The following is a 226,792-nucleotide window of genomic DNA, read 5'->3' as shown; positions in this document are numbered from 1 at the left end:
CCTTCCGTCCTTCCATGAACAGATCCCGCGCGTGTTATTCTCCCAGTTCCCTCGTCTTTTACCCCTCGCGACCGCGCCTGAGAATGCTCTACGTCTCCTAAAGTGGGAGGACGGCGCCCCGCCAGATTTCTCTCGGAAGTTCCGTATTCCCCCGCACGGTGGCGTGCAAACTTCACAATTGTCGCGGAAGAATGAATACAGAACCGACTAACCAACCACGGCCGTACGCAGGAAAAAGTTTCGGGGGTGGGGTTCATTCATAATTGTTCCCATGGGCGTCGCCAGAAATTTGAATAATAGAAATAATAACAATAATTGTACAATAATTATTAAAATTTCATAATAATAAAACAATTTTATTCCATAATAATACTAATACTAATTATTATTATATTATTGTTATATCCTTGAGGGGGGCTAACTCAATCCAGCAGATGAGTGAATATCCAGCACAAGTTTCTTGTTTTTTTTTACGTTTCATACAGTGTGTACTGAAATGCACAATTATTATACTTCGTCATTAAACTTTAGATACCTTCAAGAGAAAAGCTTTAACAGTTAGATGGAAATTTTAGTCATAAAGTTTTTGTTGTTTAACTTTAAAATTACATTTTTGGAATTTTGAAAAGTGTGGAAGCAGTTATTATTTTTAAAAACTTAGCCTGGTGCATGGATTGTAACTTCAATCGCGAACGTAGCGCTACGAAACTGGAGGTACTAGGTTTGAACTCCTATCAAGGGGGATTTTCGACTTTATCGGACAGGGAATTTAAAAGCTGGAAAGGGAATTTTGGGACAATCATAAGGGAATCTTCAGTCTATATTCCTTGTGACGCAGAAACAACACTGGAAAGATGACAGCAGAAGTGAAAATGGAGGGGTCGCGGGTTGGTTACGATTCTGAGAATAAATCCTGTTTCACTCAACTTTCAGAATTCCAAATGTATGAAAATTCTAGCTCGATCGTTTCAACATTGTCTCCTTGTATTTTTGTGATGCTTCGAAAAAAAAAAATTGAAAATTTGTTACAGATTTTGGTTTCTGAACTTCCATTAATCCAACATGTCAGAAGTTTCGGGGGGGGTTTGAACCCTAGAAACCCCCCTCTAAATACGACCATGTAACCAACGATCTATAAGCAATGGAATATTTGCAATTCAGACAATGTAAAAGCTAATATATAAATGTAATGTTTGTTCACTTGTGGTTACACACGGCAGTGAGGCGTCCGTATCGTCCTTATGAGCGGCCGCCCCTGATTGGCAGGTCCAAACTGATAACGAAACTTCACTTTTAGTAGCTGGCAACATTGCGAGAAACGGGCAGTGATTCCTGTATGTCCAATAAAAGAGGCCGCTTGAGGTTATCTTGACTAGAAATCTCCTGTCTGCATCTGATAAAATGAATCTGCGGAAGATTTCTATACAAGGCAATTAAAATGTAGCAGTTGTAACAAATCATGATGGGATACTCGCGTGCCTATCCGAGTGGATATTGATCTGCAAAGAAAATTCATGAATGTCCAGTTTCCTTTCTTATCCTCTTGCATTGATGACATGGTAATTCACACAGAACTGTTTTTTCGCCATTCTCAATGTGTGGTGTTTATTTACTTCAGAAATCAAAATCGAGCTTTTGAAACAGGGTGTATGTACAGTCGATTTCGATGGAATCATTACAACCCAGAAGTGTCCGACACTCGACATCGTTTCACCATTTTCAGTCATTCTTCTCTTAGTGTGTGTTAATGTGTACCGTGCAAGAGAATTCCAAGTGTGTTGTGAAAGTAAGATCTATAATTGTTGACTTTCTCTTCCTTTATCTCTTTCTCTCATATGTGTGTCATATTCTCTCTCTCTCTCTCTCTCTCTCTCTCTCTCTCTGTCTAATTTCTTCCTCTCTTTCTCTTTCACCAGGCCCGTAGCCAGGCAGGGGCCAGGGGGGGGGGCTGAGCCCCCCCCCCCTGGGAGTACCATGAGCGCCCACTGGCATTGAGGTCAGCCCCCTTGACATTAGGCAAAACTATTTTGTGTAATTTGTTTGCAGTGAAAATGTAGACAGCAGATATTATGTTTCTCATAACTTTGATGAAGGTTAAATTCAGGGAGCATGAACAGCAGCTATTACATTCGTTCATCTTATTTATAACAAGAAGTCTTAAGTAGCGGAAAGTATTGTATTTAGGAGATTCTCTTCTCTAGACTTAAGAAAGTTTCTTCACGGGGGAGCTTCTTTATCTGTACCTTCGTTGCCCCTGTTGCGACCTCCCAGTTATACAGATACTCTATGTGATCAGAAGTATCGGGACACCAACCTGAAAATAAAGTACAAGTTTGGGCAACCCTCCATCGGGAACACTGGCAGTCAATACGGTGATGGCCCACCCTTAGCCTTGATGACAGCGTTCACTCTCACAGGCATACTTTCAATCAGGTGCCGGAAGGTTTCCTGAGGAATGGCAGCCCTTTCCTCGCAGAGCGCCAAAATGAGAAGAGGTATTGATGTGGATCGGTGTGGTCTAGCACGAAGTCGGCATTCCAAAACATCCCAGAGATGTTCTATGGGATTCAAATCTGGACTCTGCTCAGGCCAATCCATTAGTGGGACGTTGTTGTCGTAAAACCACTCCCCCACAATCCCTGCAGTATGGACGGGTGCTCCGTCGTGTTGAAAGACACAATGGTCATCCCCGAACTGGTCTTCGACGGTAGGCAGCATGAAAGCTGTTAAAATGTCAACGGAAGCTTGTGCCGTGACATTGCCATGTAAAGCAACAAGGGGGCCAAGCCCTCTCCAGGAGAAACATGACCACACTGTAACCCCGCCACCTCCGAATTTCACTGTCGGCGCTATATAGGTTGGTAGATGCCGTTCACCAGGCATTCGCCACACGCGCACCCTACCATCGGATCGCCACATTGCGTACTGTGATTCATCACTCCACACAACGGTTTTCCACTGTTCTATGGTCCAGTTTCGACGCTCCTTGCACCACACGAGGCGGCGTTTGGCATTTGTCTGTGTGATGTTTGACTTATGGGCAGCTGCTCGGCCATGGAAACCAAGTTGCAGCACCTTGCACCAAACAGTCATGATGCTTGGAGTAGATCCTGATGCAGTTCGGAATTTCCTGTGTGATAGTGGCTATAGATGATTGACGATAATGCTGTACGACCCTCTTCAACACTCGATGGTCTCTAGAGGTCAACATGGGAGGTTGGCCTGCACGCTTTTGGGTTGTACACATCCCTTCACTATTGAATCGGAAACACTTGACAGAGGGATGTTTAGGAGGGTGGAAATCTGACACACAGACTTCCTACACAAGTGACACCCAACCAACTGACCACGTTGAAAGTCTGTGAGTTCCTCAGACCATCTCATACTGCTGTCTCACACTGTCTGCAGACTACTGAGTTCGCTGACTATGTGTTCCACGCGGTAGATGGCAGTACTGTGTCGCCCTCTATGATAAACACACGTTTCACGGTGTGTCCGGATACTTTTGATCACCTAGAGTATCTGTGACTTTGATGTCATTATGCAGATTCCCTCCGCATCTGCGTCAAAGGTTAACAGCTCCCAAGTTTTGGGAACGAAGGGGAGTTTTAATTTTTTCGGCCAGGGAGTGGAATGTACGGTAGGCCCTATGATTGAATATTGTCCATCTTTTCTTGTGTAATATAAATATCTGTATCATTAAACGTAGTAGTAAGAGATGATTTCAGTAGCAGCCAATTAACACTTCAAGTGATACTTTAAATGATATAGAAAATGTAGTGTTTGTGATATTTCTAAACTTTATGTAACTTAATGACCCCTCCTCCCACACACAAAATTTACCTTCATTTAACATTGTCAAACTTTTGAAAAATGGACTTGATTTACAAAGTCCCCCCTCATAAACCGTCAGCCCCCCCCCCCCCCCCCCGAGATCAATTCTGGCTACGGGACTGTATTTCACTCGCCTCTCTATTTCTAATCTTTCGTTCTGTCGGGCGGATCCACGGGGAGGGCGATAGGAGCGATCGCCCCGCCCGTCTATTTTCTCCGATATATTATTATCCCTAATATTTTTGAAGATTCGATCACCAAGTTTAACAGGATCGAGAATAGTGTTTAAAGTTTGTTTTAAGACCAATTTATGTTATGTTCATGATAGGCTTATCGAAACTGAACCTACAGTTTAAATATGAGCGAAGAGTTAGGCAAGGGGACTGAAGCCTAAGGTGCCATTCAAAGCTATCTGTAAAAAAAAAAAAAAAAGTAGTAGCAGTAATAGTGCGTCTAAGACTCAACGGGAAAATTATTTTCTAATCAGATGTGCCAAGTACGAATCTTTATATATAACATGTATTATTTCTTCATGTGTTTTTCTTTATTTCAAAATTTGTAGGATGCAAATACCACAAATGACAAACCATGGCTTTAGAAGAAAATATCGAAGGACACACACAAAAATTGGCGCGGGGGCCGCCAAACCACAATTCTGCGCCAAAATATCGTTCAGTTTACCCTGGCAATTGGAGGAATTGTGATGACAGAATTATAATAATAATATTAACCTGTCGCGCAACAGTTCTCCCCGATGGCGTAGTGATAACGTCGTTCGCCTTGTAATCAAGGGGTCCCGGGCAAGGTTGTTAAGGGTCCAGGAACCCACAAATTCTAATGGGTTCTATTGGGTTCCGTTGCAGGACCGGAACCTTTTTCTCGCACAATTTAAATTCGGTCCAAGTTGCGTTTTGTTTCATTGAAAAAAGGTTCCTGGACCGTATTTTGATTTTTCCTGAAAAAAGGTTCCTGGACCGAATTTAAATTCAGCCGGAAGAAAGGTTCCTGGACCGAATTTAAATTGATTTGGTAAAAAGGTTCCTGGACCGAATTCAAATACTTTACAAATAAAAAGGTTCTTTACGGTCCAGAACCCAATATACTCTTACTGATTTTCTCTCTGAATTTATTTAAAATTCCTAGACCTTTAACCACCCTGGTCCCGGGTTCGATACCCGGTGGAGGCACATGGCACTTTAAACCGTAGGTCCAGTCATGATTAGCCATTTTTTGTGCAAAAGTGGACTTAAAACACCAACTCAATTATATCAACCGCGGCGCAACAGCCCATTGAGGATCCAGGCCAACCTACCGACTGCCGGCCTCACTCTCACCTGATCCTACTCATCAGATGATCCAACCAGTTATGGGGTGACGTGTGGTCAGCACGGCGAACACCCAGCCGTTGTAGGTTTCCATGACAGGGTTACGCTACTCATCCGTAGCTCCCCTAATTTTGCTCACGAATGTGGGTGGCCACCTGTCCCATACACAGGCCGAAATCTCAGGAGAAAAATTTGTTACCCTTCCCCCAGGAGATTCGAACCAGCGCGCGTCCCGTAGCGGGAGCTCAAATTCGGCAATGAGTATCGTGTGAGACGAAAACTAGCAGGTGAGCAAGTACACCCAACGGCGAAAGAAACAGTAGGCAAATTGTCCACCACCATTTTCGTTCGGTCTGACTTACACAGTGTGATGACAATGAATTGAAATAAAATACGTCAATAAGCAGAGAACAATGCCTGCTTCGAACCAACATAGTTTCATTCCTTAAAACAACACAGGATGTAGAATTAAAAAAAAGGTAGTGAAAATAGCGGTGGACAATTTGCTTACCAGATCTTTGCCGTTCACTGTACCACAAATCCAGCAGAAAATCTAGCCTCATTTGATTCAGGCGTTAGAAATGCTTGATGCCTTTCCATTCGTAACAAACATTCTTTGAAGAAAGTTGATATGCATGCACAACAAAGGAATAATAAACGACGACGTAAATTCTAAGTGCAATGAAGGGGAATGGCGTGTGATTTAAAATTATGACCGTAGAGGTCGCTCGCTGCGCAGTGTTGCCTCAAGGCCAACTTCGTGCCATAAAACGAGCGAAGACGCTAATAAGCATTACTTGGCACATTGCTTTCTGCACGTGCATCTTAAGCAGCGGCATTGAAAAGAAGCGTGCGACAACAAACAAGGAATGTGCTAAGAGAGAGCCCTTGCGAATGTACATTGAGATAAGGTAACTTTGCATAAGAATTATCAGCGCATTATTGCATAGAGCGTAACGGTATCGTAGCCAAGATAACGGTGTAAATTATGCATCTTGCCATATTCTTTTAACAGTGACCTTGCCCATTTAAGGGAGAAAGGGATTTCTGAGTTGAGCCTCCATATAATGTCCTCGATTCTAAAAATAATACATGCATCTCTAGAAGATAAAAGCCTATGCGTTAAAATGGCAAGATTTGAACTTAAAATGCCAGAATGTCCACTAAAAGTTTCGAATGTTTTCCTAAAATGCCTGGGACGTATACCCTGTCTCAGTTATCTCTGGAGGAAGGTCGCGCATAGCGTCAGAAAAGTGGAAGAAATCGAGTGGGCAGAGGAGAGCAGTACCGCAGTCGCTTTCCTCCCTCCACGCAATCCCGTTCCCTCTCACGTGTTCATTGGTGGAGCCGCCTCGCGTCATTAGTTGCACAGAGATTTGTTTTCGTTCGTCTGCTCCAGAGATAAGTGGAACAGAGTAAATCTATGTCGCCAAGAAGTTTTGTAAAGGGGATCAAGACATTGATATCAAATTGACGAGCGTAATAAATAATAATAATAATAATAAACTATTATTTTATTTCAAATTTATAGTTATATCTTTGGGCAGAAGTTTCTACTCGATCCACAAGAGGAGCGATTATCAATATCCGTGTATTTCTTTCTTTTTACTGAAATGCATATTTTCCTCCTTGTTCTTTAGGGGGGCAAGGTTTATCCACCTCAAAAATTCTCAAGAGGATCAGATTTTCATGCATAAAATGTTGTATATTTCTATCTTAGCTGTCAAATCTTTGCTGCGTTTTAGTAATAGAGAGAGAGACAACGAAGGATAATATCGTGTTAGTGTGTGTCCATTGAACGTCCGGAAAGTGGGGGGGTGCATAGGCGTTCGAACGGGGGGCAAGGGGGCAAATGCCCCCCTAATCATGGACATCCGCAGATTTTTTCCACGGAGGGACAAGCAAGGTATTTTTCCATGGGGCATATTACCCCGATAATAGTGTCGCCCCCTCAAAAAACACCTCTTGAATTTAAAATTATCGCATTCCTGCATCCCCATTATAATAATTAATGTACATTATTTGCCCCCCCCCAAACTTGGACGGGAATCAATTTTAGGGGAGGGAGGGGGGGGGCAAACATGGAAGTAAAGGAAGGGAAGAGTAGCAGAATCTAAGAGTTGCAGGACAAAAGGGGGCAAGATGGAATTAGTTTTCGCGTCTTTCTTGCATTATTTCTTCCACACGGACAAGAGTACTTGCAGTAGGGCACAGCTGCAATTGCCCCTTCGATTTCAAATTTTATACAAATTAAAAAACATTTCGTAAAATTTTCTTGCTCGCATCGCTCGCAATATCTGCTTTGCTTGCAGCTTTTTCAAGTTCAGAGCCGTAGCTAGGGGTTGGCGGGAGTTGGCCCTGGACGCCAAACGACCTAAATGAAAAAAAAAATTGGAAAAGAGAATGCCATGGCGCTCCATGAAAAATTTGCGCCATATTAAATCAATATTGTTTGCGTTTTGCAAAAATTTGGATCTGAAAATTGTCTTGCTCGCTTCGCTCGCTATTTGTTTTTTTGTTATGCATTGTAAATTAGCAGGGAAGAAGTACTCCTCCTAAACTGTTTTCTCTTAAATACACAATTGTTTGGAGGAAAAGGAGCGCGTACATTTAAAAATTCATTTTATATTATTTTTGCTGTTGGTTTCTTATGGGGCGGATGAATTGATTATGCATGTATGTATATGTGTGTATATATATGGGGTGTAGGCTATATATACACACACTCATCAATGTAATAAAACTTAAACAGTGAGATAAAATTAGGTTTTTCTTTCTCGACTGAACTTTCATCAAGGCTTTTGCCCCCCCTAATCAGATGGTCTGCGCCCGCCTATGGGGGGCATAGGGCCCCCTCTGGAAAATGAATGTCCATCTAAAAAGTATATTTCACACAATTTCATTTGAGTTGGAGTAATTTGTGTTAATTGATGGGCTCTGGTGTAGAACATGGTAAGCGAGATGTTTGGTCATTTCTGAGTTCATTAAGAAAAATGGTTATTAGAAGCTATACTGTAGATAAATTGTTTTCATGTTGCGTTTACCTATTTTATAAGGCTTCACAGAGTTCAATGCAAATTCTATGATATGGCAATTTCACTCGAAAATTGAATGATGGCACATTTTACTTTGTACTTTGTAACTCAAAAAATACCAAAATGTCACTTACCATGTTTTGCACCCGAGCCATTCAATTATTACAAGGGTGTTAAAGAAACATGGTAACTTCAGACTGAAGCAATGTTTTTTGAGGGGCCATCACTATTATGGGGGAAAATATGCCTCCTTTGTTTGCCCCATGAAATAAATTACCTTGCTTGCACCTCTCTGGCAAAAATCCTACGGACGTCCATGTGTGTTGCTGCTTCTCTGGCCATTAGCCTTAGTAGAAGTCACGAAACTAATTCCTTACCTCTGTTGTTACAACAACGACATCCCCCCCCCCCTCCTAGGAAGATTTAGCGGAGAGGATCTAGTAAGAAAATATCTCTGGTTGGAGGAATCTCCCAAGATTTCGCTCCCTCCATGACGCATTTCCGTGGTTGAAAATATCTTCGGCATAAGCTGTAGATCATTCTTTCCCCCCACTCCCCTCTAGCCTCAAGAAAATGCGTAGGTTTTGCACTTTGAGGATGCGCTGGGTTCCATCTTTCACGCCCTTCCCGAGACTTTGAGCCGAGCGGAAACAGCAACGTGTGCAACGTCTCGAAATGCAGCCAAGCAAACGGGTTTGAAGCTGGGTATATTTACTCTTGAACGCTGCGCATCGGCCGTTTTCCTGGAGAAGTAAGCAGATATGTACTCAAAATAGGAATGGCAACATTAGCGAAACTCACAGCCTCTGCACCCAACCCACGACCTGCATTCCGTTTTTTCTTACTTTCTATCCCTAGATTCTCACTTTGTTTATTCTTTCTCCCGTTCCGTTGACTTTCTTTTTGTTACTTCTTCTCGTCCTTTTATCATTTATTCCTCTTCTTATTTCCTCCTCTCCTCCTAACTCCTTGCTATCTTTTTCGTTTCTGATATTTCACTTTTTTTTCCTTGTCTCGGTTTTTTTAGTTCTATTACAGGGATTCCCAACCTATTTACGTTCGCAGCACCCTTGTTAGAATTTGTTACAATTTGTAATCTTAAATCGAAAATTTATTGTCACGCACAATAGAGCAGTGATTCCCAACCAAGGTGCCGCGAGATATATTTTAGGGATAAACTAAAAAATATTATTAGGTAGTAGGCAAATTAAATATTAAGTCGAATTACAAAACAATAGACTTACCTTTGCCCTTCTCAGCTTCATATTTGTGGAGCAAGCCTTCTCTGCTATGGCGAGAATAAAATTCAAAGCAAGAAATAGATTGCATAATCTTGGCTTGAGTATGATATGCGTGTTTCGTTGTCAACTGTAAGGCCTGATAAAAAACATTTGTGTTCGCAAGTCTCACATTAATAAAATAAAACTCTTTTGAATGGTTTCCATTGTATTATATTCTGATGTTTTGTTTCTTATATTATCTTTCAATAAATGGATAACATTAGCTCTATTGCGTGTGTGTGACAGAGAGAGAGAGAGAGAGAGAGATAGACAGACTCTGTTTGGAGTTTGTTTTATTTCTCGAGTTTTCTTATTTATCCCTCTGTTCGAGTTCGAGATAAACCTATATTGTCACGGTATATTCTATATATTCCATTTTTACTTTACTTTTAACTTACTTTGTATTAATCACCCAGACAAGGGCATGGACGTCCGCAGGATTTTTTTCCAGGGAGGGACAAGGAAGGTATTTTTTTCCAACATGGCATATTTTCCCCAATGATAGTGTTCATCCCTCAAAAAACATTGCTTAAATTTGAATTTATCATGTTCGTGCAATAATTAACACACACACATTATTGTGGATGAAATTCAATTATATGTGTGTGTGAAATAAGTAATTTTTGGTTGACTTTCGTTTTCCAGGGGGCTACGGCCCCCTTTTGCCTCCCTTCCGGACGCCCATGGACAAGGGTTTGTTGTATGAGCGACCCTCATCACAAAACAACACATCAAACAAACACCCTTACAAATTTTCTGACTACGCCCAACTTTGTCAAAACAAAAAAAAAATAAAGCGAATGAAAGAATTTGTAACAAATTTATCTGACTATTTCGATTGCAGGTAACACTTACAAGGCTTTTCTTTCTGAAGATTTTGTTGCTTCATGTATATCTGACGTAAGAAAGAAAAATACAGAAACTTAGATTTTGATCCTTTCAAGGTTATGTAAACCTTCGTAGTTCACAAGGCTGTCACGCTGCCTGTTTGTCTTTTCTGATTTCCTCGTCAGCACTGCCATCTAGCGTGATCACACGAAACGTCATCTGATAAACGACGAGCTGCCGTACCGAGCTGAGCAAAGTTGTTGTGCTAGGCTAGTGCAGTGTCGAACGATGAAGACGGTCCGCTTGAATTGTAAATTACTCGCGTAGTGCAGATAAAACTGTGAAAATTGTCTGTGATTTGTGTGCTAGTTTAGTGTTATAAATCAGCGCCTTCCAGATTTATTCTTTACCGGCTGTGGAAACTACAACCGATGTAAGTACATTAGTGGTCGATTGTCACTTCTGCAGCCATGCATTAAACCTGTAAGCTGCAAGTGGGAAGCGAATGTTATTTTGCATTCTGAATGAGTTTATAGATGTACATGTGTGTATTTTTAAAAGACATGTTTAAAATATAGTGACCAATACACACTGTTTGTAATTGAATACGAAATAATATCCTATCTATGCTTAGAGCACACTTCATTAAATTTGCTTGCCGCTTTACTCTACCTGAAGTCAATGAAGATGTTCCAGGTTTGTTACGACACATAAATGAATGATTGAATATTCGTTGATAAGGGCCTGAGTTGTTCTATGAAAAAGGTTTTGTTTCGTAGCTGGGACTGGAATTGGTCAGACTTGTGCAGGGGTTGGTATATCTCAATGTCAATTTGTGCATCAAGATTAATCTCATCTTAAATACGTTCGATAAACTTTATCGAGTTTCGAACCCTGGTTCTCCAGAATATAGGTCAGCGAACGCGATCTTTTTGAAGAGGTGGCCCATCCAAATCTTTGACACCCATCCAGTGGCCCACCCACACTATAGAGTGCCTCTGACGTATTTTAAGTGCCTCCTAGTTAGAGTAACCTATGTTCATATTCATTGGCCCTCTTTGCCTGGCACCGGCACCAAAATTAACCTCCAATCCTATTTTACATCCTCCCTCCCCCCTTTTCCTTTAATCCTCAACAACAATGTTTTATCCACACCCACCCAACATCCCCTTAAATATAAACTTACACCCTCCCCAATTGGAAAATTCTGGATGAAACGCTGCTCATCAATGCGTCAACCAGTGATGGCCCCAGGAGAAAAAGATGGGAGAGGCAGCCACTTTTAATATACCATTAAATTCCACACAAAATCGCATATTTTGGGCTGAGAAAACATTTTTTTCTTGTTTGCAGGGGGGTGTATTCCACCCCTTGTCCCCCTTTGGCTCCACCCCTGATTTTGTTTTAACTTGTTTTGAGGACTTTTTGAGTTCATTAAGAAAAATGGTTATTTGAAGCTATACTGTAGATAAAATGTTTTCGTGTTGTGTTCACCAATTTCAGAAGGCTTCACTGAGTCTCATGCAAATTGTATGATATGGCAATTTTACTCTAAAATTGAAGGATGGCACATTTTACTTTGTAAGTCAAAAATGACCAAGATGTCACTTACCATGTTTCACACACAAGCCCTTCAAATAAGAGCTGCTGGTCCAGTTGGTATGACACGTGGGGCCCTGCCTTCACCTGCCCCCATATGCCTTTCATAGCATGCTGTGATGTGCAGGGGTAGCTTCGATTTGCACTTGTCAAATTCCATAAATCATATGTAGCCATTTCTTTCAATTCACACCATTATTGCCATAACTCATATTATCACCCTTTGCTTGCTTCTGATTTAAGTATGAATCATAATTCCAACAACATAAAATAAAGCAGTTCATACTTAAACCTAGGTATACTTGAAAATTTGTTAACATTCTTTGATATGGTTGCGACACTGAAGCAGCCAACTTATTGACAGATAAATAGGAACAGAGACTTAAAAGAATCAAACATTTATGACCGGAAAATCGTATTCTTTATTTCACTATGGCCACCAATCAGTGGTGGTGTAGTTCCTAGAATAAGGCAGGAGGTGTATCCTTGAAATAGAACCCTATATTGGTGCCCTTTCTTCAGTGTCCTCCTCATCAAGTAATTTCATTATTCCCCCCCCCTCCCCCTGCTGTTTTTAATTTTTCTAACAACAACAATACCCACAATGCCAGGGAACCAAAATTACCAAACAGCTAATGAGTACATTTGCAAATAAGGTTAAACAAAATTGTAGTTTATGCAATCTGCACTATCAATGCATAATAAGTAGTACTTATAAAAAACTAACATTAAATTTAACAGGAATTACTAAAATCACACTGAGGAACATGTGACTTCTGTTACATTTTTCATATTTATTTATTTATGTTTGTTGTTTTAACGAAGATTTAATTTTGGAGGGGTCGACATAGAAAACTTGTGGCCAACCACCTGTGGCAGAAATATTTCTTTATTGATAACTGTCTAATGTCCATTTATAGTGTTGTACAGTTAATAATAATTGACACAAGCATATAATTGATACATGACACTCTCATTAAATGATTGTAAAAGAACACCTGTTTTTCCGACGCTGCTGTTACAGAACTCCCTATGTAACAAGTCCACTTAATGCACATAAAGGCTAATCAGAACTGGACATAGCTTTTGCCTCCTCTTGAATAGGGGAAATTACTATTCATCATGAAAACTATTATTATTAAACATTCATTCAGGACTTCTTGTTGCCTACCACATTTTCTCTTTCATTGTGTCTGTTTAGGATTATTTTTTAATACAATGTACTTTTTCATCAGATAAAATACACCCAATATACTCTTTCTTCACTCCAATATTTGGTGATTCAATGCCTTGAATTGCAGCGAAACATGGTGTGATTTGTTGACTGAGGAAGATTTTACACTGAAGCGGCACGTGTCTCTTGAGGATTTCACCACTCGAATGCAGGCTTGTGCAACCTTACAATCCCGTCATGCTGCTGCTATGGTGTGCAACATTGCTGTTGATCGGCTTGGGCATGCCGTGTATCGCTTTGATCTGAAATATCCCTTAACCTTGTCATAAAAGTCTTGAGCTCAAGTTGCAGCCTGAAAGCATCACTTTCATATTCTTTCTCATTATCATAGTGAACCAACAGGAACACACAGGTAGCATGAAAGTAACTGCATGGCATTAAAACAAGGTGAATTGATTTAAATTACTTTAATGAAATAATGTATAGAATAATGTACATATCAGAATCAATTTTGGTGAAAGTACATTAATCTCGTAATCATTTACCGGGTTCGATACCCGGTGGAGGCACATAGTGGTTCGGATCCCACTTTAAATTGTAGGTCCAGTCTCGATTAGCCATACTGTGCATGAAGTGGACTAAAACACAAAATCAATCTTAATCATTTAATGGCTCTAAGAAAGGAAACAAAATGTTTGTACTGATGGGGTGAAGCTCCAAGGAACGGAATTGTAATATGTAAACTGCAAACACATTTACATTTCTATTAATTTAAAATTCAATATTTTTATAGGCAAAAATAGCAAAAAACTAATGTAGAATAATATACAAGATACCAATAAGCCATAAATAGTGCCATTATCATTAAACTGTAAATAAACATGGCATCTGATATTTTGCAAACTATAATTAAAAAATTGCAAAAATTCAGCTACAAAGACAATAAAAAATATTTTAAGTTACAATTAAGTAGATACATCCAGAATGTTTTTCACTGGAAGATAAATTACTGAAATTATTATTGTTTCATTAACACACTCAACAAACATTTCCATAGTAGGTTCATATACACAGTATCAGAAACAGGAAAATGTATATTTACATGATTTTTTTATTTGCTGTAATCAAACTGTTCAAATATTTTATATTTCTACTGTCTCTTAAAGCCTGGGATACCTGGCAACACAGGTCCTGGTTTTTAAAAATTCCACATGTCTTAGCATGTGCAAGAAACCGGGAAGATTAACTTGTTAGTTTTGCAATGGTAATATGTAATGTGACATGTCATGGACTGTTGCCTTCTATTGTTATGCTGCACTCATATTCATAATGAAACAGTTTGTTGCATTATTGAGCAATATCATATATGAATTAAGCACGCACCATATTTGCTGATACAATCATCGCTGGTTGTGTTTTCTACTCGTATATTGTTTGGGTTATTGGGTATGTATGTATGTTCTTGTTATTTCTTTTTTGCATGTTTCATGAAGTTTGTAAGGCAATTTGTAACAACTTTGCAATTATACAGTATGACAGTTTCACTTAAAAAGCAGCTCAGTTCACATTGCTTTAAAAGTAACTATGTTCCTTTCATGTTATTTGTTCTAGAACGTGGAGAACATGTTGCATACACGAACTGCCAGTTGCCTTTTCTTTAATAACTATTAAAGATTAACACTACTTTTCAGGGGTACCTGACCTGGTGCCTGATTTTTTTAATTCAGGTCTAAAAAGTATGTAATTATTTTGAATTCGCTTATGGAAATTTCCATTACGCGTATCATTAAATCAGATTAGTAAATATGCCATTGTAAATTCTTTCACTGTTACTAGCCGAATTTTTAAGAACTATGGTAGCATAGGCCACTTGTAATAATTCCTGTCGTTCTAGGTAGATAGAGCCTTCTTCAAAAAGGCCACTCTGGTGCAAGAATTAATTCCTTTCAATCCATTCTTATATTGATTAATGAATTGAATATTTTAAGATCACATGTCAAAATGTGTAGCTTTATCTTAGTTTCATTCGTGGCTTTATTAGTCTATACAGTAAAACCTCGTTAATCCAGACCAATGGGGGGATAAGTTGACTTGTTTAAGGAAAGTCCGGATTAACTGAAATAACCTAAAAGAACAGTAGAAAGTGCATTGAAACTCCGTTTATAGCAACAAAACACGTTTATTAAGTTGTGTTTAAAGGGCATAGGCCTAAATGCAGTATACAGTACAGTACAAAGTCTGCGGGAAACAGAATTTCATCAGTGGTTGACTGCCTTTTCTGTGGGAAGTTCTCTTGTTAACTTCTAGCCACATTTAAAACCTTGCATTCTGCTTTTTTTTTTGCCTGTCCGGATTTACGAGGTTTTACTGCATTTGAAAGAAACAAAAAGAAAAAGTTACTGTCTCCTGAGAGAACATTATACCTGAACAATTTTTAGTTTTGTCTAACTAAACATAATCCCCTTATGATTGTCATATATTTAATTTCGGAGCAAATACACAATACCGGAAGTATCTTCAATTGCTTTCAAATTCGGCATACTCACTAATTTTGACCTCGTAATCACGAATCTGCAGTGAAAATTTGGCGGTCACGTCTAGAAATTGCGAAATAAGTCGAAAAAAGTTTGTCCGTGAACGGATTTATGAAGAAAACGACTATTTTTTGCAATGATTAGCGTTTCAAAACTATGTTTACGATGACCCTTAATTTTTACTATGCTTGCCTAACCCAACCTTACGTGAATGGTTCGTGGGGTAAAAATATTTTTCAACTTTACGCAAGACGCCATTTTGTCACATGCAAATGAACGCTCCATGCAATGTTATTGCATATCGGTAATTGACAAGCTTGTTTTGCAATTTGTAGACGTGACCGCCAATTTTTAACTGCAGATTCGTGATTACGAGGCCAAAATTAGTGAGTATGCCGAATTTGAAAGTAATCGGAGATGCTTCTTGTATTCTTAATATATACCTTAATTTCAAAGGTATATTTTAATGTATAAAGTTAACAAATTAGAAAGGCATGAGTAAAATTGTTGGGATGGGGGCATCGACTTATGAAAAAAGGGAATTACTGGTCTCGTGAAGCTTGATAACCATCGATGTAAATTTTACAGGGCAGAGAAACAGACTGTAGAATGGAGGACGTCTGACGAGTCTATGCAGTTCAGAAAATTGGATGGCACTTCTAGACACAGATCTAGTGAATGTATAATGAACGTAGCCGAGTTCAAATCGTTGCAACGATTTATAATTAAGTCTTCTCCAGTCCAAAGTTGAGCGCAGGGGTGTGAGGCAGCAGGTCTCGTGAGCCCACCCAGTTTTCGGAAAAGGGCTTACAGTTAATACATTTAGTGAATTGAGTGATGACAAGCATCTTACCCAGGGTGCGAAATCATTGAAGACAGGTAGGGGAGGAAGATCATAATTAACACGCACAAATATATAATATGAATAATTATATTATTACATATAAAATTAAATTACTAAATATTTATGTACTCATCACATATTTATGAAGTAGCAAACTATTTTTTTTCCAACTGGTTAAAAATATCAATAAATTAGAAAATAGTTGAAATGGTTTTGTTATGTGGGAGTTTTTGTTCCGTTTTTGCTTTCTATTAACGTACAATAATTACATTTCAAACTTATATTTGTGTTGCATTCTTGTTTTAGTTTTATTGTGCATATATTTTTATTGGTATAGATCTGGTAGTGGTCCCTTAATAGATAGAGCATGAAAAACACACAGATTGATTTGGTTTATTTTACTTGGTCTTTTCTGGCACTTTTGACTAATCGCAGAGATGAGGATGAGTGAGATGATGAAATTAATGGATGCTCCCAAAGAACACGCATGACCAGACTGGGATTTGAACCCAAGGACCCCTGGCGTCGTAGCGCGCTGTTCTAAATAATCGGTCGATGACAACCCCCCACCCCGGGAAATCTTTTGTGGAAAAAAATCCCCTTCTCTCTCCCCTCATGATTTCGCACCGTGGTAGTACTTCCAGACACTGATCTGCTAATGAACCCCAGTTAAATTCGTTGTGACCATTTGTAATTAAGTCATGTTCTCCAGTTCAAACCAGAGCGGTAGGAGATAATGCCACCGACAGGTGATGCATTTCGTGCCGACATGTGAATCGAGTAACGAGAAACATGCCCGAAGCAAACTGCTGATTCGCGCACTGCGGTGATGGCCGTCCGGGAAGGAAGTTTGATGAGCACGCGACGGAGCTGCCGAACACAACTCACCACTAACCCAGTTGGCTCCTGCTCAAGGCGGGCAGGATCAATGCTGGCGATATTACGGCCCATATAATCCCGGAATGAAACATCGCGTGTTGCCACTCCGTGGGGCTATGGGGATTACCATCATCGGACAGTCATGCACCCCCATCTGCAGTTCAGCGCAGTGCAATTGCACAATAAAAGCCCGTGATCCGTTCCTCACGCGTGAACCGTCCCTCTAGATCGGAACACATTCAATATTAAAAGCCCAGTATGGTATGTCCTATCAAGCAACAACCCGTCAATTTGTCTAATGTACACGGTGTCCACAAATGAATGGACGATTTGATAATACTACAGTTTCCCCAATATTGAACAGACGAACATGATATTACCGCCATGTGAAAGAGGGATGCTTGAAGTTTTGTACTGGCCTTAACTGCATTCGATGTGCTCCCAACGTGTGACAGGCAGTACTCCCATTCTCGCCAAACCCTTTCTATGTCTTGTGGTGCGATGCACCTTTGCAATTCTGACGGTGTCTTTGATGAAACCCCACAGGAAGAAATCACTCACTGTGAGGTCCTGTGACCGAGGAAACCGCCATCGGAGACGCCACACACAACATGCTTGAGAAGGTTTGGTGAGAATGGGAGTACTGCCCTGCCATACGTTGGGAGCACATCGAATGCTTTAAAGGCCAGTACAAAACTTCCTCTTTCAAATGATGCTAATATCATGTCTGTCTCTTCAATATTAGCGAGCTTTAGTGTTACAAAATCGTTCAATAATTTGTGGACACTGTGTACATACCAACTGTGAAAAAGGACACTGAAATCTGTCTACTACTTGCTATGACATTCTAAACTGCAATATTACCCGAATATTTCCGAAATGAGGTGTGTGTGTGTGTGCGCGCGCGCGTACGTCTTAGTCTACGTTTATTATTTTTTCCATTGTTGAAATTAAGTAATAAATAAAATAAGGCGAAATAAATAAAATGAAACTTGCACCGACCGTAACTCTCAGATAAGGAGAATTGGGGGGTTTATGCAGGGGAGGGTGTAAGTATAAATTTTGAGAGGGGGGGGGTTAAATCACTAAGGAAATTAAGTGAGGGACCCACCCTCCAGGAGACTCTAGCAAAAAGGGGTCTTCACATTAGAGTCTAGAGTAGTGATGGGCGATATATCGTCCAGGCGATATCAACTAGACGATATATCGTCACGTTATTTTGGCGATGTATATCATATCGTCACGATATTTAGCGATAAATGATGTCGGCGATATATCGTCACGATATTTGGCGATATGCATCGTGGAGACAATATATCGCCTATATCACAATATGAAAAAATGCCGTATCGTCTGTGACTATATTTTTTTTGACGATATATCGCGATATCAAATTTCCGATATCGTCCATCCCTAGTCTAGAGCCCCTCTTTGAGGTCGTGTTGTCCTGTGTATGTCTTGACGTGTGCTGAGTGGTCCTATACAGCCTGAACATGTAACTAGGGTATGGAGGCAATATAGTCTTAGTTCTTGTTAAAGAATCTATTACTGTATTACGTTTAAAACTTGAGCGAGAATGGTTTTGGCGGACATATTTTATTTCCTTGTCAGGGACCTGTCCTGTTTTGTTGTAGTTGAGGGACTCATCCTGTATTGTGTGACGGGCAGTACCAATAATATAGAAATTCAATCAATCAATACCCCCGCCCCCCCAAATGACAAATTGCAGTCGTAACAAAGCGTAAGCCTGTGCATTTTCTAGAAGCTTTAAAGCTACAATCTGACCAAGGGTCCTTCACTTATTCTACCAGCCAGTTGCTCTTCTTAGGTATGTAAAATATGCAGAATCAAGTGTAAAGAGACTTCCTGGAGTTCTGCTCACAGGTAAACAGGAGTAATTATGCTAAGGTAATAGGAAGTGACAACTTGACGAATCGGCGTGGAGGAAGTCTAGAAGGATCACTCTTTGGATTCAGTAGCGTAGCATGGGCATTTCGGGAGGGAACGTCAAGTCCGAAGGAAGGGTCGGCCCTTTTTTACTTATGGCATTAGTCGCCACAGGTATTGTTTATGTGCCTGAAGTCAGCTGGGTTTTGAATAAATCATCATCTATGCATGTTGTAGCTAGAAAATGAGATGCCTCACTTTGCAAGAAATGTTTTGAACTCTGGTGTTTTAAACCTTTCGGTATGACGCAAGTCATTAGAAAACCTACCTGAATCACAAGCGCCTCTGAACAACAGTAGACGTCATTGTTGTGGATGATCCAACTACTGATTGATTTGGTTTATTTTACTTCGCTTTTCTACCACTTTTGGTTAATCGTGAATATGAATATGAGTGATGATATTTATGAAGTTGATGAAGGGACACTCATGAAGAACACCCGTGCTAACGCCGGGATTCGAACCAGGGACCTCTGTCGTCTTGGCGCGGTGTGCAAAGCACTCTGACACGGAGGTAGGTGGATGATCCAACTATCGTACACACTACTGACGTAACAGTGCCGATTAGTAATTCAGACCACTGTTTATTACGTCTTGGAATGGTGATAAACATTTTAAAATAATTTTGTTCACAGACCATTCGATGTTAAGATTTTTCAAATGAATGCTAAACATTTCCATTCACACAATATTAAGCAGTTAGATACTAACGAAAAAAATAATAATAATAAAAAAATAATAGTTTTGCGGGTTAAGTGGTAGAGCAGCCACAGGCTGAACTTCTACCATGAGGACTTCACCAACTTATTTGACAAAAACTGTGTTGATATTTTAGTTTTTAATACACATCGCTGTTCGTGCGATAAATTATACAATGCAATGGCCATTAAGAAATGGTATATTTGAGTTTGGTAAAGTTACGTCAGTCAATATTGCGTATTGTAGCATCACATAGCACGAGTTGCATGAGCGCGAAGAACCGGGTAGGAATTCTACCGCTGTCATCTGCTTCAGAAGGCAGGAAGGGTCACATGAACCAATCACGTAGCCCTCTGCTCCATACGCTGGCGTACGAGAGAGCATTTCGCGCGTGCTGTAGAGATCCAAGCTTTCCCTCCAGAAAGGCAGCAAGGAATATAGTGTCTTTTACGCCGAACCTGCCCGGCGTCCAGGCAGGAAAGGCATTGAAAAAAATGCTGGAACGAGTGTTGTTAGTGGAGCGTTGCAAGCGGGTCGCAAAAAATAGCTATTATAATGCCATGAAGGTCAAACATATATGACATTAGTCAAGATTTACTTTATATTTACAGCATTTACGTATTTTTTAAATTTTAAATCAGGGAACGCCGGGCGTATGGGCGTACTATAACGCTACGCCACTGTTTGGATTGTTGGAGAATAAGCGTTAACTGTTTGCCATTTCTAGTTGTTTCTTTAGTGTACCTTTTACTTTAAGTACCTCTAGCTCCTTACCATCGAGCTCACAATGACCAGCTAGTTGCTCTACCATCAAGGATGAATGATTGAGTGATCTACATTCCCATTTAGATCCCTCATACCTAAGGGTAAATACTTTAGAGTAACCAGTGTAAAAAAAACTGACATATTAAAGATCAAAAACTTACAACTGACCATTTTCAGGCGTGCCCCTAAACGCCATGCAAAACATGCGTGGAGGGAGGGGGACATGTATTGGTACTTGAGTATTATAGGGACTACCTGTTAGGTTAGGTTGATATAGGAACACTGTACGTATTTGAACGTTTACAGTATATAAATCATACAATTAGCCTTTTGTTATTTGTGATTTCCAAAAGTCAGCTATATCAACCTAACCTAACCTAACAGGTAGTCCGTATAGTACTCAAGTACCCATGTATTGACTTGATTGTGGGAGATGGGACAGGTCACCCGAGATCGTCCACAATCCCATTATAGGGAACTTAGAGAATTCAGTGGCAGTCCTGCCAATAACCCTCCTCCCCAAGCTGTAGATACCAGCCTAATGTCGTTCGACGTGTACATAGATGATGCAGATGTGGGTGCTGCCGATCGAATGCAGTCCATAAGTCACGAAGCGTTCTTGTGTTTGTGGACTAATTCGGAGCGTCACGCTAACCACGGCCTGGTCGCCTGTTGCGTGTTGGTCTCGTAGACAGTTGGCGACATCCAACATAAAATCGGTCGCCATCTGGGATATCGCTCAATCTTTTCTCGTTGAACCATAAGCCAGGTAAATAATACAAACTAGAGATAACTTTTTTGTCTTTATATTCGAGGGCAATTCATAAATTACCGTCTTATGATTGCATGTGAAAATAAGAAATAGCGACATATAAAATGGAGAGGTGGAAGCATTTTGACAGTGGAGCTGAAATTTTTAAGTAGCTCGATGCGACACCGTGATCGAATCCTGGCCTGGGCACGAGTGTTCCTTCATCATATCACTCATCATTATCGTCGCGATTATCCAAATGTGGCGGAAGAGCGAACTAAAATAAACAAAATCGATTAACAACACAGAAAGAAAGGGGGATTTGTAGACAAAAGCATCCAAACCAACACACACAGAACGACAATATATTTTGTTTTATTTATTGAACTTAACAGGTACATACCTAATTAGTCCAAAAAATATTGTGACTACAGTTACATATATTTGTTTCTGTAAATGTGTTTGTCCTTGCTAACTTTTAGTATATAATTAATTTCATTATTAAATTGTGTTTATAGCCAGTGTCTTTACTGAGTTCCCCTTAGCTTCATAAAAAAGATGTCAATCCTCTTGTTCTTGATTAGCAATTTCTTGTAACTGGTGGACATTCTCCATAATAGAGATTTATTTTGAATTTCCGATCTAGCCTTCTTGAGAAGGAAAACTTTATTCTTGAGTCTTGTTTTCGTAAACAGCATCATCTTCATGGTTTAACAACTTCCATAAGAACACTATTTCTTCTAACGTTCTTCTATGGCACAGCTTTGGGAACCGACATTCATATATTAGGTTCTCATAATGTTCAGATGGCACCCGAAAATACAAAGAAAATTCGCGAATCATTCATATGGCCACTAAACACAGTTGCGGAAATTAAGTAATGACGATTTTTACGAAGCCATTTCATCACTTCGCCACAACACACTGGTGTTTCTATTCATATTGAGCAATGAGATATCATTTTCTGATTGCTTCTCCTGCAATTGATGGCAAGAGCTTTATCTCATATTGGCTGGTGCTTTTGATGTAGTTCTGTTTGCGTTGATGTTTACATACAGGGTCACCCATTATCGAAGGATGAGTGCGCGAGAACACGCTGACATCAAAAGCAGAGGTCAATCATTCACAGGAATCCAAGGTTAAAGAGCCGGGCATTTCTTAACTTAATACTTTTTATAAGTTTTTGCTTTGTTCATATTTTCCACAGATAGGCTAATCGGGACTGGACCTACAGTTTAAAGTGAGATCCGCACCTACAATCAATTACATATAATAGAAATAAAACACGAATGCAGGCATGCAACTGAAACAAAAACAGCAGTTTATAAGTTTTCATAAAATGTCCCTTTTTACCTCAAATTGTTAGTAGATTTTCCCTCACTAAGGAAAATTAAGCTAGAAAGAACAATAAATTCAAACCATTTCAGCACAAATGGCTTCTTGTTCGACCATCTCACGGCTGTGAAATGAGAGCTCTTCCTGTGATGTCATTCACCTCCCAATGAGAAGCACACGTGTGGACTTCCTATAGGGAATTTCCTGGCAGAATGTCAAACTACAACCTCCCACAACATTCCTACCCATTTGCTAAACTTCCAACTTGAGCGCTGGCTGGAATAGAGATGAATCCTTTGCAGATATTCATATCCCATGTGATCGAAGCGCGCCCATGTCAACAGGTTGTTTGAATTACTTCGAGTTCGACAGTACTTACTGAAATGTTGATTAACCTACGATTGAACCGTGTAAAGGAACTATAATAATAATATCGTGTTAAGAGGGCGTGTTTCGGCCTCGCAGGCCGTTCTTACAACAAAAAATATATTACAATTGACACTTTCACTTGCAGTAGAAAGAATAGAAATAAAAAAATAAAACATTCATGCTTATAATGTAAACAATTAATGTACTGAAGGTACAGAGTTAAATCCAAAACCACAATTAGAATACAATTATTACTGCTAAAACTAAAACGAATACCTCATTCCCATTCATTACAGAAAAGACAAATCCAGACACTATTGTTTGGATATTGTTTGATATTGATGCGTGGATTAAACAGGTTTGATCAACATTGTTTAAGCGTGGATAGAACCGGTTTCGCCCAACGTGTGGAAGCACGAATTGAACGGGTCCGATTGACAGTTTTGAATGCGTTCATCTTACTATTTTTAGACCAGATTGGAGCGCCGATTTGAGAGATGAGGCGAAATGATTGATCGTGAGATTCGCCAGACATGCCAGTGTTTATTGTAACATAAACAGAAACCTTCTTTGTAGGCTTTCCTGCACTAAACATTTATGATCAGGTAAAGTCTACTTTTTTTTCCCCTCTGGACAGTTCCTCTTCCTCCTCTTTAGGTAATATGACAGATAAGAGGTTCTGTACGTTGGAGGGAGATGGCTACAAGCCAGGCAAGTAGGAAGGAGCGATGCTCATTAATTGGTATGTTCGGATTTTGTTTACCGATACCTTCCCGGCGTTTTGCTCGTCTGCGAAGGTCCGCAAAAATGCCATGCGACACTTTCACTGAGTCTATCCTTGGAGTTATGCAAAATTCGAAATTTCTATGCATTTTTACCAATATGTGAAAAACTGTATTTTCTGATTACATAACGGATATTCTGATAATTTTTGAATTTTTTAAAGCAACACTATGGTAAAGTGGTCCTTATACTTGGAATGGAATAGTCACAAACATTTTGAACAAGTTTTAACTTGAACAGTTTTCAAGCATCGGTATCGGTATAAGTATCGCTATGGGTATCGGCAAAAGTATTTGCTATGGGTATCGGCAAAAGTATCGCTATGGGTATCGGTAAAAGTATCGCTATGGGTATCGGTAAAAGTATCGCTATGGGTGTCGCCAAAAGTATCGCTATGGGTGTCGCTAAAAGTATCGCTATGGGTATCGGTAAAAGTATTTGCTATGGGTATCGGTAAAAGTATTTGCTATGGGTATCGGCAAAAGTATCGCTATGGGTATCGGTAAAAGTATCGTTATGGATATCGGTAAAAGTATCGCTATGGATATCGGTAAAAGTATCGCTATGGATATCGCTAAAAGTATCGCTATGGGTATCGGTAAAAGTATCGCTATGGGTGTCGCTAAAAGTATTTGCTATGGGTATCGGTAAAAGTATTTGCTATGGGTATCGGTAAAAGTATTTGCTATGGGTATCGGTAAAAGTATCGCTATGGGTATCGGTAAAAGTATTTGCTATGGGTATCGGTAAAAGTATCGCTATGGATATCGGTAAAAGTATCGCTATGGATATCGGTAAAAGTATCGCTATGGGTGTCGCTAAAAGTATCGCTATGGGTATCGGTAAAAGTATCGCTATGGGTGTCGCTAAAAGTATCGCTATGGGTATCGGTAAAAGTATCGCTATGGATATCGGTTCGTAGTGGCTCAACCCTACAGCAAAGTGAGTAAAATCTGTTATTTAAATAATAAAAATTGATTCCCCGATGGCGTCTTGTAATCAAGGGTTATCTAGTTGGATACCAGAGTTCGGTGGAGGCACATAGTGGTTCGGATCCCGTCTTAAACTGTAGGTCCACTCCCGATTAGATTTTCTGTGCTGACTTAAATAAAAAAAAAACTCAAGAATAATAACATTGGCTATTTTCCTGGGCAAAAAAAAAATGCAATAAGTGAATATTTTTGAACAATGAATCTGTACTGGCACTCCTTCTGTGTGCTGAGGTAAATTTAGAAAATCGCCAAAACACTGCATCTCTAGATAAAAAGACTCCCTTAAGGTTTGCGCAACTTTGAGAGCGCTGCATTCGCCGTTGAATACTTGATGGCCTTAAATAAAACTCCACGTTAACGGGAGTTGGCTCGTTCGGTGCAAGAACAATGGGAGTTGCGACGAGGGGAATTCTGGGATCGATACGTAATTTAGAAGGTTACACAAGTTTCCACGTTGGCGAAGACTTCTTGGCTCATCATAAATTCAGAAGGAAAAATGGTGACATGTGACGTAAATAATTTCTTTTTAATTCCCATCGATCAGGCGCTCGTCTTGGTAGGAAGGCCAAGGAGACTTTAAACAATGGCAGTGGGCTTGGTTGCCTCGGATACAGGGTGTGTAGAAAGTAAGCAGCCACTTGGACAGTAAATAGTACGCGTCACAAGGTTAGCAACCGTGAGGGCAACACTGCACGGTGGTTCGGATCCCACTTTTTTGAAGCCACACGGTATGTCCCAAGAGTCTGCGGAGAAAATCGTAGCGTAACGGTAGAGGAGGGGAGCAAGCGAGTGGGCGGAGCGAAACCGTGCGAACGGCTGGTAGCTGCAGCCGCGTTTTCCCTTCCATTCATTCACTTAATCTCTCACGCGTTCACTGGTCGAGCATTCTCGAGTCACTAGTCGCATTCGGCGAGCCAGATAACTGCGAGGAAACACGTGACTACCAATTTCCAGCTTAAGATCATCTTAGCTGAATCGCCGGACGACACGCGGTGTTACGTTCCTAGCAACTTTCCTCACCCTTTACTCCTATAGTCGGGAGCATGGAGTCTCTAAGGGTCTACACTGAAACCTATCTTCAGGGTAGGTGCAGAACACATCCAACCAACGTCGTGAAGTTTTAATGAAAAGTTTATTTACTGCTTGAGTATTTACAGCCAGTGGTTAGGTAACTCGTAACTGGAACTTGGAGGTCAATTGTTAATAGATAATTTCGAACTTACTAGAAAGGTCAAACTAGGGTGGCCCAAACCTAGGTTTTACAGAAGAGCGACATACACCTATTCACTTCTTCCTAAATTGGAACTTATATCCCATTCGGCTAACCTAGGTTTTTACAGAAGAGCGGCATACACCTATTCACTTCTTCCTAGATTAGACCGTTCCTATTTGGCCAGTCTAGGTCTTTAAAGAAGAGCGGCTTGCACCTATTCACTTCTACCTAGACTGACACCAGAACAGACCTCCTTACGGACCGAACTCCTTCGTATTTATACCCGAAGTTCCAGCCTCGAACACCTGTCTTTAGGTAATTTCTTATTACAATACTCTAAATTACAACAGAAAGATATTTGAAAAATACATAGTTTGGCAATTAATAATTTACAAAGAAAGTTTACATATTCATTTGAGTTAACAATTATTTCTTTAACGCTGATAAAATCTTACATTTTGGAAATATACAAATTTAAATGTTCCGCCATTATTTAATTACAATTAGGTTAGTTCATCAAACATTGATAATCTTTGATTGGCAAATCTATATTTACATCATAATAAATGCTCGTTGTCTTAAGCGAGCTGTCTTCATTTGATAGTTACAGAAAGGTGAATACATTAGTTTAACAACGCCTTGATTGGCGCGTTCATATTTGCGTCACAACATGTAGTATCACGGACATTAACAATGACTTGAGGAAACACTATATCAATTTTTCTTTTTAACACGGCATTGCAAAGTTACAAAATAAGTAAGGTCGTAACAGCGGTCTGTGGATGAAACTAGTCAATGCAGCAACTAGCATACAAGCTGCAGAGGGGAAAATTACGGAGACTAAATATATTTAGGAAAGAATGAAAAAAAGTAGCTACTATTCTCGGAAAGGGGGTTAAATATGGTATATCATCTTTAGTCATACGATTAATTGTATTTAAGTAATTAAAATAAATTTTGAGTTCATTTTCATATTCAGCTTCATAATATTCCGAGTTCAATCAAAATAATTCTTCTAAAAACAAAAAAAAAAAATGTTACCACGTTAGGTCTCATTATGAATATATATACTTAGCATTCATTAAAGTAGATTGTATTGTTCAAATCTTGCATCGAAGTCACGCTCTTCGTTCTTTGAAGCAGACTAGGTATTCAGCGAACGTGGTCTTCATATAAAAGCAATTAACTTCTCTCACTTCAAACCAATATTTCAACATTTTCAAAGATCAATTATTTATATTCAATACAAATAATGTTTTCAGACATCGCCATGTATAACTATAGCCATCCCCGCAATAACATTATCCCAAATCGCACATATCTCCACGGAAGCAATTTTCAAGAAATGGTAAAATGATGTATTTCAAAATTGTGGTCTAAATATGGGCTACTAGTGGCAATATCAAAAAAAGCAATTGAAATTAAAAAAGTCATTTATCGCTAAAACATTATAAAATTCATATTTATGAATAATCTGTTGTTTTGAAAATCACGCGGAATGGGAAAAATCGAAATTTAGAAAAACATCCAAATATTCGTTGAAAATGTGATCTCAGCATTAGACCTCATGTCATAGCCCATATTTAGACCATCACGCTATTTTTCTTCTTCAATTTATTTTCGCTCTCTGTGGTACATATTTCACAAACAAATCATGGCATTATAAAAGTTCACATTCGTTTTATGTACCGCTAATATCATAACCTATACAAAGCAGATGAGAATTCAGAAAGCGCTGAGTTATAACATACCTGCAAAAAGTTTTCAGAGGTCGCAATTCTATAACAGCGTCCAAGGCCGAAACTAACCACCACTTTCTCTTGCGAATTGGCGCCGCAACCTTTGTCCTTGACAGATAACCAGTTCCAATAGCCTCTACCAGACTGCAGCACCCGGGAGAGATGATAACTCCAAAACCCATTTTTAAACCTACGCCCATATTTAGACCTTCTCCTCTAGTAATAAATCTTGCATAAAGGCGGAAACAAATAACCCTGTTTTAAACAAAAAGTATATTTTCAATATTTAATTTAAGCACTTAGTAAGTTTTTCGGAGGGGTCCGGCCCCCCTGGACTCTCCTAAATACATCCTTGCTGCTGGTTTTAAGTAATTCGGTGCCACGTAGAACGCATCCTACACATGGTGTACTGTAAACACTCCAAGCAAATAGCGGCAATCTGTGGCCTTTGTGTTCCTGATATATTTATAAAAACAACAGTGTTCGTTCCAGATAAATTACCGTAAATATGCACATAGCGTGCAAGAAAACACATTTTTTTGGAAAACTAAAGCCGACCTTGGCCCAGCGATATCTGTTAAAACGAGGTTGGGGGCGAGATATAGAGAAACAACCTCACTGCAACATGTGATTTCGTGACCTGTCACATTAACATGCTAACGACATTGTGCCTGGAGTTTTGCGCATTGCGTTTCGATATGTATTTGGGGCGAAGGAGCTTCGTAGATCCCTCTCTACCTTTCTCACACACTGGTTTTCTAAATCCCTCTCTTTTGCTTTCGCGCTCCTTCTATTGCTTTCTAATCCAGTCTGGCTTTCTCACTCTGTCTCTGCTTATCTCACTGACACTCTTTTTTCCTTTCCATCTACCTCTTGTATTTTCTCTCTCTGGCTTTCTCCCTCCCTCATTTCCTTTCTCACTCTTTTTGCTTTCTTCAATCTCTCTGCTTTCTCTCATGGGCGGAGTTTGAGCTTTTGCTTTTGGGGGGGCAGACCCTCAGGTATTGAATATCCCCTAGTTTATAAGGAGTCCGGAGGCCTTCCCCCGGAAATAAAAAAAAAACTTATAGACACTGAGTTCTAGGCCTTTTAGATTTGAAAATGTTAAATTTCCTCGCTTAAGTAAACAAATATTAATTAGTATATTGGTTGTCAGTTTTAAAAGAAGCAAAGCAGTACGATTATTGCATTTTATTATTTTTTTTATTGATACAATACTCGTATTACTTTAAAAAAGTTACGGTACAATAGTAAGCTTCAGAAATTTTAGGAAAATTAAATTGAAAAGTTCTTTTGATGCCTCAGCAGTAACTGTTGATTCAACACAAATTCATTTTACGTTTTCTTTCTTCAAACTGTACACATCAATCAAATCGTCTAAGTCCCGCTATTGCGGCGCAATTACCGCACATGCCATCATGCCAAACGTCAAGATTTGCGGTATGGCTTCATAAGAGAAATGTAGTAACTGAACTTAATCATGTATAAATTTTTTAATCTTTTTTTAAGTTGGGGGGCAGGTACCCCCTGGCCCCTCCAGAACTCCGCCTACGATTTCTCTCTACGTCTCTTTTACTTTCCCCTCCCTCTTTTACTTTTTCCTTCTCTCTCTTTCTCCAGCACTCGTTTACCTTATTCCTCCATCGTCTACTTTCTCTCCCCCTCCCTTTCACTGTTTCAGTCCTTCTTTTACTTTCTCCCTTTTTATTTTCTCACTTCATCTTTTACTTTCTCTCTCTGGCTTTTTAACTCTTCTGCTTTCCCACTCCATCTCGTTCTTTCTCTCGCTTTGGATTTTCACTGTTTCGCTTTCTCCCTCCAGCTCTTGGTTCCTCTTTCCCCTCGCTCCCTTTTCTCTTGCGTTCTTCGTCTCGCGACTCCATACTCTTTGACGACAGGTAACAGCCCCTTATAGGACAGGCCAGATAAATTGTTTACAATGTTGCAACATATTTGCAAAATCAGAAGGAGTTACATAAACTTAAGTATAATGTTGTCGAGTCCACGAGCGCCGCCACGGGAGTATCTAAATGGATGGTTTCTCAAGTTTTAAAAGAATTGGATTGATTTGTTGTTGTAAGTCCACTTTATGCACAGTAAGGCTAATCGGGACTGGACCTACAATTTAAAGTGGGATCCGAACCACTATGTGCCTCAACCGGGAATCGAACCCGGGATCCCTTGATTACAAGGCGACGATGCTACCACTGCGCCATCGGGGAGTTCAAGTTTTAAAAGAAGGAAAAGAGTCGTTGGCGAAAGGTGAGCTGAATTTCTGTACTCCGACAGGTAGAAAACAGCCCAGGAAAAAGCGAATACAAATATCGTTGAAAATCCTCAGACCATTCCGCTCCCTCCAGGTTGCAACACTGCGAACCAACGTCGCTGCGGAGAATGGAGTGGGGAAATGTGGTGTGAGCTGCGCAACAGCTATTTGCAGCGTCTTGTTTTTAAACTTGTCAAGTTATAGTAAGCGAATTGTCCCCTACCAAGTTCATTCAATGTGAGGGACATGAGCTGAAACAAAAGCACAATCAATCAGACGAGAACGTCTACTTCAGAATCGGCACAAATCCATTTCTTAAAGTAATCCAGAATGTAGAATATAAAATGATGGAAAAAAGTGATAATGTTGTCGCAAATTTGTACCGTCACGGACACTTCTGGGTTGTAACTATTCCATTGACTTTCAATAAGAGTGTTACAACCCAGAAGTATCAGTGACTGTACAGTGGGATGCCTAAGTATCACCAAGCAAATTGTCCATCACCGTATGTTTTCTCCTTTATTTTAGCCAATGAGAGCGGATGTAAGAGTCCATTGCTTAAAACGCAGAATTCAAGTGAGAAATTAACGAAATAGTCGTGGACAAATTGCCGAGCAATGCTTTTGCATCCCTCTCTACTTGATGCTGACTCGTGGGTTGCCATTCCAAATGTCTCAATTCTAGCGGCGACTACTTGAAGCTCGCCATCAGTTTACTTAATGGACATCCCTCGTATATTATTCTGCACGTAATATTATATACGATAGGCAAAAGCGTGTACAGAGATATTGACCCTTCCCAGTATACTTGTATACATGTGAGACGTGGAGCAATGAAATTCATAAAAATAGAACTCGTTGCTACATAATATGACAGGGTTACCGCTTGGTTACGAGCGGAGTTCTTGACTTCTAGAGCTTCTTATCATCCCGAGACAACAGAACCACCAGGGCAGGCTTTATCTCCATGTTTTCAATGTATGGGAACGATAAACTGTTGCGTGGATACTCGTGCACGCTTTCTCAGAGATAGGCGTGTGTCCAGCGTTGCCATGATTGGAGCTAGCATAAGTAACGTGTTCTAAACTACGGGTCACGTGATAGTAACACAACTCGGTGGCCACAGACCTAGAAAATGTCAGACTTTTACTTTTGCACGGTGTCCAGGACTTTTCATAAGTCGGGCATTGTTTTTCTTAACATATTTTGTTTATGTTTAACATCATAAATCACTGATTTTTCTAGTTTAAGACGTGAATTTGAGGCCACCCCTTTCGGCTGAGTGGAGGTGTGTACCTTTGTGAGGACACCCAAACGCCAACCTCTTTGCAGACTAACGAGGCTATGGCGTCTGAACTAGCAGCCAGTGGGTCTTGTATCCTGCCCATGTGCGTTTGAGATTGTCCCTTCTTCCATTTCATCTAAACACGATTCATCCACATCGTCGCGATTAGCCAAATCAGGTAATGTAGAGCCCCAAGGGGCTAAATAATGGCTGAGGAGAAGAATGTAATTATTGTGTTTTATTTGGCATAAAGGATTCGTGGATAAAAGTACTTTTGTGTTTGATGTAGAGTCGAATTACTTTCGGAACATCTCCAGCGGACTACGCGAGTCTGTCTAGCGAGCCTAGTGGACGTGTAGAACCTGAGCAAGGGGCTTAGCGATAGGTTCTGGGTGGAGATGACGTCAGTGGCTCGCTTCGTTGATTGGCTGCTTCGAGAGTTGTGACTCGTTCCGAAGCTTCAAATGCATAACAACTAAAGATGTTATGGAAATAATCTCCCTCTACCTGTGCATCCGACTAAAATACGTATATCACAGGTAAAATTATACCGTACTAAAGTATTAAGTAAATACCTTTTGAGGCTGAATCACACGGAACTGGCTACCTGCCCGGATGTAATGGCTGCCTGGCCGACTGCTTGACTGGTTTGGAGGAATAGGACATGTTCTTGCTACTGGCTTTCCTCGACTGGATTCTGCGGAACAGCCAATCAGAGCAAAGATTGGCCATGTGAAGATAATCTGTGAGTTTGCAAAGGAGCGTTTTTTGTCTGTGGTTTCCGAGTGTTGGCTGTTTTTGTTAGTTTCCGAATTTTAAAAAAAGGAAATAGATGGCGTGCAGTGCATTCGTGTTCAGTTCATTAATATTTAGGTATTTATGCAAAGCGATGAGATGTGTACGTGACAAATATGATTAGCCGAAAATGAAAATCCTTATTATTACAAGTGTATTAAATCAAATGTTCGATTTTTTTAAAATTTGTGAATGAATCCTGAGAATCTCATGTATGAATATCCATACCAGAGTTAATTAAAAAGCTTGTTCGGTTCGCATTCATTGCTATTTTTTTCGAGCCAATCTCTAGTCCATACTTTTCTTTTTTTAATTTTTAATAAAAGCACAAAGCAGTAATTGTACAACATTCTTCAAATTGCTCGTCCATCTTTACAGATTGTCTGCTCTGCGCAATGTCTTATGGGAACAAAAGTCTATCGACAAGTACGGCCTCAAGTATCGTGTGAGGCGAAAACTACGAAATGGGAAGCCAGTCCAGCACCAACTAGGGCATTCCTACTGGAAACTCAGTTCCGTGTGAATCAGGCTTTAGCTGGTTAGCCCCCCGACAATTTGGAAGGAAATATGTTACAGGCTTGCGCCGTCACTGTCAGGAAATGGTGTACACGTGGCATATTTGTAAGAAATTGTTTAAAAAGGAAGTATGGAATGGGTCTTGTGACGCTGTTTGATTCATTCAAGTAGAATGTGTTTGAATTTTACATTTGTTTGGGGACACCCTATGGATGTTTTCGATTTCATGAATAAACTATACCGTGCCAAGCAGTCGATGCGGAATTCTTTTTCTGTGCGCACCCTGAATGCTTGGAAACGTTTGGAAGTTTTCATGGTTACGTAACGTGTTGACAATTCCCAAGTCTTCGCTTGCGTCATTTGAATCGACTTCTTGATGTGTGCTTTCTAGGTCCCCAGTTGGAGCAACTCGACTGTTGATTGTTGTCATTTAACAACCTTCGATATAGAGGTTTACTCTAAGGATGGGATAGTTTAAGCAACGAACATGGTCTGGTTAACTTCCTAATGGTTATAATCATTACGGTGATGTAAGAATGCTAATTCGTACCCGAGCGTGGGAAGAGAATTAGCATAATGTGAGAGAAATTACAAGCAGAAAATTTCCTGGTCTCAATTCTTGGTGCATTTTCAAAACTTTTCTCATTTCAAGACCAATAAGATGGTCGTTAATGTATCAATTTCTTTGCTACGTTTTCTACTTTAACCATTATTTTCCTGTCATTCGTAATGTATTTGTTTTCCATTCGGACTCGCTTTGTCCATAACCCTTAACAAGTGAAACAAACTCTCAAACCACTGAGCCAGATTTTTTTTAGAGACAGTCTATCAGGGATTGTTACTCCCCTTGGCAAGTCTATCAGGGATTGTTACTACCCGTGGCAAGTCTATCAGGGATTGTTACTCCCCTTGGCTATCAGGGATTGTTACTCCCCTTGGCAAGTCTATCAGGGATTGTTACTACCCTTGGCAAGTCTATCAGGGATTGTTACTCCCCTTGGCTATCAGGGATTGTTACTCCCCTTGGCAAGTCTATCAGGGATTGTTACTACCCTTGGCAAGTCTATCAGGGATTGTTACTACCCTTGGCAAATTAGCACACACCTTGTGGGTTAGCATGGGAGCCAAGGATGAAACTTGACTACATCTACTTTTTTCAACCGATTATCTCAGTTACTATCGGAGGTTTTGTTTCGCCTTTCAAGGTTTCTGTCCCTTCCTCTTTGTCCCAGGCAAATGTTTATCCAGAATTTTTCATCTGGTGGGTGTAAGGGTAAATTTAGTCAAGATGACCATAAATTAGGTCTTTTGTGAACACTTCTAGAGGGTATTCAGGAAAGTTTGTGTCTTGATGAAACACTACCCTCTTACTTCTTTGTATCTGCTTTCCGAGGCACTGTTCTTTCATCTTTGCCTTGCCTTTTCGATACCCTATTCGTTCCTTTGAATTTGCTTTCCGGACCACATCCCGGTAGCCTTCTTTGTGGTGCCTCTCTGAGATCCCGGTTGTTTTCTGTGTGGTGCAGGGGCGTCGCCACTGGGTAGGCTCCCACCTTAAAATAGTCTCTGCCCACCGAAATAGAATAAATACATGATATATATTATTTAGATCAGAGGTTCTCAACCTGCCCCCCCCCCCTTGGGGAGGCGTGGTGAGCAATGAAAATATGTACATGAATTACCTCCCAAAAGATTGATTGATTGATTTAGTTTATTTTACTTCGCGTTTTGTGCCTCTTGGCTAATTTGCGAAGATGGTGATGAGTGATGAAAGGATGAAATTGATGAATGGACATTCACAAACAACCAAGCCCGACCGGGATTCGAACCCGGGACCCTTGGCGTCGCAGCGCGATGTGCTAACCACTCGGCCACAGGGTCGCCCCCCCCCCCCCCCAAAGAGTTGTGGCAAACACAAACCCCTTGTGTAGGTCTCAGAAAAGAAACTTCTGCAAATAGTTCTCTCTGTCACTCATTAATTGTGTTCTTAAGAAATAAAACCAAATCATGTAGCTTGAAATTTTAACTGCAGTTAGGGCAGAGTGCTTTGTAATGTAGACCTATTAAGCACTTTTATTAATTAATGAAAATGTTCTATCAACAAAACAAGTATTAGTATTTTTTAATATCTGTAATAATGAAAGCATTGTAAAATTTATTTAGATTTATTAACCGTAACAGCACAGTTTTGTACATCAATAATTTATTACGTCTAGAGGGAGGGGGCGTGGACTAATTTGAGGACGGAAAGGGGGGCGCAGGCCCAAAAAGGTTGAGAACCCCTGATTTAGATAACGCAAACAAGCTAGTAAATAATTACAGTATAAAGCACAGATATCGACCTTAACAGTTGACTAACATGACTCAGTTTCGCTTCGAAAGTGAAGAACGTTTCTAGATTCTCCATTACGTTGGTTTCCTTTCATTAAACGTGCGAAAAATGATGACGTGCGCCAAAATGATGAAATTAATCTTTTAACACATGTTAAAGCAATGAGTGAACCTACAAAAATAGGAAAAAATTATTGAATGAATTTGTTTAAAATGGTTATTCCAGAATTCTATTTAGTATGAGTTTTGGTAAATTATATTTTAATGTTATCAGTTTAATATAATTTTTCCATTATTACGTTTACAAGCTTTGTTTGTCTTGTAAAAGCAGAGAGAAGCTTTTCTTTAACCGATGAAAGATTATTTCGCTTTATTTTTATAATATTTTTTTTTACAAAATAAAGTGGCCGCGGTGGCTCAGTCGGTAACGCGTCTGACTACCATGCTAAAGGTCCCGGGTTCGATCCCCGGCCGGTTCAAATCCGGGAACTTTTCTAACGATGGAGCGGGCCCGGCGCCCACCCAGCGTCGAATAACATGGGTACCTGGGGGAAATCCTGGGGGGTAAAGGCGGTCAGGGGCGTGATGCTGATCACATCACCCCCACTCAAGACCGGATCAAGAAAGTGTGGGACGTTACCCCCACACCCCCTATACGCCTTTATGGCGTGGTGCTATGCACAGGGGAGCACTTTACCTTTTTACAGGAAATTTATATGCCGAATTTTTAACACTAATAAAAATTACATACAAAATATTTGTAATAATTGCATTAAAAGTATGAATTTGATCCATGAACAAGAATGCTCCAGTATAGCACAACGTCGCTCCACCTTCAAAAATTCCTAGAGCCGACCCTGGCCATGACGACCGAACCAGAACCCACCCTAAGAAAAATTTCTGGACGCCACTGATGTACTGCCTTCTCTTTTTTTTATCTTTCCAAGTGCCTCTTTCTCTCTTTTTATGTATGAATCTTCCACTACTTTGAGCTGATTGCTTGATGCAAGAAATCCACCAATTTCGTGTGCGATGCGTTATCAAGGACGTGTGAATTTGTGCAGATAAGCTATCGACGGAATGAGCATGTCGAAATGTCTCGTGCGTTTGACGCGTGAACTGCGTATTGATACGTTTTCTGCGTTTAAGCCTTGTGTTGACACGGCTCTGAACATTGGAACTGACACCGAGTGAGATATCCTCACTAAGGAATTTGTGTTTTCTACACCGCGTGTCTATGTATTTCTTTTATTAGCACTAAATACCGTAACGTAAGTGTAGTGCACATCATGAACTGTTTATTTCCTAGAGCAGATTCCGTCTTGTCTTCCTTCTCTGTTGGTGAAGTAAAAGCGACGACTGCTTTTATTGTTGTCACAATCTTATCTGGCCACTAGAAATATTTCGCCGGAAATTGCGTTATGCAAGGAAAAGGATGTTTGGACAAAGTTAATTGCAGATGGCAGCACATATGTTGTGTTCTTTAAGTTAGCATTACGCAATTGTTCTTACGTTCGTGTATAGTATTTTCTGCGCCGAATTTGGTATCATATCCATTTACTCGCGGTGTAGAAGTTAGATCTGGAAAACGACTTAACATATGTTTGTGTCATTCAAAGTTTCCAAACTGTTAATACTGCATTATTGAGGTTTCGCATATTAAATATACATAAAAACAAATAATACAGCCAACGATATAACTTTCGTAGTTCTTTTCAGTGTAGACATTTAAATTAACTTTTTTTTTTCTTTTTTTAAGGGATATCGTACTTTGCTAGATTCAGCGGTAAATAAGAAATGTAGATAGTTATACAAGGAAATATATTCTTTTTTTTAGCTGAGATAACACAAAACTATAACAAACCATTAACCTTTTAGGTGCGTGGTTAAAATAATGCTCTTTTTTGTTGTTTTTTCCGTATATCTACCCTGGAAGTGAATATATTATAGCTACCATTTATTTCAAATCTGAGGCGCTGCAATACATGTATTGGACATGAACTCTTAAACTTTTTAGTGATTTTTTTATAGTCCAGATAGCCGTCTGGATTTATAATTTGTTATGCTGAATCATTAATATTACAGTTAACAAAACGTAATTTCCAAAGTAGCTTTCTTACAGGTGCAGCTACTCTCCCAAAAACGTAACTTCGCTACATGGATACAACTGCCATTACCAATAGCTACAAGTATACGCTACTCTCTGTCACGCAGGAGACACGGGTTCGATCCCCGGGCTGGTTGATCTATTTTTTCGACCTTATCCCGCTTATCGGGAATTCAGTAAATGCGTACCTGGGAAGTAGTGGCCGTCTGAGTGTGGTGCTGACTACATCACCTCGAAAACTGTCCGAGATCGCGAATTGTGGGGCCCCTTCCCCCACATCTCGCACCCTCCTCTAGAAATTCTATCTACCCTTAAGGTACAAGTCGATTGGTTTCCTGGGTATCACCGCCAGCGAACTTGATCCAGCAGGCAGTGGGTGACCGGTGTGATTGAACCCCATCTAAGTACTTATCCTTCAAGTGTTTTCTTATTTGCATTACTTAGTCTGGTTGTGGAGAGGCGAGATCTGCTTTGAAGTCGGCGCGGGAATGTTTATCATGTGCGCATAATGGCTTAGTTTGGTTTCAGAACACGTCCGACTGAAGCTCCGGCCTAAGGCGAAGACAAACGACCCACATCGGACGGTGCGTGCGAGAGAAGGTGTATTCTATGTTGAGTAATGGGGTGTTGATTGCGGCGTGGCGTGTATCACAGGTCAGGGCGGAAATTGATTTCTTATGGCTAGTAATTCGTCATATATTGCCAGTCAGCACGGCAGGTAATGATGAGGAATCTGCCGTTATCATCATCATCTCATCTTCCTCTTCATTTTCTGTCAGAGGCACCGGGATTGATTCTTACAGGAATGTTTTGCTTTCTCGTTCATTTTATCATCGTCGTCGCAATGAATCTGGAGACGTAGAAGAGAGAATCTATGCTATAAAGTCCGCGTGTTCATTATATCCCCAGCCGTTAACAAATGGAGCGGTACTCTTCGTTAAAAGAAACACCCAAGCTGGCGGTTTTCTCTTGAAGTAGAAGCAACAAACTGGAGTAGGAAAGCGATGTTGCCAAATTGAAGAAGAGATAAAGAGGAAAAGCAGAAGGAAATGGTAAAGAAAAAGAAAGAGACACAAAATTAAAGAATATGGAAAGAGAAAACAAATAGAGATAAAGATTAAAAAGGAAGTGTTTAAGGGTATTATCGAAAGGGGGGGGGGAATGCTTTGCTTTCTCGTTCATTTTATCATCGTCGTCGCAATGAATCTGGAGACGTAGAAGAGTGGCAGGGGGTAGTGCTGCGCTGGTTTGAACGGCATCTGGTCCAATTCTGGTGATAAACAATGTTTTCGGATAGGGATGGACAAATTCGGATATTCAGATTATCCAGATACTCAGATTATCCGAAATGTCGGATATCCGAATGTGTGCATTATCCGGACAGTTTTATCGTCTATCAGTTTTACGGGCTATCCACATATTTTATTGGCCATGTACGGATTTTCTACGTATGCTTCATCAACTCTCTACTATCAAAGCTATCCGTTGCATCCGAAACGGTTATAGGATAATTTGAAATTCCGATAACGGATTCCCTATTCTCGGACTTCACACAGGTGTTCGGAGCGGTTAGTGGTACAGAGTAGGGATGGTCAGCAAATCCTGATAACGGATAGGCCTATCTATCTAACTAACTAACTCTCTAGCCTTCTTAAACCCGAAGGTTCATGGCTGCAGCAACACAGGCCTTCCATCTGTCCCTATCTTGAGCAAGATCTATATACTCTTTTCCATCCCTACAGATTTCCTTTAGGTCCATCTCAACGTTGTCCCTCCATCTTCGTCTTGGTCTTCCTACAGGTATCTTACCATCAGGTTTCCCAACAAGAATCCTATAAACTCCTCTTTCCTCTCCCATTCTCCCGGATAGGCCTATCTGAATTTCATATTATCAGGTATCTGTTTCGGGTGCAACGGATAATTTGGATATCCGGGCAGTACGGATATCAGGATATCCTATATTCGGATATTTGAAGGCCGGATAAAATTTTATCCGTATTTGTCCATCTCTAGTTTGAGTTCGGTTTTAAGTGCACTTTATGCACAGGAAGGATAATCGGGGCCGGACCTGCAGTTTAAAGCGGGATCCGAACCACTTGGCCATCGAACCCGGGACCCCTTGATTACAAGACGACGACGTTACCACTACGCCATCGGGGAGGTCGACCGTTCCTAGTACAGAGGTACGGGAGGAAGCTATTCCACTCAGGTATTCAGTGTCTGTGTCACGATCCGAAGCCGAGCGAAACACCTGAATACCTGAGTGATGTGAGAACCAGAGGGAGTGAAAATTCAATTTATCGAACTTACGGGAGAGCGAGAATAATCTATTTTTGGGTATGTCTGGATCGGTAAATTGGACATACGTGTCTCCACCTTAGAAGTGGATCTGTCTCCAAATACAGCTCTTCGGAGGAGTTTATGTAAAGAATATTAAAAAAAAACGCATTATTGGAGTTACGTTTCTCTGGTTCTGCCAATTTACATGTTATTTTTTCCGTAATAGAACATTGCATGGGCCTCCCCGATGGCGTAGTGGTAGAGGAAAAGGTCTAATATATCAAGCACCTGCCTTTAAAATGCATATCTATGAAATATGTACTTAAATGTAATAGCATGCTAAGTATAGAAGTTTCAAAATTGTGGTCTAAATATGGGCTACTAGTGGCAATATCACAAAAAGCAATTAAAATTTAAATAAAACAGTCATTTATCGCTAAAAGATTATAAAATTGATATTTATGAATAATCTGTTGTTTTGAAAATCACGCGGAATGGGAAAAATCGAAATTTAGAAAAACATCCAAATATTCGTTGAAAATGTGATCTCAGCATTAGACCTCATGTCATAGCCCATATTTAGACCATCACGCTATTTTTCTTCTTCAATTTATTTTCGCTCTCTGTGGTACATATTTCACAAACAAATCATGGCATTATAAAAGTTCACATTCGTTTTATGTACCGCTAATATCATAACCTATACAAAGCAGATGAGAATTCAGAAAGCGCTGAGTTATAACATACCTGCAAAAAGTTTTCAGAGGTCGCAATTCTATAACAGCGTCCAAGGCCGAAACTAACCACCACTTTCTCTTGCGAATTGGCGCCGCAACCTTTGTCCTTGACAGATAACCAGTTCCAATAGCCTCTACCAGACTGCAGCACCCGGGAGAGATGATAACTCCAAAACCCATTTTTAAACCTACGCCCATATTTAGACCTTCTCCTCTAGTAATAAATCTTGCATAAAGGCGGAAACAAATAACCCTGTTTTAAACAAAAAGTATATTTTCAATATTTAATTTAAGCACTTAGTAAGTTTTTCGGAGGGGTCCGGCCCCCCTGGACTCTCCTAAATACATCCTTGCTGCTGGTTTTAAGTAATTCGGTGCCACGTAGAACGCATCCTACACATGGTGTACTGTAAACACTCCAAGCAAATAACGGCAATCTGTGGCCTTTGTGTTCCTGATATATTTATAAAAACAACAGTGTTCGTTCCAGATAAATTACCGTAAATATGCACATAGCGTGCAAGAAAACACATTTTTTTGGAAAACTAAAGCCGACCTTGGCCCAGCGATATCTGTTAAAACGAGGTTGGGGGCGAGATATAGAGAAACAACCTCACTGCAACATGTGATTTCGTGACCTGTCACATTAACATGCTAACGACATTGTGCCTGGAGTTTTGCGCATTGCGTTTCGATATGTATTTGGGGCGAAGGAGCTTCGTAGATCCCTCTCTACCTTTCTCACACACTGGTTTTCTAAATCCCTCTCTTTTGCTTTCGCGCTCCTTCTATTGCTTTCTAATCCAGTCTGGCTTTCTCACTCTGTCTCTGCTTATCTCACTCACACTCTTTTTTCCTTTCCATCTACCTCTTGTATTTTCTCTCTCTGGCTTTCTCCCTCCCTCATTTCCTTTCTCACTCTTTTTGCTTTCTTCAATCTCTCTGCTTTCTCTCATGGGCGGAGTTTGAGCTTTTGCTTTTGGGGGGGCAGACCCTCAGGTATTGAATATCCCCTAGTTTATAAGGAGTCCGGAGGCCTTCCCCCGGAAATAAAAAAAAAACTTATAGACACTGAGTTCTAGGCCTTTTAGATTTGAAAATGTTAAATTTCCTCGCTTAAGTAAACAAATATTAATTAGTATATTGGTTGTCAGTTTTAAAAGAAGCAAAGCAGTACGATTATTGCATTTTATTATTTTTTTTATTGATACAATACTCGTATTACTTTAAAAAAGTTACGGTACAATAGTAAGCTTCAGAAATTTTAGGAAAATTAAATTGAAAAGTTCTTTTGATGCCTCAGCAGTAACTGTTGATTCAACACAAATTCATTTTACGTTTTCTTTCTTCAAACTGTACACATCAATCAAATCGTCTAAGTCCCGCTATTGCGGCGCAATTACCGCACATGCCATCATGCCAAACGTCAAGATTTGCGGTATGGCTTCATAAGAGAAATGTAGTAACTGAACTTAATCATGTATAAATTTTTTAATCTTTTTTTAAGTTGGGGGGCAGGTACCCCCTGGCCCCTCCAGAACTCCGCCTACGATTTCTCTCTACGTCTCTTTTACTTTCCCCTCCCTCTTTTACTTTTTCCTTCTCTCTCTTTCTCCAGCACTCGTTTACCTTATTCCTCCATCGTCTACTTTCTCTCCCCCTCCCTTTCACTGTTTCAGTCCTTCTTTTACTTTCTCCCTTTTTATTTTCTCACTTCATCTTTTACTTTCTCTCTCTGGCTTTTTAACTCTTCTGCTTTCCCACTCCATCTCGTTCTTTCTCTCGCTTTGGATTTTCACTGTTTCGCTTTCTCCCTCCAGCTCTTGGTTCCTCTTTCCCCTCGCTCCCTTTTCTCTTGCGTTCTTCGTCTCGCGACTCCATACTCTTTGACGACAGGTAACAGCCCCTTATAGGACAGGCCAGATAAATTGTTTACAATGTTGCAACATATTTGCAAAATCAGAAGGAGTTACATAAACTTAAGTATAATGTTGTCGAGTCCACGAGCGCCGCCACGGGAGTATCTAAATGGATGGTTTCTCAAGTTTTAAAAGAATTGGATTGATTTGTTGTTGTAAGTCCACTTTATGCACAGTAAGGCTAATCGGGACTGGACCTACAATTTAAAGTGGGATCCGAACCACTATGTGCCTCAACCGGGAATCGAACCCGGGATCCCTTGATTACAAGGCGACGATGCTACCACTGCGCCATCGGGGAGTTCAAGTTTTAAAAGAAGGAAAAGAGTCGTTGGCGAAAGGTGAGCTGAATTTCTGTACTCCGACAGGTAGAAAACAGCCCAGGAAAAAGCGAATACAAATATCGTTGAAAATCCTCAGACCATTCCGCTCCCTCCAGGTTGCAACACTGCGAACCAACGTCGCTGCGGAGAATGGAGTGGGGAAATGTGGTGTGAGCTGCGCAACAGCTATTTGCAGCGTCTTGTTTTTAAACTTGTCAAGTTATAGTAAGCGAATTGTCCCCTACCAAGTTCATTCAATGTGAGGGACATGAGCTGAAACAAAAGCACAATCAATCAGACGAGAACGTCTACTTCAGAATCGGCACAAATCCATTTCTTAAAGTAATCCAGAATGTAGAATATAAAATGATGGAAAAAAGTGATAATGTTGTCGCAAATTTGTACCGTCACGGACACTTCTGGGTTGTAACTATTCCATTGACTTTCAATAAGAGTGTTACAACCCAGAAGTATCAGTGACTGTACAGTGGGATGCCTAAGTATCACCAAGCAAATTGTCCATCACCGTATGTTTTCTCCTTTATTTTAGCCAATGAGAGCGGATGTAAGAGTCCATTGCTTAAAACGCAGAATTCAAGTGAGAAATTAACGAAATAGTCGTGGACAAATTGCCGAGCAATGCTTTTGCATCCCTCTCTACTTGATGCTGACTCGTGGGTTGCCATTCCAAATGTCTCAATTCTAGCGGCGACTACTTGAAGCTCGCCATCAGTTTACTTAATGGACATCCCTCGTATATTATTCTGCACGTAATATTATATACGATAGGCAAAAGCGTGTACAGAGATATTGACCCTTCCCAGTATACTTGTATACATGTGAGACGTGGAGCAATGAAATTCATAAAAATAGAACTCGTTGCTACATAATATGACAGGGTTACCGCTTGGTTACGAGCGGAGTTCTTGACTTCTAGAGCTTCTTATCATCCCGAGACAACAGAACCACCAGGGCAGGCTTTATCTCCATGTTTTCAATGTATGGGAACGATAAACTGTTGCGTGGATACTCGTGCACGCTTTCTCAGAGATAGGCGTGTGTCCAGCGTTGCCATGATTGGAGCTAGCATAAGTAACGTGTTCTAAACTACGGGTCACGTGATAGTAACACAACTCGGTGGCCACAGACCTAGAAAATGTCAGACTTTTACTTTTGCACGGTGTCCAGGACTTTTCATAAGTCGGGCATTGTTTTTCTTAACATATTTTGTTTATGTTTAACATCATAAATCACTGATTTTTCTAGTTTAAGACGTGAATCTGAGGCCACCCCTTTCGGCTGAGTGGAGGTGTGTACCTTTGTGAGGACACCCAAACGCCAACCTCTTTGCAGACTAACGAGGCTATGGCGTCTGAACTAGCAGCCAGTGGGTCTTGTATCCTGCCCATGTGCGTTTGAGATTGTCCCTTCTTCCATTTCATCTAAACACGATTCATCCACATCGTCGCGATTAGCCAAATCAGGTAATGTAGAGCCCCAAGGGGCTAAATAATGGCTGAGGAGAAGAATGTAATTATTGTGTTTTATTTGGTATAAAGGATTCGTGGATAAAAGTACTTTTGTGTTTGATGTAGAGTCGAATTACTTTCGGAACATCTCCAGCGGACTACGCGAGTCTGTCTAGCGAGCCTAGTGGACGTGTAGAACCTGAGCAAGGGGCTTAGCGATAGGTTCTGGGTGGAGATGACGTCAGTGGCTCGCTTCGTTGATTGGCTGCTTCGAGAGTTGTGACTCGTTCCGAAGCTTCAAATGCATAACAACTAAAGATGTTATGGAAATAATCTCCCTCTACCTGTGCATCCGACTAAAATACGTATATCACAGGTAAAATTATACCGTACTAAAGTATTAAGTAAATACCTTTTGAGGCTGAATCACACGGAACTGGCTACCTGCCCGGATGTAATGGCTGCCTGGCCGACTGCTTGACTGGTTTGGAGGAATAGGACATGTTCTTGCTACTGGCTTTCCTCGACTGGATTCTGCGGAACAGCCAATCAGAGCAAAGATTGGCCATGTGAAGATAATCTGTGAGTTTGCAAAGGAGCGTTTTTTGTCTGTGGTTTCCGAGTGTTGGCTGTTTTTGTTAGTTTCCGAATTTTAAAAAAAGGAAATAGATGGCGTGCAGTGCATTCGTGTTCAGTTCATTAATATTTAGGTATTTATGCAAAGCGATGAGATGTGTACGTGACAAATATGATTAGCCGAAAATGAAAATCCTTATTATTACAAGTGTATTAAATCAAATGTTCGATTTTTTTAAAATTTGTGAATGAATCCTGAGAATCTCATGTATGAATATCCATACCAGAGTTAATTAAAAAGCTTGTTCGGTTCGCATTCATTGCTATTTTTTTCGAGCCAATCTCTAGTCCATACTTTTCTTTTTTTAATTTTTAATAAAAGCACAAAGCAGTAATTGTACAACATTCTTCAAATTGCTCGTCCATCTTTACAGATTGTCTGCTCTGCGCAATGTCTTATGGGAACAAAAGTCTATCGACAAGTACGGCCTCAAGTATCGTGTGAGGCGAAAACTACGAAATGGGAAGCCAGTCCAGCACCAACTAGGGCATTCCTACTGGAAACTCAGTTCCGTGTGAATCAGGCTTTAGCTGGTTAGCCCCCCGACAATTTGGAAGGAAATATGTTACAGGCTTGCGCCGTCACTGTCAGGAAATGGTGTACACGTGGCATATTTGTAAGAAATTGTTTAAAATGAAAGTATGGAATGGGTCTTGTGACGCTGTTTGATTCATTCAAGTAGAATGTGTGTGAATTTTACATTTGTTTGGGGACACCCTATGGATGTTTTCGATTTCATGAATAAACTATACCGTGCCAAGCAGTCGATGCGGAATTCTTTTTCTGTGCGCACCCTCAATGCTTGCAAACGTTTGGAAGTTTTCATGGTTACGTAACGTGTTGACAATTCCTCTTCGCTTGCGTCATTTGAATCGACTTCTTGATGTGTGCTTTCGAGGTCCCCAGTTGGAGCAACTCGACTGTTGATTGTTGTCATTAACAACCTTCGATATATAGGTTTACTCTAAGGATGGGATAGTTTAAGCAACGAACAGAGTCTGGTTAACTTCCTAATGGTTATAATCATTACGGTGATGTAAGAATGCTAATTCGTACCCGAGCGTGGGAAGAGAATTAGCATAATGTGAGAGAAATTACAAGCAGAAAATTTCCTGGTCTCAATACTTGGTGCATTTTCAAAACTTTTCTTATTTCAAGACCAATAAGATGGTCGTTAATGTATCAATTTCTTCGCTACGTTTTCTACTTTAACCATTATTTTCCTGTCATTCGTAATGTTTTTGTTTTCCATTCGGACTCGCTTTGTCCATAACCCTTAACAAGTGAAACAAACTTTCAAACCACTGAACCAGATTTTTTTTAGAGACAGTCTATCAGGGATTGTTACTACCCTTGGCAAGTCTATCAGGGATTGTTACTTCCCTTGGCAAGTCTATCAGGAATTGTTACTACCCTTGGTAAGTCTATCAGGGATTGTTACTTCCCTTGGCAAGTCTATCAGGAATTGTTACTACCCTTGGCAAGTCTATCAGGGATTGTTACTTCCCTTGGCAAGTCTATCAGGAATTGTTACTACCCTTGGCAAGTCTATCAGGGATTGTTACTTCCCTTGGCAAGTCTATCAGGAATTGTTACTACCCTTGGCAAGTCTATCAGGGATTGTTACTACCCTTGGCAAGTCTATCAGGGATTGTTACTTCCCTTGGCAAGTCTATCAGGAATTGTTACTCCCCTTGGCAAGTCTATCAGGAATTGTTACTACCCTTGGCAAGTCTATCAGGGATTGTTACTTCCCTTGGCAAGTCTATCAGGAATTGTTACTACCCTTGGCAAGTCTATCAGGAATTGTTACTTCCCTTGGCAAGTCTATCAGGAATTGTTACTACCCTTGGCAAGTCTATCAGGAATTGTTACTACCCTTGGCAAGTCTATCAGGGATTGTTACTACCCTTGGCAAATTAGCACACACCTTGTGTGTTAGCATGGGAGCTAAGGATGAAACTTGACTACATCTACTTTTTTTCAATCGATTATTTCAGTTACTATCAGCTGTTTTGTTTTGCGTTTCAAGGTGTCTGTCCCTTCCTCTTTGTCCCAGGCAAATGTTTATCCAGAATTTTTCATCTGGTGGGTGTAAGGGTAAATTTAGTCAGGATGACCATAAATTAGGTATTTTGTGAACACTTGTAGATGGTATTCAGGATGTGTCTTGATGAAAACTGCCCTCTTACTTCTTCGTATCAGCTTTCCGAGGCACTGTTCTTTCATCCTTGCCTTGCCTTTTCGATATCCTATTCGTTCCTTTGAATTTGCTTTCCGAACCACATACCGGTAGCCTTCTTTGTGGTGCCTCTCGGAGACCCCGGTTGTTTTCTGTGTAGTGCAGTGGCGTCGCCCCTGAGTGGGCTCCCAACTTAAAATAGTGTCGGCCCACCCGTCTGCCCACAGAAATAGAATAAATACATGATATATACAGTAAAACCTGTCTATCCCGGAACATGATGGTTCCGCGCAAAATTTTCCATCTTAACAGTTTTCCTTCTTATACAGGGTTGACTTTAAATACAGTATAGAGCGCTGCAGGAAATAATGGAAAGACAGATTTACATTTCGCATTACTTATAATGTAGAGTACTAATGAATGTAAAAAAAAAAGGTAAAGTGATCCCCTGTGCATAGCACCACGCCATGAAGGCGTATAGGGGGTGTGGGGGTAACGCCCCACACTTTCTTGATCCGGTCGTGAGTGGGGGTGATGTGATCAGCATCACGCCCCTGACCGCCTTTACCCCCCAGGGTTTCCCCCAGGTACCCATGTTATTCGACGCTGGGTGTGCGCCGGGGCCGCTTCCATCGTTAGAAAAGTTCCCGGATTTGAACCGGCCGGGGATCGAACCCGGGACCTTTAGCATGGTAGTCAGACGCGTTACCGACTGAGCCACCGCGGCCACGTACTAATGAATGTACGTACATTAATGAAAATGCGATACATTCATCACTTTCATCATATCATCACTCATCCCCATCTTCGCAAATTAGCCAAAAGTGGCACAAAGAGCGAAGTAAAATGGACACTCACATGCCAGGATTCGAACCCGGGACCCCTGGCGTCGTAGCGCGATGTGCATAGAAGGAAAGAGAAAGATTGAAAGATGGAATAAGAGGGGAGAAGGAAGATTGAGATAAAAGTGTAGAAAAAAGAAACAAAGAGAGATAACAAGAAAAATAGAAAGATGACGAAAGAACAGAGGAGAAATAGACAAAGAAAGGTGGAGAAAGAGGGTAAGAGATGAAAGAAAGAAACGGAATCCTAACAGCTATGAGTATTGTAGCGCATTCTTTCATATCGCCAATGTTACAGATAAGCGAGTGGCAACAGAGGCATGTTCCACTTATACAGTATTGCATTGTTTTCTTGCAAGCTAAAAAAATAAAGGAAGAAATTTCCGTCTTACTGAGAATAAAAACATCTCGTTGGTCTTTAAATGGTGTTCCGTTTACGTGTTATTTTCAGGTATAAAATCGGTCCGTTCTGGACTTTTTCCCCCGTATTTACAGGTTTCCTTCTTATAGAGGTTCCGGGATATGCAGTTTTTACTGTATTATTTAGATAACGCAAACGCAAAGTAACAAGCTAGTAAATAATTACAGTATAAAGCACACATAGCGACCTTAACAGTTGACTAACATAACTCAAGTTTCGCTTCAAAAGTAAAGAACGTTTCTAGATTCTCCATTACGTTGGTTTCCTTTCATTAAACGTGCGAAAAATGATTACGTGCGCCAAAATGATCGTAATCTTTTACAACACATGTAAAAACAATGAGTGAACCTACAAAATTAGGAAAAATTTATTGAATAGATGTGTTTAAAATGGTTATTCCAGAATTCTTTTTAGTATGAGTTTTGGTAATTTATATATATTTTTTAATGTTATCAGTTTAATATAATTTTCCCATTATTACGTTTACAAGCTTAGTTTGTCTTGTAAAAGCAGAGAGATGCTTTTCTTTAACCGATGATAGCTTATTTCGCTTTATTTTTATAATATTTTTTTTTACAAAATACAGGAAATTTATATGCCGAATTGTTAACACTAATAAAAATTACATACAAAATATTTGTAGTAATTGCATTAAAAGTATGAATTTGATCCATGAACAAGAATGCTCCAGTATAACACAACGTTCATGAAGGGTCGCTCCACCTTCAAAAATTCCTAGAGCCGACCCTGGCCATGACCACCCAACCAGAGCCCACCCTAAGAAAAAATTCTGGCGACGCCACTGATGTACTGGCTTTTCTTTTTATATAAGAATCTTCCACTACTTTGAGCCGATTGCTTGATGCAAGAAATCCACCAATTTCGTGTGCGATGCGTTATCAAGAACGTGTGAATCTGTGCAGATAAGCTATCAACGGAATGAGCATGTCGAAATGTCTCGTGCGTTTGACGCGTGAACTGCGTATTGATACGTTTTCTGCGTTTAAGCCTTGTGTTGACAAGGAACGGAGATGACACGGCTCTGATTGAACATTGGAACTGACACCGAGTGAGATATCTCACTAAGGAATTTGTGTTTTCTACACCGCGTGTGTATGTATTTCTTTTATTAGCACTAAATACCGTAACATAAGCGTAGTGCACATCATGACTGTTTATTTCCTAGAGCAGATTCAGTCTTGTCTTCCTTCTCTGTTGGTGAAGTAAAAATAAGCCTGTGGCTGCTTTTATTGTTGTCACAATGTTATCTGGTCACTAGAAATATTTCGCCGGAAATTGCGTTATGCAAGGAAAAGGATGTTTGGACAAAGTTAATTGCAGATGGCAGCACATATGTTGTGTTCTTTAAGTTAGCATTACGCAATTGTTCTTACGTTCGTGTATAGTATTTTCTGCGCCGAAATTGGTATCATATCCATTTACTCGCGGTGTAGAAGTTAGATCTGGAAAACGACTTAAGATATGTTTGTGTCATTCAAAGTTTCCAAACTGTTAATACTGCATTATTGAGGTTTCGCATATTAAATATACATAAAAACAAATAATACAGCCAACGATATCACTTTCGTAGTTCTTTTCAGTGTAGAAATTTAACTTTTTTTTTAGAGGGATATCGTACTTTGCTAGATTCAGCGGTAAATAAGAAATGTAGATAGTTATACAAGGAAATATATAATTTTTTTTAGCTGAGATAACACAAAACTATAACAAACCATTAACCTTTTAGGTGCGTGGTTAAAATAATGCTCTTTTTGTTGTTTTTCCGTATATCTACCCTGGAAGTGAATATATTATAGCTACCATTTATTTCAAATCGGAGGTGCTGCAATACATGTATTGGACATGAACTCTTAAACCTTTTAGTGATTTTTTTATAGTCCAGATAGCCGTCTGCATTTATAATTTGTTATGCTGAATCATTAATATTACAGTTAACAAAACGTAATTTTCAAAGTAGCTTTCTTACAGGTGCAGTACTCTCCCAAAAACGTAACTTCGCTACATGGATACAACTGCCATTACCAATAGCTACAAGTATACGCTACTCTCTATCACGCAGGAGACACGGGTTCGATCCCCGGGCTGGTTGATCTATTTTTTCGACCTTATCCCCGCTTATCGGGAATTCAGTAAATGCGTATCTGGGAAGTAGTGGCCGTCTGAGTGTGGTACTGACTACATCACCTCGAAAACTGTCCGAGATCGCGAATTGGGGTGCCCCTTCCCCTACATCCCGCACCCTCCTCTAGAAATTCTATCTACCCTTAAGGTACAAGTCGATTGGTTTCCTGGGTATCACCGCCAGCGAACTTGATCCAGCAGGCAGTGGGTGCCCGGTATGACTGAACCCCATCTAAGTACTTATCCTTCAAGTGCTTTCTTATTTGCATTACTTAGTCTGGTTGTGGAGAGGCGAGATCTGCTTTGAAGTCGGCGCGGGAATGTTTATCATGTGCGCATAATGGCTTCGTTTGGTTTCAGAACACGTCCGACTGAAGCTCCGGCCTAAGGCGAAGACAAACGACCCACATCGGATGGTGCGTGCGAGAGAAGGTGTATTATATGTTGAGTAATGGGGTGTTGATTGCGGCGTGGCGTGTATCACAGGTCAGGGCGGAAATTGATTTCTTATGGGTAGTAATTCGTCATATATTGCCAGTCAGCACGGCAGGTAATGATGAGGAATCTGCCGTTATCATCATCATCTCATCTTCCTCTTCATTTTCTGTCAGAGGCACCGGGATTGATTTTTACAGGAATGTTTTTCTTTCTCGTTTATTTTATCATCGTCGTCGCAATGAATCTGGAGACATAGAAGAGAGAATTTATGCTGTACAATCACGTGACAGGGGGTAGTGCTGCGCTGTTTTGAACTGTGTCTGGTCCAACTCTGGTGATAAACAATGTTGTCGGATAGGGATGGACAAATTCGGATATTCAGATTATCCGATATATCCAGATACTCAGATTATCCGAAATGTCGGATATCCGAATGTGTGCATTATCCGGACAGTTTTATACTATATCCGTTTTATGGGCTATTCGCATATTCTTTTATTGGCCATGTTCGTATTTCACTGTGCGGATTTTACGTATCCTTCATCAAATCTGTACTATCAGAGCTATCCGTTGCATCCGAAACGGATATAGAATGATTTGAAATTCAAATAACGGATTCCCTATTCTCGGACTTCACACAGGTGTTCGGAGCGGTTAGTGGTACAGAGTAGGGATGGTTAGCAAATTCTGATAACGGATAGGCCTATCTGGATTTCAAATTATCAGATATCTGTTTCGGGTGCAACGGATAGCTCTGATTCGGAATATCCGGTATCCGTATTTGTCTGTCTCTAGTTTGAGTCGGGTTTTAAGTACAGGAAGGCTAATCGGGACCGGACCTACAGTTTAAAGTGGGATCCGAACCACTTGGGCATCGAACCCGGGACCCCTTGATTACAAGACGACGACGTTACCACTACGCCATCGGGGAGGTCAACCGTTCCTAGTACAGAGGTATCGGAGGAAGCTATTCCACTCAGGTATTCAGTGTCTCTGTCGCGATCTGAAGCCGAGCGAGACACCTGAATACCTGAGTCTTGTGAGAACCAGAGGGATGCAAATTCAATTTATCAAACTTACGGGAGAGCGAAAATAATGTATTTATGTAAATTGGACATACGTGACTCAGCCTTAGAAGTGGGTCTGTCTCCAAATACAGCTCTTCAGAGGAGTGTATTTAAAGAATATAGCAAAAACACATTATTGGAGTTACGTTCCTCTGGTTCTGCCAATTTACATGTTATTTTTTCCGTAATAGAACATTGCATGGGCCTCCCCGATGGCGTAGTGGTAGAGGAAAAGGTCTAAATATGGGCCCCCCTTTTTATGTTGTCATTTTCGGGGAAAAAAGTAATATATCAAGCACCTGCCTTTAAAATGCATATCTATGAAATATGTATTTAAATGTAATAGCATGCTAAAGTATAGAAGTTTCAAAATTGTGGTCTAAATATGGGCTACTAGTGGCAATATCACAAAAAGCAATTAAAATTTAAATAAAACAGTCATTTATCGCTAAAAGATTATAAAATTGATATTTATGAATAATCTGTTGTTTTGAAAATCACGCGGAATGGGAAAAATCGAAATTAAGAAAAACATCCAAATACTTGTTTAAAATGTGATCTCAACATCATACCTCATGTCATAGCCCATGTTTACACCATCACGCTATTTTTCTTCTTCAATTTTTTTCTCTCTGTGGTACATATTGTACAAACAAAGCAGATGAGAATTCAGAAAACGCTGAGTTAAACCATACCTGCAAAAAGTTTTCGGAGGTCGCAGTTCTGTAACAGCGTCCAAGACCGAAACTAACCACCACTTACTCTTGCGAATTGGCGTCGCAACCTTTGTCCTTGACAGATAACCAGTTCCAATAGCCTCTGCCAGGCTGCAGCACCCTGGAGCGCCCAATAACTATAAAACCCATATTTAAACCTTCGCCCATATTTAGACCTTCTCCTCTAACGACGTCGCCTTGTAATCAAGGGATCCCAGGTGGAGACACATTTCACAGTAATTCTGCTCGCACTTTAAACTGTAGGTCCAGTTTCAGTTAGGCCATCTGTGCATAAACAGTAAACAGCGAATGCCTACCTTCAACGATCTGTTTCCATGTGTAGGTAATCTTTTATACCTTTTTAAAATCATTTCGCTGTTTCTTTCATATAACTTGTGTAGATTCGTTAGGGACTATTTACTGTGTCGGAGCCCTACGAGGCAGTAGAAGCTGAGACCCAAGAAACTGTGAAGACTACCAATCTCGTGACGCACTCTGTTACGTCAGAGATACGTAACAGAGTAAGCCACGCAAAAACCAACCCACATGACCCTCCTTCTTTTTCTTCATCCTCAGCTTCGACTTTCGTCAAATGTATGAAGGAGCCTTAAACGACTCCGCAGTGTACTTTCACCGTAAATCGAACTCCCGGGAGCTCCTTGATTACAAAGCGACTCCACAGGGGGAACACCCTTTGCCTTATAAACACACAGCATGCTAGGGAAAAAAGGAACTAAAATAGTAACGAATAATTTGCCTACTGTTGCACTTTCCACAGTCAGCATACGACTTGCGTGATAAACATATCTTATTTATGCTGCATAATATGTGTGCGTCTGTTAAGTGGCGTGTTAGATACCATCCCGATAACCAGCAAATGTATACTAATTATCTTTCCCCTTTGTCGGCTTCTAACTGCTGCTTCACATTGTAACTTACCTTCTTGATTCTATCAGGTGCAAGTAAACAATGAGCTAGTGCAGGCCAAGGATGATAGGGACCGTATAGTGTTTTACGATGCGTGAAAATGCACATTGCGAAATAAACAATAGTGCGTGATTTACACGCATATGAATCCCAAGAAACCAGGTTTATGCCCGTTTATGTCAAAGAGAGGAGGACATGCTTTAATAACTGTTTGCAGACTGTTATACTCGCTGTGCGAATGAAGCTTTTTTCTTTGGTGAGGATGGGTATTTATAATTTAATTTCTGGAGGCAGGTTTTTCGGTGAAATTCTTTGTGGGAGGAATATACCGGCAACCCCCCCCCCCTTTTTTTAATTCGCACACTGGTTGTACTGTTAAGCTGCAGATGCTGCGCTCCATTGATTCATTTGGTTTATTTTACTTAACTCTTCCGCCACTTTCGGCTGATCGCGACGATGAGGATGAGTGGCGATATGATGAAATTCATGAAGGGACATTCACAAAGAACATCCATGCACATAACTGGATCGGTTACTCATTATTGTTTTTTTTTTAGTTTTACGGGCATTTTTCTCACAGCCTAATCAAGAAGATAATGTCTCAACTCAGGACGTCTCGATTCAGGAACTGTGACGAATTCAGCCCCACGAAGTTCAGAACCACTGCCCTACAAGGCCGCCCGAAGAATTTTCCTCAGTGGGGGGAGGGCGTGGGGCGATGCTTTCCACCAGGAAAATTCTCATAAATCATTATATATCGGAGACCACTTAATGTGCTGTCTTTCATAGCACACCTTTCACGCAACAATTTCATCACAAATTATGTGACGTATTTTCCAGATATTCAGGGAGGGGCAAGTGCCCCCATGGCTCCCCTGTGCGGGAAACATGAGCGTAGTGGTTACCATAGCAAATGAAGCGTTTTCTTTCGATAAAAGTATATGTTTGCGTAGGTGCACAAGAATCTTATCTCCGCGGAGTTAATAGACGCAAGGCCAGTGAATCATATTTTACCGTTTTCGTGGAAGTGTTAGCAAGGTGTTTTCTCTTGGTGTAGTCACATTTTTCAACATTTCTACCACCCTACTGTGTTTCTCCAGTTCTTATAAACCGCCGGTGCGGTGTTAGTGGCCATTATTCGGTAGTTTCGTGTTCAGACGTACTACAGTGAAGATTGCTGTAAGTTTTCTTGAAGGTAAGCATTTTTCTGTAGTTACGGAGAAGAGTTGAGAGGCGGACAATTATTCATAACCTGATGTCAGAACTCGAGATGTCATCCTCGGTTCTCTCTTCGTTAATCCGTTCCATCCAGTTATTGTCTTTTATGCTTGCTCTCTCAACATTCTCTTCTTTCCTCGCCAGCATGTTTATCTCCTTCGTTCCTTGTCAGCATTTGTTTTTCCTTCATTCTGTTATTTCTTTGTTAGCACTTGTATTTCATTCATTATTCATTCTCTTGTTTCTTTATCAGCATTTGTAGTCCTTTCATTCCTCGGTAGCATGTGTATTTCCTTCATTTCTTGTCAGCATTTGTATTTCCTTCATTCTCTTCATTCCTTGTCAGCATTCGTATTTTCTTCATTCTCTTCTTTCATCGTCAGCATTTGTATTTCCTTCATTCTCTTCTTTATTTGTCAGCATTTGTATTTCCTTCATTCTCTTCTTTGCTTGTCAGCATGTGTATTTCTTTCATTCCTTATCGGCATTTGTATTTCCTTCATTCTCTTCTTTGCTTGTCAGCATTTGTATTTCCTTCATTCTCTTCTTTCATCGTCAGCATTTGTATTTCCTTCATTATCTTCTTTTCTTGTCAGCATTTGTATTTCCTTCATTATCTTCTTTCCTTGTCAGCATTTGTATTTCCTTCATTCTCTTCTTTCATCGTCAGTATGTGTATTTCCTTCATTATCTTCTTTCCTTGTCAGCATTTGTATTTCCTTCATTCTCTTCTTTCATCGTCAGCATGTGTATTTCCTTCATTACTTGTCAGCATTTGTATTTCCTTCATTCTCTTCATTCCTTGTCAGCATTTGTATTTCCTTCATTCTCTTCTTTCATCGTCAGCATGTGTATTTCCTTCATTACTTGTCAGCATTTGTATTTCCTTCATTCTCTTCTTTGCTTGTCAGCATGTGTATTTTCTTCATTCCTTGTCAGCATTTATATTTCCTTCATTGCTTGTCAGCATTTTTATTTCCTTCATTCTCTTCAACTCTTTCTGCGTGTAAGGGTGAACTTTCTTTTGAAAATCGTAAGCCAACCTCTCTTCCAGCCTTGAAACAGCATCTTCGCAGAAATGTGAGGCGCCTGGACCAACAGCCAGTACAACCCTTCGAGGGGTTGTGTGTTGTTCTATATCTTGGTCCATCTGTGCGCGTAGTGCCACTTTACAGTTTGTGCTTTTATCAATGGCGGAGTGAGTTCTTCGATATGCTTCAATTTGTGTTTGATAAGGATATAAGCTTCTATCACGGTTTATTCACGATAAGGACTTTATCTCCTTAATATTTGTGAAGTCAAAATATTTGTTTTTTTAATTCACTGATTTGATTTAGTTCTGCTTTTGCTAAGAAGCTTCCTCTTATTAGCAGAAGGGTGCAAATAGCCTCAGTTGTCATGTTAAGAATTTCATCATATCATCACTGTCATCGTTGCGATTAGCCAAAAGTGACAGCAGCCAAATTAGACATTTAAATCGAAGTCCAACTTGAGGGAATAAATTAAAGGAAAAACGTGTTTCACACTTCAGAATAACTTGAGTCTAATAAACAGTGAGTCAAATTTCGTTGCAATATTGGTATTTTTCATGACATTCATCTCTTCTCCTTTTTATCTAAAGTTTTTATTTGCATTTCTCTGCACTTAGGGAAAATTCCCTTTGTATGGCAACACTGGTCGTGTGTGTCTACAGAGTACAGAGTTCATTAACATAGGTGCCAAGCAAGAAATTAAACTAAACAGGCTCAAAAGTAAAATTTCTAGTCCAATTTTGCATCTTGCAGAATTTCTTAAAACACTGATTCGGACAAATGCCCAAGTAGGGAAAGCTTCCCACGGGATCTTGCACCCTGAGAGATAATCCTGGAATCGGAACGTTGTTTTCCTTCCGAGAAGCCAACGTTGCTTGCAGAATTCGAAAGCTACGTGAAAGTTTTATCGATTCCCGGGACCCGACATAACTTTCCGAAGTATCGAAGAGCGACCTGCACCCACAGGATCGGAAACTTTTCCACACGCTACTCGATATCCTTGCGAGGTTTTCCTTACCTCACGCTCTTCGGCTGAAAACATCGTACGGCGTGAATCTTTCTAAGGCTTCTCCTCAAGTCTCACCAAAACCGGATTTCTGCTTCTTTCGCGCCACAAGCAGAGGGAATAACCGATATCCCCCCCCCCCCTTGTAATTTAGAGCGTGCATGCTTACCTTTGTCCTTATGTTTAAAACATGTCTACAGTGACGATCAGTGGGATCTATGAGTATTATCGTGCAAATTGTCCATCACCATGTTCGTGCACTTTCTTTGACCCAATAAGAGCTAAAAGTTAAAGAAAACTCAAAACAAGCTGTTGACAACTTCTGCACCAGCATACATAAAGATCCATCGCTTTAAAACACACAGAATGTGAGAGAAGAATTAATGAAAATACTCATGGACAATTTGCATGGTAATACTCATGGATTCCACTGTACAGAAGGAGGTCAAAATCCAGAATGTGTCGCGTATGTATGGTCAGTTTCGGATACTGGACCGGAAAGTAAATCCGGAAAAACTGAATTTTCGGAAAGCTGGAAAATCTAGAATTCGAAAGATTTCTGGAAAGCGGAAAAATTTTGAAAAGTTGAAAGTTTCGAATTCCAGAATTTTTTTTGGTCAATCTCGGTTACGTCCTGAAATCGGCTAATATTTAAGGACCTGGACGTGTTTTTAATAGTAGTTCACAGGATTAAGAACCATTAGTGCCCTTCGTTTAGGGCAGAGTTTAAGCTTCCGTCTGCAGACCCTAAAGGGCCCATCATGCCCTCCTAGGTCTCCGGTGAAGGCTTGAAGATATGTTACGAACTGAAAATGTTCTGGCGAAAGTTTCTTGAAAAGAAGCAGTTGGGTCAGATTGCGGTGTGCCCCCACACTCCATCTCACTCCTCACTACATCTCCAGTTGGAGCCACAACGAAAACCCATCAATAAATCAATGCGATGCAATGGTATTTAGACACAAGGTTCCGAAGATGAGGGTGTGGAAATATGGCGAATCTAAATATAAGAGGACTGTCCATTATTAAATAGTTAAAACCGCATATGCGCTCTGTACATTGTACCTCTGTAACCTCCCCCCCCCCCCTACCGTTCCTGCGCCACTGATTTTTTTCACAAGTTCTGAGTCATAAATCACAGAACGTGAACAGGAGTTATTACATTCGTTAATCTTGTTTATGAGTGAGCAGAAGTGTAAGTTGCAGCAAGAATTTATAAGATTCTGTGTGTAGATTAGAAAGTTCTATATGAGAGCTGCTTTATCTTCGCTTCCCCTGTTGCGGCTTCCCATTTAGACAGAAATCTGTGACTTTAACGTCATCCACATTCCTTCCACAGCTGCGTTGAAGGTCAACAGCTCCCAAGTTGTTATTGCTTCGGCCGGGGGGTGAACTATGATTGAATATTGTGCCTTTTTATGGTACGATATAAATATCTGTATCATCAAAAGTAGTGATGTCAGCAGCAGTCAATTAACACTTCAAGGGTTGTTTTAAAAAACACACAAATACTGTAGTATTTTATAACTTGATGCTCCCTCCCCCCCACACACATAATTTACCTTAATTTAATGCTAGCCTGTGAGCTACGGGCAGGCTCGTAGCCAGGGGGAGGGCTAAGGAGGCTGAAGCCCCCGAAATCCTACAAATATCTAATTTAAATAGTGTATAGTGGTAATTAGTTTTAGTTCAATTAGCAGGATTAAACATTAGATCGACGAAAGTTTAGTGTATAATAGAGGAACCAGTTTATATTTTCATATTCTACCATTTTCCAAAGAATAAATGGGTCCACAGCTCTCAAAATGTATAGTTTTCTTTGTGAAACTTTTAAAGCCCTTTTTTTTAACGGGATGTGTAAAAGTTAATAAAAAATATAAAAATTATGAATTTCAGTACACTGACCGTACAAAATGTAAGAAAAATAGTGGAAAACTCTCTCCATTTATATAATAATAATAATAACAACAATACATTTGGATTAAAAATTGGTTTATTTTTAATAACTTATAATCGTTATGTTAATTATTATCATTATTATTTCTACTAATCAAGTTTAATCAGTGGCCTGCCCCTCTACAAATATTTCTGGCGACGCCTGTGCTGATAAAGAGATAACCTCCCCCCCCCCCGAAATAAAATCCTTGCTAAGGGCCTGTTTCACACCCTAGTTCACACTCTTTCCAGCCTTCACGAATGCGAACAGGTTTTTCCCTAAGTAAATCCATTGTCGCCTTCGTAACGTTTATCGGGAGGATCACGGGAGAGCGTTGTTTTCTGCGAAGACGTTCTGTGCCGCGTGGGGGTTGACACTGAAATACCCCCTCCACCCTCCCCCACGTCTTGACCTAGTTCCTCTGTGGCGTGGATCGATATAGTTTTAAAACTCTGTCGCTGACATCACTTTGTTTGACACTGCCTGCCTCACAGTGTAAAGGACGACAATTGGTGGGCAGTGTTGCCAACTGCTTCGATGACAGGTGGGAAGTCTGACGAAGCAGTTAGCATTCCGGCATATCCAACACGCCTTAAGCCCGCTTTAGACGAAAGCATTTTCCTTAGCATTTCCGCCATGACCAAAATTCTACCGTGTAAAGTGAGAAATCTTATGGCATTACAGATGCCATGGCATATTTCATGACAGTTCTCCAGGGGGCCTCCCCCATGGCGCAGTGGTAGCGTCGTCGCCTTGTAATCAAGGGGTCTCGGGTTCGATACCCAGTAGAGGCACAAGTGGTTCGGATCCCACTTTAAGCTGTAGGTCCAGTCCCGATTAGCCTTTCTGTGCATAAAGTGAACTTAAAACAGCAACTCAAACCAAGTTCCCCAGGATAGGCTCGGTCCGTAGCATTTTTCGTAGCGTAACCAATCAGAAGGGACCTCTAGGTCACGAGCGCAGTTGTAATGGCGGCCGCGTGAGATGTAAGCAACGTATCACTTCACATTTTTAAAAGCCGATAACTATTCAACCGAGAGGAATAACGTTTCGTATAAAACGTTATTAGGTACAAATCAATGGCGCTGCTTAAATAGATACTTTACAACGTTTACTGTACACGTATGGAAGAATATTTTAGTTGTTTCAATTGTAAACACCGTGCACTCGCCATGTATGGTGTATCTCGATGTGCCTATCGTGCTGTATGTATCATACAATGTAATCTCAACAGCTAACCGAAATGTTCCATGAAAAATGCTTTCGTGTAAAGTGCTATCTGCTATAAGATTTACATAGCATTTATGCTAGCAAAAATGTTAAAAGGAAATGCTTTCGTCTAAAGCCGGCTTTACGACACGAATGCAGAAAAACCAAATAAAAAGAAACAAGAATAGGAGAGAGGGGGCTTAAGGGTGTTAATCCCCTTCCAGGTACACAGATAAACAAAGTTGTTTGAAACAGTACCGGTCCCAGGATTTTTGCTGAGGGGGCGGGACATCACGTAGCTCCTTTCGAGATAGAACCGAGCTGGGGGGTCCTGGTTTCGAATCACGGCATGGGTGTTATTTGAGTATACATTCATCATATCATCACTCATACTCATTGTCGCCAAAAGTGGCGGAAAAGAGAAGTAAAATAAGCCGAACCAGGGCGAGATAGGAACGGGATCGGTGACGTGCCCAGGATTTACTAAAGCGCGGATTACGTATACTTTTTTAGTAATCAGCCCTTATTTTGCCATCTTTTACTGCATCTAGTGTTCTTTCTGTAATGATGCTGGGGCAAGGTGTGGGGGGTATGACCCCAGGAACCCCTCTTGGGCACGCCGGACGGGATAAACTATAAAATAGTTTGCAATGACAGTTTCTAAAATTCGTTTTAAAAGTACTAAGACAAAAATTGTTATCGGAAGTCATTTGAATGGAGATATTTGCATTTACCAGTAAGGTTTTTCCCGAGTTCTTTCGTTAGAAAATTTTGATTTTCTTAAAATTTCGGGAAGGACTGTAGCCCCAGCAGCTCCCCCTGTTTACGCCAGTGATTTGGATTAACCTCGAAATAGTTTACCGTAACCGACCATTTGTTTAAATAAGTGACACACACCACAACCAAATTCGTTGAGCTCGTTTTGTAAATAACAATTACTCTGTATGCAGTCTGTCAGTGTTACCATCCTTCGTAGCTCATTTTATATGGTACGGTGAAATTCCTCCTAAAGTTCACATTAGGTAAGATATCCTAATTCGATATCCGACGAAAATGCGAATAACTGTAGTGCCACGAACCGCCACCGATCTGCAACAAAACCTGACGTAACTCCCCATGCCTACGGGTGGCAACACTGATATTGTCAAATTACTAGAGAATGTTCGATCGCTTGTTTCTGTTTTCCTATGTATTAAGTCATGTTTATGACGCATTTTAAAGTTTTCGTGTTAAATTACCGGTCGATATTGTATCCTTGCGAAATCTATGACCGTCAACAGTCCGATTTTTTCCAACTTGCATCTGAAAGTGCAGAGGTGAGGAATGCCATTTGGAATCGCGTGAAATGGAGACACAGATTATAATAATTATAATAATCGCCGTGCGGTAAGGTATTTCTGCTGTTGCCACCTATGTTACGCCACGTCTGATGAACGACGCCAGAAATTTTTGAAGGGAAGAGGGGGCCAGTCCTTTGACATACAAACAACCGTTTAAAGTACAGCGTGTCCATAAATATACTGTCATACTTTAAAGTGGTATTACGTCGCTTTGGATAATCGTATTTAAATGAAATTGGTGACATTTGAAAGAAAAACTCAAATATTTTATTTTACAACTCATAGACATTGAATGTGGCCCCCACGAGTGGCCCTGCAGACATCAAGGCGATATTCCCATTCATGCCACACACGCTCCAACATATCCACAGGGATGGACTGGATTACAGAAGTGATGCGAATTTGCAGTTCTTGCAGGTTTTGAGGCAATGGGGGTACATAGACACAATCTTTTATGTAACCCCATTAAAAAAAGTCACAGACCGTTAAGTCAGGTGACCTCGGCGGCCAATTGTAGAAGACCTCACCAAACTCTGCGTGGAATGATATTCTAAAACACACCAACTACGTTCTTAAATCTTCTGTAATAACAACACAATTTTAAAGGAAAACATTCACATGTAACCTGCCTGCCTGCTAAATATCCAACAATGAACCCGCATCGTCCATTGTTGTCAGGAGTGAATTTATTTCAATTTCTATGTTTGATCTCGTTCATTGTTGTCCATTGCTGATATTGGAGTCCATTGTTGACATGCACAAAAATATTTGAGTTTTTTCTTTCAAATGTCACCAATTTCATTTAAATACAATTATCCAAAGCGACGTAATACCACTTTAAAGTATGACAGTATATTTATGGACACGGTGTATAATCCGAACCAACTATGTGCCTCCACCTGGTATCGGACCCCACCATTACAAGGTGACGACGTTAACACTACGCCACTAGGGAAGCCCTATAAATAATATCGTAGTAGTAGTACTAGTAATAATAATGAAGTAGCAATTACTATCATTGCTATTATCAATTTATTATTATCAGCGCATTTTTTTCTGGCAGTACGCAATGGCACACCGTACAAAAACCTTTTTATGGGTCATCATTTTTTAACATCGTACCACAATATTTTGTTAAGTTTTTATAAAGAAGAATAGCATATATAAACATAAAGTGTACCGGAACCTTTCTTCCCAAAGGACATTGTTATTATTATTATTATTATTATTATATTCTTTGGGAGATACTTCCACTCAATCTATCAGATGAATAATTATTCAGCCAATTTTCTTTATTTTTGACATAAGTTAATATATTGAAATGAATAGTAATCGTATTTGGTTTTTAACTTTTACAAACCTCGTTCAAGAATACTCTTTGAATGCCAACCTCCGTGGTGGAGTGGTTAGCACAGCGTGCTACGACGCCAGAAGTCTCCGGCATGGGTGTCCTTTGTTAATTGTCCATCATATCGTTACTCATCTTCACTGCCCCGATGAGCCAAAAAATGGCACAAGAAGCGACGCTAAATAACAAAAAGCACACCACTGGATTTCCTGATTTCATATATCGCATCACCTCTTCCACTTTTAAAAATTTTGAGCTGAATTCAATATGGCGTCCGCTTGACACACACAAATATGGTTCCACCTGAGCCTAATCTGTTTCTATCATGAACAATTGTACCCAGCTTAATTCCTTGATATCTTATAGGCGGTGTTAAGGGATTTTTGACTCAGCATGTAGAAAGAGATCTTTAACACCCAGTGCACCAACAGTGGTGTCCTGATTGATTTGTCACTACTTTTGATTTCAATTCGGCAGCATATTGCTTTTCCGGCACAGTTGGCTAATCGCGACGATGAGGATGAGCGATGAAATTGACGCTCACAAAGAACACCCATGCCTAGGTCGAACCCGGAGCGCCCTGTGCTAACCACTCCGCCACGAAAGTCGGCTGAAGCATTCTTGTTCGCTCCGGAAGTCACGGATATTTCTTACAGAGATTACATTGTACACTTTTCTTGCATCATTATCTTTGTTCAACACGTCCTGTTCTACTTTTTTTTTACTAGACAGGATATAACGCTAGACCACATAGTAATTAATCGTAAAGTCCAGTGTTCTGTGACCTTGGCATTTACCCAGACACAAGTTTCCACGGCTTCTCGTAAACTGCGTATCGACCGAGATGCGTCGCTTGAAATATGAGTATCGATAAACTCTCTCTCACGAGTCCTGGGGGAGGGGTACTGTAGCGTGCCACTTTTTTTTCTCATTCTCATCCGTCACTTTACCCCATATTTTTTTCTGACTCCACCGTTTCGTCACCTTTCTCTAGTCGCTGCGATGATGATGAAATTGTGCTTGGTAGGGTGAGGAATAATAGGCACTAAGGTCCTGTAAAATAGGCAGGCAAATTGGCACGTAAAATGCACCAGAATAGGCTGTGAACATGTTATGTCACATTTCCATATTATTGATTGATAAGAGCTGGTGTTTGAAGTCTACTTTATGCATAGAAAGGCTAATCGGGACTGGGTTTACAGTTTAAAGTGGGATCCGAAGCACTATGCGCCTCCACCGGGTATCGAACCCGGGACCCCTTGATTACAAGGCGGCGACGTTACCACTACGCAAATAATAAGGGGCGCAGTTGTATCGTCGTCGCCTTGTAATCAAGGAGTCCCGGGTTCGATACCCGGTGGAGGCGCATAGTGCTTCGGATCCAACTTTAAACTGTAGTTCCAGTCCTGATTAGCCTTTCTGTGCACAAAGTGGACTTAAAACAATAATTCAATTATATTATTAGTTGCTATGGATGGTATCTAAACAAGACTAGACTTGTCCCGAGTTGTATGTGCCTGTCTCGGAATCCATATACAACGTGTCACTGCACAAACTTCCACAGCATGCAGAGCATTCCCTGACATTCGCTACGAGACTCGGCGGTAAGCGGCCCGGCGTCAGTGCTTGTCTTTCCCGGTGAACGGGGTCCGCGACAATCGGTAAGAGTCTGCTATTAAAATTACAGTTTTCATATTGTGTACTAACCTTGACTACAGAAGGTGTTGAAAATGATGTCCTCTGCTGCAACACATTCGTGGCATCTCCGAAGGAAATTGGCATTTACACGTGCATGTTCGTCTACTATAATTCTCCCGATTTCTCATACAATAACCTCTTTAACTCACGGATGGTGTGCGGATTGTCTTTGTATACTTTATTTTTTAGATTTCCCCATTTTTCTTTCCACTTTTATTCAGAACTGACCCTGTTACTCTAAACTTTTTTACGAGGTTTAATATGGTGGTCCTATGTGGAACGGGAACACCAGGATATTTCGTTGCAAAACGTCTTCGCACTTCTCCACAATTCCTCTTTCCGAAGTAACACTCGACAAAATAAATCCTTTGTTGTAATGTAAACCTTTGTGGTGCCATATTAAACCACAATCTTCACCACACGGACACAACACAACACAACTTCCGAGGGAGGATTATACTGGCGTCAGTCTGCAACGTCAACAGAAAGGGAACAGAGTGAAAAAAACAGACTGTATCGTGCGACTGTCGCGGACCCCGTTCACCGGGAAAGACAAGCTCTGACGCCGGGCCGCTTTCCGCCGAGTCTCGTAGCGAATGTCAGGGAATGTTCTGTAGAAGCAAGGAAGAGAATGAGAGAAAGATAGAGAAAAGGGATGAAAGGAGGGTGACACTTTGTTGAGATACCCAAGTGCCAAACTCTCTTTCTCGTAGTACACCCTGTACTGCATTTTGCAAACAAAGGAGGTTTTGGCATCTGACTTAGCCAGTATAGTCCTCCGCGGGACTTCTGTTACTTCCATTGTCCTGAAGTACTGAATCCTTTTACGGCATACGTGTGCACATGGCCGTATTTAGAGGAGGGGGGGGTTTCTATGGTTCACACCCTCCCCCCGAAACATCTGACATGTTGGATTAATGGAAGTTCAGAAACGAAAATCTGTAACTCATTTTCATTTTTTTTCCGAAGCATCACAAAAACACAAGAAGACAATGTTGAAACGATCGAACTAGAATTTTCATACATTTGGAATTCTGAAACTTGAGTGAAACAGGATTTATTCTCGGAATCGCAGCCCCACCCTCCATTTTCACTCCTGCTGTCCTCTTTCCAGTGTTGCTCCCGCGTCACAAGGAATATAGACTGAACATTCCCTTATGATTGTCCCAAAATTCCCTTTCCAACTTTTTAATTCCCTGTCCGATAATCGAAAATCCCCCTTGATAGGAGTTCAAACCTAGAATCTCCAGTTTCGTAGCGCGTTACGTTCGCGATTGAGGTTACACCAGGCTAAGTTTTTTAAGAGAATAACTCGTTCCACACTTTTCAAAATTCCAAAAATTAAGTTTTAAGGACAAGCAACAAAGACTTTGACTAAAATTTGCATCTACAAAAGGTAGAGCTTTTTCTTGTAGGTATCTTAAAATTTAATAACAAAGTATAATAATTGTGCATTTCAATACACACTGTATGAAACGTTAAAAAGCAAGAAAAAAAACCTTGTGCTGGATATTCACTCATCTGCTGGATTGAGTAACCACCCCTCAAGGATATAACAACAATAATAATAGTACTAATTATTATTTTGGAATAAAATTGTTTCATTATTATGAAATTTTAATTATTATTGTATAATAGGACGCCCATGGGAACAATTATGAATGACCCCCCGAATTTTTTTCCTGCTTACGGCCATGGGTGTGCAACGAAGAAGTGACGAAGGTGTGTGTCACTGTATGCATATACGCATCAGATAATTTGACCGTGAATGAAAAGGATTCTCTGGTTGCACATGAAATGACGACGCAAGTGACAGACCAATTGCGTGGTTGCGATTACTCTTGCGTGAGCGGCAGGAAATGACGCATCTTCTCTGACAGGGCAAAAAGCTTCCTTTTCCCCTTATCGTATTTCAGGCGCCGACCTCCGTCGCGAAGTGGTTAGCACAGCGCGCTACAACGCCAGGGATCCCGGGTTCGAATCCCGGCCTGGGCATGGTTATTCTTTGTGAGCGTCCCTTCATCATATCATCAGGCACGCATCTAGAAATACATTTCGGAAGGGTCCGACCAAGTGTCATAATAATAATACAAATTAAGTAATTTGAACAATTACATTAAATTAAAATAATATTAATTAAATATGTAAATTAATTAATATTGTATTATTATGTGAATAGGTAAAAAGGTGGTAAAGAATAAATACATAACAGCATGAAAACATTATCTAGCTTACGTACAGTTAAGATCGTGAAAATGTGTATAAAAACAATTGCCCTGTCAAGGAAATTAATGTCAAGTAGATAAAGATTTGAATATGTATTGGATAAGAAAAAGGAGTTAGATCCTTATTACACGATGATCACTTTTAATTGCTTATTACAATGGACGAAATGTAAAGTTGTTAATATTTTATGCATATTATCATAAGTATTAGAGTCCATATATCTTCGGAACTGTCTTTGAAAGCCGTATGAGCCAAATTCCTTGCTTTTAATAAGTTCAGCGGAACTTATGCTAAACAATTATATTTTGATTATTTCATTTTAGTACTTGGTAAATCTATCGGGGGGAAGGTTCCGGACCCCCCCTAAATACGTCCTTGCATATCATCACTCATCCTCGCCGTCGCGATTAGCTAAGAGTGGTAGAAAAAGTGACGCTAAATAACATAAGTCAAATCAAATCTCTTTTATCTGTCCGTCTCTCTCGACCGCATGTCTTTCCTCTTTGAACTGCACACCTCACTTCATTTGACTTTCTTCTATATTTGTCACACACTGTTCACCTGATTCTTTCTCCTACTTCCTCTCTCTACCTGCCTTTTCTACTCTCGCTCACTATACCGACTGTTACCTGATTTCTTTCTCTTCCGCACTCACTTTATCTGCACCTTTCTCATAAATTCAAGATGTCCTGTTGCGAGTGCAAAGATGCGTTGACGCATTACCTTGCATTTATCTCCAGAGTCTACCGAAGACTTGTGTTGTAATTGTCGTTGAAGAGTTCAAGATCTCGCTACTCGACTATCTCTGCACTATAATAGCCTACTGACACCAACATTGAACTCTCATTCTTTCTCCGAGAAGGGCAGTTGATAGTGGATTTCAAAACTTCTAACGTGAAGGGCAAGCAGAGATCAGCTGTGATGCAATGAAGCTTTCCGACGGTGTAGAAGCATGAGTATTTGGATTACGTATCTGCGCGGGGTTCATTTTCCCCTCGTAATAAGACATGTCGTCATGGATTGTAATGAGACCGAAATCGAGACGAGGACGAAACTGTCGGTCTCGTTCGAGAACTTTCCCATGCGACTTTTCAATTTCAATTTTCCGTTATTGAAGGGGCGAGGTTCAGCCTGCGTCTGTTCTGCCACCTAACCCCTCTTCAAACATACCAAACGGATATACACCTGATTTTTTTAAAAGGCAAATCATATATCTATACAGGGTGTACCAAAAGTCCCATTACCCCCCCCCCCTTTGAATTGTAGACAAACCTGCAAAATCTTATTTTAACAGCATGCGTATGATGCGTATATCATTAAATCAAACCAATGACCACCATTTACTCCAGAGAATCTGTGTGCACACCGCCGTTTTCATGGCACAGTATTATTCGCCTCCAGGTGCGATGTGAAATCCTCCGTAACATAAGATGTCAGATCTGGATTTCAGGTGGCCATTTTAAGAGAATACCTCAATGATGTGTTCAGAGACAAATGGATTGGACGAGGATCGCCAAATTTACCGGCACCTCTAAAATGGCCACCCCGAAGTCAAAATCTGACATCTTGTGATAATGCGCTATGGGGGCACATCAAACAGAAATTCGCCCATAATCGTTATCAGACAACTGAGGAACTTCAAGAAGCTGTTCGCAGTGCGTTTGCTTCCCTCACGCCAGCCATGTTACGGAGGATTTCAGATTGCACCTGGAGACGAATAATACTGTGCCATGAAAATGGCGGTGTGCACACAGATCCTCTGGAGTAAATGGTGGTCATTGGTTTGATTTAATGGTATACCATCCTCTCATCATACGCATGCTGTTAAAATAACACTTTGCAGGTTTGTCTACAATTCATGGGGGGGTAATGGGACTTTTGGTACACCCTGTATATTGCTTCATAGTACAAAATCAGTTAATTATTGACAATTGTGAGCTTGTCCTCTGTGGTTGCATACATAATCAAGATAAAATATCACTGTCCGTGACACAGTGCATTTGTTGTTTATGAGAGACCAGCATTTGCAGCATGACACTGGAATTTTCAGCCCTAGACGAGAACGAGAATTGCCAAGACTGTCTCGTCTCGATACCGTTCCCGTAGTTCAAATTTGATTTTTTTTTGCTTTAAATTCACGACACCAGTTCTATATTTCGTCTTTAAGGGTTGTCCCCACAATATGTGACAGGTGCAAATAGCCTATGCGCCGACACATTTTAGTAAAACCCTGACCAAAGCATATGTGTTGGTCCCATTGTCACGATAAATTGAAGAGCTAGAAAAGGGACATAAAGTAACCAAAATGTAAACCAATGTATACTGTGGTGCTTGTTCATGCATGATCGTTAATACGTATTTTGGTTCTCATGTTTTTTTTTTTAAAACGAACACACAGGATTCTTACTAATATCTTTCCCGTGTTCTTGAATACATAAAATATTGACTGGCGTGACCTTTACGAAGACACTCAAATGTCAACTCCATTTCCACGTAGTACACCCTGGACTGCAATTTGCAGACTAGCGAGGCTGTGGCGTCTGAATTCTCAGGCAGCATAATCCTCTAAGGGGATTGTGTTATGTCCTCATCATCACCATTAGCCGCACGTGGTAGGAAAGCCAAGTAAAAGAAATCAAATCAAACAAAGTTATTACTAGGGAGCGGAAGTTGATGAAATGCCATCTTTATTCTGACATTCGGACACGATGCCCATTAAATATATACAATATTACACTTCGTTTAGAACCCAAAAAGGTAATTTTAAAGTGCATTTTTTTTTGCATTTTTTTTTTTTGCCAATTTTCAGGTTTTAGGTCATTTTCCCCGATTTTCGGCATTTTCCAGTCATTTTTCGCAATATTCGGTATATTGTTTCGTCATATTTTGTCACTTCTTTCATTTTGATAATATTCTTGAGTCTTTTCACAAAGGTGAACATAGGCCTATGTATATTTCGCAGGATGTATTTTTCTTTACAGTGCCACAGAAACACACCACACTACATCACCAGGCAAAGATGCGGGAAATTAATGCATTTTACACTAATTCATTCAGTGCGTATGACTTGTTCATTAAATTGTTTTAAAATTATTCGGTTCTTTCCATTGCAAATCCTCGTTGCATATGGTATCATTTGGTGCCTTTTTTTGAAAGCAAGATTGTTTTTAACCTGAAACTAACAAATTTAATGGTCATTTTTTAGGTCATCAACTTCCGCTCCCTAGTGATAACCATTATCATCCTCTTATTCTTGAAATGCGCACGCACACTTAGCACATGGAGCTCGCCAAGTAGTGAAATAAGTGTGCAAGAGCGAGTGCTGAGAAAACATAAGAATCCAGAAGAGAGAATGCACTTCAAATCATTTTCATTGTCAACACAAGGAGCTACCTGAACTTGAACTTTGATGTGGTCTCGCCCAGCCCGGACGTTACGTAATTGGAGGAAATCGGGCCAATTGAAGGCGAGAGTGTTTCCTGGCAAGGTTAAGGCCAGAGCGAAAGAACTGGCCCAGGTGGAATAGCCACTGGCGGGACAACCACGGGAACTGGGTTTCAAGAGCACGTGTTCACTCTTTCAGATTCGCATTGTAAGGAAACGTGGTTACGCTCTCTTTCCGCAAGTGCAGTAGGGTTTGAACTTTCGCCGCCAATTATACCTAGGGACAATGATTTATGGTAAATAAAATTCATGAATTTCGCATTTAAAAAGTTACAATTTCGGTATATAAAAGCGGTGAAAAAAGATCATTTCGTTGGAAAAGCGGTAAATAAAAGTGTACATAACTTCTGCATTCCATGGTTTTAAATTGTATCTCTGGTTGGTCATTATATTACCATAAGCTGAAAAAGCACGCTCACAGTCAACATTACTAACAGGTAGGGAGACAAATTTATGGTAAATAAACACTGAGGAGAGCGGAAAATTAAATGTTAGATCAGCGGTATATACCAACGGTGGAAAAAAATAAATTGGCACACACTTTTTCATCATGAGAGGAAACAACATACAAGAGAGCTATAAATTGGTAAACTACTTCATTTTTATATACTGTACACATAGACAAGTACTTAGCTACTGTACACATAGACAAGTACTTAGCTGTCCAACCAAAAAAGAAAAATGAACACAAAATCACTTCATTTCTAAATTGCATATCTCAAGTGATTTATTCATTGTATGTATTTAAAGGATATCCTTGCTGTCCAACAAATAAAATAATCACTACTGCACATACACAAACACATGTTGAAAATCACATGATAAACAAAATTCATTCATGACTGAACACAAATTACACCATTGTTTCCCTTGATGTGCGGGAACAGACTAATGTTATCGCTGTTACAGCTAGCAAGTTCAATAAAACTGGAAGTTGAGTAGACATTGTGCATGGGAAATCACAATTTACAGCGTCTTCCTGATGTCATCGAAGATAAAACGTTCTTCAGCTGCAAGTGGTAGGAGACTTTAGGCAAACGTTTAGTTACAAATCGACAGTTTGCGCGCACAACCTCGATTGCCGGTTTTTGCGTGTTTTCTACTTAATTTGATGATATTTCACGGTTATTTCGCGAAAAAGCGTTCATTTCGTGGAAAAGATCACATTTCGCATTACTTCGCGAACAAAACTCCTGTATATTTCATCATTGGGGGTGTAGTTACGTGCAGAATGTTCAAAATTGCATTTTTTTTTCACATTTCGTGATTTCGCGCATCGCAAAAATTCAATGTCCCTAATTATACCCTATTCCCCGACTTTCTCTGGAGCAAGGTCGCGCATAGCGACAGAGAAGGGGAGGAAATCGAATGGGCAGAGCGAAGCAGTACACGCTGCTCGAAGGCTGGTAACTGCAGTCGCTTTCCCCCTCCACGCAATCCCGTCCCCTCTCACGTGTTCATTGGTGGAGCCGTCTCGCGTCACTACTTGCACAGAGACTTGCTTTCGTTTCCAGAGATACCCGGGGGCAGGGTATAACCAGTCTGAAGGGGGGATATAAGATTTACTTTCTACTGCTTGAAAGGTTATTTGTAGGGAGCTTGAAATTTCGCAAACGCAGTAACAGCGATAAATGTTTATTTGTTGCACAAAAGTGTTTATATGTGTGCAGAGACACGTTCTGAACACATTTGTATGCATTCGAAACGACGAATTTTGCATAAAATATTAATTGTGGCCCCCTTTCGCGAATTTCAACACATTTTGGGCTTAAAAAACGAAAAATACCATGAAAATCCAACATTCTTGTGTATTGATGAGGATGAGTGATGAAGGGACACTCACAAAGAACACCCATGTCCAGGCCGGACAATTGGATGATGAAGTGAGGTGGTGCTTCATCGTGACGGAAGACGCTCTGGTACAATGTGCCTGTTTACAGACTGCGTACTGCAGTTGTTTTGATGAGTTTTATCTTCCACTGCTGACCTCGTGTAACCTGTTCAGGATCGACCGTGAACAAACTTTGAGTACACAGAGTGTAGCGTATCTTTCACAATAACCTCACCAAACCGCCACCAGTCAGTCTTGGAAACTCTACATTCCCAATCAAGAGAACGAAGCAGTTTCTGGTGTAATGTGTTGATTCGCTCGATACCGTTTCCCTGTTGGAAGGGAGGTGCACCTGTTGCTTTTAATGAGCGTCTCGAAGCTCCGTTTACGGAACGCTGGTTATTGAAAGTTTGGTGCCGTGCTTTGCTTCAGAGATTGGATATTTGCATGACTGTGGCGGTTGTACTCATTCGGAACACCAGGTTGTTTGGTTTTCTTTAATACGAGGGTTAACCTTTAAACAGCCAATGGGTCATATATGACCCATAGAAAGTATAGGCGAAAACAGCCAATGGGTCATATATGACCCATGGTGCCGATTACAACATTCACGTGCTTTTAGGACCTTCATACTTGTATGTGAGGTTGTAAACGCTGACAGATGTTGAGATAAGACTTTGAAATGTCATGTGGAAGAAAACCTACCCCCCCTTTCTCTAACATGCAAATTGGCTATTTTTTTTGCCAAAATGCAGGATTGTACATTTTGCGTCATATTTCAGCCTGTATGAGAACTAGGGACTTGAAACAAGTTGCACTTTGTTGGAAAAGGTCTACTCTTTGAAAACAATGCAAAAGTTTGCGCCCTTTTTCCAAAATAACCGGAGAAGAAAGGGCGAACGCCAGATATATTTTTTCATTGAAATTTGGGGACTTGGCCCCTCCCAACCCCGTTTTTCTCACTTGGGCTTTCTGAATTGTACACGGTCGCGTGCTCCGATGTTTTTGCTTTCAAACAAAAGTTATCCGAAGTAGATTGCTCAAATAGACTCAGAGATATAACGTTTTTCTGAAATAAGTGTAAAAATTTAAAAATCGCGCGCAAAGGCCGCGGCGAGAGAGGGGTTACTTTCGAAAACCGGCTCGGCTGTTTAAAGGTTAAGTCATAAGTCATGGCAACATTTTTTTTCTCGCAAACAGGGGACAACACGAAAAATCTAAGATGTACGTTTGAAAGTGTACGGAATGCACCTTCGAATGAAGCCACCAGATGAAGTTTGCACGAGACTGTCGTAGGGAAGAGGCAGAACACAGGATATTGGACAACAGTATTTTATTATGAGGCAGATCGGCAGTTGACACTCTTCCCCGTTTGAAGGCCACCACCCACCTCGCCACTGTTCGATAAGGCATGGCATGCACACCCACAGCTTCCCCTTGCTGGAGCGATTTCAACCAAACTTGGTACACGTATCTCTTGCAACCTGGAAATAAATACTGTGGGGGTAAGACACTCCTGGCACCCCTAGTGGTGGGGTGTGAAGGGGTGACATGTAAAAATAATCGAGAACCGCCGAAATTAAATTCGACACAAACAGACGTCCGTGACTCTATGCAATCCGCACAACGATAGTGTTTCTCGGGTTGTCTAGCATTCAGGCTGTGTTGCGAATGGAATCCATAGTTTTCGTGACACTCCCAATGCGGTTCAACTCCAAGTTCATGACCTATAGGCTGGGGGGGGGGGGGGGTGAGAGGTGTGAAAAATAAAATGCCACAAATGACCTAGATTAGTGTCGAATCCATAGTTTTCGGAGTCGCTAAGCTAATTGGTGACATTCACGATCACATTAAAAATTAGTTACATTTTACACTATAGTTAGAATTCATTATTTTCCTGTCTAATACAAGATTGGGATAAATAAATACCTGGGCAACGCCGGGGAATCAGCTACTATGGAATATATGCCGGAAATGTTTACAAATATGAAAATTGTATGTAAAACTAACTAACATGTGTGCTAAAAGCTAATACATGTAAAAATATGGAAATGTAATAAACTTAATTTTAATATGATGTAATGATAAGAATTTGAAAGTATTTTGTAGTTAACTAACTAACTAACTCCCTAGCCTTCTTAAACCCGAAGGTTCATGGCTGCAGCAACACAGGCCTTCCATCTTTCCCTATCTTGAGCAAGTTCTATATACTCTTTTCCATCTCTACCTATTTTGTAGTTGAGTAAATATTACAAGTGGCCCCGAAATTTGTTCCCAAACTATCTTAGGGAAACAGTAGCTAAGTGAATTTACTGTGTGAAAGTGAGTGAGTCTAAAGTGAATAATCTCACACCTTTAGAATTCCTCCCTCCCTCCCCCCTCTCTGTGTCACACACTCACGCACAGATATTTACTTTCAGAGTCAGCGCTGACCCATAAACATATTGAAACCAAAATAACTCTCTTTTTTGTGTATCAACGTGCGCCATTTCTCCACCGAGAGGAATATTTAATACGATGCCTTTCGAAGCATCAGCTGTATCGTGCCCGATATTCCAGAAAAAGGATTCGATACGTCAATATTATAATTTTCGCGTGTGCGGCCTCGGGACGGCTGGCCCTTTCGTTGGGTACAAAAATGTTCGGTTTGCCAGGATGAAATAGTTGCGATGGAAACAGAGGAATATGTGGTCCCACGTTGATGTTTGTTCGGTGCTTGATTGGTCGTTACGTGGTTCACTAAGTGCTTTTCTGTGAAGTGCAGTTCTGTGGTAAATGTCGTGCGCAATGATTAAGAGTAACGGATATTCCAAGATGAAGTCCGAAAAGGAAAATAAAATTTCGACTTCTAGAAGGCATTCGTTCATGTGGTTCGCGAGCAGCGCGGAGCGATTCATAAGATGCGATTCCTACAAGTAAGTACCTAAACGCACTTCCATGAAATGAGGCGGGTGGCAGAAGTTCGCGCTGTTGCCACGTCGGAGCACAACTCCGTGTGTTCGGAGGTTAAAGAGAATGGAAGATCTCGTTGTAGAGTTGGTATTTGTAATCCATGTGATATACAAGCTGACAGTATTTGCTCGAAAGGTCAGGGATGACGCAAAAGTGCCCCGGAGAGAGGTCGGTCTGACGCTCGAACTAGGCAACGCAGCCCGGTTGACGTTGCCACACAGTGCGCGGGAACCAGCGACTTTTGTCCCGCTCTCGCTTTGCCACATGTGGCAACAGCGCAATTCTGCCCAGACGCCTATTTTCATGGCAGTGCGTTTAGTTTCTGGAGATTATGGCCCGGATCACTGGCATGCCCAGATGGGGCTGCTGCCCGCTCCGAAATTTTGAGAAAATCAACATTTTCAAATAAAAGCAGCGAAGAACTCGGGAAATACCCTTAAAATAACCCTTGATTGTTTTTTTTTGAGAGTGGAAACTTCTAAAAATACGAAATATCATATTGTGTATGCCTCCTAGAAGGCAGCTACAATTTCAACCTCTCCCGAAAAAATCCTGCTTACGCCAGCGGCCCGGATAAATTATGTGATTACATTTTTTTTCCTAAGACACTAAAACTGCTGATCAAGGCAGTCTTTATAATTTAATAACACACTATGAACGTAACGTTTCCACCCTCTAACAGGATCTTCTTCAGACAAAGATTCAAACAAAAAATTTGAGGGCAGAAACATTAAGAGACTGTTGGTCAGCATTTTTAGTGTTTAATAAAATATGGAAACTAGGCTTAATAGTTACAATATTGTTTCTGTTGTTTCTAAAAACTGCGAATGGAAATATCAGCTTCACATACGTTAATTCCAACAATATCGTGTTTAATTTTCATTTCTGTTAGACTTCTGAATTCTAGGGTGTTCGGGAAAATGCGCTTAAGTAAAAAAAATACAATTTTTACAGCAGAGCAGACAGTTATTTATATTTATTATTTTACATGTTGAATCATCAATGTTTAGAATCTTGAAAAATGCCCAATATAAAACTATAATTAGACTTACTTGAAAGTAGCAGAGTATCGCAGTTTGTGACGTATGTGCCTTTTCTCGAACACACTCGAATTATAGGAATTTGCCTATCAGAATAGGTTATCATGCAGTACCTAACTCACCCTATGGTAATCGAAATTTAACACAACTCCAGATCCCATTGGCAGCCCATTCAAATTTTGTACAGTTATTGAGTAGTAGAGTATTTTTTTAAAAAATAAAGTTAAAAGACCCGTTTTTGAGAAAGTGGCTACCCATTTTTTATTGCACCACCTTCAGAAAAATTGCCCCCATGACGTAGGCATGTAATTATCTCGTGTGAAAGAGCTCCTCAAGATCTTTCCAACGGCGTCTGAATCACTTCTATAGTTGCCCTGATGAAATTTAAAATTAACAAGATGGTGGGGGGAAAGAAATGGTCGAAATCGCACATTTGAACCCCTCTAATTTCTAAATTACAAAAGATACGGATCTGCAACTTTGAATTAGGTGGCCCTTTCCGTGTGCCAAATTTCAACTGAATCAAAATATGTGAGGTTGATTTCACATGGAATAATCTCACCATAAAGTATATACTTGAAGAGCATGGTAGTGTTGATTTGTACGGATTAGTATGAAAACAGGAAAAACGTCCTTTATACATACTCCATTCCATTTCCAGTTTTGAAATGTTACAAATTTCACCCAGAAAAATTGATCCTAATAAGAGTAGCAGGATCATTTATCAATGAAGAAAAGATTTAGTGTTTAGTTTCTACAACTCGCCTTATGCCTCATGAAGCATTCATTGTGTGTTTGCTGTGGGAACAAGGGTTGGACGAATTGTTTTGCAGGTAGGAAATGGCGGTATGTTTCGCAATGGTTTGAATTGTGACAACTCCTGCTGTATCAAGGCTGTATCCAGAAGCCTTCCGCGTAATGAGAAGCCAAACAATGCCATTACGAAACTCCTGCAAGGGGCCTGAAGGCCGCTCCCACGATGTCCTATTATACTCGCCTCACTAAAGAATAAGAAAGACGTATATTAGTCAAGCCTTGTCCAACAACGACAGATCATAATGTTAGAGAGGGGCTGGTGAGATCTCACCCTTTTCCTTCGTCTCTCACGCTTTGCAGTCACCTCCCTTCTCACCACTTTCTTCTTTACCCTCTCTGTTCTCATTTCTCTCTTTCTTCCTCTTCCTGCTCGTTTCTCCTCATGTTCTCTTGTTTCTTTTCCTTTCCTCCTTTGGTTTTGTTCTTTCCCTGTTCTCTTTTCCCCCATTTTCTTGTTCTTTTATCCTCATTTTCCTGTTCTCTTTCCCCCATTTTCCTGTTCTCTTTCCCCCATTTTCCTGTTGTCTTTCCCCCATTTGCCTGTTGTCTTTCCCCCATTTGCCTGGTTGTCTTTCCCCCATCTGCCTGTTGTCTTTCCCCCATCTGCCTGTTGTCTTTCCCCCATCTGCCTGTTGTCTTTCCCCCATCTGCCTGTTGTCTTTCCCCCCATCTGCCTGTTGTCTTTCCCCCCATCTGCCTGTTGTCTTTCCCCCCATCTGCCTGTTGTCTTTCCCCCATCTGCCTGTTGTCTTTCCCCCCATCTGCCTGTTGTCTTTCCCCCCATCTGCCTGTTGTCTTTCCCCCCATCTGCCTGTTGTCTTTCCCCCCATCTGCCTGTTGTCTTTCTCCCCATCTGCCTCTTGTCTTTCCCCCCATCTGCCTGTTGTCTTTCCCCCATCTGCCTGTTGTCTTTCCCCCCATCTGCCTGTTGTCTTTCCCCCCATCTGCCTGTTGTCTTTTCCCCCATCTGCCTGTTGTCTTTCCCCCCATCTGCCTGTTGTCTTTCCCCCCATCTGCCTGTTGTCTTTCCCCCCATCTGCCTGTTGTCTTTCCCCCATCTGCCTGTTGTCTTTCCCCCCATCTGCCTGTTGTCTTTCCCCCATCTGCCTGTTGTCTTTCCCCCCATCTGCCTGTTGTCTTTCCCCCCATCTGCCTGTTGTCTTTCCCCCCATCTGCCTGTTGTCTTTCCCCCCATTTGCCTGTTGTCTTTCCCCCCATCTGCCTGTTGTCTTTCCCCCCATCTGCCTGTCCTTTCTTAAATCTCACCTTTTCTCTTCCTTTGTTCAGTATTTATTTTTTGTTACTACCTTCTCTACGTTCTCTCCACTATTTCTCGCTGCTCTTTCCTCTCTGTTCCATCTTTCTCTTCCTCTCCCCCTTCCCAGATGATTTTCATTATTTTAACTGACTTGAAGAGGCGAATGACGCCCTACTGAGTCTTTCTATTTCACATTGTATCTGTGCTCCTTCATTTGTCAGTATTAGTAAATTTTACACCAGTGATAGTGGTACACATCCATTCCATTGTTCAATATGTTATCGGTGTTTTGTAAACCTGATGCCTTAGTTGGAAGTAACAAAATTACGTTGTGGAATCTTCCAAAGTTATTTAACAGGCTATGTTTCTTTTCTCTTTTCAGACCAATGAAACTCGACATGGACCCGTTGGGCATTGTTGTGGAGGTGGTTGACGTGTCCGCACTGAAACGATGGAGCAACATCCCACCCTCCCCACTCGGCCACTACATGGAGGAAGAGAAGAAGCATCCTGTTAGCCCCTTCCCCTTCAACCCGACGCTTAACAATAAAATTGTCCTTTGGTAAGTTCTCAACTTCTCCGTTGCTATTTTCGTAGTCATGAGATTTTTCAGATGCGTTTCACGTATGTTGGGTGCAAATGGGTAAAACTTCCTGCCATATTTAAGTTTTTGGAAGATCTCAGAATTTAAGCATTGTTGGTTTGTAAAACACATTATCACAAAACCGATATAATCTGATAAAAGTTTCCTTACTAAAACTTGCGTACATGTGTAATGAATTATGTTATTGTCACCTGTCCAGTGCAAAAGAATGAAACATTTCTGTAAATTGGTACTATTAATATTCAATTTCGTGAAGTGCAGGCAATATGTAGTAGAAATAGAAGAATTTGTACAATCAAATCTTGTACTTTTTTTTGGCACATAGTAATATGTTACTACAGAGCAGGGTGCAAAATCGCAGTAGATTGCTGGGGGGAAGGAGCAGACACACACACATACTCTCTCTATATATAATCATTAAATAGTGTCAATTATTAAATAATCAAATTACATATATTACAAAATATACAATATATTAATTGACTGTCGTTCATTTAAAATTCGATTCCAAATTGAAGATTTTACTGTAGTACTAATGCTATGAACATGAACAATGATTTCCATGATTAAGGGGGGAGGGGCCAAAATTAAGAGACATCAAGAAGATAATAGCTTCTTACATAAAATTCACACCTAAATGCTATTACGTGATGACGAAAGCTATGAGAAATTTAGAAATTACAATTCGGACTAATTTCTGTGTTCTGGGGATTGCTGAGTTCAGTGTTCTTAGAGATGAGGCTCTTTGTTCTCAATTCTTTGTGTATGGTTTCAATAGTATTCCAATAAAGTATCTTCGACTCCCAAACTAATTGTTTGTTGTTAGAACAAAGACTCTCTCCCCCCCAGGAAAAGTTTGGTGGGGGGGAAATTTCAGGACAAGATCGTTGGGGGAGAACTTCCCCAGTCCCCCCCCCCAGATTTCACACCCTGCTACAGAGTGATGTAACATAAGTGGTTAAGAATAATTTGGATTATAGGATATAAAGTTATATCGAGTAGGTGCATTTTTCCAGTGTTGATCATTTGCCACAATCGTTTCCAATTGGAAGGTTGCTTTTAATAGTGAAGTTACTATACAGCTTGCCACGTACGATGCCCAATGAACCCACATGTATGGTACAGTGGAGGGTCATGTGAATGCAACAGTGAATCCACGACCTTTGTATTGAAGCTCTTTGAAGCGAAGGCATGGCCACCAGGAATTCTGGCAATGTCAACTCCCGCAGTGTTTCTTTCTACATGGCTGTCAGTTGTCATATGTGGCAAGCTGTATAGTAGAGCTATGTACTGCGAAAACTGAATTTTTATAATCATGCATGAATGTGAAATTCTGTGTTTTTAAATACTTGCCATAAAGAATACACTATATTAGAAATATATATTGATAATGTAAACAACAAACTAAAAAAGAGCTTTTTCACAGGGTTGGCGACATTTCCTTGTTAAATGCTGATGCAATTGTTAATTCAACCAACGAATCGATGTCTGAACGTAATCCTATTAGTGATCGTATCTACTCCCGGGGAGGACCTGGTCTCAAAGAAGAAATCAGACATGAAGTTAGAGGTATTGTATACAAAATATACAGCGTAAGTCAAAATGATGTTCCCAATTTCAGTGTCTATTTATTTCATTGTAATGATACGTAAATGACTGAGATTACACACACACACAGATTGAAAACTCAAAAAAAATTCCTGGCATATTATATTACATGACACACATCTAGTCTATAACCAAGTTCCTGCACCACTCTTCCTAGCATGTCAGGGTCCACGTCGGCTATGGCTGCAGTGATGCGCTCACGCAATTCCACCAATATTGTAGCAAGTGGTGGCACAAAAACTCGATCCTTGATGAAACCGCATAGGAAAAAATCACATGGGGTGAGATCTGGGGATTGTGGTGGTCATTTCATTAAGTCTTGATCTTCCGCCGTTGCACGGCCAATCCACCGTTTAGGAAGTCGCTCATTCAGGCAGTCATGAACTTAGCGATGGTAATGTGATGGCGCACCATTCTGCTGTAAGATGAAATGCTGTGGTAATAACGATTGTTGTAACATGTCGAGATATGTAGCACTAGTCACGGTATCTTCTCCAAAGAAGAAAGGCCCATAAACCTTCCTGTTGGAAATGGCACAAAAGACATTTAATTTTGGAGAATCGCGTTCATATTGCAAAACAGTATATCGCTTCTCTGTTCCCCAAAGCCTCACATTGTCTGTTCACTTTCCCTGGAATGTGGATTCGTTACTGAAGATTAACTTTTATGAGAATCCATCTTCTTCCATGCACTGTTGTAACTTTTCACAGAAAGTCACCCTGAATCCAAAGTCTTTTCAGTTTCAGAGCTTGCACCAGCTGTAGACTCGGTACGTAGACTTTTGAGGACTCCTCGTGTAGTTTGCGTGCACACGCTCTACTGCATCTTACCCTACAGAAGGCCGACCGGTCGATTTTCACGTACATGTGCAACCAGTTTCTTCAAAGGTCGCATACCATTTTCTAATTGACTTGCCAGAAGGTGGTTCAACCCAAAATCTTGTTCGAAAATGCCGCTGAACAAGCACAACCGACTTATTGGTATGAAAGTCGAGAAAACAGAACACTTTCTGCTGTCCAGTGGTAGCAATTTTCCTCACTGTGACTAAACTGCCTCCTGTTGGTCGACAGCGCAACTGCGAGTCTGCAATAGAAAGAAAAAAAGCTTTTTGAGATTATATTCCATAAAAAAATTACATATGCAAGAAAAGCTCATTACCTTTCGTATAAGAAATTAAGGAAATCGGGAGCATCATTTTGACGTACGCTGTATATCAATTTCCACCATGCATTAGGTATAATGCCCATTAATTTTACTTTTTTTTATTTATTTATTATTCGGTGTACTTTATTTGTAGAGTACTTTGTAAGGTACTTTATTCAGTCTGGACCTCCATGGTGGAGTGGTTAGCAACACCAGGGGTCCTGGGTGTGAATCCTGGCCTGGTCATGGATGTTCTTTGCGAATCTCCATTCATCAATTTCATCATATCATGACCGTGGCAGAAAAGTGAAGTAAAATTAGCCAAATCAACCAATTTAACTATTCGGTTAACTGTTCACAGAACTAGATTTCTGTTCTGCCTGCTGAAGTAGGTACCAAACTGTTCTCTCTGCTTACTTGATTACTAGTTTTATCTGCACATGCTATTTCTACTCCATCTGTGTTAAAGAAATGGAGAACTTTGCGATTTGAGCATTGTGATATAAAAGCTGGACTTTTAGCAGATGCCAGGGCAGCTGTTTCAATCAAATTTCCACACCTTTTGAAAAACTACTATGATATTCCAAAAATCAAAAAAATTACATATACTTAGAATTCCTTCTGGAGCATTCACCTGAATCTTTGTGTGTTTTGCTTCATTGTTGTCTAGATATTATCAATAGTTTAATAGACTTAAGTAGCCACCTAACTAGAGAATATCTAGGCAACAGTCACATGACGATTCATGTGAATGATCCAGAGGGAATTCTAAGGAGTTGGGAGCGGATATTTAAAAAACATCTGCCCTGGTATTGGCCAAAGGTTCGACGAAGCCTTAATTTCATGATTATACTACTTCAGAAATATTGGCACACTTGAACCTCACTGCCCTAGTTATGTCCTGGCCCTTGTATCAGTGTAATGTCAAAGATTGTGTCATTGAATTCCTGCCATGTACATGGTTTGGTGATTTAATAATGGCAACTGTTTATTTACAAATGATACCAAATTTTTACAGGCCTTTGATGTAGTCATCAGCATTGTGTACAACCGTTGCCAGCGATGTGGAAGTCGTAGTATTTCTGTAGCAGCGCCTATTCTGTTGATGGTTCGAATGGAGCGGTCTATTGCCTGAAGAATCTCTGGAACAGTTCGGAAGCTTCATCTTAGGGATCTAATCAAAGTCACAGGGGCTGGTAGAGCATCGAGCTAACAAATCAGCCCCAGGTTGCTCTATATGTGCCCGAGCATTGTCCTGCAAAATGATGGAAGGATCCAGCAAAAAGTGTCTCCTCAAAAATGAACATCAATACTGCACATTGAAGGTCTGTCCTTGAGGTACGGTATGCATTAAGATAACACCATCACAGTTGTATACGAGAATCACCCTATCTTTCACATTAGTTGGGTTCTAACTACACAACTTTAGACCACCAACTCCAATGATACTCTATTCCTCTCGTCACCGCGTATGTGCCTGGTGTTGGAAGGAAGAGTCCATTTACTGGGAGGTAGGTTAGGTGCCAAACTAACATGTGGTGTAAGTGAGCACAGATTTCATTTCATGGTGTATATGCAGCAGTGTTGCCACTATTAAATCTCCAACCCATGTATTTGTCAATTCATGTATTACAAGTATTTATCTTTTGCAGAATGTCGAACTGGAGAAGTTCAAGTTACACAGGGTCACAACCTAGCTGCGAGGTACGTGATCCACACAGTCGGCCCAAAGTACAATATTAAGTATCAGACTGCAGCCGAAAGCACACTCCATTGTTGTTACAGGTAAGATTCTGAGCAGGCTTCCACACCGGAATAGTGGTAATGCTATTGCCTTGTAATCAAGAAATCCCATGCATGAAGTGAATTTATCTTATTTAAATTTAATTTAATTCAATTGTTGTTTTAAGTCCAATGTATGCACAGAAAGGCTAATCAGGACTAGACCTACAGTTTAAAGTGCAATCCAAACCACTATGTGCCTCGACCTGGTATCAAACCCAGGACCACTTGCTTACAAGGTGACGACATTACCATGCTGCCATCAGGGAAGCACTTAACTTACTTTAAGTTACAGTTACCAGCCCCGTACCTAGATATGTTGCTGCCCTGGGCAGAATTGTGGTTTGACACCCCCCCCCCCCCAAACTGACATTTTATGTGCATCCTTCGATATTTATTTTTATCCCATGGTTTGTGATAATTACATCCTACAAATGTTGAAATGAGAAAACAAAGAAAAACTCATTAAAAATAAAAAAATAGGTTGTATTGAAATATTCATAGATTGCACTTTTAATTTTTAAAAGTTTTGCATGTTTAAGAATGTTTCAGTTACAGCTTTGTGTCTGAAGAACATCTTTAAAAGCGTACTCTTAGTACTACTGTGGGAAACAGAAAATTTGAGCGGTGTGTTACCATAATATAAGCCTACAGAACAAGAAGAAAAAAGGTTAATATTAATAATTAAAATAGAAATATTTTTAGGAAGTACCAAAAAAGGAAATCTATCACCTTAGTTTCACAAGAAGAAAGACAACATAACCCATGCTATTCCCAATTTAAGCACAAACAAAAGATTAGTAAATAAATCATACACATTCACTGTTTGATGTGAAAATTTTACAATTTAAAAGTTCTTCTGATACACAGTGTGTAACACTATGTATAGACCATAGATGTGAAAGATATGATCAGAAAACACCTTAAAGATTAAAAAAAACATATATACAGTAAAAAATGCATATCCCGGAACCTCTATAAGAAGGAAACCTGTAAATACGGAAAAAAAAAGTCCCCAGAATGGACAGATTTTATACCTGAAAATAACGTGGAAACTGAACACCATTAAAGACCAATGAGATGTTTTTATTCTCAGTAAGACTGAAATTTCTTCCTTTATTTTTTTGGCTTGCAAGAAAACAATGCGATACTGTATGTGGAACACGCCTCTGTTGCCACTCGCTTATCGGTAACATTGTCGATATGAAAGAATGCGCTGCAATACTCATAGCTGTTACGATTCAGTTTCTTCCTTTCATCTCTTACCCTCTTTCTCTGCCTTTCTTTGTCTATTTCTCTTCTGTTCTTTCGTCATCTTTCTATTTCTCTTGTTATCTCTCTTTGTTTCTTTTTTTCTTCACTTTTATCTCAATCTTTCTTCACCTCTCTTATTCCATCTTTCAATCTTTCTCTTTCCCTCTATGCACATCATGCTATGACGACAGGGGTCCCGGGTTCGAAAAGATACATAAGTACATACTGTACGTTCTTACAATACTGTAAAAAGTGTACCAACATGTTGTGTAGTTATATAATTGTAATCTCTGCTATGCTTCTTGCAACTGTATCGCATTTCTATTCATGTACGTACATGCATTAGTACTCTACATTATAAGTAATGCGAAATGTAAATCTGTCTTTCCATTATTTCCTGCAGCGCTCTATACTGTATTTAAAGTCAACCCTGTATAAGAAGGAAAACTGTTAAGACGGAAAATTTTGCTCGGAACCATCATGTTCTGGGATAGACAGGTTTTACTGTATTTACATATACTGTGCCCCAAATACACAAGCAACTTTAGACATGTTTTCTTTTAACAAATCACAAACTGCAATTTAAAGCAAACATTTTTTTAAAAAATATAGAAAGGTGTGATGCAGTAAAGTGGTGAAAATATCACACACAAAAGATGTTTTTCGTTGTTCCATATTCCTCTTGAGCTCTTAATTTCAAAGTCCCGCTGCCTTTATTATTACAGGCATTGCGATAGTGGTATTGGGAAAAGAGGAAACATGAAACTCTTGTTTCCATATAATATATATATAGTAATAGCTCTTCTAGAAAGAGATAGTTTTTTGTCCCGTGTACATATAATTTGATTTACTATATCTTTTTAACCTATGCTTAACCCAGTTTTATGGTGTACTTTCTTTTGGTGTTAGTTGAGACTGTTTTACCAGCAAAATATACTTTAAGAATGTGTTAAATAAACCACATTTGTATGCAATGCATTTATATGTAATTCGGTGCTGTACATCCTAATTTTCATAAGACATAAGACACTTGATTCGTACGTACAACAATGTCACAGAAGGGACAGTTTTCAGTAGCTACTGGTCGGCCATGGAGAATAGAAAGAGGAAAAGTTACATGCTTGACCAGAAAGTAAAATTTATACGGGGAGTGGATGCTAATAAACGTAAACTTAAAACTGAAATAGTTGCAGAGTTAGGCATCGCTTATGCCACACTTTGCATAGTCATTAGTAAAAGAAATGCTATTTTAGACGTTATTGTTAAAAATTGGGTAGTAAAACTATAGCGTCTACTGCAGTATTTCAGCATCAAAAGCATTCACTAATAAAGTGGCAAATGTATTGTATTTAAGAATCAAACTTATAGATTCGTTAATTTACCACTTTACAACAGAAATTACCGGTATTACTGACATCTTGTTCCTCAAAATAGATACAATTACAGTATTTTAATGATGATATGACAAGGTATCTAAATCTGATTTGTAAGTAATTCTCAGTTATACTTGTAATATAATTAAGCCTTGTTTCCATATTAAAAACACTAAGTTGTTGACCAAGGCAGTTTATTAAGATAAAAAACACTTAACAGGTAACTGCTAAAATATAGTTTAGTTCTTCGTCTGAGGAAGACCCTGATACAGGGTTGAAACGTTACCTGTTAAGTGTTTTTTATCTTAATAAACTGCCTTGGTCAGCAACTTAGTGTTTTTTTCTCAATTATATGTATTATTTTGTCTTCATCCTGACATACAACTGTACATTTATTCATTAATGAAAATAGCTGTTGCAAATTGAAACAAAATAATATAATAGTTACATCTGTATTTCCAGGAATGTGTTGCAAAAAGCACGGGAACTGAAATTATCCTCTGTGGCGTTGTGCGTGATCAACTCTGTGAGGAGAAACTTCCCACCTGACGAGGGGGCACACATAGCAATTCGTAAGTATTCGATTGGTTTGAAACCTGTGTTTACCCTAGCTTACCAGAGGGTGAGGGGTACTGCCAGGCCCACCACCTCTTGGTTTTTTTTTTTTTTTTAATTTTCAACTGTGAACACTTTCATAAAAAATGGAAAATAAACTACATTGTTGCCTAGTGTGCTCCCAGCATTCCTGTATTATTTTTGTTCATAAAATCATAAAAGTAACATAGGCATAATTAGGAGGCGTAATTCAAGGGTGGGCCTATCACACTACACTCTCCCTTCTTCCCCTTGGGATGTGTGTTCTGACATAACGCTAATGCAGTGACAGTGTACAATTGGTTGGTAATGATGGTAATTTTTGTAATTATTATAATTAACAATATGTGGAGTAAATGGTTCTTAATTGGTTCTTTGTTTTTATTGATGATGGCAATTTTGGCAATTATTATATAGGGTGGTCCAATAAGGATTGTACAACTTTGTGTCTAAAAATTTATTCAAAAAAGTTACAAGACTAGTTGTGGTGTTATTTTGTAAGGAAATGCTTCCAGTTTCACTAGTATTTTGGAATCATACCGAATTCTGCCAACACAAGTGCCAGCGACAGTTCCATTAAAAATGGCTGCTTTCACAGGTCAAGAGTGAGCTCACTGTGTGTCTTGGTTTGAAGAAACTGAGTCTGCAACCGTTGTGCAACTGAACTTCCGTACACACTATGGAAAAGATCCTCCTAGTAGGTCTACCATTTACTCTCGGCATCAGTGTTTTGTTGAGACTGGTTGTTCTATTTGACATAACAAATCCCCAGGATGTCCATCTTTTTCCAATGCTATTGTTGTGCAAGTGAGGGAAAGCTTTGTTGATAGTCCTACAAAGTCAACCCGACGTACATCTCGTGTCCAACCATTTGCTGCTGGTTTGGCAAGAAATTGACTGCAGATGGGATGTCTGCCGTATCACCAATGGGAGTCGCAATGAACCAAAATAGCTTTTTTTTTTTTTTAGCTAAAACTTGATGTATTTCTGTACAAAATGACACTGCAATCAGTTCTGTAACTTTTCCGAATAAATTTTTAATATTTTCAAAGTTGTAAAGTCCTTTTTGGAATACCCTGTATAATACACCTATATAAACAACAAAGGACACATTGATTCAATAACAGAATGGTTTCTTGAATTTTAGTTATTAAAAAAATTGTGTAGGCCCCTGAGCCCCCTCCCCTCCCCTCCCCAGATCCCTTCGGGTAAGTACGGCACAGTAAGGTAGGGTTAAAAGTTTGCTTGTAACAGTTGATTTCAAACTCATATCTCTCAAACATAGTGTGCAAGCAAGTTAGTGTCCAACTAAAATTTAAACATACACAAGAGCTCTTCAGTAGTAACAGTTCAGGAATCATTTAATGAGTTGTTTGTAGTGCATTATTTGGACATATGTTTCGATTCACGTAATGTTATTAGATGTAAATCTGTAAAACTTTCTATTTTATTGAATTTGACTGTAGATGAGTTTAAACTGTTTGTATTATATGTTGTTACACCTATAAATTGTAACATTATTTTATGTGTGTTATTAACATTTTGTGTGTAAATAATAATAATAACCCGTGGCTAGGGTGATCATAATATTTTGCCTCCCTCCCTTTCCTGAAAATCTTGTTATGCCTAATCATACATTTATTGTTATTATTAGCGTATTATTTTTATTTATTGAAGGATGGATCACATAAATGATACATCATAAGCAGTAAATGAAATATGATCTCCCATTGTCAAAAGGTATTAATTATTATAACCTCAGTCCTTTGTGATCAACCTATATGCTGAAGTTGAGTAATGCCAGAAGTATTTAGCAGAAGAACCAATCTTCTTGAGAGCAGCTTTATTCCTCGTCAATCGTTTCCTGTCAAGATGCAGGAAATTTAAATTCTTGTTGCAATTCCATAAAGAAACTACATGCTCATTCACTGCTCTTCAAATAACGGAACATGTACAAAATGATACATGTTTTTTAGCATGAAATGTATCTCAAATTTACGCTTGGTTTTCAAGATGACTCCTAGAGTTTTTTAAATGGGACAAATAGTGGCTTTTTAATAATATGGACATGCATCTGAAACGGGACTGTCCCGGTCAAAACAAAACCCATGGTGCAATAGCCCTTGAGGGCCAGGGCCTGCCTACCAACTGCCACACTTACTGTCGAGGTTAGAGGTCATCCAACCATTTACGGGGTGACGTGTGGTCAGCAGGATGAACCTCCAGTCATTGTAGGTTTCTGTGACCAGGTTATGCATCTTATTCGTAGCTCCCCAATTTCCTCACGATGGTGGGTGGCCACTGGTCCCACAAACAGGCCGAAATCTCAGGAGAATAGTTGTTATGCTTCCCACAGGAGACTTGAACCTGTGTGCATCCTGAGCCAGAACCCAAAGCCTAATGCCTTAGACTGCATGGCCACAGTGTAGGACAACATGCGTGTATTATTAACATTATCTTTGTGTATATTGTGTTCAACATAAATGGGTTTCCGGTCCTGTGATGGACAAATAAATGAAATGAAATGAAAATATCTTCTTCTTTTCCAGGTACAGTGCGACGGTTCTTGGAGCAGTTCGGAGAGTCGTTGGAGTTGGTCGTGTTTGCCGTCGAGAACATGGACGTGGGGATCTACGAGCTGCTGCTTCCCCTGTACTTCCCCCGCAGTCGACAGGAGGAGGACTACGCGGTCTACCATCTCCCGGCGGACATTGGAGGTGTGGACGGTGAGCCTTTGCTTCCAGACAGACAGATCCGCATCATAGACAATCCACAGCACGCTATCGAGGGTAGGTGCCTTTACACGTAAGCCAGCACATACGCAGCTCCTTCTTATAGCTGTACTGAAGCGTGATGGGTGTTAGAGTTTTGTACAAGGTAACTGTATGATTTTGCACGGAATCCTATGCTTTCGTTCGCTCACTGTTTTGATAACTTGTCACCTGCATGGACTTAGGTGTGTTGAGTTCTTTGTCGACCGTGTGCGATCGAAGCAGCAAGCTTTTCGCTTGAGGAACAACATGCAAGTTTTCGTATCCAGGGGTAGTCAAAACAAAAAATAGTTCAGGTGCCAGCTCCTTTTCCTCGAGAGCAAGCTTTTTTTGGGGGTGGGGAGGCAAATAAGGGCTAAGAAAGTCATGAATGCAACTAAGAGAAGCTGTGAAATGTCATCTTAAAATATTTAAGATATTCATTGATACAAGATCGAATTAAAACTAACTAATTCTTGCGCCAGAGTGGCCTTCCTAAAGAAGTCTCAACTGGTAGCAATATGAATAACTATGCAATACATGTAATTTATGGCCCACTCTACCATGTCGCTGCAGATTTTAAAAATCAGCTAGTGATGGTGCAAAAATTTTTAATGGCATATTTATAGTTCGGATTTGAAGGGGTCAGGTGTAAAACATGGTAAGTAACATTTTAATTATTTCTGAGTTCATTAAGAAAAAATGTTATTAGAAGCTACACTGTAGGTAAATTGTTTTCATGTTGCGTTTTCAGAAGGCTTCACTGAGTCCAATACAAATTGTATGACATGGCAATTTCACTTGAAAATTGAAGGATGGCTAATTTTACTTTGTTACTCAAAAATTACCAAAATATCACTTACCTTACCATGTTTTAGACCCGAGCCTTTCATTTAATGATACACATCATGCAGAACACACACGAACATTGGCATTACACATTTATAGTAATGATAATGTTCTGTACATTGAAGCACGGACTTCAGTATAAAAAACATATACTGTACTAGTTATTTTTAAAAAAAACTGCAATGAAAATTTCCATAAGTGAACTTTGAAATATATATATATATACAGTGAATTTAAAAATTTTTCTACTCCTGGGCATCACCAAACAAGCTGTCAAGCTTTTACAACATGTAGAGGAACGCAAGGTGAAGTACTTTTGTGGACAACATTTTTCTTGTGTAGGCCTCTTTCTGACACTGTGAGCCATTGTAAAATGTCATATTTTATGCTGAGGTACAAATTCTTCATTGTCACTATCGGAAAATGGCATGTTTGTAGACAAGAGCTGTTCTCTTGTGAATATTTCTGTACGAAAAGTATGAAGGGACTTTTGAAACCATATCTGGGAACATTAACTTAGTGTACAAAGAAATATTTAAATAATATAGCTTCCCTTTTAACTTGAGCCAGTTTTCTATTTTCACTCTAAAAAATATACTGTAGGGATTGGACAGATTAATTGCTACACTATTATTGCCATCGGCCAATTTAGGCATTGATGTAAGTCTATAGGTTTATCAGTGAAATTGTTGCTCTGATATTTCAGTAAAGAGCTAGTAACTTGGTATCTAAAGATATCCATTTGGTGGTTACGCGGTTCATTTTTCCACACAGTTTTTGTTCACGTTCGATTTTGCCACCTGTCTGGTAGCTTCGTCAGACATGTACTGTCTTGCCGCGGAAAAATTAATATGGAGAAATAAACCGTGGACTCATTCTTTTGAATTAGTTACTTAGTGCAAAATTCTTCGGTTTACTGGAAATTGCCATTCAAAAGAAAAATCAATTGCATATGCAGATTTGCATACAATAAAGGAAAAATTGTTGCTCTTGTGACAAGGCATAAGGATGACTGTTAATGTGAAATTTTGCACATGTCGTTGTGAGATACAAAGGCAGCATTTTTAAAATATATATTAGAGTACAATCTTGTATAGAAGTTTCAGTTTTCATCCCAGTCGAATGTACATACACCCCTTGATTTGTACTTGGATCACAATATCAGTGGTAAGTACTTTCCTTACACACTAATATTGCATGAATTGTTTGTTTTCTACAGAATTTTTACACTGCACTCTCACCATTAGTAATATTTGGAGACAGTGGTAACCGTAGTTGCAATAATATATGGTGTTCAGCAAGTCCAATTAACTATAGTGGTTAGTGATAGTACAGAACTTAGCATGTAATGATACTTCTTGACAAAGGTTTTATTAATGTATAATACATTTGCATATATAAGGTTTTGTATGTAGTGTCTTATTAAAAAAAATAGTCCTTAAAGTTCAATCTTTTCAGTGACATTTTTTTTTCTTCTTAATCACCTGTATGTTTTTGTGCTTGCTCAGGTGTTTTTCAACTGTTTATTTATGTAACTTGATATTGAATATTTTATACGAGGTAGTTTCAAAGTTATCCCAGAATTATGCCATTCTAATTGAAAGGGCTAAGGGTTCTCTTCTAGCCAAATGGTTAGAGCTCTTGCTATTGGTCCAAGTGATCCCAGGTTCGATTCCGGTGAGAGCCTCCGAAATTCATTTTCAGAGACAAGTAAATAAAAGTTCACTGAAGGTCAGATCAGAAGAGTAGGTAGGCTGAAGGAGTGCCGTTATTTGTATGAGCAGGTGCATTGTCTTGCTGCAGCACCAAAGTCTTGTTTTTTGCATGTCTGTTTTTGACTTGCTGCATGGACAAAATCTTTCGTCAAATGTCATCAGCGACACCTGATAAATAGAGGGAGGTGGTTATTTAGCTGATTGAGAAGTAAATTAAAGATGTAAAAGTTGGGAAAGAAAATGAAGAGGGGCAGGTCCCCCCCCCCCTTCAATTTGAAGACTACTTTGTTTTCTTTGCCAATGCAAGGTTCCTAATGACCTGGAAATTGCGAGATATCTGGAGAAGTCAGGGAAATTGACCAATTGTGTATAAGGAAACATCAGACAATTTCATAAGTTTGAGAAAGAGGAGGAAACCCAAGGAATGTGTTAAATATGGGTTCTTGTACATGCAGAGAATATGGATTTCTCATATTTGTAAACTGCATAAGTGTTTGTAAGTCAAAAGAAAAACCTAAAAAATATGGTCTTTTTTCGTAACTGGAACCATTGCTTTCATATTTTCACTACACGGATATCTTGTAAACAGTGTTAAAGCAAGTTCAGACGTTACAGAAAAATCTGGAAATTTCTAGTCGTGGACATGTTGGAACTTTGACATCTGTAGAATCCCTCTGGCTGCCATTTATGGATGCATATATTTTCTTTTTTTCAGAAAAATTACTGAAATGTGTGCTTAGAAATGTTATGTTGACGTAGGTATTGTTTCTTTGCAGCTGACGATTCTGTTGATTTAGCTTCCCAGTTGGAGACTTCGGTGAACTTGGGAGACCACGCCTTCAGTCAGATGCAGGGAGATCTGGACCAGCAACGGCTGCTGGGGGAGAGGCCTCGAAGCGACCCTCTTTCAGAGATACTGGTCAAGGAAATGCAGTGCAAAGAAAGGTAAAGAAAATATGACTAACTCTAGCCTTCTTAAACCCAAAGGTTTATGGCTGCAGCAACACAAGCCTTCCATCTGTCCCTATCCTGAGCAAGATCAATCCAATGCTTTCCTTCCTTAGCTTAGGTCCATCTCAACATTATCTCTCCATCTTCGTCTTGGCCTTCTTACAGGTCTCTTACCAAACAAGAATCCTGTAAACTCTTCTTTCATCTCCCATTCGTGCACACCTAAGTCTTCCTGATTTGATTATTCTAATAATATCTAAACAAAATAAGCGCATACAAAAATATGTAAGGTAAGAGATAGTAAACACTTACCAGAACCAGAAACAGTAGTTCAACATTTCGCAGCCTTGCCGCGTGTTCGCAGTATATGCACAAAATAGTGAAGATGGCATTGGTACAGCCAGTGTAACCAGGAGGAAGGGTTATAACTCCATTAAGCCTTGTTTCCATGATTATGAAAAACTAAATATGCTGACCAAGGCAGTAATTTATTTTATTATAAAACATAAACTAACGTAACGTTAGTTACGAGGCTAAGCAGATAGGAAGGGAGAAGAGAATGCTAGTGAGAAAATGGAAGGAAGCCAAGGAAATAGAGAAGAAAGGCGAAGAAGACACAATGAACTGGAATGGGGGACTGAAGTTAAACAAAGAATGGAAGAAGATGTTGAAAAAAGTGGAAAGGACAAGAGAAAAAGAGGAGAGGAGAAGGAAGAAAAATGAAGGGAAAAGAGCGTGAGATTAAAAAGTCCAACCACATTCTATATGGAAGTAATTGTGTTTAGCCTTTTAGGTGAAAGTAAAGTTGGAAAGTGAAAGTCATCTGCTAGAAAGTTCCTAACAACTTTCTAAATAGTCTGGAGGGAGTAATGTTTGTGTATACATATTACCCTTCTTGTTGTATCTGGTTACTTTTGTACTTGATACAGAGTCTGAAGAAGACCTTGCTAGAAGGTTGAAACGTTACGTTAGTTTATGTTTTATAATAAAATAAATTACTGCCTTGGTCAGCATATTTAGTTTTTCATAAGGAAGGGTTAGATAACAGGCATTGACGATAAAGCATTTTTACTAGTGTTTACTGCATAGCTGATGGTGGGTGAAGTTCGGGAAGGCAAGGGTGGGGGTGATTATTGGGTAGCTAGGTTGAGTCAGGGGGAGGGGGGTTATAGTAGCATGCATGCCTGATATGTAGGCCCTTTCCCATCGCCTGCGGGAGGAGGTGTCAGTGCATGGGGTAATAAGTGGATTATAGCCAGTTGTTAAAAGTGGTGGTGTGACTGTTGGCCAGATCCCTACTGCTCCTGGTGAGTTCAACCAAAGGGCACCTGCCACTCTTCCAACCTCACATACACCCTCATCTGTTAAATCTGTGGTAACTTCTACCTTGGCAAAACCTGTACCCTCTTAAACCTAAGAATCAATAACCACCGATCCTCAACCCAAAAACTTCGACCTCGCTGTCGCCACCCACAGCAACAGTGCGAGAGAGAGAGCAGGACATCTTAAATGAGCCGAAATTTTGATTTTTTTTTTAAGTACACATTAGGAGATGCCAAGGGCACCCCCCATGTGCACATGCCTTTTGTTGTGTCAAGACTAGACACTAGACTCTCGCACTATTCATTGTACTAGCAACACATCGTTGTAATCTCAATGAGACTCACAATAATGGTTATTGTAAAATAGTGCATAATAATTGCTGTTATAATTGTTTTTTGTTTTGTTTTGTTTTTTTTTTGCCTTGAATTTTTGTGAAATTCACCTTAAGAAGCTAGGAGTATTCTTGCATTTCTCGACCAGACTGTCTATGCTGTTCTCATTCATCGTATGAGAACCATATGCAACTCCAAAAATGCAGTTTTCAGTTTTGTTTAAATAATCTCCTCTGATGAGCTGTATTTGGAGTCAGATCGACAGATCTCCACTTCTAATAACTTCTAATAATCCTTAGAAGTAAGGTGGAGTCACCTATCTAATGTACTAACTCTTTTCAAGAGCCAAGACATATTCCTAAGAATACGTTATTTTCTCTCCTGTAAATTTGGCAAATTGGAATTACGTCCCTCTGGTTCTCGCACAACGATATAATCAGCCAATATTAGTCTTGTGTCGGCTCTAGTTTGAATACAGCTAAGATTCCAAGCCTCCCCTTAAAATAATGAGAAAATTGTTACCTCTATTTGAAGCATAATACTTGCAGTAGAACCGTTTAGTGTGTGTGTATGTATATATTAATATTTCTGTGTTCATTTCTCTAAAGGTACGAGCGATTGTTACGCAGAGCAAAAACAGAAGACCTCTCTGAAATTTCGGGGATTGGATGCCTTTATCAGAGCGGAGTGGATCGTTTCGGAAGACCTGTCATCGTATTCGTAGGAAAGTGGTTTAGGTTCAAAGAGATAGATCTTGATAAGGTAAAAAATTCTTTAATTTTTGCATGAAGCATGCTGTGACTTACAATTCAAATAGCTATCCCTGCTTCTCTCTCCAGCTACCTGAGCATCTGTGTGTGTTCAGTGGTTCACTTTCATTCAATCTCTCCACAGATTCAAGTCTTTGCTTACACTCTATCGTGGGCATCTATGAAGCAAGACCGTGCATAACTACAAGGTGCATTCAATAAATAACCGGAAAAGTAGTATGAAAAATCTAAATTAAGATCATGATTGTTATATGTTTGTTATTTTGTGAAGGCATCTGTAAGTTATTCATAGCTGCAGCTGACACACCCTTACATGAGTGCTCCATGCTGGAGCAGTGTCATGAGAATTTTGTTGAGTGAAGGCATGAAACCGATAGAAATCCATTGCCGCTTGACAGTTTGGTACGGTGACGACTGTACGAGTCGATCATAAGTGTACAAGTTGGCTGAGAACTTCAAACAGGGCATAACCAGTGTTGAAGACTCTCCGCGATCAGGTCACTGCAGTCACGGAAAGCATCATTTCTCAAGTGGACTTGATATGGGACAACCGGCATATTGTCAGTGAAATTGCTTCCCAGATGGAAATAAGTGTAGGATCAGCCCACCATATCAGTCATGACATACTGAGGTTGAGGAAAGTGTGTGAGGTGGGTTCCGAAATGTTTGACACCGGAAATGAAGGAGAGACGTGTTGATGTGTGGAGGGATCTTTTGCGCCGTTATGAAGCTGACGGTGAGGCATTTCTTCACTGTATTGTCTTTAGAGATGAAAGTTGGGTTCGTTTCTATGAACCAGACGTAAGGGGACAACAATGGAATGGCGATATCCTTCGTCTCCCAGACCGAAGAAGGTGCGTGCTGAACGGAGTGCTGGAAAGGATATCTTAACTTTGTATAAGAACCACAAGGGGCCAATTCTTGAACATTACATGTCAAGAGGTCATTATGTAAACAGTACCACCTACTCCAACGTTTTGCACGAAAAACTGAAACCAGCCATTGTGCAGAGACGACGTGGTCTGGTGTCCACTGGTGTGCTTTTGCTCCATGATAATGCGAGACCACACACTGCCAATGTCACATTGTGTACCATCAAGGACCTAAAGTTGGACCCTCCATATTCGCCCTACCTGACACCTTCAGATTTCCACACCTTTGGCCCACTGAAAGATGCACTAAGTGAATCAAGGTTCCAGAATGATGACAAAGTCCAGTCAGCGGTGCATGAGTCGTCACTCGTGCATCCAAAAGATTTTTTTTCCCTGTGGAATCAGTGCCCTTATCAAGAGCTGGCATAGGTGCATTGAACTAGGGGGCGACTATGCTGAAACATAGTACTGTAGTTCTTTTGGTGTTTGTAATAAGTACTTGTTAAAACATACTTCCGGTTATGTATATTGAATGAGCCTTGTATATACAGGATATTAGAAAAATTTACATATATTGCAACTTGCCATGCATTTTATTCACCCATAACTACCTTCTGATAATGTAATTCTTTACCACACTGTTATAACAATTGTGAAAATTCAAGGTTTCTATCCAGCAGTTATACGCTTTAGTGAATTAGAAAACTCTTTGCAATTGTTGGGCTACACTGCAAGCTTACAAACAATAGAACAGTGTGTTTAATACGACTTATGCATTTATGTACCTGTCTGTACATACAGTTATATAATTAGTGGAGACATGCATACTTTGTTTTTGACAGAAACACAAGAATGTGAAATAACATGCTGTAATGTTCACTTTGTTCTGTCATGAAATGAACTTCAAAATACAAAATGAACTTTTCAACATGAAATTTAGAGTTTATTTACCAGCAGAACAGTTTTTGAAGTCTGAATTATCTTGCGAGTTATGCAAAATTGTGGAAAATTGATTAATTCTGTTGTAAATATTTTTAAGCCTTGTTTCCATATTAAAAACACTAAGTTGCTGACCAAGGCAGTTTATTAAGATAAAAACACTTAAGATTTTTAGTTTAGTTCTTCGTCTGAGGAAGACCCTGATACAGGGTTGAAACGTTACCTGTTAAGTGTTTTTATCTTAATAAACTGCCTTGGTCAGCAACTTAGTGTTTGTAAATATTTGAGAATCAAAAATGGACTTGACTTAATACTCTGATAACTACATAAATGTGCTATAATATTTTGTGTAATAGGTGCAGTTTTCAAATAAGTTTGTGTGATTTTAATCACCATTTTCACACTGAAATGCCATTGAAGTGTTAACTTTTGATCCTGTTTTTGTACAGAAATCTTGATTTGTTTTATTCACCATAAATATGTGCTGACCAGCCTGTAATTTTTTTCACAGGCGCTTCTGTATTTGATATATTTGTTGGATCCATTGGTGAAGGGCGACTACGTGATAGTCTACTTCCACACAATGACGTCGAGTGAAAACCATCCCTCTCTTGGGTGGCTGAGGGAGGTCTACAATGTTTTACTGTACAAGTAAGCTGGTTTGTTATCTTTTCATGAAGCTTTGCTTTTTTTAAAAATTGACATTGTTTTGTTTTTATGTAGGGTGAGGGTCTAGATATGTGTTAATGACAGGCCATGGAAGAAATGTGCTTTCAGTACCTTATACTCAGAGAATGGATTTATATGTAGTAAAATTGTGCTAAATATGTAAATACATATTTAGTTATTTTCACCAAAATATGGTGTTACACGTGGGCTTAAAATTGTAAAAAAAAAATACCTTTTTAGTAGTATAAGACACTACACGAGCTACTCAAAATACTCTCTCGGCATTGTAACTATTACCGTGACTATCTTGAGACACACTCTCTCTCTCTCTCTCTCTCTCTATCTCTATCTCTATCTCTATCTCTATCTCTATCTCTATCTCTATCTCTATCTCTATCTCTCTCTATCTCTCTCTCTCTCTCTCTCAAAGAGGGAGGGCAAGAGAGAAAAAGGAGGTGAGAGAGGGAGAGAAATGGGAGTGCACTCTCTTTTTCTTTCTCTCTTTCCTCTCTCTCTCTCTCTCTTTCTCTCTCTCAGAGAGAGAGAAGAGAAAGTAAGAGAGAAAGAGGAGAGAGAGGAAAGGAAGTGAAGGAAAGAAAGATGAATGAGAAGAGAAAGAAGAAAAAAGGAAACAAAGAAAGAAGGAAGAAATCAAAAGCGAATCCCGTACGTGTGCTACAAAATCCTTGCTTCTGGAGCTGCTGTTGGGCCTACAACTAGTAGGGAGGGCTGCTCGACTTGGGAATCTCTTCCAACAATACCAAAATAAGGAAAGTTTGTAACAGCCCTCATTCTCTATTGTTGACAACAATTGTAAATAAGCAGGAATTTCAATTGTTTAACACTAGCAAGAGCAAACAGTTGGGAGGTGTAAGATTGGTAAAAAGAAATATATATATGTTATTCGGATGACAAAAATCTTGTAATTAACGCAACTGGAGGGAGTAGAAAAAGGTCGTAAACTTTAATTTGTTTAACGTCACTTCGGATTTTGTCAGTTATTTGCAAGAAATTGATCCAACTGTTTCGGTAACGTGGGGACATGTAGTTATTGCGTGAATATGGAGTATATGTTGAAAATGTTCTGAAATATGGAAATAATATGTAAAAATAACTAAAATATGTAAAATATGAGCGAAAACCTAATATATGTACAAATATGGAAAATAAAAACTGAATTTTTCAAGTGTACGTGCCATGATGCACAAAGATAATACAAAATATAAGTGATTTCATCTTCATGCGTAAATATGTATTTACAAGTAAATCCGTTCCCTGCTTGTAATTTTAGTTGTTATTAATTCAGCAGTGTGTACAATTGTTTCTATTCTGTGTTCTTGGAAAACACACTAAGCTGGAAAGTATGATCGTATACATTTTGTACTCGAATTTTTGTGAATAAATATTAATATGTAGGTATATACATAAAAATAAGATAAACATATTCCTGTTTTTCAGATACAAGAAGAATCTTAAAGCTTTTTACATAGTACACCCAACATTTTGGACAAAGGTGTGTATATTAACTTCTTTTCTGTTCTTTAGTGTGTGCAGACATAAGTGTTTTACTTTTAATGCATAGCTTCTGTGTATAGTTCAGAATATAAATTGATTGTAATGAAGGATGTGCTTTTGAATTGTTGCCATCATTGCAAAGTGTTTTAAGTCCACTCTATGCACAGTAAGGGTAATCGGGTCTGGACCTACAGTGGGATCCAAACCATTATGTGCCTCCACAGGATATCGAACCCGAGATCCCTTGATTACAAGGCAACAACATTACCACTACACCATCGGGAAGCAATGCAAAGTCTGGTTTGTTCAACTTTAATTTATTTCTGTTCCATTGCATATCAGGTTGTGTATAGCCAGTAATCTTTTAAGGGAGGTCATGTGTCAGTAGAATCTTGATGCGTAGCTGTTCTTACCTGCATTTCTGTAAAAGGAGCGTTTTCGCACTCTTGGGGGGTGAAGATAGGTTTGGTTGGGGAAGTTACTGGGTGACCTTGTTCAGGCTAGCAGGTGTGGTTGCACTCATGTTATGTAGGCCCTCTTCCATCTTTTGCAAACTGAGGTGTTGGCAGATTGGGGTAAGGGGTAGATTGGGGTAAGGGGTGGATGATTACTTTCAGCAGTGGCTGAAAGGGGCATTGTGGTGGTTGGTATGGATGGAGACAGTGAAGTTCAAGTTGTGTGGAGGAGCTGTGGTTGTTGACCCTGACGTTGAGAGCTGTGGATGTTTCCCCCAGGCAAAAGCCACTACAGATGTTGCAATTGAGGATATAGATAAGGTTTGAGGTGTGGCAGGTCCCTTTGGAGTGGAGGGTAAATTTGCCAGTTGCAGTGTAAATCTGGGGCAGGCTTTTCATCTTGAATGGTTGCATTTGTGAGCAGGGGTGTATTGGTTGTCTGGTGAAGAGGTGTTGTAAACTAGGATGTTTTGGGAAGTGGGGAGGGTGTTTGGGGAGGCCGTCTGATCGGTAGGGTGTCTGACTGCCACGTGGGAAAAAAAATATTCAATTCCCAGGGTATGTGATCTAAGGTGGGAATTTGCCTCCCCGATAGCATAGTGGTAACTTTATCACCTTGTGATCAAGGGGTTCCCAGTTCGATACCCGGCAGAGACACATAGTGGTTCGGATCCCACTTTACCACTTCAAACAGTAGGTTCAGTCCCGATTGCCCTATCTGTGCATAAAGTGGACTTAAAACAACAATTCAATTCTAAGGTCTGAATTTTTCCAGCCTTGCCCCTGCATAAAGTGGCTCTGGGGTTCACCCACCCTCAAATAAAGGGGAACCTGTGCACAACCCTGGGGGGTAAAAGGTGGCTGGAGCATGTTGCTGATCACCTTACCTCGAAAATGGCCAAGATAGAGAATATGTGTGGCCCTACACCCCACATCCCCTCATGGCATGGTGCTACATGCGCAGGGGGAATGTTTGGAACATTGTTGTACTATAAGTGGTATCTGATCGTGACTTTCAGCAGGTGTACAGTAAATTGCTGATGTATGTGCTGTGAAGTATCTCTACCAACAGTAGCAGAATTCATAGCTACATGATTCAACTCCACACTAATATTTCACCTACCTTGCAGATGATGACCTGGTGGTTCACCACATTCATGGCTCCAGCTATCAAGCAGAAAGTTCACAGCCTTCCTGGCTTGGAATTCCTCTATGCAGCCATGTCGCCGGATCAACTGGAAATTCCAGCGTACATTACAGAGTACGACATGTCGGTAAGTAGAAATTACAAACTTGTGCTAGCAGCGACCGTCACTGTGTAGTTTGCATTAGTGCATTTTTAACCGGAAAGTAGGAATGTAGAATTTTCATTTTAAAAATGCATGCGTGATATTTACAATATTTTGAAAAAAACTCTCCAACAAATACATCCCATATGCTGAAGCAATCGGTAAGCATAGAAGAAACTTGCTAAATACGGTGGATCCTGGATTTTGTTTTTCAGGGAATCCAGGTGAAAAATCATAACATCCAGGAAAATTTCATAACATGAAGAATGACAATGCAAGAAAATGGAAAATGTAGGAACATAAAATTGGGGTTTTACTATATTTTTCAATTCTTAGTTCATATTTTTAATATTTTTAGCACTTAAAAATCCATACCTACTTAAAGACTGAACCAGTCAAAATATTGTGAAAAAAGAAACACAATGAGATACTGTGTTTGTTTTACATACCATTTTTTTTTCTTCAGGTAAACGGCATCCGGTACTTCCGACCAGAGTCTCCCTATTGAACGCAGGAATGGGTAACTAGGTACATTTAGAGCGCTCGCTGCGTCTTAGGAGGTCTTTGTACAGAATATCAGTAGGTATCTCCCAGATTGCATTGCAGTTCGAAGCAGGAACCTTGGCGAATGATCCCCACCCTTTCTCTAGGGAGTAGATGAATGATACGCTTAGTGTATATGTGTTCACAGTGATGTGTGTGTAGAATATGAATAATTCCAATGTTATTTTGTCGTAGTGAATCTTAATGAAATGCGATCGACAAATTTCTGCAGTTGAAAGTAAGGGTATGAAATAGAAGTGCCGTTGCGAGATGAAATTCGCTGTCAAATGTGAAATCGTGGTAATTTGTCTCGGTTTGAGTTTATTATTATCAAAAAAAGAAGCTGTTGTGTTTTTTAACAACAAGTGACCGCTCATAGAACACCATTGTTGTAATTATTTCTATGTTTAATTTTAGAAGGATGTAAGAATTTTTGCACCATGTGGTACGTAAATGTTTCTAAATAGTTGAATAAAAATTGTGTAAAGTACTAGCTATAAATTCATTAAAACTTGTATTACTTGTGCATATGTAATAAGTTTTTGATTACTGTTTGGGCCTTGCGAACCACATATCAATATGCATAACATATTAGCATGTGCCCCGATTGAAGGATTGTGAGCTTATTTATTGTAAAATACATTGTTATATATTTGCCAGGTATTGTAGTCATGGGACAATCATTCTGCACTCATGCGCAGTGATTCACAATACCTGCACGGATCATGAATTCTAATGAGTTTGGTAATATTCGTGGGGGAACTTGTTATAAGGATCGTGTTCATGTATTTTATTTATGACACCAGCTGTGGTGGGGTGGTATGCGTTTCTCATTGTAACTTGGGAGAGATTGGATCGGAAAGGAACTACGTGATGCAGTTATGTTTCAGTTTTGGTAGGATAATGTGTTCATGGACTGTTGTGGAGTGTCACTGAACATTTTGTCTTATCATGCGATCTACATTTTTTTTAGGCATTGAAAGGCCTTGTCGATAGGAAAGCAGTTAACACTTGCATTGCAATCAATAGACTCTGGTTTGAGTCTCAGTGAAGGCTCATAGTGCAGTCCTGATTATCTATCTGCACTTTAATTAATTTTTTTATTTTATTCTCAGTTCTGCTTATGACAGCTGGTGAGAGATTTTGGAACTAAGACTAGTGAGGTTGCTTGGATATATGGAAAAAGTGTGTTGATTATTGAACAAGTGTTTACTTCTGAAAGGCGATGCAAGGGGTCCCAGGTTTGAATCCTGGCCTGAACGTGGGTGTTCTTTGTAATTGTCCCTTCATCATATTATCACTCGTCCTCATCTTTGGATTAATCAAAATGGCAGAAATGTGAAGTAAAATAAACCAAATCAATCAATCAATGTTTAACACACAAGTTATCTTAAATAGTAGCAGTTGTAACATGAGGCATGAACATCATTTTACAGTCCAACAATAAAAAAATATAAATGCCTTTTGTATTTAGAAAATACTAAGAAATCAAATTTGGGTAATTTTAAAATGTTGTGTATAGGGGCTTTGCACAGAAAATTTATGTGAAGGTTGGCACGGACTACAGAAAAGCTTTTACACTTGTGGTGTGTAATATTTTTAACATTTGTTATGTCTTTGATTACTTTTAGATTTTAAAAACATATTTTCAATTTAAAAATAAGATAAAAATAAATAACCCACTTGTAAACATTCTGGGATCATTTGATTAGGTTTAACTAAATATTAAGAAACAATATGAGGCCATTTAAATAAATATCATTTTAAAGTGCCAGGCATAGAAACCACAGAAAGTTGGTGTTCGTAAATAAAATTCATTTTGAACATGCTTGTACATACGGAATAATATTAATAATTGTCATTGCTTGTAACATGTGGAAAATATTTTTTAAAGAGAATGTAAGTAAACATAGATGTACATAAAAACTTAACTGTTTTGTTATAATTTTGAAACCATTTTGTAGGTAATTGTTTATTACAGTAATTAAAAAATGAAGTTGTGGTTTGAATTTCAACACCAAATAAAAAGAATGTTAATGCATAGCTGATGAATCAAAATGGTGTCAGTCATAGAATAAACTGTGGCACAGGGTAAATATTGTGTGTTGTATGTTGTTTTCCAAAGTAATATTTGATACAACATGAGTCGTTGCTAAGAAATGCCCTTCCTCTGTAGAAATGGAATTTAAATGCAGGCTAAAATTACAGAGCAGGATTGCATTTTTGTTCAAATCATTTTCAGTATTCAATTTGTTGTGCATTAAACATTAAAAAATCTATATTAGATATTTTAACAAACAATTGAATTTTAATTCTGACCATTGTAATCTTAATAACTTAAGTACTGCACATTGTTGCCTTGTAATGAAGAGGTCCCTGGTTCAGTACCCAGTGGGCACATAGTGGTTCGGATCGTACTTTAAACTGTAGGTCCAGTTCCATTTAGCCCATCTGTGCATAAGGTGGGCTACTCAAATTTAACAGGGTGTCTACCAGTCAAGAATGTCCAGAAAAAGTCAAGAAATTATGCTTGTGGTAAGGCATTTTGCTATTTTTTTTATAGTACAGTGAACTTATACTGTTATATACCTGTACTGGGATTTGATGAAATTGAATATTTGGAAATCTAAAATTGTATTGAGTTGTGTTTAAGATTTGCTCACTTGTTTCGTAAGAATTACGTTCTTAGATGCGTCAAGTTTTGTAAATATATTATATAAAGTAATGTGGCCATTCCCCATCCAGGATGAAGTCTGAAGCACTTATTTTTACATAATTAAAGCAAGTCTAAATCTCATGTTAAAGTACAGCTTCAGTTTTCATCTTAACCGGCCTTGTGGTACGGGTTTTTCATTGAATAAAAATACCTATTCTTAATTTCCAACTACTGTATACCTAAGTAGGGGCAATTAAATAAATGTTAAGAAGAAGGGGAAAAAGTCAAGAAAAAGGAAAGGAAGATCAAGAAAACAGGGCAAGAAAAATGGAAAAAGATCAAGAAAATGAAAAAAAAGTCAAGAATTTTGGTAGACAGCCTGTTTAAGTACTGCATTTATTAGCGTACTCCGCACCCTTGAATAAGCTAAACGGCTGGATTTTGAAAGAAAAATGTCTGGGGGGGGGGAATTAATGTATGACACCACCAGGTTTATTTTTTTCTTGTAAGAATTTTTCTGCAGAGTTACAATGTGTATCATGCATCACTGTGTTTCACAACCGTTTTTCATACAATAACATGTCTCCAATGAGTGATAAAAGATTATATTCATCAAATTTTAAAATGTAAGATTTCTTTTACAACAGAATTTTCTTTCGCATTTACGTATAAAAAAGTCTGATTAGGGTTTTAGAATGTGTGGGAAATACAAATTACTTTTCTGTGCTATGGAAGTTGAATATTGGAAGAAACAAGATTTAATGAAGATGATTTTGTGAAAATTATTTTTCAATAGTCTGATGTGATCTGACATATCTAATCTCTGAAGTATTACAGTAGTACAGATGTAAAGTACTTTGTTTTAATTACAACTAAATAATCAAAATGAAAAGTAATTTTACTGCATGTGTACTCTGCACTATAAATCAAACATTTGGAAAATATTATTTACCTTACTGTTACACAGTAAAAGATGTAGCAATACTATTACTACTACTTGTCTTTAGATTTTATTACTAAAAGGTTAAGTTGGTTTCATGCATCTATTGTGTCTTGACAATTGTGCTGTATCAATTTCATGAACAGATTCCCAAGAAAAAATGGAAATTACCTTGTATAAATTTCTACGACTGGCATATTTTCCTATAAATAACCACACTAGATAACTATTTTGGAATGAAATTTATTTTCTTGCCTTCAAAACTAACAGATTAATATCTCTTCAGTAATGATCACTCATCCTCAATATTTTTTTCTATACATTTATAGATAAATACATACATATTTTTGTATTGGAGAAACCAAGAATTTGGTTTTATTTTCTCAAGTAAAGGTCAAATGAAGGATTTTGTTGTTGGAGTAATTAGTATTTTAATTTTAATGCGCTGTAGGTTTTAATTAAGAGACTAGAATCACTTTTTGTTTCATAGGGGACAGAAATAGGGTTGAGTCTGTACCAACAATGAAATTTTGGTAATTCTCGGTAACTAAGCATCCAATTTCTTGGTGAATAACAATCAAATATTTTTTTTTTAATAGATGTTTATTAGGAATTGGACAGCTTAATGCGTATTGGCCAAAATAGACATATTGGTTTACCTCCAAATTACCAATGTGTTATATTATTTTTAGAGCTGTGTAACAGAATGGTTAGCACTCTCACCTTTGGTGTCTTGAGTTCTGTCCCCGAGTGAACTCCAATATTTTGGTGTTGATCCAGCACCATAATTCTCACCAATACAAAGACTTGAAAATTGTAACAATTCAATGTAGTATTTTTTTTTCTTGTGTGTACATTAGTGTGCTGCAGGAAGAGGATTTTGCTAGAGTGCCAAATAGTTTGTACGGACGACGCTAGATAACGTACGGAATCGAGAGCTTCTTCCCTCGAGCAAAAAATGTTTGAACAGGCAAAATGAGCGGTATTCACTCGAAGCCCAGTAGTACACGTGTAACCGTAATTTGTCTCGTAGTGGGCTCTCAAATATGGATCGTGAGGTGAAAGACGCAGTGAAATTGAATCTTAAGTGAACACAGTCATCATCTCCATGTTAAAATGTAGTTTAGTCTGTCATATCAATTCAGTGTTATATGAAATTAAATACATAACTGTGGGCTGAAACAACCAGGATGGATATTTTACCTACCATTGTTGTGACATTAAAATGATATTTCATTGCATACGCTCGAGGGTGGGAGACTCAAATGAGTACAAAAGAGAGGAAGTGGTCCCACGCAGAACTCTAATGTACATATTGTATGCATTATAGAATTATTTGTCTTATAGTTTATGGTTGCAAGCATAAAAAAGTAATTTTTGTTTTAATGTGTCAGGTGAACACATTCTGCCCTTCATCAGACATTTATTTTTAGTTTGTAACTTTAATCAATCTACAAATAATTGTCTGGTGAAAAGTTACTACAAAAGTTGTGTTTATATGCTTGTAACCTTACACTACATGACAAATAATTCAGTATAGGTCAAAGCATTCATTAATACTTCATTGGAATATATAAATTAGGGATGGGACGATATGAAATTTTGGCCGATACCGATAAAGTACCGATATAAAATTTACCGATACCGATATTCTACCGATCCGATATAAAATTAGAAATGGTCCTGGAAGAACCTGAAAGGTTCATTGACCTCCTTAAAAATGTGTGTTTCAAAGTGACTGCAGTTCAAGAGAAATTGCATATTTAGACATTTATTTTTTAAAAAAGTAGGGCATGGAGATTATCCATAAAAATTACAACAAAAATGGCAGAATTTTGCACTAAACTATCAGATATTTATCGATATATCGGATCGGTAAAATAATCTGTAATTTTACCGATAAACCGATACACCGATATGCCTATATCGGCCGATACCGATAGAGTACCGATTAATCGGTCCCATCCCTAATATAAATATTTCTTGGCAATATACCAGAATAATATCTGCTTTAAAATATTCATAATTTTATGCGAGATCATCATTTAATCACCCCCAATATTATTTTAAAGTTTGTGCATTTTTGCATAATTTCCAGGATATTTCCACAACAGTGTTAACGTGGAATTTTTGAGGACCTTGCGAAATTCTGGATTTAGGAAATCATTGTCTGGTATCGGCATTAGCTCAACCCTAATTGGAATTGTACATCAGTCCATTCTTAGGTGAATAATAACACTAACAACACAAATAGTACTGACTCAACCTTAGGAAAATATTTATCAGGATCTTCAGAAGACAACTAACAATTTCCTTTTTTAAAAAAAAAAAATACTGTCCCAATCTGCCCACATTAGAATCGTTGCTTCATTCCATAATATGCTATAATGTCTTGGGTCAATTCCCTGCAGGCATGCATTTTCTGATCTCTGCATATCTTGATTTCAGAGACCTCTGTTAGCAAAATTAGAAAGTATAAGTTTGACATTTCAGCTTTATCTTGGGGAAAATATCAGTATTTATATAATTATTGTAAAAGGTATGCAAACTATAGGGAGCACTTTGTAGATACGTAAGGTTTATTTTTGTATAGAAAAAAGTAACTATTCTTGAATAATGATGTAAATTTAATTTTTGATCACTAAATATATAGATATTGATAAAAACAGGGTTAACTAAAACTATTTAAGTAGAACTCAATAGCCATGGCTATTGAAGTCTTGTACGTGCTTGTAAACTGTGGTTTTATTTTGTAATAAAGATCAAAGCACTTATTAGTATAATGTATATATTTAAAGTACTTAAAATAATATTTTTAAACTCTGTGACAGGTTTTTTGTATGTTAAACCAATGAGGTTGCTCGGATGTTATGCGGTAATTGAACGGTGTGTGTGAAGATGAGGCAGAAATTGACGCTGTAGTTGTTTATCTTGGTGCCAAAGTGTTAACAGAATAAAGTAGTGTTAGATGTGTGTGTCTTGAGATTCGTGATGTATGCTTTAGGTCATGTAGAACCCAAACTTTTTACTTTGCATTAGTTTTGGTTACTTTTCTCACAGTGGTCTGTCACAATAGTGAGATACACTTTTTCAGATTTCGGATTCATCAGTGAATGTCACAAGTTCTTTTTCTTCTTCTTCCTTGTGCAGGTATGGATAACCAAAACCCATTCTGAGACTACGATCATCCCATCAGAGATATGGTCTTCCTAAATTTATTTTTCCCTTTCAGCCTGTAATTTAATAATTTTCAAGGTAAACCGTTAGCCGAAATGAATGTAATCCTACCATAATACAGTTTCCATTATTGCTGCTTCGAATTGCAAAAACATAACCCAGAACATATTGGGTTCCAAGCCATGATGACTTTTAAAGAATTTCTACCATGTTTCCAAACTTAAATTTGGAAGAAAATCCTAAGTTTGATTCTGTAAGTGTAATTTCCCATATACGTAGGATTTCAAAATCCTTGATTAGATTAAATATAAATGGTAGAAATATTACAAAACAAATACAACATATGATATTGTGAAAATTAAAATCCTGAGGTATGCATTGGCAATAAAAAAAATATGCTCTTGGTATGTCCTGTCTTGTCCTTGTTCACACAGTGACTGTCCTAACTTTGCATTACCTTCATTATTGATTTTTCAAAAATATTAAAATTTTAAATAACTTTTCCCATTGAAACTTTTTTTTTGCATTGTTGATAGCCCTTGAACTATTTCTTGTTAATCAAATCTGCTAAAATGTTTCTAAATGTTGAGGCTTGCCAGACATTTTTTTCATTGTCGAGACTTGCTGGTCCTTCATTGTCGAGACTTGCTGGACTTTTCTTCATTGTCCAGGCTTGCCGGACTTTTCTTCATTGTCGAGACTTGCTGGACTTTTCTTCATTGTCCTGGCTTGCCAGACTTTTCTTCATTGTCGAGACTTGCTGGACTTTTCTTCATTGTCCTGGCTTGCCAGACTTTTCTTCATTGTCGAGACTTGCTGGACTTTTCTTCATTGTCGAGACTTGCTGGACTTTTCTTCATTGTCGAGACTTGCTGGTCTTTTCTTCATTGTCGAGACATGCTGGACTTTTCTTCATTGTCGAGACTTGGTGGACTTTTCTTCATTGTCCAGACTTGGTGGACTTTCCTTCATTTTCAAGACTTGGTGAACTTTTCTTCATTGTCGAGGCTTGCCAGACTTTTCTTTTCCATGCCACTGAAGTTAATCAGATTTTTTTCGTCACTGTGAATTAACGAGCTTTCCTAATCTCTGAAATGTACAGAATTTTCTCAATTTCTTGCACTATGATTACAGATAAATGTTACTTTTTCAGTTACTAGGTTATGCATAGAAAATGTTGTTTTAAATCAAGGAAAATTTTGGGTTCTGACTGGCTGTGTAGCAACAAACGTAGGGCTTTATTGAATTCTACTTTAACAATTTATAAGAGCTATAATTTTAAGCAGAGCTTTTATAATAACTGGCTTTCTGCTTTTGAAATATAAAATTGAACAAGTTTTCTTATTTGTTAGGGAAAACCAGGTTCATGACACACTTTTGCAGACGATTGTTTTGATAATTGAATTATTTTGTAGGTTTATAATGTGTATGGTTAACGCTGGTCTTTCACAATAAAGAAGCAGAAAGCATTGTTGTAGGAGCACCTCTTGTTGTGTAGAAGGGCCTTGAATTACAAAATTAAACAGCAATAAATAACAGTGTTACAGAATTACCAAGTGCTGTTAATTTTTTGTGGTCAGAAACAAGTACACTCAATTGTTGTTTTATTCAGTTGTTGGAATGCATTTATGCAGATTGTTCAGATATGTGTTGTACAGAATATCTAATAAATTCATTGTACATTTTACTTGCATTTTTTTTTGTGTGTGTGTTTGTTTGTTCTTGTAAATGTGTTTGGATTGCTACCTAGTACATGTACGAGGGTCACTATTTATATTTTGAGCCTAACAATGAAAAAACAGGAATTTGGCATTGAAAACTGCTTTATTGTTTTTCGAAGTATTCTCCTTTATGGTCAATACACTTTTGCATTCGTTCGAACCATTTGTCAAAGCAGTTTTTCCAATCTTCTTGAGACACCTCCATAATATGGTTTTTGAACGCATCAACAGCATCTTCCGCCGACGAAAATCGTTGTCCACACAATTTATTCTTGACATTCGGGAACAAGAAGAAGTCATTGGGTGCCAAATCAGGACTGTACGGCGGATGACCCATCAATTCGATTTTTTGACTGTTCATAAAGTCGGTTGTTAGACGAGATGTGTGACAGCTGGCATTGTCTTGATGAAGAATGATCCGACGGCGTTTGTTTGTTTTCCGTATTTGACCGAAGACCTCTGGCAAACAAATTGTTGTGTACCATTCAGAGTTGACCGTTCTACGTTCCTCTAAAGGCACAGTTGCCACATGACCAGTTTTCCCGAAAAAACAGGCTACCATTTGTTTCGATGTGCTTCGAGCGCGAACAACTTTTGTTGGATTGGGTTCATCTTGAAACACCCATACAGTCGACTGCTGTTTACGTTCCGGCTCATATGCATATATCCATGATTCGTCACCTGTTACAATCTTATATACGTCTTTTGAAGCACCACGATTGTATTTATTGAGCATTTGTTTGCACCAATTGACGCGAGCGTCTTTTTGAGTTTTTGTCAAATTGTGTGGGATCCAACGAGAACATACCTTTCTCACAGCTAAATGATCATGTAATATTTTATATATGCTGGTGGAACTAATGCCTATGGTTGCCTCAATCTCGCAGTATTTCACATGACGATCTTGCAGTATTAGGTTTTGCACAGCATCAATGTTTTCTTGAACAACAACTGATTTTGGACGACCTTCGCGAATCTCGTCGGTTAGCGAATGGCGGCCACGATTAAATTCGTTATACCAGCGTTTCACAGTGGCAAAGGATGGGGCTTCATCGCCAAATGTGGAAGTAAGTTGATCGATGCACTCTTGTCTTGATAATCCACGTCGAAAATCGTAAAAAAATCATCGCACGAAAATGTTCACAAGTTAATTCCATTTTATTGTTGTCGCGCAATCTCCAAGGCAACATAAACAACACAAATGAAGCTATTGACAAAACATTTGAAGTACGTTATGGTCAATAATGCCAGACGATTCCGTGCAAACGTCAAATCGCGCCTAACTTCAATCAGTGTTGCCAAGGCTCAAAATATAAATAGTGGCCCTCGTATCTCAAAACTTGTGTGGCTCATTCTCCATATAGCCTTGATCTTGCTCTGTGAGACTTTTGCTTGAAATTGGAACTAAGAGCTGTCAACTCCTGTAGACCTGTCATGAAGGTGAAGCGGTTCTGAAGGTTGTGCCAGTATGTATTCCAAGATTTGCAGACCTGGCGGGTCAAGTGGAGACCATGTCCACCTGAACCCTGCCTAATGTCTTTGGTGAGTAATAAATTCATTTTTAGTGTTTATTGACTGGCCCTCGTAGATATAAAATAAAAATATTCTTTATTGCAATTAATAAGTTATGACTAATAGTATCTGCAGGTTCATTTTGAGTATATGTTTAGTGTTATGATGCAATGTTTAATATTAATTGACTTCATTATAAAATAACTCTTTACTGTAGCATTCTATTATACAGTGTGACTCAACATCAGGTTACACAGGAAGTTTCACATTAATTGTGCAGTTTCCTGGCTTATGGTTCAGTTACCATGGTTCCATTAAGTGGCCACCGCAGTCTCCAGACCTGACACCAATGGATTTTTTTCCCCTTTGAGGTCATTTAAAGGTGCTGGTCTACTCAGTTAAGATTCAGATCATCTGAAGGAACGCATTGTGCAGATATTATTATGATGGATGTTCAGCGAAAGGTTCTGGAGAACTGGAAACATCGTGTGCATAAATGCATTGATGTTCAAGTTGCACGCATTGAGGATATACTATAAATCCCTATGTAGGCTGACTTTTGACTCACCCTGTATTATATTTCAAACACATGTGTCATTATTACAATATTTTGTTAACATTATGCTATAATAATTGTACTCAATATACTCCACTGATTCATTATAAATTGTAAATTACTCAACAGTATATTTAAATAATTTCAAATATGCATTTGGAATGTTCATATCAGAAGAGTTTTGTCTTAATATACGTTCAACACAGAGCTTTGTAGAAGCACACGTACTTGAGACAAGATTGTAATCATTTTGCTATGAATTTATATTGCAGGAGTGGTTAGTACAGCATGCTACGATGCCAGAGGTCCTGAGATCAAGTTTTGGCCTGGACATTCTTTGCGAGTGTCCCTTCATTATATCATTCATTCTGATTGTCACGATTGGGCCAGCCTCTGCAGTGGGGAGTGGTTAGCATAGCATTCTACAATGGCAGGGGTGTTCTTTGCGAGTGTCCCTTCATTAATTTCACCATATCATCACTCATCCTCATCTTCACCATTACCGAAAAGTCAATCAAACAAGCCAATGAAAATATAACTTGTGTGGTGATCCCTGATCGACAAGAAGTCACTCTGTTGGAAATTATGAAAGGGGAGAATTTATTCAGGTAAAAAAAAATGTTTGGATCAGCAGTGTGTTTTGCAGGACACTGTTGAAAAATAAAAGAGGACACATTTCACTTATTGCAGTTACATCGTGGACCACAGGAGTGTCCCACAAAAAACATATCGAAACCTTGTGTATATGACACGGACTTTTATGAGAGGGGTGCCATGACAATAAGACAAGCGAGGAGTGTGCTAAAAACAGGTCAGTCTTTATCTTTTCTTCTATGATGCTAACGAACCACAACTTGTTTTTCGACGTTGCTGGTCTTTGTCGTCTGATTAATTTTGAAGGACCGCCTTCAGTAACACAGGTTGCAGTATCTAGGATGAAGATGGTAATATGTTATTACTAGGGCTTGGAAGTTGAAGACCTATGAATTGCCAAAAAAGACCTAAAAATATCAAAAAAAGGACATGAAAACTGAAAAAAGGATGTATAAATGTGATCCTAATTAATTAATAACTTCAGTTTTAATTACTTATTTAATGCATAAAAAAATACAAAATTCTGGTGGTATGGAACACACAGTGCGAAAAAACTATATGAATAAAATGAATCTTCTTTCAGTCAAAAATGTTTTTCTCTCGTTTTAGGGATGGTTCAAATATATTTATTTATTTCTTTACTACGGAAAGGATGTTTAGGAGGTGATGGATGAACTGATGATGATTCGAATTGAGAATGGGTAGTAAAAACATAGTGGAAAGAAGGTGAAGTTGCAAAATAATGCTGTTGAGACCTAAAAAAAGGACAAATAAAACCCACGTTTTTCTGGCCTACAATGACCCAAAATCAACATTATATTATGTTGGGCCTCGTCTTCGGACACTAGGGGAAAAAAAAGGATTTTTCCTCAACTTCCGGGCCCTAGTAATTACTGTACTCATAGTCAGAGGTGGTCCTTTTTGTGCAACCACTTGCCCTCACAAGTCTTCGGAGGGTGAGGTCTGCCCTCATGAGGGTCACCTCTACTCGTAGTACTCCTAAATCACCAAAGATCAGTGCATAAAAATTTTATGTGAATGTTTAGTATTAGAGTCAAGCTACGCTAACTCCCAGTGTGTGAACTGCCTCTGTTGCCACGTTTACCCACAAAGAAACTTGCAGTCAGCCAATTGGGCCTACCGCTGGCCCCCCCTGTTTGGGCAGCAAGTGGCAACCTTAGAATCCCTCCTCCCTGAAGCAGCCAGCAGGGAAACAGGATTTGTCAACATAACCATTCTGCGCTATGAATGGGGGCTTGGGACTTAGCCTGACTCAGGTGCAGAACCATTGCCTTGAAGTTCTGGGTTGTATAATTTTCTTCATCTTTCCCCGCAGCTTGAAGAAAAATCAACCCTGTTTGTACTATGAATTTGAACTGATTTTGTTAATAATAGGCAATGTTTCACAAACTTCTCATCTGTAATGCACCACCCTGTATATGAATAGTGAAAAATTATATGCAGTGCAACCTCGTTAATCCAGACCCAAATAAGCTGGACTCTGCTGAATCCGGATAGGCAAAAGGAAAAAAAAAAGCAGAATGCAATGAGTTGCTAAACGAATGTGTAAAACTATTTCTTGGCGTTGAGTATTATCAAAAACAATAGAGCAACGTCGAGCGGTTCAGCAGAGACAGACTTCGTTGCATAAGTTTGTTGTTCATAACGCTCTGTATTCTCATATGTAATTACAGTTCATTTATGTTTCTATACAGTAAATCCACGTATAATTGTTACGTGAGTATTTTTTTCATATCATAAATTAAGAGGTAAGGATGCACAACAGCCCGGAACCACAACACATGTTGCAGCAATGTGTACAGTGAAATGCACAAGTATTGCTTGGCAAAGTGTCACCATAACTATTTTCATTAATTTTTCTCTTTCATCCCATGTTTTTTTTTAAGAACTGGATTTCTATGTATGCTGATGTGAAGGTTGTCAGCACCTTGGCATTTTATTTCAATTCTTGGAAGATCTCGTTGCATAAAACAGATAATAATAATAGTGATGGGCAATTTTCCTGGTAATACTTATGAATCCCACTGTACATTCAGAAATATCTACTGTATGGAACTGAACATAAACATTACATGAAGGAAAAATGAAAAATTTGAGAACCATTTTATTTCATATATTTAAATATACTTTGCAGAAATATATCAACAATCTTCTCAAAAAAAATAACAAAATATATATTTTTTAACATTGCATAAGTAACCTGAGTGAATCTCACATATATAATATCTTTAAAAATATATTTATACACAGTATTTACCACATCACTAAATCAGTTGATAGTGATCATTTGCTGTGTAGATTATTGTCAAATCCAATGTTTCTTTGTAACTAATACGAAACTTCGCTTCATAGTTCTTGTATGTTGTCTACTATTCTTATGAAATTAAAATGATAATTTATCCACATTTTTAATACATTTCTAACCATATTGCTTTCTTTTTCTAGAACACAGTACATCAGTCATGTGGTAAAATATATTTGTTGAGGAAAGGAATTATTTCCTTTTCCTAAAATATACAATAATTCTGTTTGTTGTTTGTGAAAAAAAAATACTTTATTCACCTATAGATTTTGGTGACTCACGGAAGATAGAATGAGTCACCAAAATTGATAGGTGAATACAGTAATTGTTCGAAAAATGTATTATATATTTGTGTAAAAAGAAAATTCAGCCATGATGAAGAGGTTTTCTCGTGATATCAACCAGGTGATTTCTGGATAGGCTTCAGAGCTTTCGAGAGCTAACGGCACTCTCATCTTCAGTGACGTTAGCTCTCAAAACCTTGGAAGCATATCCAGAAATCACCTGGTTGATATCACGAGAAAACTTCATCTTTCCCCGCAGCTTTAAGAAAAAAATCAACCCTGTTTGTACTATGAATTTAAACTGATTTTGTTAATAATAGGCAATGTTTCACAAACTTCTCATCTGTAATGCACTACCCTGTATATGACTAGTGAAAAATTATATACAGTGCAACCTCGTTAATCCGGACCCCAATAAGCTGGACTTTGCTGAATCCGAATAGGCAAAAGGAAAAAAAAAGCAGAATGCAAGGTTTTAAATGTTGCTAGAAGTCAACAAGAGAACTTCCCAAAGAAAAGGCAGTCAATCACTGATGAAATTCTGTTTCCCGCAGACTTTGTACTGTACTGTATAGTGTATTTAGGACTATGCCATTTAAATACACCATAATAAACGTGTTTTGTTGCTATAAACGGAGTTTTAATGCACTTTCTACTGTTCCTTTAGGTTATTTCAGTTAACCGAACTTTCGTTAAAACTGTCAACTTATCCCCCACATTAGTCCAGATTAACGAGGTTTTACTGTATTTTCAAACACAAAACATAAAGAGGGGTTCTTGTGTCAAATTTCATTTAGTTTCAGCAAAATAGTACTTGGATCATTCAGCAGTAAAGAATTCCTCCATCCAAAAAGTAAATCCTGAACTTAATATTTCTGAGATTCATATTAGTATCACGTTGATACATAAATTGAATGGTACATATTAAATGAGTACTCAATAGGTGTCAGTTGATATAGGCATTATCGGTGAAAATGCAGATTATTTTACTGATGATGTCTGTGTTTTAGTTGCAAAATTCTACTAAATTTACCCATTGTAGTCATCTTGTTACACACATGAATTAAGAATGCAAGAGATCCACACGTAATTTTAAGTTTGTGTTGAATTTTAAAACCAAAATCTGCTAGATGGCAAAACTTAAATATAATATTTATATTCTGGAACTTATAACCAGGGATTTACCTACAATTTTCCCTCTGGGGTAAATTATGAGCCAAAATGGTTATAATCTAGGCCTTTGTGAAAAATTTGGAGGGATTGGGGATAAATGACTGCTTATAATTGTTCTGAATATCTTTAAAATGTGCGCATTTTCAAGTATTGATACATACAAGTGGCATCTAGTGGGCCAGCATGAAATCGAGAAAAATTACAATGTGCACAAATGGTCACATACCCTCATATACTGTTAGAAAATTTGTTCAATGTTGGGCAGTGACCTTTTGCAAATGGTGCGAAATGCGATCCCCCCCGCAAAAGAGACATGGAATTATTATTATTATTATGAAACTGTGTACAAAGTATTCAGTTAGACATAACATAGACATATAAAAATACAATAAAATGCATCTTAAAACCATTCCATAATAGTTACATAAGGCAGGTACCATCATAGGTTATTTTTTTGGCGTTTTCCTTTTCACATAAGTGTGTTTTATAAAAAATATCACTTAGTAACTCATTACCTTTTGAATCGTATCGAACAAACGCCACTTTGAAGGGAGGTAGAAAGGTTCGAATACATGTGGAAAGGGAGTGTCAAATCCACAAACCCTTTGAATGGGCGATTCCAAGTGAAGGAAGCATTCATCCTGTTGAGAAGGGTTTAAAAAATTAATTACGCTATTAAGAGAATAAATTATTCAGCATTCTATTGGCTAAAATATACTATGGCTGAGCCAATACTGAGGCAGATGAATACCTATCGAGAGTCTTATGAATATTTCAAAGCAATATTCGATACAGGGTGTCCCAAAATAATGTTTCTCTGTTATACAAGTTCAAAGAGTGTAAACTATTAAAGATAGACTTGACTGGACTTTTTGCATTTGAAGCTGCAGTGTCTATGTTGAGCATGTGTGAGAGCATATAGGCCTTCTTTTGTTTTTAGTCCTGCCAAGCAGTAGTCATTAGTATACACAAAATGGCAGACGTGAGAAATTTTTATTTTGAGAAACGTAAGAAGTCTTAATATCTATCCAGATCTCCTGATTTAACACAGTTAAATTCCTACCTGTGGGGGAATGTGATGAATGCTGTGTACGCCACAAAACCAGACATACTGAGTGACGTGGGACATGCAATTCAGACAAACCACGCTTCCCTTCCCACAGAAACAGTATCTGGTGGTCATTTTGAACATCTATAACTGTAAGGAATGCGACACCAAAAAATGTTCATGCTTGCTGTTATTAGTGTTCCTGTTATTGACTTCAAAGAGTGTAAACACTATTTTGGGGCACTCTGTATAATGTACTTCCACTTTGATTTCTAAAGTTATAAATATTTTGAACTACTTTAAATTTCCTGGTACTGGGGAATTGGTTAAGCGTATTGGCAAAATTGCCAGATAATTTTACCAAACCCATATGAAAGAAAAACCCTGTTAATGTGGTATTATTTTTATGACTATAAACTCAATATGACCTAGCTTTTTACAGCAAATGTATGAACATGCAGTTTCTTTTTCAAAGACAAAAGCCTTTGCCATCACCTAATTACAAATTAAGAAGGTTAGTGAACCAACAACATTCTTCACAAGTATCAGTAGTATATTTTTGAATATGAAATAATCTGAAAAAAGAGCAAGATTAAGCAATAACGCAACCAAACAGAACATACGAAGAACAAAATGGAACTATACAAAACTTGACAATCAAGAAAATAAGAAGAATTACCAAACAGCAATTAAAAATAAGTTACAACAAAATACTCAAGAAGAAACAGAAGGGAAGACATTTTACAATGGTGCATTTTGCTCACTATCAATACAGATAAAAATATATAAATGACTTACGTGAGTGAGTAGAAATGGTTCAAAACGACGTTTCGGAAGTCTGTACTACTTCCTTCATCAGGTAAATAAAATAAAAAAACTTAACTTTTTAAGGAAGGGTGCATCGCTTTTCTTAAAAAGTGGGATAAAGTGGTAAATACCGACACTAAAATGGGTTTTCATGTCACTCCCAAGGTTGTGAGGGCCATCCAAGAAGAGAGGGAGTTCACCTTGGAATGGTGACGTAGACTATCCTAGAGGGGAACGTTGAAGGGGAAATTTTCCCCTTCAACGCAGCACAGGAGCGCTCCCAGTCCATGTGTTCTACCCAACACCAACGGGAGTCACTAGGGGGCTATAATAGGTAATCTTTTTTTGTTTTTAACTTTTTTAACCAGTGAAGGTTTTCATCAGAGTTTTTATGCCGTCACAGTAACTTTTTTATCCTCAACCTGAATCCTCAACTTACGATTTGACAACGTGGTACCATGTTTGGCACCTAAAGTTTTTTATTTACCTGATGAAGGAAGTAGTACAGACTTCCGAAACGTCGTTTCGAACCATTTCTACTCACTCACGTAAGTCATTTATATATTTTTATCTGTAATAGAAGGAAGTGGAAAAGAATTAACAGATGCTGCAGAAGAAGTAATAGGCAAAGAGAAAACATCAAGGAAGAAAGAGTGGTTTGATAAAGAATGTCAGCAAATAATTAACCAAAAAAATGCTGCAAAGAGAAACAAGAAGTAATTGTAACAAATACAAAGAACTAAGGCAACAGGCAATAATTCATGTAAGAAAAAGAAAAAAGAATGGATAAGAAAGAATATCCAAGAAATAGAAGAACTTAGTCGACAGTCCGAGATTAGAAAGTACTATGCAGCAATAAAGAGAATAAATAAGGAATATCAACCAAAAGAGATAGGATGTAAAAGGAGAGACGGGAAGATAATAGGAGACAAAGAAAGAGTACTACAAAGATTGACAGAACACTTCCAAGAACAACTATACAATGAAATGTATAGAGAAGAACAAACAGAAGATAACGACGAACAAAATACAGAAGGAACACCAACAAGAGAAGTTGAGAAGAAATAAAAAAAATCTAGAAAACAATAAATCACCAGGATAAGATGAAATAACAGCAGAAATACTAAAATATTCTGGACCAAATATGATAGAAGAAATATACAAACTGATAAAACAAATCTGGCAAGAACAACACATACCAGAAGCATGGAATAATGGAATATTGTGCCCAATACACAAGAAAGGTGACAAAACAGAATGTAGTAATTATAGAGGTATCACATTACTTAATACAACTTACAAAATATTGACTAGCATTATACATAGAAGATTAACAGCAATAACAGAAAACATAATAGGAGAATACCAAGCAGGCTTTAAACAAGGAAGAAGCACCATAGATCAATTATTCACAATAAGACAAATAATGGAAAAACATTATGAACATAATATAAATCTCTACATGTTATTCATAGACTTTCGTAGTGCTTTTGATAGAATTAAAAGGTATAAATTAATGCAAACTATGACAGAATTACAAATACCTAACAAATTGATTAGATTAACAAACATGACACTGCAACGCACATATTTCAAGGTCAAAAAATATGGAGCGATATTGGTGAACTAACAGAATATAACACAGGAGTAAAACAAGGAGATGGACTATCTACATGCTTCTTTAACATAGCACTACATGGAATAATAAGCAAAATAGACAAAAGAGGAACAATATTTACGAAACTTAGCCAAATTAACGCATATGCCGACGACGTAGTTATAATATCCAGAACAGAAGAAGAATTAAAGAGAACATACAGAATATTAGAAGAAGCAGCAAATAAAATTGGGTTACAGACAAACATGAACAAAACCAAATTCATACTACTGACACCAAAACAAGGTAAAAAACATTATCACCTATTTACAATAGATGACAAGAAATTCGAAGCAGTAACAAACTTCAAGTAACTTGGAATGACGATAAATGACCAAAATCATATGCATGATACAATTAGAGAAAGAATAAACGCAGGGAACAAAGCATATTATGCCAATATACAATTACTAAAAAGCAAGTTAATTAGCAGATACACAAAACTCTTGATTTACAAGACACTTATAAGACCGGTAATAACTTACAGTGCTGAGGTATGGATAATGAGTTTAGAAGATGAACAATAATCAGGAAAATATATGGACCAATCAAGGATGGAGGTTTTTGGAGAAGTCGAAACAATAAAGAGAGAAATTCCATCTTAAACCAAAAGATTTATTGAAGCCAGAAGAATTAGATGGATGGGTCACATAGAACGTATGAATAAGGATAGAATGCCGTGAAGAATCATGTATGAGAGAATGTATTCCACAAGAAGAAGAGGCAGACCCAAACTAAGATGGCAGGATAGTGTCATACAAGATCTACAAAGAATGGGAGAAGATATTGGACCCAGATGCTTGGAGGCTGATAGTACAGGAGGCCAAAGCTCATCTAGAGCTGTAGAGCCAGTTGGTAAGTAATATATCTGAAAATATGGATAATTTTTTCCTGAATATTCTGGACAGCAGGCATGCGGATTTCAAATTATCAGTTCCAATTTTGAAAATAAGAAAATAATCCAGGCAACACACACAAAGCGAAACCCTGTTTGTTTGTTCCCAGATTTCATAATTTCCTGCATTTAAGTTTGTTTCACTATGCCTGCCTGCTAGGAACTTGCCAGAACTAACACATGGTAAACTATGTGTTTATTCTCGATGCAAGGAAAGAAGTGAATAATGTTGGTGAAAAACTCACCTGCACAGTTGCTGCTATTTCACCCGCAAACCCTCCAGTTACCGGTGCTTCATGGGAAACTATCAGTCTTCCAGTCTTCTTAACACTCTGAAAACAACGAACACAATAAGGAAAGAAAGGAAGGAATTGACGTTTCATGTACGGATCCAACGCATAAAATTAAAGTTTAATTTTCATGTTGTGAATGAAATACCTGACCGTGGCGTAACAGCCAGGACCTACCTACCAACTTCCACCCTGACTCCCACCTGCCAAGGTTGAAGATCATCCAAGCAGTTAAGGCTCGGCTGGACCTTTGACATGCAAATGGGCGAATTTTTCAAATGTTCCTTCCCATTCGAAAATCTTCTTGGATATTTCAAATTATGAAACATTACATCAGCTTAGAAATTCCTTCTAGAGCATTGGCGTGAATTTTCATGTAGCTTTCTTTCATTTTTGTCTAGATATTATCAATAGTTTTGTGATTACATAAGTCTATTAAACTATTGATAATATCTAGACAACAATGAAAGAAAACTACATGAAAATTCATGTCAATGCTCTAGAAGGAATTCTAAGCTGATGTAATGTTTCATATTTTGAAATATCCAAGAAGTTTTTCGAATGGAAAGGAAAATTTGAAAAAATTCACCCATTTGCATGCCAAAGGTCCAGCCGAGCCTTAAGGGGTCACGTGTGGTCAGCACGACGAAACCCCTCCATTGATTGTTGTAGGTTTTCTATAACTGGGCTCACTCGTAGCTCCCCAATTTCCCCACGATGGTGGGTGGCCACCGGTTCCGTACACAAGCCGAAATCTCACGAGAAAAGTTGTTACGCTTCCCCCAGGAGACTCAAACCTGCGTGCCCATATCCAAAGTCCAAAGCATGATGCCTTAGACCGCATGGTGCAGACAAATCAAATATCCGCTCAACCCTAATTTTTACCAATTCAATATATCTATCAACAATAGCCTGTTATTATTTATATGCATATACTCTGCTTCACTTCTATAAATATGTAACATGCAGTTCTTTTTTTAATGCAAAACCCATTGTAGTAACTTGGCCAATACAATTTTTTATGTTCTATTGCATTTTTGTACAGTTTGCGCTGGATTTCTGCTACTTTTTTTTTGGCTAATTGCATTGGTGATCAGTGAAATTTATGACGGGACACAACAACAAGAGACTACCAAGCTTCCTCGGTGGCGTAGTGATAGCGCCATCAACTTTTATTCAAGGGGTCCCAGGTTCGTAACCTGGTGGAGGCACATAGTGCTTTTAAGTGCCTATTAACATTATTTTGATGCCTATTCTACAAGTTTTAATTTTGACCGATTGGTTGATTTGTTTTATTTTACTTCACATCTCCACCACTTTTGGCTAATCGCAAAGATGATGATGATGAAACTGATGAACTGACAATTGACACATTGTGCTAACCAATCTGCCATAGGCACAGTGCCTATAAATCAGCATGATACTCACCAGTAGGGCTCGGAAGTTAATGAAAATTCATCTTTTTTTCTGAGCCTTGAAAACAATGCTAAACCTGCTACTAGTCTGTTTCCCGTCAGTTAGAACCAATAAACATTGTTTTTAATTTGCCCTTTAGGTAATTTTCAGTATTTCTTGCAGTTTTTATTTGTTTTGTGAATTTTAAATGCATTTGCTAGGATAATTTATGAATTTAAATTTCCTGATGTTATATTTTTACCAAGTTCGCCATTAATCTGAAATACGGTCAACGAAAATTCACAATATTATTTTTAACTGAAAGTTTGGCAATGGATTAAATAAGTAATTGTGGTTAAATTTATTTTTCCTCCAGCACTTAAAACACTTTGTGTGGAGCCTACATTGAGGTTCCCTTGCTGGCCACTAGAATCGCTTTAATCTTGGGTTTTAGTTGCAATATAAAAAAATTATAATATTTGTGAAACACAACTGTATTTTCAGATGCTGACGGACTACTGTATCCAGCAAGGCCTTCTCTGAAAGGGGATGAATGTCTTATGCAGAAAAGTCTTAAAGTAAAAAAAAAAAAAGAGAGAACTACATTAGCACTTAATTGCTTTTTCCCTTTGCTTCAGTAGTTTAAACCACCAAACAATGATTGCAATATATGAAAAATCAAGCTTTTATTTCAATAGCTAAAATTATTTTTAGGTCATATTTTACCATTTTTAAAAAAATTAAGGTCATTCTACAGCTCATCAACTTCTGAGCCCTAGTCATTCTATCTCATCTACACTATAATTTACAAGGTAACCAAAAAAGTTCTTGCCGTTTTTGATAATCAGAAACAAAAAGGTATGCAAAGAATGTCACATACTGTTAGTCCTCAAAGTAATCCCCATCTGCATCCAGCACCTTTTGTCAACATGCCTCCAGCTGTGCAGTGCCCTGGCGATAAATCTCGGGATCTCGGATGGAAAGATGTCCGTGAGTGCTTGCCGCAAATCTGCCTCATTTGCGAAGGATTTCCCACGAAGGTGGTTTTCCATGAAATGGAAGAGGTGATAATCTGTTGGCTCAAGGTCTGGAAAGTACAGTGGATGGCACAGTGTCTCCCAGCCAAGTCACTGTATGGTATCCTTGGCCACCCACGCACCACATGGGGCTTGGCATTGTCGTAAAGAAGCAGTACACACTGGCGATTAACCAATGCTGGCTCCTTATGCTTCAGTGCCTGTTGCGCACGTTGCAACTGCTGCGAGTAGAGGTCCCCAGTGATGGTTTGGCTCATTGGTAGCAGCTCATAGTGCACCACTTGGTGACTAGTCCACCACACAGAGCATGATCTTGCATAAGTGCGAAGGTGGTCTTGTGGCGTGAGGCACAAAGTCCCGTGTTGACAACCAATGTCGGGAACACTTGGCAGTGTCATATAGGACCCTCTTTTCGTAACTGGTGAGCACTCGACCGAATATGGGTGTGTTGCTGTCCCAGGAGAGCAACAAGAAACAGGCTGTCACTTGTCGTTGCTTCTTGTCCTCTGACGGTGTATGAGGTACCCTCTTGTTCAACTTGAACGTCTTTCCTATGTGATGCAGGTGCAGTCTGGCTGTTTTATCGGAAACCTGGGTTGGCAAGCTCACCACACCTTAGGTTGGTGTCCTCCTGTATGGTTGCCTTCAGGGCCTCGTCATCTAGGACCTGTGGTCGGCCACTGCTGGGTTCGTCACAAAATGAGAGATCTCCCAACCTGAACTTCTGGAACCAATTCCTATTTGTGCGTTCATTCACAGCATTATTCCCAAAGGCTTCACATATTCGGCAACTTCATTCTGCTCCAGACAAGCCCACCTTAAAGTCATAAAGCAGACAACCCCAAACGAGCTGCTTCAACACATATTTCTCTTCGACCCTGCTCAAGCTATGGCTGCTATGAGTGTGCAAGGTTTCTGTGTTGGGCAAGACCAATGTCCCCACTCCCACCCTGACCACTTTTCCAGCACGTGGCACACATATTTTCCTATCAGTGATCACTTCTTCCCATGTGATGTTAAAAACGGCAAGAACTTTTTTGGTTACCTTGTATGTTGCTCATGTTTTGAATTCCACATGTTCCTTACAATGTATTGGAACCATTTCTGGGTTCATTTTCCAAGGATGTCCAGTAATTAAGCCAATAAAAAAAGAGTAAAATACTGGTAAAATCCCCCAATTCCCAATAATATGATAACACTTACATCACACACTGTTTTCCTGTCCCAGGGCAAAACGCTAACCAAATCGATGACCTCGCAGTTCACTTTCAGATCCCTTTCAGCCATTTCAGCCACTTCTTTCAGAACATGAACCTGCGTTCCCCAACCAACCAGGGTCACATCATTGCCTGCAAAGAAACAAAGAAAGAATGGATAACTTTTACAGCGATCATCAAAAGAGAAGTGACAAGAATTATTGTATCACATTACAGAATAATGCCAAAAAAAAAAAATATTATGGTGTTCTTTTTTTCTTGCAACGTGTGTAATGTTCACACGTAAAATGTAAGGTTCTAGACATGCAATTGAGACTAAAATATTCACGAACTGGTTTCATACAAATATGAAGTACTTTGTGGTGTCTGCTAACAAATGAAAAAATGCATGACGACATAGACTGAATGCATGAGAAGCATTACCAAAAATGTGTTACCTGTGTGATGCCTTAAAAATATAGCAAAGTTGGGCTCTACTCGTCTGTGAAGCATACGCTTGTACTTTTGGTTGGTGAAGTATGCAAATTATATGTTCAGAAACATTTAAACCTTAATACAAATAAATTCAATAATTTCCAGATGATTCAATTTGTCATTTATTAGGGTTGATGCAAAAATAATGGCTGAAGTGTTTTGCAAATATATTTCTTTAATACATATTGATTATTGCATAATCTATCTGCCTTAAAGTAACTTTTCTAATGCTTGATGTATCTCGATTCTAAGCTATTTACAATGACTTTGTCAAAGCAATAAATGTGCATCGTTTTGTTTTATGAGTTCAAACTTGGTTGCATTGCCACGGAAGCAACTCCAAATGTCACACAGGGCCTCCCTGATGGTGCAGTGTTAGCATCATCACCTTGTAATCAAGAGGTCCCAGGTTCGATACCCGGTGGATGCACATAGTGGTTCGGATCCCACTTTAAACTGTAGGTCCAGTCCCGATTAGCGTGCATAAAGTGTACTTAAAAACACCAACTTAATCAATAAAAATGTCACTAAAGTATGGAGGGAAAGAATTTTTGAGTGTACAGTGCGCAGGTGAATTGAAAAATTTTGTATGAGTGATGAGTCTCTAATATAAGGAGGGTTGAGGGTATCCATCGGAAGTTGACAATGGCCAACTGAAGGCGATAATTGAAGCTGAGAGATTGCAGAAGAACTTGGCATTAATCAATCGACCATGGTTAGCCATTTGAAGCAAATTGGAACGGTAAAAAAAACTAATAAGAAGAATTGAATGAGAACCAAAAAAATCGCCATTTTCAAGTGAGATCTGCACTTGTTTTGCTCAACAATAAAGGTGCATTTCTCAAACATATGGTGACATGCGACGAAATGTGGATCCTATAAGACAATCGACAACATTCAGTACAATTATTGGACCTAGAAGAAGCTCGTAAACACTTCCCAAAGCTGAAATTGCATGTAAAGATGACCATGGTGACTGGTCGTCTGCTGCCAGTGTCAACTACAACTTTCTGGCTCTCGAGGAAACCATCTCAGCAGAGAAGTATTGTCAATAAATAAATGAAATGCATGGGAATCTTGAAAGTCCATGTCCGGAATTGGTCACCCAACGAGGCCCAATTCTTCTGCACAACCAATGCTGCAGAATCTGAACTAATTGGACTATGAAACTCTGCCTCACTCACCAGACCTATCTATCTCCAACTACCACTTCTTCAAGCATCTCGACCACTTATTACGAGGGAAACACTCCCAACAACCGGGATGCTGCAGAAAATGCCTTCCGAGAGTTTTTTGACTGCAGAAGTCTGAAATGTTATGCTACTGGAATAAATAAAACTTGTTTCTCATTGGCAAAAGTGTGATGATTGTTAATGGTTTTTATTTTACTTAATAAAAATAAGTTTGAACCAAGTTTATAGAGTTTCAAGTTGCCGTTCAAAAACTTAACTTGCATTAACTTGATACATGGAGCATGGCCACTTTTTGCAGAGTGACCCGGCTGTTTTTGACCTGGTGCACGGAACTTCTCATTGTAGATCCTGCCAGCTAAATTTTGGTTCTGGATACCTGGTTGTTGATTTTCATTTCCAGATTGGGATACCTTTGTAACTGGATAAATTGGATCCTGTACATTTTGGCCATTCATAACAGAGAGCCTGTCCTACGCTCACCTTCTGTCAGAATGTCTGCCTTGCCGAGAGGATGGACGTACTCCTTCACAGGAACTTCCTCCACAGCACTCCGGTACAGAATCTTTGGCTCGAAGTAAAGGCATGGATTCTTATCCTGTATGCACGCTAGCAGGAGTCCTTTCGCTTTCACTGGTCCACGGGGTATAACAATCTAGAATGAACATTATTATTAACTTTTATTACAACGTAAGCAAATATAACTAAAATTACATGATTCAGTGTAACCTGACTTACATGTTCTTCAGTCTAATGAATGATATAATGAAAGCATCACACCAGCTGTGTGTTCTACTGGCTTAGTGTTCTAACCTTTAGAGGACAAGTGGTATACTGTACCTCTCATACCAGCTCCATGTGGCAGCAATTACATTATTTCTTCAAAACTACAAATTATATTTCAGTTCTGTCTTTTTTGTTCGTTTGTATAGATATGAAAGTCTGACAATCGAATCACAAAGCAATATTGTTTGTTGGCACTATTCACAAATGCCATTTGAAAATGTTAATTTCTCCATTATGGGATAGAATTTATAAATACAGTATTACTCTTCAAGTACCACTTCTTGATAATATATTTTATTTTTATATGCCGTGGTGGCTCAGTCGGTAACGCGTCTGACTACCATGATAAAAGGTCCCGGGTTCGATTCCCAGCCAGTTCAAATCTGGGAACTTTTCTAACGTCGGAAGCAGTCCCGGCGTCCACCCAGCTTCGAATGACATGGGTACCTGGAGGAAACCCTGGGGGGTAAAGGTGGTCAGGGGCGTGATGCTGACCACATCACCCCCACTCACGACCGGATCAAGAAAGTGTGGGGCGTTACCCCCACACCCCTATACACCTTCATGGCATGGTGCTAAGCAAAGGGGTGCACTTTTCCCTTTTTTTTCTTTTTTTTTGTCATCATCATCATCCATTGCCGTTTCCTGCCTCTGGCTGGGTCAGCATAGAAGTCAAGCTTCTCCATTTTCCCCTGGTCTTCCACCACTCCTTTCTTCCCACGGTATTCCAATCTTGTCCTCTTCTCCTAATACTCTCTCTCGGTCTCCCCCTTGGCCTTATTCCCACTCCTTGTGCATTGAAAGCCCTTACTGGTAGTCTTTCTGCACCCATCCTCTTCATGTGTCCGAACCATCTCATGTGTGCCTGATGTATCCCGTCCTGAAGCTTTGCCACACCCACTGTCTTTAAGATGTAATGAAAAGAAATAACTTGTTCATGACAATTACGGGTCCATTGGGAAACATCCAATTTTTAAAATTTTCAGAAAATTACTTTGTTCATATTTTTCCCTTCTAAATTACGGGACAAGCCTATGTCCTCAAAGAGTGGTCTTTTACCAGCATCCATAGGGCCAACGGTAGAAGCAATTTTCTGGAACTTATTCCCACTGCTCACTCTTATACAATATTTTTACCCCAAAAAGCATTGGTCTATTTTCAACGCAACTTTGCACGGTTGTATGAATATACCACTGCTATATTTTTCATTCACTTTGGTCTAGTCTGATGGCCACAGGGGTGTGCCAAATACCTTTTTTTGAATTTCGACTTTAATTACAGTAGACTCGCGATTAACCGAGGCTCCAGGTTAAACGAGGGAGTGGTTGGAAAACATCACGCTTCATAAGGCACCCCCTTTTTGTTTATGGAGTCAAGTCACCGTCCGCATTGCACATGTTCGTTACATTGTCGGTGTATCCGATTCTTACGGTGGTGTTTAAGTCTGTGTAGGCCTATTCTAAGCGGAAAAAGTAATCTTCTCATTCATGTTGTACTAGTAATAAATAATTACTATACAGTTTTAAGTGTTGTTTCGTCATTTACGACCTATTAGCACATTATCTCCGTATTATCAGAGTTTTTCCATATCCGAGGTAATCTCGGTCCCAATTAGCTTGGATAATCGCGAGTCTACTGTATTGTAAAGTAGAATGTGTAGATTTCACCTGCGCTAAAAGCCCCATCATTAAAAAAAAGGAACTAATTAACAATAATTAAATCTCAAGCTATTTTGTAAAAAAAAAATATTTACTTATTTTATTTGTACTTTGCAGCACATGCCTTCAAAGTGCTCATTTGTAGAGGCTACTACTCGGAAAGAAGCTTCTTACATCTGCTAAAGGTCAATACGGTCATGATGCTTTTCTGTTAATAAATTAGCAGACATACCCATAGCTTAACCACAGTCAAACTGACCTTGAGACCTGGCGTATGGGCAAAATAAGCTTCGGGACTTTGTGAATGATACAGAGCTCCGTGTCCGACAGCACCGCAGGGAGCACGGAAAGTCACGTTGCCCACATCGAACATTCCTCCGCTGCGGTATCGTACTTTGGCCGCTTCGTTCACTATCTGCAAGTAAAGAATTATAAATAACATGCCACTTATTTAAGAAATTAATTTCAATTCACTTCTGAAAAGTATGGGCCGGACATAATAATTAATTGTATCGGTATCGGAAAGTATTGGTTGGAATTCATCTCTCGATACTAAACGATACTTTTCTGTCATGTTGGTCTTTCACGGGGTCTGAAAAGATGTCGTGCAATAATTTCGCGGAGTCTAATTATTCTGGAAATTAAGAAAAATTCAAACTTTTCTTTTGCACATTGTGATGTAATTCTTGAATATTCTAAAGCAAATATCTTGATAAATTGATGGATATAATTGAAGAAGAATGATGATCAATATTTTGAACAAATTTTTATTATTGTAATTTTCAAGTATCCCCTCAGACCTAATAATAATAGTACCTGATCAAAAGCAGGAAATATGTAATCGGCAAACTGTATTTCTGCAATAGCTGTCCCTCCAGCTGTAGCAAGTCCAATGGCGAAAGCTGCAATACCTTGCTCGCAAAGTGGTGTGTCAAACACCCTGTCCCTTCCGTACTTCTGTTGCAGACCCAAAGTGCAACGGAACACTCCTCCAAATCCCACATCTTCTCCAAAAATTACTGCAAAGAAATTTTCATTCTTAGTGATACAACGTAAATGTTATCTAAACTGTAACTCCATTAATAACGTTACGTTATTGCTTCTGGTATTGTGTTGACTGTAGGGGTGTGCGGGATCCCAAAAATTTGGGATCGGAATTGAGGGAAAAAAAATCCCATCCTGATCCCAACTTTGGGAAATGATATCCTGGGTTTTCGGGATACCGAACAGTCAGGTAATTCCAAATTATAATTTTTAAAAGTGGTTATTTCTCAATGTTTTCTGCATTCTAAGTGGCAGGAACTTCTCGGAAATCGTTAGTGTTGGGAAACTAACAAATGCAGAAAACATCGAGTAACAACAAAAAAAAAAAAAACAGTTCTGCACACTCCTAATTGACTGAAATATTTAATATAAAGTGCATGTATAATACAATATATCTGGAATTGTTTGAAATTTTGCATATCTTAAACTGGCATAGTCCTCTTAAATTTGGATGAACACACTTTATGGTCATTCAACTTAGTTCTACATGTACGCAAGTCATTTATATTTCTTCTAAATTGATTTCTCGACACCATCTCAATGCAAACCATTCCATATTGTATTTCCCCACAAAACACCTTAAAACAACCAATACCTAAAATTAGTTGTGCAAATTATCCACTTATGGCATGACAGGCCTGAAATTTACCCTTCACCATATCTTTTACTTGTGGATATGAATGCACAAAGCCAAAAGCCCCGTTAATGGAGAGTCTTAAGGCCGAATCACACTGAACTGGATTTCCAGTAGGAATGTCCTAGTTAGCACTGGACTAGCTATCTGGCTGGAAATGTTCTAATTGCAACTGGCTACTCTGCTAGATGCTGTGGTAATGAATCGGAGCAAATGTTTGATCATGTGAAGTTTATTTGCAGGTTTGGCGAGGAAAAGTGTAGCATTTTTTGAGTGTGTACATTTTTTTTGTTTGCTCGAAAAAAAAATAACAGAAATTAGGTGTTTAGTAACATTTAGGAATTTATTCATAGCAATGAGATTTGTACACAACAGATGTGATTAGCCGATATTGAAAATCTTTATTATCACCACTGTATTGATTGATTGATATATATGCTTTTCTTTTAATTTTGGCAATTGTAAGGAAAATAGCAATAGTATGTATTCTCCTACAACGTTCTTCCTCAAGTCGCTCGTCTGCGCAATGCCTTCTGGGAACAAAAGTCTAGCAACACATATGGAAATGATTATCATATGAGGCGAAAACTAGCAGATGAACAAGTACCATGAAACTAGTCTCAAGTCTAACTGGAAAATCCAGCAGGAGATATAGCCTGGCGTGATTCAGGCATTAATGAGTAGTGAGAAGGCAGGATGCATCTATCTCAACATGAAAATATAAAACCGAGATCCAGAGGATGTTGCAAAAAAGAAAGGTCTGCATACTTTTTCCCAGTAGTCTGTGGACCAAGCAAATCAAATAAAGTCCTCTGCGAAAGTAGTACTGTAGAGGGCTTGACCAATGAATGTGTGATACGGAACGGAATAGCATGGAGGGGCAACATGGCTGCAGCTACCAGGAACATGCACTGCTTTGCTCCACCCACTCACTTTCTCCCCTGTTAGGCATGGCGTTGCTCCACAGACGTCTAAGATGTAGCAGAGCTAGTGTAGTAAAAAAGGATACGACCAATCATGGAAAGGAATGAAGAAAGGCCTCAAGTTCTCGTCCGTGTGTGTATGTGTAAGTCACCACTACTAGTGGATTTGTGAGAGCCAGCAAGAGAAGGCAATACTTGCAGACTAAATTTCACACGAGTGCACTGCATTGCATTTTGTTGAAGCAATTTGAATCCACCGACGCCTATGCAAACCCAGGGAACTGAAATGCATGAATCTGAACAGTGCTGAACTACCAATTGTCATAAGCCACTGGACAAACAAACAGCACATATATCGGATCTTAATCAAGGCTGGACAAAAAGATAGTACCCAGCTGCCATGGTGCCTGAATTTTCAAATTCGGTTCTAAAAAGTACTACATAATTTGTTTAATATTTTCGAGTTTGTTAATGGAAATTTCTATAATTTTTTAAATAATGTGTTTTTTGTATCACGTTTATCATTAAATCAGAATAATAAACATGCCATTATTTTTTTACACTGTTGCGATATTGTAAGTCCGCCATAAATTCAAATTCTTTATTTGAGTGGGCGAGGTTGAGCCTGAGGCTGTTCTGCCACCTAACCCGTGTCATGGATTACATTTCTTATACATATATGTGGTTACAGTATTAATACAGTATACAATAAAATGTACGATTTAGTAACAGAATGCTACTGTTCATCAAGTAATTGTAATAAATGCTGTAGGAATAAAATGATACAAAAATTTTGAAAAGACAACAACAAAAAATTAAAATGAAAAAAAAAAAAAGATATAGGCAATATACATAACAGAATGTTCTGCATATTCCTGATGTCAGTTGAGCCTTTTTTGGGAAGGTCACTCTGGCAGAAGAATTAATTACTTTTAATCCAGTCTTGCATTAATAAATAGATAAATTTAATGTTTTAATATTACATTTTGAAATGTGTAGCTTCATTTGAGCTGGATTTATGGATTGCTTGGTCCTTTTTTTTAAAAGAAAAGAAACAAAAAATAAACTGGCTCCTGAGAAAATGGGGCCTGAATTATTTACAGTTTTGCCTACTCCTCCATATAATGTGCTTGTAGAACTTGAGAAGAGTTCTGTATCATTTCACAACTAGATCTCAAATTTTAGGTTTTTAACTTTTTTTTCCCTTTACACATAAATAAGAAATAAGTCATTTCAGCATTTCATTAAATTACTAAACAACTGGCGAAGTTTTATAGTGCCTAAAATAACCTATTTTGCTTGTTAAAACCTATTTTCAGTTTGTGTGTCTAAATTAAATATTTTTTACGTTTTTATATATTTATTTTTAGGTTTTACAGGATTTTTATGTCTCCCAGAGGTATTTACTTGGTTTGGTAATGAAACAATTAAATGACTAGTGTTTTTCAAAGCTCTAACAAAACAATATGTCTGACATGCCATTGTTACCAGAGAAAGTAAACCATCCTTGGCCCCCACCCCCTTCCCAGTTAAGGCACCCAATTGTGTCTACTGTCTGCACAGTCCAAAGTGCTAACTTCTGATCCCTGTGGTCTTGTTCACCTTCGCTTCAGTTTGGTGTTCTGTGGCATTCACAGCTTGCAAAGTAACGTTTCAGTATTCAAATTTACACTACTACTACCTGTATCTGTAGAAATATAATTATCATATAAAATGATCCTCACGGGCAAAAGATGGAGTTTGACTGTGGATAATATACAAAAGGATTCAGGGTGGTCACTAGGACCATGATAAAATTCAAGTATAATTCCCGATTTTCAAGGTGAACTTTCCAATTTCAATGTCTACGGAGAAAAAAAAATGGAATAGAGAAAACATCTGCATGTACCTTTTTATCAAAATTCACACATATTTTCCAGTCAATAATTCACATATTATAAATCCCGGAATTCCAAGTGAGTAGCTACTTTAATATTGTGCAGCAAATTATGCATACGTAATTCACTTTTCATATCAACAAGTAGCTTTTGCTAACAGTACAAGTATAGTATTGCAATATTTTGTTGATAATTTTCAAAATGATGTAAGGAAATGAAAATTTGGTTAGAAACTTAATATTTGGTTGTTACATATGCCTATTAAAATTTCTTACAGTTCTGCTGAAATTTTGTTTTTAACTAACTAACTCTCTAGCCTTCTTAAACCCGAAGGTTCATGGCTGCAGCAACACAGGCCTTCCATCTGTCCCTATCTTGAGCAAGATCTATATACTCTTTTCCATCCCTACCGATTTCCCTTAGGTCCATCTCAACGTTGTCCCTCCATCTTCGTCTTGGCCTTCCTACAGGTCTCTTACCATCAGGTTTCCCAACAAAAATCCTGTAACCTTCTCTTTCCTCTCCCATTCGTGCCACTTGGCCTGCCCACCTAAGTCTTCTTGATTTAATCATTCTAATAATATCTGGACGTGAATACAAATTATGTAGTTCTAAATTATGTAACCTTCTCCACTAACCTGTCTCCTCATCCCTTTTAGGTCCAAAGATTTTCCTAAGGATCTTATTTTCAAATACTCTCAATTTATGTTCCTCTTTCAATGTAAGGGACCAAGTTTCACATCCATATAATACTACAGGCAAAATTACTGTTTTGTATATTTTAACTTTTAGTTTCTTAGAAGACAAAAGTTTATTTTTAACAATTGTATCTAATCAGTATTTTTCAGAAATTTTGTACCATTTTAAGCTTTTTGGAACCTACTTCAGGACTTTTCGAGCTTAATTTAAGATTTGTAGAACCTATTTTAGGAATCTAACCTAAAAATCCAAGGTCTAGTCATAACACTTGTGCATGTCACTTGATGTCAATAAATTAGCTTTACTTTTGTACCATTCTTTTTTGAATAAATCTGAGTAAACAACTCTATTAATTATGGCCATATATGACCCTGCCGTACAAAGTTTTAAAATTGCCCACACCAACCAACCTGCTCCAGAATTTTTGGCAAGAGAAATGTCCATAGCATCTGTTATTGCTTGCAGCATGTTCATCTTTCTGGTCTCACCTGTAAAAAAAAAAGAGTATATATATATATATATATATATATATATATATACATATGTAGAAATCAAGGCCCAAGTTCCTTTCATTTTATTGCGACTTCTTCATGCTACAACTGCAATTTTAACATGATTCAATTTCAATTTACTTCTGTTAACACATACTGTGGTGTTTAGCGATTAGTTAAGATTTTTGTTCAATATATGCTGTCATAGTTAAGTTAGGCAGGCCAGGCCCTAAATGCATTCTCCTAAGGTTCCGATTTAGTTCTACATTAATTCCCACTAGCCTACGATACTTAGTCGTTAGTCAAGGAAAATACATTGTCCATAGGAAGCACGAATGCTTGCATAAGGTAATTTTTAAGTTGCTTTTTCAACATAAATAACTTTTTTCCAAATCCAAACAGTGCTCATTACATTTCAAATTTCGGTGTGACAATGATTGCCAAAATTCTATGATAATTAGTCTTCCTGCTAGGAGAATTTGAAAAAAAATTCTAAAACAATCGGAACTGCTAAGCCTACCGAAATCAATTTTGAACATTCGTGGGTACTACTATAGTATGGGGTGACACCTATAAATCATTTATTTCGCACTTTTTTACATTGCTAACGTACTATTTTGGAATGCGGAACATTTCCTAAGGTGAAATAATGCATTTCTAAGATAATGTCTATTTCTTACATTTCCGAGTACTTACTGTTACTTGTTATTTTGATTCTGTAACGCACATTATGGTGACAGTGTACTGGTTCATCGCACGTTGTGCGAGTGTCTTGTCGATTTATTCAGTGTTGCAACCTCGTTCACCAGAAAATACCTACTTTCGTGCCCAGATTTGAAATTATGCTAATACCTCGCAAACCATTGATATTAGCCCCACAAACCATTCACGTTAGCCCCAAGAACCATTTTCCGTAAGGTTAGGCAAGCATAGTTAAAAAAATAAATTAAAAATACTAGACATGTCATGTTCTAGTGAAAACATGGCAAGTTTGAAACACTGACTATGGGGTTACGTCCTCTAACACACGGAACATTGTGCTCTCGTGCAGAAAGCAAATGGCAGCACCAGAAACAGCATGTCGGACAGAGATTTTCACAGAAAACAACATGTATTCGCATTAAAATGGATCAAAACTACATTCACGAACTTCCACAACGCTACAGAAAATGATTTCCGTAAGTACTTTCTCCTGTAAATTTGAAGAAATCCGTCAACCCTATACTACAGTGTTACCCATTCGTGCAACTACCTCTCTAGCACAACTTGATATGAATTAAGTTCAGAAGGCAGCCACCAGAAAACAGTGCAACATTCATTTAGTGGTGGATCGTCTGACACTTTCCAGCACAGTCCCAGGAAGTCAGAATGAAGCTACACATAGTGTTCACTACACTTGATATTTTTTTGTTATTGTGCACCAGCTTTATCAGACATTATAATTGTTTTATATAATTTCTCCACTCAATTTTAGGTTGTATAGGTAAGATTTTCTCAAACCATAATAATACTAGTTTTATATAGGGTAACGATAGTATAAGCCGGAGACGGATTTCTTAAAATTTACAGGAGAAAAGACGAGAAAGTACTTACGGAATTGCGTTCTTGACGACTTTCTGAAGCCGGGGAAATTGTTTTTTAGAATCGTGCAACGTATTTTGCCTGTAAATAAGGTATTTTTCGTCAATCATGCATCTCCGTTGTACGATAGCTCGTGCCGCCATTAACGTTGACTACGTGAATCAAATAATAATAATAATAATAATTTTTATTGTAGAAACATGTGAGAACATCACATGTATTACAATCGTCAGAAATGTACATATAAAGTATCTATAGATCTTACAAAAAAACATCCAAAAAGCATTTTAGAAATGTAACACCACTTACATAAATTTAGTTGTTAACATTATTGTTTTACAATCATAACTATTTTACCTAATACAATTAATTTCAAAGAATTCTTCTACCCTATATATACACAGTTATCGGTTAATATTTTTTGTACTTTTCTTTTGAATTCTAAAAAGGGCAGTTGCCTTAAAGACAGAGGGAGAGCATTGTGAAACTTAACTGACATGTAGTAGAAGGTTTTTTGTGTCTTCTTGTAATTACATCTAAACAATCCTAAACAATCCCTATCTCTGGTTTGATAGGCATGTGAACACCCTAACTCCTCATAAATGTGAATGTTCTCTTTTATATAGAGTAGGCATTGGAATACAAAGATAGCAGGAGCTGTCATAATACCTAGTCTAACAAAACTTAACTTACAGTGGCCACGGCTTGGAAGACCACACATTAATCTTACACATATTTTTTGCATTTTTAATGTTCCGTGCGTTCGGTTATGTAACCCCCTCACAGTGTAGCAACCACGCGGAAGATTGACAAGATGACGTGTGAGCGGTTCTTTTTTTTTCAATGTAAGGTAAGACTCTAGTTTACGTCCTTTTCATAAGGAATACGTGTCATATATCGTTGGAAAGCTTATTTTATAAGGAATTCAACAACGTAAATCCCAAAGCGAGCAAAAATTTCCTGAAGGAGTAAATCGAGAAAAACCGATGTTGTCCGGATATGCGCAATTGAACGTACTGAGGAATTTTTTAGATGATGAAGCACATATTTAGGGGTGAAATGAGTGCTAATGGAACCTAACCTAACATGCCTAACCTAACGTCGTAGGCATACCTCGACCCCGTGAATGGATAGTGGGGCTATCGTGAACAGAAAGTGTAAAAAGAAAAAGGTACTTACCCGAAGAGATGCTGGGTGCCACACCACGATCGCGCACCGCGAACGCAAAGAAGCAATCACCATGCAGATAAGGACGTAAAGTAGAGTCTAGCCTCAATTTTCGCTTAAAAATCTTTTGTGAATAGTTTGTGCGGCATTTATCGGTTCATAAGTTTTGAAACACTGCACATCAGCTGACGATACTGCATATCAGCTGACGATAGACAACGTGAGTCAAAATTTGCCAGCCGAATTAGCAACGACCAATAAATGATTATAATGTTAAAAATAACGCTTTTTTCATGGAAACAAAAGTGATCCCCAGCTTAAAAAATCTTCCGCTATGCATATGAGGTAAGTAGCAATGATTTTTATTTGAAAACAAACGAGTTTAATGTGTCTCCGGCTTATACTACTGTTACCGCACAATCGGTACTTGCACCTTTAAATTGTCAACAAACAAAAGAATAAATACCTCTCTCTCTCCCTTTCGCACCTAAAATTAAGCTATTGCACCTCAAAAAGTCTAAATATTATATTAAATAATCGTAAGTTAACAAGAGTAAATAGCGACCACAATTTTATATTGTACCTTGTACTATCTTACCTTCAGAGACAGCGCAAGTTTCCGGATAATATTTAAAATGAGCATTACGTCTAAACTGTCTTAGGTCCGAAAACAATCTTTCTTTAACCTGACACCAAATGCCTACAGGAATGTTTCTTACAACGGACATATTTCTTAAAACACCACCTCGACTTCTTGCTACCGTACCACTTATGGTGGAGAATAAGGGTCTCACTTATTGCACAACACTTGAGCAACCTTGTGTTCTGACGTCAGATGAGAAATTCATACGAGGTTAGGTTAGGTTCCATTAGCATAAATACAATGAAAAATTATTATTTAGGCTAAGAGAACTAAACCTAGCTAGCGTAACCTGACAACGTAGGCATCTAGCCTAAAATTAAAAAGCTTGCTCCGTGACGTCAGAACACAAGATAGCTCAAGTGTTGTGCAATAAGTAAGATCCTGGAGTATATACGAAAGGATATCTACAACGACGCTGTATAAACTAAAATACGCAGTTTTCATACATAATTTGCGGTATTGCAAGTTGTGCCGAACTAATACATAAAATTCACTCCCTTAAAAATATATTAAATTGCTACTGTAATTCAGGGATTGTATTTCTTTGAGATAAAGACGTACTACAATAACTATTCTATGCTACAATTATCATTTTTCGAACAGAATGGAATGATCTGAAAAATAATGTACAGTCAACAGCAACGGAAATAGTAGATGGCTATTTTCATTTTATATATATATATTCTACATCCTGTGTTCTTTTTTAATGAATGCAATTCTGTTGATTCGAAGCAGATGATGTCCTTTACTTGATAATGAATTTAAATAAAAACGTTAATATCACATTGTGGAAAATAGACCAGTGGCGTAACCACAGGGAGTTATTTATATTCTAAAATTTGAAATCGACGTGGGGAAATGCCCCTCTGTACCTCCCTGCAGGTGCTCTTGGACGTCTGGAAGAAATAATGCAAGGAATGTGTGAAAACTAATTCAATCTTGAGTACCCTTTTGCAGTGACGATGCTAGATAACAGCGGCGTGCATTCGGGATACGCAAGGTACGCTTTGCGTACCCACAACACAGTAAGAAAAAATAAACATTTTTTCGTCTTCCCCAAACATGAAAATTCAACAATTATCGCTCTGAAAGCAGTTCCACTGCAAGAAATTCCGATTTCCGCACGAACACGCTGCTGCCTGTCTCGTGTAGCCTAGCCTGGCCTTCCTGAAGGCAGTCCCGAATGATCCCGATTGTGACTTCGGCACCCACCCGAACCGCGTTCTGCCGATTTCCACAGAAAGACGCTGTTTCTTCTGCTTGGTACCCTAGAAATTCGGAAGATAACCTCATTGGCTCAGATCAGCCCCGACCACGTGTTTGGGTATGCCCGCGCTCACTTCTTTCCCGGTTCTAAGCATCGAGGGTATCCAAGATTTTGACAGCGTATGCAGTGTTGACAGTAGTCAAAATATATATATATATATATATATATATATATATATATATATATATATATATTCTGAAATACTTAACTTACTAGCATTTAGCAGCCACGCGTAGATAGATCACTGTGTTGGGTTGCAATAAAAATACATTATAGAAAGTTATACAGGAATCAGAGAGGAGGGCAAGAAATGTAGTGGTGGAAGATCATATTTAATATACGCGTAAACTATCACATATAAAGTATTTATATGAGGTTAAAGTTACACTAGCAAGTTTGTTTTTTCGTATAGGGAGGTGAGGACCAGAATGGACTGGCCGACTGAGGATTGGGTCTTGCGTGAACCCCCTTTTGACGTCGTCACTGTGTCGAGGGGAAATATGTGAACAATTTGCAAGTTTCGCACAATTCTCGGAGTACGAGAGTATCTGTTTATCTCCTTTCGGGATCAACATTTTATTTGAGTTCCATAGCATGGGTGTTGATTGTTGACCCGACGATATGAATGAATTATAAAAGAAAAACATAATAAAACACAATACTTACAATGGGATTCGAATGAGGCCCCCCCTCCCTCCCGCCAGACATTGCAAAGTGATGTAATTGGATGTTATATTGTGCCTATCATAATTTATTTAAGCTTTTAAAGTGTTCTGGGATGTATGCTGACGTATTTTCTACTTGTCCTTAATTATCTCCCTTCTACAAAATACTTTGTCGACTGGCAACTCCGATTCATTCGTCCACAAGAACGCGGGGTTTTCAGGCATAGCGGACCGGACACACCGTATCGTGGGAGGTTGACTTTTGCTTTCTTCTGTCGTGTGAAATTTGCAGCGAGTGTTTCGTTCATATTATTTACATTATAGTACAGGATCTCTATTGTTTGTCGGTGCAGTGAAATGACAAAATAGGGGAACCGGAAGTTATTGATGACATCCTGGAGAAGGGATTTTCGGCATTTACGAAAAAAGTGTGAACAATCCGAAATGGAAAGTCTGTTCCTGATTTGGAAGAATTATTTCAGGCAGGAGTTGTGAAGGATGGTAAGCAGTATATTAGGCATTTTGAGAAATAAAAATATCTCTACAGAGTGGTTGACTGAGTAGAAAAACAGTGAAACTTTATTGTTGGTCTTGTTCGTTGGTTTCCTCTGCGAAAGGTGTTGTGAAATAATAGAGGACACTGAGATTTATCAAATTTATCACATGAAATTTGAAACGACGGAAAATGATTGTGCTATTTCCTTCCCGTTCAATGTTCATCGCACTGCATGAAGGAAATAATCGATGTTGAATTGTTGGACTCTACGTAGCTACTATCAAAATATATTTGCGAATATAAAATATCATACAAGATTGTGTCCTATCCTATGTAGCCAAGAACACCAATTGCAACAGAAGTGGAGCTGAGAATATGCTTCGTGTAAATGAAGTCCTAATCCTAAAGGATATGATGAGTATGAGAGCAGCCAAGTTCTCTTTCGGAACCTATCACCTGCTATCACCTTATCCGAGTGTAGAACGAAGTTGTTGCAGCCTTCGTGAACTGAAACCTCTCATTTTTTTCATTCTACATGCAACAGACTGAAACAATCCTGGGGTTAAATTGGCCCGAGTGTGGTGCTCATCACATCACCACCAAAATGATCGAGATTGAATAAAAAAATAGTTCAAAGTGACATGGAGAAATTTATTTTGAGTGTATCAGTAGCTACTCTACAGTGTTATATGTGCGCCGTCAACGTAAATAACCCTATGGAAAGGAAACGCATCGTGATCAATGGGCGCACGAAGCGTTTCACTGCGCACCAGATTTGAACGCCACATTCCCACCTGGTGGTGAAAATTTGAACTACTTTTTTCGTCAGCATTCGCGTACCCGTGGTCTCCGTAGCCTCTGTACCAAGCTCCACGGCAATCCGAAGGACTCCGAGTAGAAGAAATTTCATTCTGACCACCTCACGTAGTACAGGGTGTACCTAAAGTCCAGTTACCATTTCAATCTAACATAAACACTACCACGTGACAGAGCAGGCGCAGAAACCAAAAAGAAACATTCGACATTCCAGTTTCCGATAGCTGCAGGTGTTGGTGACGAGGGGGGAGTCTATCACGATGTCCGTTGATCCGTGGAAACTGCGAGTCAGTGTTGTTGCCACGTTCCACATGCATCTTTACTCAGTTGAATAAAAATCTGTATACAATCGGTTTCGCAATGTGAATTGACAAAGATAATGGATTTTAAAAACAGATGCAAAGAGCTTCAAAACAATATCAATATTATATTTTTAGGACTACCCAATAGATACCAAGAAAAACTTGTTTCGGAAAATTGACAAAAACTGTTTTTTTGACAAATTTTTAAAAAATCTGAATCAATCATACTAAAATTTCGTCACGATTGGACAACCCGTTTTTGATTTATAGAATTTCAAAGGGAGTGATCGTTTGCAAAACTAAAAAAAACTGAAATATAAGATAAAAAATAGATTGAATACTAGCATAGATTAACGCAGAATTGAATAAGCTAAATTTTGGTGTAATTCTCTTTTTATACAGGTCTACTGGTTAATCTTTAATTGGAATCCAAACTCGAGTATCTATAATTTTGTATCCGCCTTAACGCGACGATGAGGATGGTTGATGATTAGATGAAATTGATGAAGGGACACTCACAAAGAACGCCGATGCTGAGGCAGGGATTCGAACCTGGGAACTTCGGTGATGAGATCGAAAGTCGACAACTTAAAACCTGAGTAGGTCGCGCACGGTCTCTTGTTCCAGGTGTGTGGTTTTAACGTCGCCATTTATTAATGATTATCTTGTCAACACCCTCCCTCTGTCTAGCTGAGTTTCTCACGTTCCTCTTTTACACCACGACTCATTCTTCAGTGTTAGACAGATGTTCGAGTCATTGAAGCGCCCGGTCTCTGAGTCCGTGCATGACACGAGAATCCGGTTTGCCGTTTCGCGTCTTTTTGTTTATTTGTGTTGCGATTTCTATTAAACAGTGATACTTGTGCAATAACTCAACAACTGTTGTAATAAGATGGACATCAAGCAAAAAGAACGGATAAAACAGCTATTTATGGAAATTTCGAGGGAAGTGACGCAACGCATGGACAGTTTTATTCAGATGATCATTGAGATCCAGCAGCGCAACATTTGCAAGAATTCCGTGAAAAATAATAAAGATTTTCAATCACAAATTATTTTATTTGCAAAATACACTAATTTTTTTAATTGTCTCCCCGACAAACGCATTGTAATCGGAAGGTCCCGGGTGGCTTTACTCGCTTTAAGCTGTAGGTCAAGCTTTTCTGTACATAGAATGGACTTAAAAAGAAACTTAAAAAAACAAATTATTTTTACAATTTGAAGTTCGGACATGTAACATTGAGATTTTTAACATGTGGATTATTAGTTATTTTGTTCTGTGTATTTAATTTATTAACTAAAATGTACATTTCATAGTTTTATAGAATCTCAATTGCTTATAAAAAAGATCTAATCGTAATTATTGAGGAATTGGCTATTTAAACCATTAATTTAGCATATCTTAAACACCGGGTCTCCGAGACATCGATGTAACTCTTTGCACGCGACCCACGAAGGGTTAACACGCTCGGCAAGTTATTAAAAAAGAATGAACATAATATTTATCAACCAATAGCTCTTGTGAGAAGTGGCAATCCATTGTTCCATAAATGACTGGCAAGGTTTTGACCGTTTGGACTGAAAGTCAGAGGTCAGTCTCATACCCTCAGCTCGGCAAGAATTCTGTGACGTTGTGTGAGTTTATGCTGACGAATGGTGATAAAAAATCTATTGCATAATTTGTTTCCTTCGTCTGTGGTTCGGAGGATACAACTTCGTGGAAACTTCCAGAAACGAAGAAGTCTATTTGACCTGTATCACTGGTAAGTAAGCCTCTAGTAACTACAGTTCAGGATTACAAAAGTTACTTCGTTAATGTAACTGCTGTGTTGTCGTGGGTTACGTTTCTATCTTAAATGTACCTGTGTTGTTCACAGCCTTGTTCAAGGTCGCAAATGTTTGTCTTGGTTTCACGATCGCCGTTAGGAGCGTGCTGGCAAGCGCTTCCAATACAGGGTGATTCAGAAGTCCGGTGTCATAGGATAGCACCGTTATTGGTGAAGATAGCGAGAAATGGAAAGAGGGGAAGGTTGTTGGAAATATGCTGCTTTCAGTCTAATGTGCTTGAAGTTTCAACGTAGAGTGCACCGTTGAGGCTGTGCACTGATACGAGACTCAATTAGAATTGATTTGCCTTTGTTGCCTTGTACTTAAGGCGGGCAGTGGCGGTGATTCCAAAACTGAGGGGGGCAAGGACAGTTTACTTTCCCTTTGTAGATAAGATTTGGCATAGTGCGGGGAAAAATGGGGGGCATCTGTCCCCCATGAACCTCCACCTAATCGCCACCACCGAAAGGGTATTACGTTATCGCAAAACCGTACTGAACTAGGTAGAGAATCAGAATAATTTTCTTTTTTAATTGTGATTATTATATTAGAGAAACGTATCTACACGTTTTGATATATATTCTGGCGTCCATTCGTTTTACAGATTGGTTATGAACGTGAGCCCATTGTACAAAATGGTTTCCGAAAGTAAGTGGAAGGACTACTACCCGTTCGCCACCTTCCTGTTGGTACTGGTGGTGGTTCCATGCACCATCCTCATGGCCTTGTACTACCTGGTGTACTCCTTGGCTTCTATTGCACTCACTCTGGCCACCAACCACTTCTTCACTTTCGCCTACGCAGCGTGGATTTGGTACGACAGGGAGACTCCCAACAGGGGTGGCAGAAGGTACGTGGTTCCTAGCTATATATACGCTCTTTCGCGGGAAGCTGTGGAGCAAGGCCGCGCATGACTGCAAGAATAATACAAGAATGTAAGACAAACATAATTGATTTATATAACCAGAAAGCTAAAACTAAATAGAAACTTACATAATGAAACAATTTCGTAAATTAGTGACGTCTTTAACCAGTAAATTGATTGAATGATTTAGTTTATTTTACTTCGCGTTTTGTGCCTCTTTGGGATGAGTGATGAAATGATGAAATTGATGAATGGACATTCAAAAACAACCAATCCCGAGCGGGATTCGAACCCGGGACCCTTGGCGTCCTTGGATTAGTTTGCTACTATATTTGATATATATTTAAATAGCAAATTAATTATATTATATGTAGGCTATTTAATAATAATGCATTTTTAAATTTGTAGTTATGTACTTTTATATTTGATAACATTATAAATATGTATAGGGCAATCACACAATAATTTATAGGGCTGTACATATGCATATTTATTTCTTGTGGGTGGGTGTAGCTTAAAATCTTCCTCCCCTCCCACCAGTCTTCCATGATTTCGCATCCTGGTAAGGATATATTGTTGGCGTGCATTAATATCATGATACAGTTAAAGTCCTGATTCGAACGCCAGTTCGGTATCATTTGAGGACACGTATTCTGATTTCGAGCCAGCACCTGTTTCTCTGGGAAGCTCTGCTGTCACTTTTACCTGCAGTGTTGTCACATCCTACACGAACGGCGACGACGTTATACTCCCAAGGTACCCACATTGCATAAAATAAATAGCACAACATCATAACACAACCTATGAAATCTCTAAAGAAAGGCAACATCTAATTTACTCAACGTGAACTTGACAAGTACTATCAGTTCCTAAAACGAACTTTATTGGTGGGAAAGGTTTGAGGGGAGAACATACTGGGGTCCACGTGGACTTGACATAGGGTTGTCTGAGGGAAACAGATCTTTCGGATCTTACATTGAACTAAAGTGGCGTTCGAATCAGGGCTTCAACTATACATGAAACGGAATATTTATGAGATTTCTCTGTGCACTTAACTGAAGTGAACCCTTTCTTCTTTTTAAAAGTAACTACGTACAGTTAACATTAGTCGAATAAAGTAATTGTTGCAACTGGCAAGTACTGATATGATTAGGCTTAACATACGTCCGGGATTAGCCCGGACAGTCCTGTTTTTTTAGTGCTGTCCGGGGTGATGTCCGGGAATGCAAAATGTCCGGGGTTTTGCGAAACTGAACATAACGTATACCGGTATACCCAAAAAAAATATGGTAAGCCTAGATATGATCTATTTTTATTTCAGGTTGGAGTGGTTTAGGAGTCTAACATGGTGGAAATCGATAGCAGAGTATTTCCCGCTTAAGCTAGTGAAAACAGCAAGTCTGGATCCGTCCAAGAACTACCTGTTCTGCTGTTATCCACATGGAATCCTACCCACAGGCGTTTGTTTAGCCTTAGGGACAACTGCCGTCGACTTCGAACGGACCTTCCCTGGACACACGCCCTACGTGGTGTCTCGCGTCGAAGGATTCTACATTCCATTCATACGAGAGCTATTCCTTAGCAACTGTGAGTCTTCCTAGTTTCCTATTCCTATTGTAATCTTAAGTGACGTACAGCCAACGGCAAAGATAATAGCCACCTTGATTTCTCGTGAACACGATAACACCAAAAAATGTTAATTGTTGCAAAAGTGTGCTTATGCAAGTTTTAAACATGTCGCGAAATAACGTGAATGTGGCAAAAATGCGAATTGTGGTATTTCTCGCGAATTTCAACACATTTTTCTGCTTAAAATTAAAAAAAAAATACCTCAAAATTTGAACATTTCTTGTGCTCTAGGCTTAAAAACCAAGATGCGCCATATTAACGCGTGTATAACGCGCACCGTTTTCCAAAATTGTATCTCTCCATAGTCTATGGTACGAGTTATACATAGAATAATTCCGAGAGCTACATGTTAGTGTATCTTTCCCACAATTTTTCACCTATCGGAACGTTTTGCGTTACCGAGCGAAGTGGAGAGGTTTTGGCGGCGATCGAGTGCTCACCTACCGTCAAACGGGAGCCGTGACATGGGTAGTTGTCGCGCGAGAAATAGTGGAAAATAACTTCCTCAGAAACCGTTCTTCCAACGTAAGGATCACGAATAGACGTAGCCCATGTGACTTACAAATTAAAATACTAGCTTAAAAGCAGAATAATTTTAGGTATTTTTGGCAGGGAAATGTGTGCTATAATAAAAAACGTGAATTTTGGGAAAATTACATCGAGAAGTAATAAAACTAATATCACTTTTGCAAAAATGAACACGGAAAAATCCAAGTCCCTAATAATAGTAGGCACATTGTCCATCAGGACAGTTTACCTTCTCTTAGTAGACAAGGCTTAGAATTAGGAGGTCATGGTGTTAGGGCAAAAATGGCGAAAAACAGGGGCAACTCCCCCACACACCCCTAATCGCCGACACTGGTCTTTCTTTATTTAATTATTTTTTATTTGAAATGTACATTATTATCAGAAAATCTCAACACAGAAATAGTAACAAATATTAATAGTTATTATGATCGGTATTACAAAATATCCATATAAACATCCATAATGTTTCACACCGATGAAATAAAAGATACTTTACATATATAATACTGAGTTACAAATAAAATGTAGATTAAATATAATGTATGGAAAACCCTAGTCTATGCATTTGGGAAGGGCGATCGCCCCCATCGCCCCCCCCCCCGGTGGATACGCGTTTAACCGAAATTCAATCTCTAATTGCTGATATATATGTAACAGTGAGAGTTATTCATCCATGCAATCTTTCATTGCGTGCGCCAGTCTATTTCTAGGTGGCTGTTCGTCATCCGAAGAGAGTCTGAGTCTCCTACTGGGGAAGGAGTCTGGCGGGAACGTTGTCGCCCTGCCGCTTGGCGGCGCTGCTGAGGTCCTCAACTGCCGTCCAGGAGACAACACCATCATCTTGAAAAATCGAAGAGGTTACGCTAGAATTGCTCTTAAAACAGGGTAAGTTCTTTCATAAATTAACTGATGTTCATGCATCCATTTTGTACGGCAAGTATTAGTTCTGCAAATTAATTCTCGGCCCCTAAATAGAATCACATACTTTACTGTTGTCGTTGCAAATTGGAACTTTCCCCGCCATGTTTGGGCCAACCTTAAAAGGTAAAATTCTCGACTAGCAGACGACGTAACATAAAGCAGCAGAGGTGAGCACGATGTTGTTCGAGAAGCAGCACGTCGGACACTTCATGATTTTTGCATATCAACTGAAGGGAAATGCCGCTGAGGAAAAGGAAATGATTTGTTCGGCCTTGGGTGAAGATGTCGTATCATGCAGCACCTACAAGAAGTGGTTTCAGCAAATTCCAGGAGGGGAATTTCGATCTGGAAGATGAACAGAGTCCTGGACAGCGAAAGAAAGTGAAGAATGAAGAATCGGAGTAACTGTTGAACGAAAAATCAACGTCAAGTGATTCGTTTGGGTGACGGAATTGAGAGGAAAAGACCATTTACGGCAGTGGGACTAGGCAGGTAACATTGCTGCATGATAACGCCAGGCCGCACACGACAAAAGGACCTGGCCCCTTCACACTACCATCTGTTCCAGTCCCTGCAACAGCACCCAACTTCAGAAACCTTCAAGAGGGGGAAAATAGCATCATAGTCGTTTTATCGCCAGTGGATTCGCCAGCAGCCTCAAAGATGGCAAAACTACAGCTTACAATGGAGATTTGTTGAGTTGGTGTTTTAAGTCCACTTTGTGCACAGCAAGGCTAATCGGGACTGGACCCTCAGTTTAAAGTGGGATCCGAACCACTATGTGCCTCCACCGGGTATCGAACCCGGGACCCCTTGATCACAAGGCCACGCCGCCACCACTGCGCCATCGCTACCAATGTAGATTACTTCGCCTATTGTAATGTAAGACTATTTCTTTCATGAATAAGCATTTTATTTCTTTAGAAAGGCCAAGAATGAATTTCTACAACTAATAAGATAATAATTGTAGCATTGCTCTTAAGACAGGATAAATTCCAGAGGCGTGGTGTGTATGTAGCCGGTGTTACCGCAGGCAACAGCAAAACGTAAAGAATTAAAAAGTTGTTTCAATAAAATGACAACATTGTTAAATACGTTAATGAACACCGTTGCCGTCGAGTAGATATTGCCTAGGACACTTTTTCTGCAGCCGACAGAAGTGAAGAGGGAGGCCGTTCCGCTACCCTGAAGAGGGCGCCAATGCAAGGAAAGAGCGGGGAAGGACTTTGGGGCAGTGTGTGCTATGGGGTTATTCATATGCCTGTTAAGGGGCCCTGTTGCCGTTCTTACATACCGGATCAGCCAGTGTTGTCACATCGGATTGGCAGAAAAGAGCTAAATCCCGCCTAAAATAGGAATACCATTTCTGTGAAGCAACTGGAGGTAGACTGCAAAGCCAAGGGGATTGAACTACAACTGAGACTAGTTAGGTAATAGACGTAAATATAGTTCCTTGGTGTGATTTGTGATTTGGACAAATCTTGCTCCAAAATACTAAGTTGGCAACAACAGTAGTACGTACAGCTGGGTTTCCCTTCCACATAGGAGCGGAGGTCTGTCGTCTGCTCAATGCTCACCACACAAACGTCAAACTGACCCAAGAAAAGTGTGGTTCTTCTTCTTCCCCTTCGCACCTCATTGCAAAGAAACAGAGACAGATGAAGAATTGACAAGGGTCTACACCACTATTCATTGGATTTTTGTGTTAACTGTCTCGTGAGTGGTAGTTCTTTCTAGGAGTGTTTGTGGCTAAATCACTGTGCTAATTGCAAAACAAGAACGAAATGAACAAATATCTAGCTCGAAGACATGTTTTCTTTATTGGGGGGGATAACGTCTAGCAGGCATAATTGTCGTACTGATAGCCGGTAACACTTTTGAAAAAGTCACGCCACGCCACTCGTAAATTATCTCTTTAATAAACTCAATGATACTATTTGTAGGATTGCTCATAGCTGACGACAAAAAACTAAGAGGTGTCCATCCATTATGTAGGGCAAGAAGATACTAATTAAAGTTGAATGATTGATTTGGTTTACTTTACTTCGCTTTACTAACCGCGATAATGATGAGAGGATATGATGAAATTGATAAAGTGGCACTCACAAAGAACACCCATGTCCAAGACTGGATTCGAACCCGGGACTTGTTCCCTTCCCAGAGTACTTCAAGGAGGTAATAATTTTACTCTTCTAACAAATGCACTGTTCTACTTATGCGTTTTCTTGATTTCAGGTCCCCTCTGGTAGCAGTGTATTCATTTGGGGAGACTGATATTCTCAGTCAACTTCCAAATGCTCAGGGGTCGTTTCTTCGCTACACCCAAGATAAGATAAGGCAGTTTTTTGGCTTCCCGTTTGTCCTCTGCTACGGATATCTTCCTAATGGATTCCCAATGCCCTTCTTTCCGTCAAAAACACCGATAACTGTTGTTGGTATGTATCACTGATATTACAGTTGAATAAAGCCTGCATCACACGGAACTGGATTTCCAGGAAGAATTCCCTAGTTGGTGCTGGACTGGCTTCCCATTTGGTAGTTTTCGCCTCACACGATACTTGCTACCGTACTTATCGATAGACTTTTGTTCCCATAAGACATTGTAAAGATGGACGAGCAATTTGAAGAATGTTGTAGGAGAATTACTGCTTTGTGCTTTATTAAAAATTATAAAAGAAAAGTATGGACTAAAAATTGAATTGGCTCGAAAAAATTATGGTAATCAATGCGTACTCCGAAAAAGCTTTTTGATGAACTCTGGTATGCAAATTCATACATGAAATTCGCAGGATTCATTCACAAAACAAAGAAGAAAAATAAACATTTAATACACTTGTAATAATAAGGATTTTCATTTTCGGCTAGTCATATTTGCCACGTACACATCTCATCGCTTTGCATCAATACCTAAATATTAATGAACTGAACACGAATGCACTGCACGCCATCTCTTTACTTCTTTTTATCGAGAAACTATAACATAAACAGCCATCGCTCAAAAACCACAGACAAAAAACTCCCCTTTGCAAACTCACAGATTATCTTCACATGGCCAAACTTTGCTCTGATTACCTGTTCCACAGAATCCAGTCGAGGAAAGCCAGAAGCAATTAGAACATGTCCTATTCCTCCAAACCAGTCAAGCAGTCAGCCAGGCAACCATCACATACAGTAGCCAGTTCAGCGCGAACTAACTGGATATCCAGTTCCGTGTGGGTGTGATTCAGCCTTTAGTTCAACATATAAGAGTAATTAAATGCTTCGTTGATGATGACGTTGCGGGCGAAAATTCAAATATGATTTTTTAAAGACCAAATCGTATGAATTTCAGATTCCCACTTCAAATTCTTGCATAATCGTAAATGCTAGAGGATGTCTACATAACGTGTGCCACAGCCTGTTCCAGGAGTCTGTGATCATGGCCGCGCATAACAGTATAGGAGAAGAGGAAGTGAGTGGGCGGAGTAAAGCAGTACGCGCTGCTCAAATCAGCTGTATATAAACACGTTATAGCAGTCTTGAAAGATAAAGAATGAGAAAATGAGCTAACCTTACAACTGTTAAGTAAAAAGCTTAGATATGCTTTAGTACATTAACAATAGCCTAATGACGCTATACAGTTAAATAAGATAGTTGCAGCCAAAAAAAGGCCCACGTGCGTCCCCGTTAGGGCTGTGCCACCATACAGGGCCTCGCGTTTTGAGAGGCCTCGACTCTGCTATGTCTAGGGAAGGTAAATTTCAAAAGTTACATTTTTAAGACGTCACAAAGGTGCTTGCAAAATACAAATACCATTCAACAATGCCTGCCTCTCGCTTCTCTTTTCAGAACAGCATTAACGTCATGTTTTCGGACATAAAAAATAATATCAGTGGAAAAATGAATCTGTAGTGCATAACTGCATGCAAATATGGTCAAATATGTTTTTCAATCGGTCGTAACTCCGAAATAAGGCCTCAACTTGCAAAAACGTTATCGAGAGTGGTTGGTTGCGCCCATGGTCTCTACACAGTGTCGTTTATGTATGAAATAGTATGTAATAATTATGTAATACAAATGACCATGTTGATTTAGCTGTAGAATTTTTACGAGAAATAGAAGTTGTCTATGTTTTTACTTTTCAAAATTACAAGCGCCTCGCGGGTACTATAGTAGGACTACCACATTTTGAAATGCTAAAAAGAGGACATTTCCTTCGAAAGCCACACACTAACTAACTAACTAACTAACTCCCTAGCCTTCTTAAACCCGAAGGTTCATGGCTGCAGCAACACAGGCCTTCCATCTGTCCCTATCTTGAGCAAGTTCTATATACTCTTTTCCATCCCTACCGATTTCCCTTAGGTCCATCTCAACGTTGTCCCTCCATCTTCGTCTTGGCCTTCCTACAGGTCTCTTACCATCAGGTTTCCCAACAAGAATCCTGTAAACTCCTCTTTCCTCTCCCATTCGTGCCACGTGGCCTGCCCACCTAAGTCTTCTTGATTTAATCATTCTAATAATATCTGGACATGAATACAAATTATGTAGTTCTAAATTATGTAACCTTCTCCACTCACCTGTCTCCTCATCCCCTTTAGGTCCAAAGATTTTCCTAAGGATCTTATTTTCAAATACTCTCAATTTATGTTCCTCTTTCAATGTAAGGGACCAAGTTTCACATCCATATAATACTACAGACAAAATTACTGTTTTGTATATTTTAACTTTTAGTTTCTTAGATATTAAACGAGAAGACAAAAGTTTATGAAGAGAGAAGTAACATGCATTTCCTGAATTAAGCCTACTTTTTATTTCCTCTTTAATATAATTTTCATTTGTTAATATTACTCCTAAGTACTTGAATTTGGAAACTGGTTCAAATGAACCACACACACACCATCAATTTATTCACAAACACGAAAACATTACATAAATACAATTTGTCACCATTAAATAAAATTACTTTATTTTATCTTCATGTTCACTGCCAGGTTTCGTGAAAAACTGAGTCAGTTTTGTAGATGAAGCTTCACCTCTGACGACTCTTTTGTGCTTTTCGCACTCCACGTGTGCTTGCAAGTCTAGCCCTCCTTTGTTTGCCACAGACACGTATGTGAACTTTCTTTTAGGCATATTAGTAGCTTACACCGTGTTCGCAAACTCTAACTTCCACTTCGAAACACGAACAAACGAATAACGCGGAAATCACATCGACCGGAACTTGAAACTGTAACAACAAACGACTAACGCTTAGTGCATCGTCCAGTACTGCCAACATCAGACGTTTAATGATTCGAAAAGTTGTAACTTCGTGATCTCTGACCTATGATGATTGGATAAAAGTAAAACCCCGCCCGGACGCAAATTTCAGGGTCCGAAAAGAGGACATGTCCGGGAAAACCAGGACGTATGGTAGCCCTAGGATATAGTTCACACTATTTGCATTGTTTGTGTGTGTATGTATATATATATATATATATATATATATATATATATATATATATTTGTTACTCACTTATTTTAGGTGGCAAATAATATATACTTCCTTGTTTTTCAGTTGGCGAGCCTATTGAAGTACCCAAATTGGAGGACCCCACACAAGAACAGATTGATGATCTTCACAACAGATTCACTGAAAGTTTGCAGCAGCTGTTCGATACTTATAAGCTGAAGTTTTCATCCAACAAGTCGGCAAGATTGATAATTACATAACACAAATGGCTTCGTCGATGCTGAACATTACCATTGTTCTAAAGTAATAAATATATTTTGCACAATAATTGTCAGGTTTATTTTTATCGTTCAAGCCTATCCTGATCTATTTCAATAGCGTTAGGGCAGTGGTTCTTCTCAACTGGCGAGACCACAGCCCGGTTAATTCTGTCATGGGTTGGCCAGCTCTGCTACAAGCCATCGAGAAACTGAAAGAAATTCAGCTCAAAAGGATTAAATTTGCCGGAGTCGTTCTAGTGTAATTATTAAAGTGTTATCTTCACCATTTGAACTGTATATGAAGGTTCATTAGTATTTTTATCATCAAGGACTCTGCACTGCATTTTATCAGTCTGTTGTCAGTGCAAAAGCTGCACAAATCAAACTGCATAATTTATTTTCGTCTTGGTTAATGAGGCTGAGAACTTGAAGGAAAATTCCAGAAAGGAAAAAAACTATTTCATCTACTTTTTTGATAGTAATTTGTGGTCTAACAGCTATGGAGATTGTTGAGTTTAATGTACAGTCGGAGAAAGAATTACCTGGGCCACGGGACCTAGAATTTTGTAACGTCTTAAAGCCTGTTGTTTATGCAACTCAAATAACAAATTATTCGCTTAAGTTTGTCTGGTGGATCTGAGTTCTCGGGAAGGATTGAGCATTGGTAGCATGAGTCATGCCCCAGCAACAACAAACAACAGCTGGGTGCTACGTGGCCTCAAGAAGAACATTTCAGCAACAGGTTTCTTAACAAGATCTACTCGTAAGGAAATATTCTTCGAGTGATACTAGTCATTGTCAAGAAGGTTCACTGAAATGATGGTTCTCATCACATGCCACATGCCACACGCTAATGGTTTAAGTCCAGTTTATGCACTGGACCTACAGATTAAAGTGGGATCCGAACCAAATGTTCCTCTATCTGGTATTGAATTCGAAAGCCTTTGATTTCATGTCGAAGACGTTACCACTACGCCATCGGAGAGGCAATGGAACGCCTTGAGAAAGAGACAAGTGAAACCATATTTGGCGTAAATTTTAAAAATAAGACAATATTTTGTGGTCACAGTTTCGAACCGTGGGAGAGGCATATATATTTTTGTCCCATCGTCCATTTCACGATAATTCTTCCTCACCGACACGATTAACGCCAGTGGGAGAAGAAAAGCGAAGTAAAATAACTGAAACAGAAATAAAAGGAAAAAGCGAAACAAATTTTATCCATAATATTCTGCAGTCACTTCAGTCGTGTTCAAGGAATCCTACCTTTAAAGGGAGCCGTGGTCTCTAACTTGTCTTTTCCCCTTCCTTTGTGCTCTCGATTCCCTCTGTCACGATTGGTCTAAAACTAATTAATGCGACGTTAATTAAACAATCAAAACAACGAAACAATGCACAATCAACTGCTCAACATTCCAATTTTTTTCGAATCGGAAAACAATTGAGATGCAGTAAAATGAAGCAGGAAGCAGTAATAAACTGGGAATTTGGTACGGAAAGAATTAAATCGGTGAAGATGTCCCATTTGATTGGATTTTTGTTATTTAGTGTCGCTATTCTTTCACTTTTGGCAAATAGCGACGATGAAGATGAGTAATGAGTGATGATATGATGACATTGATTAACGGACACTCACCAAGAACACCCATAGCCAAACCGAGATTCGAACCAGGGATCCATGCTGTCGTAGCGCGCTGTGCTAACCACTCCGCCACGGAGGTTACTTAGGAGTGGACATTATACCATATTTTGTGTGCGCAATTGGGATCAATCAATGGAATGACTAGGCATATTATATTATTAATATATTCATATCATAATATCACGTCATATTATTCGGCACGAAGTAACATCATAGACATTCAATCTTGCATTATTGCCTTTCAACTATTTCTTCGACTTCAGGTTAATAACATCAATAAGATAAATTATGAAACAAATGATAATGAATGTGGGATATTGACAGTTATTTCGAATTACCTGACACAAGGAACATTAAGCAGACTCGGTGCGCAAGCTCATTAAGTGGTCAACATTCGATCTCGTCACCAAAGTTCCAGGATTTGAGAACCGTCCTTGTCACAGGTGTTTGAGTATTTCGTCATTAATTTCATGTAATGGTCACTCGTCCGCGACTAGGAAGAAAAGTGATGTTACGTAACAAAACCAATAAAAATAAACATGATCGAAGAGTACTTATTTCATCTCTCACGAAATCTCCTATAAAACCGGGATATATGAAATATATTTATCTTCACATACTTTTTCGATTTCTATATTTAACTGACCGAGAACGGGAGAGCAATTTTCAATTCGAGAAACCTAGAGACGGAGACACTGTCAAGTCTTGTTTCTTTCTTGACATCTCCCTAATTGAGTTGTTGGTCTGTTCGTTATTGGCTTTGTATTGGCAATTGTCATTATTCTTCCCCTGTAGGTAAACCATAACGACGATTTATGATGAAATAAAGCAGATAAAAGGGCAAGAACAAGAAAGTCATGTCTGCCCGGGACTTCAACCCAGAACCTTACGTAACGAGATTTGAAATTCTGGAGAAGGCATCTGTGTTTCGCTTGACTTTCTCTTTCCTCAACTTCTGTTATTTTATCATGCACGTATAATTAAAATGGATCTGAGAAAATACGTTGCGATCCATAATTGTGTTGGTTAGATACTATAAATGTGAACTCCAACATGGAATAAATTATTCCCTTTTGTATGTGGTTGAACATGACTTTTTCTTACACTGTGACAATTTCTCTTTTAGTTTTTCTGCACAGATAAGCTAATCTGGACTGGACCATCAGTTTAAAATGACATACGAACTACTACGTGCGTCCACCGTGTATCGAACCTAGGATCCCTTGATTATAAGGTGACGACGTTATCATTACGCCATCGAGGAGAAAATATTATTCACTCAATCTATACAATAATTTATTTAAACATTTACATTTTCGTTTTCGTCTTTCTTTTTTGTTAACTACTCTTCTACGACTCTTTTTTTGTCTTGGAATTTCTTCTTGTTTCGTGAAAAAAATAATACATGCAGGCTGTATACCCCCCCCCCCCCATACAAATAGATAGAAAGCTCACTCTCGAGAACTAATTTATAAATAACGTAACCATTAGGAAACAATTCGAACGTTAACTGATATAACTGCAGATGAAACAATACTTACAGACGCTAACGAAATATCTATCCTTGTATAAGCTCACAGGCAACAGGTATCTGGTGAGTCATTCACTCTTGCCAACTACGAGCGAAGGTCACTGAACCAAAGAGTGGCAAGCATGCGTCTGCTCTACGAAACTAGGGTTAGCAGACGAGGCCCGTGTTCCTGTTATCAATGACGTACGAAATAAGGAGGAACACAGCTTTCATATCAAACTAGACCAGTGTTTTGGTCCCGTCATTGCATGTAAAACACTTTCTCGTCGTGGCCTTGAAGGCCTACGTAAAGGCTTCTCTGCAAGAAAGATATCTTACCATTGAGGGGAGGAAAAGTGTGTGTGTGTGTCGAGGTCCTTCAACTTTCGTATTCTTCTTCATTTCAGAACGCGTGCTGTATCGTCGATTTAATCCAATCTATCCGTTGTAGGATTTAGGTTCTGTTTCTGTTCGGTAATTTCAAATTGTCTTCCTGCTTATGTTATTCGCGACGAAGCTTCTGGTTTCGATAATCTGGACAGTAACGGGATTATGTTGGTTGGTTGATTTGGTGTCTTAAGTCCACTTTATGCACAGTAAGACTAATCGCGAATGCACATACAGTTTAAAGTGGTATCCGAACCACTATGTGCCTACACATTACTTTGCTGCTAGATATTTGCATGCTAAGATGAAGGAAATGCTACATTTTCAGTGTGTGGAATTAAGATTTATTTCTGATAAGAAGAATCGGAGAATGGAGTAGTGAGAAAAGTATCACCTCACATGTTTGAATTATAGCGCCCTCCTCCCACACACACACACAGGATATCGGCCGTGGTTTTTATAACGAAATATAACATGAATAAATTGTGTCAAGAAAAACTGGAGCCTATTCACATCCCTACGGAACTTGAAAGAAAGTCCACGTAGAAATTAGAAAGTTCTGTTCCGACAAAATCGGGTCGTAGTAAATGAAAAAGCAAAGTGCTACCTTGTGCTTTGCACCAAGCCAAGAAGGCGTGTAGGGGGTGCGGAGTTAGGGTCCCACACTTTCTTGCTACGGCCGAAGGTGGTGGGGATAATGTGATCAGCACCACCCCCTGGCCGCCTTTACCCCCCTTAAGTTTCCTACAGGTACCCACTTTATACGACGCTGGGTGGGCGCCGGAGCCACTTGAACAGGTGGACAAAATTCCAATTCTCCCCAGTCGGGATCGAACTCAGATCTCTCTCATGGTAATCAAACTCCCTAATGACCGAGCTACAGCGGCACATATAGTTTAGTAGCCTTTGTAATTAAGGCAAGAATTATTTTAGCGTTTCGTTCAACGATTTTAGGGGAATCATTTTCGGGCATAGCCTATAATTCTTGTCGGTTCTGCGACCTGGCTTGAGAAAAGGCGATTTTATGACGAACAACATTCCACCTGATGTCACGTGATTTTTCTACATTTCCTGTGTCTGTTGGCTATTCCATGAAAGACGAGTTGCTCCTTGAGACAGACAGAATCACCCGATCACCTAAAGGTGCAATGTGTGTTGCCTACCTTTCAGGCATTATTTACAGCCATTAAAGTCTTATGGGGAAGAACTTTTTTCCACCACTGTACAGGGTGTGCAAAAATTATTGGCCCATTTTGTAAGGCCATATTTTCACCAATACATGATACTACCACCATTTAAAAGATGAATATTTGCCATTTTACACAAACCTTAAATGCATTCGATGTGAACTCCGTGTGTGACACCACAGATGCCCAGGCCATACTTGCATTCTAGCCAAACCTTCTCAAGCATGTCTTGTGTGACGTTTCCGATGGCGATGTGGATTCACCTTCGAAATTCTGGCAGTGTATGTGGAAGTGGAGGAACGTACAGATTGTCTTTGATCGAAAACGTCACGCAAAAACATGCTTGAGAAGGTTTAGCGACAAAGGAAGTACCAACTGAACATCTGTCGTGCCATACGTGGGTCTGTGTGAAATGGCAAACATTCCTCTTCCAAATGGTGGTAGTGTTATGTATTTATGTTCACTATTGGTGAAAATATGGCCTTACAAAATAGACCATATATCGAGGCACTGAGAGATTGGCAGAGAGTGAGAGAAAGAAGACAAAGTGGAGTGCGAGAAAGAAAAGGAAAAGATAAGCGGAGAGTGAGAAAGAGTGAAGAGAGAGACAGGAAAGAGAAAAATATTGAGAGAAAAGAGGTAGAATGAGAGAGAGAAAGAGAAAATAGGAAGATAGAGTGAGTGAGAGAGAGAGACACACATGAGAAAAGGTAGAGTGAGAGAGAAATGGACCAAGGAAAAGAGAGAGAGAGAGAGAGAGAGAGAGAGGAAGTGAGAAGAGAGAAAAGGAAAAAGGAAAGAACAAAAAGTAGGAAAAGAGACCACGAACAAGAGAGAGAGAGAGATAACTGACTTGTATCTATCCAATCATGTAAAAATCCATTATGTACAGATCAGTTACAGAATCTTAGCAGCAGAGGCGTCTCCTGAACGCATGCGGTGCATGCTGCGCATGCGTCAATTGTGGGGAAAAGGACAGCTTGCTCTGCGACGACATTCATGAGCATTTCTACATTCTAATGTCTTCATATAGGAGAAGTATTTATTTTACACGGGAGCTCTGAACTAAGCTTATATTACATTTATTGGATCTGAAGTGACGCATGCGTCAATTGTGGGGAAAATAATTATTACTTTCTTCCACTTCAGATCCAAGAAATGTAATATATGCTTAGTTGAGCGCTCTCGTGTAAAATAAATACTTCTCCTATATGAAGAAATTAGAATGTAGAAATGTTCATGAATGTCGTCGCAGAGCAAGCTGTCCTTTTTCCCACAATTGACGCATGCGTTCACGAGACGCCTCTGCTTAGCAGCCATGGCAATCAAAGCAGAAAAAATAATATTTCCTCAACTCTTCAGCCCATAAAATAAAGTCCTCTGTTGAGACTACTGTAAAAAAGGCACAAAACTTTATCAATTTACATTATGGCAAGTTGCAACTCAAGTGCCATAAATGACTGGCAAGTTTTTTTCAATATTTATCAAGGATTCCTCTCCTATAACCTCAACAGCGCCGCAAGCATCTTGTGACGTTGTGTTAATTCATGATGACAAATACTTGTAAAATTCGATTACATAATTTGCCTTCTTCCGTTCACATTATTCAGGCAGGGAACTTACAGAAAGGAACATACCTATTACGTCTACTACAGCACTGGTAAGTAACCATTTACTAGTTACTTCTTACCGAAGTCAGAACACATAAGCGCCCCCGCAGGGGGATGCAAAGAAGGTCAATAACCCCTCGTCGAAAATGAAAAAATAAAATGCTTACTTCATCATCCTATGACTGAGAACTTTGATTTTTCACAAACGCGATAAAACCGCATACTGTTCATTGTTGTAAAAAAATAGTGTTTATGTAAGTACAGTGGCATGTTCCAAACTCAGTTTTCATGCATTCGATATCGCGATATAACGCGAATTTGGCATAATATGCGAATTTTGGTCTTTTCACGAATTTAATCACATTCCGACATATTAACATTGAAAAACGAAGAATACCGCGAACATTCAACATTTCTTTTGTTTTAGGCTTAAGAATAAAATGTACCATATTTATACGTGCATAACGTGTACTAGCGTAAGATGGTTGGGCATAGGCAGTGGCGTGTCCAAGGGGGGGCATAACCCACCCTTTAGCCCAGTATTTTTTAAAAAAAAGAACTTGAAAGGCAGGAAAGGATAGCAAAATGAGAACTAACTACTAAAAAAGTATACGTAGCCCCCATTTCGAAAATCCTGGGTACGCCACTGAGTATAGGATGCTAGGATACGTGAGCAGAATTAGAAAATCATATTTGCATAAATTTGGATGAGTGTTTTAATCTCCGTTCGTTTTCCAGGTTGGATATATAAAGGTGAATCCATTGTACAGAATGGTTTCAAAAGACAAATGGAAGGATTACTACCCGTTCGTAAACTTCTTATTGGTGCTGCTGGTGGTGCCAATCATAATCCTCATGGCTCTTTACTCCTTGCTGCTCGCTCTGACGTCCATCGTCCTGACAACCTATGACTTCCTTGCCCTCGCTTATGCAGCGTGGATTTGGTACGACAGGGAGACTCCACATCGGAATAGCAGGAGGTAGGTGATTGAAAGATATTTACGCCTGACGCCCACTGAGACGCGGCAACATAACGGAATTGACGCATTTCCGGCGTCTCAGTGGGCGATAACCTTGAAGATAATGTGCAGACTTCTGGCAGGGAAATTCCCTTCGTTTCCCTGTAGTGGGCGTTACACCATTTGATTTCAATAGAAGTAGACAACAGAAATTCTGTTGCTGCGTTTCGCCGAGTCTCCGTGGGCGTTGAGCTTTACAGTAATTGTAGAGAGATGGAAGATTTATGGCACAAAAATCGCAGCTCGGTCGTGGGTTCGATTCCCGCCACGGCATGACGAGAGAAGAGATATTCACTCGAAATGTGTTAGAATAAGAAGAAAGTAGAAGCAATAGAAAAGAGGCACTTAGAATAAACGTGGTGCAAGTTCAAAACATTTTCCAAAAACGTTTCGAATATGTTCGTCACAATGATGTTTCGTAGGACTAGTAAAACAAACGAGGGGATAGCGACAGCAACTTGGATTTATTGATTGATTTAGTTTATTTCGCTTCGCTTTTCTGCCACTTTGTCTAATCGCGAATATGGGGATGAATGATGATGATGAAATTTAGGAATGGACGCTCACAAACACGCATGTCAAGGTCGGATTCGAACTCGGGACCCCTGGCGTCGTATCGAGATGTGCTAACAATTCTGCCACGGAGGCCGACAATTCTAACAATTGGTTTGTTTGTTTGAATTGTTGTGTTAAGTCTACTTTATGAACAGAAAGGCTAATCGGGTCTGGACCTACAGTTTAAAGTGGGATCCGAACCACTGTGCAATGCGCCTCCATCGGGATTGAAACAATTAAAATGTGTTGAAAATAGTGATTAATATTAGTGTGTATTAATGACATTCCACTCCAATTATAAGCATCAATTTACCACAGTTTGCTTTCAAATATTTAAAAAATAAATCAGAATATTAAAATACCTGTTATAATAACAAAATCCAATTTTTTACATAATATACACAGAGAGAGAGAGAGAGAGAGAGAGAGAGAGAGAGAATTCTCCGCCCCCTCCCTCTATTTCTCACTGTCTCCCATCTCTCTCTCTCTCTCTCTCTCATGTATATTAGTACAAAAACAATGGAAACTTAGAATTTTGCATCTTTAGACTCCGACACGACATTATTGCGGACCCAGTGAACCATCAAAACGTCAGATACAAAAAGTACCAGTAAATAAATAAATATCCATCTTTTCAGATTGGAATGGGTGAGGAATCTATCGTGGTGGAAATACATAGCGGAATATTTCCCAGTGAAACTAGTGAATACAGCAAATCTAGATCCGTCTAAGAACTACCTATTCTGCTGCTATCCTCATGGAATCCTTCCGACAGGCATTTGTTTAGCTATGTCGACAAACGCTCTGGATTTCGAAGGGACCTTTCCTGGATTCAATCCCTGTGTCGTGTCCAGAACGGAGGTCTTCTATCTTCCTTTCCTACGGGATCTATTTCTTAGTTCTGGTGAGTTCCCTACTAGAATTTACTGATCTACAACCAAGGTGTGTATATACAGGTTGGTTAAACAGGCATTTTTTTGTGACGTAGAGTGCCTATTGGCTTATCGATTTTTCAGGGACAGTTCAAAGGATGGTAGAATTTCATTTGTTATAATTAAATTGTTGCTAGATGTTAATTATTATTAATAAACAACTTTAAATTATAGCAAATAAAATTTACTCTCTATGCAATTTGTATGCAATATCAGCTTATATATTAATTATTTTAACCATAAATATATTGTTAGATGCTTTACTTTTCTACAACTTTTGGCTGATCGCGAAGATGTTGTTAATTAGATTATACAATTAGTGCAAAATATTTGCTAAACCAATGCGTGTGCTAATCTATTCCCAGGTGGCTATGCCAACTCAGAAAAGGGTCTCACTCGGCTGCTGCGGAGGGAGTCTGGAGGGAACATTGTCGCTCTGCCGCTTGGAGGCGCTGATGAAATTCTCAACTGTCGTCCAGGAGACAACACGATCATCCTGAAAAATCGAAGAGGTTACGCGAGAATTGCTCTTAAAACAGGGTAAGCTATTCCTTAAATAAACTTCTTGTCATTTCGTGTAAATTGTTCACGACAAAGAAGCGAAAACATTCAGGCATCCATTTTGTACGGCAAGCGAGATACAAATTGCACGTTTGTTTTCAAGACAGGGTGAGTTCATTTTAATTACGAGAATAAAGTAAAAACTTTCATGCGTCCATTTTGAACGGCAAGAAAAATACCAATTACACATTTGTTCTTAAAACAGGGTAAGTTCTTTCCTAAATAAATTCAACGAGGTTTCGTATGGGTGGACGGCGTTTGTTTAAGCTGTAACGGTATATTTTGTGTTTTTTAAGCTGATTCTCAGCAACATACACATTATACACTACCATACATTTTTGAATCCTTGTCCCGAGGTTCAAAACTTGCAGTACCTGAAGTTCTGTGGATGCTAGTTTAGGCAATAGACACGTACCTCTTTAAATTACAACTTAACGCCCATTTCCTTTTAGATATATATAGGTTTATTCATAATATATTTACAGAAGTTAATTCTTGGCCGTTATTCGCAAAATTACATTCCGGTGTACCCTGTCCCCCCTTCCCGAAGAGAGTGTGTAGACTCGCGTAGCCACTGGCTCCACGAGTAAAAAAAAATATAACCCTCAGTACCAAAAAAGGTGGCTGAAGGTATGTGTGCTGTGTACCCGGTTTCCCACATGAAATAAACTATTGGAATAATGTGAAAAGAGCAAGTGTGTGTATTAAAAGAAAGAAAGAAAGTTAAAATATCCGCCTATTCATATTATCAAGAGAAGTCTTCGTTTCGCCCCATAGAGAAGAGACACCTCTTTACCTCGCCGTATCGCACCAAAACATCTGAGCCCGACTGCTGCCTTCCCTTCCTTTTATAGGCCCCGCTAATGACCTAAACCGTTACTGGAAACTTACCGCTCCCCAACGGCCAAGAACTCAAACGTACAGGACATAGACATAGGCATACACAATTTATAACATAAAAAAGGATCCAGTAATGATCGCATCATTACATAGTCCCCCCTTCCTGAAGAGAGAAAAATCAAAGTTCTGTAACCTAGAAAAATAATAATAATATACACAATACACTTGTCCGCAGTTTCTGTTCACTACAAACACACTTTCATTAGGTCACACGACACTGACAGTCAATGTTCACTCTAATTTTGTCCACAAGTGTACTTCGAGATCTGCGTTCTTCCCTCAGCACTGGAGCTGGTTAACCCACGTCGATTCTTACCCACTCAGCATCTCTTCCATCCTTCCTCCTGGACCAATTAGGGACAGTCTCCTGGAAATCCATCCAAGTCACCAAGGCTGCTGGTTCGACTCCCGGCAACGCCACTGCTCTGCGCTCCTGCCGAGATCGGAAGACACCGCTTCGACCAGGTTCCACATGAATGGGTCTAAGTGGCTCTACATCCGGAGATGTCACTGCTATTCACTGGATTTTCTCACCACCGAACTGCGGCTTCTCGACGAAAATACGCGGTAAAAGAATACGCACTAACTTTGCGTTACTTTTGTTGACTGCGGAGCGAAACGTTTGCACGAGTAGGTGCGAGGTATCAGAGAGAGAAAATAAATGAAAGATAAAAAATAAAGAAAAGATAGATAAATCCCTATATACAATATTTACAAAAATCCCCTTTTGAAATTAGATCAGAATCTGTTTCTCAGCTTGTAACGCATCTGGGGTACATCTTCATTCTCGTCTTCTGGAGAAGATACGTGCGCTCCCTTCGCTGAATTTTGCCCGGCTACTTTCTTCGCGAACTCAGGCGGCGAAGAATAAGGTTTTAACTGATCGCTGTTGGCTCTCAATATTCTTCCGTCCTCGCTGTGTTTTAGTTTGAAAGTATTTGCCGAAGTTTGCTCAACAATTGCGTGCGGTCCAGAGAACTTCCCCGAGAGTTTACTAGTTACTCCACGGGCCTTATCAGAGAGAGGATGTTCCTTAAGCCAAGCTTTTTCCCCCACCTTAAACGTGCACTTGCGGCGTTTCTTATCATATACTTTCTTCTGTGCATTATGCATGCGCTCTTGATTGTTGCAAGCTATCTTCTTGGCCTCTTCTATCCTGAATTTCGTTTCTTCCACGAATTCCAAGATGTCCTCCTGTCTGATTTCAGGTCCTTGAGGCAAAGCGTCCCTGGCCTTCTCGAAAGGACCCCTCACAGAACGTCCAAAATGCAAATATGCTGGACTGAATGTGGTCGTGTTGCAAACTTGGGAATTCAGTGCAAACTGCACGTACGGTAACGATGACGCCCACTCGTTGTGCGACGAAATTAGTGTGGAAAGAGCACGTTTAGTTGCCTTTACGTAGCATTCTGCGAGATTGCCCTGCGGGCGATATGGAGAAATTCTGATCTGCTTGGAATCAAACATCTTCATCATCTGTTTCCACATTCTGGAATTGAAAATGCTTTGATTATCAGTGGAGATTCTCGGGTAGAATCCATGGATCGAGAATATATCCAGTAATTGTTCTAGCACAGATTTCGCAGTCACAACGCGAAGAGGGCGCAAGATAGTAAATCTGCTAAAACTATCAACGCATACTAGAACGTATTGGAAATTTCCCTTTTTCGAACGAACGACTGGTCCCAGAATGTCACAGTATAAGTTCTTGCCAACTTCTGTTTCCTTATTACTTGCCATGAAGCCTTGCTTCTTAGTAGTGTCCCCTTTAAATACACAGCATGGTTGGCACGACTTACAGTATTGAATAACGTCTTTTGTTAGGCCTAACCACGTGTATTGTTCTCTGACCTTTGCTAAAGTTTTTAATCTTCCAGGATGAGAAGCGAATGCACTATCATGCAAGGACATAAGAATTTGCGCACGTAGAGAAAGAGGTGCCCATATTTTGCCAGTTCCTTTCTCTTTGTACTTTTCTGCAGGCAAATTTCTCCTAAGGATTCCATCATCGTCGAAATACGAAGATTTGGCCAGTGTCTTCAACTTTTCCTTGTACATCTTCGTCCCTTCCACCTCCTCGTTCCTAACAGTCTTCGCTAAGTCTGCAAGAAAATTATCTTTCATTTGCTCTGAAATGATTGAAGTGGTGTCCAGAAGCCTGCTCGGATCCAGCGGTTCGTGTTCTTCATTCCCCTCGGCCACGGAGAAAGGCAACAATGAAAAGCCCTGCATCTTTTCACTTTTAGAGAGACGAACCTTGGGTAGTTTGATCCCTCGAAGCAAATTTTCTCGTCGTTTCTTCTTTATTTGCTTCGCGCTTTGTATAGTGCACAAAGCACTGAGGTCAGCAACTGGTTTCTGTGCAATATCTGACGAATCGATCACAACTCCGTCTTCCATCTCGAATTTTACGTAGCCTTCATCATTTTCATCTTCCAGGGGGAATGTTTCCTGCGCTGCGGGTAACCCGTCGTACTCAGACGGATGGGTGTTGCATACTTCATTTCTCGATAGAAAGTCTACCAGGTTTAGCTCTCCTTTCACGTATTTGATGAGCAGAGGGTAGCGCGAGAGACGAGCTGTCCACCTTGACATCTTTGCGCTCTTGTTTTCAGTACTGAATATCGTGGTCAGAGCACTGTGGTCAGTGAAAACTTCCACTGCCGGAGCGTGGCAGATGTACTTGTCGAAAGTCTCGACTGCAAGGAGCAAAGCGAGGAATTCTTTGTGCGTTGTGCTGTAGTTCTTCTGGGCTTGTGAGAACTTTTTACTTCCAAAGGATACAACATGCAGTTTCCCCCCTTGGTCCCTCTGTCCTAGTAAGAAACCGGCGCAGTTATCGCTCGCGTCGCTGTAGATGACGAACGGCTCATTCAGTACGGGAATGTACAAAGAAACGTTATTCTTTACAGCTTCCTTCAGTTTGGTCAGGCACTCTTCGTGAACATCCGTCCACCGAAAGCGAATTCCCTTACGTAACATGTCAGTGAGAGGACTCGTCAACTCTGACATGTGGCTAATGTGACCTTTCAGAAATCCGAAGAATCCTAAAATGCTCTGGAGTTGCTTCACATTCTTCGGAGCCCTTATCTGGTCCAAATACTCAATCTTGGATGGGTGGCACATCACTTGCTTGTGAGAAATTCTGAAACCCAGGTAATCCACTTCCGAAGTAAAAAGTTGGGACTTCGATGGTGAAAGTGTTAAGTTCGCCTTGTGTATTCTCTCCAAAACTTCTTTCAGCGCGAGCAACAATTCTCCCTCCGTTTCTCCATAAACCAAAATGTCATCGTAAAATGCAATGCATGAGACACCCTGCAGCTCTCCAAGGACAATATTCATCAGTTTCGCCAGTGTGTTAGGAATCATGCTCAATCCATAGGGACATCTCAAATAGCGAAAGATTCCTCGTGAAGTGTTGAATGCCGTGTATTGGCGTGAGTTTTCTTCCAATAAGAGCTGGCCAAAAGCGTTTACCAAATCTAATTTACAGAAATATCTAGCCTTGTCTAATTTACTCAAAGATTCAAACATATCCGGGACTTCATTCCTAGATTTCTTTGTTACTGCGTTTGTCTTTCGAGGATCCAGGATCACCTTGTATTTATCCCCTTTCTTGATTAACAACGGTGAATTAATGTAATTAGATTTGCAGGGCTCAATGAAACCCCCAGCTAACAGCTCATCGATACAGTTATCCATTATTTCTTGCTTTTCTGGAGTCAAAATACGAAGCTTAGAATAGAATGGTGTCCTATCGGTTAGTTCTATTTTGTGCTGTAAGATGTGTGTAACGCCAGGTTTTTCAGAAAAGACGTTACTGTAGATGTTTAAAATATCTGCTAATTTCTTCTTTACTTCTGGTGAACATTCTGCACGCTCAATCAATTCTGCTATTTCGGGACGTCTTTGGCAATGTCCCATCGTCGCGGTTGTTGCATCAGATGTTTCACTTTTTCCCATCGTCGCGGTTGCCGTCGCGGTTGCCCCAGCTCCAACCTCCACAGTCGACGTTATCCCCTGCAGACTCGGAAGACTCATTCCCGCTTCCCTCTTCTCCGCAGAAAACAAATAGATGACGTCACTGTCTGCAAAGCTGTAGCCTTCCTCTTTCAAGTGCAGAGATAATCCGGCTTGCCTTATGAACCCACGACCTGCGATGAATCCCTTGAAACAATCGCGCAAAACGACGAATTTATGCCTAAGTTTCACCCCATTCAAATGTACAGTAAGATACATTTCCCCACATGATTGTACAGAGCCTACTGCCAAAGAAATATTGATACGTTTATTGTTAATCTTATTTCCTTGTTTTTCCAGTTGTTTTGCTATCTCTAAATTTACAGTGCTCACAGAGGCCCCTGTGTCTACGAATAAGGAGAAGTCCTTTCCATTGATTTTACAGGGGACTAACGGCTCTTCGTCGCCAGAAGTGAAATTCCTGCAGTTGCGTATCTTCCTACTCCCCCCTTTGTTTTTCTTCCACGCAGCGCCTGCTACGATGGCGGTGTCGCTCTGTTCGGGCCTAACGAGTTTTTTGGAGCAGTACACATGGCGGCTTTGTGGTCAAGACCGTCACACCGAAAACAACGGATCCCCCTTCTCTTCGTCGGTTCTTCTGCTCTCGACGGGGTCCCAACATTCCCTGAAAAGCTTAGCCGGTTGACCAGTCCAGGATTTATGGCGCTCATTGATACTTCTGTTCCCACGCGGCCGAAAGTGTTCATTGTCCCCGCGGCTGCTAATTGCCTTGTGCCACTCGCTGAAGTCGGCATGGCAGACAGATGCGGCGAACTGTTGTCCCTCAGTTCTGGACAATAGTACAGGGCTTCTGAATACAATCTCTTTTGAATGTCCATAGAATGGGTTTCCAAATCTTTGATTGTTGCGAATGTTCTGTTGTACAAGTGTGTTCTGAATTTAGGATGGGAAAATTTCAAAACGTGCTGGATGACCTCGTCTTCTGTCCCCCGTTTCTCCCTCATTGCGAAAAGCTTCCTGGTGTGTCGAATAAATGCAAGAAGAGACTGGTCTGGTGACTGGTAATTGTTCTGAATGATCCTTGCTATTTCCGAGTCGTAATCGACACTAAAGAATTCTTCCAAGAACGCCTTCTCAAATTCCCTAAAAGTGCCGAATGGTCTCGAAAATCTGAACCAATCTGCAGCGATTTCCTTCAACGAAAGTGGCAAGATTCTATCTAAGAGAAAAGTATCCCCAATTTCCATGATTTCCTGATAATTGCGTAATTCATACAAATAATCGTGTGGACTTACATCGCCGACGTTTCCCTTAAAGATCGGAATGTTAATGTTGCTTTTTTCCAAGATTTTGCTCATTTTTTCCTCGCCGTTCCTTATCGAAGTTCCTTGTGTAACATTTAGAGAAAGTCTCTCAAGTTCCCCCACAATATCTTCCTCAGGCCTTCCCTCCAAGTTCGCATTGCCTAGCAACTTGCCAATGAGCTCCCTGTCTATTTGAATTGCCATTTTGTCTTCTGTTACTTTCTTTCCACTTCGCAATAACATATGCCTTCAGTACTTCTTACAAAAAATATCCCGACTATGAGCCCCCAGTATGTAACGGTATATTTTGTGTTTTTTAAGCTGATTCTCAGCAACATACACATTATACACTACCATACATTTTTGAATCCTTGTCCCGAGGTTCAAAACTTGCAGTACCTGAAGTTCTGTGGATGCTAGTTTAGGCAATAGACACGTACCTCTTTAAATTACAACTTAACGCCCATTTCCTTTTAGATATATATAGGTTTATTCATAATATATTTACAGAAGTTAATTCTTGGCCGTTATTCGCAAAATTACATTCCGGTGTACCCTGTCCCCCCTTCCCGAAGAGAGTGTGTAGACTCGCGTAGCCACTGGCTCCACGAGTAAAAAAAAATATAACCCTCAGTACCAAAAAAGGTGGCCGAAGGTATGTGTGCTGTGTACCCGGTTTCCCACATGAAATAAACTATTGAAATAATGTGAAAAGAGCAAGTGTGTGTATTAAAAGAAAGAAAGAAAGTTAAAATATCCGCCTATTCATATTATCAAGAGAAGTCTTCGTTTCGCCCCATAGAGAAGAGACACCTCTTTACCTCGCCGTATCGCACCAAAACATCTGAGGCCGACTGCTGCCTTCCCTTCCTTTTATAGGCCCCGCTAATGACCTAAACCGTTACTGGAAACTTACCGCTCCCCAACGGCCAAGAACTCAAACGTACAGGACATAGACATAGGCATACACAATTTATAACATAAAAAAGGATCCAGTAATGATCGCATCATTACAAAGCTCTTTCTTAAACAAACCGCAAGTAGTGTCGTATAGACTTACAAGTTTGATGAAAAATTGAAAACGTTCAAGCATCCATTTTGTACATCAAGGAAGATACGAATTGCACGTTTCTACAAACTTCATTTTCCTTGGCTCATGAACTGAAGTTTGAACTTTTGATGTATCTGGCGTATTTGCCATATTTAAGGCCTCTGACTTGCATCTATTCAAAATTGCCAACAATTAATTGACTCGGAGGACAAAACTTTGCTTGGAAGAGAGAAATGACACGGCCGTGAATGAATGAATGAGTTAAAATTTTGGGGTGCGTCGGCACGTGTGACCATTTTGCCCTCTTCGAAGTATACAAGGAAAAACCCTCTTATCTAAAACACCTTAAAGTTTAAAAGGTGTGTTGAAAAGAGCCCCTTGAGAAAGATTGAAAGTACAAGGCTATAAAGGGACCTGCATGGGACATACGCAACATATTAAAAGGTGTAAGGGTTACTAAAAACTTGCTCATAAACAGTGCAAGAGACCCAAAAAGCAAGAAACATTCTCCAAAAGGCTGACATCTTTGCCAACATGGATTATAAACAGTTGAAAGGATTAAAAGCTCGTCTGGGGAATGTAAAATCGGTACATTTAATAAGAGTATGCCGAATTCTTAACATAACATCACAGGGTCCAACCCTTGCAGCAAGTGACCATTGGTGTGTTCAATACGAAGCCGAGTTCAAATTACTTCTTCTCGACGGGAGGACGAGGAATGTCATGCACCAATGGTGGGCTTTAGACTTACGCGTCCCTTCTCTATTTCAGATCTCCTCTGGTACCAGTCTATTCGTTTGGAGAAACTGACATATTCAACCAATTACCAAATGCTAAGGGGTCCCTCCTTCGCTTGATCCAAGACAAGGTGAAGCAGCTGCTTGGTTTCCCTCTGATCTTCTGCTACGGATATCTACCCAATGGAACACCAATGCCCTACTTTCCATCAAAAAGGCCGATTACTGTTGTTGGTATGTATGCACGGTTGAATATAGGGAGGACGATGGACGGCAAATACAAATACTGTGGAACCTACAATGCAACAGTGAATCCTTAGAGAGAAAAATCGTGGGAGAAAATTAATTCTATATTAGGCCTATGGAATTTTTTAAAGAATATTTTCATCTAGTAATTGTAGTAATTGTTAATAACAAAATACATTAACATGCCTTCAAAAGTTAACATTTCCTAGCACCCTTCAAAGCAAATTCGGACACTGTCTTGGACACTATTCGCAGCCTAGTGAACTAGCCTTTTATGAAATTGATCTTACAGTCCAAATGTTAGGTAATGAAGCTTAGAAATAATTCAGGATGCACAAACCAAATTATTAGTATCTACATGATACTTATTTGTTCTTTCTTGCAGTTGGCGAGCCTATTGAAGTACCCAAAGTGGTGGATCCCACACAAGAACAGATTGAAGATCTTCACAATAAATTCACTGAAAGTGTGCAGCAGCTGTTCGATACATATAAACTGAAGTGTTTATCCAACAAGTCGCCAAGATTGGTAATTACATAACACAAATGGCGTTGACAATGCGGAATATTACCATACTGCCAATGCACTATACCATGTTTATTCGTATCGTTTAAGCCTATTTAGCCCAAATGAAACATGGGAAGGTTGCGCGGCAAGAGGTGGTCTTGAGAAACGGCATTTTCTACCCTGTGTGTGTGATCCATTCAACTTGACGTCATCACGCAGTGGGAAGAAATCATGTAAACAGATTCGCGTGTGTTAAGGAAAGCGTATGAGAAGCATTCTTATAGAAAATTTGCGTTTCACCCCTTTACACATTTTCCACACTTTCTGTAGGGCTTCGGAAAAGGTAAAAAATGCACCTTCCTCATATGATCATGATAATCATACCTTGAACCACTTCAGCAAAGACCATACGCACAATGCTTACCGTCACGTTTTCAACTAAGGATCTCATCTCTTTGCCCGAAGTATGGCGCAATGAATTGTGGGGGAAGTTGTTCACTGAATATCATCCACTCATCTCGTGTTTTCAACATGATGATGAAGACTTACTTCAAGAGTGTTTATTATTGTTCTTATTACTTGTTCGTTTTTTTTATCTTATCCAGAGAGAACTAACGAAAATTCTGAGCTGCTAGACAAGGCAGGATGTTTTTTTTTAAAATCTTTTTTAGGGTAGTGCGAGAATGAAAAACTTTATATATGAAATTAATTCTGTATTTTTTTAAAAAACATTCCCCAAGATATTTCTCCGTTCCAGAGAAGTATTTCGTGAGGTGATGTAGTACAGTGGGATCCATGAGTATTACCCTGCAAATTGTCGATCACCATGTTCGTGGACTTTATTTGACCCAATAAGAGCTTCAAGAATTAAAAGAAAACTCAAAACAAGCTGTTGACAACTTCTGCACGAGCATACATAAAAATCCATCACTTAAAAACAGACAGGATCTAAGAGAAAAATTAATGAAAATACTCATGGACAATTTGCACGGTAATACTCATGGATCCCATTGTACAGTGGGATCCATGAGTATTACCGTGCAAGTTGTCCATCACCACGTTCGTGCACTTTATTTGACCCAATAAGAGCTTCAAGAATTAATAGAAAACCCAAACAAGCTGTTGACAACTTCTGCACCAACATACATAAAATCCAACGCTTAAAAACACACAGGATGTAAGAGAAGAATTAATGAAAATAGTCATGGACAATTTGCACGGTAATACTCATGGATCCCATTGTACATGTGACAAGTTGAATTAACAAATGTTGAAATCTCAATTAAATTATTGAATACACCGTTCATAATCTTTGCAGAGCATAGTATCACGTATTGGGTCGAATTTGTCAATTGCTCATCCCACTTCCGGGAACTAACATAAGTAATTCATTTTAAATGAGAATAAAGCAAAATAGCTTATTGTTTTGATTGTTGATAATAGAAATAATGTTAAATAGTATTGAAGCATAACAACAAAAGAAAATGAGCTCGAGAAATTTAGTGTAAAATGTATGAACCACGTCAGAATTTCATGGTTTCATATTATGCCTTTTAACCTAAAGAATAACTGGTTCTATGAGTTTGTACGTATATCTTCAAAGATATGATTTTGTATGAGAGATCACACAATATAAGCTTCATGACTAAAGCTTAACCCTAACATTCAAAGATTTTTCTTGAACGAGTTGAATAACAAAATAGAGTAACTATAACTAACCCCCCCCCCTTTTACACGTTAAATAATCAAAAACCTTTTCTAAAATATTAATACTTTAAAAAAGGAATGGATCTTGGGCGTTTGTTTTCAAACATTTAACTTCATTAACAATAACAATTACAAAAGTAACAACATTTACACCACAAGAAAGCAACAAAAACTTGAAACTCGGCCGATAAAGTAAGTAATGGGGAGGGGTGAAAGTCAGCGTTGCCAGTTCAATTTCTTACCTGCCGTCTACCCTTCGATGACGTAATCAATCAGTGTGTGAACTATTCAGCGAATGGACGTTTTCTAGTAATTTTGTGATTCATTTTCTACTTTTTTATTGGTCAACACATTCTGTTCACAATAAACGTTCTATAGTTACTCGTAAAATCTATTATGAACAATTATTGACTTTGATACTGGGAAAAATCATTTTAAAAAGTAGAAATGAAACAGAGTCACGACTTTCGCACTTTCGACGCTCGTGCACGATTCCCCCCCCCCTCAAGTGTTTCGCCCCTGGCGCAAATAATCATTTCAGGGAGAAATAGTGAGTAGAATAGAAAATGTCAGTGCCGAAATAATAATAATAATATAATAATAGGCATGTGTATGTATATTTATTTATTTACATATTACACATACAGTACATAAAAATTATGACCCTGTCAAAACCTCCACCGATTTTTGTTTCTGGGTACGCCCCTGTATCCAATCGAAACCACTGGTCAGCTATTCTTAGAAGAGGCGACACTTGCGCTACCTAACGCAAAGATAAATAAACAACCAAGATCTTAACGTTTCCTGCCTTTGATTTCCTTCTGTAGCTCAAGATTAATGGCTTCAGCGTGTTTTAAAGACGAGTAAACACAGACTCACATTATTGATAAGAGGTAAGTGTTCATAAGCTCTAAGTAGGACAATGCTTGTGTGCTATCTATAAGATAGAAAGCTCACACAATAAGCGAACAGGCTGCGTCCAAAAATAACCAACGGCCAGAAAAGTCTATTGTAAGGTCCACAACTTGTTGGCCGAGTGACAACGTTACTGTGCAAGGGGAACATCGAGAAAAATCGTCTCGGCTGCTTTGTTGAAAAAATGTGAGTAATTGTTCTGTGTAGCTTGTTTTTTTTTGTACATTATCACCAGCAATTTAATGATAGATTACTGTGTTATCTATAATATCTCTGAATGTTAGGAAAAGAATGATTAATATTTTCCGAGCTTATCATGCCATTGTGTTTAAATAAATAAAGCACGTGGCATACAATGATACAAGTTATAATTGAAGTGAATGTAGATTTCAATTGTCTTTTTCGTTCTTATTGGTGTTCTAAATGAAGACAATACAGAGGTGTTTGTGTCAGAGTTGGATAAGTTCAAAAAAAAAAAAAGTAGCCGGCCTCCGTGGCGGAGTGGTTAGCACACCGCCCTACGACGCCAAAGGTCCTGGGTTAGAATCGAGGACTGGGTATGGGTGTTCTTTGTGAGTGTTCCTTCATCAATTTCATCATCATGACTCATCTTTATCTTCGCCAGCGGCGGTGCCAGGATTATTCATCTAAGGGTGCTCAGGGGGTGCGGAGAGAAAATAAGGAAAACATGAAACAAGCATGCAACCAATCAAAACTGGGGGAGTGGAGCAAGGACAGTTTTTTTTTTCTCTTGGTAGATAAGGTTTGGCATAATGCGGGGGCAATAATAGCAAAAAGCGGGGGGCGGGCAACTGCACCCCTAATCGCCGCCACTGATTAACATAAATTACTGACTGAAATTAAATGATAGTATGTGTGAAATATATAACTTTAGATTGGTATTTATTATCCAGGGAGGCTGTGCCCCCCTTGCCTTCCCCCCCCCCCTGGACGTCCGTCTTATACTCCAAGAAAGTGGTCATACAGTGTAATGATTCAGATACACGTTGCAGTCTTATTGAACTATGTAGTGACATACAAAATAAAATCATCCTGCCCTTAAAAATACAAGTTTTGAACCTTTTCAATGTAACCAATGGAGGTTCAAAATACATAGTACGTAAGTGTTATATTGTTTCTTCCGTCTGCCACTTCAGGACCAAACGCGAAGTGCACAACAACTTTGTCTTTGTTAAAATCCCTTCTGCCGACCGCAGTATCCCAAACAACGAACTGTAAAATTTCTTCGTGAACATTGGGCCTTTTCCTAACAGCTTTTGAAAAAGCCTGAAGTGGTACGTTTACTAAATAGACATGTTACGTGGAACAAATACATAGAACGTATTAACAAGAAAACTACCCTTCACGTTACAACTCGCATATAATAATTTCCCAAGCACGACTTGGTGTTACCTTCAAAGCAACTGAAATGTTTGCTCCAGTGCGAGGAAGAACAAGTAGACGGAAAATCGACAATGAAAAAAAAAAACCATTACTCACATTAAGCTACAGGCAATTATCGAAAACCACAAACAGACAGACCACCTGAAGAAACAAGAGATGAAAAATGCATAACAATGCTGATGAAAGGAAAAAAACGACCGCAGATCTTTATGGAGGCTGACGTCAGCAGGGGTGCCCACAGGAGGGGATTATGACGCAGGCTGCGTCATGGTGATTTTTTTGGTGATTTTTCCCTTCAAATAATGTAAAATTCAACATTAATATATTTTTCCAAAATATATGTAAAAATTTTACACTTTAAATGCACCATATTTAATCAATTAGATAAAGAAAAGAAAGTGTTTAAGGGCATTATGGAAGGAGGGCGGGGGAGAAATATCCAACTCTTACATATTACGCCTTTATTGAGACGTGGGTTCTGGAGGAGATTCTGAATCAAACGTTGGGGGGGGGAGGGGGTATCCAACTCTAGGTCTTAGATTATGGCATCGAAATGTTGGTGGTAGAATTGAGTATTAATATGAAGCTCTTGATAAAGTGTTAAATCTTACATTGTGAGGGGATTTCTGTAGTGGAGAGAGAGATCGAACATTAAATTTTGGAGACTGTATTTAGCGATATGGTATCCACACGTTTTCAACCCCAAACGTGCCAAAAGAGAAGCTGGAAAAGACCTAAATCTCTCGACTATAGAATGTTCTTTCACAGAGGAGCTTCTTTATCCGTTCTTTTGCTGCCCCTGTTGCGGTCTCCCGTTTAGACAGAAATCTGTGACTTTGACGTCATCATACACATTCCTTCCATATCTGCATCAAAGGGGAACAGTTCCTAAGTTTTGGGAACGAAGGGAAGTTTTATTCCTTCCGCTGGGGGTGGAATGTACGGTAGGCACTATGATTGAATATTGTATAATATAAATATCTGTATCATCAAAACTAATGTGTAGTATGTAATAAGGAATGATGTCAACAGCAATTAACACTTCAAGAGATATTTTAGAAGATACTATTTGTGTGATATTTCTAAATTTTATATTAACTTAATGATCCCCCCCACACACACAAATAATTTATTGTCATATAACACTGTTAAACTTTTGAAAAATGGACTTGGTTTACAAACCCACCCATGATAACCCGTGAGCCCCCCCCCGAGATCAATTCTAAATAACTACGGGCCTGCATCTCTTTTAACTTTAAGGTAGTAAGGGTTTTAGATAAGGGGATTTTTCCATGGTGCGAAATCACTGCAGATTGGTGGGGGAGCAGACCGACGCACAATATATATATATAATTAAATTTGTATCAATTATTACATAATCAAATTATATTATAAAATATACAATGTATTATATCACTGTCCTTCAATCAAAATTCGATTACAAATTGAAGATTTAAACATACTACTAATGCTATGAACAATGATTTGCGTGACTAGGGGGAGGGGCGAGAATTAAAACACATTAAGAAGATAATAGTTTCCTACATAAAATTGACAAGTAAATCGTATTACATGTTTTATTAATATATCTATATACTTTGCGGTAGCTGACGAAAGGCGATGAGAAATGGAGAGAAAATAACAAGTCTGACTAATTTCTGTGTTCTTGGGATTGCTGGGTTCAGTGTCCTTAGAGATGAGGCTCTCTGTTGTCTCTGTTCTTTGTGTATGTTTTCGATATTATTCCAGTAAAAGTATATTCCACTCCCAAACTAATCGTTCATGCGTTGTTGGAACAAAAACTCTCCCCTGGAAAAATTTGGTGAGGGGGAAATTTCAGGACAAGATCGCTGGTAGGATAATTCCCCCTGCTCCCCCCTCCGGGATTTTTCCCTAGACATCTGAAAAGCCATAGCTATTGGGATTTGGAGGAAATGCCAGACTCCACCTCAAGATCAAAGGAGATCAGGTCTTATCTCTTCCCTCAGGGTGCAAAATAGCCATACGTGACGAAGTACCCTTCCATTTTAACTCAATCAATCGTGAATATTAATCAGTGTGTTTCTGAATGGATATGAGTATCTGTTAAAAGTGGTACTAGCTTAGCCTAATAGTTGATTAATAAGTTTACAATATAAATAATAATAGTCAAACTGCGTCCCTAAAAATGTTCTTGCTATAACCTGACAAGTTAAGTCGATATGCGCAGATCGCTGCGGAGCACTTCCTATTACGTCATCCTCCCCACCACTCTTCTACGTACTGGTTTGGCCTTGAGACTACGAGTGGTGCCAGCTCAGCAAAATTAAGCTAAAACAAATATGACAAACTATTTTAACTGTGTAGATTGACGATGCCGGCTCATATCAGTTTATTAGTGGTTCATTTGATTTAATCCGGGTCTTTGAAAATGCGTGCGGTGCGCGGATCGTAAACTGTAGTATTACGCACGCGCGTTAAGGTTTATAACGAAGAGAAACTTCTGGGCGAATGACTTCATTTTCTGAATGCGACGTCGAGCAGTGGCCTGTTTTTGTTTTTTTAAAGCCGAGTGGGGTGGCGGTTATTTTGTTTATCGTACAACAATCGCTACGAGAAGGCAATCTGATAACACGCTTGCCTGTGTTCTTTTTTAAAGCATTGAAATGTTCTTGCTCTTTACTCTTGTCTGCATATTTTTGAAATGCAAAATCAAATCATGCCGGGTCCAACGAAATCCACAATCTGCTCTGGAAAGCCCCTTAGAGGACAGGCCAGATAAATTGTTTACAATGATGCAACATATTTGCGAAATCAGGAGGAGTTACATAAAATGGTTTCTCAAGTTTTAAAAGAATTGGATTGGATTGATTTGTTGTTTCAAGTCCACTTTATGCACAGTAAGGCTAATCGGGACTGGACCTACAGTTTAAAGTGGGATCCGAACCACTATGTGCCTCCACCGGAAATCGAACCCGGGACCCCTTGATTACAAAGCTACGACGCTACTACTGCGCCAAGTTTTAAAAGAAGGAAAAAGAGTCGTTGGCGAAAGGTGAGCTGAATTTCATTTCTGTACTACCACAGGTAGAAAACAGACCAGGAAAAAGCGAATACAAATTTCGTTGAAAATCCTCAGACCATTCCGCTCCCTCCAGGTTGCAACACTGCGAACCAACGTCGCTGCGGAGAATGGAGTGGGGAAATGTGGTGCGAGATGCGCAACACATATTTGAAGCGTCTTGTTTTTAAACTTGTCAAGTTATACGCCCATGGTCGTTTTCCTCTAAGACTTTTTCTGCGAATTCCCTTCAGGCTCCAAGAGTTGTTTGATTTCTTGTTTATTGCAGAATGGTGAGCGAAGCCTGTGCTGTGTGCGCTAAACCTTCCAGCCAAAAGTGTGGTTCCTGCCATCTGGTCCACTACTGTTCCAGAGAGCACCAGAAGGAAGACTGGAAGAAGCACAAGAAGGTTTGTGGTCCTTTCAAGCTGGTCGAATCGCCCGAACTGGGGAGACATCTGGTGGCAACGCGAGACTTCCCTCCCGGAGAAATTATCATGAAGGAACCGCCCCTGGTCGCTGGGCCTCAGCAGTTCACCGTTCCGGTGTGCCTGGGGTGCTACCTGGTGGCAGACGGTACGCGCGAGTGCACCAAATGTGGATGGCCTGTCTGCAGCGTGGAGTGCGAGAACTCTTTGGCTCATAGAGGGGAGTGCGTACTGACGCAGCGACGTGGTTCCAAAGTGAGTATCAAGAACTTCTTTGAGATTCACCCGATGTACCAGTGCGTCACCGTTCTGAGGTGCCTCTACCTGCAGGAGAGCGACCTTGCATCGTGGGACAAGCTGATGGCGCTAGAGTCGCACTGCGAGAAGCGGAAAGGCACGGAAAGGTACGAGGCTGACAGAGTGGCCGTAGCTAAATTTATCAGAAGCTTCTTTCAGCTTGAAGACTTTTCGGAGGAACTAATACTCAAAGTGTGCGGCATTCTGCAGGTCAACGGACACGAGGTCCCCCTGAGACAACCACCGTTCATTGCTGTTTATGAACGGGTCTCCATGATCGAGCACAACTGTCGACCGAACTGCTCGAAAACGTTCACCAACGATGGACAAGTCGTTGTATTCAGCACCGTTCCCATATCAGCTGGCCAACACTTCTCCATATGCTACACGGATCCACTCTGGGGTACATCCAACAGGCGCCATCACCTTCAAGTATCGAAGTTCTTCTCGTGTGCTTGCGACAGGTGCAAAGATCCTACAGAGCTTGGTACGTACCTGAGCTCCATGAAGTGTCCCAAATGTCCAGAGAACTTTCTTCTTCCTGAAGACCCTCTGGACGACAAAAATGCCGTCAAATGCAACAATTGCGGGGAGCTTCTTGCGGCAGATAAGGTTCGGATCATCCTAGAGAATGTGGGGAAAGATCTCGTAGCTCTGAAGAAGGGGGACGTCAAGGCATGTGAACACTTTCTCAGCAAGTACAAGGACACCGTACTCCATCCAAACCACTACTACATAACCGACGTGAAGCTAGCACTCGCCCAACTCTATGGAAGGACAGTGAGCGGAGGCTTGCTGGAAATCAGCGATGAAGATTTGGGGTCAAAGATGAATGTCTGTCGACAACTGCTTGATGTTATGGATACACTAGCTCCAGGTAAGGACTATGGCCATTTCCGAAAGTTGCAAGACCGTACTTGAAGCGAATATCCTTCGAGAATGGTCTCGCAGTTCGGTCTTGAAGTCGTGGATTGGAAGTGAAATTCTTTCGAATTGCACTTTGACTGCAGCGCCAAATATAATCAGCAGATAAAACTAAGAACACGTTATTTTCCCACGTTATAAACACTTGTGTTTCGCTACAGAAATCACATAGCATTTTATAAACTTCTTTTACTTACATTTCCACACACTAGAACAACTACAACCAACATCTGGTTGACTTTCCACTTCCACAATTTCAAACAAATGAACAAGAGCAAGAGTCAAGTATTCAAGCCTACAACAATGCGTGCTACAGTCTCAATTGCTCATTTAATTGACACTTTTGATCTGCACTAGGTGGCATCACTTCTGATAAAACTGTACTTCAAACCTGCCATTTGGACCTTTCGGACAGAGCACATGAACCTTCTTATATGCTACCTTTTTTACCAGTGATGTGTCATAGACTATAAGTTTAAGTATGTATGGGTTGTTAACACGTAATCTACACATAAGTTACCTTGACATAGTTTACACTCTCTTTTATACACTAAAAATTAATTTACACATCACTTATCTGCCAGTTTTGACTAATTGTGACAATAAATATGAACAATGATTATGAACTTGATGAAGAGAGACACATAGGAACACCCACGTCCCCTCCACTCAACATGCTTGACCAGCCAGGCGACGTTCAATAATTTATTTTGAGACAGTCTCAGTGGTCTGGTGGTTCGAGTAAGGTACCATGAAACCATAAACGATTGATCCTTTCAGAGGACACCAAAATGTCAATCTCCCTTCCACGTAGTACACCCTGGACTGCATTTGGCAGACTAACGAGTCTCTGGTTTCTGGATTCACAGCAGTGTAACCCTCTGTGAGGCTAATTTCACTTGTGTATTGCCAGTATGAATGTTTCAGAACAATAACTTTAGTCCCAGAAAATCTGGTAAAACCTTCCATCTGAAACAGAGAGATCTAGTGAAGAAAGTGACACACGACTTAGAATGTAAGTAGCCAAGAATGATTCTGGTTTTGAACAAAAATGAAGGGTTTAGTATGCTATGTTGAATTGCTGATGTTTTGACTGGAGAAAATTCTTATACCAGAGAACTACCAGGAGGTTTGCAAGTTGATGACACAGTTTACTTCAAGTACTTTCCTCTAGTATTGGTAGAAGTGGAAAGGAGCTTCTCAATGTTCAAGTCTTTGTTAAGAGACACTCGGCAGTCACTTTGCTTTGAGAACCTAAGTATGTTCTTGGTAGTGTATTGCAATGGACTGGTGAAATGAACATGTAAGTTTGTTGTTAAAGAGCATTTTGAAAATTTTGCAGCACATTTTTTTTTTGTGATTTTTAGAACAGTATTTCATTTTTATATAGCATTTTCTGATATTTTGTCTGGTGCAGTCTAAAATGTCAGGCTTTGGTTTTGATTGATTTGCTTTATTCTACTTCGCTTTTTGTGCCACTTTTGACTAATTTGCAAAGATGAGGATGAGTGATGATATTATGAAATTGATGAATGGACACTCACAAACATCCATGCCCAGACCGGGATTCGAACCTGGGACCCCTGGTGTCATAGCTAACCAGTCAGGCTTTGGGCTCAGGTTACAGGACATGCTCTGGTTCGAGTCTCCTGGGGGAAGCGTAACAACATTTCTCCCGAGATTTCGGCCTGTGTATGGGACCGGTGGCCATCCACCATCGTGAGGAAATTGGGGAGCTGCAAATGAATAGCGTAACCCGGTCATGGAAACCAACAACAGCGACTGGGGTTCCTCGTGCTGACAACACATCACTCTGTAAGTAAGCAAGTGAGAGATCAGATGGGAGTGAGGTCGGCAGTTGGTCCTTGCTCTAAGGGGCTGATGCGACACACGTTATTATTTTCTGGTATTATATTGTGCATTAAAATCATAGCCTTAATGATTACCGTAAGAGTAAGATGAATTTGTACATTTACAAAATATATTTTTCTTTCTGTCATAATTGCCAGGCCTGACTAGGCTCCGAGGTATCGTCCTTTATGAACTCCAGGCAGCTATGGCAGAGGAAGCTAGGAGGAAGGCCACCAACAATGAGCTGGAGCCTGCATTGTTGAGGGACAGAATGCTGGTAAGAAGAAATCATTGAGTGCTTGTTTCGTACATCATTTATAATTATTCAAGAAGGTACACCAGTCTGCAATATATATTTTTAATTTTATTCAAACACTTCTGACTTTGTGGTAATGCACAAAATCTTTGTAGTGTGTCCAAAGAGGCATGCAAACAAGTCTTTGAACAGGTGTAAGTTCTGTACAAAAAGAGATATAGACATGGAACTTACCCTGGGTATTATCTTTTTCTCTCTGGATATTTTTGAATCATTAAACAAGAAAATCATGCTCTACATGAACGTCCAGTATATGAAAAAAAAGTTAGTAAAGTGTAAAAAACATGAATAAAATAGAGCTATGGAGTCACTTTGAATAATTTTCGATGTGTCTCGATGTATGTGGGTATTTATCGAAATGATAAAAGAACAATAAAATTTTACTTATGCATTACACATGATAATGGGGTTAATTGTGGCATATTCATAAAAAAGTTTTTTTTCCCTTTTTTTTAAAAATTTCGAGGTGTTACTTGCAACATTGGTCATGTCAGAGGACATTACCAAGTGCGACCAACATCTGGCTATGTTGTTCAATCAATACCCAGATGAAAGAAAACGAGTTGAAATTTATAGTACGAAAACTAACCTTTTTAATCAATCAATTAAAATTTTCTAACATTGTGGCTTTAACATCACAGATAAAAATGGCTGTGATGAAGAAATTCATTAGTTCAGTAGAGATTTCAGATTCTGTGTGATTTCCTTTCAGGAAGTAGAGAAGATCCTGAAAGAAGCGATCGACATTTTGCACCATGAGCCTAGCGAGTCTCCGGAAGGTCTGATGGCTGCGCAGGGAAAGAGGGACCTCAGGGAACTCCAATTCCTGTTACAGCAGCTCTATGCGACGCTCGGCATTTCCATACTGTGATGAATTTGTTCGTATCAGTAACCGTTTGCTCTCTTTCACGACTAATCAGAAACAAGTTCCAGCTAGTGAGTGTTAGTGTAGTCTTAATTTGGGGTTCAGCCGAAACCAGTTTGAACCAATACCTTTGCCCATCCCCCACGGATCATGTCATAATCCCCATAAAGCAGTGCTCGAAGTGAGGGGGATGTGGAGGGATTGTATCCCCCCCCAGCTAACAAAATTTTGCAAAGCATCCCCCCAGCCATCTCACTGTCACCCTGCCAAACCACTGGAGCATCCCCCTTGGTAAGGCTCAACCACCAAACATCCCCCCAGCTACTGGTTCCGATCAAAGAATGGACTTGGAAATTCTATTTTTAACTTTTCTGTCGAAAGCCAAGGAGGATCACATGAACCGCCAAACCAATCAGCTTTGTCCAGTTGTCGTGGTGAGGGGAAATTCTCGTGGTATTCTGCGTTGCCAAATTTTCCATTTAGAGTCGTGGACAGGTGGAACTCTCAGCAAGGCCAAGCACAGGGAAGCCTAATGGTTGCCGCAGCAGAGCAAGCAAATGGGTCTCCGATTCCATGCATCTCCCTGAAATGTGAGCGAAGAGGGCATGTTGACAGCAAGAGGTGTCGTGTGCAACTGGACACGACCTATAGCAATGACGCTTTTCTCCCTTGAACTGGAGACGGAAAGTCTGGGTTTACCCAAGTCCATTCTTTGGTCGGACGAACATTAGCAATGTCCACATTTTTTTGTAATTCATATTAAGTGGTGAAATAATGCAAATTTAGCACTTTGCACGATTATTTCTCACAAATTCTACCATTTTTGGCACATATTCTGGGGAAAAAAACACCACAAAAAATTAAAACTTTCAGCTACGTGAATTTGATGAGCTTGTTAACATTCTGGCAAAAATTGTATTTTATAAAACACGGTGGTCAGAAGCACCATAAAAAATTGGGACTCTTCATAGTCCTGGGTGACCCGATCCAGCATTCTCTGGAAAATTTGCATTGTTATTCGTTCATATTTACTATGTGCGAATTACTCACAAGATTAACAATATAAATGCAATTTTACTTATGTTTTTTGGCGAGTATGATATGTTTTCTTCAATTACGACGTTTCGAGAAATAACGTCTCTCTTCTTCAGGTTTCGGTGTTATAAGCAATTCATAAAGTCATAGCTTCGTCAAAATAGTTCTTCCATAGTCAACAGGATCAAGGGTTAGGTGAAATGCGAGCGGGGAAAAAGTATAGGAAGATCGATTACACACTGACAATTTACGTGCTTTAAAGTCATCGTTTACCTAAGTTAAAACCTATTATACAAACTTATTTGTCCTTCTGTATAAAAACTTATTTGTCCATCTGTATAAAAACTTATTTGTCCTTGGATTCCACATCCCCCCAGGAATTTTGCACGAGGCTTCGAAACGGGAAGATTTTGTACTGGATATGATGTAGTCGGGAGGGGATGGAGGGGAAATGATGAACAAAAAAACAGCCGGTTCGACTGCTTCAACACTCACAAGGGAAGCTCGTTGCAGACAACTTGACTGTGAAATAGTGAACGGTTTTTAGAATTTTAAAGGTTTTTACATTTTTAAATTTATACAGGACAAATAAGTTTGTATAATAGCTTTTAACTTACGTAAACGATGGCTTTAAAGCACGTAAATTGTCAGTGTGTAATCGATCTTCCTATACTTTTTCCCCGCTCACATTTCACCTAACCCTTGATCCTGTTGACTATGGAAGAACTATTTTGACGAAGCAAAGATTTTATGAATTGCTTTAACACTGAAACCTGAAGAAGAGAGAAGTTATCTCTCGAAACATCGTAATTGAAGAAAACAAATCATACTCGCAAAAAAAGTAAGTAAAATTGCCTTTATATTGTTAGCATTGTTAATAACAGAAATAAAGAACAAAGTAAGATAACTATAATAAATAAATAAAAAATAGTGTGAAATACAAGAACCAGTCTGTTTTAATATTCTACCATTTAATCCAAGGAAGGAACTGTTGCACAGTTTTCAAAATTCCAAAAATGATATTTTTTATGCAAGAGATCACGTAACAAACTTTACAACTAAATTTTCCCCATAACATATTAAAGCTTTTCCTTCAACAAGGAGTGTAAAAGTTAATAACAACATGGAATGATTATGCACTTCAGTACACCATCACTGTATCGGAACAGACTTGAAGTTCGCAATTCACTTCTTCAATAAAAGACACAAAAAAAATTAACATGTCTTTATTGAAAGGCGTGATTGTGTAACAATTGAGTACATTACAATAAACTACATATATGGAATGTAACCATCGTTAATGGAATGTCAGTATGTGAATCCCTTTAGTTAAAGTACAGCATAAAATGGCACAAAAAATCACAAAATATCAGACTAGAAAATATATGCATGTCACTTACTTAGTACAAATACAGAAATACTTTTCATAATGGATTACCTCCACTTTTTAATCCATCATATTTCTTATGTGAGTGCACTGATTGAAAAAAGTTGACATGAAATTAACTAGAAACAGGAAAAAACTTGTTTCCGTTTTATATTCAATCATCACTGCTACATCTGTAACCAGTGCAAACAACAGGAGTATAAAGGTGTCATTAAGACAGTCACCAGGAATTTGCTTGCTGTCTGGCACTGATGCTATATACACGACATCTCTTCATATCATATGTGAATATTTGCTTATAATATCAGGCTTAAATATCTGAGGAAACTTCAACAAACAGAAATTCTTATAACTAAGGTGCGGATTTATAGAGGACATTCCACGAAAAGTGGTCCTACTCTATGTAAATAACAAAATGAGTTAATATAAGAAAATTATTACAGTAAAACCTCGTTAATCCAGATCCCGATAAGCTGGACTTCGCGTAATCCAGACAGGCAAAAGGAAAAAAAAGCAGAATGCAAGGTTTTAATGTGACTAGAAGTCAACCATTGATGAAATTCTGTTTCACGCAGACTTTGTACTGTACTGTATAGTGTATTTAGGCCTATGTCCTTTAAATACACCATAATAAACATGTTTTGTTGCTATAAACGGAGTTTTAATGCACTTTCTACTGCTCTTTTAGGACTGGTCAACTTATCCCCCCATTAGTCTGGATTAACGAGGTTTTACTGTATTGTTTTTAATTGCATTAAGGTTTGGATGTTTGTGAATGCATATGATTTGCACATTTCGCAAATATACGTTATTAGCTTATGCAGGCTACATGCTTTACAGACAAATGAAGTCAAAATTTCCTACATTTTTAAAGTGTCACACACGTAACACACTTTTGTTAATGCTTTCAGCCTATGCCATCATACTGACGCCGTTTTTCATTTGTTAGCAAACACCACAAAACCCTTCATAATTCTATGAAATCAGCTCATTATGAATATTTTAATCCAATCTCATGTCTATGACATTACATTTTGAATGTACAATGTCACACATGTAACGCTGGAATGCCCCATAGACACTTAAAAGGTACTAAAAATAAGCATTGAACATCCCTTGAGCCCCTCAAATCTGATGAATACCAGATTTCAGTCAGTTCAATATACACAAAGGCTTACATTCCTCAATGAAGAGAAAGCCAAAGGTGCATAAAAAAAGATGAAGTAAGCAAAAATTGCAGAATAGACATGTTTAGGCACAATTAAACAAAACAGGCACTAACCCTCAAAATAGGCATTTATAGGCTCTATAAAAATGCATTTTTGGAGTAGAAACACCATGAAATGAACTTTTAAACATTAAACCCTATATTTTACTACAAAGGAATAAAAAAAAGACAATTAGGCAAAAATCCGCACTCTACTTGTAACATAGTTATTACTGAATACAATGAATTGCTAAATTTCCTGCATCATATCATCATGATAAAATAAACTACTTTTTATGTAATTTTATATCAAAAATATTAACAAATCTAACAAGTATAATTTCCCAACTACATTAACATAATGTACAAGACATAATATAAAATACATATATAGTAACTTTATATTATACCATATTTGGAAAAACATCTTATTTCTGGTCCCGTGATTACAGAAAGTGGTATTTTTTTATTAAATTTCTCTGCCTGGAAACTTTACTGTTATAATAAATATCAGGTACAATACTTTTTCTATTGCTGGATTATACTTCTACACACATTTAATTACAAAAATAGGTGTAATTATCATTAGCGATCAAAACTTGTATAAAATAAATCTTTACGGAAACACTGAATTCACAACAGAGGGGAAAGTACATATTTATGGAAAGAAATTATTTAGATACATTGGTAACAACGTAAAATGTGTTTGTTTCTAACTTTGGCATACTCTATATGAAGCCTTGGTTTTTAGGGGTGAAATTAAATGTTCCATTTTTAAATTGTAGGTACTGGCAGCCTATTCCCAAGGCTAGAACAACAATCTTCCACATAGGAATTTACAATTTGAGCAAGAAAACTAGTAAGAATCAACTACTGAAATACGTAAATGAATTTACGGATTGTTCTATCACTTCTGAAACTTTATATCAAGAAGATATTTAACTTATTTGAAGATTTATAACTAGTTTATACTACTTTATAACTAGGTATCAATTAATATGTTCCATCCTTAATATATAGTTTAAATCTAGTTTCACTACATGTTATATAATGCGTAAGTTTCTTAAATAATCTATTACAGCTAAATTAACCTTGCACAATGTACAAATGCAGGCTCAACCAGTACTCAAACCCAGGTCTCTTGCATCCTGGTCGAGCCTGCATTTTCATGTAAATTTTTACATCATTCATCTCTGTGTGTAAAATCATGAGGTAACCTTGCGCAAGCAATCAAAGATATCAACCAAACACTGATCTATGATTACTCCATCGTTAGAATTTCACCCCTGCATCAATATGATTCAGTACTATGCGCAACAGTAACAATAAACATGCTACGTGCATATGAGCTCGCAGAGAAGCTACGTGATGTTCAGTTTGGCGTCTGCAAACTGCAAGTACTTGTGCTTATGTTCCTCAAACAGGTCGATTAAGCTTGTCGTAAACCGTTTGTGGAGGTCCTCAATTTGTTGCGGAGTTGGTTCCTCCACTTTCTCCACGTCAATTGGCTTCCCAACTGGAAAGAAAGCAACAATACAGTCAGTAGCGTATTCTGAAAATTTCACCTGGTTTACCCGGTCTTATCTATTATACATATTTTTCATACACCCTATATCTACATTAATTAAATGTAATAGGAAAAAAAACACCAATGCAGGCATGCAAATAAAACAAACCCAGAAGTCCGACAACTTCAAATTTTCCACAATTTTTATAGATTTTCATAAAATCTCCCTTTTCATCTACAATTGGACCTAGATTTCCCTGCACCAAGGGAAATCATGTAGCAACACTGCCTCTGCCTAGAGCAGCACAAAAAGCCAGAAAGAATAAGCAGTGTTCTCCCGCCAACGCTGTTTGCAGCTAAATAGCCAGTCACTTCGGTTCTCTGGTCCTCCCCGTCTACAATCGGGGAGGAAACCTGTTGGTCAGAAGGGTGTGATGGAGAACGGTGGTGTACATAAACTAGTCTAAGTTCTTTAAAGAAGTAAAGTAAAGTAAAGTGCTCCCCTGTTCTTTGCACCATGCCCCTGGCTGCCTTTACCCCCAGTTTCCTCCAGGTATCCACTTTATAGGACACTGGGTGGGTGCCGAAGCCGCTTGAACGGGTGGAAAAAAATCGCGGTTCTACCGCGGCTGTAAGAATTTACTTAAATTCTGGTTTAAAAGCTTGTGTTCATAGTTCACATAACATATAATGACCTATTAAAGCGAAATGTATAAGCATATTACAAAAAAGTTGACTTACATGGAGAATACACCACTGAATACAGTGCAGCAATGTGCTTCATACTCTGGGCATCACCCAGCCCTAAATATATGGGAACCTGGAAGCAACCCCGGGGGTACTTTACCACCCAGAATTTGTAGATGGTGGAAACCATGATGAAGATTCAAATCTGGTGCAAGTACCAGTGGCACAGATTCAAATGCATATGTGTGCTATAAATGGTAATTTATACATGTAATATTTTCCCCTGGGGAAATTTGGAGAAGGCAAAAGGTGCCCCACCCCCCTTCCCAAGTTGGCATGTAATGTTCAGTAAGCCTGGAAAAAATGCTGATTTGATTCTTGCGGCCAACAATGCTCTCTGAGGAAGAGACACTTGCAGTAGGTGCCATCTTCCTGGGTTAAAAAGATGTAGAAAATATCCTATTTTTACGGTGGAAACCCACACCAAAACTAATTTATGATGCATGGGGATAAACACGGATTAAGTATTACGTACATAAAGTTTAATGCTTTCGCATTGTAAATTGGATTTTTTTTCCCCGATTAATTTTGAAGGCTCACTGCCTTCATTCACTAAGGGTACAGTGACTGGTTGTGTGCTTCTTTGTTTGTTCTCGGGCAGAAGTAATTGCATTTTCTCCCATCTGCCGGCGCTGGTTATTTTGTGCAACCAGACATGGAGTGCGAGAATAGCAAAGAAACATTACAACTAAAAATAAGAAAACAAATTAGTAATTTCCCCTCAAATAAAATTGTGTATGTGCCATTGGTGAAGTATACTGACCTTGCATTCATTCTTCATCTGCACCAATACCAATCGGTATTAGCTGATGTTAAGACTAAGTTGGCAGACACCAGCGAAGCCATTTTCGAAATTTCCTCTCTCTTGTCGAAAAACTGCCACTGAAGGGGGATGTTTCTTAATCAGAAAGCAAGAGGATTAACGGACACGCATAGCAATTAACACTACCAAGTATTGCAAGAGCCAAGTATTGCTGGCCAGTATGCCGGAGGTATCTACCGGGTTCAGACTTGTTTGAGAGTATCACTCGGACGCAGGGCCATATGGATTGACACAGAGCTGCATGGATACATACACAGTTACATAAGAGTCAGATGGATACATAAAGAGTGAGCACCGTACATAGGGACATCTGCATGATAAACTGCGGGGGCAGGTTAGCGCTATGATAAATAGTGCGCTCGTAGCTTGTCTCACATGTACAGCAATTATTGAGAGGACTGTGTAGAGAAAATTGCATGATAAACTGCGAGAGCGAGTTAGCTATGGTAAATAGTGCGCTCGTAAAGCGAAGTCAGGAAAAGTGCATTCCTCTGTAATGGGGCAAAAGGCAATTACAGTAGTTTTTCTTGTATGTACACATTGCTTGCATTGTAGAATTATTTTCCTGTAGTTTACAGTTATTACAAGCATAAGAAAACAGTTTTTCGTTGTGACGTTTCAGGAGAACACACGCTCCCTTCATCAGACATTTATTTGCATTTTGACTAAAGATACAGTTATAACAATGGTTAGCAATTTCTTAAACAAAAAGAATCCATTATATAATGGACTGTCAATGTTACATTGTTGTAATATAGCAACTTAACTGTGAAAAGAAGCAGTCTGTTTTATTTTCATTTCAGATATTTTTTTTTTTAGTATCTTTAGTCAAAATGAAAATAAATGTCTGATGAAGGGAACGAGTGTTCTCCTGAAACGTCACAACAAAAAACTGTTTTCTTATGTTTGTAATAACCGTAAACTACAGGAAAATAATTACAGCAGTTGTTACTGGATTTGTAATGGAAAGATATATATATATATACGGAGAAGGGAAGGGGTGTAAATAAAAGTGTACATACATTATCTCCACGAGACGTTAATTCTTTACAACAGTATCTTGTTGCACCAAGTATTGGTTAACATTTAGATTTGACAATGTCAGGGTGTCATGTTACATAATGTGGAATTAAAGGAACAACCGCAATGGATAAAGGAATCACTACAATTTCTATAAGTTCAAAGACTTGTACACAAGAGTAAAGAAAGCCATCCCAAGCGGGGCATAGAACTCACTTCTCCGTAAAAGCACAGCATCAGCCAATAAAACACCGGGATCCACAACGAGACAATCTCAGGACAGAACCTACACTCCGCCCCTTCACACCCGCATATATAACTATACACTGGCCTCCGATTTAACCTACTCTGATGATAAGAGCATTGTATGTGCTCGAAACGTTGGACACTAACATCGAATTAATCTGTCCGATAATCAGAGAACACTTGTTCGAATCATGTCGCCAGGAATACAGAGAATTCCTAATTAGTTTCTTCATCATATTTTCAGTTTAAGCTTCATTTCTTCTTTTGTGACATTTTTATCAAGTAAGGAAGGAATTAGAAAACCAATCCTTGTATGAGTGTAAAGCACGTATACATTTCAGTTAGTACTGTTGATCTAGGCCAGCGCATGAACTAATATTCCCATTTCAGGCAGAGAATACCCTTTGAATTAAATAAATTGAATCATACACATTTTATGTGGGATTATACGTAACTTAACTCAGTACGTAAATAGTCAGAATTTTGTTCAACTTAATGTCTGGGCTTTAATTCAATCAAGAACTAAGTTTTCCCAATATCCATGGTCACGTCATGGCAGGGTGGATAAATATCATGATTTTTTTTATTTAAATCGATTTTTGTGGGTTTTTTAAAAATACACGCTTAAAATTATAGATATGTTTTTTTTTTATAGTAAATGACCCTATAAAATATTCAAACACTTTGACTAAAGCAAATAAAAAAATATTTGTAAATATACATTTTTCTGTTTCTGACACTGTATAGCTACATGAATCTACAATGGAAATGTTTGTTGAGTGTTAATGAAACTATAATACATAATTTCACTAACTTTTCTTCCAGTAAGGTAAAACATTCTGGATGTACTCTATAACTGCAACTTAAAATATTTTTTAAAGTATTTGCACCTGAATTTTGGAAATTTTTAAATGATAGTTTGCAAAATATTAGCTGCCATGTTTATTTACAGTTTAATGATAATGACACTATTTTACGGTTTAACATGATTTTGTATATTTGTCTACACAAAATGTTTCCTATTTTTGCCTATATAAAGTATTGAATTTTTAATCAAGAGAAATTTAAATGTGTTTACAGTTTACATATTACATATCCTTTCGAATGAGCTTCACCCCATCAGTACATATATTTTATTTCCATTCCTTAGAGAATAATAAACACCATTAAATGATTACGAGATTAATGTACTTTCACCAAAAGTGATTCTGATTTTTATTTATTTATTTATTTACTTACTGTAATAATGGATTATCTTAGAAAGTAATGGGAAGGAACTTAAATTGAGCCAAAAGCAGGTTACAACTTACGGTAACACCATGCATACAATTAAAATTTTATTGTAATCAGAAAATACCTACTTATCGCATTTCTGTAATACGGTACCTAAGAAAATAGCAGAAAATATTACAACTTGTAAGAGAGATCAGTTTCAACTTACCAACAACAGTCAAGGGGTTTCTCATTGGAACAATTCCGAAAGTATACTGGAGAAGGCCACGACCAACGAAAATGATTGGGGCAACTCCTGTTATTCTCTGCAGTGCATGCTGAGCGCGTCTCAGCAAGGAACCTTCTGAACCTGCTACTTGGTTGTATATCTCGGTCTCTCCGAAAGAAAATACTGGTACAAGTGATGCCCTGAGAGAAAGAAAGGAAATAACTTATTTTCTGCACAATATTGCAGTGAATATCGAAAACATCACCAATGTTGGAATTGCGAGGAATTTACTAATTTATAAGTTGTAGATAATATGTACATGCAATAGTTATGAAAAGTACATACAGTATGCATGTATGTACACAGTCTCTCGTTCATTGTTATTTCCGCTTTCAACTCTTAGGTCGTACTTTCTTTTAGTGCATTTATAACGATAGGTTTCTTTATTACATGCATTGAACCCAGGTATAAAGAGCAGTTCTAAGCATTCCTGTTTGTGTAAGATAATGAAGTGCACCTGCGGAGGGGTTAATTATGTGTGAAGATATCACGTGCGGTTTGTAATGCGGAACATTTTCCAGCCCGTGCACACATTCATTATGCCAGGCACTACTGTATTCTGGTGCTAAGCTCCTGGTGCATAAAATGAACTTGAAATAAAAGAAAATCAAACAAAACATTAATTATTTAAAACCAAACATTGCACTTAAGAGCCTCTACTTACAAAGTTCAGTTTTAAATAGCTTTAGGATTAAAGTTACACAAAAATTAAGCATACACCCATTTTCATATTTCACATGTCCACCTTTTCATTTAATAAATAGATATTGAATCCAAGAAGACTGTCATGTTGGTCACGTACCCTATCTGTACAGATGTTCTGTATTTGCGCATTGCAAAATTATTTCCACTTGCAACGTGTAAATATGGAACATCTAATATATAATATTAAAACTGTGTTTACTGGGACACCAAGAATATCGTATCTAGTTTCCCCTTCCTATATCACAATGTTTTTGTGTGTGTTTCACAATCCACATTTGTTTCAAATGGGTGTTTCCATACTTGTTGACCAGCCAGTATTTCCCATAAAAAAACTAGTTCAAGAAACATTTGGAAACTATATACTAAAAGAACGACCTCCTCCATGGCTGTGCGGTCTAAGGTACTTTGGACTCCCGACTGCGGGATGGCATGGGTTCAAGTCCGCCTGGGTTTTCGGCCTGTGTATGGGACCAGTGGCAACCCACCATCGTGAGGAAATTGGGTCGCTACGAGTGACTAGCGTAATCCGGTCTCGGAAATCTCCTATAACGGCTGAGGGTTCGACGTGCTGACCCCACGTCACCCCATTACCAGTTGAAGATCTGACACCTCTAGGTAGGATTGTGGGAGGGAGACTGGCAGTCGGGAGATAGGCCAAGGCCCTTCGAGGACTGTCGAGGCATGGGAAGTTATACTAAAAGAAATTTATTTTCCTTGATTTCTTCAAGTCAGTGGATTTGATATGACTTATTATTTAGAGTTGCTTTTCTGCCACCTTTGGTTAATCACGATGATGAGGATGGGTGATGATATGATGAAGGGCACTCGCAAAGAACGCCCAGGCCAGGATTTGAACCTGGGGCACTTGGCATCATGTTCTAACCACTCTATCATGGAGGTTGGCTTCAGATCAGTGGAAACCCTGTGCAGTTGTTTAATCCACAAAAGTTACTGTCATCATTAAGTTCTGCATCATCTGATTGAAGAGGAAATGAAGAGCAAACACATATTACATAAGACATGTGAGCAAAGTTTAACGAAAATCTACACACCCGTTACGTAACGCCAACTTGACAAATCCTTTCCTGTTCTTCAGGATGATTGTGTAATTCCCAGGCTGGCAATAGTAGGACTCTGAAGCCCCTCCTAGAACAAGAACTGCAGCGTTGCCACCTCCTTCCTTCTGCAGGAGGTGGTTTATTCCATCCTTACTTGCAGAACATAATCCTAAAGGAAAACAACAAACATCATATGTTAGTGACATCACGCTGAAGTGACAACCTATAAACAACAAGTGGCAATCAACATGGGGGTTTCTCACCACAGCGTCAAGTGAAAATGACAAGAATAGTTCTGGTCTAAAAAACACATTCATTGCGCATGTGCAACCAACAGTTCGAGGTGATATGGCTGAGTTGTTTTGAGTCCACTTTATGCACAGAGAGACTGGACCTACAGTTTAAAGTTGGATCCGAACCACTATGTGTCTCCACCGGGTATTGAACCCGGGACCCCTTGATTACAAGACAACAACATTATGCCATCAGAGAGGCGAAGCGACATGTTGTATACTACGAGACCCTTACTATATGGGTTCTTTTGGGGGTAATCATGGAAAATTTATTAACTCTGCTCTTAATATTTCAGAAGCAAAAATGGACTCTTTACACACGGATAAACTTAATACTCTAATAACTACATAAACGTGCTGTAATAGCATGTCCAGAAATAGTGTGTACCAAAACTTGGCAACACTGTGCACGGGTGGTATTGTGTGGGGAAACAAAGAGGTGAAGTTACAGTGTGACATTAGGTCTTACGTAGAACAATTATAGTGAAAGATGATCCTCAATGGCCACAAGTATTTGAGAGAATGCATTTGTCGAGCATTATTTCCACGATAGTGGCCGTTCAGGCAGGCCACTGGCTACACCACAGTTCGCTTTGTACGAGGAGATTTCTGGAATTTATGTTTGAAAGTTCACTACACATGCAAATGCTGTCCAGTGCATTAATAAAATTGCCGTAATGTTTGCAAACTTGCAGGCTTGCTATGAAAAATGTTTCGTGTCAGACGGAAGACACTTAGAACATGTATGCCGACTAATCTATTTATGCATAAATGTTGTGTATAGTACATGTTGTGTAGATACAGGTACAATTTCTCATTATACTTGGAAAATTAACTAAAACATTACATGTTCAGCATTTCGGTATACTTTATTTCCAGCCATATTATAGAAGGGAAAAGTGTACTTTGTGTATTAAGTAAGGTTGAGCCAAAGCTGATGTATTGGTTGATACCAGTGGTATAGGTTGAGCTTTATTTCTCAATATATACCGATAGTTTTCTGGCACTTTACTCTTTCACGGGGTTCACAAAAATACCATGTGTCACTTTTGTGGAGTCTAATTATCCAGGAAATTATGCAAAATTTAAAGTTCCAATATATTTTGCACCAATATTGCATGGAAAAACTCTATTTTGTGATTACGTAAGAGGTATTTTAATTCACTGATGTAATTCTTGGATTTCTGAAGTAAAACTTCGATGTTTATAATTGTAATGCAATACTTGCACACTAATATTTATAAATATTTTGAACAACATTTAATTGTTGCAATTTTTAAGCACCAGTATCGGCTCAGCCCTAGTATTTACTATGTAGTACAGTTTGAATATGGAAGTGAGGATTATATTCACCATTTAACACCAAAATGCTATTCATGTTAAAGGGAATATAAACAGGGTTGTTCAAGATCCAGCAACCCATAAATTCTAATGGTTCCGCTGCAGGACAAGAACCTTGTTTCTTGCACAATTTAAATTCAGTCCAAGTTGCGTATTGTTTCATTCAAAAAAGGTTCCTGGACCGAATTGAAATTATTTAAATATGAAAAGGTTATATATACACTGTCTAGAACTCATTATGTTTGCTGATTTTCTCTCCCAGTCCGAGATTGAATTTATTTACAATTCCCGGCCCAGGGTTGACCGATTAAAAGTTCCCTTCTAAAAATGTCCGCAAGTACGTTTTACATTCGAATGTCACACTGCGGTTGCAGAAAACGTAGCGCATGGAATAAATCTCTCGTAGGCCAGGTTCAAAACTCACTTGTCCAAGAGTTACTGTACATAACGCAATGGACTATATTAGTGTGGTGTCACGTTGAGTTCAAACAAACCCGTCACATGTTGCTCCGGCATCCAATCCAGGAACCGCAGCCAATAGGAGCCGTCGATGAGGTAACGCGAGGCTGCTGTGTTCCCAGCAGATATTACAACAGGGAAGGGCAGTGCTGCTACAACCAAGTGAAGGAACGCGCGCGAGAGAATGGGGCTACATGGAGAGTGGCAACGTGACTGCAGAGTTTGATTTTCGCTCATTTCTACCTTGTATCTTAGATTCTCGAGACAGCCAGCACCTGGATTAGTCTTTCATGCTCACAAGTGGATAACTTTTTATCGTCAGGTCCGTATTCAATCCAAGTTGCGTATTGTTTCATTTCCGTACAGAACTTGGACCTAATTGAAACTGATTTGGAAATAAAAGGTTCCCGGTCCATATTTAAATTGATCGGGAATAAAGGTTCCTGGACTAAATTGAAATACTTTACAGTCCTTTGCGGTCCAGAACCCATTTACGCTTGCTGGTTTTCTCCCCTGGACCAGAATTGAATTTATTTAAAATTCCTGCACCTTTAACAACCATGAATAAAAAATGCGGTAGATAATTCGAATACATGCGTGAGTACTAAAATAACTTCTGCAAAATTTACTTGTAAATGTTAGATTAATTTTGGCCCCCCGCCATCATCCACTTCAGAAACTTGATGCTTCACTGTTGGGTCAACCAACAGTTCGTGGTTGGCGGTTGGATGGTGGCAGAGGCCACCGAAATTAATCGAACATTTACAAGTAAGTTTCGCGGAAATCCTTTTAGTACTCACGTATGTATTCAAAATGCTATGTTATGCACTACTTGTCATCTCGAAATGTGCCCAGTTTTTGTACCAAAATCTTGTAAACATAAACATGTGGCCCTATTAATAGGTTAACTACTCCAACAGAGCACAAACAAAAACAGTTCTTACGATAAACTTCATTTAAATTCTTACCCAAACTAAGTGCCAGATCTCGCACAAACGGAAGCATGAAATTTACTTCCAGGGTGAGAACGTACGGGGTGAGACCAGGGAAATGTCCCCTGAAGTCCAAGGCATTTGTCGCAAAACTTCCAAACGCTCCTGCGCATAGGATGCCGTGAGGGTACGTGCACAGCAGGTAGTTCTTCTTCGGATCTAGGTCACTTGTTTTTACCATCTTCAGAGGGAAGTAGTCACGGAAATATCTCCACCATGACCAGTTTCTTATCCATTCGATTCTGAAACGATAAGGGATTTTTATACAAATACACATTAATTTCATGCTCTATAATCACACAAAAAATATAATTCAGTTATACTTTACAGCTATACATACTTGATAACATTAGCTAATTATTTCTAAATGTAAGACAATCCTCATGAATTTTGCATATAACAAAAAATCTGGGATAATAATAAATAATAATAAGTAGGAAAAAGCAACATAACAAAATTATTGAGTGTATGGATAGATCAGAAGATGTCATATGAATTACACATACCAATCTACTTAAAAAACTGATTAAATTATGCATAATGATGAGGATTTTAAGAAATAGTCTATTATTCAATAAAAAATAGAGTACCCCTCATTAAAGTGAAATATTTTGCATGGTTCATGAAGATTATGTTGTTTATGAATGTTTTCCACCGTTTCTAGCTTGTGGAAATGCGTTATTGTGGAGCAAAGTGCATCTATTACCTTAGTATGTTGTTTTACCATGAAGCAGAAGAGCCTGAATGCTTCGCGCTAGTCAATATAGCATCGAACACGACATTCCACAACAGCAGCTTTAATTTTACATCGTTAGATTAGGGACTGCTAGCAATTTTTAACGTCTTGTTTCACTATTTGTGTGTGCATACAAACGGCTTTTACTAATAAAAAGTGGCGATATTACTCCGAAATGACAGGTTTCTACTTAACTGGGCCATACTTGTGATCAGTTACCTCCGTTAGTTGTGTTCCATGCGATGAAACCAATTTTATATTACTTGAAACATCAAAATCGGTCTATTTATAAAAAATCAATGTACTTCTCGAGGGGGTACAGTGGGTTAAAGACAGCCAGAAAAAAATTATCATATGCACTATTTGTTTTACAGGAAGAAATCATGACGTGAATGAAACACTGTAGTGTCAATATTCAATGAAAACGGCTGGAAAATTGAAACATTCAAATATAATGATCGTCACACCGCCTCCAATAATTCTTGGTTTTAAACCTCAACATGTTCTGCTTATTGCAATTAATACAAAATATATAAATGAAATGTAATAATGTTTATGTAGTGATTATGTAGGACAAAGTTACTTCAGACTAAGGAACAAAAATCTTGTTTTTCTTCGGTCCTCTGAAAAATTTTGGTTATATGTCCATCATATGTTGTATGCCCCAGGTCCCACATGGGGCTGGCTCTGATCATTGTAACATTTAAAATTCATTATTTTTATTGTAAAATTACCGTACTTTCAATTATTTTGCTATTAATACATTATTCTCACCATGCCTCACAGTAAAACCCTCACAGCTGACACTAGGCATAGTTAAAGCTTCGACTGGCATGCTGGGGGACTCTGTCACCCCACAACCACGCTTCTTTGCAGTGTCGAAACATGACTGGCACTACTTTGCCATGTGCTCTGCTATTCTTCCATTGGAGTTTCTGCTACCGACGGAGGAAGGTGCCGTTCTTCTGTTTACCTTTGTCTAAATACCAGAGGCATGTTTCTATTTGCATGTATTCTTGAGGTGACTAAGTCTTCCCGTCCACCTTCTTATGTAACTAAAATTTTATTTTTTATTATTATTATTTCTGGTTACTTTTGGATCTATTATTTGTTTTATCACTGTATAACAATGAAGTTTTAATTTAATATTTATGCCGATTCATCATGCCACTTATCAGATAAACAACAACTTCTCATTGTATGCTTGAAAAGAAATAAAAAATACACATTTATAAACTCAAAGACGCAAACATTGTATGTAAGAACCTTATTATTCTGCAACAGAAAATACACAAATGTAATAAAAATGTTTAAACTAAAATATACAAATATCGTATGTAAGAATAACAACCTATTAGGCCAAAGTTCCTTTTGTTTTATTGCGATTTCATCATGCTACGAATGCAATTTTTACATGGTTCGATTTTGATGTACGTTTTAGCGACTACTTAAGGTTTTGTTCAATGTATGCTTTTGTGGTTAGGTTAGGCAGGTTAGGTTTGGTTCCCTTAGCATTAAAATAAAGTCCCTAAATGCATTCTACTAAGGTTCCGATTTACTTCTACATTCATTCCCACACTTCTACGATATTTACTGTCGCTTTTCGACGTAGAATATCTTGTCCACGAGAAGTGCGCATGCTTGCGTAAGGTAATTTTCAAGTTGTTCTTTCAACATAAATAACTTTTTTTTCGAGTCCAAACAGTGCTCATTACTTTAAGGAAGGATCAAATTTCGTGTGACAATGATTTCCAAAATTCTACGATAATCAGTCTTTGTGCTAGGAGAAATCATAAAACAATCGGAACCGTTACCACCTATTATTGTATGAGTGAAAAGAAATTTTAAAAAAATATATTTGTAAACTCAAAAACACAAATAAAGTTTGCAACAATCTGATTATTTTACAAGCGAAAATAAATAAATATCATAAATTTGTGTAAACTCAAAGATACATATCCATTATGTAACAACCACAACTTTTCATTGCATGAGTGAAAATAAATATAAAATAACCATTTGTACATTCAAAGACACAAATAAAAAATGTAATCAATTATAAATGTAAAACAAGCAATTTTTTAAAAGAAAAATGGCTGGGGAGACAAAGTCTCCCGAGCACCTGCTGATGCTATAAAAAATAGTGTGCCCATCGGAGGGTTAACATTCCAAAGGGAAACAAAAAGTAAGGGAACAGCTTACCTTCTTCCTCCTTTGTTGCAGGTGTCTCTATCATACCACAGCCAGACAGCATACAACAACGGAAAGTAGTGTAATGGAACAAGATGCAGTGGAATGTACAGGGTAGTGTAGACCAGCATGAACACCAGAAGTCCAAGATTGAAAAATGATAAAAAGGCAAACGTAACAATCCAACAAAATGCAGCCAGGGTTTGCAACCTCCTCTCCATTGGGATGTCCAGTGGAGCAAACTCAATTGATAGGACCTTCATTTTCTTTTCTTTTTATGTCCTGAAAAGGAATTTACAAAGAATCAGAACTGAAATCGGCCCAGGTTCCAATTGTTTAATTCCGATTTCATCATGGTACACATGCATTTTTTGGTAAATGTCTGTTATATCGGAGACACATTTCTATCAGATGTTTTCAGTTTTAAATGGTTCGTACTTATCAATTGTGTATTGCAGAACATAGTTGAAGGTGCCATTATGCTTTTTACACGAAAATAACTTCGATTTTTCACATTACGAGTAATTATTTTGGGTCCTTTCTTCCGTTGCGGAACATACAATATGGCGCACACAGCTGTGGATCATCGCGCGTCGTGCTTTGTCGATTTGGAGTGGGTATGAAGTGTTCCAACCTTCCTAACCAAAAAATACCTACTTTCGTGTTCATTATGTCATCACAAACCATTGACGGATAGCCCAATAAACCATTCACGATAGCCCCAAAAACCATTCACGATAGCCCCACGAACCATTTCCGGCAAGATTAGGTTAGGTAAGCCTAGTTAAAGAAATAAAAATAATAAAATTCTGGTAAAAAAAGCACGTTTGGAAACACTGGCGAGACCGCATGACTTTCGACGCTCGCGCCATCTGCAGGTACATAATTGAAACAACGGCATAATGTTGTCGCTTTGCACAAAATGCAAGGTTATTATATCAAAATTGCTTATTTCTTGTTGTGCAGCATTCTACGGTGAGAAAATACCTCCACGAACTTTCAAAATACTACAGAAACTCATTTCCGTAAGTAGTTTCTTCTGTAAAAATGAAGAAATGTGTCTCCGATATAACAGACATTTACCCATTTTTTTCATGGTTTAATTTCTAAATATGTCTGTTAACACCTACTTCAGAGTTTTAGCGATTTCTTACTGTGTGTTTACTTCAGAATGGTTTTTCACTTCCCTCTACTTTCTCTTGTAAGCAGCCATTCATTTACCGTTGTCTTGGTTACAGACTGCTGCTGCCATCTAGATCACATGTGTGGTGTAAAGGTGTTTCGTAGTTAGGTTTAGGGCTCTTGGTATTCAAATAATGTCTCTAAATGCCTTCATGGTTAGGTTAGGCAGGCTAGGTTTGAGGCTGTTATCATTAAAATAATTTTCCTACATGCTTTCAACATCTCATCATTTTAGTGCTGGTCGGAAGTAAGACACCCTTTTGAGCCTTGTGTTGGCAGTAGTCTGACGTGCCTAACCTACTCATGTAAGCACAGGAGGGGGATGGAAAAATCGTTTCGCAAACAAGGAAAAGTCTGCAAGCCGTTTAAGATTTGCTTATACACACACACATAATTCGATATATGTGTAAGTAGGGTGTGGAAGCAGACATCAGCAAAAGAATTAATGAATGCACCAGGCTTAGTTTATATCTCTCAACTGTATCAATTACATTTACATGGGAAGGTGGATGCCTAGAAACTTACTGTGATCAATTTTAGTTCAGTTACCATATGTATTTTTTTACCTCCTTAGCCGTAAATAGTGTAAAAATCACTGAGATAATTTAAGAATATAAATCAGTCTATTGGAGGAGCGATTGTTAGAAATTAATATGAAACTTTTATCCTGCATAACGTTTAAAATTGCTAGTTAATTTTCTTACTTTCGATAAACCGCCTATGAATAAATTAACATGCCTAGTTAGCAGTAAAATAAAATGGAATTAATTCTATATAAGATACCCACCGTTACTTGCCACCAATTGCCTATCTTGAGCAGCTGTACTTTAATATACATTTAACGAATTAGGCAACGAAGTATGTCTACACACATTGACCTACGCCCGTGACCTATGAGATGTAGTCATCACCTTATCAGTATTTTCCTCTGTTGTTCCGTGTCCTCATGAATATGAACATTGAACCACGGAGCTCTAACTGAACTGAACAGAAAGATCATAAGAGGCAGACAGACAAGCCAACTAACCATGAATACACGTTTCAAAAACTTACGTAATCATTGTGACTAGAAACAAACTTGTAACCTTCTTATCTTAGGATGGCATGACCTCACTTCCTAAATAAATGTGCTTGCTTGCTTTATCTTGGCTCACGTCACACCGCCTATCCTAAATAAATGTGACTACACGCACGTAATAATAATTGACTCCAAGGAATTGACTCTCGCGCATCCTTCTTTGCTTCTACTAGTTACGGGGGAGAAAAAACTGTAAATACAAGCACGTGTATCCTGACAGTGTTGCATGCTAATGAAAATAAAACAATCCACGTAGCCTACAGGTGCAAAGATAAGAATAGCCTGTGGTTGATGGAAACTGAGCTGTTTGTGTAATATTGTGGTAATATTAATAGTTGTTAATTAAGTGATTACTGTTTATAAAGAGAGAATTTTGTGACTGGAATTGAGTTAATCCCATATACTTATTTAAGTTGAAGTTTAAAACTACGGTAAAAGGAAATATACACATTAATGTGATTTGCGTAAGGCAGTTCTTGTTAACGTCATGGCGGATGCCATAGGTTATATGGAACTTAATAATCAAGTAGAAATTATAACGAACTTGGTAGAAGACAATGAAATTGTTATAGAAGATAACATTATAGAAGAAACATCTAGAAAACAAGCTAAAAGAGTCAGATCTTCTGAAGATGATCAAGTTCCAGCAAAAGCGGTAAGGATAGACAGGTTAGATAATAGAGATAAAGTAAACACGTTTGGAGAAGGTCGAAGAGAAAATAATGTAGACAAGTGTAAAATGTATTATGATACACATAATGGGCCATATTTAGTAATAATGACTAGTACAAAAGGTGCAGAAAAGAAATTTAACTCTATGAAAATAGGCAATGAATTGCGAAAGAAAGATATAAGGGTCAGATATATCCAACCAAGTGGCTTATATAGAGCAAAGATTTATTTTTACACCAGGAATGAAGCTAACAATTTCATGAAAAATATGCATTTTCATAAAGAAAATAATATTGATGGGTTCATTCCAGAATCCTTATTGGTGAAGGAAGGATTGATATATGGTGTACCCACTGAATTTGAAGAGGAGGAAATTAAGGAAAGTATTGAAGACCCGACAGTAATATCAGTGGAAAGAATGAAAAAAAGAATTCGAAAAGATGATGGTTCATATTATTTTGTTCCTACTAAGCTAATATCAATCACGTTTAGATCTCAAGAAATGCCTAAACAGATTATAGTGGTTAGTCACATTTTTGATGTTACTCCTAAAGTTAGAAATGTGATGCAATGTAAGAAATGTTACAGGTTCGCACATTCAGCAGCCATATGCAAGGATAAAGCTAAGTGTTCTAGATGTGGAAGAGAGGAACATGAAAATTGTAATGAAACTCCGAAGTGTTTAAATTGCGGAGGAGAACATGTTGCTACTGATAAGTCATGTGTAAAATGGGAAATGGAAAGAGAAATCATGAGAGTTATGGCATATGATAATTTATCCCGGCAAGATGCAAGAGAGAAAGTAATAACAGGTAATGTTCCAAGCAATTATGTTGTTCAAGGCAACTCATATGCTGATCAAATAAAAAACCATATAAACAAAAGTCAAATAAGTGAAATGAACACAAGAAAGACTGGTGTTGTAGGAAATAGCATAACAATACAAAACAGATTTGAAGCCTTAAGTGATTGGGGTGAAAGAAAATCAGATACATACTTGGAAAATGTTTCATGGAAAAGAGTTCCTCCAGAACATCATAGAGACTATTCCAAATTTGAAAATAAATATGGAAAAAAATTCAGACTAAATTCCTATTCACAAACAAAGAATTATAATGGAAATTCTGAAGGAGAATCAAGTAAAGGTTCTCTAAAGAAAGTACAAAGTAATCAAAAACAATTAAATGGAAAGTCTACAGGTACTGTTATTAAGACAAGGAATAATGAGGAAGACGTGGATAGTACAAATAGAAGCATGCAGGAGGTGAACATCGGAATCTACAACAATGAAGAACTTAAAAAAATCGTCTACTTTCCTCACATAACATCTCAGAAGGATCTTATGTATAATTTGTTACAATTAATGGCGAAACTTATGGCGACATTAACTAAAAATTCTGACTTATTAAGCATAAAAGAAATACTAACAGAATGCTCACAAATAAATGGCCAGGTGCAGAAAATTATTGAGGATTTGGAAATTTTTGGAGAGACACCTTAGGGTGTGGAAGGAAAAATAATGGAAAACATTCGTGGGGGTACACTGGAATGTAAGATCACTGAAAGCAAGAAAGAAAAATCTGGTGAAATTAATAGATGAATATAGACCTGAACTTTTATGTTTATCGGAAATCTCCGTCAACCCATCAAACATAAATTATTTTAAAGTAAATCATTATCACATAATTTATGAAAAGATTAAAGATGATAGTAAAGGAGTTGCAATTATGATTCATGAAAGCATTCCATTTGAACCTATATCTTTTGATTATACATTGTCTATATACGACACATACAAAATTGAAGTCGTAGGAATTAAAATTGCTTTTATGAACCAAAAGGTTAGTATTATATCTATATATATTCCTACAGGTGCTGAGTCACAGAAATTAACGACAAATACATTATCGCAAATGTTTCAATGCTTAGAAAAGCCTTTTATTATAGCAGGGGATTTCAATTGCCATCACACAATATGGGGAGATCAGGATGAAGATAAGTTGGGGAAAGTGTTAGTAGAATGTATGGATTTGTACAACTTTACTGTAATTAATGACGGGTCTGCTACGTATATAGGAAGATTAGGTACTCGGCCAACAGCTATAGATTTAACGTTAATGTCAGATGATATATGTGGTCAATTTCAGTGGGAAACAGACAGTGATCAAAGAACCAGTGACCATTATCCATGTTTCTTTTATACTGATACTAATTCAGTGAGATCTTTCTCTATTCCGCTCAGAAAATGGAAAGTTAACGAAGCTGATTGGAATAAATATTCTAAATTACTTACAATCTTATTTAAAAATACAGATTTAAATAATATTGATAAGAGTACATATGATTATTTTGTAGATTCTGTTAGTATTGTTATGAACAGATCATGTACAAGGGCAAAAGAGGAAGTTGTAAAAAGTATCCAATAGTACACTGGTGGAATAAAGATTGCCAAAATTTTAAAATACAGAGAATTGAAGCTACTAAAGTTTATAAAACAACACCAAATCAGGAAACTTGGATTAATTATAAGAAAGCAATAGCGCAGGCCAAGAAAAGTTATATAAGTGCAAAAAGACAATCGTGGGCAAAGTATTGTGAAGACATAAATAACAAAGAGAGTATCAGTACTGTGTGGGCTAAATTTAAATCAATCCGCAAAACCACATACCCCTCGATTAATACCACTCAAAGAAACCTGGAAGGATGAATTTATTATGAAGGTAACATGTAATAATAAACACGAACCTGCAGATGCCCCTGATGAAATTTTCTCTTTCAGTCCTAAAGATAGACATTCACAAGGATTATACACCAATATCATGATCGATGAAATAAGAGACATAATAATTAGAGCCAAGGACACAACTCCAGGAAAAGATGGAATAACATACTCGATGATTCAAAACTTGCCGGAATGTGGTATAATATATCTTTGTAACATCTACAACTATATAATGAATTCAGGAAATGTACCGCAATCGTGGTACACTCAAATGATTTTACCAATATTGAAACCTGGCAAAAGTCCACATAAAGGAGAATCTTATAGACCGATAGCTTTGTCTTCAGTACTGGGGAAAATTTTTGAAAAATTAATTCTAAAGAGAATAAGTTGGCATATAGAGGGACAGGAATTATTTTCAAGGCTTCAAGTTGGATTTAGGAAGGGTATGGGGTGTACAGATGCCTTGGCAATGTTATCATCAAAAATTTATGATACAATGAAAAGGAAAAGTAGTCTTATTGCTGCTTTCTTAGATATTAAAGGGGCATATGATAATGTAAATATAAATAAATTATTAAACATTCTACAAAATCTGAAAATACCTTATATGCATCTAAAAATAATTTGGAATCTATTGAAAAATCGTTGTTTATATTTTTACTTTCACAATAAAGTTGAGGGTCCTAGATGGATAACAAGGGGACTTCCACAGGGAAGCCCTTTAAGTCCTTTACTTTTTAATATATATTTAATGGATGTTCAAAGAATATGTCCTGAGCCATTTGGATTTATACAATATGCAGATGATTTATGTATATATGAGAGTGTCAAGCAAGTAGATAAAGGAGTCACCAACATGGAAGCGAAAATAATAGAGATAAAGAAATTTCTTGAGAATAGGTCTATGAATATATCGTCAGAAAAATCAAAGTTGATTATATTTAGTAAAAAAGGAGCTCCGAAAAATGTGAATCAATACACAAAAAGTTACACATTCCCATAGAAAATTCAGTAAAATATTTAGGCGTTATATTTGATAGTAAATTAACATGGAAACCTCATGTAAAAATGTTAGTGAAAAAGGCAGAAATAATTTACAATGTATTTCGTTCTATGGCTACAACAAAATGGGGAAGTCATCCTAGTACCATGATGAATTTTTATAAAAACTATTACAAACCAACAATAGAATACGGGATTATAGTCTTTAATACAATTTCGGAACGTGTATTTCGACCTTTGGAAGTAATGCAGAGGAAAGTTCTACGAAAGTGTCTAGGACTGATGAAGAGTACTCCCAATGTTGCTGTATACATGGAAGCATGCGAATGGAACTTAAGTTATAGGAAAAGAGAAATGTCTATTAAATATCTGTTAAAAACAATGTCAGAAGTTAATCATCCGTTTAACGACATTCTATTCGACTTGGTTGAATTATATGATACAGGCAAAATTAATAACTGCGAAGATATAGGATGGGTGCAATTATATAATGAGTACTATGAGGATCATCAAAAATTATTGAAAGTAAGGAGTAAGCCCATATATACTCTAGATTTTCCTGTTTGTGAATATAGAGATATTTATTTTCCCGAACAATATACAAAATATGATTACATGGAAAGATGGAAAGATTATTACTTTATATATACAGACGGTTCAAAAAGTAGTCAAAATGTAGGATGTGCTGTTTATGATGTACAGAAGAAGGAATCAATTATGATACATTTACCGGAAGATTTTTCCATTTTTACAGCTGAAGCTTATGCAATTTACCAAGCACTAATTTATACATATAAATTGCAAGAAAAAAATATATTAATATTAACGGATTCCAAAAGTGTATTATATTCAATTCAGTCCAATTATGATTTATTATTTAAATGCTCCCCATACATTATAAACTGTGTAAAAACTTTACAAAATTTAAGGAGCAGGGGAAAGATAATTCATTTAACCTGGGTTAAAGCACATTGTCAAAATTTAGGAAATGATATGGCAGATTTGTATGCAAAACAAGCTAGGGTAATTCAACCTGTACTGGAGCTGAAAACCTGGTACACAGACCTTCTACCGAGGGTGAAGAAAAGGTTGAAGGAAAACTGGACGGAATGGTGCAAAGGTGAATTTCAAAAGGCAGGCAGCTTTTATCAGAGGATAGCTAATTTCAATAGAATGAGGCCTAGGTTTACAAAAGTTCAAGGTTCACGGAATGTGATAGTATTACTAAATCGTATTAGGTCAGGACATACAACTACTAAAAGTCATTTACAAAAGATCCGGATTCTACAAAACTCAAACTGTACATGTGGCAACAAGGAAGATATACACCATATCCTATTTGAGTGTAATAGATACACACAAGAAAGAGAGACATTCCATAAAACTCTTATAAACTGTGAAATTCCTTTTCCTCAGTGTTTGGAATCTTTGATTTGTGAACCTAACCTTACAGTGGGATATATATTGTTATCTTTTTTTAGAAAATGTGGCTTAACTATTTAATAGAAAAAAATTGTTCAGAGTATCTTTTAATAATAATGTACTAAAAAATGTAAGTTTATGTAAAGTACATATATAGTTATGGGAAAAACTGCTTAGCGGTAATCCCAAGTAAAATGTAAATAAATAAATAAATACAGGTGTAAACTTCTTCTTCTTCTTCTTCTTGATTATGTCCCTTATCACCTGAACGAAGGCGATCTTGGACAACGGTGTACAGGTGCAAACACATTCCATTTGTCGACCAATGCGGAATGAGCAATGTTTCACTTATTTTTTGTTGCAAGATAATCAAGATAATACGTAGCTAAAAACGAGGACATTTAGTGGTCGACCGCAGAAGTTACAGAGTTTGAATCCCGGCATGGGCTTTATTTGTGAGTGTCCCTTCATCAATTTCATCTAATCATCATTCACCCTCATCATTGCGATTAGCCAACTGTGGCAAAAAATGCTAAAATAACGTTGGGGGGGGGGGGGGGGAAGGGGGGAAGCAGGGCCGGGCTAGAGTCTAGTTTACGTCCTTCTTGCGCACTCCTTCTTGCCAGTTTACAAAACCGTGCTAGCAGACAGCCGGTGCTCCGGCATCCGTAGGGTAAGTTTTTCTTTTTACACTTTCTGTCACTAACCATTCACGGGAACCAGGTATGCCTACGAGGTTAGGTTAGGCCTGTTAGGTTAGGTTCCATTAGCACTCATTTCACCCCTAAATAGGCTATGTGCTTTATCATCGAAAAATGTCCTCAGTACGTTCAATCACGCATATCCGGACAACATCGGTTTTGTCTCGATTTTCTCCTCGAGGAAATTTTTCCTCGCCTTGGGATTTAGTTTGTTGAATTCCTTATACAATAACCTTTCCAACGATATATGACACGTATTCCTTATGAAAAGGACGTAAACTAGACTCTTACCCAGGGCCGGCGCTAGTCATTTTGCCGCCCTGGACGATGGCGGCGGATGCCGCTCTCTTTCGACCCCCACCCCCCCGTGATTCCGTAGCAACAATAAATTGAAAATCAATATATTCCTAAGTAAAACATCAAACTATAAAATAAATAATGAGACTTGTTACGCTATTTCAATACTATTAAGCACAAAAGGATATCTCGATCGACCACAGTTAAACTTTAAAAAATGCGACACTAATTTTATATTATGTTAATGTTGACTTTTATAAGAATATTTTTTTTTGAGGGATTTCGTTGATTGTTTGGTGCAGAAATTAATGGAATAAATGATATTAAATTAATTTCCTCTCTTTCTCTCTTAAACGTATCTTAAATGTAACAAGTATTAGGAAAGAAATGAAGGCTTGACTTCATATGTTTACAGTTGTAGGTCTGTAATATATGATTGGATTTTTAAAAGACTTACATGTAATATTTCCAGATCTCCCGCGTGGACGTCTGAGGTCAGAATTCTTTCCTGCGTTGTCCCCGCATAAAGCGGCTCTGGGTTCACCCAGCCTCAAATAAATGTGTACCTGGAGGACAACCCTGGGAGGTATAGGCGGCCGGAGAGTGGTGCTGATCACATCACCTCCAAAATGGCCGAGATCGAGAATGTCTGTGTGGCCCTACCCCCACATCCCCTAAATGTGCCATCATGACATGGTGCTATATTCACAGGGAATTTTACTTTTACCTTTGCATGTACTATTTTTTTTTCGTATAATGCTATCTTGCATAAAATGGGAACAAGGGTGTTTCAGACATAATTGGCCGAAGAAATAGTATTTATTTTTTTAAAAGAAAAACTTTGTTCGCCACGGTTACCGATAAAGTTCATAAATTCGAACTTCTACACTCACATTAGGTGCAAAATCATGACCCTTTATCAGTCTCCTTTGTGTAATTGTTTTATTATAGCCGAAAGCAATTTTAGTTCATCTTTGAATTCAGTAGCCTTCTTGTGTTAACATTTCGGCAAGTTTTCAACACTTTTCAGACAAAAGATCAAACGGCATATCTTTATGCTTACTATTACTAATAAAATAAATTGAAAATTCACTATGATGTAAGCAGGGCCGGCTCTACCGTACGTGCAACACGTGCATTTGCACGGGGCGGCAAGCTCAAGGTGCATTATTTGAGGCAGTTTGGTCTTCTTGGGGCGAAGAAAATTCAAATTAAATCCATTTGCATTTGCAATATAAAGCAGAAACGGATAAGAAAATCAAAGAGTAAAATTAAAGTTCGGGTGAAGTGCGAGTGGAACATCATATGACAAGATACGTAAACTTTTAGTAGTTCTCAATTTACGTGAGTCTCAGCCCGGCAAATTCATTTTTTTTACAAGTTGATTCCCCTAACCCAACAATTGTCCTCGTAAATACTTTTCTATTTTTTTTAAAACTTTATACTTTAATTAATATGCGGACGGGTTAAAGTTAGTGGTGTAAGTCACTTTAAAAAAAAAAAAACAGCTAGACACAGAAACAAGATCGAGATAAGTTAATCTGTTAACAGAAAACATGAAGTAAATCAGAGATTCATTCAACTGCCAACAGATGGCAGTGGAAGTTCAAGTGATAAACGAAACAGCTGTTATGTTGATCAGCAAAGTCAAGGTTATTAGAAGTATAGGTTGAGCAAAGTGCTGTGAGTCAGATACTTTTTTTTAAACAAAAAGTGACTTACACCACTGTAACTTTAACCTGTGCATGTACCCTTCAAATATAATGCTAACAGTGCCGGATCTACAAGGCGCAAAACCGCACAGTGCGGAGACAAGTAAGCCTTTAGGGGCCCCCTCAGCTATTGACATAGTAGAAGGTTTGTATATGCTTATGGAAGAAATAAATGTTGTTACTCAGGGGTACAGAAATGAATACAATATAGCTATGCAGGTAAAGGTAAAGTTAAAGTTCCCTGTTCATGGCACCGTGCCATGAAGACACACCTAGGGTATGAAGGGATAGGGCCCAACATATTCCCGATGTCGACCATTTTGCAGGTGATGTGCTCAGCACCATACTGCTTCGCGTTTACTCCCCCCCCCCCCGGGGCAACATTTGATTTGAGGCTGGGTGTTCCCTAGAGCGTTTTTTTTTTTTTTGCGGGGACAAAGTCGGATTTCCCGCGTGGCAGTCAGACTAGAATCAAATCAGGGTAGAATTTCACGAGGAATGCAGTGGTGAAGGTTTCTTCAACCTGTCTTTAATCAGGAAAAAGTTACCACTGCATGATTGTAACGTTGGTTTGAGTTGGTGTTTTAAGTCCACTTTATGCACAGTAAGGCTAATCGGGACTGGAACTACAGTTTAAAGTGGGATCCGAACCACTTGTGCCTCCACCGGGTATCGAACATGATTAACAAATGTCATTTTCCAGGTGTGAGAAAACAGTGTCACACACACACACACACACACACACACACACACACACACACACACACACACACACACACACACACACACACACATATATATATATATATATATATATATATATATATATATATATATATATATATATACCAGGTGGTTATAATTAAAGTGACTGTGTTCAGAGTGGTACAGCACGGGCTGAAATGAGAGTAGCAGTCTGAAACTTCGTAGATATGATAATGAAGCAATGCGCTCGCGAATTATGCAAAAAAAAAAAAAAAAAAAAAAAAAAAAAAAAAAAAAAAAAAAAAAAGTTCCAATTCTCGCCACCAGGGTAAAAAATGGCGCTGTAAGCAGTCAAAACGTGGAATTTTCCGTAACTCTGACGTCAAAGTCGGTGACATTGCCTAACCATTGTGTGAGCTCCCTGGTTGTTGTTGGTGACGCTTGTTGCTTTTTTTTTTCCTTTAGTGATGTGAATGTTCGCCGAACATTAAAAGTTTTATTTTTCCCGTGTAAAAAGCAATGGCTATTGCGAAGAAAGACCGTGCACTGCTAGTGAAGTTGATTTACCAGAATGGGAGCAATAGTAACGCTGCACTGCGGAAATATCGCCAACAGAAAGGGCTGAGAAGAGGGCCCATGTCAATTAATGGGCTGAAGAAGATGATGAAGAAATTCGAGGAAACAGGTGAATTGGGTGTTGCACCAGGGAGAGGAAGGCGGCCCATCCCCGTGGAAGTTGTGGACGAAGTTGCTGTAGCTGTAGCTGACCGTGCAGCACATGCCTCAACTTCTGCAACCAGTGCTAGAGCTGTGGCACGTGAATTGTCACTCCCCTGGTCAACAGTTCGCAAGGTATTGCGGTGCATTTTACACTGGTATCCCTACAAGATTCAAATTGTGCACCAATTGAAACCCCAAGATATACCACAACGCCGTGAGTTTGCCCATCGGATTTTGGCACGCATGGAAGTGGATGACATGTGGCCGGGGAATATTCTGTGGACTGACGAGGCGCATTTTACTCTGGTCGGTACAGTGAATACTCAGAACTGTCGCATATGGGGTTCCACTCGTCCACATGTTGTGCAGGAACAACCATTGCACTCAGTTTACTTGACTGCTTGGTGTGGGTTCACTAGCTCCTTCATTCTTGGTCCGTTTTTCTTTGAGGAGATGACACCTCGAGGGCCTGTTAGGTGTACAGTGACATCTGCACGTTATAGGGACCTCCTTGTGCAACACGTGATTCCAGCTTTGCAAGAACGGAACTGTGAACACACCACCATTTTCATGCAAGATGGGGCAACATCACATGTCGCTCGCCACGTGAAAGATTTGCTGCGAGAAACCTTCACTAATGACCGCATCATCTCTAGGCAGTTTCCAGATGATTGGCCTTCCAGATCCCCCGACCTTAATCCATGTGACTTCTGGCTGTGGGGATATTTAAAAGATCGTGTCTATCAGGGACATGTCCGGTCTCTGCCTGATCTGAAAGCTAGCATACAACGACATGTCGCTCAGATTTCATCAGACATGCTGCGAGCAACTGTCGATCATGCCGTGTTACGAATGCAGCATGTTGCTGAATTGGGAGGCCATATTGAACAGTTCTTGTAACCATAGTTCCTAATAAACATGCCAGAATCATTGTTCTCGTGTGTTTGATCTTTCCTGCCTATTTCCTGTAACTATACCACGTTTTGACTGCTTACAGCGCCATTTTTTACCCTGGTGGCGAGAATTGGAACTATTTTTTTTTTTTTTTTGCATAATTCGCGAGCGCATTGCTTCATTAGCATATCTACGAAGTTTCAGACTGCTACTCTCATTACAGCCCGTGCTATACCGCTCTGAACACCGTCACTTTAATTATAACCACCTTGTATATATATATATATATATATATCACATCACCCCCTTCCCATTTAAAAATTTTGAGTTGAATTCAATATGGCGGACGTCCGCTTGGCACGCACCAATCTGGTTCCCTAAGCCTAACCTGTTTCTATCATGACCAATTGTACCCAGACTGACTCCTTTACTTTTTATAGGGGGTGTTAAGGGACTTTTTATTCGCCCTCTAGGCCTTTATATATGACTTTGTCAACATGAGATAAAGAATTACACACACACACATACATTATATATAAATAACTTATGGAGAATATTAGTTATATTATGTCTAGGCTTGTTGACATATAAAATTTGGTTCAAATTAGTTGACAGCAACTGGTTCTAATGAAATATTTTAGTTTCTCTGGCCAATATTACTAATTTGGTAAGTGCTGATATTCATTGGAATGTTCTATTTCGGAAACCGAAAAAATCCAATTAATCAGAATATTTCCATTTCAACATATTTGTTAATGAAAATTACTGCGCAAACTAAAGCTATGCTCTGATTAGTACACATGACATAATCACAGTTTCACCACAAGAACAGCCAAATAATTAAATTATTTATTGTGATAAAATGCATAATGAACATGGGTGCATATTTTCTATACATTTCATTTATATTTATGATAAAATAATCAATGTATCAGTGGTGTGCGCAGGATTTTCTAAAGGGAGGGGTTATGTACACTTTTTCTTGTAGGCAGCACTCATTTTACCATCTTTTCCTACTTTGACGTTCTTTTTCTTAGGAATACTAGGCCAAAGGGAGCTGTTATAACCCCCACCAACCCCCCTTGGGTACGCCACTGGAATCTATCTACATATATGCATTTAGTAAGTAAAAAAGGCTTGTTAGAATGAATAAAATCAGTGTATATTATTCATGATGGCAATATACCTTGTTCATTTTCTGGAACGTACTGTAGCCCTGCATAATCTTAGAAGATTCCTGGGAGTTGCTCGATGCTTAGAAGAAGCAACTTCACACACAAAAACAATAACTGATATTAAACAACCAACCAGCCAAGCATAGAAAGGGGCTTGCAAATGGGTCATGGAAAATTGTACATTACTTTTAGATCTACAAATGTCCATACAGTTATTACGTTTTTCAGAGATTCTCAAAATAATATCTTTCCATTTACCAATAATTCCACTTTCTAGCAGTCTCCTGGTGTGGACATTGAACCGTCGAAGATACGGGGAACCTTTAGCCAAAGGTATGCCGTCCAACTTCAACGCAACGTTCTCCTTCACAAAATGATACGGGAATCTGCAGATCGAACACTCGACTACTCTCACTATGAAATATTCCACGACAGATTTCGATCCAACGATTCCTATTTCATCATTATGTAGTAATTCTATATATTTAGGTACGTAATCTGTGATAGTGTGATAATTGTTATATATTTTATTCAGCACTGGGTTCGTCTCATCGCCGAAGTAGGTGCGAAATATTCTGACACCTGAGACCTTTATTCCATTGTCTGCAACTTCCCCCAGGGTATTGATGTCTGGGTAATAACGTGGAACAGTCAACAGCCCAACGATCCCTCCTTGGTACAAAGTAACAACAACTAAAGAGAAGTACATGAATGTATAGAACACAAACTTTTCTGGTACACTGTTGGGAAGGTGCAAAGGTGACTGAATAAGAACAGAAAATATGTCTAGAAATACTATGACCCACTCATTTTCAATTGGAGAACGCCGTGAAAACTTTCTAACAACCTTATAAGTAACCGTTGCGACAAAAAGACTTATTATAATTGCAAACCACAACTCTAGTTGGAATGCCTGGAGTATGCACATCCACTGAGGGAACAGCTTTCCTTTCTGGACCAGAATAACCACTGGCAATATATTGACAGGCACTGTGAAGTCAATCGCCTCTTGCCTTGAAGCAGAGTAGCTTAATATACCCACACCAATATCAGCCCGTCTATACACAAGGTCACCAATCATATCTGTCCACGTTCCGTTCGGTAAATTCCGTCCCACCTTTGCACTTTCGTGGACAAAACTATTCTCTATTGTGAAATTCATTTCTTCACTCAAAACACTACATATATGCGAGAAATACCCTTCGATCCAACATGTGCTTCCTTTGCAGTAATATGGCAGGAACTCTCCCACTATTGAAGTCATCTTCAGTTTCATATTATGAAGATTTTTTGCATCATCTTTGTTGAAAACCGAACTGCAGTCTCCTGCATCATGTTCAATTTCAGATGGGCTAAAATTTTGCTCTCGAGTTAATTTCAGGAAAGGATTGTACCTTGTCACTCTCAAACAGAATCCAGCACTAGTTTCACTATTTTCAGGTGAATGGATAGTTTGAACTACCGCAGCGTTGAGAATGGACACATCCCAAAATAATTTCAACGTTTCCCTCAGATCTTCGTTGATATTTAATCCGTGCATATAAGCTACTACAAAATTCTCTCTCGCATTTCTAAAGACTGGCTTCATCCATTGAGTAATGTCATGCCTCAAAGTCCTTTGATCTTGAGAAAAGATAAGAATAACACCTTTATCAGAACTGCTGCATTCTTCGAGAACATTGCTTTTCCAAGTATCTTGTGGAGTTACAATGAAGACAGGGAGGTGATTGGCTTGAAAAAAGTTGCCCAGTGATACAGAATTCTTCTCTGCATCGATCACGGTGATATATTCTGCCCAGGGAAAGTACTTAGAGCACAATATTCCAAGGTATCGTCCAATTTGATGTTGAGGTTGTGGAGTGTACAAACTACTCGTACACGAGTACTGGAATGGGAGAATTGCAAGGACTAGTAATCCACCATATGGGAATTTCTTAAGGTCTAACATGTCGCTATGCAATAGGTACAGCTCTCTTCAAACAAATCTCGAAGCTAGAAAGAACAGAAAACGCCATTACTGTCTGCATTCAGGCTTCAAAATCTGCAAGTTACCTTACAACTAATGTTTACAAATATAATATAGATTACATTAATCATCAGTTGATAATTCCTATTTCGGGTTTCCCCTCTCTTCCCTATGCCGTAGAAGTCGTTCCAATATAAGTGCTACCTTGAAGTACAGTTGTCACTTTTCCCGCCAGGTGTCACTTCTAACTTTACCCACCTAGAGCAAGACCATCTTGAGGTTCAGGCCGCAGCGCTCAGTCAAGACGTCATCATCTGTAGGCGATCGTCTTAACGCTGTAAACCCATTGTCGTATTTCTATCGTAGAGGATTAAGGTATATTTATTTCTTTTATGATATTAAATTTTGACATTTACCCTCCCGAGGAATATAGTTACAAGAAAATAGTAGAATATTGAATATTTACACTAAAATTTTCATTCAGGAAGTCACTATGGCCATCACAAAAATTCATACCATAGCACAAAGAAAAAGTTGAAAACCGTTAGAAACTTCCTGGCGAAAAAAATTGAACATTGCATTTCTTTGAACAATAGTATCCGGAATATTTGTCAGCTACAGTAAAACTCGTTACAGTTTTGTATGAACTTTTGGTCTTTAATCAATGGATTAATTCAAAACCAAGCATGTTAGGTTGACGTAAACTTGCCAAGATATTTAATCAATTATTGTTTTCTTTAACTTTACCCAAAATTAATCAACCAGATAATGCAGATATTCTGTGTAGCTATATAATCTCAATACAAAAACTTAATTTCTATAACCTTTCTGCAAATGCGAAAGAAATTGGTACAAGGGCAATGTTACATTTCTGTGAATAAAGACTAAACCTAAATCACTTGTCACATTGTAATTTCGACCCTTTTGATTTTATTCAACGAAAGATAATAAACAAATTGAATTTTTTCATTGTCGTTAATAAGATCTGCAACAATAACTTAAGAGTTTCAACGTTTTCATTGGAGAATAAACATTAATATTTCAATCTTAGCATTCATTTGGAACATTTCCTTACACTGTGTTTACACTCTGTTAATAAAATCGTGAAGAATGTTAGTGAATTATGAAACATTATCACTGATTTAATAATCAAAATTACGAACATCGAAGCTTCACAAAGATAAAAAATAAAATAACAGTTCACATGAAACAATTTTATAAAATTTACTACACTTGTAGTTCATATTAACATAGATAGGTAATAAAATGCTTTCTGTGTAAAAACGTTTGTGTTGACGTCATATACAATACTTGCGACCGCCATTTTGTAGGTGAAAATCCTTGGTTGGCGCTTCAAATAGCAGTGGTTCTTATGGAACGCAGGGCATCATGAAACTTTAATTTCTTAAATTGTCTTGAATGTAATGGCCAAATTACGGGTATTACTTCAAAGATGAAGAAACGAACTTAATAAATATGTAAATATTTAAAAAATGATGCCTACAAATTTTTTTGTTAAAAATGTGTAAAGTAACTCGCTCTCCGATACACATTACATGTATGTGCGGAAACATGAAATTTCGATGTTTCACACATAGCATAATAAGGCATAGGCGTAATCAATGTCGGCGATTAGGATGTTTGCCCAAGCACTATGCTAAACCTTATCTCAGGGTTATTAAAGGTCCAGGAATTTTAAATAAATGCAATTCCGGTTCAGGAGAGAAAATCAGCAAGCATAAATGTATTCTGGACCGTAAGGAACCTTTCTATGTTTAAAGAATTTCAATTCGGTCCAGGAACATTTTTTTCCGGCTGGATTTAATTTCGGTCTCGAAACCTTTTTTTCCGGATCTATTTAAATACGGTTCAGGAACATTTTTCAATGAAACAATACATAACTTGAACCGAATTTAAATTGTGCAAAAAAAATGTTCCCGTCCTGCAGCGGAACCCAATATAACCCATTATAATTTATCGATTCCTGGGCTTTAAGAACCCTGTCTTATCTACCAAGAGACAATAAACAGTCCTTGGCCTCCCCACCTTCAGTTTTGACACCTTGCACCCTAGTTTTGGAACCCAGTCGCCGCCACTGGGCATAGTGTGCTGTACCTGTCTGTGTGTGTGTGTGCTTGGATGTATGAAGTTTAGGTTTAAGTCCACTTCATGCACAAATAGGCTAATCGGGACCGAACCTACATTTTAATTTGGGATCCGAACCACTATATGCCTCCACCGGGTATCGAACCAGAGATCTCTTGATTACATGTCGACGCCGCGCCATGAAATCATAAAGTTAGAGTTTTGTATTATCCATTTACAATATTTAACACAACGAACTACAAAAGCTTAATATTTAGTTTTCTGACTGAATCGTTCCTACCTCCAGGAACATTTCAAATTTTTTGAAACATTAGAAAGCACGTAAATAATATTGATATTAATAGAATACAATCTTTACCGCTCTGCATAATCTACCTTTATTCTTCGAATTACCAAATGAAAAAATGCGATTAGATAGAAAATCTTTAATACATTAAAAACATACTCTGAATTCGTAAAAAAATATCAGCATTCATATGTAAAATACTATTTAAATAATGTATAATGACAACTTCCGAGTCCGAGTTTCGCATGCAAAGATAATTTTCTGAAATTTTTAAGTATAGGATGACTAGGAGTGTTTGTAAGACTGGAATTTCAGTAGTGGGTTTTATGCTATGGACGGCGCGAGAAAGTACGAACCCCTCTCCAGCAGCTTTGGCCATACTTAAAACTTGGTCAACATGCCCATATGAGTTTTTGCTCAAGTGTGGAGCTCTTATAATTCAAGATTTTTGTAAAAAATGCCCTCGGGAATTTTTCAGAAAGTACGAACCCCTCCTCAAGCAGATTTGCTATACTTACAAAAGTTGCATTAGCCAGATTTTTGTCAAAAATTGATATATTTTTGGCCACACCAGAAATTAAGCTTATAGTATGTTTTTCTGTCAAAATCCCAGGAATCTTGAATTGATATCTATTGGGTTCTGAGACCGAGTGGAGTGTGGTGCATTGCCTTGTAATCAGGAGGGTTTTGGGTTTGAGTTCTTATAAAATCTGATGGCAAAATGTTAATATTGTTGTTTTGTAAACAAAGGGGCCTTGGGTTAGAGTCCTGATAGATGTGGCATTCCATATGTGAGATTTTGCTCTGTTGATAGCTCCCAGATCTTAAATTTGGTAAAAAATGTTATACAACAGAGCAAAATTATTCTCTATTAAGAATCACCAGAGTTTTGTTATCTGGGAGCTCAACAATACGGGGGCAAAACTGCATAATCAATACAATAGAATGGAGGTCATGTAAATATTGCATGCTCTTTCCAATCTTTTGATCAGTCCCATGTTTCGGCCAACAATTAATTATGCATGCCCGGGAGTTGTATGCCAACAGATATAATCTATACTGCGTCTTTTCAGAGAGTTATTTATTATTAAAGAGTAATTGCCTTCATTCTGTTTGCCTGAGTGATTATATCTATTGATATTACCTCTATTGTGCCTTTTCCGAGGGGAAATTACATGTTATTTGTCATGGAACTCAAAGAGAAATTCTTATCTATACTATGCCCCTTTTCAGGGACCATCCATCATATTGAGGAAATTCCTGGATATTGTCATTGCAAACTGAATTGCATTTAGGTTTGGTTTTGTTGTATACAAGTCTGTAACTTACAGAATAATTATTGCAATATTTCTGTATTTCAGCTTTTGGCAGTATTTTAGGTAGGTATCTGCTACGAGCAGAGGTGGTATAAAATGGGTAAGTAATATATTTCCTGACGGTAAAGTATTGTTTTATATCCAAAGAGTTTCTGTGTTTGAATCGTGTCTCTAGTTCGAGTTGCTGTTTTAAGTCCATTTTATGCACAGTAAGGCTAATCGGGACTGGCCCTACAGTTTTAAAGTGGGATCCGAGCCACTTGTGCCTCCACCGGGTATCGAACCCGGGACCCCTTGATTACAAGGCAATGACGCTACCACTGCGCCATGGGGGAAGCCCTGAATCGTGCTTCTTGAATTGCTCTGTGACCCGCTCATTTCTCACATCATAAATATATGATTTTTCACCTATGAGAATAACGCTACATATGGTGTCATCTGGTAAAGCCTCGTGGAATTCACAGATAATTTTAATGTTTGTTCTGTCATTAACCACAACCTGTTTTCTTTTCGAAGTGTTAATTACAAACATGGGTCTCCGTTCCTTGAATTCATCTGGTGCGTAGTACAGGTCAGTATTGCCAGTAGTGACGCGCTTGAAGGAAGAAAAAGCCTCATATAATTTAAGAAAATCATTCTTGGACATGTCTAAATTATAATTTTCCCTAGGGAATACCTCATTTCTGCCATTTTTAAGATATATGTTCTTGATGTTGCAGTTATCAAATCTACTTGAATTTTTTTCCTGATTGTTGTGTCTTCCAGTCTGAAACAGTACCACTACAAAATCGGGCATGTCAAATTGTATGCTGGAGAATGAATTTGTTGCATCAAATTCATAATAGGTACCAGTGGCAACCTTCTGTACGCATTGATATGTGTAAAATTGCAGAGGAACCTGTGGATTTTTTAGGATATCTGCTTTGTATTTAAGAGCGTAACTGGCTTCATACTCAACAACGGGGATTCTTAACTCCATAGTCTGAATAATGCACTTGCCCTCATCAGGTAAGGTATTGGGCAGAGCTTCTCCTGTAGGGTTTATCGCACTGTACCTCATCAAAGCATTATTATCATTTGCAGCTCTTCTAAATGTAATTCTTAACCCACCCTTCCACATGATATCTTTGTAATCTGAGAAGAATCCTGGCAACAGGCGCATGGGGAACAGCACTGTGTGGCTCTTGGTTAATATCTTATCACCAGCTTCAAATCCGCCTATTTTGTAGTATGAAGCCTCTGTTTTGGATAATTTTAATGTAGCCAAAGCTGTGGAGGTAATGCCGGGATAATCTATTCTGTTTATAACAACACCATGCTTTCTGATCTCAATTTCAGAGAACAGATGCGGCACAAAATTGTCCACCAATCTTATATTCGAATTTGCCGGATAATCTGTTCCATCGAGCTTTACAACATCAAATTTGATGTATAGATCTGCTCTGTGAGGGTGTATAAATCCATCCCCAACATCAAGATCAACCTCGATCTGTGTGTTGGGTTGATTTAAATTTGCAAATGTCCTCCTGTTTGGGGGGAATGATTGTAGCTCATAACTCTCAATATTTTCCATTGTATGTATTTTTATTTAAATATTAATCTCTATGATTGCAGTTGTTGTGGCTCCAGCAAAATCAACTAATTCTTCTTTTTCATTAGTGACCATCAATTCAATATAATCTATTCTATTATGGCCCACAGGAAAATATAATGTTGGGGATGGATTGTAGATGATGGGCTCCATGAATTCAGAATTAGGTTTAAATGTTGCAATGATGCCAGTTTGTTTGTGAGTGCCTATGCCATTTGATTTGGTGATCATACCCTCAGCCACATTACAGTGAATATTCAGAGTCTCTATGGCTAAGAATTTAGGTATATTAATAGCAGTGTGTTTGATGGCCGGTTCGAGTTTTGTGTTGTTCTCAAAGCCTAACAGCTCTCCTATAGTACCCAGATGCACTGTTTCTGTAGCAGATACAATTTCTACTCTGTGAGTGACAGAATTTTGACTTAACACCACACCTCTGGGTAACTGAGCATTTAGAGTGGACAGATTATATTGCCCTGGAGTGATGACAATTTTTTGATCCCCTACTGCAATTGTATTGTTGTGGTGCGTAATATTAGGAATCAAGTACATGCCGTAAAATGCTCTGAGAGCTATTGTTTTGGGATACACTATGTCATCATGCAATTTAAGTTTCAATATTGAATTTTGGCTGGTGAGATGGAATACCCCCATGATGTTTCAAATACCACAAGGCTTTTTGAAAATTTTCAATTGATGGTTTATTTATTTGAGACATATATCTGAGAACAGATAAACACAGATGTCCGCAATTAACATCTTTGAAGTTCTGAACACGGGCATTATTGTAATAAAGATTAGGTGATTTTAAATATTTTATTAAATTTTCAGGAGGAATACCTCCAAATGAATCAAACACAAATGCCTTACTGTTTACATATTTAAGATAACAAATCCAGTGAGTGCCCTGATTTTTGTACTCATCCAAATTAACAATGCCACACTCTTTGTTGAGTGGTTGTTCTGGTAAAGAATCAGACATGTACACACCCCTAAAATGTTTGATGCCCAGTGGCTTGATTAAAGCTTCAATATCTTGGTTTGTAAGCGGCTCTTGTTTTTTTTAAACTTATTCATGGCTCTCTTAATACCTTTGCCTTTTTTCTCCATGGCCAGGTTATGGCGCCTCTGCTCATCTAATTCTGCCCTATTTTTCTTGGCATCTATTACTGTTTTTGCTATGGCAGCTGATCCCCCAGCCAAGCTCCCAACAGCCCCGAGAGCAGCTAAGATGGCAGGGATAGTAAATATGAAACCCCCCACATGTGATTTTTTTCTTGATTGCTGTAATTTTTTTAATTGGGGGGTACTAAGCAACAATTTCATACCATGTCCCTTTGCAATACAAGAGCTTTTTTTCTTGCGCTGCTTTTTGGTCAAAAGACTGTCAATAGTTTTAAGAGATTTAAGACCTGCATAAGGTATTTGATACATAACACCCTTGGCCTTCATTGTAGGTTTATTATATACATGTTTACAACCCCCACCCCAGTTTTTGTTTGGTGCTCATAGCTATGGTGGTTCCCAATGCTGATATTCTTTCACTCAAAGAAGCATCTTTGCTTACAAATCTACCAAATGCAGCCTCTTCTAATTTCTTGTCTGCAACATGTCTCTTGTCAAGATCAGTATGTGTGTTGTATGCTATGTCATGGTCTCTACAAGCAGCATCTAGGGGATTTACACCAGGATCACCCCTGTTTAATCTATGGTCCAGTTTTGTGCCTGGACCACAATACTGATAGCCTGGAATGTGTAGTTCAAATGGCAGCTTGTTTATAATGTCATTAACCAACCCCCGACCCTCAGAAACATTCCAAAATTTAGGTGGTAGAGTATTAATAATTTTTATGAGATATCCAATCCCCTTAGGGTCATTCACTATAAAATTAGACAATTTTGTGCTTATCATGTCCATAATTCCAACCTTTTCATTGTAAAAATTGTGGTTCCCAGCATTTTCCTCCCCAGCTATCACCAGCAACCTATCTACAAGTTTCCTGACATCATCAACCCACACAAATTCTTTGGGCAGGGTGTTGTATTGTTTGATTCCACTACCAGTCTTGATCTGTGACCATATGGGCTTGATTAAATTGTTGTATTTTGCCCCACTGCTCGACTTGACTCTTTTTTGTGTGGGATCATTGTTCTGGTATAGAGCATCTGATTTTATTAATATTTCTTTGTAATCCTCATAATCTTGATCTGTATAGCTGCCAGGCCTTTTCCGAGTCATCAGTTCCCACAATCCAGGTGTGCCGGTGTACTTAACAAAAGCACCTTTTTCTCCGAGACGAGATTCTGAATAAACAATTATATCATCCCCCATAAATGTTACTCTGAAATTGCCAATTCTATGAATGATGCTGCCATCAAGCTCTGTGTCAGCATATAAGCCAAAGACCTCATCTTTGTTGTCTTTACGTGTGCTTAAATATTTTTGAGCAAGAAGACCCAATTCAATAGGATCCTGAGTAGCCTCAATTCTTCTAGGAGCAACAGGACTAGGTGTATGAATGCTGGAAAGTGGGGTGAATGGATAATCTAATATGTTCCTTGCAGCTACAGGCACAAGCTCTGTGATCAAATCTTGATTTTGCTCTGTAACAGTTTTGATATTCTTACCTAAATTATTAATAGCATCAATGACAGGCTGTTCTGTTTGTTTGTGTTTTTCATAAATTCCACGGTTCTCTGATTTCCATCCCTTAAATCTTTTTACAAGATAATCTCTTAACTTAAGATCATCAATGACTGGTCGTTTCATGGTTGTTTATTTATGTCTCAACGTCTAGAAAATCGTTGATTTTATTTCTGTATTTTCCAGTATTAGGTGTTCTTGTCATATCAATTGTAACAAACCCATAACTGTCCTGGCTCCAGCACCTGCTGCAAAACTTGGAAAAATCATTGTAGCTCAAGTCCCCACCTACATATTCATCGTGTATGTGTTTGAGGTTGGTATGATCTTGATGAAACACACATATAAAATTGCTGTTGTCTCGGATTAGCTGCTTGGGTATTTTAGAAAAAGTCTGTGCCAGGTAGAAGCAATCAATGTTTTTGTGTCGGCCCTGTGTAAAGAAATTCCTAACCTTGTTTTGATTATCCAGTATAACGTCATCAAACACAACAACAGAGTTATCAAGACATTCATCAAGTGGCTTAACATCTGGTTCAAAAGTGGCTATATCCAATCCATCATATAGCTTCATCAGCTGCTGATATTTTAATTGTTCCAAGCTCTTAGAAAAAACATACAAGTGCCTGTTTTTTCAGTCTAACCAGTTGGGTGCCAATAAAAAATTATCAACCATTAGTGTAGTTTTACCACAAGCAGATGGCCCAACAATAAGACACCTAATATTATCAGGCAGCAGCACTCCATTTATCTTATTCTGCTGTTCAGGTTCTGGCAGCCTTTTTATAACATCCCAGGTACTCATATTATTACTTTGTCTGCATCGATCCAGCTGTTTTCCGGATGACCCAGCCATTTGACAAATAACTTGTTGCCTTTTCTGCGGATGATTTTTTCTATGAGATATGTGTCGGGCTGTTTAGTTTTGCTGAGCTCTTGTTCATAGAACCTGCCTTTGAGAATTTCTCCTCGGTGATCTTTTATTATATATGTGTTAAGGGTCCCGGGTTTAACTTGAACCACTGTAAATAATTCAGTACTCCAGTTTCTAGTAAAGCCTCTTTTGAATAAGTGCTTATATTTGCTGATTCTTACTTGGTCACCCACCCTGTATTTGGCCTTTCTTGTTGTTGGCTGGTATCTAGGATAATAAACAGTGCTGATCAATTTTTGCTCATCAGATGAAGTTACTTCAGAGGGTTTCATGTTGATTGTGGAATGGACCGAGTTGTTATATTTATGTAGAAGTTCTGGAAGAATATTAATCCATTTATAATTACCTTGGAGGGTAAATTGTTTATACATAAGATTTTTTAAGGTTCTGTTGAATCTCTCTACAATCGAGGCTTTGAGATCACTGTAACTCGAGTAATGTTGTATTGCCTGGCTTTTAATAAATTGTTGGAACACAGAATTATAAAATTCTTTGCCATTATCTGTTTGCAAATAGCGCGGTGATCTTCCTGAATGATTGATGATTGTCCTGAGGGCTTCTGTAACACATTTTCCAGTCTTGGATTTGAGTGGCACAGCCCAGGCAAATTTTGAAAATGTGTCTATCACAGTGAGTAGATACTTGTAGCCCTTGTTGATTTTGTCCAAGTTTTTCAACTGCCCACTTGACAACTCAATCAAGTCGCTCTGCCATAAATCATCTATGCCTTTTGTGACTACTGGCAGTCTCTTATAATTATGCCTGGCTTGTCTGTGTAATTCATCAACAATAATTTGTCTAGACATAATATGTAAACAAGAATATTGCAACTATGGGGTGTTCAGCAGCTGATACTACAGGATTTTCTAAATATAATTTGTCTCCTATTTGTATTTTAAATTCCAAAGTGCCATCATCTTCAGTATAGGCTGTTTCTAATGTATTGGGATCTGTAAAATCCTCTAATTCTACACTGGTGATTTTTACTTTGTTATCAGCATTTGTTATTGATAAGGTGGGGTAGTGGTGTGCCTGTGGTTGAAGCCAATATTTGATCTTGATTGGTCTCAATGTGCCCCCAACAAAAAACTGGTAATAAAATTGTGCAGGAGACAGCATATATATTTTGCCACCTGGTGTAAATGGTGAATCATATTCTTTGTTGGGGATGCTGTACAATTCAAGAATTACTGTATGTTTTGGATTCTCGATTATGCCTGTTATTTCCTTTTCTGCTGTAAGCAATCTACTTGTTACAGATTCAAGGTGCTCATTGATGGTCCTAACAACATCATCATGGCCTGGCTTGATTTTTATGTCCACAATAAGTTTCTTGTATTGTTGCACAATCTCTTGAAGCTGGGTGGCAAAAACAGACAGAGCATTTGCTTGATTGGATTCCATGGTTCCTAGTTGTTGGTTGATATTAGCTACAATTTGCTGTAAATTTTCAACAACTGCCAATTTTGAATTTTGAGCAGTAAGATCATGGACCTGTTTTCTGATATCCTCAAACAGGGCATGCAGTTCATTAATATGTTGATTGGTTGGTAGAGTGGCCACTGTCTGAGTGAGTTGTTTGATCTCTGCTTGGATATTCTTGATATCTTCTGATTTCAATATCCTATTCACTGCCCTCTTAATATTTTTAAGTTCCTGTGATGTAGGAAGATTTGATACTGTATTTTGCAAAAATTCAAGTGCCAATTTTACATTGTTTAATTCAGAAGCATCAGCCACATTTTGCATAGCATTTTGGAGCAGGGCTATATCTGCCTGAGAGGGTGTTGATTGTTGTAAAATTTCAAGCTTTGTTTGGATATCATCGATCAAGTGATGAAAATGAGATAGCTCAGATTCAGTGTTGAGGTTTTCAAGCTTTGTGATTTGGTGCTGGACACTGACAAGGGTGTCTACAATCCCAGGCAATCGGGATTCTAGTACATTTGCCAAATCACTTTGCACTGCTGCTATTGTACCTTCAAGATGGGTTATGGAACTTTGAATTTTTCCAAAATCTTCATATGTTTCAAGTTGCAGCTTGATGTTTGCAACACTCCGAGTTATTGCATTCAAAGC

The 226,792-nt window shown here is 38.8% G+C and overlaps 6 protein-coding genes across 9 annotated transcripts; 4 read left to right on the top strand and 2 right to left on the bottom strand.

Moving 5' to 3' along the window:
* Nucleotides 1-10,535: 10,535 nt before the first annotated feature.
* On the top strand, nt 10,536-109,461 carry Gdap2 (ganglioside induced differentiation associated protein 2). 2 transcript variants are annotated; one of them, XM_083134565.1, is made up of 12 exons: nt 10,536-10,735; nt 78,056-78,235; nt 79,704-79,846; nt 82,681-82,813; nt 85,900-86,009; nt 88,581-88,757; nt 92,122-92,290; nt 94,560-94,713; nt 97,044-97,183; nt 98,660-98,714; nt 100,302-100,445; nt 100,927-109,461. In XM_083134565.1, exons 2-12 carry the CDS (start codon nt 78,060-78,062, stop codon nt 100,966-100,968), a joined length of 1,443 nt encoding a protein of 480 aa, XP_082990691.1. In that variant the 5' UTR covers nt 10,536-10,735; nt 78,056-78,059; the 3' UTR covers nt 100,969-109,461. The 2 variants fall into 2 exon arrangements, with proteins under 2 accessions (XP_082990691.1, XP_082990690.1); XM_083134564.1 differs by having other exon boundaries at nt 88,581-88,820.
* A 4,817-nt stretch (nt 109,462-114,278) lies between these two features.
* Nucleotides 114,279-137,589, bottom strand: BckdhB (Branched chain keto acid dehydrogenase E1 subunit beta). Its single transcript, XM_083134563.1, has 8 exons — nt 137,408-137,589; nt 133,981-134,058; nt 129,210-129,412; nt 128,653-128,808; nt 126,433-126,604; nt 124,272-124,417; nt 120,592-120,678; nt 114,279-116,580 (listed from the first exon to the last, which is right to left on the bottom strand). Exons 1-8 carry the CDS (start codon nt 137,535-137,537, stop codon nt 116,440-116,442), a joined length of 1,113 nt encoding a protein of 370 aa, XP_082990689.1. The 5' UTR covers nt 137,538-137,589; the 3' UTR covers nt 114,279-116,439.
* Nucleotides 137,590-142,775: 5,186 nt separating this feature from the next.
* Nucleotides 142,776-152,530, top strand: LOC145997094 (2-acylglycerol O-acyltransferase 2-like). The gene is made up of 6 exons (XM_083133715.1): nt 142,776-142,832; nt 143,430-143,675; nt 145,012-145,277; nt 146,558-146,732; nt 149,004-149,203; nt 152,308-152,530. The coding sequence occupies exons 2-6, from the start codon at nt 143,437-143,439 to the stop codon at nt 152,460-152,462; spliced, it is 1,035 nt and encodes a 344-aa protein (XP_082989841.1). The 5' UTR covers nt 142,776-142,832; nt 143,430-143,436; the 3' UTR covers nt 152,463-152,530.
* A 6,221-nt stretch (nt 152,531-158,751) lies between these two features.
* On the top strand, nt 158,752-171,268 carry LOC145997476 (2-acylglycerol O-acyltransferase 2-like). Its single transcript, XM_083134562.1, has 6 exons — nt 158,752-158,848; nt 159,537-159,778; nt 161,011-161,276; nt 161,670-161,844; nt 169,873-170,072; nt 170,470-171,268. The coding sequence occupies exons 2-6, from the start codon at nt 159,570-159,572 to the stop codon at nt 170,622-170,624; spliced, it is 1,005 nt and encodes a 334-aa protein (XP_082990688.1). The 5' UTR covers nt 158,752-158,848; nt 159,537-159,569; the 3' UTR covers nt 170,625-171,268.
* A 1,738-nt stretch (nt 171,269-173,006) lies between these two features.
* On the top strand, nt 173,007-183,490 carry LOC145997475 (SET domain-containing protein SmydA-8-like). 2 transcript variants are annotated; one of them, XM_083134561.1, is made up of 4 exons: nt 173,007-173,191; nt 177,947-179,259; nt 181,316-181,434; nt 182,186-183,490. In XM_083134561.1, exons 2-4 carry the CDS (start codon nt 177,948-177,950, stop codon nt 182,342-182,344), a joined length of 1,590 nt encoding a protein of 529 aa, XP_082990687.1. In that variant the 5' UTR covers nt 173,007-173,191; nt 177,947; the 3' UTR covers nt 182,345-183,490. The 2 variants fall into 2 exon arrangements, with proteins under 2 accessions (XP_082990687.1, XP_082990686.1); XM_083134560.1 differs by lacking the exon at nt 173,007-173,191 and adding an exon at nt 173,348-173,399.
* Nucleotides 183,491-184,583: 1,093 nt separating this feature from the next.
* LOC145997474 (2-acylglycerol O-acyltransferase 1-like) lies at nt 184,584-201,982 on the bottom strand. 2 transcript variants are annotated; one of them, XM_083134559.1, is made up of 6 exons: nt 201,821-201,982; nt 199,598-199,867; nt 196,636-196,901; nt 193,569-193,743; nt 191,752-191,951; nt 184,584-187,483 (listed from the first exon to the last, which is right to left on the bottom strand). In XM_083134559.1, the coding sequence occupies exons 2-6, from the start codon at nt 199,846-199,848 to the stop codon at nt 187,329-187,331; spliced, it is 1,047 nt and encodes a 348-aa protein (XP_082990685.1). In that variant the 5' UTR covers nt 199,849-199,867; nt 201,821-201,982; the 3' UTR covers nt 184,584-187,328. The 2 variants fall into 2 exon arrangements, with proteins under 2 accessions (XP_082990685.1, XP_082990684.1); XM_083134558.1 differs by lacking the exon at nt 201,821-201,982 and adding an exon at nt 201,555-201,675.
* Nucleotides 201,983-226,792: the final 24,810 nt, after the last annotated feature.

Source organism: Lepisma saccharinum, chromosome 13 (genome assembly GCF_977018435.1).
Source record: "Lepisma saccharinum chromosome 13, izLepSacc3.1, whole genome shotgun sequence".
Classification (NCBI taxonomy): domain Eukaryota; kingdom Metazoa; phylum Arthropoda; class Insecta; order Zygentoma; family Lepismatidae; genus Lepisma; species Lepisma saccharinum.
The sequence above is the reverse complement of the archived record's forward strand: the minus strand, read 5'-3'. Positions and strand labels throughout refer to the sequence as shown.

Bases quoted from the DNA above. Each gene is read 5' to 3' on its own strand.
- Gdap2 (XM_083134564.1), top strand. From the start codon at position 78,060: ATGAAACTCGACATGGACCCGTTGGGCATTGTTGTGGAGGTGGTTGAC. The intron at 79,847-82,680 runs GTATTGTATACA...TATCTTTTGCAG, and splicing joins AATCAGACATGAAGTTAGAG to AATGTCGAACTGGAGAAGTT. The intron at 100,446-100,926 runs GTAAGTAGAAAT...TTTTTTCTTCAG, and splicing joins TTACAGAGTACGACATGTCG to GTAAACGGCATCCGGTACTT.
- BckdhB (XM_083134563.1), bottom strand. From the start codon at position 137,537: ATGTCCGTTGTAAGAAACATTCCTGTAGGCATTTGGTGTCAGGTTAAA. The intron at 124,418-126,432 runs GTGAGCGTAGGA...GTTTCTTTGCAG, and splicing joins GGCAGACATTCTGACAGAAG to GCAATGATGTGACCCTGGTT. The intron at 116,581-120,591 runs GTGAGTTTTTCA...CCTTCTCAACAG, and splicing joins AAATAGCAGCAACTGTGCAG to GATGAATGCTTCCTTCACTT.
- LOC145997094 (XM_083133715.1), top strand. From the start codon at position 143,437: ATGAACGTGAGCCCATTGTACAAAATGGTTTCCGAAAGTAAGTGGAAG. The intron at 145,278-146,557 runs GTGAGTCTTCCT...GTCTATTTCTAG, and splicing joins AGAGCTATTCCTTAGCAACT to GTGGCTGTTCGTCATCCGAA. The intron at 149,204-152,307 runs GTATGTATCACT...CTTGTTTTTCAG, and splicing joins AACACCGATAACTGTTGTTG to TTGGCGAGCCTATTGAAGTA.
- LOC145997476 (XM_083134562.1), top strand. From the start codon at position 159,570: ATGGTTTCAAAAGACAAATGGAAGGATTACTACCCGTTCGTAAACTTC. The intron at 161,845-169,872 runs GTAAGCTATTCC...TCTCTATTTCAG, and splicing joins AGAATTGCTCTTAAAACAGG to ATCTCCTCTGGTACCAGTCT. The intron at 170,073-170,469 runs GTATGTATGCAC...TCTTTCTTGCAG, and splicing joins AAGGCCGATTACTGTTGTTG to TTGGCGAGCCTATTGAAGTA.
- LOC145997475 (XM_083134561.1), top strand. From the start codon at position 177,948: ATGGTGAGCGAAGCCTGTGCTGTGTGCGCTAAACCTTCCAGCCAAAAG. The intron at 179,260-181,315 runs GTAAGGACTATG...CATAATTGCCAG, and splicing joins TATGGATACACTAGCTCCAG to GCCTGACTAGGCTCCGAGGT. The intron at 181,435-182,185 runs GTAAGAAGAAAT...ATTTCCTTTCAG, and splicing joins TGTTGAGGGACAGAATGCTG to GAAGTAGAGAAGATCCTGAA.
- LOC145997474 (XM_083134559.1), bottom strand. From the start codon at position 199,848: ATGAAGGTCCTATCAATTGAGTTTGCTCCACTGGACATCCCAATGGAG. The intron at 196,902-199,597 runs GTAAGCTGTTCC...TTATCGTTTCAG, and splicing joins TGCAACAAAGGAGGAAGAAG to AATCGAATGGATAAGAAACT. The intron at 187,484-191,751 runs GTAAGTTGAAAC...CTTTCTTTCCAG, and splicing joins AAACCCCTTGACTGTTGTTG to TTGGGAAGCCAATTGACGTG.